The sequence below is a fragment of the Gavia stellata genome, chromosome 10 (assembly GCF_030936135.1).
Source record: "Gavia stellata isolate bGavSte3 chromosome 10, bGavSte3.hap2, whole genome shotgun sequence".
NCBI lineage: Eukaryota > Metazoa > Chordata > Aves > Gaviiformes > Gaviidae > Gavia > Gavia stellata.
In genome coordinates, this window is record NC_082603.1 from 9,436,341 (window position 1) to 9,724,698 (window position 288,358).

General features: G+C 38.2%; 7 protein-coding genes across 11 annotated transcripts; 4 read left to right on the forward strand and 3 right to left on the reverse strand.

Annotated features, from left to right (window-relative positions):
- The first annotated feature begins 5,610 nt into the window (after nucleotides 1-5,610).
- Nucleotides 5,611-8,815, forward strand: RGS2 (regulator of G protein signaling 2). The gene is made up of 5 exons (XM_059821643.1): nucleotides 5,611-5,723; nucleotides 6,098-6,199; nucleotides 6,295-6,356; nucleotides 7,214-7,380; nucleotides 7,825-8,815. The coding sequence occupies exons 1-5, from the start codon at nucleotides 5,611-5,613 to the stop codon at nucleotides 8,017-8,019; spliced, it is 639 nt and encodes a 212-aa protein (XP_059677626.1). The 3' UTR covers nucleotides 8,020-8,815.
- A 53,866-nt stretch (nucleotides 8,816-62,681) lies between these two features.
- UCHL5 (ubiquitin C-terminal hydrolase L5) lies at nucleotides 62,682-82,254 on the reverse strand. 3 transcript variants are annotated; one of them, XM_059821615.1, is made up of 11 exons: nucleotides 82,147-82,254; nucleotides 80,701-80,764; nucleotides 78,836-78,941; nucleotides 70,855-70,980; nucleotides 70,711-70,772; nucleotides 70,500-70,630; nucleotides 68,839-68,902; nucleotides 67,624-67,726; nucleotides 67,047-67,157; nucleotides 65,273-65,371; nucleotides 62,682-63,399 (listed from the first exon to the last, which is right to left on the reverse strand). In XM_059821615.1, exons 1-11 carry the CDS (start codon nucleotides 82,226-82,228, stop codon nucleotides 63,355-63,357), a joined length of 993 nt encoding a protein of 330 aa, XP_059677598.1. In that variant the 5' UTR covers nucleotides 82,229-82,254; the 3' UTR covers nucleotides 62,682-63,354. The 3 variants fall into 3 exon arrangements, with proteins under 3 accessions (XP_059677598.1, XP_059677597.1, XP_059677600.1); XM_059821614.1 differs by having other exon boundaries at nucleotides 67,047-67,160; XM_059821617.1 differs by lacking the exon at nucleotides 80,701-80,764 and having other exon boundaries at nucleotides 67,047-67,160; nucleotides 82,147-82,173.
- A 5,453-nt stretch (nucleotides 82,255-87,707) lies between these two features.
- RO60 (Ro60, Y RNA binding protein) lies at nucleotides 87,708-97,106 on the forward strand. Of its 3 annotated transcripts, none has more exons than XM_059821573.1 (9): nucleotides 87,708-88,307; nucleotides 88,821-89,041; nucleotides 89,278-89,424; nucleotides 90,870-91,007; nucleotides 91,319-91,435; nucleotides 92,384-92,497; nucleotides 92,958-93,104; nucleotides 94,398-94,478; nucleotides 96,277-97,106. In XM_059821573.1, the coding sequence occupies exons 1-9, from the start codon at nucleotides 87,728-87,730 to the stop codon at nucleotides 96,310-96,312; spliced, it is 1,581 nt and encodes a 526-aa protein (XP_059677556.1). In that variant the 5' UTR covers nucleotides 87,708-87,727; the 3' UTR covers nucleotides 96,313-97,106. The 3 variants fall into 3 exon arrangements, with proteins under 3 accessions (XP_059677556.1, XP_059677555.1, XP_009809093.1); XM_059821572.1 differs by having other exon boundaries at nucleotides 94,398-94,476; nucleotides 94,559-96,319; XM_009810791.2 differs by lacking the exon at nucleotides 96,277-97,106 and having other exon boundaries at nucleotides 94,398-94,593.
- Nucleotides 97,107-101,658: 4,552 nt separating this feature from the next.
- GLRX2 (glutaredoxin 2) lies at nucleotides 101,659-105,615 on the reverse strand. The gene is made up of 4 exons (XM_059821574.1): nucleotides 105,589-105,615; nucleotides 104,873-104,942; nucleotides 102,930-103,106; nucleotides 101,659-102,368 (listed from the first exon to the last, which is right to left on the reverse strand). Exons 2-4 carry the CDS (start codon nucleotides 104,933-104,935, stop codon nucleotides 102,249-102,251), a joined length of 360 nt encoding a protein of 119 aa, XP_059677557.1. The 5' UTR covers nucleotides 104,936-104,942; nucleotides 105,589-105,615; the 3' UTR covers nucleotides 101,659-102,248.
- A 3,895-nt stretch (nucleotides 105,616-109,510) lies between these two features.
- CDC73 (cell division cycle 73) lies at nucleotides 109,511-218,337 on the forward strand. The gene is made up of 17 exons (XM_059822044.1): nucleotides 109,511-109,655; nucleotides 115,422-115,527; nucleotides 116,535-116,604; nucleotides 117,616-117,678; nucleotides 117,767-117,819; nucleotides 119,622-119,710; nucleotides 121,945-122,161; nucleotides 134,712-134,810; nucleotides 136,074-136,152; nucleotides 146,787-146,851; nucleotides 199,422-199,479; nucleotides 202,494-202,529; nucleotides 202,917-203,004; nucleotides 210,493-210,654; nucleotides 212,221-212,321; nucleotides 215,594-215,735; nucleotides 216,923-218,337. Exons 1-17 carry the CDS (start codon nucleotides 109,525-109,527, stop codon nucleotides 216,957-216,959), a joined length of 1,596 nt encoding a protein of 531 aa, XP_059678027.1. The 5' UTR covers nucleotides 109,511-109,524; the 3' UTR covers nucleotides 216,960-218,337.
- On the forward strand, nucleotides 115,701-116,021 carry LOC104260980 (ubiquitin-conjugating enzyme E2 D2-like; the record flags this gene model as incomplete). Its single annotated transcript, XM_059821709.1, is given in 3 exon segments — nucleotides 115,701-115,774; nucleotides 115,776-115,969; nucleotides 115,972-116,021. Coding segments are annotated over 3 exon segments (318 nt in total), but the record flags the coding sequence as incomplete, so codon positions are not given.
- On the reverse strand, nucleotides 171,120-172,490 carry B3GALT2 (beta-1,3-galactosyltransferase 2). Its single transcript, XM_009816880.2, has one exon. It carries the CDS (start codon nucleotides 172,488-172,490, stop codon nucleotides 171,222-171,224), a length of 1,269 nt encoding a protein of 422 aa, XP_009815182.2. The 3' UTR covers nucleotides 171,120-171,221.
- Nucleotides 218,338-288,358: the final 70,021 nt, after the last annotated feature.

Below are 288,358 nucleotides of genomic sequence, written 5' to 3' on the forward strand. Positions count from 1 at the left end.
TCTAGATCAATATCTGACTAATACCATTTAGGCATTTACAGAGTTTCATTAACATGGATTAAATAGTCATCAAAAGGACTGTGTGTTGACTGTGTTCCATGCAGATAATATGATAAAGATGGTGTCCACATCCAGATTTAACAAACATATTTGATTGTTTAATGTCCTTTTGCACACCCGGTTTGACAAATATGGCCTTTGGCAGGGGGAAACAAAATAGACTGCAATTTGAACAGAACATGGAGCCAGTGTTCTGCATCACCTAGTTAACCTCAAACAAGATTAATCAGATCTCTTTACCCGAGATGGTGTAACCCAGCTCGTATCTGCTAAGAAAATTTCATTGTTAAAAATACACTGCTTCTTGCTAATCTGTTTGTTTTCTGTATTGACAAAAGACGTAAAGAATATGAGAATGTCCTGTCCTTTAAAATGCAGACTATATTAACGGGTCTCCTTTCAGCTCGTCTTTGCAGAAGGGATAAAGGAGATCTTACATGAGCAGGACAGCCATCCCAGGGTCCTCAGGGAACCCGCTGTTCTGACTCCGCCCGCTGTTATTGAGTATCTCCCCTTTAAAAACTAACATTTCCAAATGTCCACAGGTAGAGGTAGAATCACAATCAACTGCTCAACACCTAAATTCATATTCTTTTTACAGTGTCACTATAACAGGAACATATGCATTCACGTAACAGCAACACTGCAAGTAGACATATAGTCCCAGTTTATCCACTTTTTGATAAATTTCAGCTTTATTTTTATAACTTTTGTAAACTAATGTGGGTGTTTATGTAAAACAAGGTGGCTGAGGGCTGGGAATGATGAGTTCTCAGAGAGCTCCATCTAGTTTATACATTACTCAGACAGAGGATTTTGCTGTTAGGTGAAACGAGATCCATTTGTAATGAGATATATTTTATTTTCTATTTAGGAAAGACTGAACATTTAATTGGTCCAGTCGTAATATTAATCCACAGTAGTGCTAAATTTAGATCCAGAAATGGCTTCTTATGCTTTGCATGTTTCCAGCTTTATGACTGAAAAGTAGTACTGGGGGAAGCACAACAGCCAGTCAGGCAGAGCCTGCAGGGCCAAAGACAGCAAATGCAACAACTTGACCTCAGCAAGCTTCAAGCAATTAAAAAAAACCCCAACACAAAACCCCAAAAAACCAACACCCACACACACTATGTACCATTGAAATTGTAAAAGGGACTAGAAAGGCATAATGCAATGAACAGAATTAGAATCAGACTAAGGGTTTGAGTAAACATCTTCACTTATACAAAAAATATCAGAAAGAGTGGCAATTATAATACTCATCTAGAAAATAGTGCCCTACCATACATACCATGCATGACTGCTATTATTTAACAAGGCACAGTGCAGAAGCATATCGCTGCCACCCACAGCTGGGCACCTCTGTGCTCTTTTGTACAAATACATGTCAGTCCCCTGTGCCTCAGAGAAGACACAGCCTAAAAGAACAGCGGCTCAGTCGATGCTACGATAAGCAGCACGGTGGCGTTCTCCACTGATCTCCTGTTCTGATACTTACATGAACCGTCTCACAGACACAGCACCAGGACTGTACAGCTGTAAATTAGAAAAGAACACTCTAAAAATACAGTAAAGTGCACCTGTGTGATTTGCAATTTGTATTACAAAACAAAAAGACATAGCTCAACATCTTATTCCTTCTTTGGAATATGATTTTTCAGTTAGTCAGACCCACCAGGAGTTCAATAAGGCATCCCTCAAATAACTAATGCATGGTTTGACCTACCATGCAAAAGCATATTCTCCCCTCTTGGCTTTATGAAACTCAGCTATAAAGTCTCTGGACAATTTTTCATATGTTCTTTCCTATCATCCAAGTCTTCTCTATAAAAAGAAGAAACAAGGACTGGCATTTCAGAAAATGCAGAGACAGATTTAAGTATTATGCAGTGAGAACAACTACTCACTGGGGACTTGGAAAAGATCAGCATAGCTATTGCAGCATATAACGTAACAGAGAGGGGAAAAACCTCATCTTCCCTCCTGGATGTTTATTGCATATGTTACAGTCCTCTGTACATCCAGGCATCAGTGATGCTCACAGGAATCGTATAAGCAGAAAAAGAACAGAACGTTCTCAAGAAAGCCTCTGCAAAGAGAAGTGCAATCTCCAGGGTGAGAACTTGTGTCATTAAATGTCTGACATCAGATTTCATTGCAGGCAATAGCGAAACTCTCACCGACTTCAATAGCAAAGTTTGGGCTATAGGCTCCCCCCCTCCCCATCACTTTCCATTGGCCTTGCTCCTTGACAATGAGATTAGCGTTACAGAAATAGACTGAAGCTTTAAGAAGCACGTAAAGGAAACGATTTGGCACTATGTTTCTATTTATCCTCAGCTACCAAGAGCTTCACTGTTTTGAAAGAGCTGAGGTCAGCGTACACACAGACAAACCTCGAGTGCTGGTCTGGACACGGTTTGAGTCACACAGGCAGGGTTGCACACCCCACAGCCCCGTTCCCGAGGAGAGGCATCATGAGATGGAGGCGCTTATTTTTCAGCAGCTTTATGCACTGTGCCATGCAAACACACCTGAACCTGTGCTGCAACTGCAATCCAGTGCTTTTCCAGAAAGCAGTAATACCTAATTTTCCTGATGTTTTCAAAATACTGCTGCAAGAAACAGTGTAGGACAGGGTTGAGATGTGAAATCTCACTTTGCCAAGTCATTGTATGGCACCATTTGTGCAAAACCAGAGCCACCTTCAGAACAGCGGGCTAACGAACTGAGCCATTTTGCCATCCTCGCTTTGAAAAACTAGAAATAGGTAAAACAAAGTAATGCTTAGGTTTGGCATATCTAAAACTGCTCAGCGAGCCCAAACGCTCTTCAGGCAGTGCCCGGCGGTGCAGCCGGCCAGGGCTGCACTCATACAGCTCCTGGGGGAGGTGGCTCAGGGGGAGCCAGCAGCTCCCTCCCAGAAGCATCCCCCCCGTCATCCCAGGCCTGACTGGATCACCATACAGTACACTGATGACATTGTTTGAGGTCAGATGCTTTTTTTTTTGGTTTTTAAATGTAAATGGAAAATATCTTTTATCATGCAGACGTGTAATTGACCTCCTGGCAAAGGTTGGCATCCTAGCCAGAAAACACACTGCACAGCATGATGAAGCGAGAAAGTATTTTGTAAAGTTTCTCTTTTACTGAACAAACAGTGATATCCATGCTTTAAAAGTATAATAAAAATGTAAACTAAAAATATACCTTAATGCAGCTAATAAAACTCAATTTTAATCTAAATAGTTTTTAAACCAAATGTTACAGTAAGTATGCTCTATAAGGCCATCTAACCTCACAATTCCATATGCAGCTTATCTTTTTACCTGGAACACTATTTATTTTTTCCACTGTTTAAAGATATTACAAATGTTATAACTACCTTCCTTAACTGGCACTTCCATTTTTATGGGCATCTGAAAGAAGCAATTAAAAAGTTTAAAATAAAAAGTATCAGACAAATACATGATTCATGCTGCAATTTTCCGTACGCTGACTACTGCCAGCTTTACAGCTTGGCAGATGCTGGGAATATCCCAGCTCTCTCCTTGCAAGTCTCTTCCAGGAGCATCAAGAAAGCATTTTGTCAGGCTTTAATCATCAGCAGGATCTCTGCTGTGCTATGGGTAAGCCTCCAAAATATAAATGCTTAACCAAACCTTACTGTAGCTTACCAGACTGAAGTTTTCTGACTCCCACTACTCTCGGGCACATTTCCCCCCAGTCATCTTTGAGAATCAAGGTGAAAGAAACTTGAAACCAGCATTGAAAATGGGAAAATCTCCCGCAAGCCAGGTGGAAGGTGAGGATGTACTGTTCTCCTTGCTGCGCATTTGATCCTTTACAGAGGCTCTGCTTTGGGCAAGGCCCAGGGCTGAGTTTCGATCTGTTATCCTAAGGCAAGGCAGCCTGCCCCCCCCCCCAAGCAGGAGGCTGCGTGCTGCGAGTTTCGCACGTGCAGAGAGTGTTCCCGTCCTCGCGCGTGTTACGGGCTGTTCAGCAGCTCCTGGCAAGCTCCTGCCCGAATCATTTCCAGCTGCACAGCTCGGCTGACCCTGGCACTCAAAGCGAGTGACGATGGAAGCGCCTGGAGGGGAGTCAGCACAGCCCCATCCATCACACAGGCACTGCCTTCCCGGGTCTTTTCTTTGGCAAGTTCCCTGCTATAAATTTTCTGGAACTGATGCTTTTACAGCACTTATAGCCTTACCTCTGTTAGTGTTTCCACATTTCCTCCCTCCCATGGTAACACCCTGGCAATAATTTCCCATTCAAAAAATGTATGTACTGTATCCAAGACTAAGAGCTACCTGTTGCAAAAATCATTTAAAGTGATTTGGTGAAATTTAGAGGATGGAAGTTTATTTTCCTATCAGACCATCAATATATACTGCAAAGGACTTAAAACAGGCAGCACTGACAAGCATCCTTGTTTAAGTGCTTTCACAAATTAAATTGCATTCATTTTCTCCATACATCTCATTTAAAGCAAAATGCCTGTGCACAGCTTTGTGCGTATTTGGCAAGCAGAGAGATTGTAAGACCATGGTGATTACCTAAAAGGATCAGACATTTGATGCTACACGATTGCGTTGAAGGCAGCCAGTGTTTTGGGGATCAGTCTCTCTGAACACTGCTTCTTATGGCAGAAAAATACATGCTGCAGAGTACTGCGGAAAGGAAGACATGTGCACAGAAAAGAGCAGAAAAGCAGGGTAGGTTAAAGAGAAACTCACATGACTCCTAAATCCAAATTCTTTGGACACGATACCCTTCAGCTGGACACTGCTGAGAAGGACCACATGGCCTTTTCAACAAGCCAAAGGCTGGAGTAAGTCATCGCGACTTCAGCTTCCATGTACTGGGAGTAATTTACACAATTCACTGGTAGGTGGCAACACTATACAGAAATAAAACACATGTGCAGACAGCTTATTAAAGTGATAAATAGCCTGGGTTAGCAGAGAGGTGGACACCAAAAATACCATACACTCAGATTTATGGTTACTTCATTTTTGAAGAAACGTGGCTGAGTCCTTCCTTATCCTTTTTCATGTACTGGCCACACTCAACAGCCTGTACTTCCTTTAAAACCAAAAAAAATCTGCAGGAACGCCGGGTACGTTTCTGACTGACAGGAGAGAAAGGACAGCCACCCCTCTGCCAGCGCCGCGGGGACGGCCGCCCTTCCCCAGGGATGCCCGTGCGACCGGCTAAAAGCGTTCCGAGAAGGCGCTGGCAAGGGCAAGGTGAGAGGGGGGGGAAGGAAAAAATATATAAAGAAAAGAAAGAAAAGGACAAAAATAAAGGAAGGGGGGGGGGAGAAAAGAAAGGAAAAACAAAACAAAGGAAAAAAGAGGCCTAATCCTGGGGGAAGGCGAAACTTCCCCACAGCGGCTTACCGGGGAGCACAGAGCCGCCCCGCACGCGCGGCGCCGCCGTCCCGCCCGCCGGGGGGGCCGGGGGAGGCGGGGCGGCCCCGCCCGCCCGCCGGGCTATAAGGGCGGGCGGCGGCGGCGGGGGAGCGTGGCCGAGGCGAGCGCGATGCAGAGCGCGGTGTTCCTGGCGCTGCAGCACGAGGGCGGGCGGATGGAGCGGGGCGGCCGCCGGCGCAGCGAGGCGGAGGAGGCGGAGAAGGGCAGGATGAAGAGGACGATGTGAGTGTCGTCGTCCCCCCGCCCCCGGGTTCCTCCGGGGAGAGGCTCCCAGCCGCGGAGCCGGGAGCGAAGCGGGGGGGAAGCGGGCGGCAGGCCCGGGCGGCCAGCGGGAGCAGAGCAGCTTGCCCGCCTCTGCCACCTGCAGCTCTGCCCTGGCTAACGGTAGTCACGGGCTAGCGGGCCAATCTGTTGACTTAAGCGAGGGGAAAAACAGCTTTCTTGCCCTCAGACAGATGCTGTAGGGGAGTCTCTAGGCACGGAGCCGGCAAAGCAATGTCAGGAAAACTTCGGCAGCTTTTGCCACTAAAGGGGCTGGTGTCTAAAGCTTTTTGAGTTGTCATTTTTAACGTGCATCTTCCTCTTCATTCTTCCAGAATTAAAGATTGGAAAACGAGACTGAGCTACTTCCTGCAGAACTCTTCCAGTTCTACTAAAATGAAATCTAAGAAGGTGGGGAAACACCGCACCTACTTCAGGTAAGTTATGAGAAAGAGACTTCATTTAAACAACTCAAGTGTTCTACAAGAAAACGTGAGCAATGGAGTCTGATGTTTTCCATCTCTTTATGCAGACCTTCCCCTGAAGAAGCCCAGCTGTGGTCAGAAGCCTTTGATGAACTTCTTGCTAATAAATGTAAGTTTGTCTTCAAAAAGCAACATTCAAGAGCAAAGGGATGGTGAAGTTTATATGCCTGTAAGAGATTGCTTCCTTGCATGTCAGCATTGTACCTTTCTAATGTGAATAGCTTTGCTGGTTTTAAGTTAAAAGCTTTAAACTGTTTAAAGCCAAAATTCATAGGAGTATTCTTTAAAAAAAGTTGTAAACTAATATTAAAACTTCAAGAATACTTGATTGCAGTGGAATTTTTTTCTGCAACCCTTGTAGTTAGAAATCATACCTATCAGCTTGGCTTTGCCCAATGTGAAAAGAGCATTTGTTTACTGAGCTCACTGCTTAACCAAGACAAATGCATTCAAATAACTCGGGAAGGATTCTGCAACACAGAAGTTCATTGATGTCAGGGTTTTACTGTAGCTTTACAGGGAAAAGCACTCAACAGCAGAGCAAAAAGACTAAGAAATTATATTACCATTTGCTCTTTGAACTTGAGTCATCCTTTCCATTGCAAAAAATATTCCAGAGGTTTGTAGCATGGCCATAAATATTTACTGCAGTGTAAAGGTTAACACAGGAGAACCCGTCTAGAGAGAGGGTTTTTTTAATATATATGCAGGCATCACAAAAGGGAACATACCAAAATGGCTTTCAGTTTTTGTGTTTACCTAGAAAATGACTAACTCAAAGTGAAGCCTGCCAAGCTGTTAGAGTATTAATTTGTTTGCATACATAAATGTGGGGGGTTTTTTATTGCTATGATACCCTCGAAAGAACCAAACCTATAGCAAAGTGTTTTGGTAGAAACAGATGTGACCAGTTAGGTAAATCAAAGATCCCTGAAATAGTTAATTGATGCATTTTTCTTTCCTTAGATGGTCTTGCTGCTTTCCGAGCTTTTCTGAAGTCTGAGTTCTGTGAAGAGAACATCGAGTTCTGGTTGGCCTGTGAGGACTTCAAGAAAACGAAGTCACCCCAGAAGTTGACATCGAAAGCAAAAAAAATCTACAATGATTTCATTGAAAAGGAGGCTCCCAAAGAGGTAAAGTAAACCTAGTTAAACATAACTGCCCTGCTCTGTGAGTTCTTAAAGCCCTTTATTCCTCTGAACTCGCTTTAAGATAGGATGCGGTTTTGCCATCTATATACCTCACTGTTAATGTGTCTGAACATAACACTTTTCCCTAACTGCCTTTTCACCAACTTGGGAAATAGCACAAGCAGTATTTTGGAGTTTCCATCTTAACTGGGGAAAGTCAACAGCTGCATTTAATGTGTTATGTATTTGAGTTTAGTACTAAAAGATAGTATCAACTTTAATACAAAACCCAGAGTAATTCAGAACAACTTTCTTCAAGGAAATTTCATTAATTTGACCTTGTAGTAATAGGGTCTTGCCTCTTTTACCTCTTCAGAAATTTTATGGTGTATTATACTTATTTAAATTCAGCTCTCAGAAGTACATGTCCTTTTTCTTGTATTTCAGATAAACATAGACTTCCAAACCAAGAACATGATTGCGCAGAATATTCAAGAAGCCACGCATACCTGCTTCAGTGCAGCGCAGAAGAGAGTTTACAGCTTAATGGAGAATAATTCATACCCACGGTTTTTGGAATCTGAATTCTATCAGGAGCTATGCAAGAAGACACCCATCACCAGAGCAGCCCAGGGGACATGAGCAATGGAGAAGAGTGAGGGGAAGCCTCTTGGCTAGTGAGGAGCAAGCCACAGCTCACAGCAGCATCCTGACCTGAAAGACTGAGATACCGAGTGCTCAGGCTGTTTGCTACGGTGCAAGGACAAATACTGACTTTAGTGCAAAGCTGATGGCAAAGAGTGATGGTGTTGGAGGGCATTCAGAGGTGATGACAGAAGTGTGCCAGCCAGCTGCTGGCAATGCACTTCTCTGCGAGTGCTGCAGTGAAGGGTGACTCTGTGCATTAGACCAAACCGTATGGAGTAAGAGTCCTTCTGTCACACCTGAGGTGGTGGTGTGGCAGGTTAGAACAGAGCTTCCTTCTTGTAAACAGAAGCTGCTCTGTGCACTGGCGCAGTGCTGGGAACTTGAGTGGTTGGTTGCATATTTATTTTCCTAAACATCAACCAGTGTTGCTGTCATCAGTCAGTTGGTGTGTTCACACAGGTTCTGTAAACTGCCTCCAGCTGCAAGGAGAAGTGTTGAGTTTCTGTGAGACTTCCAGACAGTAACAGCACTGTTGCAGTGTGAAGCAAGGAAGAGATATAACTCAGTTCCCAGAGGAACAGGTTCTGCAACTGAAGTATGCAGGGCTGGGTTGTGTCAGCAGGGCTGCACAAGGCCAGACTGAGGGCAAAACTTGGCCAAGGCGAACAGGAGCTGTATAGTATTATATTTATATGCAGATTATGATTGTGTTGAATGCTGCAATAATGTTGAATGCTGTCTTGAGGACAGCAAGCTTCAGTGAAGTCTCTCCATGTTTTTAATAAACTATTTTGATACAAAGCTTCTTGTGTTGCTTAACTTGTTTTGCACACACAGATATATACTGTCTGCCCCTGAATTCCAGAGTATTGGGACTGTGTGTCCTCAGTTTGATCTTAGTAGGGCTAATTTTGAAGCACTTGGTTCTTAATCTACTAGGCAAGTGTTGTATTTTGTTTTTAAACAGAATAAAAATTCTCAGCGCTCAAAAGCTTAACAGGGGAGACATATTCCATCACATCCTCTGTCTTAACCATGTCCCCATGAAAACAATCTCTTGAGACAGTGCAAGGCACACACATGGCTACACGTGATGACAGATCAACTAGAAAGCAGCAGCATTGCTGCTGGAGGTCACAGGATGCTATTTGGAATACAGGCACCAGTAGTACAGCAGCTCCTGCTCAAGACCTCTGCTTCAAAAGGGTCTGAGGAGGGCTTTACTATCAGGCTGTAAAACCCATGCAGAGTCACTAGAGGTAGTATTACAATGAAAGCATCCAACTCCCTGCCAGGTGAGTGCTTCTGAGGGGGAAGTTACTGGTCATCATTATTCCATATCATTTTTCTAACTGACAATATCTAAAACAGTCCCTAATTTGTTAGTTTTGTGACTTGTCCGAACTCTAGGTCTGTTTAGGTCCTGGCTCCAGCTATTGTGATTCCACTCCTCAGGTCACAGCTTTATTTAGTTCGCAGTCACTTGTATAATGGTCCACTTCTCCAAGCATCAGGAAAACTCTAACTACAGGATTTTCCACTTCAATTACACAGCCAAAGATTGTTCAAAAGCAACTACTTCATCCAGGATATATAGTGGTGTGTAGATACACATACACACAGATATGTGTATCTGTTATACTGCCTCAATACATGGAAAGAAACAAATTTGGTGCAGCCCCCACTTTGATATGGTCCCATTTCTGGGGCTGTAAGAGCTAGCTCTCATACAGCTAAGTTTGCTGATCAGTTAAGTCTAAATAAAACAAGCACAAGAAAAACTCAGCCCAATAATTTACTGCAACAGAGTAAGTTTTTTTTTCCTAACTAGGTAAAACAGATTTGGGCTGATAATTGCTTTCATAGTCTTAACAAAATAATTTGAAGAGCATAAAAATAGCCAGAACTATACCTATTAATGACTCAGAGCCAGGGTAGGAATAATTCCGTGAAGCTTCATTGGCTTCAGTGAAGCTGCATTAATCTGTGCCAATTTGGGATGTGGTAATTAACCACTGCTGGTGTCTGGTTTCAGGGAAAGAAACATTTCTAGTTTCAGCAGGTGCCAGAACTACTTATAGCACCGTGTGTAGTTCAGAGGGGAAATTAGGTGGGGCCGTTAGGCAGAGCATCGCTGCCTGAGGGCTGTTCTTGTATATTTTTTAGATTTGAATCATGAACATTGGTCTTTAGGAAATTTGTGCAGGCAGCTCTGTAGCTTCCACAGAGCATGCCACCGGGGCAGCAAACCAACCGAACCATGGCATGGTCTGTCTGCAGTGTCTGAGAGCCCTGGTTTCAAGGCTAAACTTTGCAGCAAAACAGTTTGGTTTATCAACAGCAAAAAAAAAAAAATCATCTTATTTTTAGTAAAATGCAACACGTCTGTGCACATAACATTCCTTCCAATTATTGCTTTTCCAGTTTTTGATAAGAGCCCTGTTTTCCCAGCTGCCAGGGGTAAGCTTCACCAGAAAAAGGGCACTACAGGCATGTTCGGAGTGCTGCAACCCAAAAGATCGCTATGAACATTTCCTGGAGAAATACAAAACCACCAATTGCTTTAAGAGATGCTGGTTCCGTACTCTGGGAGGCCTTACAGCTGCAGTTACAACTGGTACTCTGGTATCAGTATCCAGTGCCAACAAATAATAAACTGCTCGTTCCTCCACAGCCCAGCTGAACAGTTCACCCTCCCGCCCCGGTCCCGCTGCGTTGCACACAGCCGAAATCGCTGCAGTGGTGGGGAAAAGACCAGTCTGGGAATAGCAAAGGGAGGGCGGCAGAGCTGGGGTTCCGCAGGCCAAGGTGAGGGTGCTGCTAAGCAGCTGGCCAGAGCATGGTCCTTGGTTTAGCTTCCATCAGGTTATAAAACTGCTCCAGCCCATATCCCTATTGACAGCCACCCAGGCAGGAAAATAAGTGATCCCAAGGGGTAACAATGTTCCGGGAACCATAGCTGCAAAGGAACACGGGTCCTGAACAGGTCTGTAAACAAGCTTAGCATTTATAGAGAAAGGACTTGCTGCAAAAAGCCGAGGACAGTGAGAAGCAGACCCCTCGAGAGGGGGGTGGGCAGGAGGGCAGCCCAGCTCTGCCTGTACAGCCTTCAGCTGCACAGCGAGTCCTGGCTGGTCCCGAGAAAGTCAACGCCAGTTCACGCACTGGTAACCTAACTGATAACGGCACGTAGAGTCTGGGGATCTAGGATTGCTGAGAAACACCAGTAGGTCTACAATAAAGGCAGCTTGTATCTGTCCATGTATCACTGGTCTTAAACCAATCTCACAATATTTGGTGCTTTTCTTACCTGCTAGAAGCACGCGATTCCCCTGCTTTCATATCACAAAAAAATACATTTCTCACCCTTACAATTATGAAGAAAAATTTGGAATTGCAAATGGACTAACCCTAGTAATTCCCCAAACCAGAACTTAATGCAAAAACCATGCAGTCATTTGAAAAAATATATCTAACTTTCTGAGCTGATCTCATGATTTTGGGAAACTAGGTCATGAGTTTCAACTGTCCAGATCCAGCAACAGCTTGGTTTTTTTAATGGCTTGCACTGACACTGCAGCATAAGGCAATCTGAAGGAGAGTCCTCCATGCTGTCAAGAAGGCAACATGTAAAGTAATCCCCCAAAATATAACACCAAAGCAGCTGACTCTCGGCAAGTGCCCTCCGTCCCACAGGCTGGAGAGGACCTCTGAGAACAGGGTGAGCTCAACACAACGCTGACTCACCAGCCCAGTCGAATGGGAAAGCAATGCCACTCGGTAAACAAACTGAAATGCAGCGCTCTTGCTCCGTGTATTTATGTATTGTGGCTGAAAAATGTACCAAGACTATAAATAAAATCTGCATTTCCACTTGAAATTCCGGATCTCTGTTTGGAGAAGGGGACACTAATGACGGTTTAAAAGGCTTTATAGGCACGCGTATATGTGCGTGGAAGGGTTTCTTGGATGAGACTTCATAACTTGGCAACCTGCATGGGGCAGAAAACTGACCCAAGTAGTTTTAGGATCTTCATGGATTTTTTTTTTTTTTTTTTTTTTTTTTTGCAAATTTGACTTACTGTGATTCAAGTGAGAAAAACTGCTCAGAACCAAGAACAGGATCCCAAATTCATCTTCCTTCAGGTGGCAAAACATTACCAATGGCTCCCGCGCATCCCACCAGCACAGCAAGACCTGCTGTCCCTACATGTGCCAGGAACAACCTGCCAGGGAGCAGCAGGAGACAGGGACAGGACTGGAGACAAGGCCACTATGTCAACCCAAGGTCCATCCCAGACAGGGGCCAGAAACAGAGCCAGTGACAGACCTACCTGCGATGTAGGTCCTTGATCCATCTGGGAGGGAGAGCTAGGCGGGAAGTTGCACCTACAGCACAGCTCAGGGGAAACACAAGACCCTCAAGGCTGAGCTTAAATGGAGCCCCGGCCGAGGGCAGCGGGTGTGGGTGGGGGCCCAGGTGGGGCTGCTCAGGGCAGTCAGGGCCGTTAGTGCCCTCAGGGCCCTGACACAAATACGATGGAGCCCTTTTCTGTGGGTTGCTGTGCTAGCCCTGTGGGCCTGGCAGCTCATCACCCCAAAGCAGCCTGAATTTCTGAGGAGGGTCTCCAGTTGGATTTGTGGTGAACACCCTCAAAAATTAGCCTTGGGTAGTTCTGTAGATGTGCTAATTGGCATTAGCCTGAGCGCTGTAACCGGGAAATGATGGCTGGCCAGCATCGAAACCCAGGGAAAATAGTCCCGCTGTTATCCTACGTAGAAGTTTAACATGTGAGTCCTTTGGCAATCTTTCATTAAAGTAATCATTTAGATCAGAGTTTCCGACAGCTACAAAGTACCCATGAGCAGCAACTAAATAATGTTCCATTAAAAATATTAAATATTCCATTCAAGATAATCTAATTGACAGATACTAGTTCTTATGTTTCCCTGCCAGTTTTCCCACTTGGGATCTCATGGAATAAGTCATGTTTCTGCGCTATGGATTTAGACCAGAGAGCAGCTCCGTGGCTTCTTGGCTGGGAGCCTGCCTTTGGGCCTTCGGGGGACGTGGTATAATCTAATATTTATAGGCCTTGGAAAGTCGGCTGTCTGACATGGAAAAGGCACTCGGGAGCAGAGCGGGCTGTTTGCTGAGCTGGTGTGTCCCTTCGCCTTCGTGGATGTCCAAGGGAGGTCAAAATAACAGGAGCATGGCAGGGCCCTTGTGCTGCAGAGGGGCAGTGAGGAGCTGTGCTAGCACCCTCCTCTTTCAACTATCGCTTTTAAAGGCTGGCAGCGTTAACCCTTTCGCTGGGACCAGCTGGAGCTGACGGGGCTGAGCTCGGGAGGCAGAGGAGAAGGGGGCAGCCATCCCTGCCAACTCGGGGCCATCGCAGCTGTGGCATGTGCAGAGGTCGGAGGCTTCCCCCGCTCTCAGCAGGCTTTGTACTGCGTCAGAGAGATTATCTGTCGTGTGTGGCTGCCCTCCCTGGCGTCCGCCCAGCCTGAATACGTCTGTTTGCAAAGTTGAGCTGTCTCCTGACTTGGCTGCGGTCGGTTCCTGCTGTTTACTTTCCCTGATACCCCACCGCGGGCTGGGACCAGGCGTCCAAGCAAGGGGAGGAACGACTGCCCGGCCAGACAGGAGCCTTCCAGCCGCGCTCAGTGCCACTGGCAGTCCGAAACCTCACTTTTGCTGCTTGTCCTCCCTGCAGGCTGCCGGGTTTTGGGGCAGGGTCCTTCCATTTTCAAAAGGAGAGGTCAGCTCACTCGGCAGCAGCAGCCTTTCGAGATGGAAGTTCCAGATAAGTATGCAGCGTAAATGGGTCACAGTTGAAAGCTGAGGAAAAGATCAGCCGTGACCTTCGGATCAGATCGTCACAGAGCTTTATGGAGGGCAGGAGGGAGTGACACAGTTACATGATCCAAGTGCAGCATTTTTATGACGCTATGGAGATCATACTTGTTTCAACAGGCTAATGCCCGTATGAACACATAGGTAGCTATTGAAAATATACAGAATTTTTCCAATAAAGTCTCTTGGCTTCATCTTTTCAGAGGAAAAAGCAAGGTGCTCTACAGAGCTGGCTGTGGGAAGAGGTTGGGTTATCCTAACACAAAGGGAGCAAATTCATCTTCAGCTGAAATTCTGACAACTAGGTTATATCTCTAGAGAGACACTTAGAAATCAGGACCAAGTCTGTCATTTTGAGGAACTCACTAAGCCAGGAGTCAGCTCAGCATCCATATGGCTCTTCCCATAAGTCAGCGAGGAAGGAACAGCGGATGCGTCTTTTGCTAGCACTAAAGCAACAATACACTACATTGCCCTCTCCATTCACCTACAACTAACATTTGCTGACTGTTCATTGGGCCGGGACTCCCAATCCTGACAGAAGCTTTCACACCTGTGGGGTGCTATAGAAATGCTTCAGTTATCCCCAAGACTCACCGCTGTACGCATGCTTTACTAACGCTGAGAAGCTCAAACCCTTGGCAGTTATGTGCCATAGTCTGGCAAGTGAAGTGTTCCCAACAGCTGGAAGAGTCCATGTGACAGAGCTTTTTCCAGAACAATTTCCCAGAGGTTCAGAGGGCCTCTGTGGGTCTCTCACTAGGTTAAGCGTGCTCTGTGCCTCAGAGCTGCCGGTGGGGTCTTTGGTGCTGTAAAACAACATCATGGATTGTGATAATTAAGCTCCGGAGCAGCACAGCCTGCCAGCAGGCAGATTTGGAAAGGGGTGGACACAAGTGTGAGAACAGTACTTGGCATCAGCCTTCATATCTCCTTTAAAATTGGATCCTAGGACAGTTCCCAGCTAAATTGAGCTTCACTCAGCCACAGAGACCCTCCTGATGCTGGCAATGGTCACCGAGCACAGGCCTTCACACTATGCCATAGAAAGTTCCTGCCCAGAATGGAGCAGTGGAATTTGGGCATTTAATACCTAGGAGACAAACAGGTCATCTTCCTGGAGATCAACATTTAAGCCAAGTGTTTAGATACAACATCGGAGACGACTTGAAGAGCACCAGCCCTCCTTTTCACTGCCCCCATCCAAGTATTTCTTCCCCACAACCTGAAACGTTACACTTGCATAATAATGTCTTGAAGCTGTTCGGCTCTGAGGAAATACAAGAGTATACAATTTTTATGAAATGTGGTGTTCTGAAACACATACACACTTGTAAACCATTTAGCCTTTTGTATGTTTCCTTACAAAAACACAAAATTACAATGGCATAAAAAATGCTGTGCTCTGGAATAAGCAGACTTTGCACACTGAAAGGTCACTTGTCTCTTGGCGTGCTCACGCACTACTTCTGGAGAAGGTACCTACGCCACGCACACAAGAACTTTAGCAAATCTCTTGTATATTTTTCTCAAGGCTGCTAATTGTGGATGAACCTCCTGAAAGTGGCTCCTAATGCCTTGCCTTTTCATGGCTGGACTCAGAAGAATTATATTTTTTTAATCAGCTCCACTGCCCACCATAAAGCAGTTAGTTACGCTCTTTCAGTAATTTCCCTCCTGTGAGAAAACCAAACATTTATCAGGGCAACAAACTAATGACAATGTCTAGTATCAAAAGGAGCACCAAGAAGCAACTATACAGGCTGTACCCCACATCCCAGCTAATGCACCTGCCCTGCAACGTTCCTGACGTATTTAACCCCGAGTAATTATTACGTAAAGCCTAGTTGAGCAAAGTCTGTTTTTTTATGGTGTCCATCAAGGGTTTGAACAAGGTGCCGGATCTGGTGTCAAATAATTCCAGTACACCTCTGCACTTGTGCCCTCTGTAGTGCTAAAAGTTTACAGAGCAATAACCAGCTCAGTGAAATGTCCGTATTGCACAGCTAACTACCAGCACTGCAGCCGGGGATACCTATAGCCCTTCTCGAGCGGCTTCCGAGCAAGGAGCTTTACATCACCAGCGTCTCACTCTGTGATAGGGATGGGGAAACCAAATCACTGATTCCTTAAGTGACATATATGAGAGGCAGAATGATTTATTAGGAAATATTAAATAGAGATCCTCAGCTTTGTGCAGAGCAATTATACCCATCTAGAGCATCCAGAAGATCTCAGCTAATGCAGTGTAACTGAAACAGCAAAGCAGGGAGTATGCCTATAATTGGGTTGTAATAGCCAGCTCCCAAAAGTAGCACCTAGAAACCTAGAAACCTCAGAGTAAGGTGAGTCTCTCTCAAACACCACTTCAGCAGTCACCGGTATGCTTTCAGAACAAAAATATGACTCCAGCCCAGCAGTCTAGCATAATTACAGGAGTACTGGGATTGAAGAGACAAAAGAGAAGCGCCCTTGGCAAGGGAAGTGGCTTCCCTAGAGAAGACGGAGCATTTCCGTCAGGGCAGACGCGTGGCAGGCAGCATGGTCAGAGCAGGACGTTGCAGAGGGACTGGCTCACCACTAGAACAAACCTGCCAAGCATTTGCTTCAGCCACACCAATCACCACCGAGCGAAGGTCTCAGCCGGGCGGGAGAGTCACCCCCTGTTTGCACATGAGTAGGTAGAATCAGCACGGACTTGGAGGGGAGTCCGTGTTGAACATACTTTCCACTAGGAACTAGTAAGTGACTAACGATGATGGCAGTCATTACCAAGGCGACAAGTTAGGAAACAACATCCAAGGAGAGTAGCAGCTCCTCTGAGTAAGCACAGGCTGGTGGAGCATTGGCCCCGCAGCTGCCCTGGGGGGGCGGCTGGGCTGGGGCAGGTGCTGCTGGTGACAATGGGAGGACCGGGAATCAATGCCACCAGAAACAAACAAATATGAGGGGAACAAAGTACTATTTACAGGCAAAGAACATGTCAGCTGCAGGGTTTGCATGAGGTTTTAGTGCCATGAACAATAGAGGAGCATGGATGAAATGTCACTAAGGAAGCGTGGGTGTAGTTGATAGCAGATTGCCAACAGATAGGAAATATTCCCCCCCCTCAGATCAAGAGGAGCTGGCAGAAGCATCACTGCTTGCACTCCCCAAGGACAGAAATAATGCAGCTGCTTTGCTGCTTTACTGACAATAGAGTGTAGCGTGTGCCTGTGGGAGTTAATACAGCCCAAATAACTTTTTCCTGGAACAAGCTACTTGTAGAACTGATATAACCACAAATGGATACACAGGGTTATTTTAATAGCAGTTTACCAAAACCAGCCACATTTGGGTAGCTTTTTTAAAATCTTAACATGCTGTTAACATGCATATTGAAGGACCTTGAGCACCACCGCCAGCTGGGTGACAGCTGTTTGGTCACATCCTTCCCATCCCTGCCACACTGAGTGACTGACAGGGCACAGGATACGCCTGTGCTGGGACAGCATCAGCATTGCTCAGTGAGCTTTCCGACAGGCCAAGTTGGGTGTTCTTAGCAGCACAGATTCAGGGAATTTTGCTCAGACAAACGAAGGATATGGTTTTTGTGTTACGCTTCGGTATGACGTACCAGTGGCAGCTGCTTTACCGGCAAGCGGGAGAGTCGCACTCCCCCACTCCCTCCCCTTCCCCAGTCCCTGCACGTCCCTCGCTGCCCTTGCATCTGATTTAGCAGCTGTGCAGCTGCTGCAGAGCTGGACAAGCAAGCTGGTTGGGCAGGAAATTTTTCTTTTTTTGGTAGGTTTGTTTTCCCTGGGATCAGAGCACTGCTCCAACCTACCCTGCAGCCACCCAGCAGCTAGACGAGGGTGATGGGAAAGCGAGGAACATGCCGGTAGGGCCCATGGCCTGACATGCAGGAAGGTGGTTCTGACCGACCTCGAGGTTCAGGTTCCTCATCACTGTTCTGTCATACTTTCCCCTTCACACTCCTCCTCCACCTTCCTCTGGTGCATCATCAACCTCTTTGCCAGGAATGCCATTCATCTGGAAACAGCACTGCTGATTTTCTGCCCCTCCTTCCTTGATAACCCAGCCAGACAGGTCACATAGCAGCACATCAAGAGACATTCAGAGACTGTGGGAGCAACCTTCAAATGGTAGATACCACCAGCAAAGTTGTGAAGGTGGTGATGCCCAAATAGGGAAGGGGCATCTTGGGTTGGTCATTAGGAATGAGAAGGGCTCGTTGGCTGGTTTAACATCCAATAAATGGTTTCACGTTACAGATCACCTGAATACCTTCTGACACTGATCAGCCTTGTTGGGAGGTCCAAGGTTCAATTATGGCCTGAAAATAATTTTAGCACATTGGCAACGTGTCCTGATCTGAGTCATTGGCATAATGCAAATGGGCAAAAGTGTAAATGGACAAAGCTGCTCAGCACCATCGTTTTCCAAACGCAGCTTAGCTGATTTCCAAATAGAGCTAGAAAGTACAGCAGTACATCCAGCAGTACATCTTCATGTATTTAGTGGCTTTCCAGCAACGAGTGCAGCTTCCAGAATACGTAAAACCCATGCTGTTATGGACTATGGAACGTTGCCTACAAGTAGCGTATGGATTGTTATAAGGCAAATATCAGATTGAATAACTCCTTGCTACAAATCTTTCACCAGGAGACAGTCTTACCAGTGATTAAGGTAGCCAACTGAATTTGCTGCTTTCTACAGTATTTCAATACAACCAAGCAGTGATATCTTCCCAAACTAGTTAGGAACAGACTAACTTAATCAAGAATTCAGTATATTTGAGATGAGGATTAGTTTTAACCTAGTTTGTTGACTCTTCTTTCTTACTATGTAGTTTATAAATATTCTCCCCCTCTCATGCACTACCCGTAACAGAGAAAATGATTTACTGTAAACAAGCACCACTCAGCAGCAGCAGCTGAAGCTATCGTTATTATTGAATGCGTGGTCTCTTCTGCTGTTACCAGACTTATGCTTTGACTAAGGCCAAACAAACTAATTCAAATTAAAGTAAGAACTTTAACGGTTCTTGCTTGAACAGCTTCAACTTTCACCTAAAACTTGCTAAAGCTTCATTGAAAATTTATTTAGAGTAGATATGTGTTTCTAAATAACCCATACCTCCCAATTTGATCTCTCCCAAAGAGGTAGGGGATACGCTACTCACTAACAGGGATCAAGGGAGGAAGTGCTGTGATTGACCCCTGCTGCAGTTTCAGAAATGCTGAAAGACTTGGGTAAGTTGACGTAACAGGTTATTTCCCTTTCCCAGACCCTGATGTCTAATGATAATTATTTCTATTCTTGCAGTCCTCTCTGATTCCACAACTACTGTTTCTATTTACTGCCATAGCTGCAGTATTGCAAAACACAGGGAATCCTTTTCACCCACATTTCCTCCTTGGCAGGAGTAAATGAAGTCAGCTATGTCAAATGTCTTTTTTTCTCCATTGTCTTTTTTACAAAAAAAAAAAAAAGCCCAGATCTGTCCTTGGTCACTGAAAGCTGGATCCAGGGGACAAAAAATGTGAGATGACCTTGGAGCCAGGTTTCTGGTTTGAAATGTCTTCGAAACATAGTTTTTCTATGTCACTGAACAATCGCCAGTTACTGACAGGCACGTCTTGAGCTGCACGCCGCCATCACAACTTTCCTTTCATTAACCTCCACCACAGCCATTCTCCTCCTGGGGGGGAGCATCTGGTGTGTGTTTTCCAAAAAAGATTCCTCATGCAGGAGGATTCCTCACCTTTCACAAGAAGCCGGGGTTGTCTGAAACCAAGCTGGTCTTGGAAGCTCAGCCAACAGCAAGTCAGTCAAGTCACACCTGCAGTAACACTGTCTCGCCTGCTTTCAGGGTGAGGATCAAGCCCTCCAAGACCTACAGCTCTGATTGAAGGTCTCGGCTTCAAAGGTTGCCCTCATTTCTGCTGACAGAAAAGGCTGACTGGCACAACTCCTGATTTAGACCCAAAATAAAGCACAGTGAGTTACATTACAAGATACCTGTGCACTCTGGAGGTGGTTAAAAGCATTTTTCTTTCTGACTGGTGTTATGTAATATATCCAAATTACTGACTAATAGCTAGATCCAGTGCAAAGGGAAATCATCCCATTTACTTCAAGGACTGATCATACATTTCGACCTATCAGTTAGTGCTTAGATAGGTAGACCTTTAAAGGTGTATTTAAAATACAAGTACTTGCTAATATTAAAATGAGAGACATATGAAACAGCTGTTTTGGATAAATGGATATTCCCCTCAAGTTCAGCCTTTCAGAAAAGCCTGAAATTGAAACCAGGTAATCGGCCACAGAAGCATTAACTTTGTCCTTTTGCATTGCTCCATCTGAGACCTCGTCTGTACGTGGATTTTGTAAGACTGCAGCAAAATACAGTGAGGAGGGTTTTCTTTCTTTATTTTTTAAACTAAAACTGTTAAGACATGAAAATTGAAGAAATACAATACCGGGTATTAGGAAAGCCACAACAATGGGCACAAGAAACAAAAGCAAAAGAAATCTATACATTAAACTTGCTTACAATTCTTTGCTCTTCGAGACTAACCAACCCTGTTTTAGGAAAAAAAAGCGTTATCCTGAACAGAAAAGGGAGGGGTTTTTCTGTATCATTGGGCGTAACTGTTGTACTAGGTTCTGGGCCATTAATTTTCAGTTAATTAGGCATATGTGCAAACTGCGGTCCAAGCTGTGATTTTAACTCTTGTAGAAGAGCCTGCCATGTTTTTGTAGCCGGTCTGGCGTGGCGATGGGTGACGGGGCAGCCCCAGCAGTGGAGGCAGCCTCCTGCTTCACACCTTTCGTCCTGCTTCTGGAGCAGCCCCAGGTTATTAAAAAGCTTTTCTCTCTGATCTACCCGCTATTAGCAGCCAACATCAGCTTTCCAGCTCCACAGTTTTCTGTCTTTGCTTCCTGAAAGATATTTGCTGAGAAGCACTACCTGAAGTGGTCACCGTGTTCAATAATAAGAGTCCTGGGAGTAGGTGAGGGACGAGAAGCTCTCCCAGCCTCCCTGATGCCCGTTCCCCTGCATGGGCATGCGGGGAACTGGAGATGACAAACCTCATTTTGTGAAATAGCCTAGAGTTTGGGGGCACATTTAAAGAAATGAGGAAACACAGCCTGGCTTAGACTTGGCTCCATCATACAGCAAGGCTGGCACACTTTTGTTACAAAAAGGGAGGTTATTGCTATATCTTTCTTGCTTCTCAAACTAAAACGAGGCCTGTCACTCCAAAGATGATTCTGATCTAAACAGAGCACAAGATTTTGCAAAAAAGAGATGGTTGGTATAAAGACTGGCATTTATAAATGTCAGCATAACAGAAATTTTGACTTTTCTGTCCAAAATATCCTTCTCGGTTCTTTAGTCTGGGAAAATATGAAGCAACTCAATGAGGTTACAGTGATGCTTCAGTTTACTGGAAAAAAAAAAAAAAAGTGTTTTAATTCTTTCCACAGTTCCATTAAACATTTTCTTCACAGGAGAATTTTCTGGAATAGTTAATGTGGAATAAAATATTCCACAGTACCCGGTCCAGGACAGAAATATTCAGATGCTGGTACCCAGTTGTCTTTTCCTTACTTAGTTTAGCCCATTCAGGGAATTACATTAAGCTAAAATGGACTTTTGTTTGGAGTAAGGTTCCAAGAACAGAGACGTTCAGGAATCGCTTTAAATTTCAAACAAACCTGAGCTAACTCCAGAGCGGTTTCCTAACACTAGGTCTTATTTTATTGCCATATGTTACTGGGAGGAGATGGAAAATAAAGAGATGTACAAAATCCCCAGGCAACATCAGAACAGCTTTCAAAAGCAATTTTGGCTTCCCTGGGCTCCTGCTGCCTTCAGTAGCGAGTGCTTAAGAGAAAACCCGTTACTGCATTGGACAACTTTCCCTCTCAGAGATTTGCTTCCCACAGAAAAGCTCATGGGAACAAGACGATAAGCAGAAAGACCCGGATTGTGAAATCAGATCCACACTTATCTCCCCGTTGGGCCGGGAGCTGGTGGAGGGTCCGTCCTCAGGAAGGATTTCACACCTTGTTCCCTGACAGCCAGATTTGAGTGGGTCTAATACTTGAAGCTGAGAAGAAAAGGTGGCAGAGGGGCCTCTTTATAATTTTGCAAATAGTGCAGAGAAGTTTAAAAAAAAAAAACCCCAAAACCAAAACAAACCCTCCTTGCTTCACGCAATACGGGAAGCGTCTGGCACCCAGCTGCATCTGCCAGGAGGCAGATCTAAAACAAACAAGCAGGAGCACGTCCTCGCACACTCTGTAATTACGCTCTGGATCATCCAGAGGCTGAAAGTATCAACAGCTTTAATATATGACTAGCTAGATTAAAAAAACCCCAAAATTGGGCTGAGTGATTATTAGAGCTGATGACCTGCTTGCAAGAAATCTCCAAGCGGTGGTTTGCAGCCAGCGCACGAAAGGAGAGGAATCGTCTTGTATTTGCCCCCTTCAATGTGCTGAGTAAGGCAACAAGCAGTGATTCGTGCTGTTGTGCAGAGCACCCTTAAAAGTTAGGGGGTTCAGGCAATGTGCAGATCTAGGAATGGGAATGGGTTAAAGCAAAGCTGAAAAGCTTCTCAAGGTTTTGCTGAGGTTGTAATTAGGACTTAGGAGCTGCATACTTTAACTGTCCCTCCTGTACACTCCTGTAAGCACACACTGCCAGTGCTGCCAGTTGCTGAATTGTGCAGCTAAGGAAGGGACAAAAATGCAGCCATTCACAAATGGTAAAAATCTGTGTGGTTAAAAGCTCTCCTTCTGCACGCCCGCTGCAAGAGCCCAGGACAAACTTATCTAACATCACAGAGAAGCATGTACACTCCAACATGAAAATACTTGCCCAGCTTTATGTCAGGGATGTGCTTCTATATTATGCCAAAGTTGCCAGCACACACAGAGCTTGAAGAGCATAGCGCAAGGCACTTGAGAAAGAGGTAAAACCAGCGTTATGCTGCAAAAATGCGGTCTGAAAATCATGTGCTATTGTCAGAGACTGGAATGTAGTCCCACAGCAGTGTAGCTGGGGACTTCCCATCTATATTTAGGGTGTTGCAATCCTACCCTCTCACCCACACATTCTCACCCCCAGTGGGATGCCAGCCCTGGCATTTCTGGAGCAGAAAGCGAGCCGGCCCCCTACATCCCCTCCCATGCCTGTGTCGCAAGTACCAGCTCTCGGGTTGGGGCGAGAGCGCGTGGCGAGGCAGGGTTTGGTGGCAAAACTGTTCATCACTTCCAACTGCTTAGGTGATTGAGAGAAAGGTTAAGAAGTGACTCAGAGCTCTCAGATACTTGAGAGCCCATGGCATTAAACCAACGTACATAGTTCTCATAGGAGCTGTTTGCACTGCACCCGGAGTCTGACCTGCAGAGTGGGCTTTGATAACCTCTCGTGCTGTGAACCACAGCAGGGTTATTAAGAACCCTGCAGCCGATTACGCCTTACGTGCACGTCCCAGCAAGCACGAAGGTGGTATTTACACTGCAGCGTCTGTGTGCGTTCCCGTGCTTCCAGCCAACAGGAGTGGGGACTCGCATCGATTCCCCATCATCCCACCTGTGCTATAGAAAGGTGCACCCTTTGCTGCTCGCACATCATTCTGCCAAAAGAAATGTTCAGTTTAAGAACAGAAACCCGATGCTCTCTGCTTGTTTGATTTGCTGTTCACATAAGCCAGCCCAGAAAGCTTAGGTGCAGTCCTTTTGTTCTCGCTCTGTAGATTTAAGACTTATTCAAACAATTGTCAGACGGCGTGAGGCTTTTTTTAGTGAAGCCCCACGTACACCCAGCACTCCCACATACACTACTCATTATGCTGCTTCTTAATATTTTCCATATCAGTCACTGCTGCACACCAGGATATACATATTGAAATTTGCCCTTCCCTTTTGATTCATTCAGAGATGTCATCATGCACAGCTACGGATGTCAGCGCGGTGGCACTTAATGCGTCCTGACACAGCTTCCTGAGCGGAGCAGTAAAAGTAGGGTGGTGAGGAAATAACCCCTCGCTGCTACCAGAGCAGCGGCAGAAAACAATCAGGGCATGTTAATTAAGTGGGTATTTAGTAATACGCCATAGTGACATTATTTGACAAGGTTTGGGCAAGGGAAAATGGAAAGTGAAAGTTTAAGACTTAGAACCAGATGTAGATTAAAAGCACGGTGTACTCCGGCAGCATTTCTAACTTCTGGGATCTCTTTTGCTTTTATGAGAGCCCTCCGTTCTTGGAGTTGTGGTTTAACATGACAAATTCAATTTTCTTTTTCAAACATATTTATAGTATCTGTGGTTGCAGAGCAAAGGCTGAAATACGACTTCCAAAAGCACAAAAGACTGTAAGGCTAATAACGCCCTCATCCTTCCCCAACCCAAATCCTTTTTTTCTTACTATTTAAAAGCTCTTTACTTTTTAATTCTTATTATTTTGAGTGTTCAGGACTAGCACAAAACGGTGCCGTGTCATTGCCTTTGCTTGGAGCCCCTGTTGCTGCAGCCTGGGGGTCTGCTGGAAGGTGACGGACTCTCACCACTGTGGAACGTTTAAAAATTATTATTTAGACCTAGTTGCGGAGGGTCAGAGCCAGACTTTCAGCAGCAGCTTCTTAAAATAGCAACTGTTTTACTCTGTTTATAAATCTAAATACCATTTATGGACACAACCCCACAGACAGGGGTGGGATCCCCTTTTGATGTATGAACCTCGTGTTTCAGACTGAGAGAATCAAACGAAAGCGCCAAAATAAAGGCACATCATGGAAAAACCTGCAGACAGACAGCAGAGGTGATATATGAGCATGGAGCTGCGTGCAAATGCAGAAACAGGCATTGCATCGTTGTTCGTTTAACATCTACCAGTGTGTGAGCACCAGGGGGTGGAACAGCCCCTGGTCTCTGTTACTCTCCCCTTGGGACAGCCGGTCCCAGCCCCTGCCATCTGCAGCAGGGAGGGCAGGTCCCACGGCAGCCCGCGGTCGCAGCGAGGCCACCCACAAAGTGCTAGAGGACTAGCACAGGCTACTGCAAGAGTAGGTAAGAATTGCCTCGATGAGGACAAAGAAGTGGTTTCACAATTAGTGCAGAAAGGAAACAGGCTGCAACGTTCGTCACAGCTCCAGGGAGTGTCGTAACGCCTGTGCGTCCCTCGCCGGGCACCAGCATCTCTCGCTTCCCGGTGCAACACCGTGTTCTTAATTCAGCACAGCGAGCGTGAGGTCTCACGCGTGCGGGCTTTTTTTGTGCAACGCTAAATGTAATTAGTGATGGTGTGAAAGGGCCTGAAGGTTTTCAGGGTTTTTTGGGTGTGGTTTGGATTTTTTTTTTGTTACTGCAAGCTGGATACAATAGCTTTAACCACATTTAGCAGCACAGTATTCTGGCTTCCAGGGACGACCTGTGGAGTCAGGCAGGGAGCTGTTACAGATGCTGGGTCAATCCCAGCATAAAGGCAGCTTTTTCAGACCTTGCACCTGCATCTACATGGATTTAGGATCTGAGCACATGGATGCAACTGGCCTAAATATGTTGGGTTTACATCACTTTTTAATCGCACAAAAGCTCTCCTCCATGTGGGTGACACTGAGAAGAAAAATTTAGAGAAAGAAAAGACAAAGTGCAAACAGAACCCAGAACTCCACCATTTTACGCAAGAGTCCCTGAAACTGCACATTTTTAAACGAGTGCTGTAGTTTAGTTCTAAACCTTGTTCATCTTTGTAAATGCAAGAGGCAAAAAATAAGTAAGCATAATAAGATATATTTGTATTTTCTATCTAAATGTTTCCAGAGCCAGAAAGAGGATGGGGTAGGACTGGGTACACAAGAAGTTAATGTAAGACAACATTATTTATAAATAAATTCTCTGGGGAATGATACAAACAACTTTTCTAAGACAAGACTTAAATTCTTGCTGTATTTTCCTTAAACACTTTGAGGACTTTTAATTATTCTTTCAGAGAAACTGCTGGTGTTACATACAAATCCCTGAGATAGTTTAGCAAAGCGCTATGAAGTGAAGGTCCCCAATGGCAGCTTGCTCTTTGCTGCTATCGGTGGGATCCGCAGAGGAACTGGCTCACGGATAAATTTCAAAGTGACAGAAGAGCTGGACGGCAGCTGAAAGAGCTCCTGCCTGTGAGCCATGCAGATAGAGAGCAGTGCTGCAAGCCACGGTGCGGGGAGGGTAGGAAGACATTTCCATCACCAGCCATCCCCTGCTGTAGGGAAACCCAGTTTTTGCTTCGGGTACTCTGGCTCTGACACCACTCTGAAGCCGCAGAACATTTCTGCATGTGTTAAGTCAATAACCGAGTCCCTTTGGTCTGTGCAAAGTTTTGCAATTCTGCCTTCAAATACAAGGCAGAGCCCAGCACCCCCTCCCACCAGCAAGCCCGCATCGTTGACAGGGGTTGTGACTCCTTTCCTACATCACTGGAGATAGATTGCTTGTACATCAGAGATTACTGCAAAGTCCAGACCAGACCATTCTCGTTTGGGGAGAAAATGAGAAAGTACAAAAGGTGACTGCGGGTTATGTTTATAGACGTACTGTGCGATGGCAAAGCAGTACAGAAACTAGAGAATGCAGAAGGGCACCAAAAAATACCAGTTCCCTGCGGATTTCGTATGTCACCTACCTGTGAATGATCTGCACAGAGATGGGAGTATGAGCTGGCCGCAGCCGTGTCCAAACTAGGACAATAGTACCCATTTAAGTGTCAGTACTTGAATTCTAGACTTAAAGACCCTGTCTTGATGCCTATACGCAGGGAAGACTAAGCAAAATTTTACAAGCAACCATAATTCAAGCATTTCCTTTGCATGCCCAGTTTTGCACCCATGATTATGTTCTTTTGACACAGATGTACATGTATAATTTATGCACTGATGCAGTATCTGTTTGTGTAACACACAATGCTCTGCGACACTCACCAGAAATTCTCGGGGAGGAAACCCTGACTGCTTGGTGCTGCCTTCACGCAACCTTCGCTTCCTTCTCCCTCTCTGTACAGCACAGAAAGTACAGGGAATGTCCTCTGCCATCAGCTGCACATCTAACAGCACAGATCCCTTCTTATTTACTTCCCCATGTGGTTCAGGTTCATTTACACTATTTGCAAATAGATACACTGTGTTGTCAGATGCAATGTCATGGAATAAAATAGAAGTTACCTTATCTCTCTTTCTCTCCTGTTGTGCTGTACACCCTTCTTTTTCTGCTTAGTACACAAACAGCAAATATGTGCATTTAATGTGGTATTTTGTCTCTGATTCTGAGATAGCCTGCTACTTCTACCTAAGTAGCTCTGAACGTTTGTGCCGGCTCTCTTGGAATAACGCATCTTGCAGTAGGGTCAGTAGATTCTCACTATTGACTTCAAAAGAGTTTAACCCTAGCCAATAATTTTGAACCAAATACTACTACTTTTTCTGATAGAAATAGTATATCTCGATAGTCTTGCTAATGCTTTATGTTGTGACTCTTGGTACAGCCTGTGACTGGGATTACAAAGGCTTGGAAAATGCAGGGGAGGGAATGGAAAAACCCTAGAGCTCCTGCTTTGGGATCTATCTGAAATGAACTGATAGATGCTTATAGCATGTAGGCACTCAGTTACAACAAAACATCCACTGCCACAGAGATGTCTATAAATAAAAGAATACTGAACTTTGCTCTTCCACATCCAGCTCATTTCAAAGAGGGCAAATTATAGTCTCATATATTATACTGGGGTTTCTACACTGAGTGTTATTCTCAAATAGTTTTGAAGATGAAAAGACAATTTTTTTGGTAGGTGGAAATGCCAGTAACTTTGAAAGCAGGTTTCATTACCTACCTATAATCAGTTTTTCAAGTATTACACGTTTGTATGGAGAGGTTTACCTTTGCCAATGTAAGCTAGCAGTGAGCCATTTGCAATCAATAACGTCCAGTTCTGAGCTGTAACGCATACACCACTGAGCATCTGCTGTCCACCCACTTCTGCTATGTTTTGTAAACACTTATAGCCTCTGCAGCTATTCTGGGTAGCTGGAAGATAACTTCATCGATACATATTCTGTAAAAATTTACACCTTCCCACGTCTCTATTAGTTTTTCCGACCCGTGCGGTACATCTCCCAAGTACTGGCTCAACTTTCTTCTTACCAAGTGCAAGCATCTCTGACAAAACACGAAGTCTCTTCCTGACTGGAGGTCACATTGCTGTACAGCGAGAGCCTTGCTAATGCCAGGAGTGATTTATTACTGGCTGGAGATTTTGATGTGATAACGTTATTTGTGTTGGTAGATTGCTCACGTGTCAGGATTAGTGCAAGACACCGAACAAGGAACACAGTGTTCTGCTCCTATTTATGTTTCTTGCTATAGTTCCCTCAAAGACTAACGTTATTAACTTTCCCTGTCAGACAAATGACACTCAGTTTCAGGTCATTTATACCTGCCTCTTACACTTCAAGAGTTCTTAGATGAGCTTAAAATCTGATGGAAGGCTGAAGTATAAATGTAGCGATGTGTAATACACGTATTTACATTAAAATAGACGTTTGTGGATGGCTCCTGTCACAATTTAGGACCTCAAGCCATCAGCAAAACACTAGGAGAAACTATATTGACTTTAGTGGCGTTACTCATGTGCTTTGCTAGACGGAAGGTCTCAGTGCTTCCTTTCTGGAAGTTTTGGAGTGACACTCACAAAAGACAGACGTGATCCTTGCCCATCAGACTCTCTGGCAAAGGGACACCTACACTTCACAGGGCAGGGTGGCCTCCAGCACGCTTGGAGCCCCAGCTTTCTGCAAATGCTCCCAACAGGGACGCCGCTGGGACCGGTGGCATTGCAAGCACCTGGGAGGATGAAGCAAGAAGAGATCTGCAGAGAAATATCTGCAAAGCAAGTGCTTCTCTGTGCCTAAATTTTTGGGTTGCATATGCACTATCTCCATCTAAGTTTCCTGCTTTGAATTAAGGAACTGCAGCCTTCCCCTCTTCGCAATTCCACTTACGGCCAGGGTTGGGATAGCATCTACTTCATTCGGTGTTGCCTGTGAAGCGCTAAGCCGCTAAAACACTAACGCCTGTCTATTGACTGCAGTGATCGTAACAACCTGCATGCAGGACATGAAACAGGGAGCAAGCCGAGGCTGGTTATACACACAGAAAACAGACCTATTTAGTCAGAGGCTGACGTTTTTACACAGCTGCTTTCCAGCGCCCAAGCGCGCTTCAAACACAGAATAGTTTCCACTGTTTCCCTTTTCACACGCGCTCAGTTTTCCAAACCATTCACCTTTGGCGAAAAGCTTCGTGCCTGGCCCCTGCTAGAAGGTCAGCTTGTTTTGAAACAGGAACAAAACTCTTTCAGTTGTTAAAGATGTGGGGCAGCAAATGAATTCGCTTTTATAGCTGAGGGTTTTTTACTTCTTTGTCACAGGATTTGCGCACCTACTTCCTTAAAATTTATAGGTCGTTCCTTGAATGAGACTTTTGCAGACCGGTAAACAGAAATATCACCTAATAATTTAAATATGTAACAGGGAAATTAGGTCTCCCATTGCTACATAGGTTTTGCTAAATAAAAAATAAAAAAAAAGTAATCCTATTTTAGTCATGTACTTTTTGTGCCACTGTCAGACCTTTTACGTGTGCATGCTGACATTTGCATAATTTCCATGAGGGAGACTGAAACATTTCAGGGAAACACAATGCAAAGTCCAGGAAGAGAAAACTTTTCATATGGGGAGAAAGGAAATGACAGTGCCAAGGTTAACCGGGGAAGTATTTTCCATTGTGCCACACGGGGCTTGCTCCCCAGTTCTGGCTGCATTCATTCTGACATGTACTCTCTAAACCATACTTTTTTCCCCAAACTGGTGTGTTTTGACCAAGTGTTTCTGTACAGACCTACAGTTCCTCCATAGTCTGTCAGCAGGACAAGGACAAACAGATATGATGCCAGCAAGACCTGACTCTCGTGACATTGCTAAAAAATCCCTCTGCACAGACCATGATTTTCCAGCCATTCCCCAGCGGAGAAAAAGGTGGGTCCTCCCCTCCTCCTGGGAGGAGATCAGGAGAAAGAAGAGAAAGACAGAGCATTCCCTCATGGGTTACAGTGCCCTTTCCAAACACTAAAAGCAGTATTTTTTCCCCCCACATTTACCTGAGTTCCTGATCCAGGCCCACGATCCCATCAGTCAGGACAACCCCATTGAGCTGGCCCATACAAAGTTGAGTGTGTAGGTTGATGAAGACGTAGAAAAGGCCATAAGATCATTTCTGTAATCTACAAATCTACAAATGATTCACAGAGAGCTGAAGTTAACCAGCTGTAAGAAACGAGATGTATGCTTCCAGTCTCCCATCCCACCTCTCCCCCTGCTCTCAGATAGCTTGTCAGGCCCTTCCATTTTATCTCACTGAAATGGCAGAAAGTGATCCAGAAAACAGTTAGATACATTTTACATTAGGTTATAAAGATAAATTAGCTCAGCTATCGTTCAGAACTGGTTCAAGCATGGGGCAGGACTGCACAGCCAAGAGCAAGGAGAGGAAGGGGCAGAGGAAGGAAGAGGTAGGGCAGGGAAGAGAAAGCAGCAAACACGCTGTAGCGTTGGCTAGACTGCCATGGTAAGCAACGCTGAATGCCTGAAATACTTCATCTTGGCCGTCAAGATATACCTTGGCTGGAATGTGATGAATAACAAGGCAATATAAGTAGTGAGCCTTGGTGGAATAACAACAGTCATTTTAAAAACCTGCAAATGTCTAATGGTATGCTACATGCCATAACTTAGCATATTAACAAAGGGAAAAATCTTCTGAGAGACAGAATCAGTTTTAAACCGCAATGGAGCTATCTCCTATTTCCAACTTCCTTCTATTTCTGTAATTATACTTCGTTAACTCTGATAATTTATTGCACGGCCTCTATAAAAGTTACGTATGTTAGATCGTCTTGTCATTCAGCTTCCATTTTCCACAGAGACCCCATTTGATATTTCTTACCAAATCTGCTTTTCTAGAAGACCACCATTGGAATAATGACTGCAATGGCAACGCCATTTAATTGAGAGGCACCACCACAGTTCACACCGTTATGGTATTTCCAGTTGTCCCAGTTACACACAAATTCAAAGACAAGAGAGATGAAAATAAGAAGGCTGGACATTTTAAATACAGTATCTTTACATATGCAACCTGCACCTCAGATAACCTCCACTTGTCTAAAGACAAACTTTACTCACGTTATCAAGTTACCCACCATACCCAATAGCTTAGAAATGTAGAGCCAGAGAAAGATCAGAAGCAGGGAGGCTGCCAGGAAAGATGTTTAGGACAATGCTTTCTCTTGTATTACCAGCACAGCTGATGAATTGTGATTTGTTTTACAGTTATCTTACAGTTAAAAGTCACATGGAAATGTAGGACACAACAGAAAATGTTAATCTTGGGACTGAAAAAAAAAATTGTGGAAATAAATAAAAAAATTCTGACAATATACATATGAGAAAGACTTCTATTCATTACACACTGGGGAAAAACAACTCAGAAAATACATGCTGATGACACAAGAAGACAACGTCAGAGTTTAGAGCTTAATCTTTAACCCCTAGTGCTTACCTGGTTCCTGCTTGCTGTCCTTCCTCCACACTTCCGGTAGAGAACGCCAGAATTATTCAATATTACTGTTTTTATTACTCCTTCCTTACAGCTATTCACCATGTCATAAGTGAGAAAGGTGACCAAGGACTCAAGAACTCCAATGCTGTTCCATAAGAAACCTTGGGATTTTGGACAACTCAGTGTTTCTATACATTTTTGTTTCCTCATCAGTGAATCATTCCTTTTTTCTACCTTTCTGGTTTGTTCTCTCGATTTCAGTTATAACCTCTGTACGGCAGGTGGGAGCCTAAATGAAACTCTGATGCAACAAAGCATTCAATCTCACTGCATTACAGTAGGAAAAAAGCCCTTATGACCTTCATAGGGACAGAGTAACTTCACATTTATTATACCACTGTACAGTATTCTATTATTTTTTATAGTTATTAGAGCTTTCTTGCACATCTTGTCGATGAAAACCGCATTTATTTTGTGCTTGAGAATGAATGATGCTTTTTTCACTATCGCATTTCAAATGAATTCCCCATATGCAACTCCATCCCTTCATCTTTCGGTACAGGCCAAAGACTATTTTAATCTTCATAGGAATCTGGATTTATTAAAAAGAAAAAGCAATAGTGAAAAAAGAGACAGAGAACAAAAAAAATATACAAAACCACAGCTGGTCGAAAACTTTGATACTCACAGGAGAATACTGACTGCACTCGCACCACCGACTAAAATTAATAGGTATTGCACATTTCAGCCACCCAGCTCAGACAGCTGGCAAGTCCTTAGAAGAACAGAGTTTTACTTCTCCACAAAATCTAACCCTAAGCAAAATGCCAAAATGTTTGTCTTCTTGCTTACAACAATGTTATTTCTTTTAAAAAAGAACATCCCTCACCCCATAAACAAGGAATTCAAGCATTTAGAATCATATAATTTAAATAGAACATGAATAGTTTAAAATTGGGTTAAAAAAGTCTGGCTTGTGGTGCTTAATGGAAGATGGAAAATAACACAGTCAACAGAGAAACATTATACTTCGCAAGGGAAATGTTCTAATCTATTCTTAACTCACTTTTATCAATAATCCCCATAGCTGGCTTCTGGCCATCCCAGATGAATAATTTAGAGCCAGGGAAAAAAAAGCAATTTGGACAGACATTATCCACATCTGTAATTCATCTGCCTTGCTATATTAAGTCTTCACCTGTTAAAAACTAATTTACTAGTATATAGACGAATATGCTTAAAGGTTACACAGCTAAAAATAACACTGCCTCCAGGACTTTCTATACTGTGAAATACATAAATTATCCTTGTCAGTACACTGCTATAAAAAGGCATTGGCTTGTATTTCTAGATGCAAATATTTCGAAGTTCAGTCAGGGGTTACATTTTGCAAATACAGCTTAAATAGCTTTGCAGTATATATCAAGGTGTGTGTTTTGTTTTTAACAATACTTATTATTGCCGTTATTCAGCAAAAAAGCTATCGTGCTCACCATATGTGAATAGTAGCACGTGCCTAAAAACTAACAAGATTATGTTGTTGGGGGTTTTTTATTATTTTTTTTTTCTAAATACACTATGAGTGATCTAAATTAAACCTGGAAGTTTTCTTTCTGCAAAGTCACTGCCCAAACATGCTCCTTTCTCCTCAAGAGCAGGTAGGTGAGTAGGCAGCTGCAGGTCCTTCTTCCCTCCCACCGCCGCTCTCCCCTCACCTGCCAGCAGCGCGGCTGATCCCCAGCCCGAGCCTGCACCCACACCCCCCATAACTCACCAGCCCCGGGGCTCCTGATCACCTGCAACACAAGGGAGCCGTTGTGATGGTCAACCGGTGCCCGGCCCCCATCCGTTTCCCATCCAAGCTCTCTTGGGCTAAAGAGGGAACGTGGCTTTATTCCATCTTGAGCATCATGAATAAAACCATTTGCGAAGCTGCACAGATGCATCACAGCCTCTGTGTTGCTGTTGCTACAGCCCTGGTAGGGCCTAATAGAATATTTATTGCTTGTCATTATATACAAGATGGAAAAAATGCTCTTTGACTCTTGGGAGCCTGAGATGACTTTTGCTGGCCTGAAAGAGACAAAAAAAAGGTTTCCATCTCTAATTTGGATCTGGAAATCACTGAGATGTAGAGTTAACTCTACAGTTTACATCTCCAGTGGCCAGGACATCACCCTTTGGTGGCACTCAGCAAGGCCTTACCAGAAATGAGTGAAGTCGTCTACACCCAGCCACTGTCTTGCAGTTTCCTTCTGCTAATGAAAATGCAGCAGAAAAGCCAACGTGGCAGAATGCCAGTTACATTAAATACAAAACGTGCAGCTAGTAAGCTTTTGTCCATAAAAGAAGTTATCTGAGGGTCAAAACAACAATGGAAAATTGTAGTTCTAGTGCAACACCATGCCAAGTATTGTCAGAAACAGAGAGGGTTTCTGCTCCAACCAAGCAGATGGAAATTATTCTATTGCATCGAGATAAAGCAGGGCTCCCATCCGGGAGCTGACTGCACAACGACATCCCCCTGCCTGAGCTGAGCCTTTCAACCACCCCCCATGCAAAGCAGCTTTCGTGAAGAAGGTTTGATACCGCAGCTTTTTTTACTGTTGCTCCCTATTTCTCTTGTCCAGAGATGCAAACACAAGGATGAATCGTTCCATGAAAAAACAAGAGTCTTCCTTTGATAAACAGGATGTTGGGTTTTCTTTGGAGTCACACTCGCACCTGTTCTCTTTATGGCTGCGTAAACATCCTCAACTCCCCGCAGATCCTTTTACATACTGTACAGATAACGCATCTTCCTCTTGCTATATTCATCGCTGGGCTTCAGCGGGAGCAGTTGGTGTGTCGCTCAGAGTGCTCATGTTGTTAGCGGGGTACATTAATCACTCATTATCTCGTTTACGGTGCTGCAGCAGAAAAGCGCAAAGACAAATACATGAATCCGTTCACAAACATTACAAAGAAATACACAATTTTTCCTTTTCGCAGCACAAATACTGAGAAGTGAGCTGTCAAATCACTAGATCAGCTGGCATCCTGGTCTATATTTACTTTCTCTTGTCTTATCTAACTTGATTAACTTGCATTCAGGATATAAGCATACATTCATGTTTATCTTTCCAAATATAGTACCATGACTGGAGTAAACCTCTGCTGGAGTGAAATTCCACTCAAGTCAATGGTGCCTAGCCATGTTCCAACACGTGGGCTGGGTTATCTTTTGTTTTGACGATTTAGATCACAACCTTAAGCGGTGCCATAGCTGCGCTGAAGTCGAGCACTGCCCACGCTGCCCTTCGGACACAGGGTCCAGGCGCTCCAGCCTCTGCCTCCAGCGGGATGCTTTGGGATATCATCCTCCTGATGTTTTTGAGCAAGCACGCAGGGACCAGTGTCCACCTCTCCATTTCCACTTTTCCCCACTCTTGTGGGTGCATGCCCTTCATCCAGGTTTCTTTTTCAAGCTCCTTTCCTCTCTGTCTCCCCAGATTCATCCAGGCTTTCCATTGCTCATGTGCCCCTTTTCCTTTCCTTTGCACCCAAGGACCATTCAGTTCTGCAGGATGAGCCTTGGCTGCCTTTCTCCAGAGAAATCTAACTGCAGCACGTCAGCAGAAGCAGACAGACATGAGATACTAAGTTCTGATTTAAAGACGAGGTTTCTACATAGCAGTGAGGGCACTGCACCTTGAGGCAGGAGGTTCCCCAGGCAGCAGAGCTATGCAAGTTTACACCAACTAAGACTTGGCTCTAAGTGAGCAAAAATACAAAACTAACAGAGAAAACAAGTAGGAAAACAAAACTTAGGTTTCATAGGCTTATAGCTTTTAAACCCAAAGCAGCAGCAGCTGATGAGCTGCAGTTGACTTTTGGCTTTGGATCATTTAACTCTGAAGCTTGAATGGTCAAGAAGTAGCATATTTATGGACCTGAAACTTTTAGGCTTTGCACGTATCTAATTTATGAGCTAAAGAAAATTAAAGAAGATTAATCATCTTTTTCTTTAGTTACAGCAGCTTCTTTTTAGAAGCAGTTTCACAGATGGACATTCAGTGGGAGTAAGTTTCGGAGATGTAAATGCAAACCATCATATCACTGTTCCTGGAAAACAAATAGTCCTTCATTACCAGCAACCTGGAAATGAAGTAATGAAATAAAGAACACAGAGGTGTTCGATGGCTCTTCTAGAGTTATTACACTTGTGATTCAGCTCTTAAACTTGGGGTAGCAATTTTCTTGTAAGATCAAAGAGAGATCCAATATATGTAATAAATGGCAGACTTTATCTTAAAATATTTGTCATCTTAATAAACAAAAGACAGGGTGAGAGAGACAGGAAAGCAATACATTCATTGTAGAAATAACATCAAGAACAATGATCTGAGGAAGAATAATAAGAGGAAACAGAAGATAAAGCACACTAAAGTAATTTTAGACAGAAGGACGACAATAGCATTCTTGTGAACTAGCAGGGGAGCTACAGTGAGGGTGACCTGGGTAGCTAGAAGTTATAAATAGTCTGGAACAATAGAGAACAAGAAATATCAGAACTTTTCAAGCCGAGGGAGAGGAAAGAAACGAAACTTCACGGTCCTATAAAGTTTTTCGTGCAGTAACTAATACTCATGTGAGTAGGACACTACTTTTTTTCCTCATCAGTGTTTATAAGTGTCCCTCTCACTGCATGTCAGAGTTAGAAAGAGCAGGGCTGAAAAAAAACTTTACCTAATATCAGGGTGGCACAAAGCCACAGTGTAAGATCAGAGAACTTGTAATTGAGCATTTCTAGTGAGATTGATGAGATAATGATGCTGAAGAACTAACTTAAGACAGTTTTCAAAACTATTGTACAATAGAGGGAGATCTCAAATACGACTATATTTGAAGAAAAAAAAAGGAAAAAAAAAAAGAGGAAGTTTAACTTCAATCCCAAGCAAAAGAAGAAGAAATATCTACAGACATTACTTTCCACAACTCTGGTTGCCTTGATATTGTTAGAAATAACTGATGAGCTCCATGACCAGCTCGTCCTTGAGAAGAGCCAGTCCAGAGTCTAATAAGCTGTTGACCATTTAGGAACAGAGTTCATTTCATAGGGATTACTTTTTCTCCTGCTGAGAATAATTTACCAGATTACAAAAGCATTCCTCTGACTGCACAGATTTCTCCTCCTCCATCCCACCCCATTCTCATTTACTTTAATCAAGCATCCAAGGTACAAGAGTTGCAGGCATTTACTATTACTCTGCAATGCACAAGGCAATGTGAGAAAGAGGAGAGATGCAGGAGGGGCAATGGTAACCAAAACAAGGACCACACTGTAACCACACTTGTGACTTAAGAATTCTGAATTATTCCACTAGATCAAACTCAGGCAACCCCATCTCCCAACACATTTAATGACTTGCCCAAACCAGCACCTGGATATTTCACTGAAATCCCCTATTTAGCTTATGGAAATCCATTTATAGTAGTCACTGTAATCATCCGGTTCTCAGACCTTTCATGGGTATTTCATTACATTCTCTGTTTTCCAAAACAAGTCATTCTTGCTTCAGAGCAATTTTTGAAGATGACAATACAATTGCAGAGATAATGCAATATTTTCCTCCTCCAGAATTTTTCTCAATAATTTTCTTATTCCATTTCAGAGGGCATTATAAACATGTATAATGGCATTTCTACTGTTCTTGGGTCATCAGCTGCTTTTAATCAGCATAGTTCCAGTTCAGTTACCAATTTTAATGAGTTCTTTCTCACTGGAATTAGTGGAGTGATACAGATATACATTCAATTAAGATTTGGCCCAATTACATACATAAGCTAATGCCTGTAGCAAGAAATTTTATTTTTAAATAGTTGGAGAAACAATGGTTCATTTAATTTAAAAAAAGAGTTTGAGGATAGTATAAATAGGAAGAGCACTGAAAAATAATCACATATGTGAATACAGTAATTTAAAGGGGTAGGCAGAATTCTTTTGGATCAACTAGCAACTCAAAAATGCTTGTGAATCACTAGGCAGTTTTCTCCCTAAAATCCCTCTTTTTGCACAATGCAGTGGAGGACAGGACATATACCTTTTAGACCAGCATGGTCTAAATCTGAGAGTTTGGTAAACAGCTGTTTGAAATATTTTAATAAAGCAAGGTGGATATATTGTGGTAATTCCCCTTATGTTAGGCATGAGGGGAGAGAGGAGGTAAAGGGAGTAGATGCCAGTTTGCACTCTAGCTGCCTGTCCCCATTTAGTGTGGGACCCCCAAGAAGCACTTGGGGTGGGAGAATTTGATTTACCTACCACTACAAGCAGCTCCTCCAGCAGGTCCCCAGAGGACATAAGGGCCTCTTTTGGATCTTGACTACGTGCTGCAAAATTAACAGCCCTACCTGGGCTCTGATGAATGGAATAAGCAGAAAGGAGGCTTTACCAACAGCCTCTTTTGAGTGGGAGGGGGTTTTGCCCAACTTCATACTCCTAAATAAAAAGATCTATGTTTGGACTCGCTGACTAGCTTTCTTTTAAGATTAGTGAAGAGAAATAGACATTTCAAAGTTGTTTACTCTGCCTTAAATGGAAAGATGTTTAAAATAGAGCAGGCAAGTGACAGTCCAGATGAACCTATTTCTCTGCGCTAAGCCAGTGCGGTGCTAGGCAAGCGGCTCAGTAACAGCACCTGTACATCTGAAAGTGGGCGACAGAAATGCCACCTCTTTGTTTTTCACCAGAGGCAGTTGTCCTAAGACAAAGGGCATGGCCCAACTTTAAGTTTAGTCACTACCACAACTGGCATTCATTTATACGCCAAAAAGAACGGCGACCTGCCAGCTGTCCAGGAGGCATTCAGGAAAACTCATAAATCTGTCCCCAGTGTGACCACCCGGACAGCACAGACCTGCAGGATGCTCAACACAGGTCACTGCCAGATCATTGTTTGCAAGTCTTGATTAAAGAGTGTTCGCAGCTATTTTTAAACCCTAGAAAACAGGCCTAACAAGGAAAGACAATTAAACTATTCTATATTTGGAAACATACTTGTTGACAATGGATTTGGCTTCCCTTGCCCTTGCTCTTTTCTCACTCCAGTGATTCAATATTTTATACTGATCTTCAAACTAAAAGACCAGGACCAGATGGCGTTTGATACACAAGTGATTTCTATAACTGATCTATTTAAATATACTGTCAAATCCTTGTCTTGGTTCTCCTTTGCTTCTCCTCCTCCCTCCTCCAGGCAAGAAATAAAAATACCTCAACCAACTGAAAGGACTATTCGATTTCATCATACAAAGCCCAGTCAGAAACAACGTTTTGTCCGAGTAAAGATTTCGTAATACGATCATTTCTGCTGTGCTACAGGATTAACTTTCACACTGATTTAATGTAAATAATATGAGATCTGAAAACTACAGAAGTTGGGGGTTTTTTTCCTAATTTCTTTACCATCAGCTGGCATGTTATATGACCAAGAGAAACGGGAAATTACATTTTGTACACACCCATGATGTTTATGTTCATTTCAAAACAGTCCCTGTTTTGTCCTCCAGAAATATATACGGGTTTTAGTTATTAATCTTTAAGAGAATGCAGAGCTCCCATTTCTAAAGTCATGACTTCAAAAGTGCTAGAGCTACTGTAGGTCAGCAGAGCTGATAGTCTCAGCAGTCCCATCCTAAGATAACCACTGACCAATAATCTCCAATAAACAAGTTAATAAATATCCTACAATGTAGAAGAGAACTTTAGTGAAAAGATCATCACTAATCCTTCAGACTTATTTAGAAGATAGTATTGAGAAACTGTCATTTAACATCTACTAGTTTTAAACTTGACAATTCAAGATTTCAGCATGTCCCACCACTGCATGTATTTTATATTTGAATAACATTCACATTAATTTAATAGGTAAATAAATAAAAAATCCTTATTTTCCCTTTACGGGTCACAGAAGATAGCTCTGCACAGATACTGCACAGGAAAAAAATGTTAACTTTTTCCAGGTTTTCTGCACAATTCTAAGGATTTGGTGTAAAGCATAGGAACACAAGTTACCAGTTGGACATGAATAAAGAGGCCAAAATCCACCCTTTGAGGGAAAGGCTTGCTTGTTTACTATAAAAAGCCAAACAGGAAACAAAAGTTAGGTACATTTAGATTAGAAATAACATGCATGTTTTCAATAATGAGTGCTAACACCCATTGGAAGAAATATTGAGAAGAAACAGTGAGCGCTTTCTGCACAGATTTCTTCAAGTTAAGACCAAAAGAACATCTGTGGCCTGGGAACAGGCTGTATTTGGAGTTAGGAGAAAAGTACCTGAGTGGTACAACAGTGAGATCCTGAAAGAATGTCTCAGAAGGAGAGGCTTAGGACAAAAAGAAACCCCTAAAAAATTCCAAGATGGAATTTGACTGGTTTAAGCTGGTTACCCAAAGAGCTGTAAGGTATGTCTGTCCAGTTGAGACTATTGGGAAGAATTTTGGTAGCGAGATTGAAAACGCAGAAGTTTTGCAAAGCTGTGGAGATCCACTCTCCTAAGAAGCCAAACAGAAGAGAGTCCTAGACTCATAGAGCAGTGGTATAGTCATGAGACCCAGCTTCCTCTACCTAATTATTCTTGTTGAAGCTAAATTTGCATTAGATACACTGGGACACTAGCTATGGAAAACACAGTGGGAACTGATCCACAGGGATCTGGTTGGTGTTACTCAAGGCATGCCAATATTTACATTCATGTCCTACTGAGGTTAATCCGAATTTTCACAGTGGTTCCCAAAGAGCTGAGTTGGTCTCTTAGGGAAGGACAGATATGGAAAACTGACTTACTCATTACTTCATCTTGTCCTTAAGTAGCATCTCTGTGTCTGCTTTCAGCTATTCCAACCTGTTTTTTCAAGCTCAACCTGAAATGGTTTGGTTTAGATGAATGCCTTTGAAAGATACACAAAGTCAACCTTTCTTTACTTGTTCTAGCATTGTTTTCAGTTGCTGCTAGTATCTTCTACCCCATAACAATAAAAAGCTTTTGATTTCTTGATGGTGGAAAATCATGATCCCTTGCATGGAAATGCTATTAGTACCCCATGACATACTGAAAACCACCTATGAATACTGACATTTGTGTGTTAGGTGAGGTACCAAGGAAGCAGTCACTTATTATTTGTAAACAAGCTGAACATTGGAGAGGCCCATGTTTGAGTATGTTGCTGTTTCATGGAATTGACAATACAGTTAAACAAAAAACCAGCAACCTTAAAAGCAAATTTACCCTGCAGTCAAGTATTTCCCTATAGTTTATTTGGCATTTATCAAGTACCTAGAGAAAAATCATACTCAGAGACAGTAAAAAGAACAGAACAGGAAGATACTTCAAGAAGTTCTAAAAAAAAAAAAAAAGTTGCAAATTCTGCAAACAGGTGAGCAGAGAGGGAGAGAGTGCAAGAGCTGATCCTTCAGCAGGCACTGAGCTCCCTCTGGGTGCAGCGGGTGACAGCAGAGTACTCAGGGCTGGCTGCTGCTTGCACACCACTGAACCCTGTGCCGACCCTAACATGCTAACCACACAGCCCAGTGCAATATGACAAGTCAATACGAAAATTCTACAATAATTGAGTCAATGCAAATGTTTCTTACTTCCAACCATGTGCAGAATTTATAAAAATCACATTTTTCTGTAAATCAAAGTGTCCTTAGAGTAATATATAGTTTGCAACCTGAAAAAACTGCAGTTAGTATTATTTGCAGCAATCTATTCTCACACACATTTACGATGTTTTGATAGTTACTAGAAGATTCGTAGCACGATCCCTCACCTCAGTGCTCTCATCTAGAAATCTTAAATCTTACATTTCCTTACTGAATGTATCATATAGGATCAATTACTACTTTTATAGTACTTTCACCCCATCCCATAAAAGTCTGACTAAAAACAAATTTAAAAAATACTCCACAGTAATATAGCATCATTCTCTCTAGTCTCCAAATTGAAAGGAATGAGAGATGATTACATGTTAGCAAAGCAGAAAATGGAAGCATAGTGGGGAGAAGAGACTTCTGTTCCAAAGCAGGGCACAAATCAACAAACGCAAACTTTTCAAGAGAACCTCAGTCTCGAAAGGGTGAAAACGGTTAAACTTTGAGTTTCATTTCAGCCTTCTGAGTTTGGGCAAAGCATTTGAGGCAATCTGAATGCAATCTCTGCAGATGCAAAGTTCATAGACGTGACTGTTTGCAGAAATGTATTACAAGTTACACAGTTGTATTTGCTTTTGCACACAAATGGAAATGATTCCCATATGTATTTACTGGGCTCTTTGACAATATTATGGAATAGATTTGGTCAGTCAGAAGATCATTCAGTGTGGTTCAGTGTATCATACGCTTTCCTCAGATCCATTGCAAAAATGGGTAGATGTTTCTGGATGAAATATCTGAAGACGCAGTGAATTTCTTCAAAGACTCTTACACAATCACTTCCAGCAGCCCTTGGCAATCCCATGCTCCCTGCAGTTCTGATCGCTTCTCTCTCCTGTCAGATAGGTATTGAAGATAAAAACTGTGCCAAATCATGGAGTGTGGTTTATTAGTTCAGCTGTTGTTCAGACAAAATGAACGATACTGCCATTAACCTTCAAGTTAAGCAAGACCTGGTTAAACATCTAGACTCAGCAACTGGACTTCACATCTTTTTATACTTATACAGGACAGCAAAATGCCTGCAGCACTGGAAAGATCAAGTGCTGTTTCAGGTTACTCAAAAAAGTACTTATTTGAAGAAGATATTTATGTAGGCAAGAAATTGCACACCTGGAAAAGCGGTGTCATTTCAGGTTTTGTCCTTGTCATTTTACAAAAGATACAGTCGAATTGGAATTTCCGCATTCAGTAATTCTCATACAAGAGAAATATTAAAATCTTTGACCAAAACAGTATAGAGACAGCTTATCTTGCAATTTGGATGAAAGTTTTAAATTATAATAATGAGGGTCAAATTCTCCACTTTGTTGCCATGGAATTCAACAGGATTAGAGAGGTGTAACAGAACAGGATTTGTGCCACTTGCAATAAATTATGGCCAAGTGTCTCTTCTTTTAAGCAAGCTTCATTTCAAGTAAATAATTAAAAACAAAAACAATCCTGGCAGTTATGCATTAAAGCATTCAGTAGACACATTACCTCTAACACACTGACTGATGACACCAAGCAAACCCAAGAAATTTCTGGACAAAGATTTTTCTTCATCTGACGTGTAACGAGGCTTTGTATATAGTTCCTTTCCTTTGCTTGGATCTGACTCAGTTACCAAGGTGTTTCTTGAAGTAGGTTCAGCTATTCATGTCGAAGTATTTTAAGAATCTGTCTTCAATTTATTGCTGGAAGAAGCAAGACTGTTGAACCTTAAGGCTTTTGCACATTGTGGGAACACATCAGGCCTTGAGAGCTTTGTCCACAGACCCCACAATAAGTATGACTCATGAAAGGCTATTCTTTTCAGTATGCAATAAAAAAAATTTATAGCATCATACAAACTATTAAGAAACTGTTTTTCTTTGAGGTTTAGGCATAGCAAGGGAATAATAATTTGGGTAAATTGTAGTATTTACAGTTTCTTTGAATTGGGGCCACACATCATATCTTGGCAAAATATGTGGTATGATGAAAGATCCCAATTCCCCAAAATAATTCTGACATTCACAAGGTTGCTGAGGTCTAGTATCTGATTGTTTTTGGCTCAGAAGTGACTTGAGCACCAAAGTAACTTTAAGAACATGAGTAGTGGAACAGTTTCCTTGCTTTAGGGCTCTCACTCCCGTGCCTCATGCTAGGTCTTTACATATCCTCAAAAAGGTCCTACAGTTCTCAAAAAATGCTCTGGGTAGGAGTCATCATAAGCTTTCAGCACAGACTCATCTGTTCCCATTAAAGTTGGTGGCAAGAGCTTGGTAAAACCCTCTACAGCAGAGAGTTAAAACAAGTTGTACGTTACATGACTGTTACTGCTGTTATCAGTTGTGCTCCGAGAACTTCAATCACACAAGAAATAGCTCATCAGTGTTCATTTTGGTCTAAAGAGATAAAAAGTCTTCCCAAAGACGACATTTGAGGCACAATCAGTTGTAACAAAATGTTCTAGAACGACACAATGTTTATGACAGATAGTTTTTCTCTGTACAAAATACCCTTTTCCTGAAGCTGATTACAAGGAAGACCAGGAAGCATCATCTTACTGAAAATGAGAGGGAATTGGTTGTTTCGCATGTAGCAATCAGAAGAGAAATGTATGTACAGTTCCAAATAATGTGGCACCTTGTAACTTGGGCTATAATGTGTAGCCAAAAATTTGTGTTTCAAGCCAGGCTCAAACCTTTTAGTTTCAAACTTACTATATTTAGGTTAAAGTCTGTTTCTCACGCCTGCAGCCCAGTCCCAATTTTCAAGTCTAGTAGTAGTTATGTAAGACTCAAATACGACAAAATCCTCAATATGTGCAAAAAACCACCACCCCATGTGAATTGGAACATGGTAAAGATATATTCAGGAGCAGACACCAGAAAGCGGATGAGACACGTGACTGAACACAAGGGAAGAAGCTTGCACACCCTCTTTAGCACTATCTTCATCTTCCAGGCTCTTGCAGTCAGCATAAGAAGAGAGGAGCCCTCAACAGTAGTCTTGCTATGGAAATAACACTAGTTCTACTCATGGTGCAAAGAATATTCTCCTGCAGCTGTTCATTCTGCAACACGCCTTAAAAAAAAGCAGTAAAAGAGTTTAGATGAAATATTTTTAAAAAAAAAGTAATTTCATTTTTGTTTTCCCTGCCTCCCTGGCACAGTGTGAATCCATACAACATTCATAGACCCTGACAACAGGTTACTTTTCCCCTTATAAATAGAATATTGCTATAAGATTTGTATTTCGTGTGTTTTCATTCAGAGCAACGATACAGGAATCAAATGCAATAAAAAGCTGTTGCTAAAACATATACTGAAACATGACCTGGGCTGAAGGAACAACTGTCGCACTTTGCACACAATTCAGAAGGGCATTTGGGTTCCTGCTGTCACCAGAAGTTGTATTTTAATGACTACAGAACATGATATGCCCGAGATAAGCATGCAAGAGCTGCCCAACAGCCAGTATTTTTCCTCAGGTCACGTCAGGCAAAAAGTACCATAGTTTCTTTTCTATCTGATTTTATGCCAACATGTACTCAGAAAGCTGTCATCTGGCCTTTCTGTCCCTGTGATGTATTGCATCAATATCCCAGTTCCCACAAGTTCATTTTTAAAGAGCTTCTGTTCATTTATGTCTGCCTCATAAGAGCTCTCTTGTGTTGTTTTTCTCCCCACCCCCTTCAAGATTAATAAACATTCTGCTAAGAAAAGCCTTTAGCATCAATCAGATTTCATAACTGATTAGACGGGAGATACTCTGGCTGCATTTGCCATGGGCCTCTTTCAACTGTTTTTGCTTCTAAAATTAGCTTAGCTATTTCCTGAGAGAAGTCTCAGGATAGAAGTAGAGACACCCACAAGGCAGCACATCGGAGCTGTGTCAGAAAGCACACTAAAAAACTGATCAGACTGTCCAAGAAAACTGAGAAACGGCTCACCTCCCCACTGTCAGCAGGGGCCAAGGAAGCCCCATGCCGCAAAACCCAACCTGGAGGTCTGTGTTTGAAAGACTGTACGTCTGATGCAACAAGGGAAAGCCAGAAACTGATGTCTAGGACAAAACACCACCATTAACTTCATCTCCTATATAATCAGAGCCACTATTATTATTTATGCCAGGACTTGCTCTCACTTGGTTTGCTGCTGAGCAACCAACACACCACCTCTGCCAACAGCAAGATCTGCATTTCCCAGAGATGCCCGAGGTGCAGTACTGCAGCCACCTGTAAGGCAAAGCTAGCAATTCATAGAAATGTTTCCTGCTCTCATACCTAAAAAGATGTTCTACCCAATTTTTCAGGAGTTGTTGAATTCAGCCAATTTACTCAGTTCTGTGAAATTCAATAGAGTAAATTTTGGAGCAAGAGACAAAAGTTCAGATACATTACTTACAACGTGGATATTAGCGTCAGAATCTGTGCAGGCCCTATTTATACAGGTTTACATCCTTCTGACAGCGGGAAAAAGATTGGACCCTAAGAAAAATAGGTTACAGTTACTTTTGCAAGACATATACATCTTCTCCCTTTGCTCGGGTTTGCTTTCTCCCACTTGCCAGCCCATATTATGAAATACGAGACAACCGTTTGCTTCAGGTCATGGAGTGGTGAGTCTTAGACAAGAGATTTAACATGAGACATTTCCTTTTAAAATGAGGAACTGGCAAAACCATGTCCTGTTACGGACAGCTCTGAAAGGGCAGGCTGAGGATGGGTATTTCTGTGTTAGATGCAGTTTCTAACGATGACTCCTTAGAAGAACAAGAATAAGACACTGACTGCTTTTGAAGTTCTGCTCTAGCAGTACTTAAAAAAAAAGTAATCAAGTAGTAACAGAATGGGAGGTATGCCTAATACAAGCATATAATTTCTTTATCTAACATGTACTGTATAAATAGAAAAGATACTCGGTAACTGAAGGCAGCATTAAAAAAAAAAAATCAGACACAGCCTAGGTTTCTAAGGAACTAATACTATAAATCCTGAGCACTCCTTTGAAGTAGGCAAAAATGTGAGTAGTACCTTCAGAGTTTTAGACGACGTTTAGGATGAAAGGAAGAGGCACAAGGAGATCTCTTGTTCTTTTGTTTGTTTCTTCTTTCTGACATCTTTATACCATAATTAAAAGATTGAGTTTTAACTTCCAGGATTTTATTTGAGTTCAAAACTAAGAATAGAAAAAGAGAAGGGAGCATGTCTTTGCAGTTCTGTCATTGTCTCTATGCACCTGAGGTTCAATTTATGCAAAATAACATTGACGTGCAAGCACACGTAACAGTCAGAACTGATAAAAAAAATTAAAAAAAAAACCACTCACACCTACATATACATGTAGTAATATGCAATACTCACATTCATGCTAGAACTGCTTCTGCTCTCCTTCTGTCTGAATTTATTAACCCAAAATGGCAGAGGAGGAAATAAAAACCACCAACAAAATGCTAAAACATTTTGCCTTCAAGAGATTCATTAGATTTTATTCCCGCAATTACATAAATATATGGGAACTAGTGCTGCTGCAAACTGATTTCACGTCACTGATTGCAGAAGTTATAAGCTAGCTAGTGCCATCTGAGATTCTTGCACCCTATTGTTAACTTTTTTTTGCTTTATACCATATCTTTTTCACCATATCTCTTATAGCATAACTGGAGACTTTCAGAGGCTGCACTGCACCATCAGCTAGAGTCTAAGGATTCCTATTGAAGGTACCTAATCAAATTAAACTTTAAATAGTAGGCTTTTCGAGAATATTCTTTTCGGAAAGGGACTAAGTGAAATGAAAACATTGTATATATTCATGACTCAGAACAAATTTTTCTGCTGAAATGAAATAAAAGAAAATCTGAACTTCTTATAGCAGCTTTCTGGCAGATGCACTAAGGATTAAGTGAGCCAGAAACTCCATTTCAGCAATGACATCCATACCTCAGGCTCTCGTGGCTAAAATTAGTTTCCTGTTAGCCAACAAGCTCTAGGGTACACGTTAGTGTGAAGTCCATGAATGGTGTTTGACACCTTTGTAGCTCTCCATCTCCACAGCCAAACTTTACAAAAGGAATGTTATTTTGCACAGGGAACTATAACAAAATACCCTGTGCGCTACGTGTACCAATACAAATAGGATATTGCACTTGAAATTCCACTAAAAGACATTATTCTCTTCAAAAGAGCTATGAAATAATGAAAGTTCTTCATGGTTCTTGGACATACAAGTGCCCAAAACCAGATGGATGTTGAGAAACTTAATGCAGCGACTGAAAAGTGAGAATGTTTTTCTGTGACAGTGGATATCTTACCTTGCTAGGAGACTACACACAATTCTTTTTTTTTTTTGGTGGGGAGAAGAACCTTTCGTAAGTTGATAATATATCAAAATCATAATTATTCATGTAGCATTTTGAACTCAAATAAAAGGTTGCTGAGGAAAAATAATTATTCCATCAAAATGCTCAGAGATCTTTGGAAAATAAAATATCCCAGCTGACTAGTCCCTCTCCCATCAGCGTCACAAGACTTTCTGGACATGTCAGACATCATTAAGCCTGTGATGTGGTCTAAAAGATAAAAAGAATCCGTCAGTAAAACTAGCTGGCATCTACCAACACTAATTGTAGCTCCCAAAGAAATGCATGTCCAACCTTGACTTGGTGTTACACATTGTATCCTTGAGATACAAGAAGAGTTGGACTATTTGGTAAATCCTGGGGTAGTTTTAATAGTAAAGCAAATATAAACCTAATTAATGTTTATGCTTTATTAACTCTGTAAGCACTAACCATGTATGTGGTACATCAAACACTTAAAAGTAAAAATATGCTTTAATGCTTCCAACGTTTCCAAAGTCCTTTGAGGAATCTGGACAAAGAGATCAAACTATCACTGAAAAGATTACCTTTGTCTCCCGCTTCTACATAGTAGTCAAAGAAATGAGGTTTTCAAGTTTAAAAATCCATTACTGTATGCTTTATCCTCAGAGATAAAACCACAAAAGCATACATTAGAACTGGATTTTTAATTAGTATTTCATGCATAGCAGACCAGTTTAGTATTTTGTAATTTTGAAGTAGCCTTTGCCTCTATAAATATTACTCAACTTTCTGTTTTTCTGCAACCTCCTTCTATCATGAACTCATGAAATTGATACATTTTGCATGAAGATGTTGCAAAAGAAAAAAGGTCAGGAAAGAAATTAAGAGTAACAAAGAATAAAGATAAGTTTAGGTAAAAATGTAGAACAGGAACAGTATGTAGAAGATTTTTTACTTTAATTGTTCAATACATAGTCTAGCAGAAAAAAATGGTGACCTCAAACACTAAGCGTTTACTAAGTTTGTAAATACACATGAGAACAGTAAAGCACAAAACCTCTTATAAATAATGGACTAAGAACAATATGGACTAAAGCCCTGTCTAAATTAAACAACTCCTTTTTAATTCATCACTCGCTCAAAGCTATTCTGAACTTTGCTTTACTTACAGAGTGAAGGAACACATTGGAGGTATTTCTTACCTGCTGCAGTTAGACACTAGGATCTCACATTTGAAAACTGTTCAGAAATACAGCAAGTAGTTACTTGAAGACAGTGAACTAATCAAGTACATGAATTATATATGCAGGCATGAACCTTCCTACATGTCTACATGATTTATTTAAGAAATCTGACTTTAGTAGGACTCTTCATACGTACATAAATATTTGCAGAACTGGGAATCAGTTAAATGTTGGGAAGAAAAATTCTTCTTACGCTAAAAAAAAAGTTTCAGTTAGGTTGTGACAAGATCTAAAAAAAGTCATGAAGCTCTTAAGCTCCACTGTTGATCATGACATCATCACAAGAAAGAGAAGAATTATTAAAAACTTCTTTCTGTGTGTATGAGACCTAAGTCCAAAACTGAAATATAAACCATAACCAATTAACAGGGCTCATCTTTAAAAACACATTAGTCCACATCAGTTTTTCTCACCAGTGGAATGGCTGATGCATCTGACATACTGTCTGATTTTTCTATTAAATCTTTTTATTTTTGGAGGGGAAGTATATGAATGTATGATTTCAAAATGAAGGATTTTATACGGACAAAGCAAGCCTTTATACCAGAACAAAGATCTGGACTTTGCCTTCATCACAGTGAAGATTACTATCTTTAGAGCTAGCCTTTTGTCATATAGGAAGGGATTGTGTTTACCAAGCTATGAGGACTATAAATTCAGGCTATCTAAAATAGAACCTGAAGCATACAATGTACCCACTGTGTCTGCTGTGAGCACAGTCATTAAGATTTTACAGCAGTTGAGAACTATAAACTTTATTTCCTGTACATTGTGTTTGTGCATGCAATAAACCATGCGGTAGATAGAAGTCACTGAATTTAGCTCTGCGGTGAAAAAGAAGCTACCATCAACAGAAAGGGTGCATGAATGGCTTTGCAGACCCATGTACATCTCCAGCTGCCACCTACAGTAATGTATGGATACAGACAGAAGAGAAAGTTTGATAACTCTGTAGTGCATAGCAGAAAAGAAGCCATCCAGATCTGCTCAATGAAAAACAGTAATTTCTGAGACATTAGTGTTAACAAAAATTGGTGTGAGAAGTTATAAGAATAATGAACAATTCTTATTTCCTTACAACACAAAGAAACAGGGTTCTTCACTTCCCTTGCTCTCCCATCACACAACCAAAGCATATTTTCAAGTGTTTCTTCCACCATCATTACAAACTTACCAATCCCTGCCCCAGATCTCTGAGAACAAAAGCCTCAGGGCATTTTCTTTGATGGTACTATCTAACTTGCTTATCTCTTGTGTATCTAGTTGTAGTCATTTGTTTTGGAAAGAGCTATGGCAGAATGTATGATGCAATTATCCTAATGCAAATACTGCATGAACATTACTACAATACATCTCCATCTAGCATGGAAAACAAGTAGCTCTAGCATTATATAAATTCTTGCCCTTCTCATTATTTCTTTACAAGTCCCTTCCGCTTCTGCACAAGTTGTCTGTGTGACGGAAAAGGCCACTTTTCTTGTTTTTCCAGTCTGAGTACTCTTTGTTGGTATTGAGCTCCATTTTTCAGCTCTTTGTTTTCAGTTTTGCATAAACTCTCCAAGTAGTTTCAATTCCATCATCATCTTGTATACAAGCATTGCTAACTTTTCCCCAAGACAGAGGAGGGTCCAATTTCTGCAGTGCACTAAGCCCTTTCAATTACACCTGGCTTCCTCTCGGGTGGTCACAACTTTTACCATTTTTGGTATCCTGAGTCTATGTCAAGCTCTAGGCATACTTAGTCAGACTTTAAGTAAGCCAGACAATGCTGTTAATGGGGTTTTGGTGGCTTCAAACCGTTAGCAGATGGCACAGCATGCAGCTTTGAGTGATTCACGAAATATAGAAAGGGTAACAGTCTACTGGAAGTGTCTCATCCCACTTCAAAGCACTGCACCAAAATTCCAGCTGCACAGAATTTGGATCTGCTGCATCATTTCCAGGAAAAACAACAAAAATTTTTTTTCCTCTCCTTTCCCTCACATAAACAATGGCAGGGGCCAGGCCTCCAAAGCCAACCATAGATGACAGTGTCCTATATTGAATAAATCAAAAAATACTTCTGAAACGGTCAGCCATTCTCTTTAGCTTTGACTTCTGTATTTCTATTTTACTGTAAAAGTACATGTTTATAAAATACTTCATAAACATAACACAAAACATCATCGGCAGTTCATATCCCATTTGGTAACTCACAAAGTCAGAAGGAAAAACATGGAATTAGAGTTTCCCACATATTGAAGGGGTTTGAGCATGTAAAGGAGATACACAAAGAAGGGACATCTATGTAGCATACTACTACCATGAAATTATTAGAAATTTGACTTGAATGTTTTGTCATTGGGACAGTTCTGTTATGGAAGTTACTGAGGATTGCTTTCACATTAAGGATATGTTACTACATCTTGGGATTGCTAGCTAGGAAGAAGGCAGAAGCTAGAGAAAGCAACATCTGCAGTACAGCGTGAGCCCTGAATGGTCTGTCTAGAGTCACGGAATCTGATTGAGTTGAAGCACAAGAAGTATGGCACCAAGGGAAGGAAGAAGAGAAAAACTGAAATCTAGATGCACATTAAGCTCCAGAAAGCCAGAATGACTTTGTGATTGCTATGAAAAACAGCTAACACAGAAGCAGGAATCAAAATGTTAAACTAAGAATCAGAGGACAGTGCTGTCAGAAAGCAATCCTAATATAATTATGCATATATACCCCATAAACACCTGAGGACTCTTTGAGACCTTATTTGATAAGCACAAGTTTGGGGGTTTTTTTAAATTTAATTTAAAAACCACCAAGTCCTGGACATAGCTGTGGTTTTGATAGTATTCAGTATGTTTTACTTTGATCCCGGTCAATGCAGTAGGCTGTTGTAGTCTGATCAATGCCTGGTACAGAGCAGTACACAGTCGGGGAGCAGTGAGGGCAGGCTGCTCCGCCTGGGAGGATGAGCTGGGCTAGCAGGGAGGCGAGGCAGGGCGGTGCCCTCATTGACAGCAGCGCAGTCCCACCATACCTGGCCAAGGTGAGCGGAGCAGGTCCAGTGATGTGGGCCCGGCTCAGGCACAGTCCAGGTCTTCAGACAGGATTTGAGGAAGGTCCAATGTCAAGCCGAGAAGCTGAACCAGCAAGTAAGGGTCAGGATCTGATCTGCAGACAGTAACCAGGGTCAGGCACAAGAAGTGATCACCAGGGAAGTCCACAGCATTGAGGTAGGTCTGAAGTCAAGCCAGAAAGTCAAGTGTGTGGGTCAGAGCCAGGGTATGGATTAACGGTGTACACCGCCAGGCATGGGCATGGCTGCAATGCAGGGACCTTCAATGTAGCCATAGAATGCACTCAAGGCTCTGGCAAGGTGTTTTTTCAAGCCAAAACAGCCAGAGGCTTTATTCTGGATCATGCATTAAGTGCAAGAGGTCCAGGAATCTTCAAAACTTCAAGCATCCATTCAAAGAGAAGTATGTGGGGCGTTGGGTGGGGTGGTGGAGGGGCAGGGGTGGAGGGAATGTTTTCTTTAGGCATGGAACATGGACAAAATATTTTCGCTCTTCATTTCTCATGTTACTTTCCATGTTTGTTGTGCAACAACTGCAAGTCAAATGCATTCATGTAAATGCAAGTAGTGAAGTGATCTCAAAAGTGAAAATATACATGTACCCTTCTTAAGTTGAAGCACAAAGCAAAGACTAAAATTCTACACTCTAACTTTGTTCCTTTGACTTGTTTTCTTCTCATTTGTAAGATTCAATTTTCAAATAACTTTGGTTATAAAGTTAGTGTGTACATAACATTTCTTATCCAGAGTGCTTCCTACAATCATAAAAATTTTAAGAGAGAAAAGGAAGAATTTGTCACACTACAAGTAAATTGAAATTCAGTTGCACTCACCCTATCTTTTCTTTTAAACTGCCCTCAATTATTTGCTTCAGTACTTTTCCTTGCTTTAATTGATCAAACTTGTGGATGACATTTCTGGTATCCTAAGTATTAAACATTCATTCTGACCAGGAATTTATAATTAAATTCTTACGGGAACTTCCATGAACAACTGGAATACCTTCAGTTAAGCAACTCCTGAACAGACTCCCCAGGCAGAACCAAACCTCCTGGTTATTTTAATTGGACATCTCTATGCTTTTTGCAATGGGAGCAAGATCATTTTATGTTTAATCAATGATTTATTATGAGTCACAAGAAATGAATCAGGTTTAGTAGAACATGAATCACATACCACAGCATTATCTATTGCTACTTCCTCAGGCTAAATTTCTTGCGACTTATGGAATTCACTGATGTTTTTGTCGTGTCTGACACTCACATGTTTCAAACATACTAAGAGGTTTAGATTCTTCATTACTTAACATCATGAACTTAACAGAAACAATTGCAGCAAATGCCAGCAGAATTAACTTCCTCAAACAAACTGCAAGTCATTCACGCAACAGCATAGTTCAGGTAGGAAACTGTTTTGACGTAAAACTAAAGAATGAATTTTTAAGAGTCAAAGCTAAAGGCCAGGTTCAATGTTCCCTAGACTTGAACCCATGTTATAATGCTCAACATTGTGGAAAAATGCCAAATAAAGTAGTAAGAAGAGGCTGTATATACTGAAAAGCTACTCAAAGAAACAGCATAGTGGAATGTAAATAGGTCTAACTACATCCAAAAGACACACTCAGGATTCCTGTACTCTATAAGAAAAATGACTGAGTATCACAGGGATTAGCATTTGTAAATATTATTATAAATCAGTCAAATTCATTGCATAGATCTTCTGTTTACTATGAACAAAAAACGTGGTGTAAGCCAAATGTTTGCCTCAAAAATATTTCAGGAAATTCAGACAGAAGATTTCATACGAATGTATACACACGTGTGAAAAGCCTACACAGTTATTTCAACACGCCATGCATTGAATTGAAGTGTTACCCCAGCAGCTCTAAAGAGCAGCAAACCTCCTTTGCCCCAAAACACCCTACATCCAAAGACTTCACTTGCAACTTTACACCATATTGTCACATAATTACTAATCATCTCCTAATCACTGAAGGAAGTACCTTTCATCCAACTTTTTCCCCTTCTTCTGGGAAAAGAAAAGAAAACAAAAACCAACTAATGATTTCTATATCTATTCTTTCTTAGGCTTTCCCATTATTATTCCCAATTTGGTTTACCACCTTATTCCAAATCTCCCTCACTCTCCTTTGCCAGAGCCAAGAAATGCTATACAACTTTTTGGTGTTTCTTCCTTTTTTTTCAAGGCAAATTCTGAGGCAGAGAGAGTGAGAGACATTTTTTAGATTCTTTGGCCAATATACCAAGTTATGAAGCTGGAGATTATGAGATCTAGCAAGACTAACTCCACAGCCTACGTATGTGCTGGAAGTCTGCCGTACCGGCATTTGGTGTACCAGCTGTTTCCACAAAAGGGAGATAGCTTCAGTAAGAATAATTCAACTTTCCAGAAACGGAATTTCTCTGTTTCATATGGGGGGCATATAAGTTCCTGTACTCATCACTGCATGCACATGTATTCTCATCTATTTTCTCTTAGAACTAATAAGCAACCTCATGCTTCAAGATAGGACTGTTGGAACTTCCAAAAGCCTTAATCACTGAACAGAATCCAAATTGTCTTGAAGGTGACCAAAGTCAGTCCTGTAGTTATTGTAAAATGAGTTCTTACAAAGTATGGATTGTAAGCGCACAGACAGTTTCAAGATCTTAACAATAAATACTTGACCCTTCAAGGTGTGCACGTAGCGGGAGAGATCTTTTCTTTAGAGTGTAATGAAAATTTTCAAGGATCTCGCAACATCCTTAGGCAACCACTACCTGTCATCTGAAAACTAGTACTACAGAGGACTAACCTCTGCTCAGTAAGGCTACATCGGCAAAACCCATCTTTCTTCTGACTTGTGAATACAGAGAAGAACCCAGGCAAGCAAAGTCAGTGCATTCAGTTGTTAGGTTTGTTTGCTTTTATAGGCTTACTAAACTCGATGACGTGTCAGAGAAGAAGCTGCACAGACCTCCTTTCCCCCAGTGTTTTTTCCATGGCAGATGTAATACTGTACAGACAAATACAGATGAGTTCTGGATAATGAGTCTCAGGTATCTGGGACAGCATAATCCTACTGTCCTTATCTCTCCATTTCTCAGCATAGTGTGAAAACTCCCCTAAGACAAGTTCTCTCTTTATCATCTGTCAGGCAGGCAAGAAGTTTTCTCGCTAGTATGTAGACAATGTTAAGTAATAGTCTCTACCAGTTCCTGTCGAGTGGGACAGTAATGTCTGTCTCACTTCCATGTATCAACATTTAATTCTAATGATTTTGTTTCCTTCATGTAATCAAGCAGGTAAGGCAGTGAGACAGATATAGAAAACTCAGCACATCCCTCACTCTTTTACTTTTTACCAGAGAGTTGGAAATGAACTTACATGGGGGGGGGTGTCAAAGGGAAAAATTGATACATCATCTTATGCTAGTAACTTTTGACAGTATAAATATTCTCTGAACTGAGAAAACAATGGTTCAGAGGAAGACAGGAGTCACTATAAAGATACCACTTCTTCCCACACCACAGCTTCAAGTTAAAAGATGAGATCTATGAACGTAAATGCTTTCATCAACCCCAGGGCTATCGTAACAACCTACATTCCTCTTTTCCCTCCATCACTACAGCATTTCTAGGACTAAAGTCACGGTCTGTTTGGCTAGTTATGCCTTTGATAAAATAAATATCAATCACAGACATATACAGTTCCTAAAAAACATACCTGATGATGCTTTGTCACTTTGGACAGCAAATCCCTGCTCTCGTATTATGCGAGTGGGGATACGGAGCTGGAGATCAGGGTGACATTTGAAAGATGGAACAGGGGAAAAATAAGTGAAAGCAGCTGAAGAAGCTTCACTTTTAAATCTCTTCTTTTTCCCCTTAAAAACAAACTGCATTTTCAACTGTAATCTAGGAATCTGTAGTCATGTTTAGATCACCTCTTAGTGCTACCACATTTAGACTTCAAAGTAAATATTGAGCACAAGACTTCCTGAAATGCTCTGTAGATTTCTAAGTGATTGAGAAATGACCAAAGCATTACTGGGGAAAAAAAAAAAAAGTGGAACGAGAAAGACGTGCTCCAAGAAAAAGCTCTAATATTCTCTTCTACTCTTGGAAAACAATTTTTCTCTTGAGACACAAAATTCATCAGCCATGATGCTGTTTTATTTTTTGAAGCACAACACATAGTAACCATTATGAGTCAAGTCAAATGTGTCCAGACTGTTCAGAAGGTTACTTTAAATACTCTCAGCAGAATTATGCACGCATTTTATTTCCTCAAGACTTACTCTTTCCTTTTCCATCAACTGTAAAAGCACAATAGTTTAATAATATCTTAACAGACTTGACAGGGAACATTGAACCACAAACCCTTTGGTCATACGTAGTACAATATTGTCCATTAAGGACAAGGAAATCTGGCTTGTTACTATAAAAAACATTCTTCAGCATTTGCTGTGAAGAAATGGTAATTCACATACACACTTGCGCGCACATTTGCAGAAAGTGTTTCAAATAAGAGGTGCTACTGGATGTTCAAGTCAAATAATTTTTATGAGAAATATCTTACAGTTATCTCATGTTTTCTTGTTTAAATTGGGATACAGCAATTATCTTGGTACCCGACTGCCATCAATAACATTAGCAGAAATTAATAAAAATATTTGTTTAAAAGCACACTTTATTTTTCATCCACTGAACTGTAAATACCAGATACTGGTAAAGTTGCAGATTATTGCTTAGTTATTGCCAGAGACGTAACCCAAGCAATTAGCAATGTGTATAGTTAAAAAAAGAAGTCAAATATTAACATAATCTCCAATTGATGTAACTAAAGTATAAACAAACGGTACAAAATATGGAAAACGCTTGCTTATCATGGCAAAACATTTAACTAGACTTGCAAAGTGCCTTCAATATAACAAACTCTATTAGATCTTACTAATAGAGGGAAGTGAGATTATCCAGATCAGACAAAAAGACTCTACGGCTAAACTGCTTTTTGCAACATTTGCAGCTATTACACATAACAGAGAAACCCACCTCAGGGTCACTTAACCTTGTAATGGTAACTCTGTGGGAACAGCTCTCCATTATCACCACTTTTGCTAAATAAAAGATTTCTTGAACACAAAAGATCGAGAACGCTATAACTTACTATAAGCTACGTTGCTATTTTTGATCTTAAGGGGTAAAAATACATTAAATGAAAAAACCCCACTGCATACAGATGACTGATGTAAATATCCCTATCAGGTGCCCACCAAAAAAAAAAAGAGAACTATAACAAATAAACATAATTATTTCCTCAACAGCTGTTTCCCTAAGGGTGCATTTCTATTTATTCTATTTATATTTTATTTCACAAGAATGCTCAGGGACCTCAGAGAAAAATCTGTATTTTATAATCCCACAGAGTTCTCATATCAGAAACGCATGAACTTTAAGAGAAAGAAGTTTCACTAGCAAGGCACAAAGTGATCAACCCCATACATCCTTAGCAATCTTATTTTGACTTTTTTTTTTTTTAACATAAAACTTTTTTGTTCCTCCTCAACAAAAACTAGTACCTGTAACATACTTGCACTATTAATAAAACTTTTGTTGCTATAATTATTCAAACTTTACTGAGGATTTACATTGAATACAGAGTCTTAGAGTAGCATATCATGTTAAAATGCTTTGGCGGGAACACCAGCGTTCTTTCACAAAGGTATTCAGTGAACATAGGCTACGAACTTGACACTTCTTCACTGAACTTTCCTATTATGCTTTTGATGTTGAAAACAAATAAAGAAGTTGATCAAGGTTCCAACAAGTATCCTTTGCTGGGCACATCTATTTTACTCTAGGAGTAACTGCATTGTCAGTATGATGCAGCTTAGCCATTCTACTTACACCCACTAATTTTGAAGGGACTTCTTCATACACCAGATTCAAAAACAGTCTGACAGTATATGCTTCAGCATCAACTCTAATTCTTCCAGAGATCTCCTTGCCTTCAAGCTACTCAGGCTGATTAAGCAAGCACTATTTTCATTCCACTGTTTTCATGGAATGAAGAGTTTCAGCTTTCTCAAGACAGAATTGAAGAAGTACTTCCAACTCTGAAGACAACTAAAATATTCTGTGTTTCATGCTCATCAGAAGCCAGAATGTGCCATACAGCTGCCTTACAAATCCAGTAAGGTTGGATGCTACCACTGCCGTACCAAAACATGCTTTGATTTATGAAAAGGTTGATCAGCCGCTTACCAATAGAAATATACAACATGACTGAGTTAAGGATGAAGTGTGAAAGGTTCAGTACCTACCTGGTTAGGTAGGTACCACACAAAGCTTTGGAAATGCCTAGAATGTAGAATTGTTTCCATTTAAACCAAGCAGTAAGCCAACTTTTAAGGAAGGTCCAGGATAATCAATTGAAAAGATTTCAGCCATCACAGGAGTAGTTTGAGGGATGTGTAAGAAATGTTTAATTTCTCTACATTCATCAGATCTAATCACAGAAACCACGTAAGAGTTAAGATGAAACTTTGATTTACTGATACAATGTTGGGATGAAGGTCATAAAGAGCTCAGCCCATGCTGTAAGATCACACCTGAAGTCTAACAAACATGACATGCACACTAACACATGCCCCGTCTTGGACAGGTAAATATTGTTATTCATCATACCAGTAAGTCCTGTATCACTGGCTAAAAATGCAGGATTTTTGTTTTCTGGCAAGTGCGTGTAACGTGAAAGCAACAGGTGATTCGGTATTTTGAAGTTTCTGTGCTAATTCTATTACTTGGTCACGGAACATGAAAGAGTATCTCAAAGTTCACAACCAGTACTGCTGAGAACTGCTTCTTCTCAGCCAGTCATCCAGAAATAAATAAGGTCTGCAGTTTCTCTGGATGCACTACACAAACCATGGTAAATGCTCTTAAAGCTCAGGTTTACAGTCTATTATGAATAATGTGAGCTAACAATTTTTCATGTATATTTTCCTTAGCCTGTAACAAATGAAAGTTAACACACTTTTACAACTTTCCTTAATAATGACAAATGCAATTACGCTTAAAGATTTCATTATTGGCTGCAGGTAAAACACTGACTTCAATTTATCATCACACTGTCAGTTGTACAAAACTTCTTACAAAATAAGAGCATTTCAAACAGCCCCCTCAGTTGCTGATAATCACCCATTTTCTGTACTGCTATGATAAGACTCCCATAGACAACAGAAGATATTAAGAGAAAAATACTTTCACAAATCTTAGGGATAAAAAAAATTACTTAGCTTAGTCCCATAGGATTGAAATAAATACACACTATCTAGTCACCCTTCCCTTAGTATTTTTCTACTTTTAGTCCCCATTTCTGTAGCTTTCATAACCTCACTACCGAAAGGTCAGATTTTTTGAATATATAACACTACTGCAACTAAAATAAATTTAAAACTTACTTTATCTCTTGCTCATTCACTCTTAAGAGTATACCAACACTGCAGATTTAATTAAGTCACTACGACCAAAAGTCTTGCAAAGATAAGGACTTCTAGCACTTTAATCCTAGAAACTCAAGGATAAATCCATTGCTAACTAATCAATGACCTTCAGTATTACCCTGCAAGGTAGTAAGATAACACACACGCAGTGCAAGTTGTGGGAGGAAAAGGATAGCTTCCTACAGGAACAGTTTTGAGCAACCATAGGGAGGATTGATGAGCATCACCTTAAAATGTAACTTAGAAATAAGAATTTGTCAGTGAAACCAACAAATTTCAAATACCATTAAGGATTTTCCAAGTAAAAGTCAATTTCAGAAAACACTCCAGAAAAGATATTCGAAAGGAGAATTTTGTACAAATCAGCAAATACAATATAACACATTTTTCCATCTCCAAGTGATTTTTTTTTTTTTTTTTTAAACAGTTCTTTGTATTTGTGTGTGTCTGTGGGGGGGGGGGGGGTCACTTTCTCTATCATAACAGTCAACTCAAGTCATATCTCCCTTTCATCTCTAAGAGATGAAAGTCATTATGCACTCACTTTCTGGAGTGACCCTGTTTTTATTGATTACGTTCAGATAAATTGTACAGAAGTACCCATAGACTTCATATCCTCCATTTTCTACCTCTACAGCATCATGAGATTAAATAAATCTGCTATTCAATCTGACATTTAAGAAGCTGATATGCATATGTACAGATAGCATGACCATTTTCCCTGCACTACCCATTTATTAAAAGCAATGTCATGAACTTCAAAGAAAACCCAGATAAGCTCATTTGCACTACTAAATGAAACGGCCAGTAAAGAATTATTTCTGTAGAAGTTTTAGATATTGCAATTCAATTGGAAGAACTGCCAGTAACAGGTCATTTTCATGAACAGATGTAAACAAGTATAAACACCTATTCTAGGAGATACAAAACCACTGGCCTTGTATATGCCTGCCGATTTTTTTTTTTTCAAAATCTCCCCATCTCCTTTCACAGAGCAGAAGACTCTGTCACCACAAACACCTAGATCCAGTCCTTCCTCTAACACTTTGCTCTGCTCAGGGGCAACAAACTCTTCTGGTCCACGTTCATGCTATCTCACTTTCTGTGACCAAAATAAATTTTATTTGTAGTAATACACTGTGGAAAAAAGCACTGAAGCAAACAATGAGTCTAGTGGTATGCCTTACTTCTTTCTTCTCACCTTCTTAGTCATAAACCGGACTACTGCATTTTCACATGTCTTTGGGCAGCTGTTCACTCATAAAATCAAAGCCCTGCTGAACATGCAAACTTGTATTTTGAATTTGTATCTGTATACCAAATTTGTATTTTAAAATAATTCATGTACAAAATATAAAATGTTATGCTGTGAAGGAAGAAATCGGGCTGCAGCAGGGTTCTTAAATTTTTATGTACTATGTTAAGACTGGCAGCCAGAGAACAACACCGTAGAGATCACACCGAAGTTTTACATTGGGATTTTACGTTAACAAACTTTTAGCAAACAGGAGACACACTGACCTCTTTTGCGCAACAGGGAACAGCAGCTGTATGGCAGAATTCTTCACAGAAACTGAACTTATTGTTCATTCTCATTATACCCAAATTTCAGTTCTGACAGCTACACCACACCACGTTTATACCAGCAGAAAACAGTAGCCTTTGAAATAAGTCAAAACACAAACCTTTCATCATTCTATATACAGCAAAATACAGTATCTTAAAACTGTAAGATGGATTAAGGCCCAAATCTCTATTTTGATTTTTCAGCACTTTTAATTTGGTAATTCATCAACTTCATATACAGCTTTACATCCACGTGACACTGTCCTAAATGTAGGCAACATACAAATAATTGCCTTTAAAACCAAGATACACATTATGAAAAATGGTTTTACAAACTTGGTGAAAATGGTCAAAAATTAGCATATGGGTTTTGATCAGGAAAAAAAGATTCTATAATATAGAAGTACACTAGTTTTGAGTTGCTCTACTTCTGCATTAAATACCCTTTTTTTTTTAAAAAAACACATTTTTCACTCACGCATTGAACTAAAATTTTAACAAAATTTGATCTTTACATCCATCCTTTTTTTCATTCCACAAATCCAGAAAGTTTGCTTGCAATATAAATTAATCTAATTTCTACAAAAAAAATAGTATTAGAATTTGTTGACAATTGCAAAAAGGATTTGCTGCTTCAGGAAAATTCCTTTTCCTTTTGTACATGCCGAAGCATGCCAATAAAAGGGGAATGGAACGACTTCAGTATAATTTAAGTTGACATCTATTAGGGAATAGCAAAATTTTATTGTAGAAAGTATCAATATTCTCCAAGAATGTCAGGGTGCGGCAGGAATCTTCAGGCAACCACTTAAAAAAGACAGACAAAATCTTTTCAACAGGTTGAAATGGAGTTTAATTTTAAGATCAGAAATGCCTCTTACAGAGGAAAAGTCATTCCCTTCCCCTAAACAATACTGCTGCAGTGAATTATTAAAGTAGGGAACTCGCACACAGTTTATGTTCTCATCAACCTGATCAGTTTTGTACAAAACACAGAGATGGATCTCATGTTCTTTTCTGAAACTGATCTTACCCTTCCAGCCACAGCAATGACTCAAGTAGATCCTTTCAGGCAGTAGGAGAGCACAGTTTGTTTTACTTCTTCAGCCAAAATTTTATCCTGTCAATATATATGAAACACCAAGAGATAACAGAATTTGTTTCCTATTGGGGTTGCAAAAAAATTCTAAAGATATAGCATGTTCTCGTCATACAAGCCTACAAGACCAAAGGACCTCACAGTTCAATGAAGTATGCCTATAGGCAGAGTAAGTGAAACAAACATCTACTAGTTTTTAAATGTCTTCCAAACAATCCAAGTTCTTTTGCTCATTTTTCTTTATATTTCTTGTCCGAGTCTTGTAGGAATAAACTAGAAACTTTCTAAACAAATTTATATGCACTAACAGTGTTTCAGTAATTCAAATATCATGTATTGTTACAATCGCCTGTTACCATCCTTACCAAAACAATTTGCCTATTCATAGTTCACATATGAGCAGCACTAAGAAGGTAGGACACCATGTGAGGTCCATTCCCCAGACATTCCCTTTGGTCCATGGAAGACAGTTCAAGCATCTTCCATTACAATCTTGTTATCAACAAGAATCTTCCATATATGTTTTTTCTTATATTAAATTACCTCCCAAGGTCAATTAAGAAGCATTGTTTTAAAGACTTATATTTAACATACTCTAGAACAGTACTCCTTTATATCCAAGAGTATTAACTCCCCAAAACAATAGTGTGCCTTCTTTCTAACCCAAATTTAAAATGCATATACTCAAAGTCACAAGGCTGATGACCTCCAATTCATATCCTAATCACCTTATCCAATAATAAATACCACAGAAGAAAGTTTGCCAAAATAAAAATGGGAATATTTATTATCTTTTCTACTAAAGCAATGCAGATCTTTTGAGATTATACATTGGTCTTTGCAAGTGTTTCTACAGCTAAAGTCATACTTTTCCATTTTGTAAAAAAATCAGACACATACTTCATAAAAACAAAGACACAGGGTATGTCACTGAACAACTGAATAGTATTATAATTGTTAGTAGGGATGAGCAAAGAAAGCTCATGCTTATACTTAAACTCTGGCATTTGTATCATTATCATATATTCAAGTGGGACAAAATGGGTACATTTTCCTTGCACATTTTTAGGTCCACTTCCCAAGCTTTCAGAAATCATATAGAATGTTAAATACTGAATTTGACCAAGAGAACCTAAACATTACTTAGCAGTACTACATGCACAAAATGCAGGGGAAGGAAGAAAATTAGACCCGTGCATACAGTACAAGACAAAGTGATACAATTGTCAAACGTGCGCTGGACAAAATTTAAAGTTTATGAAAAGTTTTATTTGTTGTCACGAAAATAGTTTCAGAAACACATAATTTTATGTATTTTGCAAAGTCATCTTCACTTGGCCTCCTGAACTTTCTTGGCATTCTGTTTTTCTTTAGCCTAGAAAACAAAGGGAAACGATATTAAGCTTTGATAAGACAAAGATCTTTTCAGAGCTTTGAATGACTACTCCATTATATTTTCGAACATTCAACAAAATATGCTGTAGAAAGAGGCATTTTAAATGTAGATGTAGACTCTTCAGAAGTATCCTACTACTATTTTAGTAGGTTCATATATAAAGCCTTTTAAGAACACATATAGGTATAAATGTATAATAAGAAAGAAACTATAAGATTAGGTAATTTCCATAGGGGAAAAGAAGACGTGAAAAAACAAGCACTATTTTTAAAACATAATTTAACCTTCATTTTTCATACCTCGGTATTCATTTCATTTAACACAGAAATAACTCTTCCTAATGAAAACATTTTATGTCACAGGAAAACACTGCATTCAGTGGTTATGACAAATTAAACTCTGAAGCAACCAAGATGTTAGTTTTTTAGATCTTTCAAAAGAGCAGAGTGGAAAAAACCTACAAGAGTTCCTGCCAAGATATTTGAGAACAGATTCTCATATAACTTATATCAATTGATAGATAGTTCAAATTGACAGGGTACTACCATTCTCTTCCTTATGAATTTAGTGAAACAAGATTAGGCAAGAAGAGGGGACAATTCAGATGCAATACTAGCCACCTTTCTGACAAACCATTTGTTCCTTTGAGTCAGACCGCTGCTTGTTACCACTTATTACTGAACAGAACTGGATCTAATTCAGTGATTTAGAATTAAGATCTGTTATCACCAGCCGCTCGGGTCCACTAGAAATTTACTTGTAAAAGAAGCTTGATGGTGTTATTTATAACTCCTATTAACATGAAACTCGATTAAAACTCCACAAGTTACCCAAAGATGGAAAAGATTATAAAATTGAATCCAAAAGTTACTGTCTTATAAACTACAGGCCTGCAAACATACTTTCCTAAGTAAATTCAGCTAAAGAACGTACTTGTTAATTAATATTTAGCTCTTTTTTCATTATAATAATATAGCGAACCTTTTTCAGTGCAAGTTCAAAATTAGGGATACTGTCTACGGCACATGAGTAGGTATGCAAGCCAGCACTGATCTTATTACAATTCAAGTACTTGACTAGTCGTACAGTTGAATAACCTTGCCAAAGTGACAGACACACTTTAATAAACAAGCCTTAATACAACCCTTAATAGTAAATCATTGTTAATAGCTAGACACCTTAAAGAGGTGAAAACAATGAGCCAGTGAACCAGTTTAAGAACAGAGAAAATGAAGAGAACAAATATCAAGCCATCTGAACTACCAGAACCTCTGTGCGAAGGTTGCCATCTAGTGTTGGCAGCTAGATAAAGCAACAAAACTGAGTATGAAGAGTCCAGGTTGGCAAAAGGGATCAATCTTGTACATAACACGTCTGTGTATGTATACATTTAAACAATCTTCAGTTCAAAAAGGGATATCAAGATAGTACGGGGAACTCTACCACATACTAACTGGAGCCACACATCACAGTTTTAATAGGACTTTTAATTTCCCATGTAGAAAAGCCCAAACCGTGTATCTCTTGTATTATAGCATCTTATGCCCTGTTAATGTGATCATTTAGCCAATATTGAATTGCCTCTTCCTATATCACCATTAGAAAAATTTGTTTAGGTTATCAAAGGGGAGATACAGTTTGCCTTTGCATAATAGTGCAAAGTTGGCACAATTCCAACGAGAACTGCAAGGGACTATCAGGTAAACTAGCAATATATCCAAATGTCATGGTTTAAATAAACCCATGCCATTTATGCGTCCAAGATATTTGACTGCATTTTTAATTTTAAGTAGAAGGTACGAAGAATTACAGTAATATCCTGTTTCTTAAAAGTCAGCTAGGAAATACTTACTTTTTCTACTAATGGTATTAACTGTTGGTGCTCTGCTAGAGTCTTTAATAATTCCATGATGAAAGGCAGGTAGTTATGTTTTCTTCTAATATTTTCGATCTAAAAATAAATCAGAAGCATTAACAGAATTATTATATGGCTAAATAGGGATTTTTCCCATCCTTGTGTCCCCCCTGCCCCCCCAACCCCAAGAGCTGGAGTTCTTTTTTTAAATTTTAGCCAGCAATAAAAGTCGAAGCAACAAAATTCTGAGCACATGGTGAGAAAGTATATGCCAGATGAATTTACTGCTTAAGGGACAAATTCTCCTTATGGTCTTTTGTCATACTAGCCAAAAAACCCTCAATGATTAAGTAGGTTATAAAGTTTAGCCAATGCTGTAACACTGACAGGTTATCAAAAATATTTGCTTTTTTCTCAAATTAAATTGCAGTTCAACCTATGTATTTTTACAGTCCCTTGTGTAGTTGTGGCCTCAGTCTAGGCTAAAGACTTAAACATTTCTGTAATGCAAAAGCATAACTATTTTTGTTATTCTAAACACTTTGCAGCTTCTACAATGGTTCAGTCCTTCAGAAAGGTAAGAGATTGTTCATTTTTCAGCTGAGAGGAATGACCTCCATAGACCCCCCAAGTAGATACCTAACAAAAAAAGGTGGACTTTTAAGCAATTTCCACAGTATTTACACATACAATTAGGAACTTTAAGGTTTTTTGCCCCCCAATTTCATTTGTTTGCTTACTCTCATGCTTGGTAAAGCACATGCTTTGGGGTTTTTTTTTTAATATTTTCTTGAATTGCATCCTGATGCTGTGGAACAGAATATAGTGACACTACTTTAGAGACAGATAACAGTAACGCTTTACAACTTAACACATGTACTGTAGAAACGTATTTGAAATTATCATTAAAATTATTGAACTCTTGGTCTGTACCTTCTAGAAACTACTGAAAACATTTCTTTCATTTCTTTATCCTTTTATATATACAACTTTTATTTTAAAACTTATTTTTAATCTAGCCACTTTCTATACCCCCAAAAAATAGGTTAAGGGATTAAAGAACATAATTTGGTTACCCAGCTTTTTTTCCCCTCAAAACAAAAGAACAATTCAAGTACCCCAGGAGAGCTTCTTCACTAAAAGCTATGCAAATACCTATACATCAGTTTAGGAGATGTATGTGCAAACACAGAATGAAACTATACACAAAGTTCACAGCATCTCCCGATTAGCCTTCATTATCAACTGATGCATCAACATTCTTCATTACTGACAATGAGAGCTGGAAGAGCTTAAATGAAAGCTTTGTAGGAAAAAAAAAAGAGTTACAACTAACACAAAGTCCTTCTAGTAAAAACAAACAAAAAATCCTACTTAGTAAGAGGCCATTGTTACATACAGAAGCGTAATTAGCAACTCCAGCAAGAAAAAGGCTGATCAGCTTTCTGGGGTATGTAGAACTCCTAGAAAGAAATTGCTCTACAACTCACTGTGCTTAAAAAATATTTTAAAGTGAGAAAGATACAAAGAAGTGGCAAAACAAAGGGAGTTACAAAGACCATTACAAACTGACTTGCAAGTCTTATGCTAAAAGGAAGCAAACTTAATTAACTTTTAAGTTCAGGAATACAACATTAATTTACATAACACTGTCTTTCTAGTACCCATCCAATTCCTTCACATTAATTGCAACGGCCTCCCACAGACATAAAAGCTGGCTTTTTCCTACAACTTTTCCATTAATTTCATCAGAAAAGCAAAGGCTACATACCTTATATCTTTTTAATTTTTGGTTCTCTTCTTCAATTAACATCTGGTATTTTGCAACTTCTGATTGTATAGAACTTAACATATTACTACTTTGATCTGTATCCATAGGCTCCTCCTTTCACAAAACAGAAAAAGTTAAATGGGTGACATGAAATTTTTTTTTTAAAATGCAGTAAATTAAAATAAGTCTTAAGAGTATTTCTATCCCAGAAATATTCCGTTTTGCTTACAGTTATAGGAACATTCAAGGAATTTCTGCAGTTAGTTATAAGCAGATTAGCTCAAGTACTAGGAAAAGAATAGTTCCACTACCACAGCAAATTAGTCAAGACAGTGAGCCACAATGACATGGTCAGACTGTACCGAGTACTCAAATTAGCTCACTCAGAACTAACCAGAGCTGCACCACTGCATCCACACAGCACTGCACTGTGCTGGATAGGTATGTAGTAATCCTTCCCTGTGTTTTTTTTAGCGATACTCCATTTGGAGCAAGGAAAGGAGGAGGTGAATAATAAAGTGAATACACAGAACTATTATCAGAGAACTACTCCAGTAGTTTAAATACCATGGCCTACCTCTGCAAGTTGCTGCTGTAATTCTGCAATCCTCTGCTCATATATCATCTTTCTGTCAGATACAATAGCCATCAAGTTAAACCTTATCTCACCTTCGCTGTATCTAAATGAGGAATAAAAAATAAAAACCCGAACAAAAAAACACCTTAAAAATTAAACATTAACATGACAACTCAAAAAAACTCCTCCATGATTTCATTATAAGGGAATGCATTTTGTGGAAAAAAAAATATCTAAATGTATATTAAATTAAGTTGTGCTACAAATCCAATCTTGCCATGAAATAAAATCAGACTGCAGATAAGCACTATCCAATATGCAACTCCTAATATCCTCCTCTCCCAAGATATTACTATTCCTGCCTGTGGTCAGACAAAATAAATATCGAAACCGTCCAAAAAAAGAAAACAAAACATGATATAATTGACAACAAAACTTGAACAGGACTGTTGCACACAATAGTTTTTACTTTCTCATTACTGTTACTTATTAGAAAACGTTGGAGACTTTTTTACACAATGTGAAAAGTACATTCAACAATTAGACTAGCAGGCCTTTCGGAGTTTAAATTCTCCAAATGCTATTTGGTAGTAACATTTTGCTTATCAAAGAAAGTCTTCAAGTAAAAGACTTTGAAAATAATTTTCTAAAATGGCTTAAAATCAACTTTATTTCTAACAGATTTGGGGCTGCAGTTTGGGGTCAGAGCTAAGAAGTAGGAGAACTTCCATAGTATGTTTTTCTAGCTTAAATTTCTAAAACAAGCCACATACCTAAGGAAAACATGCTCTCTGTAAATACCAGCTGTATGGATATAGTTATTATCTGGTATTTTTAATTATAAGCACACACCCAAACTTTATGCATGGTAATGGCATTTTTAGTTTTCACTCACAAAGACCCACAGCTGTTTAACAGAGTTAATAATCTTGCTTTTCCTTTTTCAGAGTAATAGTAGGATCTCTCTTCACTACACAGATACCTACTTTGATTAAACATACAGGAACACAGCATATTTGAGACTTATCTATCATCACATTTGGCTCATGTTGGGCAATAGGGTCTGAAGTCACACAATGATATGCACATAAAAATGATGCATAAGCGTCATTCCTTAGAAATTCAGTTGAAAGCCTTTAATTGAAGGAAATTAAGAATAAGGAATTTTTAAACATATATAAGGTGTTATATTTTAAAAGCATCATGACCATTTACTTTTGTATACGTTTCTCTATGACAGGCCGTACAGCACTGATCCAGTCATCTTGATTGCATGCACCTAGGGAAAAAAACACAAAGAAAAATAATTAATCTTCTTTGCAAAACTTATGGCAAATTCAAAACTTGTATAATTCAGGCTTATGCAGCAGTTACAGAGTATGTAACAAGTCCTCCCTTGGCAACTGCAGTCTCAAATTACTCAGGTGTTTTTTTTTTTTTTTTAGGAGGTGGAAGGCACATTTTTTAATAACAATATTTAGATAACGTACTGGCCAAAACAGAGCAAAACTAAATTTTAAGGGCATAAGCATCTAATGTTTATTTTGTTGATAACAAGAAACAATGGGGGGTGAAGTATGTTGTGTACAATTTTTATGACAAGAGAAATTAGTTGGTATGACAACACGCAAGCAGACAGCAAAAGAAAAAAGTATGGATAGTTACAGCCATTCCATTTCGACAAAATAAAGAGTTAATACTATGTAGATGCAATACAATACTAAAAAGTCAGACACAGAAAATATATAAAAGGATATATGATAGATAACATGATTTTAAGATAAAAGAGAGAATAAGTAAAGGTGATTTTGTAAGTTGATAATGCCTCTTTAACAATTTCAAGACCTTAAAGCAAATGAAGAGACTCATGATCTTGTGACTATAAAAGTTATGTTACTGGTAGGTCTGCAGACTGTATAGTCTCTCTAGCCAGACTAAAGATGAGATTTAGCAGCAAGCTATTCCTCAGCCTAAAAATACATACAACTGTCAAGAAAATGGGGAAAACACTCTGGAAATGTAGTGTGGAACATACTGAGATTATACCAGACTCAAAAGAAAATGCAGACACATGATAGGCACTGTAGAGCTTTTCAAGACACAAGATTGCACACATACTGTAAGTTAAGAAAGATTACAAGACACAAAACAGGAACAAGTCTTACAAAGAAGAAAACTATGCTAAAAGTAGCTATTCTTTTTTAAACCATTGGGAAAATATTTGCTATCTAAGAAGAGGTCAGTGTGTAAACACCAGCTACATAATGTATAAAAAGCATATGGAGTCAACTATATACATGCTCTCACAGAAAAAACAATAAAATAAATAGTTTATAATCAACCTGGAAAAAAAAATAGCTTTGAAAACATGACATGGGAATTGTCTTGGGTGGCAGTACCACAAAAAGGAAGACGTGGGGGAAAATATTAGCAAAAGGAATTGCACGCTATCGGTAAGGAAAGCCAAAAAGATTACATAGTTTTACCAGGTTGTTAGAGACAGCTCAGAACAACAACAAATTTCCTCAGGTAAGGAGAGCAAACATCCACAAGAAGTGGGTTATGTAAACTTCTCTCTTGCAACAAGACTATTAAGGTATTAGAAGCCCACTGGATTGCATGGCCTGTTCATTTGATTACTGAATGAAAGGAGAGAGAATTAGAAACGTGGAGGAAGCAGGAAGAAAATTGTATTTTCAGACCAACAAAGATAAATGACTGCAAAGAAGTACGAGCCTGAATAGCACGTTAAGAAAACTTTAAGGATATGCTTTATTATAATAAGTAACTTGGTTTGATCCTATAACATACAACCAATTTGTTGCAATAAGCTATTGTTAAAATGAAGGATGTTCAGACAAAATATAAAATATTACCTAAATCAATTGGTCCTTCTCTTAAGCCATCTAGTTCATATAGCCGTCCATTAACAGGAACATAGCTTACGAAGTGAAATGCATCTTCTTCTTTTGCTGTAGACTTTGCATCAAATTCAAACATCTGTTGTCTGCAAAGAAAATTTAAAAAAAAAATCTGAGATGAAAAAGAATTTGCTCAAATTTTGCCTAGATTTAAAACATGTGTTACCTGGCAAAACTGTTGTGAACTTGCCGAATCACTTCGGAGTTGCTTAGTGCCAAACCTTTCATCTGAAAGTAACAAAATTAAGTTGTAAGCCAACGTAGATATAACACTATAATACTTAAAATACAGAAAATAGTAGGCACTTACCGCAGCATCAAAACTTTGTGAAAATTCTTTAAATTCTGACAAAGTCTCTCCTAGATGGATATCTTGATGAGCACAATTTAATAGCACACTTACTATGGCTTGAGTAGCACAAGCATTATTAATTACCTAGAAAGAAAGCATTGAGAATTTGTTCAGTACTGGTGATAAAAATTTTATTTAGCTGGGCAACATTTCTCATTACAAACACACACTTTCTATGCTGATCCACATTAGAGCTTCACTCTGAAACAGGCAGCAAATCTAGTCTGAGTAGCCACAGAAAAGCCTTTGCTGTAGGAGTCTAATAAAAAGAATGCTGGATGGCTGTCATATACAATTCATTGATAAAACTGATATTTCACACCTCTAGTTAGAAACTGTCATTCTGCCTGTCAAACTGCCTCACCACCTCCCTTAAAGTGATTAATAAAAGACATAGAAGAAATACAAGAACCCTCTGATCTCAGTGGAAAAACAAATAAAGTACTATTCAAAGCAAGCTGCCCAAATTACATTATTACATCTATGGTCTTAAAAAAAAGTCAACTCTCCCAAAGACAACATCCTTCAAGTAATCAGGATTCCTACCAGCAGTAGGAGCTCAAAAAAAAAAAAAATTAATTTGAGGCAATAAAGCACATTATGGAACCTAGAGTTTTTATAAAAAGGTTGTGTTAGACAAAAAATTTCTAATATCCTAGGGATAAACTAATAAAATTTAGATATATTCCAAGATGTAAAGATTTTCTAAAAGATAGTTTGCTGAATAATAAACCATATGAAATTTTAGATTTTTCACTTGTTTCTTAATTTGGAATATACCTATCTTTTTCAACCTAACATTTAAGTTACTGGTTTGTGCGACACTGTTCCTTAGACTTAAGCATTAAACATTCAATTTTTAGAAAATATAAACAAACCCCTTCATATTACAGCCATGTCTTTAATGTTGCTTAGTAATATCCAAACTAAAATACAGTATTTAAAGAAAGAGACAGACTACAAGGATTATTAAATATTATGAGATCTAATTAAAAGCACAGTAATCAAATGGTATAAGGCCATAATACAAGAAAGACTTCACATTAGCAGTTTTTTTCCTCAGAGATATAGGCTAGGAAAAATCACGTACCTTCAGTCTATAAGACTATTTTGCAATTGAAAATGCTACTTAAACCTTAGGACCAGGAGAAAGAATGTTGATTTTATATTAAAAAAATGAAAATTAGTTCAGGGCTGTGAAGGCGAAACCACTTCCAACAAGAAAGAAGAAAGAAAAGAAAAAAAGGAAAAACAACCAACTGGTTTTACAATCAAAGCTAGTCCCTAACAAAGGAAGGCCTATGTTAATACTATAAGCCACATCGTACATTCAGTTTCTATACTTCAGGGTGTTCTCAGTTCAGATTATGTCTATATAGTGCAGATGATAAAGTAGTAAGAAAGCACTTCTTCATTTAAGAAAAATATAATCTATCTGACTTAAATGGTAATCAAGGTCATCAACTACACACGTAGAACAGATTACAGCAACTGGAACTCAAACAAGCTAAAGGCTAGAGTTCACATAATCACAAAGTAAAGGACATAGAAGGAAAATCCATCAAGGGCGGTGAAATAATGAACAGCAGAAGAAAAATTAAAAACCACAGACTACTAGAATGACATAATTTGAGAGAATTACTACTATAACATAGGAAAAGAAATCAAGAACTAAATATTCTCTGAGATATGACTAGGGAATTATATCAGAGACAGTTGTAAAAGTAGTACTAGGATGAAAGCAGGAAGATCCCAAGTGGATTAGAGTGAGCTAACCTGAAGCAGTGGTTACAAACATTGTAACTAAGCCGAAGGAGAAAGAAGGTAGAGAGACCTGTGGTGAAGAACTGTTAGAACAGTGCTATTACAATGAAGGGAGGGTCACTACTGCAAACTGCACTTGTTAAATGATAACTAATACAGGACATTATAGGGAGAGACAGCACTAAGTGGTAACTATTTTTAGTGAAACATTAAGATGGAACAATCCGCTGCTCTGGCAGACCGCTAACTCAATAATGGCTTCAAAAAAGGGAAGGGAAATTAAGAGAGATTTTGTGCCTAGAGGCAAGATCAACACAGAAACTATGTTGGACCAGCTGGATACAGAAGCTTTAACAACAGCAAAAATAGGAGGAAAAATTAAACTCAGCAGGGAATTTGTGGCCTTATCAAGTATTTGCCTTTCAGCATAAATATATTTTTTGTATTCCAACTACAATATGAGAGGAGTCTGTTTAAATATATAAGGACCAAGCTAAACAATCTTGTCTTACTGCTAGAAAACAATACACAACAGATGTAGATCTTAGACCGGTGCCCCCCCCAGCTGTTGAAATGGAAATACGTTATAGAACTACTAACACTCTTCAGAAAGCGAGAGGCAGGAGGTAAGGAAAAGGTAGCAAGAATAATCCTGTAGCAGAGGAATGGAAGCAAGTGATATGCATAAAAAGACAGTGTACTCCTGGAGCTAGATGACATGAGAGAACCACCAAGACGGAAGAAGGAAGTACCTAGCTAGTGGTAGATCATGGGTAGGGTAAAGAGCACAGAGTGAGGAGGAGGTGATTGCAGTACCAAATGTAGATGAGTGCAAGCTTTATTTGTCACATGGGCACAGTGTCCTATAAATGCATACAGCCAGTCCAGCACTGCTATACACACAAGCTAGTGAGTCCTTTGAGAGAGAAATTGGTCAGGATGCATTGGAAATTAGGGTAGATGGGTATCTCTTACTTAAGGTATCTCAGCATTGGCAGAAAACATTTTCTGCATTTACATAGCATCACAATATATGCAGGTTGTCCAGAAAGATTTTTATTTTGACTTGAGAAAGCTTAAGAGGATTTTCTGTATTTGTCCAGAAATCCCAATATTTGCCTGTGTAATTCTGTCCAGGAAGTCCTGGTGAGATATTTGATTGATCAATATTCAGGACTCCAACTTAAAGCAGACACCCATATTTGAAAGATTTTGCTAGCAAAGCTACCATGTGTATTTAATATTTGAAAAAAACAATAACATATGCAGATATACATGCACATTAGTGAGATGATCTCAGAAAAACTGAGAAGATTGTCATATCACCAAGTGAAGCTTACCTTCAAACAAACACAGGAACCACTTGAATAAGCTACTCTGGCACATTCTTCAATTATGATGTGTAGCTTCATAACCATACACCTATCCCTAAGGATCCAATGCCGGTTTGTGGATCAACTTAAGGCTGAAACACTAAGTTCTTGACTCACATCCTCTTTCTGATGGATTATGATTTTGTTTTTCAAAAAGCTGTGGACAACCCTGTGCTGCAATTGGTAGTATAATCAGCAAGTCTTCTGGGGTTCGCTTACGAAGCACCCCAATGTTACAGAACAGTTGGCTTTACAAAGCTCAACATGAAAAACTCAGCATTAGGACAGTTTCAAAACTTAATATTGTTTAAAAACCCTATCTAATTTTATTTATTTTTATTTATTTATTTTTATTCCTTTGGAATAAAGATATAATCTTCCTATAGTTATATTAAATTACTGAAAATCTGTTTCTGACTTTGACTAGATATGTTGCAAGTTCATTTTACTTCTTCTAACTTATCTGTTATCCCAAGTTTAGCTTTAACACGGATATCCGGTCTATCTTAATGTTACCAAACCTGAAAATGTCAAAAATTTTGAGTTTGAAATCAACTGAAGTATTGGCAATGTTAAAAAAATACATACAATATGCTTCCATCAGTGGCACAAAGATAATTAAAGACCAATGTTTTGTTATTAACAGTATCATTTAGAAGATCCTCCTTCTGAAGGTATATAGATTTTATTCCCAATTAATGAAGTTAGCGTTTTATTATTACAATTGTAATGTTCTATCATCACAATGCAGCATAAAATAAATATATGGCACAAAACAAAGGCATGATACCAATACTTCAGTAATAAAACCCAAAGAGGTTATTAAACTAAAAAATTTTAGTACATAAGTCTGCAACAATGGCATTCTTTTTTGTCACGAGACACTTCCACTTCTGCAGTGATCAGCACAGAATTTAGCTATTCAAAACAGTGCTGAAGATAGCTGAATACGTTGAGTGGTACAATCATGTAGCCACTGTATGTAGCACACACATGTAGCCATGTGTGTAAAAATAACAGCAAGGTCCTATTTAAGCAACACAGAAATCAGGAAATTCAGAGTTAAGGCTGAAATTGTATCCTTAACTCACCTCATTGTGCCTAGGTATCCTAGCTCAAAGGGTATGTAAGATCATCCAGAGTTCTGTGGCCTCAAATAGAGGACCAAATCATACCTAGGCATAACAGGGAGGCCAAATTTAACATGAGTGTACATAAAAGTGACCATTCAAAAAAAATCCTTTAATATGCATGCATATTAGACAGACTTTAAAATTCAACCCCCCCAACATGCTCGTAATTTAGCTTTGAACAAGATCTAGTTGTCATTTGGAATTCAACTACAACATTGCTATGAAAGTGGGTATGAGTAAAATGTGAACATGCACAAGCTTCTTATCTAAATTTCCTAATGCAATTTTAAAGACGTTTTGCTAGACACATTTTGAGAGCTGTAGCCTTTTACATCTAACTAAAGTTTCCCCCCCACAAAATGAAACAATTTTTAAGATGGAACATTTAATTAAAATTGAACAGAAACGGAGCCATGCTGTAATAGCACCATTTACTTCCCATACTAAATTGTTGTTACATATTATCAGTTACTTAGTCTTGCTCATACAGGATTCAGAATGACACTTTAAAACATCCCTGCAGTAAAATGAACTGGACCAGTTCTCTTTAGATGGTAGTATTTAAAAGGAGAAAATGTATGGGAAAGGAAAGAGAGCCAAAGACTTCTTGAGATTTTTAGGGCTCCAGTGTCATGTCATTTTTGAAGATACAGATCAACAGACCAATAATCTTAAATGTCATAAAAATTCTGCTAACCCAGAAAACAAATCTATTTGTTCTGGGGTTCCAGCCTACAAATGAACATACGGTTATTTTACTCATCACTTTTGTAACTAAGAAAAAAGAAGTCTTGACATCTGAAAAAGATTCTTGAAATATAACAAAACCCCATCCTCAAAGTCACCATAAAATCGGACTTAAAACATGCATAGAGAAAATAAAAAGGGCACACGAGTCCAGCTGCATGATAGCTGGGAGGAGTTGTTATTTTACAATAGAAATATTTAATATTAATGCTTGTCTTCCTTTGTGCTCCTGGGTGACTCAGAAGGATTCACAGACTGCGGTTTCAAAAAATACAATAACCTCAGCACAACTATAAGGAAACTCCTGTTCCCTCTCACTTACCTTTTACCAGCTTTGGCCTGTACAGACTCCCTGAACAAATACATCTCATAATGTGGCAGAAGACCAGCCCAGAAAATAATATACAGAGAATCAACAAAAACTGCTGGCTGATGAGCTGCACTGGCTCATGGGAGTTCAATGAGCAGCTGAGCCATTGTAAGAGAGGAAGAGAACCATGAAGTTGAAAGGAGACAGGTTGGGAGGACCAAGACATCCTGCCCTCATCATCAACAAATCATCAGATCAGCCATTTGCTTGAGAAAACACTCATCAGTCCTCAAAACATAGCTTGTCAAGTTGGATCTCCAACTAAGGCTAACTTCCTCCAATATGAAAGTCACCAGAGCTAAACTGGTATTACAAATCACCCCAAAATATCAAAATCAGTTTCTTCCATTGATCTGTTGACTTTTAATTTCATTTCTTTGTGACTATTTCACTAGTTGTGCAGTCACAATATCTCAGTCCAGGCAAAACTGAACTGACATGAAACACAAGCATATATATGTTTACAAAAAATGCTTTGTTTTTGCTAAGCCACTGCACTTGACTAACAGACAATACTAAACCATGAAGAAGATATAATTTTAAACTCTTTCCAAGTTACTTTTGAAACATATATCCCATGCCATCAAGTGGCATAACTAGGTACTACTATGTTACCATAGTGAACACTCCTAGAAATCGCTTTTCATGCTGAAATTAATGACTTCTTAGAGTCACTCCAGGATGCCCTCCTTAAAGGCAGCAGGTGAAGGAGGGGGAAGATTAGAAAGTTCCTACACTTCCACAAAGAGGTTTGAGGCTTAAGAAAACACTAAAATATGAATGCTTCAAAGAAAGCTACAAAATAAAGAAGACTTTTCACTGTTAGCCTTTAATTTTCTGCTTTTGTCAGCAAGGCTAACATTATCCAAATTTTCTGATGTACATTCTGCAATCCCAACTTAAAGCTCAACAAAGCTCCTCTTAGCTACTTCCTTTTAAACAGTGTCATGCTTCAAAAAGGAAAGTGGAGAAGGGGGAAAATAAAAAAAAAGCAAAAGAAGAGGAGCAAGCAGACAAATGCTTTGAAACTTTTCAGCACCCACAAGAACAACAATTCTGGGAGAACCTCATCTACTCACAGGAAACAAGAAAGATGAAATCCCTTGAATGAAGGTAAATCTGCTTTCATCTTAAAAAAAACCTCTCTAGATTCATATCAGAGTAATCTCCTCCTGCCATGTAACTACCCTTTGAGAGTTATAGTATCAAGGAGTTTCCCGGAGGTTCTTTGCATCAAGGCTATTCTGTAGCCACAACCTACTGATCACTAACAGTATGTTTGATTAGGTAGAAATCACAACCTAAACCAGTGTCTATCAGACCTATCAACCTATAAATACATTTGGCAAACTGCTGCTGATCACTGTATCATAAGAATGGTGGACACTGCTTGGCAGGAGTCAAGAGCTGCAGCAGGAGAAGAATGAAGAAAACAGTATTAAAAAAGACCAAGGAATAAAGTTATCCACAATAGCATGGTCACAGCAAGGTGATTACAAAAGAAACAAATCAAAGATGATTATCTGCGCAACAGAGATGCGTGTAGCCAGGAGAGCTATAGATACATCTGTTTCCATTGTTTTCCATATTTCTATACTTTTAGCTAGAAGTGTGTGGAGACTTCTTTATATCCTGAAAATGACATACAAAACACTTCTGTATTTGTGGAAAAAACCCAAAGAAACCAAAAACCATAAAACAAAAAAACCCCAAACAAAAACTAGACTATGTGTCAGTCTTCACAGAAAGCCTAATAATTTGCCCTTTGATATGAATGCTTTGTAATTAACACATGTAGCATTACACTTCTTGTTTGGACTGTTACGTTTATCAGTGTGAGAAGCAGGTCTTGAAAAAGATCTAAAAACATTTATTGCATAATCCTACTTTCATTCTGGTTACTTTCTCTTGCTTTTCTTACTTGCAAACAATATGCACAGCAGCCTGTCAAAGCTAACACAAAATTTCAGTACTACTCAGTATTTAATAAAACACAATGGATTACATTAGCAAAAACAATGTTTCCTGTAATTTCTAATTTAAACTCACCATTCTGATTTAAATACTTAAAACTTCCATGCCAAAATGGTATGCAAACTCTTAAAGGAAAGTATTATCCTAGAGTTATACTGCCCTGGCTGCAGAGCATTTGAGAAACATAAGAAATAAAAACTGGACCAAAATAAACATTTCTTCCTAGAATTTGTTGAAAGTGGTTTCAAAAAAATAATTTGCTCATTCCGCTGAGAGCATTTACCAAGTAATTCTTTACTGCACAGAAGAGTTAGTTACTCTTATAGGAGAGGGCTGACAAATAAATAAAAGCTTTACTTTTCCATACCTAATGATATTTTTGTCTGACTTGACAGAGCAATCTGATCTGCTTTGTTAATCATCTTTTAATACACTGTTCCTACTCTCAGAGAATTTGTTAAAGTTATTTCACCTTGTAAAATGTCAATTTTTGTGTACATATTAACAAAAAGTTTATTTTTTGGTACCAAAAGCTATGTTTCATGACACATCTAAGAAAAATACTCAACTTGCCATACCTGTTTAGCAAAAAATATTGTATCCAGTCTGGAATCCTGAACAACAGAACCTGCTGGTTCCTCTCCAGGCTGCCACTTGAAGAGGAAAATCAGCCCATGTACTGGCCTAAAAAATAAAATTGATAGGAAAAAAATAAATCACTTGTACTGATGAAAAATATCAAAGCCAGAAATCTCTATGATAATTTAACTGTATGCTGGTACAGTAATTCTGTTAATTATTTCTTTCTAAACATAGGGAACTTGCACTGAAGTTTTCAGATATGGTCTTTTAATTAGGAAGAACATACTTCAGGCTTCTTTCCATATATGCTAAACAATCCCAATCTGAATTAGCACTTAGTCAGTAATTTTCGTTAAGTCAGGACCAGTTTTCCTGTTTACTGTTAACTACCACAGTTTCACAACACTCATTTGAATTTGTTACTGATACACAGCTATCAAGACATTTGTCAATCATATACAAGAGCTGGAACTTAAGTTTTGGTAATCCTTTTAGGCATAAATGAAATATTCAAAGAGAAGCTCTTGTGAAACTTCATGCTTTGAGTTATCTCTCTGAGAAGCAAGAGAAATCCAGTTTCCTACTAAACTTGTGTCTTGCTTTTCAGACTGCATGTCTTGCACAGTAAACAGCTTTTACTGCATGTTGCACTGCATTTAGTATTCCCACAAAACAAAAATTTATTACTAAAGAATTCTTACAAAATCTACAGCCACATTAGAGCACAAACTTATTCATCATATCAACCTGAATTCAAAGTCATCGCCACAAAGACATCACAAAAGGTTTATCTACAAAAGGTAAACATACTACTGTACTGCCTAAGAAACTCTTCCTAAGCTCTGACCAGAAGTCTGAGATGTCTTTTTAAACAGTGGGTCCGCTGAGGGAATTTGAAAAATGCTATGTGTTATTATATTCTTTAACTCTTCGTGTTTATTTAAAATATTGTACGTGTGCGTTGGAAGGAAGCTGGCCATCACTCAAGACTAGAAAGATATACAGCTGACAGTACAAGCAAGCAAAGCTGTTACTTTATGAACAAAACAGGTTACGTTCTGATGAAGTATCATATGAAATACATAGTGCAGGCAGCAAATAAACCACTTCTCAAGTAACATTTCTGCCATTCAGGTGTCACTTGTCAAGTATCTTCAGTCAGATAAAAATTGTAAAACTACATCTTCTGTACTAATTGCTACACCTTCTGAAAGATTAACTATACAACTGTAGGATATCTGCACTGGAACAGAGTATGGTCTGGGTTAGATGACATTTTCCTCTTAAAATCTTTTATGTGAACATGGACAACACATAACGCATCACGGACAAAATGGTAAAAGAATTAATATTGCCTAATGAGGGCAGAATTGTTCTATATATCAGTCTTCCTCAGTTATAACAAAACTATTTGCCTTCACATACATATGGAAGTGGTTCTGCAGGAAAAACGAGTTACAAAAGTACGCAAGGACAGTAAATTAATTTATTCAAGGCAACAGATGCAATATCATGTTACATGAGGAAGAAGGGAGATGAAGCAAGGAACAGAAGTTTGTCAAAGAATTTGTCAAAGGATATAATGCAAGCCAATGCCAAAATCATTAGAAATCTATTTTCACATTCTAGCTCCTATTAGCATCTTTCCAAAACCAAAAAAGCTAGATTAAGTACCAAGGCATTAATAAAAAGCAATTAAACTGCTAGGTATTCAATTAAATCAAAATCCTAATGAATTTCTGTGAAAACTGAAGAAAAAAACCCCAACCATCACCAAAAAAACACCTGAGTTTCGTACACATTCTTTCAGCAACTTCAGACAAATGTGAATAAAAACATGCAGATTAGAAAAATGCTTTACTTCAATTTTTCAAAGTTCTCTGGTTCCAAACTCCATATTTCTTCAACTTGTGCTCCTCTACAACCTGAAACAAGGAAAGATACAGGTTTCTTCAACCACCCGATTTAAACAGGACGCAGCCAATAAAGACAGACACGTGAAAGAAGCAGAGGAGATCAACATATCTTGGGTCACGTCATGTCCTTTGCTCAACTGAAAATAATACTGTTTTTAAACATCATTGTCAGCTAGTCCAAAGCAGAACTTAAAATATCTCTCTCCAGAGAAAGACCCATGGTAGTAGACTGAAAATACTGTAAACAATACACTCAAGCAAGACGCTTGCATAAGACAGAGCCGAAAAGTTCAAATACTTAGTATGTGGAAAATTAGTCTATTAGTTAAATAGAAACACAAAAGGAGAAGCATGCCTGGACCTCACCTGTGAGAAAAAGATGTGACAGAAATTATAAGTCAACGTAACCTAGCACAAAATCATTTTGCTTCTTCAGCCAAAACCCTGTGTAGACTTATCTGTTGTTATAACCCTACAATCACAGTAGTGCCAAAGAAATGAAATGCAATTCAACATAAAAGTCAATATTCTAAAAGCCAAAGCAGCCCCTCGCAGGCTACCCAGCCTACTGCCAAGCACCACAGCTCAGCTTGGTCACAGCCCTTTCCCGTAACGTCCTCCCTCCTGGAGGCTCTGCAGCCAGGTCGGCTGGCACGCCACCCGAACACCCCTCTGGCCCTTTGCAAACGCCGGTATTCTCCCCTACGCGGCATGCGCTTACCGAGCTCTCCGGCAGAAGCGTTCATGTGCCCCGGGCGATAGCAGGGGCTCCGCTGCACAGCCCGCCCTGCGACTGGGCACCCGCCGCCCTGAAACCGGGAACACCTGGGCCGCGGCGGGGCAGCCCGGCGCGGCGGCCGGGGCTCGGGGCCCTCACAGCCCCCCTCAGCCGAGGGGCCGGCCGCTGCCTGCGGTGAATACGTGCGCAGGCTGCCGGGGAAGCACGGCGCTGCAGAGCGGGAAGCGCTCGGCGCTGCGAGCACGGCCCCGGGCCGGGAGAGCCGCGCAGAGGTCACAAGAGACACGTTCATTCCCGCTCGCCACCGTTTACCGCCACGCTGCCGGCCTCCACGGCAGCACGTTTCGCGGCACTCCCGCACCCCTGCGGCAGCGCTCACTCCGCCGGCGCGGGCAGGCGGGGCGCGCCGGACCTCGGTCCGGGCCTCCCGCGTCCCACCTCCCCTTCCCCACCCGGCCGGGCCGCAGCCACGCCACGGCCAGGCTCAGCCCGCCGGCGCCCCGCGCCCTTCGCCAGGAAGCCGGGCAGCGCCCCGCTAGACGCGGCGGGCGGGCCGGTCTTGCACCCCCCCGGGAACTGCCGCAGCCACCAGTGGGGCCGCGGTCTGAGCCCCACCACCTGCCCAGCAGCGCGGCCCCCGCTTCTCCCTCACCGAAGCCCTTGATGAGCTCTGTGAAGACGCCCGGGTCGCTCTCCATGAGGCACCACTCGCCAGCGCTGCTCCCTCCCGACATGGCGGCGGCCCGCGCGCTCCCGCAGGCTCGGTGCCGCCGCCGGCCGGTTAAGCTGCGAGGCCGAGGCACGCCGCTCCCTTCCCGGCAGGCCCCGCGGCCCACGCCGCGCCTGTCATCTCTATGGTGAGGCGGGGCGGGAGCAGGAAGCCACGGCTGGGACTGGATCCGGGGCAGCCGGCTACTGCCGGCGGTGGCGCGGCCTCTCCGCGGCCGGGGCCGCGCCTCCGCCCTGCGGCTCCTCTCCTGCGGCGGCGGAGGGTCGGCGGCGGAGAAAACCCCCTGCGCTGCGGCGGGGAGCGGTGCCGGCTCTGCGGCGCGGATCCATCCGGGCACTGGGGTGCGGCCGCGGGGGGCGGTGGGCGCGGCCCCATCCGGGTCCCGGGGATGCTGTCAGGGCGCCGGCGGGGCGGGGCGGGGCTGGGCTGGGCTGCGCTGCGGGAGACGCGAAGCCTTCGGCGGCCGGAGCGGGACCTGCCCTGCCTGCCCCCCGCGCCCGGAGTCGGTTCCGTCGCCGTCCCCGGTGCCCTCCCCTCCCCATCGCCCGGCGGCCTGGCAGCCGCCGCAGGCTCCCTGGGGGTGCACCGCTGCTCGGCATCGGAGGCCGCGGTGGCCCGGGCAGGCCCTGCCCCGCGGCCCCTGCCAGGCCGCGGCCTCGTAGGCAAGTCGCGCCTCCTGGGGTAGTGGTGAGGGTGGGGGGAGCGGGCTGGCCCCGCCGGGTAGCCCGCGGCGCGACCGGGATGTGGGCTCCCGCCCTGTGTCAGCCCCGGCGGGGAGCGGGCGGCCTCGCCGGCGGGGTTGGCACGGATGTTGAAGGGATCCGGAGAGGCCATCTCTGTAAATGGCCACCTCCTGCTTGGCACCTGGGCGTTGGAAACCCCGTGAGGGGATTAAGGGGCGCGTCGTTTGGGGTTACTCGTCTGCTTCGCCATCACTTGTGTTTATCATCTTTATAGAAACTGACAACGAAACTCACAGGTTTTTGGGTATCAACTTTAGAGGCTTTTTCCTCAAAATTTTGTTGTACATCAGCTGAGCTACCTTTTCCCTCCAGTCAATAAATTTTTTAAGCAAAGAGACTTCTAAGCAAATTCTGTAGTGGAATTTTTTGAGCAAGTATGTGGTTCACATAGTCTGGTTTCTCCTGTACTGTCATCATACTTGTGATCATGCTATGTGTGATTTGGGAAATGTTTACCTAGCATTCCTGTTTAGATAGAGATGATTCCTCATGCTTCAGAAAATACTTATGTTGCCAGAGCTCTGCTGTAGTGCAGGTGTATTTTCTTACAGCCATAGCTCACTGTGATGGTTATAGTCTGTCCAATAAACTAGAAGACATTCTTTATAATCTTCAGTTTATTGCTTGTACAAACTTTTGAGAGCAGAGTGGGAGAATGCAGTTTCTTATAGAACAAAGCGTGTACAGTTTTGAAGTATTTGAAGACAATTTGAAGTGTTGTCTTTAAAATGTCAATGCATTTTTTTCATAAAAGGTCTGACTTGGTCAAAGTTTAATTCCATATGTTTTCACTACAGTGTTTGATTCGTCATTGTTAACATAGCAGTTAAATTTAAGAACTTAAGTTAGAACCTGTAGTTCTATTAAAATTTGTGGGGTTTGTATTTTTTTCATATGTACCTGAAACTGTACTGTAAGACATTTTATTTCTTAGGAAAACTAGGGGTGAATTGTAAAAGTCATAGGAAATGTAACAGGTTAACTTGTAAAACTCAATCATCTTATGGTACAGCAACACAAAGATGTTGATTTACCAGTCAAGGTGTAAGTGGCTGTTTCAGGCTAGCCGAAGCCATATTTTACTTGTAGATTGATTTATAAGATGTTTGGAATATATAAAAATTTCCCTTAGTGTTTTTTTTCTTTCGTTAATAATGGTGGGTATCCATGAATTGTAGTTGAGCAATTTTAATTATAAATTATCTAGTCTGTGATTTTCAAGGCTTTTCACATTGCTGTTAGCATTCAGGTAGCGCAGAAATTGGAAACGCTCGTGGAGCCAGAATATCATTGATAAATCCTCTGTGAGTGTTTGAAATTCAAGTTCACTGCTGCAGCTCAGTAGATGAAGAGTAGGGTAATGTTAGAGCATACATTAAGTGCGTATTTGCATTTACCTATCTGCGAGCGTAAAAGTTGTCTGTGTTGTACAAGTGTTAAAGGAGAAAATAAGCTTGAGGTCTGGGTTGAAATATAAAACAGGAGTTAGAAATGGCCAACATGATTTAAATAGTTCAACACTGAGTAAGTGCTTTTCCAGTAGATCCTGGCAAAGTTTAGATTTCATACTTCTAGTGTGGCTGTTTAGTAGTGAAATTACTGATTTGCATCAGCTATTGCAGATTTCAAGGGTAATTTTAAAGGTAGAAATTTATTTTAAAGAATTTACAATTCATATTAGGATCCAAAAGATTATGTTGGTTTGAAGCTCTTTTTTAATCCCTGAGGCAGCAATAAGCTATTTGAAATAAGTCTGGTTTGTATCCTAGGTTGCTTATCAGAAGGCATTAATAACTTTATTAAAGGTTTCAGAAGACTTGTTGTAGGAATTTTTAATGGGATAAGTACTGCAGGTAATTAATTCCGTTGTGGAATACTATGTTCCATTTGAGAAGACGACTTTGAGGGCTGAGTGAAAATGAAGCTTTACAAAAGGTGGAAATCATAACAGCATCTGTTTTTGTAGCTCATAGTATATTCCTAAGAAGGCAAATTGAAGAGCTAAGCCTCAGAAAAACTAGAAGTAGCTTCAGAAAAACTAGAAGTGTATGTTTGCAACTATCTTTTAAAATAAGGGTTTGTGTCAGAAGCACATACTTCTTTTCAGTGCTATGAGTCCATGCAAAAGTAAACATAAAAATTATCCATTATTAACGTGCATAAGTTAGGTTTGTTATTTGGAGCAATAGAGAAGTGCAGCATGAGAATTTTTTTCTCTGATGGTTAGCTCTAAACTTCTTTAATACAGTATAGTTAACATCACACTGTATATTCACACCTAACAATGAAGTAGTGAACTGCTTGCCTTTCAGGATGATACCTTTGATGGAAATACTGATCTTGTGTTACAGTATTTTATAAATAAATCTAGATTTCAAACCAGATAAATAGTATTTGTAATTTTAGAAATGTTAGAATTATTTTGTTTAGGTTTTGTTCCCATTCTCAGGGTGGTGATGACAATGGAAGCTAATTTGTATTAGTGACTATAAAACTAAGCGTGTGAGGACAAGTGAGACTCTCCAAGCGAGAAGTAAAATAAAATGGACATATCAGATGGAACCAGTGCAAATGGAAAAATGTAGGAGAAAACCTCTAAAACACTCAAAGTAGTGCTGGTATTTCTTAATCTAATCAGCAAAGTGAGATCATAAATGTTTTGTTTAACCAAAGGCATGGTCCTTCCAGTTCATTTTAAGTCTTGGTAATCCATGGGTGACTGAAATTCCCATTAGTCTCATTTTAATGTAGTATTATTTATTATAGCAGGGGTATGAAAGATGCAACAAGAAATTATTCTCAAGTTTTCATATATATGGAGATCTCTTTACTCATGCATGATCCTTTATGCTTCTCATTCTTATTTCTGCTTCAAGATAATGGTGTTTTTCAGTATCTTTCCACATACCTTTTTTTTCTGATAAATAAACTAATGGATGCTGAATGTAATTTCAGGATTTTTTTGTTCGGGTTTTGTGTGTTTATTATGAAACATTACCTACTGTTTAATAAAACCAGGTATTGAAATAAAATGTACTTAGACATTAAAACGTACTGATATGGTATTCATGCACTGCAAATACCACCCTTGTTATTTTCAGTGTATTTGCATGCTTCAGATGTCAGGGAAAAAGTCGGCTCAACCATGATGTGTATTTAAATTGGTTTGGCAGGAAACATCGTTAGAATATTTAAGCACTAAGAAAAATAGCTGAGCACTGGTGCTCTGAATGATACAATGAAAGATATTTCTTAGTTAATTTTAACTGAAACCTGCATTTTTAAACCAGGTGTCAGCATATGGCTTCTATTTTTATGGTTTTAGCAGAATATAGAATATAATGGGAGCACTGATTATTATTTAATTGTGGATGTAGGCAGCACATCACTGCAGATAGGCAAGAATGGAGGAAGGGTACATTTCTAGTTGCTTGCAGAGAAGGAGGAAGGAATTTCCTAAAGGAAAATTCCATGTCAAAGAGCAGGTAGGGAAGTTGTTTGTAAATCACTGTGTTACTTACCTAAACTGGGGGAAAAAAATCTCTGTCTCCATTAGAGAAATTTATTTGTGCTAGCTTATCCTAGTAAATGAAGCAAAATGGCTTTTATCTTCAGTATCCAAACAAGCATATCAAAAGTAGGTATCTGCAATACTTAAAAATTATTAAGTGGATTTCTTTGAAATGTCATTTGTGTGTGCTCAGACTTTAGTGTGTTTGTGTGCTTTAAGATCTGTATGCAGTCTGATAGAGTGGATTTTTTTTTTTTTTTAGATAGGACCTCTTGGTGCTATTCAGTGTCTTTTTATTGTTTGGTGAGAACTGAGAAAATTGAATTTATTGTTGTCATATTAATGTTTTGGAGATAGTGATGATGATGAATTTTCTTCCTCTTACCCTGGTGATTTCATTTCACCGGCATTTATTTCAGTTTAAATGTTACGGCTTGAATTTTACCATGCTAGATGTTCTCCAACTAAGAGCAGTCTTATGGCCTACAAATATTACTGCTGAACTCTCTTGCAACTCAAGAGTGTATAAATCTGAAGACCAGAAAGGTTGTGAATTTTTGTGCTGTTTTTTGCTTCTTAACCTCAAATGTAAAGCAGTACAGAATTTATTGTTATGTCTGTGTGTTTTCTTGGATCTCACTTGAAAGAGCAGACTGTTTGAACCTGTAATAAAGATAATTTTTTCTTGAGCTACTGTTAAAAAGCTGTTCTCTAAGCCTCACTGAAAGCCACCATATTTAAACTCTCACAAAGTCTTCCGACTAAACAGTTTTTCAGTATTTTAGTTCTTTATTTTAGCATCATGTTTCTTCAGTTGGTCAGTATTACCAATTCTTCAGCAAAATAGAGTAGGGCAAGACAGAAGATCTGAGTTTTGAGCGCTTTAGTATGCAATCCAAAAATTTACCTAAGTGGTGCAATATATTAGTTGCAAAAGGGCATATCGCCAGCCATGTTTTCTGCATGCCACTTATTGGGGTTGAGTAGTTTCTAACTTGATTTTAAGGAAATAAATTTGTCAACATTGTAACTCAGAGATTTTTTTGTTTCTTTTCCCCTAACCCTAACTGATAGGTATTATTGCACACTTAGAGTGCGCTCTTACTAAATTTTTGAAGGAAAAAATACAAGTGTATAGGTAGATACATGTAGTTTGCTAAGAAGTCATAAGAGTAGAGTCATCAGGTTTTCACAATAGTTCTTAATAAACTTTATTATTCTTTCAACAGACCTCTTGGAAGTGTAAACAATGGAGGATGAGGAAAACCAAGTACAACTCCTGAATGAAAAGCAGGTGCCAAACTCTGAGAGTGGTTATGTGTGGCATGTCACCGATATGAATCGACTGCAGCGTTTCTTGTGTTTTGGTTCAGAAGGTGGTACTTATTACATCAAGGAGCAAAAGCTGGGCTTTGAAAATGCAGAAGCTTTAATAAGACTGATTGAAGAGGGTAGAGGTTGTGAAGTTGTTCAAGAAATAAAGACATTTAGTCAAGAAGGCAGAACAGCAAAACGGGAGCCCCTGCTTTTTGCTCTTGCAGTTTGCTCACAGTGTTCTGATGGAAAAACGAAACAAGCGGCATTTAAAGCTGTTCCTGAGGTGTGTTGCATACCAACCCATCTCTTTACTTTCATCCAATTTAAAAAAGATCTGAAGGAGGGCATGAAATGTGGCATGTGGGGCCGTGCACTGAGGAAAGCTGTTGCAGATTGGTACAATGGAAAGAATGGCATGGCTGTTGCTTTAGCAGTTACAAAATATAAACAGAGAAGTGGTTGGTCTCATAAAGATCTTCTGAGGTTGTCCCACCTAAAACCTGCTAGTGAAGGTAATAAATTTTTATTTATCTGAAAATACTGTGTTTTAAACCTTTTATATTTACTGTGGAACTATTTTGGAAACCCAAGTACAATTGTAGACTGATGATTTCTTAGTGATGGTATCCTGTAAATTGCACCTTGAAAATGTGAGTGGTCATATCAGAAATTGACCTGTTTATCTTCAAGGTAAACAGAGTTTGTTCCTTCTTGTTCTTCCTTATGTCAAGAGAATATAAAATAATACAGTTCCCTCAATTTGTTCCTATTTGCTTACAAATGATGGAATAACACTTTTTCTTTATTTGGGAAGATCTGTTGGTTTCAAATACTTTAGGCTCCTTACTTCTAAGGAGAATAATACAGTAATTAAAACTACTGCTCTAAGTTTTGTGTGGCTGACCTTTTTTATAGCTGGTTGGCAGGTCTGAGAATGAAACCTGCTAACTCATTTGCTTGCTAGAATGATAAATGCCAGTATAAAGATGGTAATCCTGCTTGGAAAATATTTTTCTTTTCAACAGGAATTGCTATAGTCACTAAATACATTACCAAAGGGTGGAAAGATGTCCAAGAGGCTTATAAAGACAAAGCAGTTTCTGCTGAGACTGAAAAACTCTTAAAGTATCTAGAGGCTGTGGAGAAAGTAAAACGCACAAAAGATGAATTGGAAGTTACTCATTTAATAGAGGAATATGGTCTAGTTAGGGAGCATCTCCTGACAAATCATCTGAAATCAAAAGAGGTAAGTAAACTTCATTAGCTTTGTATTCTCTTTAGAGTAACACTTTTCAGAGGCTTAAGTCTAGATTTCCATGAAAAATAGCCCTTATGCTGTTTTTGAGGTTATTTACCGAAGTAGCTAATTTAAAATAATTAAGAACTTCGTATAACTTGTACGTTTATTTTAAAATACATTTATTTAATGTACAGGTGTTAGTTCTTGTAGTTTTTTTTTCCCTGCTTTTTCTTTGATCGTAGGTTTGGAAAGCATTGCTGAAGGAGATGTCCATTTCGGTATTGTTGAGAATTTTAGGAAAGCTGACAGCAAATTCAGTGCTTGAACCACGAGGTTCAGAAGTGGCAATAGTATGTGAAAGACTGAGAAATGAGAAACTGCTAAAAAAGGTAAGAATGTTTTCAGAATCAGTGCCAGCCTTTGTGGTTTTTAATCTCTTCCTAAACTGTATTTCTTCAGGCAACCTCTTTACAAAATAAAAGGGATGTTCTTTGGACAAAATGTATAGTTTATTCTTTTAAAAAAACTGCAGTGGAATACCTGCAGCTTTATTTTAAAACTTCTATTTATCTTTTTTAATTTGATCCCCCGCCCCCCCCCCCCCCCCTATTTCTACAAATAAAGTATATTGACAGCTAGGATCTTTTCTTAAATTAGAGCTGTGGCAAGCTTTGCCTGTTGGGTTCATCCATTGCTTCTGAGTCTTGTAATTTAGAATCAGCAATACAAGCTTAAGAAGTGAGTGGAAGTCACTTGTGTAGGATTCTAGGAAGTGAATGAAGAAACTAGCATAGCAGCTGAGAGGAAAAAGAAGACAGAACAAGGAGACTTTCTCCTTTCAGATTGCTTTACTATCCATCAAAGAGGTAAGAAAATAAGAGGGAAAAGAGGGTTCCCCAAAGGGAGAACAAAATCTTCAGGAATTTAATGGAAGATAGAAAAGACTAGTGGCTTTTTTGTGAGTTGGGGAGATTAAAATCAGGATACAACTTTTTCAAGACCATAGTTGAATTGAGAACAACAACAGTAGGTCCTTTTTTTCCCATCCCACCGCTCTTCCCTTTCTCTGCTTTCTTCTTTAATCATACATAGTTACTGAGGCACTGGAGAAGGGAGAGGAAAGATGGTGGCACAATACCTTGATGGAAGAAAAGCAAGGGACGGGCATTCAGATTTGCTAATGTTTGCTGCTGATAGTGATTAATGACTGAAACTCCCCTTGAGGAAAAAGATAACAAAATGTTGATAAATCAGTAAAGCAAAGATGTGGTTTAGAATACTTAGTGTGTGACAGCCACTGATTTGGTTTATGTAGGGAAAGCAAAAAAAGAAAGAAGACAGTCCAAACATTTTCTTCTCATAGTAAGAGGAAAATGAATGCTGTATTCCGAAAATAGTTTCTTTGTCCGGTTTTACTGCATCTGATACAAAACTAGTTTTAAGTTTGTTCTTTTCCTAGCTCAACTCCTTTCCCCTCAGCAGGACAGGGACTTTCTCTTACTGTAAGCCTGTGATAGAAAATAGCACTGGACAATCATAGATGGAGCTGTGAAATTTCACCAAGATTCTGGTGATGGCATAAGATAATGTTTGGAATTCATTGGAGGATTCTGGAAAGGGAATGAGGTCCATTACCGGTAGCTGACAAGTACCAGTTCATACAAAGCTGTGCAAAGACTGCATGAACTCTTCAGATTTAACAAATTTAAAGTAACAATATAGTAAAACAGATTTTTGTAGTAGTATCTATTTTTAGTTTTATTTTGTTACCTTTTTTTTTTTGTTAAGAAGTTCCGATTTTCAAAAACTTACTGTTGATTTCTTTTGCCTGTAGGGTAGAATACATCCATTCCATATTTTGGTTGCTTTAGAAACCTATAAAGCTGGACATGGAAGCAGAGGGAAGCTTTGGTGGCGTCCTGATGAAGACATTTTAGAAGCTTTAGATGCCTCGTTTTATAAAACTTTTGAGGTAATATAGTTCTTCAATTTATTAATCTTTTTAAGAATTCTCTGGTTTCTGAAAGCTTATAAAATGATCAAGAAAACTTTGTTGGGTGGGTAACAGTTTTGAAACTTTATAACAAAAATCTTAGGAATTGGGGTTTTAGTAAACACAGAATCAAAGCTTCATGATATATTCAGCTTTTGGCAACATTATTGTCCTAATGTTACCCGGAAAGAATTAAAAAAAGCCCCACTTCTAGGGTTGAAAGCAGAATAAGGAAGAAGAAATTAATATATTAATTATGTGTACCTATTTTCTTTTTTTTTTCCTTTTAGACAGTTGAACCAACAGGAAAACGCTTCCTACTTGCAGTTGATGTCAGTGCATCAATGACACAAAAAGTTTTGGGCAGTGTGCTCAATGCTAGCACAGTTGCAGCAGCAATGTGTATGGTGAGGCATTAAACTTCTTTTATTTATAACTGTTTGCAGCTTGAACTGCTCCTTTGATACAAAGGTGCTCTAAAGATGGTTAGAAATCAGAAGGAAACTTACATGTAATATTTTTTGGGTACCAAAGATGTGACCTTGTTCCTCCCTGGTAGAACAGATGGTTAAAGCTACTGGCAACCAAATTCAGAAAGATCAGTTTGAAGAAGTTGGTTTCCAGTATAAGATATAAAGTGGTCAAGGCTGCTTTTTCACAGAATCACTAAGGTTGGAAAAGACCTGTAAGATCATCAAGTCCAACCATCAACCAACACCACCATGCCCATTAAACCATGTCCCACAATGCCACGTCCACATGTTCCTTGAACACCTTCATTGAGGGTGACTCCACCACTTCCCTGGGCAGCTTATTCCAGTGTTTCACCACTCTCTCAGTAAAGAAATTTTTCCTAATATGCAGCCTTTTCACTTAGCTGAAAATACTTTGTTTTTTTAGAAGCATTCAAAGAATAATACAGATTGGATTAAGAAATTTTTGAGATAATTCTTGTGTGCACTTGAGTTATCAATATGGCCTTTGTATCACAATCACTTTCCCCTCAATTTGATATTCTAGAGCTTCTTGTGTATTTATATTACAGAGGAGTCAAACTTTTGTTGGTGTTTAAAAATGTTTAGTGTTTTATGTCAGAGGGGAGAGAAGAAATATGGATGTACCTTTAGTTATAGTAATTAGAGCAGTTCTTTAGCTCTGATTTTTGCAATGCAAATTTGCAGTAATATTACAGAATATTTAAAGTGTAGGGTGAAGTGTTAGTGCATGTGAGGAGCCATGGTGACTTAAATACAGAAGGCTATGTCATGTTGTGTGTTTGCTAGGGAATGCCTTGATTCAGACATTAAAAATTCTTAGTAATATAACTGAATTATTTTTGTCTTCTTCTTTCTCAGGTTGTAGCACGTACTGAGAAGGATTCCCATGTTGTTGCCTTTTCACATGAAATGGTCCCTTGCCCAGTGACGGCTGATATGACATTACCTCAAGTATTAGTGAAAATGTATGAAGTATGTAAAACAAACAAACAAACAAAAATTTTAAAAAATTTAGGAAATAGCTGTTGCTAACATCGGAGTGTAGAAGTCTCAGCAGTTCCATTGTATTTTCTTTGTAATCAATTCTGGTACTGTGTTTAGTCTATATCTCTATAGTAAAACACTGGATTTTTTTTTTTCTCCCTTTTATTTAGAGAAAGTCCAGTAAATGTCATTACTTCAACTGCCAGATATTAAACATTGCAATTTAGAATGGCATTGTTAGGTCACAATGAGTTAGTTTGAAAAGAATATTAAAAAAATCAAACAAAAAAACCCAAACCCTGGACAAAACTGAAATAAGTGAACTGTTATTTAACAAAGAAGTCTCTGTGTGTGATTAAAACATGAAGCTTACATAAAAAGTAATTTTTCCATGATTTTCTGATTTCTGTATTAATGTATTCCATGTATATATTTTTTTTCTTTTAAGATTCCAATGGGTACTACTGATTGTTCCCTTCCAATGATATGGGCTCAAAAAACTCAGACAGCTGCTGATGTCTTCATTGTATTTACCGATAATGAGACCTTTGCTGGAAATACTCATCCTGCAACAGCTCTTAGAGAGTACAGAGAGGTGAATATGCTTCTGACTGTTTATAATTGATTAATAGAGTACAAAATAAATACTAGTTCTAAACTGGTTCTAAAACTGTGGGGGTTTTTTTCAGTAAATAATTATAAAGGATATATTCTGCAGTTAGGCAGAATTAGTGCACATATTGCACTAATTGCATGTATTTAAAACCACTGAATTGCTAAAAGCATTTGTAATTATCCTCCCCTGCTTGGTGTACTGCAGTATCAATGAAAATTTGTTTGGTATTCAGGGAATGTATGAATTTCTGCATTCTATATGTAATTGACTGAATAAGTTTTTTATAGGTCTTAAAGAATGAAATTTGGCTCACAGAATTAAATTTAACTTTGATGTCTGCAGCAGATATCACAAAGTTTAGATGAAGTGATGAAAATAAGCCTGTACGGAAGGTGTCAATAGGATGAGGTGATAGTATCTTGTGAAGAAAGCTCATTATGTTTTAAAGGGGCTACTCTAAGCTGTGCAGCTTCATAATTTTAAAATAGAACTAAGAAAAATACCTTCTCCAAGCACATTACTATTCGAAACTCTTACTTAATCGTCAAACAAGCTTATTGTTCCTTTCAAGGAACTATTTTTTAAACTACAAAAAATACTTTTTGGCAAGCATGTATGTATGGACAGTAATCTTCATATCATGTCCACCGAGTTAAAATTAATACCAAAAATCTTTAACTTGCCCACTGTGTTTTAGTTTTCTTAGTTGAGATTGGCTCCCATTCCTAAAGTTGTTCTTTAAGCAAAGAGTTCCTGTAATCTGGCCTTCATGCCATTTGCTTTGCTTTAGCTTACAGGTTACTAACCTACAAATTCAGCTCATTTAGCTGAATTGTCCAGGCCACAGTTGTTGTATTTGTTCAACCAACATTTGGAAATGCTTGCTGTAGATAAAAACACACTCTTTGACTCCAATTAGATGATTTGATAATTATTATTGAAGTTTTTCTCTCAGAATGAACTGCAGAGTAGCAAATGCAATATTTGCATTTGAAATGATCTATGGATCTTAGTATTGCAGGAAAGTTGTGCTAATATACCTCATTGTAATTATTTCCATATATTTAAATATATCTACTGCAGGTTAAGTACAATGTTAACAGGCAGTCTGCAATTCTGGTTATGGCATATCTAGTTTCTATCAGTGTGCCTATTCAGACAGTGATATATGCAAGCAAGATAGCAAGATTTGGCCCTCTGGCATGTTTAAGTTACTGTATATGTGTGTCCTGATTTTTTTGTTTGTTTGTTTTGTTTTTGTCCTTCCTCTAGAAAATGGGTATTCCTGCTAAATTGATTGTTTGTGGAATGACCTCAAATGGTTTTACGATCGCAGATCCAGATGACAGAGGCATGTTGGATATATGTGGCTTTGATACAGGAGCTTTGGATGTTATTCGAAACTTCACTTTGGATTTGATTTAATTTTCCAGGCATCTGCTCTTCCCAGTTGGGTCCATTGCTGCCAGCAGACTTCACCCTGGGAACTCCCAGCCAAATATACTTTATTAGAATATGGCACATTATATACATATCAGAACGTTACCTTTTTGTGAAGGGAAAGCAAGAAAAGCAGATGAGAAATCTCTTTTCTCTTTTTTCCTGTTGCACACAATTTAAAATAACAGTGGGAAGTTTTTTCAAAGTAGCTACAGGGTTACACAATACATAATTTAATCGCATTCATAATAGATTATAAATACTGAGATATTTTTAATTCCCGCCCCCTGTTGCTGTGGAGTGCTTGTTTGCAAGAATAAATTGATGAATTACTCTTAGGATGGGGCAGGAAAAAAAAGTGGGTTTAGTATTTTTAATAATGTCAGTTTAACAGCAACTTGGTTGAGAGGGATTTTTCTTTGGGCTTTTTTTAATCTTTGTATTTTAAACAAATTACTAAGGTTCAGTAGTTTCCATTGTTACACTTCAAATCTAGAAAAGTAGTACTTTCTGGCGTGTATGAGACCATGTGACTGTGATGCAGTATGAAAGTTACCCAGTGAACTTTTATACTGATAAAACTGAAAGTGGAAGATCTCATGCTAATCTTTTTCTATCTAGATTATCATCTGGGTTTTCAGGAGTAAAGTGTAATTCTCTTTAGACAAATTGAGGGGCAGTTTCTGTACAATGCAGTTTCAGAAGCACTATTTCAGAATTAATACACTTACAGGAAGTTCCAAAACCTGTTTTTAGTAGAAAAAGACCTTAGAAATGGCTGGGAAGCCACATTCAGTCCATATTGTAACTTCAGGAAGCATCAGCACGCTTTCAGTGAGGAAGATCAGCAAGTGCATGTGTCTTGGCCCGCTCTTGAAAGCTGAGTGGTAACAACCAGAAACAAAAAGCTACATTTTCTTCAAAAGAATGTATTCAATGCTACAGAAACAATCTTCCTAACAGGAGACTGTTTCATTTTTTAAAATCTTTTTGTAGGTTAATGTTACTTCTGATTTCATAGATTAATTCAAGCTAACATTTTTCAAAACTACCTCCAGTTTATAGTGACCAATTCTTAAAAAATGTTATGAAATGTACAGTTGCCTCCTTCATGTTCTCAAAATCTTGTTTAGGAAGTGATTGAAACTGGATTTTTTTTTTTTTTTTTTTTGTCTGATACTAAGAGTGTGAGTAAATAAGGAGAAAGTTAGTGAATAACTTACCACTTTGGAACAGGAATTGATAGCAATTCATGTGTATATGTATTTAATTCTGTGTGTGTGTTTTTATATATGTGTGTATATGGGGAAGTTAAAAGAACTCTTTAGTAGATCACAATCTTAGAATATGAAAGAGGTTTTTTTTTTTAGTGATGCTTTTACAACTTCCCCTAAGGCATATATATGTCAGCCTCTTTTATGCTAATTCTGGCTGTTTTAAACAGTGAATTTGATGTTAATTTGAAAATAATTACGATTTATAAAAATAACCCAGTTGTGGTAAATGACATGTAGGACCATATTTTTCTGCCTAAAACCCAAGCTTTTAACTGTAAAATTCAAATTCATATTGTACTTTTGATACTTGTAATACTTTTCATTATGCCTCGTACATATTTATTATAAATTCAAAGCTCACATTCTGTAGGATGGCTATATCTTTTGGTGCTAAATGTGAGGTTACATGTTACTGAAGGTATTCTGCTACATACTTACACTCTACCTTAATGAATAAATCAAAACGGTGAGGCAAGCCTTTTCTGACACTAAAACCATGGCTTAAAGAACTGACGGTAGGAATGTTACCTTTCAGTGGACATGAATGTAGTTACTTCTGAATTATCACTGCTTTTACAATACAGCTCTGATAGAATGCTTGAAGAATACAGGACTGCCACCAGCTTGTCAGGTGACATCTAGAAAAAACAAGCGTTCCTGCAAAAGCTGAGACATAGCACTTTGAGTTTGAAAAATCAGCCATTTCTTACAGAAAACTTCTTACCACTTTTAGTCCCCTTTCTAAATAAACACCATGAATATGGGGAGTAAACTCATTTGCTTAATACACATTAATAATTATTTCACGTAAATGCACTGATATTTTGGGGTTGGTTTTGGTAGTAATGTGTTTTAAATTACACAATAGTCAAATATCTGATTAGGTGTTTCCTTCTAAACTAGAGATGTTGAAAATAACTGATAGATAAGTATCTTTTTGCAAGTACTTTTTCTTACTTGGAGTAGTATTTGTGAAGCAATAGGAAATATTTTGGACTAAATATAAAATGAAAATTTAAACAGGTATTTCAAGTAACTTTGTGCAGTTAATTGCATAAATTTACTGCAAGTGAAAGATTAGAGTAGTTACTAACAGGTTGAATGAATGGTTATAGTAGTGTTGCATTGTTGAAAGCAGTCCAGTTTAAAATACAATTCCTTGAACTAGAGTGTAAGTGAAGATGAACTTTTCAGTAGAACTTATAGAAAATGTAGCTCTCTGTATCTATTGACACTGAATAGCTATGCACCGTGTTAAAGAAAGTCATCCATGCTGGAGTACATAATATGCTCCTAAATATTTACTGTATCTCTGTACTAAAAAATCTTGTTAGAAATAGAGTATTCAAAGTGGTTTGGCTATCCGATGTAAAACTAGCACCAATGAGATCATGTTGTCATCTGCCCTCCTTGAAGATTTTCACAGAGAGGGGTAACTGAAGTCAATGCTGACAGCTAAAACTTTATAATGTGTTGACCTTTCTTTCTACTGTTTTCTGTCTGGCTTTGTTATTATCTTAGAGTAAGGGGCATAGAAGAATGATGCTGCATATTCCTTTTCCATAGACTGGATCTTTTTATCTGCTCACGTACTGAATTTTAGGGGACAGCATGACTCGTTTGCCATAACATAAATTTGCCCTGATTTTAGTCTTCAGTTACTAAACTGATAATTTCCAAAATGATGTCTGGACATGTAAAGAGGCAATAATTACTTATTTATGTTTTAAAAAAACATAAATAAGTGAGCTAAGACAAAGTTGCTAAGCTTAAGCATTAGTTCAATATACAATAAATAACCTACCCTTTCACCAAAGAGGAGAAACTGACTCTTTCAAGTTAATAGTGTTGTTTGCATTGGAAGAACATTTTGACTAACAAAACAAAAATGGGGCTATAATTGTGCACTGCAGTTTACCAGTAAAAATTGGACAGGAACAAGTTTAAAGATAGTTACTTGTATTCAAAAAATTAATTTAAAAAAACCAGTCTAAATGCGTAGTGCAACTGTAGGCTGGGTGAACGCAGGTTTTCTGATATCTAACAGAATTAATAGGCTTTCAGTTTGACTGCCATTTCACTGTGACCCCCTTAACAATTCTTAAGTATTAGACTATTGTGTCTAAAACTATAATGTTCAGGCACTTTAGCTTTAAGAAAGAAGAAGAGGATGTAATGGTTGGAAGCACAGCAGAGGTAAAACATTCTTCTGTAATGAAGGACTGTAACAAATGGAACATCAAAGGTCAGGTTTCTTCATGGAAGGGATACAATCAAGAATGTGGAGAGGGCAGAAGGCACTCAAGATTTCTTAAAAATCATGCAATGCATACATCAGCATTGTGTAATAAATTGAATAAAGACAGTAATAATTTTGCCAAGAAATAGGATTTTGTGTCAGGAATTTTAGACCTGTAGCAAGGGGGAGGAGAGTTTGGGATGCTTGTAGGATTAGATTGCAGGCAAAATATGGGGTCTTTACCTACAACCCTATGTGTTTAAAAAAGAGAAGTCTAAAAGTAGGTGGAGATCTGAAATCAGCACGGCCAAACTAAGTGCCCACTATGTGAGGGCCACTAATAACTGGTCCTAAAATATCTTGCTGCTTAAAACCACTGTTAAACCTGTTTATTAAACTAAATCATTAGGGGGGTTATGTGGTTCTTTTTCATTGTTGTGGTTTAATTGGGGCCTATAAATGGGTATGGCTTTAAAAGGCTATTCAATGAAGTATGTATTCTTGGCTTACACCAGCAGTTTTGGAAATGTAGTTTAATAATGGCTCTGTCTGTAAAAACACTAGGAAAATGTTTTTCTCCATTGCAAAATGCTGTGCTGCTTAATCACGTACCTAACTCGTAGCCACCATACCAGAAGCATTAGCATTGGTTCCATTTATTTTGTTTCTTGTATTATCTTTTTGCTTTGCCGTTCCTTTTCTCTATGTTGGCTTTTTTCTCCTTTCCCATCTCGTTGTCACCTCAGGCCTATACTTGAATCTCTTTTCACATACAAGCTCCTGTCCATTCCTTTTTTGCCTCTGTTCTTCTGCCTTCTTGCTGTCATTGAGTATGCTAGCTTAGCTAAATAACTTACACCAGAACTGATGTCATAGTATTTACCTTAATTTTAAAAAGCTGGATAAATTTTTTCTTTCCTTCGATTATATAAATCTCTTATAAAGCATTTAATTTGCTGTATCTATCAGATTTTTGGTAAAACTTTGTGTAAAGATCAGTGACAAACGTATACTTTGCTTATTTACAAAAATCCAACATCTGCCTGTGAATGGCTTTGTTTTTATAAAGTAACCACTTAAAACTGGCCTTTCAAATTTAAAGCTTTTTTCTAGAATTAGTTCAGTGGGTTGGAGCTTTCCATTCTGTTAAATATTATCAAGCTGCTGTTATATGCAGAATTAGGGAAACATTTAAATTAATATTCTGGGTAAATGGGCAGCTTCTTTGCAGTATTGATTAGAGAAAATCTTCAAAGAATAGGATGTAGAAGTAAACCTAAGCAAAGAACTATTTGTCTTGTTTGCGCTTTTAATTTTTTTTTTTACGTATTTCATCAGTTTATAGCTTTATTTTGTTATTTGCAGTGGTTCACAGTGGACAAATATGCTGTAAGCAAGCTGTTTTAATGACTTTATTGCTGGAATGGTAGAGATTTCATCTTACCATGATACAGTATAGCGTACAACATTTCTGATTAAGAGTTACGGGGGGAAAGGTAGAACACTAGGATAGTGTATTATGTATGTGCTGCTCTGAGAGCTAAGACTTAAGATCAGCTAATTTCAGCAGAAGGTATGGTGTCTTTAAATATGTGTGCTTACATTTGGTTTTATAATTTTGATTCTGTAAAGCGTGGTTTCTTTAGGTTTTTCTGCATTCTAAATTTAAGTTTAAATATATATATATTTGCATATATATGTGTTATGTCGACAACTTTTACAAATGCTTCATTGACAAATAATGAATATAAATAGCTGTTTTTCTAATGTTACCAGCTTCTTGGAGTTAAGCACAACTAGTTACAAATAAAATGTCTTTTCTATTACATTCTCCTAGAAAAGTGCAGTTCTACTCTTCAAAAATAATTCTGTATAAAGAAGCAACAGATGGGTGCATTCACAGCTCTATCTGCTTAGGTAGATAACTTGATGTTTGTTCCCAGCTTCTCACGCTGCTTAGGAGCATGGTATTTTAAGCTGGATGAGCAGGTATGTCTTAAGTGTAAGTACAGAGGCTTTTAGTGGATAATTTTTAACATTCAGATCCCAGGGCAAGCATTATTTTAAGATAAACAGCTTTGTCCTGGAGACAATGCTAAGCAAAAAATACGGAAATTTTTAATGGCTATTTTTGAGTCCCTCCCCTTTTTTTTTTTTCTCGAGTAGAACCACACTTTTAACTGCCGTATCATGTTTAAATAACTTAAACATAACGTGGCTTTGTGCCATCCAGTAATGAAGGCACTGTCTTGCTGCTACTTTCTATGAAATTATACAAAATTAATGAGAAACTATTTGGATGGGGAGCCTTAATACGGTTAAAAAGAAACATAATTAACCCTTTGAGTGCCTTAAGATGTATCTTCTTTAATAAATGGGCACTCACTTGGATCTGCAGGCATACAGCATGTTTTCTCAAGAGTTGGAATAGAACATTGCCTTAAGTGACAATGCCCTGGGATTTCTGAAACTTTGAACTCAAAGGGTTATTTTAGACTACTGTTTTGGGACTTTTTTTTTTTTTAAAAAACAGGGATCAAAATGAAAAGGTCTTTGAAAAATTCCTTTGCATACTATTATTTTTACATGATGGATTTACCAGCTTTCAGGTGCAAAATTATTGTTAATCTTCTGAGAAAACATTACTGGCCTAAGAATGCTACACAGAGAAAAAGAATGCTTGTTTACCAATGTATGTGCAAAATAAATGGCTTTATTAAGTATAAATTTAGGGAGAGATGCACATATGTGTGTGTTTACCTTGATGAGCGTGTCCTTCTAAACAAAATTTTAATAAGGCAGTGACGAAACTGGCAAAATACAGTAAACCACAATAATAAAAATATGAGGTCAGTGTGTTTAATTAGCTCATTACACATTAAAAATGCACAGTGCAGGCAACTGTATACTAAAGACTTTCTACAAATGATGCAGTTTAAACTTATTTCAAACCCGCATCACAAAAATGAAGCTGTCAAATGATACTCTTAGAGCCCTAGTTATCTGGAGTTGAAGATAAATGTGATGCTTTTTTCCCTCGAGGGGGGAAAAAAGTAGTTTAGGCGCATGCAGTGCTGAAAGCACTAGGAATAACAGGAGTCTTACTCACAAGAAGTGAGTAAAAAAACATTGACTAATGTTTTTATTCTAAACTGTGCACCTTTAGTAGTGTAATGGTCCCTTTTACTGAAGAATGGGATGTAATTTTCTACTTGCATCTGAACTTTCTTGAAATAACCAAGAGTCTTGGCATTGCCTGGTCTGGTTTTGGATGTACATTGTACTGGAACTATTGAATTTTAGACATTTCTTTTAGACATTTAACCGCAAGTTAAAATTGCTAGTAAACTGCATTCTGACTGTAGAATTTAAATATTAAATAAATTCTATGCATATTAGACCCATTTTACTTGGTGTTAAGTTTCATAAGTGTTGGATTGATCATAACATAGTCTGTAGCTGCACAGCTTAGTGACAACGAGCTGTCTGGCTGCCCTAGAAGGATATTCCTGAATGATGCTATATAGATTGTTGCTTCATGGTGCAGAGTGAAGATGAAAGTAGTTCCCTAGCCCTCTAAAGCTGCAAGAATCTTTATTCCCTTCGCTGTAGCAACTGGACATACAGTTTGGTAGCCAGGTGATCAGACACTGAAATGTAAGAGAGGCAGATGTACATACAGCAATATCACTACAAACTTGTTTTGCTTCGTCCTTTCTTCACAATCACAATTTGACATTCAGAGAAGAATTAAATTTAAAGGAACCATTAAGTAAACTGACCATTTATTGTAACTGTTGGAACAAAGCTAGAAAGCAAACTAATTTTCAGGGGAAAAAAAAAAAAAAGGATTATTCTTGTACAGTCTATACTTCTCTGAAGCATCATACCAGGATGTAATAGTAATAAAATGACATCACTATCTCACACTTAGAGCCCTAAGAGTTACATTGTGTTTTTATCACCATTTTGGTTGTAGTAAAGCTGAGGCGAGGACACCAAGTAATGTGCCAAGTCCGTAAAGTCTGTGTCAGAGAATGATCTATGATTCAGAAATCCATGGCTTGCAGCTGTTGAGTCCAGCTGATGCAGTGTATCTTTGTGACCTTCTAACTTGTCTGAAATCCTCTTCATACAAAGGAAGACTAAGCTAAGCCAGATGGCTGTTCAGGATTTTCTTTTCACTTGACATTGATGAACTAGTGGAAGCAGTTTGCCTTCGTCACGAAGCCTTTGAGTATCTGTAGCACCTCCAATAAAAGTCCCATTGACAAACACTCTCGGGACCTATCACGAAAATGAAAATTGCATTAGTTACTTCTTGGAAAAAAAGAGAAAAATCTAGGCAAGCCCAGATGGACTCTAGTATACACACAATAGTTATGTTCTTACATACGTATGTTTAGTATTACTGTACAACTCATATGTTTCCCACCTCTGGAAATACGGAAACTTTGTTCACGTGCACCTCAAAAGTGGTATAAAGTCACTGTATGGGAGATTGTAAAAAATTAAAGTAATTGCGTCAAGTGAGACTATATAAAATTAAGAATCTACAAGTTAAGTCTTAACACAATGGATTAAATATACAAATGAAAACTGACTTTGATACTTCAATTATCTTAGTAGCAGTATGGAAAAGATCACCTCAGAGGGATAGCCAGAGGGTCTCAAGAGGAAGAGACAGTACAGAACCCTTCTGCAGCACCTTGTCTTTAATTTAGAAGCTTGTATCCCAAGTTTACTTGTCTCAAAAAAAATGAAGAACTTGATATGGTCATAACCCATGAGGAACGTGTGTAGTGAAAGTTCTTACTTTGCTTGTTACATGTAAGAAAATACACTTACTGTTCTGCCACCAGTCATCTGTTCAAGAACATCTTGGAACTGACTTCCATTTTTATTCATGTCCAGTTCTACAGCTGTATAACTTATATTCATACCCTCAAAAAGTTTTTTTGCCATTTTGCAGTAGGAGCATGTTGTTTTAGAGAAAATCACCACACAGTTGTCTGAAATAATCTCCTGTATGTTCAAAAGAATGGTCAAGTCAGTGTGCTTTGTTTTTAAGTCAGTGTATTTTAACAGTATCGAACAGTCACGAAAACAAATACAGAAGTTAAAAATCTGCTATTATGATAACAAACACAGAAAAATTACTCTCTGTAAAAGGCTTTCTGGGATATTTTTAACAGGGACACTGGAGGAGTTCCCAGCCATGCTACAGCAATGGCTGGCTACTTCTGAAGAATCTTCCAAACCACTGTATTTTATTCTCAGTTTTTTAAGGTCAAATGAAAAGCTAGTTTAGCTTCTAAGTTTTCCCTATGCCAGGGGAGATACAGACTGGATATTAGGAAAAATGTCTTTACTGAGAGAGTGGTAACACAATGGAATAGACTGCCCAGGGAGGTAGTGGAGTCACCCTCCCTGGAGGTATTCAAGGAGTGTGTGGACGTGGCATTGAGGGACGTGGCTTGATGGGCATGGTGCTGTGTGGTGTGGGTGGTTTTGTTGGTTTTTTGGGGTTTTTTTTTGTTTTTTGTAATGGTTGGACTTGATGATCTTACAGGTCTTTTCCAACCTTAGTGATTCTGTGATTCTGTAACTTAGAGCCACAAGAATCTTGAGGCGAGGAATGAACTACTTGTCTTTAAAAACAAGGAACAGAACAGTGACTTCTATCAAGGCATCTGTCAAGAAGATATCATCACCTGTATGGTGGGTGCAAAACATACCTACCCCACACTTGTTCCGAAGACCTCTATGGTGGCCTAGCACCTCCTTTAGGGATGCATCCCATACTTCCACATCAGAATAAAAATTACTTCCTACCTAACTACCAAGAAAGTCAGACTCTTGACCTCAAAATATGCAGTTGGACTTGGCCAAATCCCAACGAGCATTTGCGCACAAGTGCAGTAGGCAGTGAGGCGCAAGTTCAGTAGTTGGCAGAACCACATGGAAGATAAAGTGACGACTTCTGCTCCACTTAAGCTTTTCAGTAAAAGCTATGCTCTATTCTTTGAGTAGAATACCTGGAATCAGTTAAAACTTAGCAGTATCTAATTTTCAGTAATGCTATGATTATCTTCTTGTGGGAGCAAAGAAACAGAGGAGAGCTGGCATTAACGATGTCTACCAGAAGCCCTGCCGGCACCTATGAAGCTGTGTATGACCTGCACTCCAAAACTGAGCAGAATGATTATGGAGCATGCGCTATGGCTGCCACGCAGTGGTGCCAACCCTGAACCCTCTTTGGCTCTGCAGTCACAGACCTCCTACAGTCTGCCAAACAAGCTGCATCTCCTTGAACTATTTAGTACAACCTTCCCTGTCCGTAAGGCAAACAGGATATGCCGCTGGCAAGCAGAGTGACAAAAAGGGTTCTGAGTGGGAGAGAGAAATACCCCTATTACTTTACTGTAAATTCAAGGTGATTTCAGGCTATCATTTAGTATCAGTGAATTTACTTTAAAAAAACAACTTACTTTTTAAATATTTACTTTACTTGATACCAATCAATTTACAAGGTTTAATCCCCAACATTGATAGCAGTACTGAATTTGAGTAGAGGTCTGAAAGAAACCATAAAACAGATGCAGCCTAGGAAGATCAGGTTCCAGGGCTGTGGATAAACAATGCTGCCAGTATTACTTAATAAACATAAAAATCAGGTTCAACATGCAAAACTATTTACAGAATTTCTTTGCATAAATCAGAAGAGCTTTTAAGTAAATATGGCTTTTAGCAATGTTGAAAGTAAGTTGGAATTGCATAAATAACGTTACCTGTATTTGATTCACAGCAGCATCATTAGACAATCCTGCAGAAGTAGGCAGACTATTCCCCATTCTAGAGCTAAAAAGAAATTGAAGTCAGGTACTTCAGCTTTCAAACAAACGACACATTTTATAGTTCACAAATTAAAGGTTGGCTTTGTACTGTTTTGTTTAAATATTTAATTACATATTAAATAAACATTAATAAATAATAATAATAAATAATTATTAACAAATAATAAATAATAAACATATTAGATAAATATTTAATTCCATATTACATATACGTTTACTTCAGCAGCAATCCCTAGTCATACTAGTTCTTACATGCCTGCAGAAAGATGAAAATAAAGAGATGGGTGTTGCAGACTACAAGAATAACCCAAACGGCTGCCTTTACAAGAGAAATACTGGTTTTCCCCCAGTGATAATACAGATACAAGTGTCAAATCCGAGACGCGGCCGCGGCACCTGCCGCTCTGCTCCCCGGAGGGCCACTCCTCCGAGGACCTGCGTTCAAAGGGCACGAATACGGAAAGCAGGCCCCGTCCCCTCGGGCTCGACCCGGGCCCCAGGTCCCGGCAGCCGACGGAGAACTCCCGCCCCCGCCCCGAGGGGCGCCGCCGTGGCCTCGCACCCACCCACCCACCCACCGACCGACCGACCGACCGACCGACCCACCGACCGACCCACCGACCGACCGACCGACCGACCGACCGACCGACCCGCGCCGCAGCTCTGCCGCCACCCGACGCAGCGCCCTCTGCAGGGCCATGGCTGCCAAGAGGAAGGGGCGGGGCTCCTCCGCAGTCCTCACAGCGGTCCGACCGCGCTCTCAGGCCCCCGCACCGCCTCCCAGCGGAGCGTGGGGCTGACCGTCGCGCCGCCGGTGTCCTGAGGCGGCTTGTGTCAGGCAGCACCGCCCCGCCCCGCCAGGGGGCGGTGGGTCCCTCAGGTGAGGGCGCTGCTGACGGCGGGGTCGGCGGCGAAGGCGGCACGGAGCGGGCTGCCGGGGGGAACGGAGCGCCCCCGGAGCGGGGGAGAGAGCGGTGCGGCGGCGGGGGCAGCTCCCAGAGGCGGTGTTAGGGGGCGAGCGGCACCCGCCCTGCGGCGGCGGGCCCGGGGAGCGGGGGAGCCTGGCGGCCGCGGCGGGGCGGCGTTACCTGTTGGGATACAGGTGGTGACAGACTTTTTCTGAGGAAAAACCGTTCCGGAATTGCGGCGGAGGGGTAGCAAAGACGCTCCGAAGCGCTCCTGGCAGCGGGATGGCGGTTAGGAGAGGGCGTAGAGATGGGGCAGTTTCCCTGGAGGCCCCGGAGTGACTTGTGGTGCGAGGGGGTGGGGGGGTGGTGGTCTCCTGCCTCTTGTGGCTGACTCCCAGGTGCTAACTAAGGTGTCGGCGGTGCCTTTGTCAAATGTAAAACTGATTTTAAATCTTCTCTGTCAGCATTTCTGTCGCCTGCTTTTCTTCACGCTTCTTTCTTGCATTGCAGTCATTCAAAGAGTCAGAAACTCACCCGTGAAACAGGAGCGTTCCCAGACCACAAATAATGTGTGGAAGGATAACGAACTCGTCCTGGGTTCTGGGAAGTTACGCTTGCGGTGTGTTTGACTCATCCTGTAATATCTGGAATGTTTTTAGTGACTCCTGGAAAATTCATTTTCTCTGCCTAAAGAATTAACACATTTGGAGGGTTTACTTTATGTGGGGTGTTGTTTTTTTCTTTCCTCAGGCTGCCTCGTAAGAGCTGTTCGGCAATGTTCTCTTGCTTCACCCCCACATAACTTGCTATGGAGCCTGGACCATGGGTCAAATACGCATGTCCTTGGCAGAGCATACCTATGGAATAGCCTCTGCGTTTTCCCACTGGGATCTGGGCAGGAATTTCTGTATGGCAGAAACCTCTGCCCCTCTCTGTTGAGAGGATAAGTTTTGCAGAGCTGTGTTCTGGATCACTGTTCAGTACTCAGTCCTATGTTTTAAAAAATAGTGCAAGGAAATCAACTAATATGTACTGCTTTGGTTTTGCTCACTTATATATGAAAATGAATGCTGTGTGTTCAGACGTGGTATAGCTTGCTCCTATATTATAAGACTTGAACAATTTTTCTTAGTGTTATTAATTTTAATGAGCTTACCTATGATGTAAAATTGTCAAACTTTTTTGGCAACTTAATTTTTATTTCACGTAAGACATCGGCACAACCTGCTGGACTACAGCTGTGTTAAGCTAGTCATGAAACATTGTATGTGATATACTTTCAGTTTGCTAAATGGTAACACGCTTTCCCATTTCAGGTAATAATGTTCTAGCCTAATCTCCTGCGATAAAGCTGATAAACTCAGATATCTAATGCAGGTGAAAATAGTTTCTCTGACATTTCTTATCAAAACCTGATTTAGTGATAGAAATAATGGTTAATCATCTCACTATGATCCCCAAAGCAAACTGTGGGAACTATTTTGTAAATTCCCATTTAAAACTTCTAGTGAAGACATCCTTGCCTGAAAAAGCAAACCAGAACTATGACGTTTTCTTGAAACATGAAAATAAATTTCTTTGCAGCCATGTGTTGCAGCTGACTATGTACTGCATCATTCATGGCTTACTGAGCGACAGACCACAGCATAACTAAAACGGATGGTCTTTTGTGTTGTTGTAACATAATGACTGTGTATCTTGCTGAAGAAAGCTTTACTTTTAGTCTAGCAGAGGCATGGGATGTGTTTCTTCAGAGGTAGCGCTGGTTTAGGTGATGCAGTGGGGTTTTTGGATGAGATGTAGAAATGGGACTTGGCCCACTGGAAGCATTTCAAGCTCCCTTCCAATTTTTCATGAGCCATAGCTCCAGTAATCATTCCAAATCCAGTCTGAGAAATTATATTCTGTTTATTCATTATGGTTTTGTCTCCTAAATAAACGTTACTCTATACCAGGTTGAAAAATAAATATTGGGAGTAATTGGTATAACTCAACATGTTACTAGGTGTTGCAGTATCTTTGTGCATTAGACTATTTCGATACCATATGTGAAATGTTATCAATAGACTTGTGATATTCAGCACGCGGTGTAGTTCTGTCACACATGGTGATATCGCTAACATCTCGGAACAGGAAATTATATACACTGTTGACTTTCAGTCTGTTCTGTCAGTCTCAGTACGTGCTACTTACAGGAAGAAAAATGGTGCCTTTTGCAGATTTAAAATGGGATGATGTTTTCTGCTGATGTTGTAAAGTGTGAAGAAAATTCTGAGCATCAACGATTAGAATAAGCCACCATGAGAGCTTTCTTCCAGGCCTGGTATTCCCCAGGGGATGCCATTCCCCAGGGGATGCCAGTCTGTCGGGTTCTGCTGTGAGGTACTGCACTCCCAGTTTTGGCACGCCTGAGCGGCGGAGGTGAACCTGGAACGCTGAGGCAGCAGGCCCACGCCTGGCAGAGCCGAGGGGACCTCCGCCCGCCGCAGCTCTGCCGTCGCTCCGCTGGGCAACGGGTGCCAGAGGGGCTCTGCGAAATCCTCAGCTCTGCAGGGTAAAGTAGCATTTGCTCCCCCTTGTTACTGTTTTTTCCTCTTCAGATGCAGAGGCAATAAATATTTTCCTGATCACTTTTTTGCTATGGTCTTTTGATGGTTTATTCCTGTCAGAATTAAATCGCGTTGTTGCGATCGAGAAAGCAGAGATTTTTCTCTTTTATCGTTTTTCCCCCGCCTTTATATGCAGGTTCCAGAAGATTTTCTTTCGAACCCGCAGTGTGGGGTGAGCGCACAGCTTGTGAGAGCCTGTAGCCTGTTCTCTGGAGGCGCGTCTGTCCCTGGGCTGTCCCGGGCGACACCCACCCTGGGCCGCGGTGAAGAGCCGGGCGGGGCGGGGCGGGGCGGCGCGGTGCCCTCCGCCTTGCCGGTGGCAGCTGGCTGCCCGAGCTCCGGCTGTTTCCATGTCAGGAAGGCGCGCTGCTTTCTGTGCCGGGCGCGCGTCAGCCTGACGCCACGGATCGCTCCCTGTTGCGCGCTGATGACACCGACGGGAGCGGGGCCGCAGAAGGCCGGCGGCCACGCTACCGGCCCCGAAAGGCCCCTCACCGGGATGCGGCCCCCTCCTGCAGACGCTCCGGCGGTGACGGTGCTGCCGCGCGCGGACGCGCAGCGCGGTGGAGCCGGGCCGGGCCGGGGGCGGCGCCGAGGACGTTACGCTCCCGCCGCCCGGCGGAGGTGGCTGCGCCCGGCGGAGGCCCCGCGCCGGCGCGCGGAATGGCCGGTTGGTAGCGGCTCTGGGAGCGCGTCTGCCGGCGGCCTCCGTGCCCCCCTCCCCGCCGCCGGCGCTGACGCCCCGGCCTCGCCGCCTGCAGCCACGGCCGAGCCGCCGTGAGGGCGGCGGCGCTTCCCTCGGCTTCCCCGACCGGCCGGGGGAGGTGCCTCCGCAGCGGCGGGGCGGAGCCCCACCCCGCCCAGGCGGGCGCCGCCCTGAGGGCGGGGCCGCGTCGCTCCATGGCAGCGGGCTCGGCGTCGCCCCCTGGAGGCGGCGGCAGCGGCGCCGCTGCTCAGGCGTTCGCGGCGGGCAGCCTGGGGCCTGGCAACTGGCGGCGGGGTCCTCGCGCGGCTGGCGGAGGGGCCGGGCCGGAGCGGAGCGGCGGCGGCCGGCGGCTCCGGAGCGAAGATGGCGGACGTGCTGAGCGTGCTGCGGCAATACAACACGCAGAAGAAGGAGATCGTGGTGAAGGGCGACGAGGTGATCTTCGGCGAGTTCTCCTGGCCCAAGAACGTCAAGACCAACTATGTCATCTGGGGGTGAGCGGCGGGGCCGGGGCGGGCGGCGGGCGGCCGCTCGCCCGGGGAAGGGACGGGCGGGGGGCGGAGGGAGAAGTTGCCCCGAAGTTGCAGGGGAGGGCCCGGGGAGCGGGGAGGGGGGTCCCGTCGCCCTTCGCCCCCCGCTGCGCTGTAGGGAGCGAGGCGGGCGGGGGCGGGCGGCCTGGCTGCCGCCTCCCGGCAGGGCCCCTCGGGAGCGCACCGGGGCCGCGCGCCTCCTCTCCGCCTGGGCGCGGCGAGTTGCCGCCTGCCCGCCGGGCGCCGTGTCCCTCTGGAGGGAGCGTCCGAGCGGCCCGCTCGGCGGCGTGCGGCCGGCACCCTTCGCGGCGGGGTGGGCGATGCCTCCCTCCCCTGCGCTGCCGGCAGCCCGGCCGGGCAGGGAGGTCTCGCCGGTCCCTTCGGGAAGGTTCCCGGGACCCCGCCCGGCGAGCGGCCGTCGGGGGCCCCGGCCCTGGGCCAGAAGAGCAGCGGGGCCGGGGCGAGGCCTTTCCTCGACTCTCGGCGTGTCCGTGCGAGCCGGGGGGGGCCCGGAGGGTCGCAGCGGGGCCGGGTCTTGCAGGCTCATGCGATGAGATGGCAGGAGGCTGCTTCTCGAAGTTTTTCTGGGTTTTGTGTGAAAAACGGGCGTTACGTTTTTACGGTGTTAGTTTATCCGGGCTACTTCTCTTTCCCTGGAGCTTTGTCCTGGTGCAGGAAAGGCAGTGAGGTCCAAACCGACGCTCCCTCTGTAGTTACCTGCGAGCCCTGTTGAACTAAGCAGGCGCTTTGCTCCTCCTCAGCCTGCTTCTAGCTGAGGCCTCTTCCTGGGCTGGACCTAACGCAGGCTGTTTCCTAGTTGTTCTTATCGTAATAAACAAGTAGAGAGTGTGCGTCTGTTGCTTAGATGATTATATTAGGGAAAATGCTTATTTTTAGAAAACGTCTATAAAATGAGGTTTTGTACTTGTTGAATTTTCTAGTACGGTATGTATTGCTTACAATGCAAGGGAGTTCTTCATTCTCCTTTCCTCTGAATTTAGTAGCTGCTTGTTTTTAATGTCCTAACTAGAAGGACTTCAATGAATCTCTTTTAAACCCAAGAGAAAATAATGCTTATTGTTAAATATCAGATAGCGAACGTTTCAGGTACTGATCAAAGAGAGTACAGTATCCTGTGAAGCTTGATGGAAAAACAGGGGAACCTGCAGGTTTCTCAAAAAAGCCCTTGTAGTTCAGCCTATGACCAGGAATATTATTTATTATTTCTTTCTAGTTTTCATAATTATGATATGAATATTAGTATTGATCCAATATCCTGACTTTCAGTTTGAGAGAGGAAGGAAAGAAACCTATTTGTTTATGTTAACTTGTAGATGGATTTTTTTTTTAACTGGTTTTACTTTGCACTCTATTTAAAACTAGAAATGTGCTATTTCATTACCTACTTCAAGCTTTCAGAAACTTGTTTGGGATTTATTTGCACTTCCTGGCTGAATGGGGGATACTGGTAGCTAGACTGAAGAGGAAGGAAAATATTTGCATAAGCAGTTAAGTTTTAAAATTCTTGAAAAGTCTTGGTTCTATTTTTGCTGAGCAACTGCGTAGACAATTGTGGTGGTTTCTCTGCTACAGGTTGCTTTTCCCAAGCAGTAACAAGACAGACAAGTTTCATTGCTGTTCTGTAGGGAACGGAGAAACTGATACGTCAGCCTAAGTCTGCTACTGCTTAGGAGAGCTTGAATTAGGCCCAGAAATTGTTTACAAAAGACAAAAAGACAGCAGCTGGAGAGAAAAACTTTATCATGTACATTAAGGTAGCTTTATCTTCATGGTCAAGAAGGAACTGTGCGTGAACAGAGGATACTCCGAGTGGAACGTCAGCAGTAACCTTGTAATAGCTGTTTGTGTCCTCGCCTCTTGTGATACGTGTGTTGTAGAATTTGGAGTTTTTTTGCGGGTTTGTTTGCTTGAAGTAAATTACTAAATCTTGGTTTAGACCAGTGGCTTCTGAACTTTTGGTAGGATACGTTGGTAGGACTGCTCTCAATTTGCAACATTTCTTGTGAACCACTGCGGAACTATATATGTCTAATCTTTAAATTGAAGACACTGTAAAATTGAGACCAGTTCTGCAAGTCATGCTCAATAGCTTTGGCACCACAGTTTAGGAGCTGTTAATTTATGTAATGGCCAGACGTATGCAGGGACTTAGGAGGAACATTTTGAAAAACTTTTAAGATTCAAAACCTTTTCTATTCGGGTCACTCGATGGGATCCAAACTATGCTTGCAGTGAGCAGTTGTTACTGGCTTAGTCTTTCATGAAGCAAATCTTGATTTCTGTTTTAGGTGTCCACAGGCGCAGTTGCTGTAATTGCATCTCAACTGCCAGTCTGGAGTGAGTAATGCAAGTCTGAACAGCGGTGGTGGCATTCTGTCCCTGCTAGAATTAGAAGTAGTCCCACTAGACATTTAACACTGTGGGTCCTTGAGCAGCTAAGTTAGCAGAAGTCAGCCGTGCTGCCCTGCACTGCCTTCTCTCTGTGCAAGCACAAGTGTCAGGCAGACAGCAAGTTAGTCTGAGGATCTGAGCCAGGTTAAGAGTAACCTGAAAGGAAAAAAAAAGAGGAAATTAATTTTAGTCCAGGTCAGTTTCCAGATAATCATTATATGAATACCTCTGCTGGCACACGAAGAAGCCTAGATGGTCTAAGATTAGGGGTTTCATGTGTTTTGATCTGATGGCTGATCTGTGGCCCCTGAAGGGTGATTACAGAATGTGTTTCAAAACCAAAGGAAGGAATCAATCTAACAGAGAAACTTACTTGCTTTGTTTACCCAGCAGAGGGGCTTGTATGCACAGCTGAGAAGTTTTTAAACAGTGAGCAGCTGGTCATGGGTATTGTAATTTGTGTGATACTCTGCATGCCTAGTCTTGTATTTTTAAAGATCGCTGCTTTCTTTTGTGGATGAGACACAGGCCTCTAGTACCTCTATAAAATTCATGCTTTGAAACATGAAAGAGGAAATAAAGCAGTTAAAAATGAATAAACTCCTGGCGCCCACAGGTTGAGGGTGAATGGGTGAGCTGGAAATAAATTTCTGGTGTTAAAAACAAGCAGGTAATACTTTCTCTCTTGTATTATGTAAACATTTTCTCCAGTTTTTAAGCTTGAGTTCTATTAAGAGATAAAAGTCTTAATAACTATTAAAGCAACGATATAAGTACTGGGCTTTTTGAGGTCTGAATGTTAAGAATTTAATTTTTGTCTTAAGTAATTGATGCCATTACTAAATATGGGAAATAAGAGAATTAATTTCTTTTGCTGCTTTGGATGTTTGTAAATTGAGCAAAGTAAGCTACCTTCAGATCAGCTTGCTTTTAGTTCTCTGTTTATTGAGCAGGTTCTTTCTGTCTGGAAAGTCTGAAAGGAACATAAACCGGTGCTGAAATGTTGGCTTAGACTTAGATTTTTTCATTGTATACAACTGCTTGTCCATCTGACGCTTTCCCTTTAATGTGCAATATCTTGTCCTCTTCATAAAATGTCCTCTTACAACCATAATGAGCATGGGGATTTCTTGTGTGTGTGGTTTAAGTGATGAAGTACCAGCTGTGCCCTGCTGAGCTTTGGCAATGCCTGTGGCTTTGTAATACTGTATTTTCAAATTAATAGATAACCATTCAGTAGTTGTTTTCTAAATTATGCCATTTAGTGCTAAATAGTGTAAATAAAAACTTGAATAGATGACCAGCTGGACTTCTTATATAATGTTCAGTGGATAAGACACACTTCAAAGAAATAATGAGTTATTGTGAAGTGAGATCTAAAATGTTCGTTTTAAAATGAAGTGACAACCGTATCATGTGACATAGAGTTCACTTCAGAGCCAAGTCTGTGTAGAGGAAGCTTTTGTTTCTACCAGTGCTCTGAATATGTTTAGATACCACCTCACCAAAGATAGCAGTGAAACAGTAAAATACTCAAACAATTCCTTGCTGAGGAATCCAGTTCTGTTGGCTGTACTTGTGAAGCCAACTTTTGGCTTCTTAGCAGTTGAAAGATACTATGTCTCTTCCCTTTCCACTCCAGCAACAAAATGTACATGCACACCCCCACCCCATGCAGACTAAATTTTTGGAAGGAAGAAACAGTGGTAGAAAGATCCTTTATTCTACCATTCTCCCAGTATTTCCAATCACTTCTCTCTGCATGAATAAAGGTATATTGGTTTTCTCAGGCATCATTATGCAGTAAGGTTGAAAACATTACTTTCTAGTAATGAGTTCTGAACAGGTTATTGGACGCTTGCGATCTAGATAATTTCAGAAAAATAATTGCAAGAAGAGCAGTAGTGGCATTATATCCACAGTATGGAGAAAACAGACTTACGCTTCTGTTGCATTTAGTAGATGATTATGTAGTTCTTTCAGGTTAAAGTTATGGTTGAGTATTTTCTATTTCCTCTCCTCTCAGTGAGATTGGCACTTCAGCAGTGAGTCTTTCGATGCTGATGGTGAGCCGTGAATAAAGCCACTGTACTTGGAGGGAAAACTCCTTCTTATGGTTTTAATGCAAGTGTTTCTTCCTGAAGTCTCTGGTTTGATCAAAAGTCTGTGCCAGTCTTAAATTTTACAGTATTGGCCTTGTTTTCTGGTGGGTCATCTTCCTCAGGCTTTGGGATGAGCCGGCTGGCTGGGGACAGGGACTGGGCGGTGGGGGGAGCCCTGTCCTGCCTGGAGCTGGGGTCTGGCAGGTCCCAGCTCTGGGTGGTGGAATGGCTGGTCTCCTTGGTTTCCTGGTCCTGCTGCGGGCTGTGAAACTGATGGGAAGGTCCGTTTCTCAGAGCAGTTGAAGTATTTAGGGAGTAGGTTTTGTTTTGAAACTGGGACAGGCATTGCTTCCCCTACAAAATCTTCTAGTAATATCATAAAGGGGTGAATGTGTGCGTGAGGAGGGAATTATGTTCGATGCTCACGGGGCCGAGCTGAAACTATGTTTTTTATTTGGCCTTGTTTTGGGGGATTATTTTTTCAAATTGTTACACAGAACAGATTCCTTTTTAGACTTAAAAGGCACCTCTTTCAAAGAAGCTGTTTTGAAGATGAGATTAAGCTTGATGCTGTCATGTTGCTCTGAAGCGGTCTGACTTCAGCATGGGAGTTAATTGTGATTTTATAGTCTGATTTGGTTTTGGTAGTTTTGTGTGCAGTTAGTTTCTGGTCACCCCCTGTTTTGATCTTTCGGCACCATTTTGAACCTTTTGCTCTCTAGAGTTCACAGAATTTGTTCCGAGTTCTTCGCTGTGCTTTCTCTAGTGGTGAAAATTCTGTCCCGTTATAACTGAAGAGCACGTAATACTATTTTTTTTCATTGCAGTTCAGTTACGTTTCTCTAGCTGTTCCAAATAAGGTATATGGTTCCTTTGATAATCAGAATAAATATATTTGCGATGTGGGAGAATGTGTTCGTACGGTTTGCCAAGTCTTGCTTCTTGTATGTTCTTGCAGTCTCTTTACTGAACAAATCATAAAAACAGTCCAAAATAATCCAAAGTAAGAGCTGGATGGGTTGTAAAATATACAACCCTCTCTCGTATTTGTTAACACAATTGATAGTTCACTAGTTTGGCAATTGCCTGATGATAATACTACCTCTTGCTTTTTGAACTGTCATCTGGAAAGAAAAGAGAATTTTGCTAAAAAGTGTGTGCATGAGACAGAGATGGAGAGGTTAAATGTTAAAATCTTTGTTTCATGATTTTACAGGACAGGGAAAGAGGGCCAGCCCAGGGAATACTACACTTTGGATTCTATCTTGTTCCTGCTCAATAATGTGCACCTTTCACATCCTGTTTATGTCCGCCGTGCTGCAGTAAGTAGACCATATAAAATTTTATTTTGTCTTGTTTGTGATAAGTAATCTGTGCATAGTTATTTTCGGGGAACGATAGTAGCGTTTAAGTGTATGAATTTGGCTGGGGAAAGGGAAAAAGATAGGCAGTAAAGTGTGTGTGTTTAAAAAAGAACACCTCTACGTAAGCATCAAATGACACTCCCTGTGAAGGTGGAGTATTTTTCTTGACCATTCACTTCCCAACAGATTATTCCTTCAAACCACCAGGTTGCGTTTACAACAAGAGTCTGTCACCCAAATATTAACAGTAATGGCAGCAGCATTTCGCTTGATATTCTGCAGTCACAGCTGTCTCCAGCACTGACTATTTCAAAAGTACTTTTGTCCATCTGTTCTCTGTTGTGCTATCCCAATCTGGGTGATCCTTTAGTGCCTGAGATTGCAAGGATCTACAAAACAGAGGAAAGTACAGCAGAATAGCTTTGGAGTGGACTCAGAAGTATGCCATCTAGTTAATGAAATTATTGGATGAGCACTAAAAATAAATATAGGGGAACTCTGAAAGAGAAAGTACTTTTGATTTGCATTTGCCTGCTTTCTGTCAGCCCATGCTTCATCTCTCCCTGTGCCACATGGTTACCTGATACAGCAGTGCTGGTGTGTAGTACATGCTTGGAACAACAAAATTTAAATACTCTATTTCTGCCTACCAACATTAACTCCTGGCAGAGAAATGTGTGTGTTTAAAAGCTAGGTCTTAATCTTATTTGCAAGTTTGAAGTGCAGGAGGAAAAAGGCTGTCCTCTCGTTCAGTTTTATAGCAGACAGCGTGTTTCGTTTTGTGTAGTTGAACATCCTCTAGGAAGTAATTGCATTTTTAAGCTTGATAGTTATGCTTTCTTGGGAGGCAGGACATGTGTGCCTGTCTTTGTGTGAATGAGTAGTTTTCAAGAAAAGTGAAAAATCTTCGGCAAGAGACTTTCTGGGGGAATAACAGTTTAATGTCAAGTCTGCTGTCTTTTCAGACTGAAAACATTCCTGTGGTAAGAAGACCTGATAGGAAAGATTTGCTTGCATACCTAAATGGGGAAACATGTGAGTGATGCTTTCTTTTAACTCGGACACATAGTGCACTTTACTGCTTCATATTTATGGGACAAGTGAGGGGTAGGAGGGGGAAGATGGTTAACTATGGTCAGTTTGCAGCTTAGCTGAATATGTTCAAACTTCTCAAAGTTAGGATTTCTTTCATTTTGTTCTAAACTTAGCTATTTTTATGGTGCTTAGATAGGAGCTGCATTCCTACATGCCTGTTTAGAAGTGAGCTACTTTTTTGTTATTATTAACATGCTTTGGTGAATAGTTATGTGTTAGAATGCTTAGCGTTTATATTTTTTTCCTTCTCTAGACTGTGGGAAACTTTGAGTAGTGCATTGATCTTGATGGAGTAAGTGTGTGGGATAAAATCTTCAGTATAATAAAATATATCAAATCACTGCTTTGTCAGTCTGGCAGATTTACCTGGTATTCCATCATCTTAATTTTTTTTTTAACAGTAGTCAGAGAGAAGAGGTTTCTCTGAGAGAAAGATAAATATGGCTTACTTTTGTAAGTTGCTCTATTTTGTAGGTGGTCTTAGAATTTTAAGTATACTGGAATATGAGATTATTTCTGTAATATGAGCAGTAAACCATTTTTAATATATATTTTAAAGGGGCCAGCAGGTTGTCTTTATTCCAAAAACTAGACAAACTAGTAGATCTTGATTCCAGGTTATAAAGTAATTATCTTTGTGACTCTGTTTTCTTTTATGTGGTATACACAGATCATAGAATCAATGACTAATTTATATTGGAAAGGACCACAGGAGGTCATCTGGTTCAATCCCCTTTTCAAAGAAGGGCCAAATGACCCTGAGCAACCTGATCTAACTTCATATTCAGTCAGGTTCTGAATATCACCAGTTCCAGTGTTTGATCACCTTTGCTACCTAATATCTAGTTAGAATTTCCATTGTTGCAATTTATCTGTTGTCCTTCTTCCTTTTATACTTAAATACTTTTGCAAATCTTTTGTACTTAAATGAAATGTTGTGTTTGATTACAGCAACCTCCTCAAGTATAGACAGAAGTGCTCCACTTGAAATTGGCCTTCAACGGTCCACTCAAGGTACAGTTTAACTAAAAAATAACTTTAAGGTTTTTTTTATGAAAGTCTACTACAATCTTGCGTTTTTAATGTCCTCTTTTTCTTGTAGTTAAAAGAGCAGCAGATGAAATATTAGCAGAAGCAAAGAAACCAAGAATAGAGGTAATGACAGTAACTGTCATCAATACAAATTGGGGGTGGTGGTAAATTACAGTATTTATCTGTTTTTGTAGCAATTCAGTTGGGCTACCTATCCTCTGGGTACACACAGTACTTCTGTTAGTGTGAATGTGAACTGGAAGGAGTTAGAATCTAAGCCTCTGATTTAAACTTGGAATTTCATTTGCTAGATGTACATTGCAGTATGAAAGGGGAAATCTTGACCACATGTCTCTAAGTACCTGTTGCATTATAACCTGTCTGCTAAGAGCTATGGGATTGGAATAAAAGTGCTGTTTAATGACTGATTACGGTTATTTGCCATCCATGAGTTGGCATTATAACTTAAATGCCAGTCTTATCTCTATCAATGGATAATTATTTGTTTTACCTGCTAGTTTAGTCTCTTTATAGTAGTGTATGAAACTGTCTCTGATTACTATTTTCTGAAGCTGTGTCTTAGGTAATTAATTTAACAGTGTATTTTCACAAGTACCTCTTGAATAGAAGCAACGTGACTAGTTATTACACACACTGTATTGCTTAACTCTGACTGACTTAATGACTTACTGTTTTTCTTGATTTTTTATTATTGTTTTCTTAAAAAACTATGTTCAACCAGTCGTCTCCTCTATGAGTTACAATAAATCTGGCTGTATATATTTTCAGAGTACTGAGGCTTTAGATTTCTTCTTAGAAGAAGAGTTATCAAAATAGATAAATTCCCTTATTCCAGAGTTAGATTTGAACATTGTTTGTGGTTAGCTATAACTTCATAAGAATCGTAAAAACTTCATGCATTCTTAATGACACATGAGCCTATGGTTGCTGTGAGATGACCTATTGGTGATCTGTAGATTTTTATTCTACATTACCGTATGTGTTTGCAATGCCAGTATGTTTTGAAACTGTAGATCTTCACCTTCATGATATGGAGAATCAAGAATTCTGCATATGAGCCTAATGAGCTTATGGCCATCTTCTGTTTGTTTTGTTGTTGGTCTGGCAGCTCAGAGTCTATAAAGTCTGTTTTAAGTTATTCAGAGATGGTCTTGGTGTGGAGATTCCATGTCTGTCCTGATACATGGACATGACTGCTTTTGCTGTGCTTCAGCCTTTCCAAACAGCCTTTTAGCAATAGGACAGGCTTGATGCTGATGTAAGTTTCGTGGGGATATCAGACAGATTGAACACAAGTGGTACCAGCATGAAGAAACTGAAAAGATGGCATAAAATTACATCTCTCTACTGTTCTCTCAAATTACATGTCTGTCTCAAATCTGGCTTGAGTAACTAGAGGCTTCCTTAATCTTAACTTGTTTTTTATATTTACTAGGAATGCAGTTGATAAAAGTTCTGCATCAAGATATAACAGTTCTGAGCAGTTCTTTTCTTTAACAACGTGACTGATAAAATATCTGGGCAAATTTGGGTGTCTGATGAATTTACCTTAAATATGTATTTGTGTATATGTATTTTTCTACCTGAATGTGTGCATTGTTTGCCAGCTTGAAGTTCTCTGACTGATTTTTCTATTGCTCTGAATTGTTGTCTGAGCAAGGCTCTTTATGAGGGAATGGTAGTTTCCTTTTCATTATTTTAATTATACACTGTGGTTCTTGAGAGGAAATTTCCAATAGCTGTACAGTGAACACTAATACACAGTTCAAAAATACTTGGAAATAAAGATTGTCCTTGCAAATGTAAAAAAAAAAAATTCTGAATAGCTTTAGTTCTAGTTGTATTTATTAAAGAAAACGCACAAAAAGTTAAACATTACAATTAAACATTACTGTTACTGCTAGGATGAAGAGTGTGTGCGCCTTGACAAAGAGCGGTTGGCAGCTCGGTTGGAAGGACATAAGGAAGGTATCGTGCAAACGGAGCAGATCAGGTATGAATACTTCTTTTTCTTATGGATAATGCTTAATTAAAGGACTGATAACAATTCTCGTGCTGGTCAAGACACCCAGTTTTACTTCTTTCCAACAGCTCTCAGTGGAAGTCTCCCCTCCTTAGGTACTGTTATCAGTAATGTTTGGCAGAACTTCATGCCTGGTCAGACTCCTGTTCTTGAGTGGAATTTCAGTTGTCATGGCATGAGATTTGGTTTGTCTTGAGAAGTGAGCAGACAGTTGTCTCTTCCTCTTGCCAAGTCTGCCATTTTTGCTTTCTTCTGCCATGGTGTTTATCTAAGCACGAGCAGAACTACAAGGGGAAGCTGATTATATATCTGGATTTCAAAGAAGAATACCCCGTATTGAGGAATGTCTTACATGCAAAAGGAGGAAAACATTGTGAGAACAGATCAAAGGGTAACACAACCTTTATTTTGATTCCTTACAGAGGTGAGCTTCTTGCCTCTGAAGAGGCAGTAGACTGCCAGAGGATAATGCACTGTCATTGCCATGAGTAGTAATCAGTGTTCAAGTGCTTAAAAACTTGCCTATCACCTTTCTTTTTCTGTTGTATCCATCCAGAATTTTACTGAGAATGACAGCTGGTTTTGAGTCTTACACCATATCTTCCCAAAGCCAGGCAGAAATGAAATTATTGTGAGACCTTGTTGATGATAGGATCTTGGGCTTAGTGGGATACCAGACTCTAGTAGTTCGTTTTCAAATACCTGAGTTCAGAAGTCTTAAAATAAAGTTAGCTGCTTAATTTCTTTAGTTTTTCGGGTCTCATAATGCAAAGTGGGAGTTATGCTTCCAACACTTAAGGTGTATGAGTATGAATTAACATACTGCTTTGTCTGCATTGGATTTTGTAAATAAGTAGTTTCACTTGATAGACCAACTGCGTTCTTGAGAAATTTATTTCTTGAGCATAAACAATACTCTGAATGCTTGTCTGCCCTTTAGTGGGATTAAATTTATCGGTTAGCCTTGCAACAAATTAATATAGCCAAGTGAGGCATTTATAGAATCCATAATTCACCTAACCACGTGAAAAATACATCTTTTGGATATCTTCTTCCTCTCTCTCTCATATAGGTGTACTTAGAAAGAAAGTATAGGCAAAAAAGGAAATCTGATTGTCATACCTGACTTAAAATCAGAAACTCCTAAGGATCAAAAAATCAAAAAGTACACACATTGTTTCTTTTGTATAAACTAATAATTTGGATACTAGCTTGAGTGTATCACAAGTTTTGTTTTGGAGTTGTGAGACAATGCTGCAGTGAGGATTACTGAATATTTATTCATAATTACTTCGCATTCTGTACTTACAGATTTTTATTACTGAATGTTAAAGACCGCCCTTTTAAAAGTACAGGCAGTGAGTTTGAACTCTGTGCTTTTCACTGCTGTTACTTTGTTTAACAGCAACACAAAAAAGTTCCCTTACCAATAGCTTAGTTGTAAAAGGAGAGTACTTCACAATCAGGAATTGTATTAATTTTTCAATGTAATCTCAAAAAAAATAATGTAAAATTGAATTGGGTATGTGCAGTTAGGATTGTGCACTTCAGTCCTTTTTTTTTTCTTCAGCTCACCCGCAAAACAATAGGGCTCACTGTTTGGCAATCAAATTCTGTGTTTACAATTAAAAGCAAACAGATAAAGATGTTGCACTCTTGGACTGAACTGAACTACCTCAAACACAGATTAATGTGGACAAAGTTACTACCATCTGTTGTTTGCTTGGCCTACGTGCTCTGAAAAGGTAACTCATCTTCCAGGTGGCCAAGTCCACGAAACAGCACCTCAGCCGAAATTTAGATTAATGCTTTGAAAGCCTCAAAGCAGCCAGGGATTGATTGGCTGGACACAAAATTGTAATCCACTAAAAATAACGGGGAGCTGAAATTCAGATGATGTTGTAAATGAAGTGTTAGTCCTGATGCTTTACGTTTGCAGTCTTCACTTCTGCTTGTTGTAGTTGGGATTTTTTGATGGTTTTTGTGCTAATACTGAGATGGAGTCTTTTGTCAGAAGCTTGATTCTCATGCCCGAAACAGCAATGCCAAGCTCATGTAATTTTCAAGTATGTGTAAGGTGGCTATTTTATAATTCACAGCATAGCCATAAACTTCAGGCAGGATAAAGTTAGTCATTCACAAACTCTTTCAGAAGAATTGTTTGTGCAACTATTCAGTCTCTTCTCTTATTTTTGCTCATTTAGGTCTTTGTCTGAAGCCATGTCAGTGGAAAAAATTGCTGCTATCAAAGCAAAAATCATGGCAAAGAAAAGATCCACTATCAAAACTGATCTGGATGATGACATAACTGCTCTTAAACAGAGGAGTTTTGTTGATGCTGAAGTGGATGTAACCAGAGATATTGTCAGCAGGGAGAGAGTATGGAGGACAAGAACTACAATCCTACAAAGCACTGGCAAGGTAATGTTCTAGATACCAAGCTATTTTTATGATCCAAATGACAAACTGCTTTTTCTCTTTTCTGCATCTCTAGCTTGTTAACTATAGATGACTGGGGGGATTATGCTTAGTGGTCTAGGTAAAGGTAGGCTTTGAAGGGCTGTTGGCATAGTGGCAGAAGAGTTCATTCTTATCTTATTACAGTAAGCCTAAAATGTATCTCAAAATACTTGCTTTGGCCATTTAAAAGATACCAAGTAATCGCTTAATTCGTCTTAAACAAAGCTGGCTTGAGCCCTACAATTGGGAGGATTGTATGAAAGTACGTGTGGGTTGGAAACAGACAAAAGTGAAGAGTAACTGATAGCAGTAGCAACATGTGTACATTGGAAGTCCAAAGGCTGCTAATCTGTGGAAAACATCAAAGTAAGGAGAGAAAATGCTAACGTGAACAAAACCAGGAAGTGTTACCATGAGGAGGCTTTTCTGTATATTTTTGTCCCTTCATACTCCTTTTAATCCTTGTCTTTAGCTGTGCTTGGTTATGTGCCACCCAGAATATGGTTGCAAGCACAGTTGACAGCTTGCTCTCTTTGGACCGTTAGACGTTCTTTATTGCAGTGATACTTAGCACTAAATTTCTGAAGGAAACAGTGGGTCAATTTCTAAAAGACTGCAAAAGTCTGTTTTCCTGAGGTTATTGTCAAATTGCATCCTTTGCCTTTGCTACTTCGTTCAGTACTGTCACAGAAAAATGAAGTTTAGAAGTAAATGTGGTCCCAGTTTTCATTTGTCTTAACAGTATTTTACATAGTGCTCGTTTTCACAACCTGGCCTCATGGCATTAGTGGTAGAATAATTTCATTCCTGAATTATGGGGTAATTATTAGGTATGTGGCATGTACCTGCATGCTACATGCAGAGTGAGTGTTACTTCTTTAAGTCTATGAGATTTGTAGCAATCTCACTGCTGAACAGTTGATAAATTAGTAAAAGCCTTTAACGTTTTAGTCATTGGAAATGTTTATACGGAAGGAATCTGGGTAGCTTTTCCACCTTTAGCGAGTCATTCATGGTGTTCATACCTTTACATGTCTTCTAAGGGAAACTTGCAAAGAGTTGAATGTTATATTGCAGTATCCTTGTAATAGTGAGATGAGGTAGTCATTTTAAGCCAAACATAACACAGGGAGAAAGACAAGAAATAAGAGATCAAGTTTGTTCTTGGACTCCAGCATGCAGTTGCTTTGACTAGCCTGGCAAATATAACAGGCATAATAGCAAGTCTTTGTTTCGGTTCGTGCAGGATTGCAGGAGCATTCTTGATAGCATGGACAGAAACCATCGAATGTTAATGTTTATATTTTTGTACAAGTAACAGTGAAAGTAAGTAGATGGGGAAACATCACTTGTTACAGAGGGCTGTGATTTATCCCAGAACAACTCAAGGTTCTTTGTTTGTAGGTTGGTTGGGAGGCGGTTTTGGTGTGGGTTTTTTTATTTTTCTTTTTTTTTCTTCTTTTAAGAACCTTTGTGAAGACTTTCTCAAAAGTTGTTAGGAAACTCAGATATGTTCTCTCGGGCAGATCATGCCTTACCTACTTGCCTGTTCATTTAAAGAATTTTGATCAGGGAAGCATGATAGCCCTCTGCAAATGCTGTTTTGACGTCTCAGTATGATACTTGAATTGCTAATGTGCCTGACAAATCTATACCAAGTATACAGTGAAAATTTACAATAAAAAGAATTATCTGCAGTCTCTTGAATCCTTCTAGAATGTTTAAATATAAAATTGACTTCAACAGTAGTTTACGTACCATATAGTGTCTGACTTTTTAATATCTGAGCTCCTTTAGAATTCCCAAGGGAACGGTGACAAAAGTGTGAGCACCCCAAAATGTCAATTTTATTGTTTCTTTCCAAAAGTTGTTTCAGTCTATGAGGCAGCTCCTGAAACTCTCTTCTCCCCAGAGAAAAACTCCAGCGAGTGAACTTTCCCAGTGTTCTCTGTAGTAAACAAAGATGCAGAGATAGCTTAAGATGCGAAAGGAAAACACTAGGAAGATCAGGCCACAGCAAAAAGAATCTGTTATCCTTAGCTTTCTGGCAGGTTTCCTCTGATTTTGATGTGTTTGAAAAAAGTACTGATTCCTTCAGCAAGATGCTTCTCAAAACTCTATGTAGATGGCAATAATCTTAACTATATTTATGGAGTATTTACTGTTTCTTCTTTTGGACACATTTTCTGGTTCTGAAGTTTGCTTTTAACTTCAAATAGCCTTTTTTTGCTTTATGGAATGGTTCCAGGATTTTTTTAAAGCCTCCAGTGATGTAGTGTTCTTTTTTAACATCTTTAAGTTTTCATGATACTTGCATTCTGCACTTTTAGATGCTGCTTTTCCTCATCTTTTGATAGCATCTTCATTGTTACGTAGCTCCCCTTGCTGAAATAAAATAGTGATGGATTTTTTTCCTGGCTGTAGGGTGTTTGTGGTTTTTTTTTTTTTGTTTCATTTACAAGAATGTTTGAATGTTTGCTTGTTTTGTTTGAATTTGAGTGCATTGATACTCCTGTTGTAGAATATTCTTCAGCAGCTGCCTCTCTAAAGTAGGTACTATGGACTAAATCAAGAGACGCTTTTCCGTTTATGACTACTTAGGCCAGTTGCTCCAAGAAGCAATTGCTTATGATAGCTAAAGAATCAATCATGGCATCACTTCTCTTCTTGACACTTACCCAACCTACAAAGTAACTGTCATCTCTCATAATTACCGTTCTCTTCTTTGGAAGTCTCTGTACTGTCCCATTCCTATTGGCAATATAGCCCTAATGCTCTAATGATTTGGGACATGTTATCATTCATTTACTATCATTCGTTGGTTGTCATTCATACTTTATTTGACTCTAAGCTTTCTATAATGCATCACACACGTCCTTTATCTGTACGACCCCCTCTGTTACCCTCTTTTACTCAGATGTTGCCTTGATCCGTGGCTCTTTTTACTGATTTTTGTGAGCCTGCTATTGTTTGTAAAATCAGACGTTTCAGTTCACCCGTCTTCTTTTGTTTTTAAGATTTCTAGAATTCGCATTTGTCTGCTTGCTTATTTTTATGGTTTGCATAGAACTTTTTGTTGAGGTATTTTGCCATAGTTTTCTGACCGATTATTATGGAGTTCTACCTTCTTTTGGAAATACCGTGTTTGATTTAATTGCCAGTGGATGAGTCATCCTGCACTATCTGTTTTCAACATCTGTTGGCCTTCCTCAAGTCTGTAGTGTAGTCTTCTAGATTTTATGAAAAATGTGACATTTTTGTGTAATCACTTTTCAGAGCCAAATTGCATCTGTTTAGACTAAGGTTTTTTTCTTCTCATAGTAGCTTAATTTTACAACTGTTTGGGAGGATATATTGTTAAAAGCCATTTAGTTTCAGGTTGACTAAAGAAAGGCATGCAACATAACATTGCTGTTTTGGTGAGTCTAACCAACTGAAAATTTAGTCAGATTTCAAAAGCGATAAAAGTACTTGATGCTAGAGCTGCTTCTGAATTCCTTTACCATTCTTTTAACAGTCACAGTTGTTGGGGGCGTTAAGAAATAAATCTCTTCTGTTTGTTCTCACTCTTCATGCAGTCCAGTTCTCATTCTTAGTCTTCACAAATACATACAAAAATCAGGGTAAGGGAATTGCCATCTTCAGACCCAGTACCGCTGGATATGCTGGGGGGAGACAAGCAGTACAGGTGTAGGGAGAAAAGTTTAAAGAAGAAAAAGTGGAAATTATTTAATCTGTAGATTGATATTTGGACAAGGTGTCTTGCCGCTGTAAGTGTCTCACTGCTTTTTTTTTTTGGTGGCCTTTTTTGTGTAAAGCAGACATAATAACTTCATATGCTTACTTACATCATTTTAGGATGGGATGAATGAGTTCTTGATGACGTGGTCATGCTGTTGACTATGAAACCCGTTTCTGGAGAGCAGCTTAAGTTTGTCAGATTTTTATATATGTTAAATCAGTTTGAACTGAAATACTGTCTGGTAAAGATATGTCAGAATTAATATTGACACTTTCAAAACTGCGAATCTTCGGGGAAAATACTAGTAAAGTATTAGTTTTGTCACTTCTTTTATTGAGAGAACCTTTATATATAGAACTGGATATCTTCTTTGGTAGCTGAAGTTTTGAACCCATCCATAGAATATTTACCATCATAAATGTTTGGAGTGTTAAGTTTTGAATTACTGCTTTGCAGAGGTTTCAGTTCTGTTGTGTACTTGTTTTTAGAGAAATGTCTGGCTGTTTTGTAAAACAAACCATTGAACACCTACAAAAAACTGTGTTTAAACTGAAATTGATTCCTTCCTTTCATGTCCTTCCTCTGTCTTTCCTTCCTGAATAATCCTTTGTTTTTTTTTTTTATAATTTCCTGTAGTAGGCTTCAGCAATCTTTTCTGAAGGAGAAACTTCCTCATTCTATCTCTACTGTAAATGTGTTCGTGGCTCTTGAATTCTTCGTGTAGGAGCAAATTAAAGTAACCTAAGCAGGAGTTTCAGCTTTCACAGGTGTATTTGGAGGGCATATTTTTGTCAGTGATTTCTGGTGTATTTGGGTTTTTTCAATCTCCCAGATTGCTCAGAAGTATTTCTTAGATAAGCAGCGTGGTAACTGGGTGAGCTGGGTTGAATATGCTCTATTTATGTGTAGAGCAATCTTAAAACTGGCATCTTGGAAATGCACTAGTGAATGTCTTGTGAATTTATAACTTTTTAAAATGAACCAGTGTTCTTATAGGAATAGTGAGCTCTGAGCATTTCTGACGTTTTTTAGAAAAAATCTTTCATCCTTTTTTTCGTAGGGATATGCTAGAGTTTATTGCTAAAACTTTAAATTTTGGGTAGTATTCTTCAGTCATATTTTCTTACAGTTGCGAGTATATTAGAATTACCTTTTCTTGAGTGAACTCTAACCCTCCATAGAGGAGGAATAACGTAATGCTTCCTATCGAATACATGGGAGGGCTTAAAGGTTATACTACATAACCTTTCTAAATAGCTTTGACTAAGAAACTGGAACAATTGCTATATGTTCTTCACACATGTGAGTCCGTATACAGACACACATCTATATATCTGTGTGCAGCAACTGCATGGGACTTGTCCAGCTGCTGGTTTTGTGGATTTCTTGGCCTCTCTTGACAGATCTGTAAATCCCTTCTTTACTGTCTTCTCAAGGAAGTGTGTAAGTCTTTTGAAGACATTGCAAGGCACTAGGAGACTAGTGACCTGTATGGCATCTTGGCGTTACTGTGCGCCTGGATACATTCCAGGGAAAAGCACTGAAGTAGAACCATGTAAGTTGGACATGAGAAATCTGAATTTGAGGTAAACATTTTTCTAAATGAATTAACTGTGTAGAAAATCAAAGAATTATGAGATGCGGGCTCCTTATGCAGGTATCTGATAATAACAGAAAAACTTTTTAGAGCATTAAAACTTGGTGTGGGATCAGAGTTATGTGAAAAATTCAGTCCCTCTAGTTTCATAACCTTTGAATCGTGAAATTGTGTCTTTTTGTCAGTAGAAGATTGTTTCTTTATGTCCATATTACTTGCTAGGTCTAGGTTGAAATGTTGAAGCGAAGTTCTCATTTATTACTTGCTGTTGCTTCACTTCTGCAGACCGGCCAATTTGATTCTCTCACAATCTGGGTAGTTAATCTTTTCCCTGCTTAATATTTACCAAGAAGATAAGAGAATATTCTGAATAGCAGGTTTTTATACCTAAAAAATGTCCTTTTTCCTTTCTAATAAAGTAGGAATAAAAGGCCTGAATGAAATAAAATGTTTTTTCTGCCTTAATCCTGATATTTTTGTATTCTCTGTTCTTATGTGAAAGACTTAGACTAGGCTATCCAGCACATATTTTTCTTAAGCTTTGTTTTGAAAGCACAGGAATCTTTATTTTGTATGACAAGCAATTTGTATAACTAAGCAACACTTTTTTTTTTTTTTTTAAACCTTGACCATTTTTCAGCTTTGATATCTTCAGTTATTACAGTCCTGTTGTAATGTACTAGTTATCTATACTTTTCTTTGGAAAAAAGGTTGATGATGCCCAGTGTATTGTGTATCCATGAAAAAGGACATTAATACAGAAGGGAATGGACTCAGCCTTAACTTCATTTTGTAGAGCATGACTGTGAGTTGTATGTATTAAATTCCATAATCTTTATTTTATTTGCCCACCACCCCACTCCCAGCTTCTGGGTATGTTTGTGTGCATGGTGATGAGAAGTCCAGAACTGAGGAAGATGATTGGAGTTTATAGCTGACCTAGCTAGAGGAATTAGTGCTTTCCTGGTATGTGGCATTTACCTTGGATGTAACCCACAATTGCAAATTTGTCTAATGCAGTGTCTTGCTCTGAACTATTCCAGAACGTTATTCCTTTGTGGTTTTCTGTATTCCTGTACATAAGTATTAAATAGCAGAACTTTTCATTTTCCCCAAATGAATCTCATCTTTATGGTGGACAGTATTTTTAGTTTTATCACCTGGAAAATATTACAACTGCAGTTAGTATTTGCATACTTAATTTTTTAAATTAATGTCTCTTATTCGTAGGGTTGATCCTTTCAACAGTAACTAATATATTTGAAGTAAATGCTGTGAGAAATCGCTTTTGCAGTTACTTTCATTTCTCATATTTTTGTTCTGATACCTTTTGAGTGTTCTTGCTAGTGAAGTCACCTGTGAGGGGATTAATACTACAGTTACAAGCACAATTTCAGTAAATTCTTCTATATGATCTTGCAACTGGAAAATACTTAAAATAATTTTATAGCAAGACTAGTATATTATTTTAATCACTTTTGACAGCTAGAAGGTCTGAGAGTGAAATTTTGGGTATTTTAAAAGAAACTGACTGTAAAAGCAACTTTGTGTATGGGCTCTAGGTGGCAGAATTGTTCTATGTTCCTGAAATTCATAATAGTGGTGAATTTAATAGCAAAATTGAAAAAGCAAAGGTGTGCCACGTTAACAGCAACTAGTGTCCTCATTAGTGCTTTCAAATGGAACAAGCATATGGTTTTAGAATGACTGTGCACAAGTGTAATGGCATGGTATAGCTTAAGTTTCTAAACTCCATTTTATCCTATATTAGCTTACTTAGTAAAACTGGGAAGACTGTTATATTGCTGCTAGGCACTAGTGCAGACGTTTTGAATACAGCACTTAAAGGAAAGATGGGCCAGATTATAAAAATTGTATTTATATTGAGCAATAATGAATCTTATTTTGTAAATAGGAACCTCGAATTTGTCAGAAAAATCTGTAGAATAAAGCATTATATTTCCCGAAAGAAAATTTAGGTCAGCTCTATTGTAACTTCACCATTCTTAAGGACTAATTCCATAACAACTAACAAAAATTTATTTCTATATGCTGCATTCATAGGAGAAATAAACTCGGATTATGTATGAGGTGGATTTTTAAGCAGATTTTATGCTGTGCTATATCTTCAGGATATTACAGTGTTGCTACACTTTCATACTTCTGGATTAGCCTTTGTGCTATTTCAAATTAAATGTTTCAGTTGCCTTTCATATAATACTCTTGCTATAAAAATTTAGTGAAGATAATATGGAACAAGTGAGGAGTGGCACTTTTACTGAAAACATAGTCCGCAAATCTACAGGGCTAATAGCTATGTTTTCAAATCACTGCAGTAGACTATAGAAATACTTGAAGGAGCTTTTTGACTGGAACATAAAGAAATGTGATTTGATTTCGAGAGGAACTTTGTGAAAAGGAGTGTCTGATTTTTATTTTTCTCCCTAGCAGTTAGTAAGAAGTTCAGTTTTATTATTTTTATAGGTTCCCTAATCTGACAGCTTAAAAAAATTGTCAAGTACTCTTCTTCAGTGTGTTAGCTATTTAAATTCTCGTACTTTATTGCGAATTTCTTAAACTACTGTTGTCCTGAAAGCACAACTAAGATGACCTGTTTGTTTAGGTGATTCTTCTTAGAATTGTCTATGTGGTAGTATGCTTTTTGTATCACTCAACTGTTGTATGACTTACAATAGAACGGTATGTACAGGTCGAAAGTGTATGGAGAATAGTTTGAGAGGTGCCGTGAGCTCTCTGCAAATATGCCTGTCTGTGCGGTTGAGCATCTTGAGCATGTTACGTGTTATTCAAGTGAAAGCGAATAAGGAAAATGGGAGAGGTGCATGTGTATGTAGTTCAAAAGGGAGGATTTACTTCATCTCAACTGTGTAATTAAAGATCACGTTTCTAGCTGTGGCCTTGATCTGAGAGGTTTGTGTGTAAGGAGAGGAAAGGTGCTGGGTCAGAAATGATGGAAACTTTTATAGTCTTTTATAAGCACAGTGCAGAAAATAGTGATAGTTCACACAGCTGTTCGACCAATGTATTTGCATGCTTGCAGTTGCTTGCAACTGTCCCTGAATATCAGTCTTGCATGTGTCGAACCTTTGATTCTGAGGGCTATCTAGCACACGATATGAAATGCAGTGCTTTAGGACTATCTTTAAATTAGAAGAGCTAGGAGGAGAGAAGATCAGCTCCAATGTTGGTCAGCAGTTTATGAGTTGAAGATACAGGTTCTTAGGCGTAGGAGAGTGATGCCTTAAATGAAGGACTCGAGAATTAAATATGTGCTTTGAATTTAAAAGTGCAAAATATTTTCTTTTAACTATACAATTCATCAGTTCATGTTCCATATGAACCACCTGAATACTGTTTACGTATTTCATGTCTTGTGGTACATAGGAATTGCTGAAACTGTGTGATGGGACTATTGCATTTCTGGTACTGCATCATGCCTTTCAGTCTGTCAGTGGCCGCAAAGGACTTAGCAGTATGTCTGAGCATATCAAGCAAAGGTGTAAAGAAGTGTGGTAGGGCCTAGATTTTTCCTTCTCCAGCCCTACTGTAAGTTTGGACAATGTTTATAGCATTCTGCAGCTCTTGATCATCCTGGGATGCAGGTCCAATGACAATCCTTATTGTCAGCTCAAATAAGAGTTTATTTGAGTTTAGAGGGTTGTTCCGAGGCTCTTCTTTCTCTGCAGTGAAATACCACAATATAAAATCTGATTAAAATTTGGTTACAACTCAGCTATAGGAAAGCTTTGAAGCCCTATAAGCCATCCATGCTGTGTAACAGTGTATATGCTTCTAGTTTTATATGTTAGATTTAATATTTTGGTTTTATTCAGGTGATTGAGATGAAGTATATTGTCTTTCTTTTTTTGCCTCAAGAGTTGTTTTCTATGCAGTTGAAATTCGTACTTCTCCTTGATCATTATTAGAAAAAAGATTAATTTTTTTGCTAGCCTGATAAAGCTGCTATTGTGACCAGAAGTTGTTAATGAGCGTTAGGGTTATGGCTAGTTACAGAAATTAAATATAGGTTGCAGAAATGAAGATTTCTTTCAGAATTTTTCAGAATAAATTGTGATATATTTAAATGGAAGTATTTTTATTACAAAAGGATTTTTGTTAGTGATGTAACTTCATTAAGTCTTCTCCAGCAGAGCAGGCTGATCTTACTTGCCCTGGTATTTCTCCTGAAACAGCCTGGTGTTAACACCAGTGACAGCAACTTGACTTGGTGTATGTTAGTCACTATGCTGGCAAGGGATAGAGCATCTGTTGGCTGCCATTGTTTTCCCTTCTGATTTACATCTAGTACATGAGTCGTCTTTTTAGAGGCATGAGTGAGGATGGGTGGAAAAATCTATTACGATAGGGCTGTTTTTAAGACGGTATCAAAAGCCTGATTTAGTAGTTGCTGAAGCATTTTGCCTCTTTATTTCCTCCCCCTGCCAATGTGATGAATTTATTATAAGGTGTAGACATCATTGAAATCAACAGAGAGAGTTTTCATGGGAATAGCAGTGCTCAAGGCAGCTAACAACAAGAATCGATAGAATTGTCCTTTTAAATACTAATGATTTTCTTAAGCATTGTTTTTAAAGCACGTTAGATTTTTTTAAGAAAGTGTAGAAAAACATGTATTTTCTTTTTTTTCCTCTTTTTTTTTTGGCTCTGTCCCCCAGATCAGAAGTTTTCGGTAATAAAAATGTTGCATTTAGTATTAAGTTTAACTAAATCTAGGGCAGAAGCTAGGGGATATTCATATTCTGATCTCTGAAAGGATGAACAATGAAAACAGCAGTCTTGCAACTCTGCAGGGCTTTGCAAATCAGTTGGTACCTGCAGTGGACTTCCTGCTCTGTCATTTTTCTGTCACAGTAATGTAATCCCACATCCCTCACCAAGCCAATGAACAGCAAGATGATGATAGTAGTTCGAGTACTTGTTAAAACACTGCTGGTTTTTTCCCTTTCCAAACAGATACTAGTTGTGGCCTTGGGGGACCCGCATTTTCATGCTGTGGAAAAAAAGACATCAGCAAGAACACTTTGTAATTCCATGCTTATTAGCAACGTCTTTTCAGCAGATGGGAGAAAATCCTGTGGGTTTTTTTACCTGAAAAAAATTGAAATTTGGTCCAGGACATGCACATTCAGGATATTAAAACCTGAGATGCTAAAATGCCTTCAAAAAATTCATAATTTGAAATTTAAGCTCAGTTTAAGAGTATGTTAAGTGTCGGTTTTATGAATGAAATATGGATGTGAAAGCTGTTCATAGCTTCCTTGCGACTGAAAGAAGACTTGGCTTCTGCATGGACAGTCACTCTTATAAAATTCCTTCTCTTTTTATTTAATTAGTTCCTCTTCCTGAATTTCAGAAGACTGAGTAGTTTGTTGTTTCCAAGAGACAGTATGTGATAAAGCACAGCAATGACAAGAATTGTGATTGATATGCTACCCAGTCCACAGTTTGGGAGAAATCTCTGAATTTCCAGTAAAAGCGTGTAGTTTAAACTTACTTTCTGAAGAACAGAGACGATTTTGAGTATCCTTGTGTAATTAGTATGTACATGGCTCACAGCTCTTTAAAGTTTTGGGGTGTTTTCCTTGATTTTTCTGACTGAAAAGAACTTCAAATACAGCTTTGTGTGAGTTCTTTCAGTCTTTGTGAAAAGAACTGGGTTTGCTCAAGGAATGGCTTTGCCTTTATAAGTGGTTTCTGGTGGTCTTCCAGTTCCTGCCCCTCTGGCCTGGAGCAGATTGACAACATGCTGACTGAGGTCAAGTGAACAAGCTTAGAGAAGCTTTGCATTACAGCTTTCTCTAAATGATTTCTACAAAATTCACTCCAGAAGTCTTTCTTTTGTAATTCATGCATTTGTTTTGTAATGCCAGTGGTGTTAATTAACACGACTTCAGTGTTAGTGTACAATACTCTGGCAGAATCTAAGCTTTTTGTGAATACTTTATACTATTCTGAACCAGTAAAAAAGCCATTTTCCTTAATTGATAAAAGATTTTTTTTTTTTACTTATGAACCATTGCTGAAAATTGTCAGTAATGACAGACACTGCGTACACATATCCCTATAGCTTAAAATGCCTATTGAGTGGTAATGTAATAAGCATTGCCTTTCAGAAGTTTAATTAGCGTTTACATTTTTGTTGAGAATAAAGCAGTCCTATTAATGTTACCAGGAGGAATGTGTTTTAAAAACCTTGATCGATATCATTTGTTCAGTTGTGCCTCAATGACTTGGTTATCTGACAAAACACTGCATGAAGTTACTAGAATTATCCTGGATCGCTCCTGAATTGAGGATTTGTGAGTGTGATTTCTGTACTTGCTTCCTCCAATTGAAAATTAAAGGCTCTGCTGCTTAAATTAGCTGGTGCCAAATGGAGTGAAGTTGTAATTCAAGATAAATATTAAAAGAATTGCACCCCAATGTGCCAGGGTTGTGCCTGTGAACCGTTAACAACCAGTTGAAGCACGTTCTGCTCTGCTCAGAAGCTTTGCTGGAAAGCGCGGGATGTGGCTGCCTGTCTGCCTTGCCTCAGCTGTTCCATGCAGGATCAGGGAAAGCCTCCTGAGGGTTTGTAAGGACTCTTCCCGAAGAGTAGCTGAGCATGCTTGGGTGGAGGAAAGCTTCTTGTAGTGCAGGGTTAGGCAGAGGGACTGTGCCTGAGACATACCGTCAGGAGGCCAAAAGTGAGCAGACAGGCTCTCATTAGCAGATACATACCTGGGCCTCAGAGATGAGACTTGTCCTGGAAATATTGAGTAAAGTTTTTCCTTCTTGCTACAGCATAAAGAGTTCCAAAAGGACTGTAGGGGCATGGTAGGCAAGAGGGGATAAGGAGATTACAAGCGCTTTGTGAAGAGTCTGGTTTACCTTGAGGTGTAATGAAGCCAGTTGAATTTAGCAAGTTTGGGCCTTAAAGAATAGGGAGTGGCAGTGATGCCTTAGAACTCTGTTAATGTTCAGGTCCTGTCACAGAAAAATAATCAGAAAACATCTATTTAAAAAATTGGTACACTGGTTTTGTTTTTCTGTGAAGCACAAGTTAACCAAATGGTGTCTTCTACCTGTGCTGTTATTACGTGAAATGCAGATAGTCAGCAGGGTTCACAGGTATCTTATATGTTTTTCAGAACTTTGCCAAGAATATTTTTGCAATTCTTCAATCAGTAAAAGCCAGAGAAGAAGGCCGAGCACCTGAGCAAAGACCTGCACCAAATACAGCACCAACGGTAAGAGCAGCACTTGGATGAATATGAAAGCTGTGACACCAAAAGTGGGAGTAGAGCATCTTGTCATTATTAAATACAAAATTTGTTTTGGTTTAGTTCCAATGAATGCACAACTTTCAAGCATAACTTAACAGATATTCTTTGACTTAAATTACATTTATTGGTATTTAAAGAGTTGAATATATTAGTTTAATTTGTTCAATATGCTCTTGTACTTAGAGATTAAACTGCTAGTGCCAGCTTCTGCATCTATCAAACACTAGTGACATCCTGCATGTATTCACAAAAAATCTATTAGATGAGAGTACTGCCATTTCAAACAAAACGTTTTGCTGTTTTTCTGACAGATAGGGTAGCAAATATTCAAGAATTTGGAACATGACTCATGAGTGGGAACAGCATGAACCAGCTTTCTTTTGCCTATAATAAACCAGGAGCACAGACTTAGGGCTTTATTGTTTAAGTCTGTCTAGGTATTAGACAGGATTTGTTTTGTATTGTGGTCTTTACTATTGAGTTCTATTAAACCTAATATATTCTTGAACTCAGTGGCAGTCTGCTATAAAAGCTATTTAATCATACTTGGATTTGTTTTTGCTGCTACTGCATTTAACAAAGAACTAAATGTAAATAGCAAGATGAATTCCAAGATTTAAATATTTGCTTTGTGTTGAATTTCATAAGTTGTGCATGGGACTGTTCTAATGTCCCATTCAGAATAGTTGTGAATACATAAATAAGCCATCCACAGAAAAGATTGAATTGGTATTTAGTGTGCCTCTAGATTGGTGCTTTTCTAAAACTTTTTTTCCCCAGAATGCCTTTTTTCCTCCAAATTGGTTTTTATTTTGCAGGTTCTGTAGGTTAATCAGGCTGGCAAGGAACATTTTGTGTGTGTGGCTGAAGGCTTAATCATGAGTTGTCAGTTGACAGGTTTTTTCCCCTGCTAATTCTTGAGATATTACAAAAACTCAGTTATTTCATAAAACTTACAAATTTTTAGCTAATGTAGTTTGTTACTGCTGCTTTAGTTTTGCCTCAGGTTGTTGTCATTGCTTTCAGTATGTACTTCTAAACTCTGTTTCTGTAAGAACGTAAGTGAATGTTGAAGGGAAACATACCAGAAGTTTTCAAATGCATTGAAACTTTACAAAAGTGAACTAATTTTATACTCTTGGGCAGTTCCATGTAATACTTCATGAAGTTCAAAAACCATCAAATATTTTTTAGTATGTTTTACAAATCTTATTTAATCTGTTTTAGGATCCCACTTTACGAAACAAGCAACCTATTCCAGCTGCCTACAACAGATATGATCAGGAAAGATTCAAAGGCAAAGAGGGTAAGTTGGATTGTAATGCTGCTTAGAAAAAAAAAATTGGGAAATGAAACTGACAGGTTATGAAGTTGGGCTTTTCTGTGCCATTACTTTTCAAACGTAAGCAAAGACCAAAAAAAACCTGACTGTTGCGAACAGAGAGCTTTTCCAAGTAATTAAGTATAAAAATATGATTTATTAGAAATTATTTCTACCTCTTAGGAAGCAAACGGAAAGCTTAAAACCAGAACTTCGTGGGGGGGTAAAAATAATTAATTATTTGTCTGGGGAAGGTCATATGCAATTAATAAAAAAGCAGAACTACAAATATGACTGTCAGGTGCATAAAATGAAACAGATTGCTTGTCCTCAAACAATCACAGTTACTTTACAACTTGCTTCCAGTAATTTCAAGTAAATATTATTAGCTTGTTTGTCTCTTTTAAATTACAAAACAGACTGGTAACAGTGGTGCAAAATGTTAGCTCCCTTCTGGAGAGAAGATGGAAATAATCTACAATATTTAAGAATTCTTACTTATTTTAAAACAGGGTGGAAGGTTGAACTTGAGTGATGATTTGTCTCTCTAACTCAAAATTTTTCTTCTGTCCCCCTTGCTTTTTTATCTTCTGTTTTACTACCAGTTCTAGTTATTTTATGTTTGTGTCTTGCTGTGTTTTTGTTTTACAAATCTTGTGTTTGTTGTGGTTGGATGTTTTTGTGTTTCTTATAGAGGGCAAGTCAAATTTTGTTACACTGAGTTGCCTCTTCCTTCTAGTTCTCAAACAAAATCATTTATCTTCTTTTTAATGAAACTTCCAATGCATGCTTCTAAGGGCTTTCTTGTCTGGCTACAAGAACTTACATGCTGCTAAATGCCATTTTAAACTGTAGATGAGCAATTCAGCTTGCATCTTTTAGAGTATTTGGCTTTGTCCAAGTTAGTACCATTTTTTTGTTCAGGGAAGCTGAATAACATTCACATGCTGTGTCTGTGAATTCTCAGATTTTGTGGAAGTGCTGTACTGTATCTGATTGTGTTCAATTTTATCTTGAAATGACATGATCATTTTTCTTATATAAATAAAAAAAAAGCATTACTGTACTACTTGAATATTCAGTTTTGATTGTAACTGGAGAAAGAAAAGCATAAAATATAACACCAAGGAGAATTCAATGCCGTAAGAAATTTGTGAAAGTTATGTTTTCCGGGCACCTCATACTGGATAACGTACAAGTATTTCAGAATACAAAGTTATCTTAAAAAAAAAAAAAAAAAAAAGTTTTGTAAATATGCACTTACATGTGAATACATCCTTTAGGTTTATGGGGTTTTTGTGTGTGTGAAACTTACTATAGGAAATCTGGTCAGATATTCTATTATATCCTCTTAAAGTCTATTCCCTGTTGGCCTCAATATACTTTTATTTCAGTGCAGTGGTTTTTATTTACTACTACTCATTGACAATTGCATGGGGCGATAGGAGAAAAAAGCTGAAGCAGGATATTTGCTAGCTTTTTCAGCGTTGAAAAATAATCTACAAATAGCATCCATGAAGAATTATTTGTTATAATAAGAGCCAAGGGAATTTGGGAAAGAAAGGAAGAAAAAAACCAAACCACCACTTCCATGAGTATTTTTATTAGTACTTCTTTGGTTTGCTTCTGATAATATTTTAAATCTTAAGACTCACATATTTGCCAAGTAGTTTTCCTTTTACTACCATTTCCTAATAAGAGTTACAAATAGTAAATATCTATACTGAACAGTATGAAATAAAAGGTGGAGAAAGAAATGAATGGAGAAGTGTAACAGTTCAAATATACCAATGCATATAATTTATTGTGGACTCTTTTACAACGAGAAACTTGGGTAAAGGAATGGTCTGTGTCCTTCTAGTTGACAAATTACACAGTTCTAGTAAGCAACCCATGTAGACAACATCTGTACTAAACAGGTGAATGTATTTTATGCTTTTACCGTGTGTGTGGTTCAAGAGGGAACAGAAAATAACAGATTTTGCATGGCAGGAAAAAGAACCCAGAAGAGTTTGTCAAACAGCTCACCAGTGCAGGTTTAGTGTTGAAATTTCTAAGCAGAAATCGAAGAAGAGATTAAATGATTGCCTGTAATTAATAATGGTGGGAAATCCATTTGTATGTTACGTGATTCTGAGAATGTGGTCTTGGGGTTTCTGTCAGTGCTAAAATGGACTGGACTGCAGCTCTTGTTCCAATTGAAATGTTCTTTTGTGATGTGGTGGTTATGAAATGCCTAACATGGTTGTATTCTACCTGGGTAGTTGTTATTATCACTCAGCTTCTTTCTGGGACATGTTTATGTGCCTTAACTTTCCAGTTTCTTATATTTGGTTTAGTCACACACGGAATTAATTTTGTATTTCAGTTTCCTATGTGTATTTAAAGAAATACTTAGTTTAAGAATAGCACTGGTGTAATAGCAAGACAGATAAGTGTAGGCTAGCATTAAAAATACAAATTAGGTGTTCAAAAGAATGTATTTCAAATACAAGATTGACTTATGAACGGTACTGATACAGCATTTATGGAAGTTACGTAGAATTAGCAATTAACATCTGGATTTCTTAGGAGAGGACCTAGAGATACTTGAGATACCTTCCTCAGCTCCAAATTAACTTCAGAAAATAGCAGATGATCTTATTTACTTCTGGAGTATTCTATTATAAAACTGTATCTTTAAAATTATAGTCTAACTGAAACTCACAGTGCAGGTAGTTTTCAAAAGCCATAATGAGGCATTAATGTTTTTGTATGCCGTTCTGGTAATGGGATTTGCTTATAACTGAACTATACGCTTCCCTTGCAACTGTATCACAAGTGAACTCATTCTTAAAGGATTTTTAATTGCCCTCAAAATTAAGTTGTGGCCCCCAAATATTCAGTGCAGAAGTGAGATTGCAAGCGGAAATAGTCATCAATAAAAGTAAAACAAAGCATTTTTTGTCCCTTAAAGACTATTTTTTTTTTTACAGTTAATCTAGTAAGACCTTGGAATTACATGTGCTTATGGAAAGCTTGCAGTATTGAGGATTTTGGCAAAGAAGTCTGAAGGAAAAGAAGGATGATTATTTAAGTTCTAGGTATAATAACTTGCAGTCTTTATACCATTGTATCCATGTTTATTAGTAATAATGGAGAACACCTGAGAGAAAGTTGAACCCTGTAGATTTGTGTCATTCTGAAGGGATTCCACATCTTACCTGATATGAGTCCGTGTGTGTGGTTGGCTAGAGATTGTGGAAGGGAGGATTGCATGATGCGTGTAACTATGTGCCTAGTAGTGATGTTAGCTAAAGATTGAAACAAAGCCAAGAGAGGCAATGTCTCTAAGGTTTTGTCTTTGTGTCTCACCTGTTTGCTCTTTCCTCAGAGGTATTGAAACAATAGGAAGGATTCACAGTAGTCCTTTCCTAGTTGCATCCTGTTCACAGCTTATTGTCTATCTGCAGTTTCATATAATACTACAGTATTCATGAAGACTTAAAGTTTAGGCAGCAAAGAGGTGAACTGTTTTTCCTTTAAATGTTTGTGTGGTTTAATACAGAGTTTTTCCATTAAGAGTCCTGTTCTTACCATAAACAATTCAAAGCTCGTAGAGCTGAAGTAGTAAATTTAGGAATTTTAACACAAGATGCATTAAGTAAACTGCTGAGTTGCAGCCAAATTTCTCTGTTTCTTGTGATGGATCATTATTTCTGATGCGGTATATCAGGATGCCTCTCTGTTTGGCTTGCTTAAAATCTCCATGCCAGATGGGACAGGCTTTGCTGCTAGAATGGTTTAGATTGCTTTAATAGTAAATGTAAAGGGAGGTGGTAATTGTAAAATAGTGTTCTTGGAGAGCAAATAATCAGTTACACCTGCAGTCAGAGGAACTGCTTATGCAGCCCTGAGTTAGTAGTTGGTAGCTTTCTCTCAAATGGGTGTCTTGTTGCTGCTGCTTTGGTTAGGCAGGAGAGACAAATCTTTCCTTTGACATTCTTAAAGTTCTGTGATATATGCCATAGGAAATGTATTAGAATGCGTCTTGTGGTAGGATTCGTGCGTCCTAGATATTTCCACAGTGGAAGAACATGTTACTTGGCAGTGCAGCCATCATGCTGAACTGGTCAAATGGTTTTGAGGTGAGGAGGCGAACACCCTGCAATTACTTTCCTTGATTGCTGTTTCCTTCCTGGTGGTTTTGTTTCTTTCATGCTGGCACTTAGTGATCGTATCCTCTCTTCAAGAACATAGAGCTCCATTCTGTGCTAAACTTTCTTTACTTTTCCCTTTGTAGCTGTATTCCTTCATAGTACTCTCTTTAGCTAATTTTAACACTTTATTTATGTGCATCTTTACTAGTGGTATTTTATTCATACCACAGACCATGTTGTTCAAACTACAGTCTGTTATATCTTCTTGAGCAACATGATTTTTAAATCCTTTTCAGGATTTTAAAAATCCTGTGCCTAAATGTCATTTGACACTTAGGAAGATAGCTTGTGTCCTCTTCGGTGTGCCTCAGTGTTTGATATTTAAATACATATTTATTGATGTATATGGTTTGCAGCTCTGCCAGTGGTATACTGAAACTTTGAACTGATTGATTGTTCTATAGGACAGCCTAGGTACTGAACTGTTTTCGATGCTATACCTTGTTTTTTCCCCAGTTTCTTGAGTGGCTTTACTTGAGATCCTCCTTTTCACATGCTTGTTTCTTTGGTAATGATAATCTTGAAGATTTAACATTTTCTTGACCCACTGAGTGCATGTCTCAGCGTATATGGCAAAGTAAAGTTTCTCTGTGCTGGTCCAAGTGTTAGGTCTTAAGGCATGTTCCAGGAACATTGTTCTTGTTTGCCTGCTATTATTGTTGTCAGGGTTTCAACACAGCAGAAGCCGATTGTTATTTAAAAAAAAAAAATACTTTTAGTCCTACTTAGTGTAAATTGGAAAGGGTCTTGCTGTACAGCCATGTGATTTCAGTCCATGATGGTGAAAAGCATATTGTTTACCACATCCAAGTGTTTCTTTCAGGAAAGCTTGCTGTTGACTTCCTGCTATTGTCATTTAATGCTTGAATTATTCTTGTAATTATGTTGGATTTTCAAACATAGCGGCAGTTTTTCAGAAGTATGCCTAACTTTCAATCAGTTGTAAGTGTTAAGCCTAGGCAACAGAGAACTATGAAGTTTTTAAACATGAGGTGACTCTGGACCATAAAAACTTTTTTTTCTTTCTACTACAGACTGTTAAAGTTTATTTATAAAGTATTTCTCATTATAAGCATTTTCTTTTAAATTGTGCGGTTTCTGTTTACGCAAGCAGAATAGGAGAACTGGTAACAGGAGATCCAAAGTTCTAGAACTTGACTGCCTTGTTAGGCTTTTATTTATTGCATTCATTTTTAAGGTTATAGGATTCTGCTTCTTTTTGTAGCAGAGAATATGTGCAAGAGATTCACATTTGGAAGAAGATTGCAGTCTATCTCTATTTTCTGTCTTGGTGTGACCAAGTAGTTTGGTAACTTTGAGCACTGTGCATGCACTTCAGTGCTGGAAAACACACAAATTCATACTGGAATTCTTTTTGCTTAGTACTGTGAGAAACTTTTAAGAACTTGATGTTAATTACTTGTAAGATGATTACTGAACTGTTTATATATGAACTGTGCAGAGAATTTTGTAAACTAATTAGTGTAGCTTGGAAAATTTAGGTGTGAAACTTTTAACTTTTACTTGTTAGGGTATAGTACTGAAAAGGAGTGTTCAGTAAACTCTTATGTAGAATGAAATTTCGTGTCAGTGATTTCATTACCATGGGTGTGAAGTGGGGTAGTGAATCATTTCCAGGCAGTCTGCAGAGCGGTTGTTGTCTGAGGTTTGAAGAGTATACAGCTGAAAAAAGAAGTGGTTATTCAATCTTATTCATCCACAATTCAAACTAAGTCTTTAACTTGAGCTCTTCAGTGTTTCAGAGACATGCTCCTTTGTTCTGTTTCTGTTTGCCTAGACTTCCTTCCAGAAATTCAGGTTGAGTCTTTTTAAAGCTATTATTCTTTTGGTAATGTATCAGTGCTCAAGTTTGCACCCAGATTGGATGGCTAGAGCTGCAGCAGGTGCAGAATCAAAATGCAGAGTGACCTAGATGGACACAGAGCAGTGGGCTTTAAGCAAATGGAAGGCACTTTGAACATTAATGCTCGTATGCAGGGAAGTGGAACATATGCCCAAATAGCGATGGAGAATATAATCAGTCCAATAAGCTGGTGCATTAGGGTGCATATTTTCATTTCCAGGTCTAATTTTTTTAAATGAGAGAAGGCATTCAGATTGATGCATGGTGATGCTAGAAAGGTAGCTAGTGATGAACCACCCTGGAAAACTGTATGGTTCTTTTGACAGTCTTTGGGTCATTGAACTGTGAAATTGTGATCATAATATATGCAGTGACTGGAGAAGAAAATATAGTCTTAATGTCAACTGATGATAGTTGATGTTTTTGAAGCATTAGAATTGATTATTCAGTACTAGTTATTGTGTTTAGTCTCTCAAGATGTAGCTTTTAAGGCATTTGTTCATGTCCGTGTTTTTAACAACGCTTGTATGTTTATAGAACTGATGATATTTGGCAAACAAAAAGTTGCAATATGGTTTGTCACAATACATTAATGTTGGGCTTTGCTTGCATTCTTTACTCCTTAGTGTTAGACCTGTGTTTAAAGTATTTAATATGGACTGCTTTTTCCCTAAAGGAAATGGGTACCATTACTTTGTTGTAATTTTATTGAAAAATCCCAATGTATTGAAGACTCTCAAGTTTTTTTTAACAGTTGTTCTGCATCTAATTCCAAGTTTAAAAATAAGGGTCCAAAGTCTTGCCATCATGATACTTTTATTTAAAGGGCTCTTTTCTTCTTAATACCCTTTTCGTAGTAGATGGCTTATAATTTTAACTGCTTCCTCTATTACCATCAGTGAGGCTGTGATTTCGAAACTGGAGTTGCAAACTAATTCTTGGCCAGGCATTAATATTTCATCTCTGTGCTGGTGCATGACTCAGCAGCACAGGTTGGAGCTGGTTTGGGAGGGAGCGGAGGAACATGCTGCTTTTGTGCTCTCAGCCAGAGGGTATGGTACAGCATTTATGCTGGTGTATGCTGGGGGCATGTCCCCTGGTGCTCCAGGTTGCTCTGTGTTCTGCTCCTCTTTACTGTGGCCTGTGGTTCCTCTTGTATCCCAGATCTGCTTTTGAGCAGCTGCATCAGGGTCAGCCGCTGCCCTCAGAGAATGCTCTGGAAGAAGTGCCTCTCTGCCTTCTAGGCTGGTCCTTGAATGTCTTTTACAACCAGCTGCATTAACCTGGCTAACACCCTCAGCAATTTTTGAAGTGGGAATGCAGCTGTAACTGTCTCTGACTTGGAAGCATTTGTTTTCTGCTTTGCACAGGCTGTACACAGTGAGTGGAGCTGAAGGTACTACTGTGTGTGGCCAAGGGTACGAACTGTTGAGACCTTATAAAAAGGCACAGCAGTGCAAGTGGCAGGGCTCTCGCCTGTAGCGGTGTTTATTTCTGTAAGAAAAGTGAGCGGCTGACTGATAGAGTATTGCACGGTGAATGTGAGAGGATTAGGTCAAAAAAGCTATATTCTGGGAAAAGAGTGTCTGTGCTCTTACTAGTTAAAGGAGGGTTGCTGTGGTTGTCTGGAAGCTGGCAATGCTTAACTCTCATTCACCAGTTGGTTGAGAATTTGAGGCAGGAAATTTGAGATCTGGTGGGCAGTTTGGGAGGTGGTTTCTTCTACTCATCCCACCCTCCCTGCAGGCAGCAGACCCTGGGGTCCGCAGTAGACCTCGTCGTGGCTGCAGTAACTGTTTGCAGGAATGTAAGTGGATAGCTACGGTCTACTTTGACCATTTAGCATCTCTCAGATTTACTTTAATAAGGAAAAGTACTATGCCATTATCTGCAGGTTATCAGAACTGTTTTATTTACCACCTGAGTAGCTGTTAAACAGCACTGGAAGGCCTGTGTAGCTGCTGGAAAGGTTCCGTAGGCAGGAGTGCCCACTCTAATGCTTGAGGCACCAGGTGCCTCTCCAGGATCCTCCCTGTTTGCTTCTCCTGCTGGGAGGAAGGGTCAGCACGAGGCTGAGAGCAGGAAGCTGGTAAGAGCCAGAGCTCTGGCTAGTGGCTCTTGTGGCTCATTAAATGATCGAGGACAGATTTTGTGAGAGACTTGGGGAGATTTTTGCAAAAGATGAAACCACTGGCAGTTGGCAGAGTCTTGTTCCCTGCCAGGTGCCTCTCTCCTCTTTGATTTACTTACTAACTGTGCTGCTGGCTCTGTGGGCCTTTATTCCCTTTGCAATGCTGGTGGAGACTTGGGTTAGGGTGTTAAAGTTAATTGAGAAGGAATGCAAAGTTTTATTAGGGAAAAAGCAGAAAAAGAGTCCAGTGGAAAGAAATAACTGAAACAGGGAACAAACATGTAGAACTAATTATAGAACCAGGATTTGTGCTGCGAGGAAAGAAACCGTGGCAAGCCAGGCACAACGGGGATGCTGCTTTTCTGGTCTTGTTAAGGGGTGTCTGTGTTCTTTGGAGTTTAGGAAGAACATCTGGTTGAAATAGCTGGAAATTGTCCATGTCGCAGGCAAGAGGAACACATAATAGGTCTGTCTGGAAAGGGGAAAGGTTCCTCCTTGGGTTACTCTGCCTAAGTATTCTGCAAGGCTCCAGGCACCACCTGAAATATTAATATGTTCCTTGCCCAGAAACAGTGACCTACGTAGTCACAGAGACAATTGTTATCTATGGAAGTGTTATCGGATACAACTTCACTATCTTCAGCTGAAGTTCAGCTGTAGGAGCCCTGAGCTAAGACTCAGTGCATAATTACATCTTGGGGTTGCAGGGAAAGGTGTAAGCCAATATCAATTGATAAAAGGAAGCTAGGCTTCTTTTTCTTGTTTTAGTAGAAAAGACTGCATTCCTGTCTGTCTGTACTTGCATTTTGCTTTCTCAAATCAACTCTGTGTAGTTCAGAAACGTTAAATCTGGCAGAAGGGGAGGAGTGGCCTTGAGAAGCTGTGATGAAGAAGGGCTGGACCTGAGGTGACTTTGTGTAAAACAAAACATGGTTGGTAACACCAGGCCTCTCCACTTGGTAGTTAGTCGTAGGTCTGGTAGCATAATGAAGGGGGGGAGGCAGGAAAGGTAAAACCAAAAACAGTGTTCAGAAAGTAATGCCTGTCTCTCTGGTGAGACAAGTATGATAATTTTTCAACTTTTGGGTATCTTTTTCTAGACACTGGAGAGTTATTAAATTTGGGAAACTTTTCTGCCTCGTTTCCTGCAAGTGTCTGATAATCTTCCTCATCTAAGGAAGAAAGGATGAGCAACCATAGATGCTTCCCAGAGCATCTGCATTGTTTTCAAGGTTGTCTGGGTTTCAACTTCAGTTGATTTACTCATGATAAGAGCAAGAGGCTCTAACAGTCTTGAAAACCTAATCTTTTTCTTGGACTTTTTGTAGGCTCAGGTATGAGCATTACTTTGATTCTGCATTATTTTTGGTCTATTATGTTTTTCTGCTGATGCATTGTACAAAGGTGGTGTAGTAAATGGCAAAAATCTTCCAATTCCAAATAGCTGTTTCTGCACAGTATCAGTTACCTTTACCCAAGTCTAGTTGAAATAGCCCAAAAGTTGCTTATGTGTAGACAAATGCTTGCTTATCATGATTCGGTGATTATCATGCCATTTTATGTGAGTTAATTGGGTGGTTGGTTGGTGGGGTCAGTTGACAGTAGATGCGTGAGGCTAGGGAATTTACAAAAGGTAAAAGGTTTTCGTGCAAGTCCTGGTGGCAGTATTCAGGAGCTGACTGATCTTAGAGTGCTGAGAATAGGAGGACAGAGAAGGAGTATTCAAAAGCAAAAGGCTAGTGGCAGCAGGTTTAGTCACTGAGCACTTGCAGGCTTCTGGCACTTACTCAGCATAAATTCAGTCTGATTAAAACTAGTGAAAAAAACCAACGCACAACCCAAAACAACGCTTTTTATCTCCTTTAGTGGGGTAGTGTGAATTTATGCAGATTCTATCCTCTGGATAATACGACAATGACGTTGCTGTTCTGCACTCCAGAAGTGAATTTATCGTGTTAAGTGGCCACAATTTTATAGTCAGCATGTAAACCATTTTCTTATTAAGTATATTTTTCCATTAATACGACTACAAGTTGAATATGTTGCATTATAATGCATGCTGGGAATTAGAGGTACTTCTCCATTTTGTAGAGAAGAAAATTTCTGAGACTGCATGCATGTTGTAACAGTCTCACAAAGATTTAAATTTATATCCTTTCTCTGGTGTGGTTTGAATGATTCTGTGGAGCAGGAAAAGCTTACTCTGGTTACAGAAAGCAGAAATACCAAATGGACCTCTGTCTAAAGAAAACACAGATTTCCTGGTTACTAACCAGGTTTCGTATTGTGAACAGAACCTAAACCACTATCAATAGTAAGATGCGTTCTTTGCAAAAATAATTTCAAAGATATTTCCAGTGTTGTCCATTTAGACATGACGTCCCTATGTTCATAATGATTTACCAGAGACTTTTTTCCTTTGCAGAAACGGAAGGCTTTAAAATTGATACCATGGGCACCTATCATGGAATGACTCTGAAATCTGTAACGGTAAGCTAGAAGTCTTTTCTTAAATATGTTTTATAGAAATGGTAGTGTACCTATATATCTCTCTCTTGTCAGCCTGGCCTAGGCTCTGGAAGGTCACTTTGGTTAACTAACAGAATTGATGAAAGTTCTTCTCTGTGAAAAGATAAAACATGTTTTGATTTGTTCTGCACATTTTAAAGATCTTTGCTCAAGAGATATGTCTGCAGTAAAAAGGTGTGCTGGGAAGGCTTTGCTGGCAGGTTCTTCTTGTGGAGGTGCAGCCTTTTTGTGCTTGACTATACTAAGAACGCAGATTTTTGCTAGCCTTATGTATGTCTATGGAGGACATCTTTCATAATCATAATTGATAAAACTATACTCACAAAACTGAAGTAATAAAACTAGGTTTCGGAGTATCGCTTTATTTCCTACTCTGCATTTAACAACAATAAATTTGTATAGTGGTGGAAGAATTTGACCCTCTGCATTACTGTTGAAGCTTTCTAGCCTAGTGAGATGGACTTCTTTTGTATGATTTTACAATGCTGTCAGTGGGAATTGCTACATAGACAGATGAGAAAGAGAGACCCTCAAACAGATTTTTTTTTTTTTTTTTTGGCCAATATTTGTCTGCTTTTATGGAAGTGGGTTGAATGCTCTCAAACAAATGCTGTTTTGATCTGCTGGTAAGTAGGACAGATGCTACAAAACTAATGTAGAGCCCTCATTAAGGATTTTGCCATCTGCATACCTATATAAATCTGATGAATAGACAGCACTAAACACTCTCCTAAATCCATGTGCTACTTCTAGTTTGCACTACTAATTTGAATGTAAAATAGTATCTTGAATGTAACTCTCTTAAAAACATTTAAAGCTTTTTCTTGTTTGATAAAAGTTCTTGCCAAAGTCTTTCATTCCCAACCTCCTCTGGACTTAAAATACTTTAAAAACAACAAAAAGAAGGAAAGGAATATTCTGAGGAAGGAATCTACTAAGTTCTAAGTAGTGTTGTTTCTAGATTAATTCAGAAATTGATTGGGTGAAAGAGGAAAATAACCCATTATGCCCGAAGATTTGTTCTTGAACCTTGCATGAATTTAGGGCTGCTTTATGAGGGAATGAGCAGTGTTGTTATACCAAACCCAGGTTTCTATGGTACAATGTATCTGTTTCAAGTGGTAGTGACTTGGAATGACTTAGTGAATAGGTTCTGTTTAAATGGCTCTGTGGGGAGGAAAAAGAAAGGAAGGAAAAAAAAACCCGCCCAACAAGATTGTAGTAAAGTAGAAATGTTGAAGAAATGTTTTAAGCTTGTCAGTATAAAAACTGTAGCAGTGAAGGGATGCACAATAACTCTAAAAATTAATTTTTTTAAAGTTTGTTAAAAGATAATTAAGGTTTTTTATTCTAGGAATTGTAGCTCACATATTCAGCATACTACCTTCAGTTTTGAGATAGAGTTATTAAACTATCCTTGCTGGTTTCTTCCATTAAGAAAGAAGATATAACTGATATTAAATTACTGGTAAACCTTTTTGCAACATAAACTAGAATTTTTTGAAATAACGATATAAGAGATATTGCATGACTGCCCATAAAGCATCATCTGGTGTCATGAGAAATATTAGAACTCCATCTGTCATCTAGCGTTTTTCTAAGAAAGAATTTGTAAGGGATTTTTGGAGCCTTATTATATAGCTGTAATAGCCAAGCTATTAAAAAGGTGCCCTAAATGTTTAGCTCATTCATAAATTGTGGTGACATACTGACTTTGTGTTTCAGATGGGGGAGAAATAAATCTGTTAATTATGTGGCCCAGAAATGTTCATCTGTTTTTGTCTAAACTTTGTCACAGTGATGGACCACATAGTTCTAACCCATAATCTTCAGATCATTGTTTTGTATAGAATACTTAATGTCCTACCAGTTAGCAAATTTCATGTTATGCTTTTACTCAGGTTTTTTGGTGTTTTTTTCCTAATTTTTATGCTAGACAAAACTAGGGAGGAAATGGGAAAGTAATTTCTTCCCCTAGAGGTTTCATGGAAAAGTACATTATACTTACTGGCTAAATCATAGGAATATGGAGGATAGCATTGAAATTGCATTCGAGCTGCATGATGTCATCTGCTGTCCTCATAGTATTGGTATAATCCCTTTTGTGAACTCATCAAACATTTCAAAGGTATTGAAGTGTTAGGTAGCTCTTTGTTAGAGGCCATCTTCAAACTTCAGACCTCTGATTTCCAGACGAATGGTGAAATTTGAAAGGTTCACTGTTATGCCATTGCTCTCCTTGACTTAGGTAGCTCCTCTGTTTCTTCTGTGGTGTTAATTTCCATTAATGTATTTATAGAAAGCAGTCATATTCTCTTAAAACTTCTAGTTTTGCTTGGCTAAACAAGTCTTATTGTGAAATAAGCTTTCAATTCCCATGTGAGTTTCCTTTCTCTAGCTATTCCAGTTAGAATTAATCTTTTTTTTGAGCAGGGAGAAGTAAAATTTCATGGAGTCTTCTAAGTGAGATCTCACCAATGGTTTGTAGAAAGGCATTAAGAATTTCTTACTGCTTCTGAAATTATAAATATTGCCTTGAGATGGATGAATTATGTATTTTACTTTATCTTTGTTCATTATCACTTTTTCGTATCTTCTTATTTTTGGTCTAGTTTCCACTTTGGTTATGAATTGGATGTTGGAAGAGATTGTTTACCCTAGTGTGGTGGTTCATTGGAGTGTATAACGTTATTTGTAATACCATCTACCCCGACCTTTGTTCTCTCTGTGTTACACTGATTCCTTTGGCTTCCTTGTCACACATTGTCCTTTATTTTCTTTCCCTGAACGAAACAGTATTTGATGGTTAGTCTTCCCTTTAAAGGGTTGATGGAGCCATTAGCTTCCAAAAGTTTTGATTTTGTCAGGAAAAAACTTAGACATATGCTTATTACCTGGAGTGTAAACCGTGACCCACTGTCTGGAGATGCCCACCTGCTTTTCATGTAAAATTTGCAAGTAGCTTTTATTTGTTTTGTGTTATATTCCCTACATGTCTTCCACTTGCGCTCTGCCTTATTGTAATTCTCTGTAATGATTTTTATGAAATGTGCAAAACTTCTGGTTTGTGTGTGTTCTTGCTGAAATGTGAGTTGTCCTAGATGCTTGTTCTTTTCAACAACAAAACAAAAACTTCTGCATCTTGACTACATTCTTTTCATCAGTGATGTTGGAAACTTTCTTAGCATTCAAAATTTGTGCCAGAACAGATGGTGAATGGTGGGCTTTTTCTGAAGTAATGTCAGCTAAAATAACTTGTGCTGCTGGCAGTTCTTCCCTGTAACAGGGTTTTTGCTTAATTGGCACACTTACTTTCTCTTGGGAAGAACTGACTTATTTAATTAATTTTTATTGTGAAGGCATGATTTCATTATTCTGGACGTGGAATTGTTTATAACAGGACATCTTCCTCAGAAAGCCTTTTTTAATACCTTCTATTTGCCTGGATTGATGATGTTTTGGAAACAAGTAAGCTAATGGTGGTAGCTCTTGCTATCTAGTTAGTTACCCAGCAGTTCATGTTGCAAATTGTGCAGCATGACTTTTAGAAACCTACAGGTCTTCCCGCAGGCTTCGCTTCTAAGTGTAACCCCCTGTATAGCAGGGCAACTTCAGTTTTTTAAGTAGTAAAGTTTACTCTTTGAGATGGATCAAATAAGAGCTATGGAAGATAAGTATGTTAGTATTTTTGTACCATGCAGGGTGTGAGGGAATGCTGGGAGAGAATCTTAAGCCGATAATCTCAACATGTTATTTCTTACTTGTGTAAGTTTGACATGTTCAGGGCATTAGCCTTCTGCTTCTCTAAAGAGAAATGTTAACTTGGAGTCTAAGCCAGTGTCATCTAATGGAAGCCTAGAAAGGGGGTCTGACCTTTTATATAAAATAAAATTGAATTTTGGACTACGGTTTCATAACTAGAATTATGTGAAGTATTTAACTATTACTATGGCTTGATGTCAAGATGGGAAGAAACTAGCTATCTGCACCTATGTCAGGAGGTGGGAGAAGTTGCTTGTTCTGTGAGTGTCTGATAAAACTGGCTTTTATAGATCGGTGCTAAAATGCACCCTCTTCCAACCTGAGGGCATGCTTTGTATCGACTCTGTGCACATGCAAATAATACTTGTTTCTCCATAACAATAATAGTCACAGTGATGCTGGTTTTACTCATCTTTGTGTTTTTTCTTAAGTTTTCATGACTTTAATATTAAAGAAAGGAATAGAGTGATAGCCTGAGGAGTTCTGTAGAATGATTTCCTCTGAGTTCTGAGAGTCCTGGCTGGCCATGAGCTGTGATTCAGTGTGGTTATAAACATAGGTGCAAGCAAGTAAGATCTGCATAGCACTGCATTAGGCCCTTGTAGAAATTACTTTGTTGCTTTTTCTAACTGCTAGAAAGCTCATGTTTTTAACTTCTGGTTTCTTTTAGCATTCACAGCTGCTGAAGCTCGGAAGCTTCCTTTGTCTTTTGTTTTTGCTGCTAGTAATGGAATCTGTCATTGATCATCAGCACTCATAAGCAGCCAGAACTACTGCTGGCATTTCTTTCTCTTACTGTTCAGTAAACAGGTGGATACAACACCTCCTTTAGGTATTGAGATGACATCCTTACCAGATAGTTTGGGGCTATGCCTGAAGAATCAGTATAGTTGGTGAGAGTTTCAGTTGAGGCACTTCGCTTGTAGCAAACTCATGCAAATTTCTGCAGTGTATTCAAACATGTAAGTTTTATCTCTAGTAAGAAATTCTCCAGTAAGAAATTCTGTATAAGTTTTCAGTGCTTCTGAGTTCAGTGATAATGTTTTTCCTACGCCTCAATAAAAGTAACATCCGTCTTTCCAGTGTAAACAGCCAGGCATTACAACAATGTCTCAGCTGTACAATTACCCGAGTAAACATATGAGACTATTGGTAATTAAAGAAAATACATTACATTTCAGTTGAAACAAATACATTTAATAATCCCGACTGAAAGCAACTAATGAAAAAAGGGGGTCCCTATGTAAGCCACACTACAAGCAGGCTTCATTTCAGAAGAATTGGAAGACTGGCTCAACACCTCTGAGATCAGCAGTGGTGTTTTTCATCAGGTTGTGGTCAGTATAAGATTTTGAGCGTTAACTAATCAAAGGATGTTGCTGTTATTGCTCCCAAAGTCTTTTGAGTATGGTATAGTCTCAGTGATTTTACTATTTTAACTGAGAGGTTGTTTAACCTCTGGTGTATTTTCAAAGGATTAGTGTGTAGTAGAATGAAGGGAAATGCTAAGTTTCTGGCACCTTAAAGACTGGGCCATTGGAGAGGAAGCATGTTGGGGCAGAAGCAATGAACATGGTATATGCACATATTTTATATAAAAGACTTCAGATAATTGATATGCCTCTGTGTAAGTAGGTAAATCCACAAGATCTTTTTTTAATTTATCGTAAGGAATTAAGATTGTGATTCAGTACCAAAATTCAAAATGACTTTTCAGAAGCATATGGTAGAATCGGACGTTGTCGCTCAATATACAGGTAAAGAACACTTACCTTTAAAAATGAATAAAAGTTTAATATATCTTAAATAGGAGAAATAATAAATAGGAAATAATATATCTTAGATAGGAGAGATATAACTACTTATCCACATGTCACCAATTTTCTGTGTCATGTCCTTATCACATTAAAATATTTGAGAGCAGTGGTATTGAGGGAGGAGTCAATAAAACAACAGACTCTTTGAAAGTGTTTGAAATGAGGTCTGAAGCGGAGCCTAGTTTTCATGCAGTCTGTGCACAAGCTGGGCATTATTCTTGATGTGAGTGTAACACCAGCCTGTGTCATACCAGCCTGTATTCTTGATGTGAGTGTAACACCGCTCCCCTCCACAGGCCGAGCAGCATTCTGTGAACTCTCTGTGTGCATGCTGTTCAGTTTTTTTCCTCGCCTCCATCAAGAGAAGGTGAGGAAAACTGTAATAATGGTCTATTAGAAGAGTGTTCCACAGATGATGCTGGAGGTAGAGACTTGTTTTCATTGGATTTGTAACGTTTTTTCATCTTAAGTAATTTATCTGTAACTGTAATTCAGACATAACCATGAGGTTCTTGGTCCATGAGGGTTAAGGGCTAGGACATGACCACTAACTCAAAAAATCCTTGAGCTGGAGAAATGGATGTTTCCCCAGAATAGTCTAGCAGCAACCTTACACTGCTCTGGGGTAACAGACTAGAAGGCCTTGTGTGTCTATATTACTGTAATGAGAGTGGATGAAATGCAACCAAGTTTCCTAAGAACTATTACTGTATTTTATATTTAAGGTCCACACTACAATTTCAGTGGTTGGCATTTCATTGCCTCAGTCGTGTTTCAAACATGAAATAAATTACTCTCCCTTAAAGAGTTTTAGTGTAAATAGCCAGGCTGATAGAGACTAAGGAAAATCACATACAAATGCTGCTTTCAAGAGAATGTGTTAGGTTGAACAATGCTGCACTCGTTTTCCCAGCGATTGTAAATCATGTACGTTGGTGCCAAGATATCTTGCCGTTGTACTGCATTATACAATAGAACTGCCTGTTTTGTTCCTCATAATAGGTTTTATTTTATTCTGAGACTAAGAACTGCAAATTCAAGAGAAGTGGATGTTGTATAATCAGTCACACATCTAGAAGTTAGGTGTTGCTGTGTTGCCCAGTATGCTACTGAACAAAAAAGGGAGCAAGACCTGGAGCCACCTAGCTTTGTTACAGTCTGAATGTGTCTGAAGTCACTGTTCTGTGTAAAACTCGATTGTGTCAGCGTGCTAAGTGTGCTTGTGGCATGCCTGTCGGGTCCTTGGGTGGTTTAAATGGAGGAGTGCTAAGTATGAGAATCCCAAGTATTTCTGAGTATACATTGAAGTGGAGTTTTAGACATCCAGGGAGCTTTACTTACAAAAGCTTGAGAGCCTTAAAAATTCTTGATATGAATTTTAAGATGACTTGCTAGACCTGTCTTGACTTAAAGCTGAATGACACGAATTTATTTGCTAGCCCTGTGGGTGTCCCTCGAGAAACTCATCTGCCATGTACACTGTGCGCTAGGACTCAGATCCTTTAGGAAAGGTTCAGGAGTCTCTCTCATTTGGAAACATGACCCCAAATAAAAAAGTCTAGGAAACTTCATTTGTGTTCTTTGAATTGGATGTCCACTTTCTGCTTGAATCCTGTATAGGTGTTCAGATTCATTTGTGTTTCTCAGGTCTTACGATTTATGTCTGATATCTGTTGACGAAAGTTTTATAGGGCATTGCTCAATGATACCAGCTGAACTTGAGCCACAGATTTTTATACTTTGTCCTAATTGTTCTGAACAGTCAAACATCATGTGTTTCACACAGCTTATGTTAAACAATGTTGTCAACATACTTCCTTCTACAAACTATCTCCAAACATCTACTGAATATGTAATAGTTGCATCTTCAACTGACAGTTCGTTGTCAAATTTCTTCTAATGGGGAAAGAACAACGTAGCCATTATGTTGTGTTGTCATTTATTCACAACTTTTGAAGGCAGTATAAAGGTCTTAAGGACCCAGTAGAAATGAGCATGTGACAGATGGGGGACCAGAAGGTAGCTCACTTTAACATCCCTTCTTCTCCCTGCAAGTTTATCCACATTTACCAAAATAATCACATGGGAAGCCATCCCATTGTCTTTGAATAAGAATTTTAACAAAGTTTTGAAGGTTTCTAATACACTTTGCAATGCATGATACAGTAAATAAACCAGAGTTACAATTCAAGTATTTAATGGTCAGCTGAGTCATTTATGTAACTAATCTGAGATGACTGAGTCAAGATTTCCTTCTCTGTTCAGTTGTTGAGATTATACCATTGTCATTAGGCCATGTGATACTTCACTATTTCGTTACTTGCTCATAATGGAGTAAGATAAAATTCATTATTTGTGGGAAGAAGTTTTCTGCTTGGAGTACTTGCTTATATGTAACTTAGCATCATAGTCATACCTTTTTTCTGAGCTTGGAAAGTAGGATAGCTTGATTGTTACCCTAGCAACATCCACAGCAACATGCCTCAAAGCCCAGTCTCACGTATATCTCACTCATGTTACTTAGTTAAGCCAGAGCAAATTCTCCTTTAAGAGTTTTTTTTATTTTTGTAAGTTCTGTCCTTATTGTCAAGGCCCTCTTTGAACATTCTTAAGGACTGTTGTTTCAATCTGTGGACTTGGTTCCTGAGTCGCTATTCTAAAGGTCCACCTCCTTTCCTTCTTCTTGCAGTTGTGGGTTTGTTTTGGTTTTTTTTCCTTAAATTGAACTCTCACTCAGTATGTGGCTGTTAGTGTTTGAATCTAACCGGAGGGTATCTCAGTGTGGCAGACTTTCTGCACAGGTGTACAGTTATTACAAGAGTGTATTATAGGCAGGTGTTCTTTAGTTCTTGCATCAGAATATGTAAGGCAAAGACAGTGTTTCCTAAGCACATCAAACTTGCAGAGCTCAGAATTGAGACAGATCTTTGGAGGCAAATGTTAAAGAAATACTAAGGTAAGAACCCTGGTTCTCAGTCTTTTGGGGAACGGATTACAAGTGATGTCATTCAGCACTATTTCAACGTAGTGCAACATAACTAACAAGAAGGTCCGGTTAGAATAGCAAAATAGGTGATGTTTTTAAGCTTTTAAGGCTTAAATTCCTTCCTGCACCGTTTAAGAAGGTAATTGATGAAGGCTGACTATATTTTGGTCTCTAACTTTATGTGATGTTTATTGTTCCATCTAAATCCAGCTGTTAATCTGCCTGTGTCTTTTATGCAGCCACACGCTGTTGCTGTTGAATCTGTATCTTCACTTTCAGGATGTTTAAATGTGTTTTATTTATCTGTGCTAGGCCAGTCTATAGGCAAAGTCCTGGTTTACTCAGGTTGGCTACTGGTGGTCCTGGATACGGTCTGTTTCAGCGTAGGCTTTCTTGTTAGGTAAATGCCTGTAAAGACTGTATAATGAACTCTGCATTGGTTATGGCTCACTCAACTAGCATTTAGGCAATACTGATCATACCTTCCGGAACATACCTATGATTGCGATCTACTGAGCTGCCATCTGGAGCTATATTTATGTTTTCGCTGAGCAATATGCTATTGCAGAAACTACTTGCATCACTGCTGCTGGAAGGGCGGTTCTTTGGTCTTTATTCATCTTAAACTCTCTTAAAGACACTGCTCAGCTAAGCTAAGTGAGTTAAGGGGGGACCTGCGTATGTATGAAAGTGTGTGTAGGTAAGCATTGAAAGATGTATGGTCAGTTCTAATTTTGATTCGCTACTTTCTATTTTTCCCCTCTTTATTCCCAGAAGGATTGTGGGTTTTTTCAAGAGGTTTTTGGTTTGGGGCTTTTCTAAGTCACAGGAACCTCATATATATAGGGCTTGAAACTTAACACTGAGGATACTGTTTGGGTTAAAAAACCCATCTGACTTTTCATCTTTGTGAGTTGATAAATGCGTAGTGTGAATGTGAATTTCTTTGAGATAGAACATTCTGACTGTCTCGTAAAGTGTAAAAGCAATTCTTAGATTTTTGTTTGCTACTATATGAACATACTAGTATTCAATACTTATTATTTCAAATAATGAAGGTTAGTCCAATGTACTTAAAACGTCAAATTCATCTAAAGCAGTTGGTAAATTGAAAGAAATTTATAAGTAACTTGGAGAACAATTGTTTTTTACAAATACATGTTTTGATTAGCTAGGGTATAAAACTTTTGGTTAGACTTCATACAACGTGAATATTAACGAGGCATGTTTTTATTTCACCGTACATTACCATTGCATTTGGCAGACTAAGTTTTAGGAAGTTGAACTATTCAGTTGGTTTGCTGCTTTAGGAGACCTAGGATGTATTATTGGAATTAAAGTATATTGCTTTTTTGGCTCTTTGAGGTTAAAAGCAGGTGACACATTTCCTCCATAAAGGTGTATGAGTGGGTTTTGTGCGTAAGCAACAGATATGCTTTTAAAATTCAGTTAAAGTGTGAAGCAAAACTTTGTGTGACTAAGCGAAGTGATGTGGTGATTTGATAAGATTGTTTGTAGTTAACTGCCAGTCTAGTTGCTGTAAATTCGTAGTACTTTTCATTTAGAATATTTTTTTTTTAAATTCTAGGTTTTTTCATAGAGAATAAAAGTATATGTATTTTTCTCTATAAGCACCTAAGTCTCTCTTCCACGTAAGTAAAGTGGATATCTCCTCATACCCTCCCTTGGCCTGGAAGGAAGCGCAGTTGATGAGTTAGAGATCGTTAGCTTTCGGGCAGCTTGGCGCTGCCATTTTGAGGAGATGGAGGAAAAGCCCTGCCTGTCTTTCCCTCCTTGGGAGCAGTAATTTGAGGGTTTCATTTCCCTGGTCAGCAATTCTCAAAAGAATTGACAAAGGCAATAACTTTTCTACAGGTTTTATTGAAATTGCAAAGTAGGTTCAAAACATACTGTGGAAGAAGGGAGGGAATGTTACTAAAGTAGGCTGCTAACAAATCTGTCTCCTGGGGGGGGCGGGGGGTGGAAAACCTTCTCCTTTTACTTGGGAATAAGGAGACTGGAGGGTGCGTCATGCAGCAGTATTCATCAGTCCTACTTACTAGTTATCTTTGGAGCAGTTGATGTAAATCGGGCAGACAGGCTACAATATTACTGAAATTAAAATGGAATCCATTGTAATTAAAGAAGATAACCTGCCTGATTAATTAGGTTTTATTGTGGTTTCTAAATAAAACAAAAGACTTCTGGATGGAGAGGGCTTTATAAGGCCTTAAGCCAAATATTTTGTAGGTAATATTGTATACAATATATTATAATATACACAATATATTCTGCTACCTCATATTGGTCTGTAAAATCAGTTTTGTTTTAGGATGACATCATATGCTGTAACAAATCACCGATTTTATAGGAAGTTTCACATATATAATTAGGTCTGGAAAATAATGTCGTGAAAAAGCTTCCAAAAATACCTGGACATGAACAGCAGATGAAATGAAGATTAAAGTAGTAAAATACGTATTAGAATACTAAATGGATCATAATGCTATCTTAGAAATTAAAATCTAAAGGGACTCTGGACTGCCTGGTGTAATGTTAGATCTGGTTTTAAAGGGTAGTTTTATAGTTGGCTCAAATTTCATATGTGAAATTTGAACATGTAAATCAACTTCCTTCTTCATACCTGAAATCTTTTGAAAATTGTATTTACCTTGTTTGTTACAGCTGCCGTTCAGACTAATGAAAGAATAGACTAATCAGGCGGTTTGCTCACCTTTATTTGGGTGTACTAAATATTTAATAAGGGTAACTTTCATATGCATGTTATTGTACTGTACAACAAAACCACATATTCAATACGTTTCTTATATTCTTTCCCTTGGGAGTTCTCGGCAAGACTCTTAATGTCCTTTTATTTTCATTTCTGGAAAGCTGCCTGTAGTTGGCTTGTATTATCAAACAGTGTGAATTCTAATTCTTTCAAATACGAACATAGGTATTGGATCCTTTTAAACAATGAGTACTGTAACAATAATCCATATGCAGGGAACATTTTGTCGATAGAAATTTACAATACACAGAAAATACTTGAAAATATGATCACTCCTTTATGTGGAGCTGAGAGGAAAAGAATATAAAGGGTAGTAAGTACTCAACATCCTCCAGGTTAAGATCAAGAATGTTTTAAATTTAAACAGTAGTTACTAGTATACTAATATTTGTGAAAATTCTCAGTTATGAATAAGAATCATAACTTTAAGGAAATAATGTAACTTCTTCTGATGCCTCTCATAAGTGGAATGAAAATGATTGATAAACCTGACATTTAATATTTGGCAAACTTCAAGGAGTTTCTGCCTTATGTTCAGTAAAGTGATGTGTCTTTAGTGAAGCCATATTTAAACTATATTAAAATGCATAAAGATATATTGATACTTCACAAATGTGGCATAACTAAAGAATGTTCACAGCTTTGAGAAATAGAATTTTTTTGCCCCCCCTTTTTTAAAAAAAAACAAAAGACTCAACGTTGGCTCAAGGAGGCTTGACCAGTTTTCTCTCCTACCACATTCCCCAGAAGGAAGCTAAATTAATTCTGTCTGTAAGAAGATTAAAAGCTGATGGGGTGGGCAGATGTTTTCTTTTCTCAAGGGTGAAGGAAGTAGAGTAAGGTTCTCTGGCAAGTCTGAAGATGATGGGGGAAAAATGTTTTGCTTCTAATAAAATTGCAGAAAGGCATTTATGCCTTTCTGTAATAAGTTTTGGGTTTGGTTTTTTTTTGGTGGGGAGGGCTCTCAGTCATTTTTAAAATTCTTGTGCTTTGTGATATTATCTTGGTGGAGGAAAAAGATGTATTCTGGTTTTATTTATTAATAGTTCATTCACTCTTAACACTGATCTGTAGTGAATTTGTTATACTTCAATGTAAATTCAGGTATTACGGTGAATTGTATTTTGCTTTTTAATTCTTTGTTTTTCACTGTAAAATATTTAAAACTTAGTATTTTTCTATATAGAAAGGTATACGCTTATCCAAATCTGGGTTCAATTAGTTTTCAGTTCTTTTGATTAATATTTTAATATTTTTCTTTTCTGTTGATAAAGCCCTGCCTGATGTCTTGCTTAGTCCTTACTACCAAGTTGCTGTAGCAGAGACTGAGGGTGGACCCTGTGTGCTTTCTAGCAGTATTCACAGGTGTTCTCTCTTTGATATAAACTGATTTCTTAACAGCTGTAGCCTGTCATCCAGCTGTTGTAGCCTCCAGCCTGCTGCTGACCTGGGAGCTCTTTAATTTAACAAGTTATCTGCCTTTTTCAGCATCAGATCTTCCTGGATTCCCATCTTGTTTAGGGATTTTGTGACAAAGAAATAGACTGCTTTTGCACTCACACAAATGTTAATCACAGAACAATAGCTGTGTGCAGCTTTGGGGGAAAAAAACCCTTGCCTGTGTCTGAAACACAACCTTTTTTCTTCCTGGTAGCCTTTGAGTCTCAGTCAGTGCCCTTCAGGGACTCGAGGGTCTTCTGGAACTTCTTCCAGCCTTCTCTTGTAGCTGCTGAGCTCCCCAATACAGGATTTGTTGTAAAGGGTTAAAATCTTAAGTTATTTTTCATTTGTAATTAAACACCTCAGGCCTTTCCAGGGTGAAGCTGTTGCCACCTGAGCGTGGCTAGGAGTCATGAGGGAGCTGAGTCCTTGCCAATTGTCTCCATTTTCCTATTAAAGCAAGTGCTTCATAGTTCTGCCATTCAGAAATAACCTTTTCTCCTTAATGCAAAGGATGATGCAATCTAATACGGCAATATACAAGTATTCCTTAAGGCTATATCTGGATCAAGGCACTCAAGCAAATTAAAGCAAATTACCAAAGTGTACGACATCAACATTCATAAGTTATAATGCATTAAATTGCCATTGGCTGGTGATGTCTTTGGGAATAAAATTACTTTAGTCAGCTGTAGTTTAATTTCCTTGGTTTACAGTGAGTGAAGGCCAATTGACTCCTGCATGAGAAAATTCTTGTGGGAATTTAATGCATTGAAGTTAATATGCTTTGACTTCTCACCTTTACTTGAATCTTTATAAACCTTTAGATCATTGGTTAGCCCATTACGTTTGTGAGCAGCTTCCCCCGACTGTCATATGCATTTCCTGCTTCTCTTGTTGCTGAGGTCCCGTTTCTTAGTGCTGTGTTGATGTTCACTGCTAGCTCACATAGGACTACAGATTTGATTGGAATCAGAGCCACAAATAAAATTAAACTATTGCTCTTCAGTCCAGGTAGTAATGGCTAAATTATATAGAACTACAATAGTATTTATTAACTAGCCTAGAAAGACTGCGTGTTTTCCAGCATGCACAGTTCAAGATCTTCTGGATTTCATGTAAATTAGTAGTAAAGTCAGCACCTTTTTAAAATTTTCATAATGCCGTTGTTCTGTGCGTATTAAAAAAAGGAAAAGATGCAGAGGTCTTTTTAACTTCCGGTTTTATTTTGGTCGGCAAACACAAGGGTAGTTGGTTTTGCTTTCAGTTTTACGTAGCATGTTTGGGTTCTTCAAGGTGAGAAGGGAATAGGAAATTAAATTGCTGTGGATGTTTAATAGAGCGACTGTTTATTTTAGGGCATAGTCACTCCTTTCACACTTTACTTCACTTGTCATTACACAAGGAAGAACACTCATCTCCAGTACTTAAACTGATCAATGGAAGCCTACCGCTTAAAATTCATCCCCTCATTTACTTATATAAGCTGCTTAGGGCAGAATATTTTCTCTTACAGTTTCTTCGGTGCTTGTCCTGCCCACGTATTTCCCCAGAAGCGTGGCTTTCCTTGGTTTTGCGTCTTTTACCTCTCTCTTTAATAGAAAGAGATGTACTATGTAACACTTACGGAAGTGTCTCAATTTTAAAAGTTTAGAATAGTGGACGGTAATTACAAAGTATTTCTACTGTTTTTTTTATATTTTTCATTTAATGTAGTTAGCAGCAGCACAGTAAATTTATTGATAATTTCTACTCCTGTACTGCATATATGGAGCATGGTATTAGTCTCAGATTAAAACATCCCTATAGCTAAATCTGTGTGGGTGAATTTCTGTGTTCTATCCTTACATGCTTCAGTAAATGGAGAAATTCAGGTAACGTTGCTGTGAACTGTTGGGTAAATTTTATCAACTGTTTAGGGAGGGAGCACTGGTAAATAAAGGGTCCTAACCAACATTTATTTATACTTATTGGATTTTTTAAAATCTGTATTGATACATTGGCAAAACATCGAAACAAGTCAATTCGGTTTGGTCTAATAATTGCCTGATGCCACTGTTAAGCAAAGAGTTGGTCTGCAGTATATGACCAGTTCTCTGATGACATCTGAAGGACTCAAGTTTATTAGTTAGCTTTGAAAAGGTTATATAGAAAATTCAGAAACTGTAGTTTGGTATTTATCAGAACCAGATAGGTTTGTGTCATCGCTTCTGAATGGGTTCTTAAAAAAGCAATGTTTAGGGAGTTAATGTTCACTTGTTTAAAACAAGACCAGCTAGAAATTTCTCGGAAAGAGAATGTTTCATCCTTAGCATGTTCTTGAGGTGTTTGGGTGGGGAGGGAGACTGTTATGGGGTTTGTTTAGAAAAATGCTTAGTTTTCATATTGCATCTTGCAGAGAGATTCACTTCTAGTGGGTTACCACATATCTTTTTGATAACTTGAGAAAAAGTTTAACTGTGAAGAGGTAGTTGTCAAAGGGAAATAGGACAGGAAAAAAACAAAGCTTTATTGACCATTATAAAACGAATTGCATTTTTGTTGACTTCCCAAAAGCCAGGGACAAACTATTAACATGGATTCTTGTGTCTGTATTGGCCACTGAAACCAATGAAATGCCAAATTTTTTAGTTGGCTGTGGTGGGATGCAGTCTTTTTTTCTATGGCAACGCATATCATTGTGATCGCTTCTCACTTACAGTAACCGACAAAGCCAGTGTAAAATATGTTCAGCAAATATGTAAATCTATTTTTGCCCAGGAGTCTTTAAGTGTCATAGAAAAAAATGGAAATTATCCAGCACCTTGCATTATACATCTGGATACGATAAACAGTGTGAAGGCCAGCTATTCCACCTTCTGGCATGGTTGAATCAGGCCATCCTTTCAGAGCATAAGCACCATCCAACTCTGCAATTTATCTTAACTTTAAACTGGATCACAGTTGTATATGCTGAAATGACTGTACCAGTGAATATTTTTTTTTCAGCACTTTAAACCAATGAAGAGCACTTTGCTATATCCTAGCTAGAATATGATAGCATGTACTGCTTTCTGCAATTCAATTGTACACGGTTGGTGAGAAAAAAGAAGCTGCATTTAATACTCATGATGATCAGTTTTGTCATGAACATTCTAGGATTCATCTGTTCTATGAGTAAATCAAGGTATTATGAATCCAGGTATTATATTAGTACTTCAGGTGCTAATACTCACAAGTGCAAAAGAATATTGTGATAAGAAATGGGGGGGGGGAACCCCCTTTATTCCACATAAAATCTTTTACAATGAAAAATTCTTAGTACAAGAGTCATAGATGTCTTTTTCTTACTGAACTGGAAGAGGTAAAATATTAATATTTGACTGGTTGTCATAAGGAGTCTTACATGCAACAACAGTAGTGTTGCTCAAAATTGCTCAATTTATGCAATGTGTGCAGAGATGTTAGAGAAAGTGTGTCTTCACGTGTGTAAAGTTTTTTGATGAATAGGAGGAGGGGTAGGGAAGAAATGTAATTGTATACTTTATTCTGGTTTTTCTATTGTGCTTTGCTAGTATGAAATTTGGTCAATAAATCTTTCGAACTTTTTAACTTCTACTAGTAGAAAATGAGGAAATGGTGGAAGGGGGGAAAAAAAAATTAAAAATTGTTGAGGGACCCAAACAGTGCATTTTTTAATGAATATGGCAGCATTATATTTTACTTGAGCTTAAAGCTCCCAAATTATTGGCAGAAGGCTGTCATTCCTTCATTAACTTTCATTAAAGTTGGATATCTTAAATTGTTTGCAGCATCCATTTCTCAACAGAACTTTGATTAGAAAGAAAATCGCACCTTTGAGGGATGTAGCAAGCAAACTTGCCTACTTTTCAAAAGGGGATAATTCACAGCTGGACGCTATGAAGTAGTAGGTATGGCTTTTAAATCTGAATAAATTATAATTTTTGTAAAGTAAAAGAATTGTGATTATCTATCATTCTTCTCTAATTATTATTTTTTTTGTCATTTTGACAATTCAGGAAAAAATCAGCTTTTTTTAGGTGATCTGGTTAACTTCCAAAATAGATAAACCATCTCAAATTTGGTGAAATGATAGAAATAATCTGCTGCATCAACTTTTCAAAATAATTTCAGATTTGAAAGACAGAATTTTCTCATTATATTAATAGAGGCATTATTGAAAGCACTTTTCTGTTGAAGATACATTTATATAGGAGCAATGTCGTTTCTGCAGGTTTGTTGGGTTTTGGTGTTTTTTTTTTTTTTCCCCTTTGGTATGCCCCAGTGTGTTTACAGCATAAGCTTTGTAATTTGCTTTTTGAGGAACAGATGTGTTAGTTGTCCCCTCAGGTATGTATATGATATTTGCTTTTATTTTAGAGTCTTAAGTAATGTTAAGAGTACCTCTGAATTGTAATCTTGTTTCTTGAAATTACTGGGACATAAAAGTGCTACCCTTTTCTACAGTAAAAAAAAAAAAAAAATCAATAAAATATGATACTTTAAATTATTCAAAGATGATACAATGGGAAATTGGTTATTCTCTTGATTCAGAAGGCTGGATAATTGAGTTGAATTTTTATGTCTACAAAAATCAATGCCTAGGTGGACTTTGGAGGAATGCCTATAAAAAGACTGGCATTTGCATTAAGTGGCAGTACTAAATTTTTGACTGAGTCACAGATGGTGTTTTCTAGTGTTTCCTTTTTGGCTTATCTTGCATCAACCTATATGTTACAGCGCAACAGGCTTAAATTATGACGTAGGGTTTTTTGGTATACTAAATTCACGCTTCTTTTGGAAGTGATGACAGCAACAGAAATCCTGAATGAAACCTAGAATATCTCTCTTAGTCTCAAAATATTTTGTAGACCTCAGCTTGTTTAAATTCAAGATATGTTAAATATTTAGTAAAGGCAGTGAGCAAGGTTTGAGTTTTCCTTGGTGACTTGTTTGGTATTTTATTAACAAAGGATTTCTTGTGGCAGTTGGTTTTGTGGTGGTTTTTTTTGTTTTAAACTTTGAGCTTACTGAGACGTGGGAACACTTGGCCTTTCCACAAGAAAAGATGTGGTGGGGTTGTGGTTTTGCAAGCGTTGGAGGGATTTGGTGGTTTTATGATGGCATGGATGTTTTTAATTTTTAATTTCATACAAAACTTGAAAAAGTGTTAACAGGGCAAGAACTGGGAATATTTAACTTTTTGAGGACTTCTTATGTTGAAAAGATTAATCTCTTACATCCTTGCAAGCATGGCTGTTTCCTCTAGTCTGATTTTTGTCATCTTGGGAAATTTTAAACCTTCAAGGATTTCACACTGTTCTCAGTTTCTTCATCTTTTTCAGTTGAATTAATTGCAAGGCAATATCAAAGCTGGTATCCTTAAAATGTTAGGATGAGAAACGTGTTTCACACACTTCGCTTTCTAATGAGGTAGAGAAAAAGAGGGTTCTCCATTATGCCCACACTGAGCATCTGGGAGATCAGAGTGAGTGGTTCACCGAATACTCATATTCAACAGTTGAAGTGTCAATTAATATTAGATAAAGCTAAATGGGCTAAAAGGAGATGGATGCACTTGTTCTGATGCACTTGTCCTCAGAGGCATACTTGTATATTCTCCAGTACACTTTGACCTCCAGTGAGGTAAAGCAGCTTGCAGTGTTTTCTTATTTTAAAAAGTGTGTGTTGGTCACAAACTGATAAAGACTGTAGGAAAATACCAGTTTCCTCCTCCTCTGTTGGGCAAATGACGCCTGGAAGATAGCAGCAGCAATTCAATTCGCTCTTTAGAAAGTATATTCTTCTCTCAGGCGTTCCCAGGCGAATGAAAGCCCTTTGAGAAAATTCCCGTCAAAGATTTTAGCAGTCTTGAGTTCTCCACCCCGTACACCAACTGTGCACAACTTAAGCATTCAAATGGAAACCTTTTGAGAGTACATAAAGCTTTAAGCCATGAGTATTCCCTGGGCTGGAGAGACTTTTTTTTGAGAGTAGTAATTCCAGGTTACTGTCTCGGTCAGAACGTTTTGACCAAAAGTATAGTCTTGAGAAAAGCGGAGGGAATGGTTCGTACCCTGTGGTTTGAGTTATACAGCAGTTAGCTCATGAACCAAAACGCATCATTACTATCATCCAGTTAGCGTTATCATGAAAACTGTCAGATTTAAATGCTGAAGAGAGCTCTTGCAACTGTTGCCATGGTAATATCAGAATGGCAATGTGGTAGTTTTCATCCATATCCCATGTTCAGCTAAATTCCTTTGCAGTCATTTAACCGTGAAAGGAAGGTACCATATTGTACCAGGCTAGATTTCTTTTGAGCTAACCAGGGACAAATGAAGACTGGAATTAACTCTTTCTTTGAAAAGGAAATGTAAATCCTAGATACAATAGATCTAGTTTTCTTTGCTTTTGGTTTGACTGTGTGCTGACAGTCCTATATGTAAAATACTCTCTGTGGAGGTACTGACCTGCTATTCATGCCATCGTGTCATGTCTTGTAAGCACTTTGGTTCAGGCTGTAATAAAAAGCATGCACTGCAATCACAAACTAAAAATTTTCTTAGAAGAATGGATATACCTAACAGATTTTTATTTTCTCTGGAAGGGGAGAAGTGCAAACACTTACTACTAGAAATTCAGATCCTGCTTTTTAATTTGGCCTCACTTTTAGTGCTTTCCCTTATCACAGAGCCTGCCCTATATTTTATTTTTTAACCTGTGTGGTGTTGAACAGCTGCAGCGTCTTTAGTTTCACTCTTCTGTTTTCTGACATTCAAGAGCTTTTTTTAACTGACCTGCTGTAAGAAGTTGTTCTCCACAGCCCTCCCCCAGCCTCCCACCCCGGAAAGCCTTTGACTTCACTTTTGCCGTGGGTTCGAAGCAAAGACAATGTTCTCTCCTTGCTGACCTACATTTTCACAGTGCAGCATTGCATAGCTGGCGGTGCAGCTTCCCTGCCTCCCTCCCGCGTGCCCCCGCCCCGCTGCGCTCCCCTCGCAGAGCGGCTGGGTCTTGCGAAGCAGAGCTGGAGAAGGGACGTGTGGGGCTGGATGGGCTAGAGATGTAATCTGTAGTAATACAGCAAATGCCATGTCTGTTAGGTATGATCTGCAATCTGAAATTATTGTGGTCAGCAAGGGTGAGACTGTGTGCCACCCGAATCGCATGCTGTTTTAGAAGACCAATCTGAAATGAAAAGGACTATAATGCTCTTAAAATTTGATAGGTGCAGATATCGTAGTGTAATTAAGTAATTGTCCAATATTTATTTATTTTTGTTATTTGACAGCAGAAAATAGGGATTGAGAAATGGGTCTTAAATTGGAAAAATATGTAAGCAACTGCTGATGCTTTTGCAAATCGGTTACAAGCCTGTTCTTGCTAATAGCACAAATGTAAGAAGTAGTAGCTTCTATATTAGCATCTTCCCTCTCCCTTTCATCTCCTCCTAGGAAGTTTTCACACATTGCAATGAGTATTCATTCAAGAGAAGATTTTCTTGCACTGTGGGATTTTGTAGGTATTTTAGATTGAAGTGTGATTGTGGGTTGTGTTAATGTATCAGGAAAATTAGTAGGGATAGGGGGGCAGTCTAAAGTAATGCCTTCTAGGTGCTTCCCTCCCCTCCAGTGCTTGATTTAGCATGGATTTTGAGACAGCTAATGCAAATCTTAACATGTTAATATATTCTGAAAATATTTTGTAAATATGAACTGACACATTTTCTATTACTGCATTGCAAAGAAAAGCAGATTTTAAATTACTATTCTAGTAAGGTTAACCTGAAAGCCAGTCCGTCTCATCTCTTCTAGACCATTGCCATCATGTAATTCTAAATTTATAGGACATAAAAGTAACTTATAACACTTAAGTGAAGATCTTAATGGATGCTTCATTTTCCCTCAGACCAACCCCTGAGGCTTGGAAGTACCTTTCCCTGTAATTTTTTTCAGGCTAGAACAAATTGTGAACTTTATCCATGAAAAATCATGTCAATGGCTGGGGATAGGATCAGTTGTATTAGACCAAATCCTGCAGTTGTGCATTTTCCATGCTCAAATCTATTGATGTATGATCTGCAAATAACCCGCATCACTGATTTAATTGGAGATGTGAAAGCAACAGTTCTGTTGTTGGTGAATAACAGTTTTTTGTGGGACTTCATTTTGGTCATCTAGTATCAATGTGTAACTCTTTTAGTTGAAAGTTAAATAAATAGGGAAAAAATATGGAATTCCAATTTCTGATTTTTGTTACCATGCTTCACTTGTCTAAGATTTTTCTTTGCCATACTAATGGTACTGATGACGTTGCGTATAATTTTTGAGTCATTATGACTTTTTGTATTTGTTTTCAATCTGAAGCAAACACACAGAGAAGTAAAAACATTTTAAGTAAATATTACACAAACTTCTATACTTCAATGAGTAAACTAGTTATATTTTTTTCCCACTGCATTGCAGACACGTTAGACTTCTAGATACAAGCTTGTATCCTATTACTAATGAAAATGTATTTTTTGTGTTGCTTTATGGGGAAAGGAAGTGAGAGAACTTGTCAAAGATTTTAATGATACAAATAATTATTGCACTATTTTTAACATGAACTGGTTTTATATTCTAGTAAAGTGAGCAAATAGCTTAAACACAAGCTAGAAAACGGTAAAAACATTCAGAGAATGGAATGTAGGTCTTTGATTCTGTAATTGCATATTCAGTCATACAAACTGTCCCTCCTGCTTCTGAAAGCTTTGTAATGAACTGTGCAAGAAAACAGTACTTGGATACAAACGATTTAAGTAGCCTTTGGCTGTCTTGATAATGTTTCAAATATATTTATAGAGTAGTTTCATCTTACACCCAAACATTAATACAAATTTTTAAAAATTATGTTGGACCCCTAAAAGGGCATTAAAAAAAAAGCTTTTTATGTAACATCTTACACTCCTCACTAGTATTTTAACTGGCAAGAAGTTCGATATACTGAAGTTGTAGGCGTTGTACCGTGATTCTGCCAAGCTCGGGCAGATCGGCATCATGCATGAGCTCCAAAGTGGAGTACCCAAGAGATTGTTTGGCTGCCAAACTTTATGATTCGAGTGCCAAACTCTTTATGGTTTACTTATTAACCTCTTGGACTATACCCAGAAGCCAGTAACAGCGTTTTGAACTAGCCAGAGTTGGTAAAATCTAAGTAGAGTACATTACAGTCTAGTTTGAAAGTGCTAAAGGCAGGGAACAGTGTTGAAGCCCTCTCCAAGAGGATGGACTGTGTTCTTGGCCAGCATTACTCTGGGAGAGGCCACTTCTAGGATTGTACATCTTCCAGAACCAAATACCCTTCAGTAGTAGCTGACTTTCAACAGTCACTCTGGTTGTCTAAAATTTGCACTATTGTGTAAAGCTTGCATATAGTTAACTTAAGCCAGGTGGCTTTCAGCTGGGATATTAACTGTGGCCTGCGTTAGCTGGAAGGAAGCAAGCAGATTGGGCGTGAAGAAAACTACAAACGGGTGTTGAAAGAACACTCCCAAAGACTTTTTCTAATGCAGCTTGCATCTCTGTGTCACATGAATGCCAATAGTCCTGACATAACCTAAGTGGATGCACTTTCAATCTAGTTGGTGAAATCTCTTCTGCACAGAGTTACTATTTTTACACACATTTGCTTTCCCCAGAAATGGACCTTTCTACAATTTGAGGTATCTTGGAAATGCACAAATGTATAATTATCATACCTCAAATACAGCAGATGACAAAAGTTAGTGGAGGATCACCAAAAGAAATGGTGACGAGCAAATTCCCCTACCCATTTTCAATAGGAGCTCCTAGAATTTCTTCAGAGTGCTAGTCCAGTGCAATACAGTCTGTTCATGTTTTTAAGTTCCTGCATACAGACAGCCTTAGGGCTGCTGAGAGTGCTCAGTAATACCTGCTGTGATCTCTGTATTGTGCACGTTATGAAAACTAGGCTTCAAGAACTAGGGAACACTAGAAAAGTCAAGTAATGCTAGAGCTAGAAATTTATTTTTTCCTGAGCAGCTTTCCCATAAAAAGTGAAGTCTGAAGACCATAAATATAATCAATTTTATTAAATAATAAAAGTACATCAAATATTTGCATTTTATCCAATTAAAAAGTCCCAGTCAAACAGAAAACTAATCACAGTTCCATCATTTGCTGCTAAATCAGAGGTGGGTATTGCTTACCCTAGCACTGTGACAAACAGTCATAACCTGAATCTGATACAACTCTGCTGTAACTCTGTTGGAAAATAAGCTTTAAAAGTTCTGTTTGTTAGAAAACTGGAAACCTGTAAATAGATTTAACCTACTTCTCACCATTTATTTTCAGTGGTACGTGTTGTGGCTTTAATTTTTAAAATTGCTTAGATTTTGTTCTCACCCATATTGCTATCTAGAACTCTCAATCTTACTATGACCTAGTCTTCCCCACCTATAAAGTAAGGTGTGTGGCTTAATTTTCTCTAGCAGAGCTATCTTTCACTAGACTGATCCTTTGTTTTTAGTAGGCAGGAAAGAGCAAAATCAACAGAGACTTGGTTGGTTTTCTCCCTCTTTCCACCAAATGAGACATTTTTGAAACTACTGTGAAAGACTTGAAGTTCCATTTTGCATTTCTGATCAGCCTTTGAGCTGCCTTGAAGTTATGTAAGGAAATTAATAGCAGATTAAATGAATTTGCGTGAAGATGCCAAGATGAGTGTTACTTGGCACCAGATTTTAGGAGCTCGCCCTATGACTTCTAGAGAATTAAGTAACTTTTAGTCACCTCTTAGAGGAGAATCTAGTTGACTCGAGAACACCGCTTGCATTTCCGAAGGTGATGTACAAAGCAGCAGTTTTCTGAACTTTGATTTTATTTATCCCTCTTTCCTAACCAAAATAAGCAACCTTCCCAAAACTGGACCTACTTAAGGGAGTGCTTTCTTAGTGTTTTAGAGTTCATTGATAGTGTCTTACTGAATTGTAAATGTGACGTTGCTAAATGTATTTTACATCAAAGAAGCATATAATAATTTTAAAGTGGTATTTGAAGGTAAAACTGATCTGCCCTTTGTGCATTTCCTTAGTTTCTCATTTTTCGTTTTATAGCAATTCTATATAACAAGAAATCATTACATTGAAGAGAACTAGAGCTATGAATGCACTTTTTAAAATAAAATTTTAGTGTGGAAAATATGGTCAATTATATTTTATTGGCACATAAATCAGCAATTGTACCACCAAAGTGTGCATGCTTATTATTGCACATTAACACAAAAATCCTTATATACCATCTTCTTTTTTCCTCAAATTTGCTGGGCAAACCTTTTGGATATAGTTTCATATTAGTAGTGTTATCAAGACCTATACTTTTTTAACTTAAAAAAATAATTTTGAGACTCCACTATGTGATGGGGATCAACTAAAGGCTGTCCCATTAAGCTCATCCATTTTCACTGTACATGCGTTCAGCGGTATTTACAAATTGCACATGGAGTACATGAGACAGAGGGAGCGTTGTCCTTCTAGTGCAGTTTACGATGGCGATACCTGCCTGCTTTTTCTTTCGCTGCATTGGCACAGGCATTGTGCTTATTTTGTTGTAAGTGGTTCCAGTATTTGATCAGTTCACTAGGTTGGAACTGATGGGAGGTAATTAGGTGGCTATATTTACAGCTGGAGTAAGAAACTCGCCAGTGATTGAAGACAAACTCATTGGGTGGAGGCATAGGGTCAATTCGCAGCTTGGCAAGACAGATCCCCACATATACATCCTCTAAATGTAAACGTCTGATGCTTAAGGAGACTTTAAAGATTTTTTCTGCTAAATCTCCAGAAAAAACATAACCAGTTCCAGAGCAGAATACAGGATAACGTTCACTTGGATACAAATCAGGTGGCATATACCACTTACTATCCTTGTTCCTATTAGGTGCATAACCTCTCATTAAATAACCTGTGAAATACTTGTGCCTCGGAGGAAGTTCTGGTTTCAGAAGCTTGTGTATTAAATATTCAGTGTTGATAAACATATCACTGTCAGTTTTCATAACATATGGAACATGTGGACAATAAGATGCAACCCAGTTCATTCCCATCAGAGTTTTGATGGTTAAATTATAGTAGGTGTCTAAGTATTCCTGTTGAATGATGTCGTGGTACTGTCTGCTTTCCTCTAGTATGGTACGCTGGAGGTATCCATTTATCTTGATGCTTAACCCCAGCAAAAAAATACGAACAATTTGGATGCTAGGTGTCAGGCTTTCGTTACCCCAAGTTTGTCGAATAGCTTGTCTAGCTTCCACCTGGCCTGGCTCTGCAGCTATGAGCAATATTAGAAAAGGGGTCTTCTCTTGGCATTTCTCAGGCTCGTTGATGATGTATTTGAAATGATACGAAGTTGGATGCCCGGTACCTTTTTCATTGTAAATACTTCCATTGGCACTAAGTGTATTTTCCAAACCAGTTACTCCTTGCAGTGACAGATCCGTGTTGTTGGAGTTGGTGACTGTTTGAGGCCTGAGTGTCTGAGGTACGGCATCTTTCCACATGTTCCTTAGAGAGCTGTGGTTTGTCTCGCTTTTTGTAGATCGAAATCCTCGTATAGTGTAAGCCATGGGATTTTCTTTGAATCCAGCCCTGCCTGGCAGCCAGTCGTGATGATTAAAGAACAGGAACACAGCAAAAAGAAATACGAGAGAGATCAGGCCAATAAGATGGGTGCGAAACAGAGACCTTTTGGTATTCCAGGTCATCTTTGCAAAGCAGCAGTGTCGTCTTCTCCACTGAAGCATGTTGTAAGAATCCAATGATGGGATAGGAGACAATGGCCAAGCAAAATGCTTTTCTGGTCGTTTTTGAATCCACTGCTATTCTTTGGTATTCATTTTCTTTTGTTCATGTCGAGTAATTGTCTGCAAATGGCTCACTCTACAAAGATTTAAAAAAAGAAAATCAGAAATCTTTACTTTTACATGCTCGAAATATAAGAGGTTACAATAAGAAAGTAGATATAAACATAAAATTGACTTGTTTTTTAAAATAAGGCCCATATTAATATAAACAAGGCTTGATTTTTAGGCTAAAAGCCAACCGTGTTTCAGGGTTAAAGTTGACTTGTTAGCTTTTAAAAATACTTTTTTCATGGTAAAAGTTTTGACAAACATCCTGGGCACCAAAGGAAAAAAAGATAAATTGATTGTGTTAGCAGAAAAAGTGTGAAGTAGATGTAAATAGCTTCATGTATACTGACTGTGAAATCCTTCTGCAGTGCTTGAGGAGGACTGAATGAAAAGGCCTTGATACCAGATGGAAGGTTTATTGGCATTAATTAAAATTGATTTGACATGCAGAGGCTAGTATGGCTCACAGTTTAAAAACCTTTTTTGTAAAATGGTCATGTATTGGTGGTGGGACAGACGGCACAAGGTTGATTATGGCAGAGTTGTGTTAGTCACAGTACACCGCTTGGCCTGTTTCCACCGGCCCCGACTGTGTTCAGAAAGTCAATGAGAAGATGCACCTGTCAAAATTAATTTTCAGGGTCCAGTAACCTCACCGCACAGCCCTCAGATGGTAATGCAGGATAACATTTTTGGTCACCTTTCAGGCACCTTTAACCTTCTACTCCACAGTGAAGGAAAATACTGAATGGAACACTTGGCTGTTGTGCCGGGCTCCTATGCAGTTGATGTAAAATTAAGCTGTTGATTTTTGGTAGGCAGAGATCTTAGGTAAATATTCATATTAACTGGAAGTAAAATTGCACACCACTAAGTTCCTGGCAAACTATCTGAGGAACATGATTTTTGCTTTTTTTTCTTCTATAAACTTCTATACTCCTGGTAACATACAGAAATTTCAAGTATTGTTACCAGCAGCTCTAGCTGTAGGAAAAAGTGCCAAAGTAGTCCGTGCTTCATTTTCTCTTAAATTTTTTTCATATTCAAGAGCAGAGTCAATATGGCAGCTTCATGATGCTGCATATTAAAAGCTGATCACATCATCTCGTAAATGAACCTTTCACTGCACAGTAGCAATTCGTCTGTGATTTTCAATTTGCTCTAATTTATTTCTGGGCCCTAGGGTTTTGTATAGGAAAAAGGATGGCAGTTGAACAAGAGTCCATAGAAAATGCTATTTCTAATATAAATGTGTAATTTATTAATTGCTTTGCTATCTTCTAAAACCAATATTTGGATTAATTTCTGCATTTAAAAACTAAGTGACATGTTATATAGGAAATTACATGATTTTACATTGTAAGGAAGTAATTTAAGATGAGATGGCAGTTGAATAATATATCATTAAATTGTATGTGTGTGACAACATTCAGCCTGCCCGGTTCACGTAAGGGAAGATTTGTATTTCAGAAGGGTAGGGAGAGACGTATAACTGAGCTTTATTTTTGATGACTGACTGTCAGTTTGTGTAGGAAGAAAACAAGGTGTGTGCAGGAGAGGCCCCGCTCCCAGGACTGGGGAGCGGGGGGGTATTGCGGAGTCGGCGTGGTCCCTCTGGCTCACCTCCGCGAGGAGGAGCAAGTGAGCGGGATTGTAACTCCCGTTTGCCGTCAGGTACACGTATCTAAAAAGGCGACGCTGCTTCTTAAGTCTTTTTCTGAAATAGCAAAATATTTGCCGAGTGATCTATTAAGCTCTTCCCTGTCGTTGTGCTGTTAGACAGCGTTCATGAATTTTGTTCTCAAGCTCACTGAAAGTATTTCTGATTTATTGGGTTTTTAACTGCTTTGGACTGATGCCACTTAGCAGAGACCGAGTTGTCTTTCTAAAAATTATTCTCCAGTCTACAGCTGTTAAACATGTGTGTCTATGCAGCTTGAGAATTAACCTGAGATTCCACACTTCCACACTACTCTTTTTATGCTGCTTTAACTCGGACGTTATCGTTATGTAAAAGAAAACAAGCCCCAAATGTAGAAGACTTATGCTTATCTGACCGCTTGCACCCGCTTTTGCATGCTTAGAAAATAAAAGCCTGCCCTCAAAACTAATAACTTCTAGTTTCTCTGCAGTGTGCAGTGAGTTTTGAATGAACACTCAGCTATTTGGGAAGAATATTTCTGCGTAAGTGAAGATAAATGTCACTTGAAAGGGTACCCTAGATCTTGGGGAAGTTAATTGTTTGATACCAGTTTAGAGGGCAACAGTGGGAATATTTGATTAATTATCGTTCTGTTGCATGTGTATGCAGTTTAGGAAGAAAATCAAAACCAGAATTTCACAAATGTGGAATAGAAGCTACAATTCAGATTAATTTTGTCACACTGAATTGTTCCACTTCTAAAACGGCAGTCGTTAGATGCAAATACTCCAGCAAATCTGCACTGCACTACTAATCTGTGTTAAATTTTTAATTGAGGTAGTGTTTTGTTGTGCACCTACTTTCATATGGCAATAGGCGAAAGTGAGAACTTTAAGTTATGTAAATATTTGTGTAAACTGAAAACTGTTTTCATGTGCTGTTTTTCCATGATGCACTGAGAAAGTGTCCCAGAAAAGGCAGTTGTAATGGCTGAAAGCTTTTTTTTTTGAGGCTGCGTGCTCACATTGTGCACATGAAAATAAGTTTTACAGTGAGGGATGGAACTAGAATCATAAGAAATATGAAGAGAGTAATTTCTCACTGAAATATTTCCTTGATTTTTCAAGGTGGGAGTTTCCTAGATCTTCAATCTGTGTTTGCCCTTTAAAAAGGCATTGTATGGGTAGGGGAAGGACCCACATCTATATTTTGGCTTCATAAAACTATTGACTGAAAAAACCAAATAACTTTGTGTCTCATTTTCTTTGTAATTCAAGTGTAAACCACTTCAAAATATACAGTAGGTATTAAGCATTTGAAATACAGCAATAGCAATTGCTCCTTTAAAAAAATACTACATGCTAGGATGTATTGTTTAAAAAACAATGTAAGCAGCTATAAATATATGTAAAAACCACCATCAAATAGTATCATAAAAATATTATTTTTCTGTCACTTTTTAATTGGGGTTAGAGCATTCCTGCTTTTGCCCAAATATTTAAAATTTCATTTCACAGAAGATTTACGAACCGGCACCAACCATTGGCAGTAAGTAAAAAAGCCTAAGTATAGTGAAAGGTCTCTATACAATCACCTTGTCCTCTGAAAGTGTGTTGTTGCATGTAGCTCTGCATTTTGAAGATACAATTTATAATAGTTCTGCTTCATTTTTGGCACTTGACTGTGCAGTCACTGATGCATTATCAAATGCCAAATATATAAACTGTGAATGCCTCTTGAGTTTTTATCTGTGATCTGTGCTCTGCTGGTGTTTCGATTCCTTCTACTTTCAGTTCTGCTCTGTAATTATAGCTTTGCAGATTGAAGCATTCGACTTCCTAGTCACACGTCCTGGATTTTCATATTTTGATTAGCTGTGTGGGCAAACTGTTTAATTAGAGGGAAGAGTTCAAAAGGCAGCCTGAGTCGGTATTCTGATAAACAGCAGCAGCGGTTGCATATTAGGCCTCACATAATGTGCCCGAGTTCACTTACAAACGGCATTAATCTTTTGCACAAAACAGTGCTCGGGATGAGGTTTGATGTGCAGGTTTTTAAATGTCAGATATGAAAGTTGCAGCACTAACTAGGCATGCTTCTCCAGGAGCATTGCCGGGGGGTAGAATTTTTTGTTTTAAAAGTTCTGGAAAGTGAATTTACCTTCTAAATGTCCTAAAAGTGATCTGAAACCAATGAATGTTGTATGCTGCATCCTTAGGTATGTGAACTCTTTCCAGTTGCAGTTGTTTTATTGCATGTTAGCGTTGCCTTGGGCAAAGAAAGCACATTTATACTGACATCTAATGATTTGTTATAGCTTATTGGTAGATTCTGCAGATAAGCACTTTCTTTCTGTGGTGTATTAAATTGCTATAGATTTAGGTCTTAAATTTATATTGCAAATATTCATCTTGTTTGCTTGCCACTAGTGATGAAGTATTTAAATTTCAACAATAAATAGAAATGAATGGCAATTAGATGGAACATCATTTTACATTCCAAGTTAAACAGTCAGTGCTTTCATATTAAACAGAAATTGTACTGATGGCATGAGAAGTTACGTGCTCACCATTTTGCGTGCATAGTGTTTGAAGGTTTCCTTTTGGGATGTCAGGGGAGCCTGATGTTACTTGTAAAATGTGGTGCCCGATTGCGTTGCTGATGGTTTAAATCACGTCCAATCTTTTGCACACTCCCAGTTTATGCTCGGCTGATATTAGCCTGATGACATCTTGCTTGTGGTTGGGGGGTGGGAGGGGGGGAAGCAAGTGTAAAAAGGTCTGAAGGTACTTTTAAGAAAATGTGATTTGACTGTGTGGTCTGTTTTGATGGTTCAGTGTTCTCGGTGTTACACATCATGGCCATTTTGCCAGTACTTTAAGATTACTTCAGATAAGGATTAATTCTGACCTAGTTTGAGAGGATTTCTGTTTTTTCTATATTGGAGGGGCGTTTGAGTTTTTAATTTCTCAGTTAAAAGCAATCATTACAGTAGCAACATTATCCCTTTAATCCCTCCTCTATAGCCACACCAACCTTGTGCAGACTGAAAGCAATGCATTTAGTAAGTGTAAGGTAGTGACATTGTGCTGTGGGAGAGGAAAACCTGCTAGAATTCTTCCTCCCTGGTCAGAGACATGTTATCTCAGGGCTCTGCAAATTAGGAATGATCATTATCTGTAACGGCTGAAAAGGTAACAGACAATCGAACGAAAATCACACACAAGGATTTGACATACCTTCCTTGGTCAGGCCATTTATGGTGCGAGGATTATACCCACAGAAAATAGTTTTGGCACGCCATCACTTCAGCAAAAAAGATGCTATCGAACATGCGCACATCCCCCAACAGTCTGCTTCCTGCGATTGCTTTTCACAGTATCCAATCTGTCCATCTGTCTGCTCGTTGCTGTGTTACCTTCCTTGTTCATAAGTGTTGTCCTTGTCTTGGGGCTTTTTGTTCATCCTTCAAACAAAAGGACAGTAGTTCTCGTTTCTGTTCTGATTGGGGCTGTCTGGCGTTCACGGCTGATGTATTGGAGCTTTTACATCTGGTGTTTCCCTTGTCGGACAATGCAGTGCTGTGTTCTCTTCTCCTCAGTATCCATATTTCTAATGGTAATGTTAGCAGGGAGTGCTAGCGCGTAGTGGTTCCGTTGCCTTCAGTAATAGGATTTCCCTCTATTCCTTCCTTCATTGTTGCTAGGCAGTAATAGAAATGGGTTTGAGCTGTTTTAACCGAGGATTCTGGTCTATAAAATCCATTCTGTAGTTCTTCAGCTGCTGCACAGGCAGGCAGCAGTTTAAATGTGGGCTTTGACAGATGCTGTCTTCTGACAGAGCAGAATTTAACGTCATTGCTTGGCTGAATCCCACGTGATTGTTTGCATTCATTTTGACTAAATCCAAAGGCAGCCAGAAAGCTTTACAGGCTCTTGCTCCTGTTTGATAAATGATACATACTCAGTTCAAGCACAATGATAGGTGAATAGTATAAAAATTGTATGATTATTAAATGAATGATTAAGGGTTTTTTCCAAATTGTTTTCACTTTTCCTTGACACTGTAACTTATGATTCTCTAGGGGATTTTTAATGCTAGACATTCTATTCCTGTATTCCAAAAGCTGTTCTGCAGTGCAAAGGAATTATAAGTATTTAAATACTGAAGCTTGATTTAACCCATTTGGCTCTCTTCAAGTATAAATCTTTTGTGCCTTCATGTGAAAGAGAAAATGTATTTCTTTGCTCATACTTCCTTTACACATGCCTACTCTGTAAAAGCTGCTTTTTGTAATCTTGCGCTAGTCAATTAAGCTGTGTGACACTAATGTATAAGCATATGATGTTAAGATGCCGTTCTGCTGTTAATGGCTTTCTTCCTTGGTAAAGGTCGAAGTCTGGTATTGCGGAAACAGTGGCACTTGATTTCAGTTATTGATGGATCTAAAATATCTTTTGTCTGTTACAGACATACCTATATTATAGAATTTGTCTTTCTGGTCCTAATGAAACTTGTGTTCCTTTCATTTCTGTCCTTTCAATGACTGACCCTTCTATGCTGAAGCATCTCATTACGTTTACTGTATGTTATAAATAAAATATCACAATAGATAGCTCAGAAAATAAAAGCTGCCAGCATACTTACCCAAGTATTTATTAGTAATGTGTTTGTCCACTCTATTTTGAAAAGTTAATGACTAGCTCTTTAGAATGTTTTTGTTTGTTTGCTTTGTGGTTTGGTTTTTTGGGGTTGTTTTTAAGACAAAGGATAAAGAAAATATAATTGCTATATCATATGGTATCTCTGAGTAGTAGGGTTGGGGACAGGTACATCCTGTACTGGCAAATAAAGCTTCTGCAGGCAGTCAGTGTGTTTTACTTTCTAGATGCATATTCTGATAATTTACTACAAACATAATCATATTTATAGTCTCCTAACTAAATCACCTATGTACACTAACTTTCTCTCTTAATTTAGTCTTGTCTTTAATGTATGCATTTCCTATCCTAATGACAATTTCCACAAATCCTATGATCCTATTTATGGATATTGTAGGAGCATAAGCATATTCCCTAAATATTAATTACAAATATAACGTGCGTAGCAGTAAAGATTTGTACCTCCTCCACTCTAAAAATTTTGTGTTTAAGAAATGGAGGGGGGTCAGCGGGATGGTGGAGCGAGAGAGGAGAGACCTGTGTCCAGCACCACTTACTGTTCTGGGTTGTTTATGAGTAATTGAGAATCAGTGCGTTGAAAGGTTGCGTGTGGGCTCAGTCGACTGAATTTTCCACTTAAACACACAAAGCTTTCTTATCCTTACCCTGTATAATATACAGAACTTTATATAATATGTTGCTGTATGTATAGAAATATGTGACAGAGTTTGGCTAGGAGTATTGTCAATTTGCTGCCTTCTGAGCTACGAGTAAGAAATCAAGTGAGATATTCTTGTAGTTAATTTACCCGTGTTGATTTACATAGAAGCAAGTAATGTTTTTTTGAATACCAGCATGTAAATCTGCCTCTGATTTTTGAATTTTCAGATAAGACACATAACACTGTGTTCAGGAAGCAAGTCTAAATCTCAGCAGAATGGTTATTAAAATCTATAGTGTTTCCACATAATTTATTTGCTACTGCTTTGCTGTACCTGAAGTGTATCTCCAAAGGTTTGTGAGTTATATGTAGTATGTTTACATATTGGGGTGGGCAGAGCTGGTTTTATTTTTCTGTGAATGCTCATTAGTAAATACTAAAGGTACAAAAATCCCAAGGGACATTTTTTCTAAACAGAATCTGTTTTAAAGTAAATTTAGAAGGGAACAGGTATCAGCTTTGGCTTTTAATTATATGACCTATCACTTGTGCATAGCTTGTAAAGTTCAGGCAGAGCTGTTGCTTGTTGATATGCCATCTTGCCGTGTGAACAAACTGAATACTGAATTCTTAAATCTTAATGAATGATATCTTTTGTTTGCTCATTCTTTGCTTTTAAAGGATGGGCAGGACTTCACTCATCTTACAGAAAAGTAAGGAAAAGCTTTGATTTTTCTACTACCTTCTATCTGGGTGTGACTAATGTAGCTTTAAGAGAGTCAAAGTTTCAGGATGAAATTCCTTCTATAGCACTTTCTTCTTTACTACTTCTATATGATACTGTATGTTTCTGGGTGTTTCAGGAGGGCAGAGCTTGCTTTGTACTGGAAATACGACCTGAAGGTTTGGGTAATCTTGCTGGGCTGGAGGTTGGAATGAGCTTTATTTTGGCTAAATCTCGCCGTGAAGGGTCAGCGGACTGCTTGTTCTTGATCCAAGGAGTAGTATGTTCTGTAATGTTACTATGGTTACATCTTAAATTAGAAGCTGCAATGTTAGTGTTTGAAATGCTGCCATCTATTAAGACTAAGGAGGAGTTGCTCTGATGTGAAGATGTGCAGCATGTGTGTAAGGAACACCACAGAGTTACCGTGGCCAGTGAAAGCTTGACTGTTCAGTGAGTTCTGCAAAGCTAAAAGCAGATGCAAGGAGTCAGAAAAGATACCTGCTTAGTGGAACCTGTGCATGTGAACTATGCAAAATGTACTTAGGCAAAACAAAGGCGTGCATGTCTGGAATATTTTCTTCACAATACTTAAACTTCCTCCATGACATTTTCAGAGGGTATCAGCAAATCTTGTCTAACTGGTTTTAAAATAAATCAGACCCTAAGGTTGAGCTGTTAAATAAAGTTCAGTCTTGACAACATTAATAGAAGTTTCTCAAATCAATTTAGAGTGGTTGTGATAGTCAGGTGGGTACTGCTTGGTAATTTTCTGCCTGGTGGCCACGAGTCCCATGAAAGTTAAACTAAGTATGTACATCATAGCTGATATGTCAACTGAATGTTCCCGTATGGACCGTGCTTTCTGGATACTCCCTGAATACTTTGCAAAGTTTATTCCATTTTATTGTAGTAAAGTGTAGTATTATTTCAGCTGTAATGTGTTGAAAACCTTTCAAGTGACAGTTCAAAATGTTTAATGGCAACATTTTCAAGGTTGGTTATTTTTGCTTTTAAACTTCGTTTTTTTTCCTTATGGAAATGTGTTAATACAGAATGTCATAAATGCTTAGTTTTAATTTTCTGTGTTACGAGTTATTATGTATATGGCCGGTGACCGTTCTTCTCTTTGCTTCAAAAAGAATACTTCTCCAATAAGTCATTTAGAATGGAGAGGACGGGGTTGTAGAATATTTGTAATTGGCTTGGCTACTTTGTGATCCCAACATGTTTCTTAACTATCACAAACATGTTTGTAACTGAATGAAAAATAGCAATCTAGAAATGACCACAAGTGTCAGTATTGCCTGCCTTATTTTCCTTAGCAGATTTTCACCATTGCTTAGTTAATTGTGAAACCCAGCTTATGCTTGCTGCGTTTTTTTATAAACAGTCAAGATTTTGCACTCTATTCTAAACACACCCAAGCCATAAACTTAATGATTTTGTTAATCTTTGAATGTCTTAAAGCAGAAATGCAGCTATATAGATCAATCTGAAATGGTGATAGAACTAGAAGAGGTTTCCAGTTATTCTGAAATGTGCATATTTTTGTTTGCTAATGAGTAGCTGATAATTGTTATATCATTCAATAAGCAATATAAGCACATCCCCTAACTTTGTAAAGTTGTGAGAGAGAGAAAAGACCAAGTGATCTTTTCAAGTCAGGAGGGTGCTTCTTATTCCATCTGCCTTAGGAAACATTTCAAGGGAATGTTTCATAATTCTAAAGCTTGTATTTTTTTAAGTAAACTGACATTCTAGGTATCCAACTGGAATTGAATTCATTCTCCTATCACAGCTTCCTGTGAGGAACACAGGTTTGGAGTGCTTTAAAATTCACTTGAAAAAACAAAATACAAAATGGTTTCAGTCTACTTCATTTCTGTTCTGGTTTTGTGTGTGATGCAAATTTTGCATATCGGACTACTGTCCAGACACGTTTCTTCGCTCAATAATGTGTTGTTTGCTTTATCACATCTTTCTTTTCTGTATTGTGATTTTTCATGTCTTCCCCCAGGCTTTGCATCCAATTATTGCTGATCTCAAGTGCTAAATGCAGGGGTTTTTTTCTAGGGGGTGGACAACATAATTTCATTTGTATTGTGCAGTATTTTTGGTTGCACGGTTCTCCCCTGATGAACTGACAATCCAGTGCCAGCAGTAATATTTGCTGCCTGTCACAAGTGTTCCTTTTGCATTCTGAGAAGAGCAGGGACTTGGTGAAGCTTTGATTCAGCACAGCAGGGGAGAGAAGGCCAACCAGCAGAAGTACCAAACGTTCACAGGCAGTTTAAAGAACCACTGTGGAAAATAGACTTCTGGTTTTCCCCTTACCTTATGACTTCCCCTAACACCCACCCTCACACCCCCAGCATGAGAATTTGAAATGAAACGTCAAGTCTTACAGAAAGTGAGACTTTGGGGAAGAACTGGTACTACATATCAAACCTCTTAAAGCAGGAAGATGGCATCCTATGGGAGTTAATAGGCCACCAGCTCTTCTGCCTAAGGAGAAAAAAGCGTTGTTCCAGCTGTTACCACCTGTCCAGCCCCTTCTCTCTGCCCAATTCCTGCCTGCAACAGGCACAGAAAGACCCTTTGCCCTTAGGCTGTCTTCGGGCTCGTGAGGCATCCAGCAGTTCTCTCCCAATGAAGAGTCTTGGCCCATCAGGTTCATCACCAGGATGCAGCCAGCCTGTCCAGCACTTTTCCTTGGACTGCTGGATGAGCTCCGTAGATGTTTTTTTTTATTTTGAGACTGATTAAGAGATTAGCAGCTCCAACTGTTCATCTGCTCGCTAATTTTTTTCCTTTGTATATAGTTTGTACATGAATATGGAGGTGTTTTGTCAGCCTCAAAAATTCCTGGTTTTGAAGTTGAAATTGGTGACACAGATGTTCAGTTCATGTTAAATAACGTGAAATTGAAGAGCTGGACTTTCATAGCTGTCAGAATTTCATGTGTCTTGGTTGAGACCTGTATTGACTCTTTCCATTGTCACATTTCCTCGGTAGCTTTAGTACATTAATTCCTACAGCTCCTTCCTGTAGGTATCCTCATTTACAGCTAATTCTGTGGGACATGCAGGATTTAAAGCAGAAATAAGCAAGCTTTAGCAAGTGTCTTAAATGCCTGAAGCCTTTTCTTCAAGCACAGATGCTTAAACTAGGAAAAACAACAAAATCTGTGGAAAATTCCTTTCTCCAGTGATCCAAGAGGTTCTATCTCTGTAATAAATTTAAGCATCCAGCTTAAATTCATTCATATCCAGCAAAAAACCTGGACCATAAAATGGATAATAAGTCCTCTTTTAAGAGCAGTTCCCTGCTGCCCTTTCTTTGATACATTGGGGGAACTAAAATTACTCCAAACACCTTCCACACCACCTGGTTTGATAGAACTACTTCAGCTTGGCCAGCTGGTTTCATGTTTGGTTTTTTCCTAATGTTGTTCCATGTTAATGGTTTCCTCAGTCTGAAGTACTTTCCAGTCAGTGTATATTAATAAAAAGCGGATTTGAATATGTGTTGAGTTTTATCATGTAGTGTGCTCAATATCACTGAACTGATTTCCGATTATTTCAAAGTTAATTCTGTTTTGTGGCAAAAATCCGTTGGAAGTAACTGTTCGTTTGTCTATGCTTCTGATGAACAAAGAAATCAAGTTACCATACAAAATGACTTTGCGTACCCCTAGCTGCCAGTCTGTCCTGCAGACTTTCCACTTTTGAAATTCTCATGAAACTTAAATGATAGCATCCCTTTAGTGACTTCCAAGGAAAAGGAAATCATGCTTTTTGTCTGAATAACTGTGTTCATAATTCCTTCTGTAATCAGTGTAAGATTCTAGATTAATTTTGTGAGCCTGAGGATTTCTTTTCACATAAATGACTGATGTAGAGTGAGAGTCCCCAGGACTCCTAGTTCTCAAATACATGATTTAGAGGAAATCCGTAGAGCTTGGTTTGTAATGTTAATTGACAGAGATATTGGTTCAGAACTAGAGACATTTTTGTTCTTTTCTGCTATTCTAAACTATATTTCAAACTTAAACTCCAGGTTTTTTATTTTTTTTGTAATTTAGTGGCTTCTAACAGAAGAATAAATCAGACACAGCTCTCTTGCATCTTGCCCATCTCAAGACATAATCATTAATACATAGAATCATTAATACATGCTGTAGGGAGGTGTGTATTTAACAGAAAACAGTACTGGATTTGTTTAATGTAATAATGCTGAATTAATAAAATCTGGCCTAAAATTAAAGATTATATTTTTCTGTAATATAGAGAAATATGGTCTTGTAACTTTTAATCAGCATCTACAAAGCTTTCTATCACAGTTTTACTAAAGTAGAGTAAATTTATAGGGAGCATCTGTCACCTAAAAAAAAGAAAGAACCCAACCTCTTAAAAACACAGAAAAACCTCTCATCCTCTTAAAAACCCCCACAAATATCACGGTGATGATATTGGATAATGGCTTACACACTGCAGATTCTTTTAAGTCATCTTCTCTCAAGGATTTGTGTAACTAAGTATTTGGAATTCTACAAATGCTTTTTCTATAATTTTTAGTTGACACATGTTTGTGCTTTACTCTTGTGCAAGTATTATGATTTACATTGGAGAAGAAAAGAAATAAGTTTTCGGAGACCAAACCTGACTTGTCTTTCCTTTTATTTTTTTTTTTTTTTTCCCCTCGCATGTTTGGATCTCCATCTGACTGTTTTCCTTGGAGTTACTTATTTTGCCAAATATAAAAAGCCCTGTAATTCTATTAATATCAGTAAGTAGCATAATAGTGCAAAAAAGACAACAGTCGTTTTCTGCTTCTATTGCATTTCTAGGTGAGCAAGCAAAGCAATGAAATAGAATAAAAATTCCTTCTTAATTTAAGGAGGCCTGGATACAACACAAAAGGGGAATCCCTTTTTTTGAGAAACTAGGTCACCTCATACGGAGATGTCTTTGCTGTGAAAAAAATCTTTTATTTTTTGCCATTTTCTTTTTTCCACCTTTTTTTTTTTTTTACAGCTGACTCTACACAGCGGTGTTTGGAACTATGCACCAGTATCTGTACTTTTATGCTGGGTTTGCCTAATGACAAGAGGAGAGTTTTTTGTTATGTGTAATTAACTTCCAGTTATCTGAGGTGCGCTGGGGGAAGGGAATGGGCAAGGAGATATGTCAGTAACGTGGGAAACGCTGGATGCAGCGGAGGAGGTTAGAGCAGGTCTCTTGAATCTCTGTACTTCTCTCACTAGCAGGTTGGTTGGGACCAATGCCAGATTAAAATTGGATCTGTGTATTGACATGATAATGCACACAATCTAATAAGCCTTGTGGAATGTCGACCATTAGGGAATAGATGCATCAGCCTACTCTGAATGGTCTGGTGGAGTCGGTTCAGGTCCCGTGTGGCTGGAGCTAATAAGCTCTGATGACTCTGTGTAGAATTGCTAGCTTGTTCTTGAAACAATGCTGCGGCATACATGAGATGCTTGCAAGATTTATAAATAGTAGCTCCATGCTGTGTGGCGGTGCTGTTTCTGAAGCCCTGCTGGCCTGGGAAGCAAACTAGCTGTGTTTTCTACGAAGCTCCCTGAGCTAATGAAATGGCTAAATATAAGGCACCTCTGGCATCTCGAATGGAAAATGTGCTACCTAGAATATCTGATCCCAGTTGATTGAGATCTGATGCCAGTAAGAAGTTGGTGGTTTTTTAGAACAACCTTTGTACTTTAAGTGCCTTGTCATTATTTTTGTGATTTTCAAATGTTTTTCTTCAAACTAGACACCAGTCAGTGACAAAAATGTCTGTTGGAGATGATAAGGGTTTTTGCTCTTCCTTCAAAATAGGCATATATTCATTTACCCAAGAATGTGACAATGTAGAAGCTGAGAAATAAAAAAGAAATATGTAGTCTAGCATAAGCTCTTGAATAGTTGGGGTTTCGTACATTTTCAGAATGTCTTTTTAGAAGAACAGGAATAAATAGAAATGTGTGAGGTTTTGTACTTATTGCCAGCCTTTTGAGCTACATGTAAAAATACTATGCTGCCCTTTCTCAAAAGGTGACGCTGCTATTTTGTTTTGGTATTTTTCTTGTAAAAGCAGAGCACCACCAGATTAAGACAAGGAAATTATTGGCTGAGTCTCTATGAAATTTAATCTGTTTGTGACTGGTGAAGCACTCCTAAGCACGTACAGAAAGTTCCAGGGTGTCATAACAGAGGAATCTTGTTACACTTAAGGTTTTTTGGTTTTTTTCTCATTGAGATCTTGGCATTGAAAGCCTAACTCTCTTCCAAAACATTGTCTGCTCTTAGTGGCTTACTCATTTTTATTTCCTGCCACCTAAGTGCTCAGTTTTCCAGTGAGGGGATCTTGCTTTGCCACAGTTTGCTGTAGCAAAAAAAATTTGTTTACTTTTTATGACTGACAGTAGACTTTTCAAAGGCAAAACAACTATTTGAAGTAACAGGACAGATGTGAGGGCTGAAGGAGAGCTGAAGAGGTCTTGCTACCTAAGGCAGATTTCCTTCAGATAAACTGTGAAATCCACAGGATTATTATGGATGACTGATACTTGTTAACATGTGAGTAGCAGAAATAATAGTTTCAGTGAACCTCACCTGTGTCGGTGCTGACTGGCGTAGTCTGTCATCTTAGACGTTTATTCACAGTGGGAAGTTCTTAAAGATGAATTTGTGTGTATGTATGTGTGTATACATACACATGGAGGGGGGTGTGTATAGAGAGGGAGTGAGAGAGGCAGCCATTTGAAAACTTTTAAAACCTGTTTTAAAATATGCTTTTGAGTCTGCTCGTTTAGTCAGGGGTTATTTTTTCTGCAGTGATGGATGAAGACTGTGTGAAAGTCATAGTGTAATAGGAAGAACCTAAAATTTGTAGAGTTTTTGTGTGGCCCTTATCCTGTCTTCATCTTTGACTAGAATGGCCCCAGACTGTATGAACGAGACCTTGTCAGCTGACCTTCTTTTAAGAGGACTGCATTTCTGCACTACCAAAACTACAGCTGTGCCCTAACCATTTCAAAGAACAGTCATATTATAAACCAGATCTCATAATGCATAGATAGAAGCTTGGAGATAGTATATCTAGTGTATGGGTTGTGTATTAAATGGAAAAAAAAAAATTGAATGCTGTCTTCTTAGTGCTTTGAGAAGGGCTTAATTTAATCTTCTCTACTAAATGGAGAGAAGAATAAAGGGGAATTCAGATAAAATGCCAAAGGAAGCTGAAAGTAGAGGCAGAAGTCCAAATGGAAAAATTCTTCTTGTGAGATACAGCCAGAATCCTTCCTGTATTTTCACTTAATGCATGATGTATTGCCATTACAGTCAGTGTTTGATACAGGCATATAACATCATCAGCTTTTATATTCTACAATTGGGTGGTATGAATGATATGTTAATTCAGGATGCAAATACCAATAGCAGTTTGCATAATCTATTTGGTATATGATATTGTGGCAATAATACAGAAATTCTGTTGCATGCATGCTAGTGCAAAAAATTTTGAAGGCAATTCTTTCAACCTAAATGTTTGTCAAGAAGCACATGAGTAAAAAGCATTGTTGCTGTGATGAAAATATGGTATCTATTCTTCTATTGTTTGTCTTCAACATATGAATCTATGATGGGTGACTAAAATACTTTTGTGTCCCAGGTGACTTTGTTATATGATGATTAATATTGTGATTCTGTTGCTTGATTCACATGCGTGATTTCTTTTTGAAATATACTGCTTTTTGATAGGGCTGTTTTAACTTTTGTCAAAGAGCCAGGCTTTCAGAACACACTTAAATGAAGACAACTGAAAGTTGAACAGTACATTGTCTATTTGCTTTTCGAGTACAAAACAGAAGGCTTTAATTTGTTGTAGTGTTTGGGGGATTATTAGTTTTTTTTAATCTTGGCATCTGTTGGGTAATTATAAAGGCTTAATCTAGGAAATACAGAACTTTGGGTTCAGGTGGCTTCCTGGCTGTTTCTGCTGATGTGTACAGTAGTGTGATTCAGTGCTGCGTAGTTGTGATCCCTGCAAAATATTTTAACTTTTTAATCTGTTTACATCTGTACCTAGGGAGGGAAGCTTCAGGCCTTTCAGAGTTACCCAGTTGCACTGGGTGGAAAATTTCTTGGAGAAAGGAGGGGGGAAGTAAATGTTTTGGTGTAATTTGAGTGCTCCTTCATAATTGTAAATAAAAATGTATTTTAATTAAAACAGAATTCTGCAATGAGAATTCTACAATGAAAAGTATGTAGTGCAATGGATCTCACTGGGAGAGCTGGAGGGAGAGAGAATTGAAGAACAGGGCCATAAATAACATAACAACAGTACCAAAACCACTGCATTTTTATTGTAGGAGTTCAGTTATGATGGTGTATGTGAAACTTTTACATAATGCAGTCCAAGGAAAAGATCTAGGTAGTCTAGAAGACAGTTTGTCAGAGCTGCTGTGACTGGTGTAAGTGGGATGCTATTATTGTAAATTTTGGAAATGCTCAGACTTCAGAATACTGTACTGAGAAAGAGATGTTAATGATTTTTACTAGTGGTGGGAACAGCTGAAGATACTGAAGAGCACAGGGTTTTTTTTCCATGATGTTTTGCTGTGTTAAATATATAAAGCCTGGGAAGCTAGAAGCTATATAACTCCTTAAGTTGAATGTTAAGTTTGAGGTACATACACTGCTTATGAACTTCATAGCTTTGGTTCTTGAAGTTTGTATGTATGTTCTTTTGAATGCCAAATTGCCTCTATGCCCTGAGTTAAAATGTGGGAAAATGTTTCCAAGTATCTGTTTATTTTGTTGAAATCTGAATGTAAACATTTTGATCCAGTAATAGATGTGTTTTCTTTGAAGTTAAACCTACAGAAATCTTTTGTTTTACTTGATACAAGTGTATGAAATCACCCGGCAGAAAGAAACATTGCAATCAAATGTCAGCTCCAGTCATAATAGTTTCAAAAATAGTGCTTTTTCATATGGCACCATATAGCAAGCCTGTACATTGAAAATGTAGGGTATTTTCTGTCTGTTCAAAATAGTTGGTTTCTCTCAGATTTAGTATTTGTAGTGAAAGAAAAGTTTATTCACAAGTTGACCAATAACTTTGTCTTTGGAGGCAGATTGTTGTGTGTCAGATTTCCCAGCTTCTTGTGATTAAAAACTGAGTGTAGATCAGTTCCTCTGAACACCTTATCGACCTGTTGACAAAGATCGTTATGTTGTCACATATGAGGAAGGGAGATGGGGAGCAGAATCTGGGCTAGCAGTAGCATCCGTCCCATCCCCCCAGCTAGAGATGCTTTAATTGCAAAAAGCTTTGTCTGAAGTTTTCGTTGCTGTTCCCATGTGTTTTAACCTTGAATAATGCTGTGTTTATGTATAGTGCTTGGCAAACGTTTCACAGGGGCTTTTCTGATTGTACAAATTGTAAATGTAAGGCTTAAATTAGGCATTTGAGAAATGGGGAGGTGACTGGATTTGTGTTCTTGCCATGGAGAAGTGATACGTTTTGCTGCTGTTATGATCAAGGGTGTTTAGCCACAGTGTTAAAAAGCAAACAAAAAAGTCTGTTCATCCATTGGCCTCCCAGCACCATCCACCAAAAAACTCTGCTTGCATCCTGATTTTATGCACTTCCCATCTTCATGGTACACAACATATTTTCTTCCCTTCAGTCTGTTTTTTAAATGAGTTAAAGCAATAAGATCTATAGAGTAAGAGCAGGACAAAACTAGGGGGGGATTGTGAATATGGTGTTTCTTTTGGTTAATTTTCATTCTTCAATATAACTTTTTTTTTAAAATATGACAATTGAAAACAAACCTGTGAACTTATGCAGCTGGGGCAGGACAAATGTTTAGAGATAGTATTCTAGTCAACTTGTAAGCAGATTAAAATGTCTAGTCTTCCTAGTTTTGGGGAATTACAGTGTGTGGATAACTGCAGCATATACAAGTCCATCATTCATGCTGGACTAAACTCAAATTTTTGCAGTAAGCTGCTGTTCTAACTTGCTTGTCTGCTGTTGTACAGATATCTCTTCTGTCTCAATATTTTCCTCAGTATTTTTATCACCAGCACCCAAGATAGTGAATCTGCTCTGTCTCAATGGACAGTTGGTTGATATGAGGGCTTTAATAGATGTTATGCTGGAGGCTTACTACTCTGTTTGCAAATGGCACAGATAACTCATATAAATACAGGTTTTTTTCCTTTTTATAGTACTTTCCTATATGTACAATTGGTATCACTTAACTTTGTAGCCAGTGCAGCAAGCGGGTGTCCAGCAAGACTCTCTTGTGATGTCTTAGTGTACAACTCACAAAGTAAAGAAATATTAAAAAGAGTTACGAAAATCTGAGTGTAAATTTTATTACCATTATTACCTGACTGACTGCAGGGATCTGTACTTTAGTATTACTAGCAGCCTGTTCCAGTTACAACACGCCTCAGGATCATCACCTTTTGTGGTTTAAAAAAAGAAAAACCTACTCTTTTGCAGCTGCACTTGCATAGTAGATTAGCTGTTACTCATAAAGGAAGAAGCCTTGAGTCTCATGACAATCTGCAATTAGAACATTTTTCTAGACTTTTCCCTGGCCTGTGACAGTTCAAAATAGCCCTTTCCATGTCAAAGTGGTTATAGTCTGTTGTATTCTTATAATCATCACTGTCATCACTCAAGCCCTCTTATCTCTTGGCTTGTTTATTACAGTTTATTATAGCTGCAGCTAAAGCTTTTGATCCTGAAAAAGCTCATGCTGGTTTTGAACTCAGCAGTTACTTTTCTAGGCAACACAAACAACTTAAGAGTTCATCACTCCGCTGTTCAGCTTCGTGCATTGGCTCCTCAAGGAATATAGTTTCAGGATTTTCTCCTGATATTTTAAGTCTTCCAAGGTGATTACTTGGAAAATTGCTTTCATCCCACTGGCCATGACCACCCACGATAATTATGTTTTCTTGTAATGTAATGTGATACATAACCATGGTGCTGGGATTGCTAAAGCTGATAAGGTACGGAAGAACAATATTAAAATTTTTTTTCAGTGAATAGAAAGGAGCAGATCACATCAGGATGAAGTACAACTGGGAAAAAGTGGTGCTGGATGATTTGTTGAACAAGCAATCATGAACAAACCGAACGTCTTTTAATAGGTTCCTATGTATTAGAGTTCTAATATTACAGCATCCCCTATTGTAGCAGCAGGATTCAGTATCACCAAGGGGAGTCAGGAAAAAGCCTTATCAGTTTCTGTTGCATTGAGACAGTGAACACCATTGCATAATCCATTGCTTGGGTCTTGGTTCAGTTTGGGTGTTTTGGAAAAATTTTCACACAGAAGTTAAGGATCCATCTGTATTCATTTAGGCACCTGCAGAGCTTTTGGAAGTATTCTTCTCACAGAGGGCATTTCATGAGTCTTGCCAGAAGTTGCAAACGGAACCTTTTTGAGGTCTTTTAAGCCTTTTCCTCTGCAAATTCATTGCTCACTGAATGCAGGTGTAAGTGGGATCTTCCTGTTGCTCTGTACTGAGCAACGTTTTCTTTAATGTACATATGACTGTTCTCTTGAATACCGTTTCCAAAGCAGGATCTGAACAGAAAAATAACAGTGCTTTTCTACGTATGTTTAGAGTTTGCATGTCAGCAGTGCTTTTATGCAGATGAATTGTTTGAGCCCCATATTCTGTGATGTTTCTGGTGAAAACCCCCTTCATATGAGTCACTAATACTTGCGGTTACAGGTAGAATAAGGAACTAGAGATTCATGAATGCGTGAAGTTGAAAGTTGGAGACTAAAACATTAGCAAATTGTAGTAAATTCACAACTATGCAAATTCCAGTTCTATTGAATTGAGGTGGCATGTTCTGATTTTACTATACAGAAAAACAGTAGTGTATAAACCTTTGCATCTGACTTTTGAGAAAGATGAAACAATCCTTTTGTTCTCTAACTGTGTTTGTCAAATATCTTGCTGATTACCAAGTAATGTGTGAGGTCGCCTCAGATAATTAACCCAAAGAGAAAGAAATCTAAGCAAAAATAACATTTTAGTGATACCTACTTTTGTCTTTTTGCACATTTCAAGGGAATGAATCCTTTAAATAAACATAGGTAGGTGTATTATAGGCAGGCCTTTATTTTTTTAAAAAACAAACAAACAAAACCTCTGGAATTCTCTTCTCAGGATTAAGAGGTGGTTTTTTTTGATGAAAACAGCTTATCCCCAGGAAAATGGAAGTGCTTACATGTTTAATCTGGCTTTATCACCAACATTGCTTTTCAGCTCAGAATTGCTATTTCAATAGCAACAGTTTGAAATTACATGACTGATGTAAATTCAAGATGAAGATCTTTATCCTTGCACAAAGTATCAGTAAAATTAAGATGGGAGGAGCTCTAGCACACTCCATTGAGACTGTTCAGGAATGTTTTGAAAGCTTAGCTTTGGGCGTAATGCTTAAGTTTTAAGGCATCTCAGTAATTGTTGCTTTTGTTAACTCTTTCCAAAAGCATCTTCAATAATTTTTATTATTGTTATTTTAGCATATTTGTATGGTTTTGTCCCTAGTTGATCACTAGTCTGTACAGGATTAATTTAGATTCAGTTGTGATTTGTGTTGCTTAGAACCATTTTCTTTGCAGAACCAGAATAGTGCCTAAGCTATCTATAAGCAGTCCAATTAATTCAGTAATTTTTTCCCATGTTTAAACCGAACTTCTTTTAACCTGTTTGTAATAAACAAGGAATTGTAATGAGTGTTTTTCATGTCTTTCAAATACACTGATCTGCAGGCTTAACCTGCTACTGGAAAAAAACATCAGTCCTGTTCTTATTAAGTTTTACAGTGTCAATGTTTCAGAATTTGAGAATATTGTTAGTTTTAATTCTATAATGGATTACTAAAGACCAGATTTGTAAACAAAAGTTTAATTTGAATGCTGTGGAACAACAAGTATTAGTATTTCTAAATTTCAGTTAGTCCCTTGATGACATCAGCTTAGTTTTATTTCTGCCACCCTCCCTCGCTTTTCCTTTCTCCCTCTCCTCCATCACTGTAATGCTGTACTCATTCAGAAGAGAGTGTCTGTGTCTGATTTCCTTACACTTGCAAAATTTGTTGTATGTACTAACTTTAACAGTATTTCAAAAACTATATTGAAATTTGCCCTATCTTTGTAAGAAGTTTTCTTTCTTGTGACTGAATTTGAGGATTGGCAATCTTGCATTGGTATTTTTCTTCAAACTATGCTTGATAAGACAAAATCTTCAGTATAAGCAGTTTTGTATTTTGAAATAAATATGATTTCATTCTATAAAAATACCTTTAATTCTGCTTAAACTCCCACTCCCTTTTCTAGACTATAAGGAACTTGAAACAATGTGAACAGTAGAAATGACCATTTTATTAATATTACAAGCAATGGAAGTTAAAACGACTGTGATATTAGCAGCATTTGCGCAATAGCTAAGATCCTGTTATCAAATTCTATTTTTTTACAGCATAGTTTAAATTAGGAAGGCAGTTAAAAGCTTGCAATTTATTATTTAAGTATCTGTCTTGGGGGACTGCATATGCAGATTTGTGTGCATAGAAATATGCAAATAAGCTATACCAGTTTCATGTGTAAATAAAATGATGATGTGAAACACTAGATAAACTTAAAATGTTATTAACATTTTCTTGATGTGAACAGAGGTCAGAGAATTATTAGGAAGACTGCAGAGGCAGAGCAACTCAGTTGGATTGTTTTGCTTGGTTCTTTGGAAGATTTTGTTTTCCCCCAAGGCTTTTAAGGGCCTTAAATTTTTAGAACAAAGCCCTATGTTTTCAGAATCCAAGCTATTTATATGAAATGGATAAATGTTTGTATCTAGCTTAAAGCAGGGCATTTGAACCAGATGTTAGATACCTGTTGTTGAAGTCATCCCATTGTTTTGGCTGTTTGTCATACATACATTGATGTATACAATATTTAATTTCTAGAAAAATAATATTCTTTTTAACTATGCAGTTGTGTTAGATTTTGCCGTAGTTCTTTAGGCTGGCTTTACTAGAATTTTCAAAGGTTCGATAACTTTAAATCACTCTGGCAATGATAGTATAGTTGCTGGTAATTAAAACAAGTTCTTACAGTCTCTTCTGCCCTAAATTGAATAGATATATTGAAGTCTGTTCTTAAAGATAATTTTACAAGCTTACCATCCACATCTATTTATTTACTTTCTCATTTGAGATCAGAGTGTTGCGGTTTTACTATGTTCCTCTTTATGAATAGAACAATCTTTGGTTGAATTGTCTTCCGTCATGGATGGTGAAGATGAAAGCTGCTTTATGTTTTATATGCAAGCAGTTGCTAATACTTCTTGCAGAATCAAATGTTACTTTTTATTTGTACTACTTCTGTGCAGAAGCGTGCAAGTTACATAATAATTTTTAGGTTTTGGGGTAAAGATCTTGTACTAATTTAAATGTTATAAAGGAACAAGATAGATTTTAATTTTGCTAAATTAAAAAAGCCACAAGATGGCATCAAATTGTCAATTCTGTCCATTGCTCCTAACATTTTTTAAAGGTCAAAATATTGCAGCCTGTATGGATCTCTGAACAGAAACCAGCTGGGACAATGAATGTGCAATGTTAAGTAGTTTGAGGTTTTTCCTTCCATTATTTGTACCTTGTGAAGCCACAGTAAGAAACTTTTAATAGCTTTTTTGTGCTTCAACTTTTACATTAAAAGGGATTGAGGTCGCAATATATTGGAGGACAGACAAGTGTGGTAAGAATCTGTCCAAAACAACTTGCATTTTCATAGTATATTGCAACTTGCCTGTATAATGTAGAAGCATAGAAGGGAAAATGAATGCACCTGTGAAAGGAAAGGTGTGAAGTAAGCTGTACACAAAATGTACAAATTGAAGGAACTTTAAGCAATAGACCTAAAGCTTCTTGTTATTGTAAGCATAGTTTACTCTCACAAAACTTACCAGAGAACATAGCAGTGTCTGAATTTTTAAGACAAACATAGAAATTATGTGACAGAACGAGGGAAGAAAAGAACATGCTAAAAGCTTAATTACCAAGGCATACAATAATAGAAGTCAGTCATCCTTCAGGATTTGGGTTTTTTTATCTTGTTTGACTGTAAGCGGGAATCTGGATTTTTTCACATGTACTAACCTGTTTTCTATTCATGTATTGGTTTGCGAACCCAATATTTTTAGGTGTTTAGGTGGGACAATGCTAAATAGCAGGAGGCATACACTAAAATAAAAACAGTTACTGAGCAGATGTTTTGTAAATGTCTAATATGGTAGGAAATAATACTACTGAAATGTAATGAATTCCACTGAAAAGTATATACGGTTGTGTATCTGTAAATGATGCAGTGAAATCCAGGAAAGTATGAAGCTTTCGGTATCTCTTTTCCTGATTTCATTCTGTGTCAGGGTGTTGCTTCTGAATGGTTAAATACTCATATTTAATGTAAATCATAAACTATATATAACCTTCTATGGTAAACTAGCATAACTAAACCAAGTAATATGTTTTTGATTAAAATACGATGTTAAGTGGTCATCTTAAAGAAGAATTGTATTTTTCAAATTATATGGTTTTGTTACTAAATTAGTTTCAACTTATGAATATTCATAATATACTCCTTAACAGTCTCAAGTGGCTTATGCATAAGAATTAGGTATGTCAGTCATCTCCAAGCAAAACTGTTAAGTGTTCAGAAACTTTGAGGAAATGAATGTTCTTTAAATAGCTAAACAGTGATTTCTGATGCGTAGGGTACAGCTGCACAAACAAAAGCTCCCCTAACTGGAGTTTGAATTTGCAGTGTGCTAGTTACTTAAGAGTAACTTTTACATTAAAAACTTCCCATTAGAAGACTTCGAAATATCTTACCGTGCCCTCACTGAGAAATAAGCTACTGTCTTTACAAGGAGTTAGAGCATGGAAACGAGAAGTTGCCTCCGAGTGGCTAACAGCCCATAAATTACCAGCAGCACTTACCTTGTGTGGTTGAATGAACCAACAATGACGTTTACTCCATCAACTTAATTTTCTTTTCCTCTGGGAGAAATCCTAGCATGTAGTTCTCTGTGGTTATACCTGCCTCGTAAACAGAGCTTGTGTCATAAATTAGTGCATTGTCATAGGAAAAACTTACATTTCTATCTGAATACTTCTGAAAAGCATTAATTTTGTGTCTGAACTCAGCATCTTTTGTTTTCAGAACAGTCTGAAATGTTAGCAAAATTAATCCTGCTAATGACTTCTTATTGAAAGCGGGTTTTCTTCTCCACTTAGTGTATCTTGTCAACTATTGCTGCTCTGTACTTTTGTTTCTTCCTCATTTTTATAGTCTACTTCTCTCCTTCCAAACCATTTAAGAAATGTGGGGTTGAAATGCTCATCAGAGCTGCTTTTGCTACATTGTCTGGAGTTTTTACATAATAGGAGGTGGTGATTAGGTCACTGATGATTCATAAAGAGAGGAGAGATGTAAATCAGTTACAAAGGATGGATGCTGTGACTTGAGTAGGTGACAGTTGAGCTTCTGAGCTAAGATGCCAGAGTATCAGGAGTTGTGAGCTGTGGTTCATCCATGAAATTATTACAGTCTAAGGCAGTGATTTAGCTGTGACCTCCATCATTTTATCGATTTGCAGAAATTGTTCTTGCAAATAGAAAGGTCATAGACATGGAAGCAGTAGCCGTCTTTCGTATCTACTCATTTAAATGAATTTATTTCCTACTATTAATCAGATATTTTCATGTGGGTTTTTTTAATGTGCTTTTTTATTGTAGTTGTTTTGGGGTTGGTTTTGTTTGTTTGTTTCAGTTGCAATGTTCTCAAAGCCCTGCCTTTTTGTTTTAGGCTTCTGCACTAAGTTTCCCACTAATCACTTTAGAGGAGACAATTCAGAGGAAAGTATGAAAAACTCCCAAATAGATAATTTGCCAATTATTTTGTTAGGCTTGATTGTCTGTATATTTTGGTGCTTTATTGACATTGTGGTGAAGACAGAAATCACAAGCACAAGTCATCTGGAAACCAAAGCAAGGCTTTGATTATAATTTGGTTATAATTCTTTCCAAGGCTGCAGAAAAACTCCAGAATCTCTGAAGCAGCGCCTGGTTCCCTGCCTTCGCTGCAGCTGCCGGAGGTCCCGCAGGGTCTGTTTAAGATATGGGAGGCACTGAGTAAGTGGAAGAGGAGGCTGAATCAGTTGGATTACTGATTCTGTAGGGGAGGAAAGAGGAATGGATGTGTGGCACTGCAGACAGTAATAGTTAAGCATCCAAGCAAATGGAATTGGATTTAGAAACTTGAAACTTAGCGTTGCAGGAAGTGATGTTTCTTTAGCTTGATGGTTTTTTCCCTTTCATTAAGTGCTTTGAATTTAAGGAAATGTTATGGGAGAATTCTTGGTATTTTTTCAATGCATGTAATTCGTGTACCACAGGAACAGTCTTTTCACACAGAAAATGACATTTTTTCTGTGGAAACAGATGCAAAATGTTTTATTTCCACTTTCTTGGCGAAGAAGGTGGTGATGTTTCAAGTAACTGCTGTTTCTCAGTCACAAGGCTTCTCTCAAAGGTAGTCAGCCTTTCCTGCTGCTCTTCCTTTAGAGTGTGGTATTTTGAGTTTTATCATTTGCTGAGTAATTATTGTGAAGGGACATTGGCAGAAATACCTTTTCTCAGATACTAAAAAAGTAAGTCTTAAAATAAGTTACTGACTCAAGTGCCCTACATAAATGTTGGTGTATTAATAATCAGAAAAGAGAACCGCAAAATTTTGAGTTTAACCTGTTCCTTGTAATGGGGGGTTAAATCCTTATACTGAAGATGAGTGGGAGGTTGCTGACTGTAAAAGTTACAGTACCAAATGTCAGCTCCAGCCTATTGTAACTAATCATGGGTGGCTTTGACTAAAGCTCAGGGAAGAGGTATTTGGGTAAACTTGTGTTTTCTAAGGGCTTGTCAAGTGATCTTCTCTTCTATTTGTACCTCACAGTTCTTGAGATAAAAACAGTTTTAACTTTCATGGTGGAAACTTAAAAGCAATTTAAGTGTTATTTAAATCATGGAACTTGAGGCTGCTTGTGTGTAGCCCCCTGCTCATTAGCTTTTTGTATTTTGAATTACAGAACATACTGTTTATTTATGCATGGACATACAAATGTGATAATGCCATATTGGAGTCCTTTGCAACAGCTTTTCCCAGCGTGGGATCTCTGACCTTTCTGAGTGTCTCACAGTTGAAGGATACACTTCACATAGCGTTTAAGTAATTTTCAGATAGAATTCATGGTTTCATGTTAAAAGGTTTTCTGTCAGCCTTGCAAATTGAAGGGGCTGGAATAGATAGCATTTTTTTTACAGTGTTAGTAATACATGTTTTGTTCAGTGAGGTTTCACAGAAGTAACTGAGAACAGAATTTGTTCTTGCAGGAATGTAATGTTGCTTTGGAACCAGATGTGTGACCTCACTGTTCTCTTACGTGGTGTGTTGACTCTGCAGAGTTAACAAGAATAAACAGTAGTGCAGGTCTTTTGATTGTTACACTAAGGTAATTGGATAAGGCATGAGCAGAACTAATTATCATGAGTGTGCTATTTCTGGGCACTAAAACTCTTCAAGGCAGGAATGCATTGCAACTTCTCGGTCCTAGTTTTCCATCCAGACCATAAGCAGATCTTGTTTTGAAATTTCTATAGCAAATTGCTTACATTTACGTTATTAACCCTTGGTGAAAATGATCATAGGTAAAATGAAACAATACTATAAATAGAAAACGTTTCTTCTGAATATAGAAAAAAAAGTTTGATTGGCATTTGATGGTTAAAATGTAAACCTGTAAAAGCTTATGAGGCTGTCTGCCCTCCCCAAGTCTAAAACAGAATCTGTAAAGAGTTTTGAATAGTTTCACTATTTTATTTCCTCTTTTTAATGTATTGCCCTCATTTTCACGATACCCTCTGGAGCTCTGTATTCACTTAAAAACCCATGTACCTGACAAGAAAGCCAGCTGTTAATGTTACCTCTTCTGTCTTTTAAAAGGAAGGTGCTTCTGCTCGAAAAACACAAACTCCAGCAGCACAGCCTGTACCACGACCAGGTAAGGTAGCCTACTATCGTTTGTGCTTTTGTTCCAAATAAGTATGAGTTTCAAAAAAGTACTATTTAAAACTTCAGTTAGCTGAAGAATGAAGTGGGTATCGTTTATTTGTGGCCTTTAACTGCATATGTATTGGAAATAACACATAACTTTTTGGTTGATGTTATACCATGGAGCTTGGGTTCATTCTCCACAGTGTGTGCCCAGTTAGCCCATTGAAAGGATGGCGCTAGTGAAATTAAACTGATGAACTTCTTGGTTGTCAGCTTCGTAGTTCACAAATGCCAGCTCAAATATGTAATAAGAGCTGGTTAATAGTCCAAGAAGAAACAACCTAAATAGAAAATCTCAAAAAGAGATATATATTATTGCTTCTATTATCAATATATCAGAAATAAGTCTTTCTCTGAATGTGGTAGCACTTGTTCACACTCCTTAGCACAAGTTATTGTAATGGGGCCAGAATCCTCAACTGGCTTTTTAATTCCCAGTTAGTAGACTTTAGCTACCCAAGTCCATTTTGTATGTCAGATTGAATCTCAAATTGAGATTCAAAGAAAGAATAAGTACTTAGTTTTGTTTTAATGAGAAACCTTTAGAAAGAGGTTTTAAAAGAGTGTAAGTGTACAGACAATATATGAGAGGATCAGTGTTTACAAACAGCTATGTTCATATCGGCACCTAGTTTACATACTAAGAGATTTTTGGTTTGGTGGAAGAAAGTCTCTAGTGAAAGGTGTTCTTAAATAACAAGATGATGGTTATTGTTGTTACGAAGGTATTAAAAAGAGAACGCTTTGGGTTTTTTGGAAACAAAGCTACCTTTTAAAATGAATATACTTTTTCCAGAAGTACTGGGGTACTGTATATTCTTGTTGAGACTTTCAGTGCATGCTTTCAGTGCGTGCCTTGCTAATTCCTTAAGATTTATTAGTGGGATTTAATGCAAAGACTTAATATTGTAAAAATTATTCTTGCCCCAAAATCTATTCTAATATTGAATATTCTCAGCATACCTAAATGCTATTGTGCACAGATTCTTCTGTTTGGTTATTTAGAAAGGTCATGCTGCCTGTCATACTTATCTCACTATGCAAATGGAGTTGACAGACAGTAGTATGAAAAGGGTAGAAATGGCAAGAGCAGAAATCTGACTGAGTTGTCACAAGTCCCTACCACTAGCTGTGACTTATGGGCATTAACTGGCAGAAATGTATTTTTTGTACATTATACAGGTTATATACTGATACTGCTCTTCTCTAAGGCCAATCTAATCCATTATCTTGCCTCTATACTGTAATTTGAAGAGAGAATAAAGAAGAGAGATATAGTCTGAAGAAAGTACGTACTGCTTCATTAAAAAAAAATTATCTTCCTGTTCTAGGATAGTTTGGGGTTTGGAACTTTTAAAAATATCAGTTGTTCTGTTCTTAGCAGTCAAAGTACTTAAAATTGCAATTTCCGGGAGGATGCTGCTTTGCACATGGGAAGTGTTAGTTGAATTGGACAAAACAGTTGTACAATACTGATTTGAAGACATATCTGAGATGTGCTTTTAATTTAAGATTAATTTATTCTGCACCTTTCTGCAGTACCTACTCTTCTACTAAGCTGTCTCGGTACAGCTATCAAATTTCTTACAGATGCTTTATTTTTTCCCCTCTTTTTTTTTTTTTTTAGGGCAGCTGACACTGCCTATATATTTCAGGAACTTTTTTACATTAAGAAGATATACCTAGATTTAAAAAAAAAAAAAAAAAAAAATCATGGGTAGGTAAAGTTCATGTAGTTCAATATAATGTCGCCAATTATATCTGTGCATTTGACAGTGTCAGGAAAAGATAATTAAGGATATGGTCTCAATATTTCAACAATGGCAACTATGTGAATATTTATACTGTTCTAGGCAGTTTCTGAAACAGTTGGTTGTAAATAAACATGAGCAAGTTGGTGCTATGAAACTGGAAGTCAATTAATGAAATTTGTCATGCATAGTAGCAGCTGAGACTTGAGTTAGTCTGCATCAATGTTTCTACTACTCGCCATTATCTTATTTTCTGAATTAGGATAAACATGTATGATGATAATTATCAAGCACAACAGTTCTTTCCTTAAGTTAGGTGTTGTGAAAACTGAACTATAAAATGTTTGTTTGGAGGACGCCGGGTTATTCAGTAATAGCACCAAAGTGAAGAAACACATATGCTTTTCCAACTTTGGACTGAAGTATCTCCCATATTGAGAAGGTCACAACTTGGAAGACTGAAGTGGAAACATTTTATTGGGGTTGGGGAGGGTGGAATTCTTTGGTTTCTATCTGGCCAGTTTTGTTTGTTTGGGATTTTTTTGTTGGCTTTTTGTTTTGTTGTGGGGTTTTTTTGTTTTTGTTTTGTTTTTTTTTTGCTTGAGTGCTACCATATCTGTCAGGGTTCATCGTTTCTGGCACCCAGTGAGCTCATGTAACTCAAACTGCAATCCAGAATTAACTTGAGTAAGCCTGAAATTCAGATTTTGATTGTTGAAAGCTCTATATGTGTTAAGCATAGCTAAATCCTACAGATAATCATGTACAATAGTAACTGCTAATGAAAAGGTGAGGATCTGTAAAGATTAGTTTGTTGTGGAAGTCCTCCTGTTGGTTCAGCACTATTGAACTTAAGATCTACAAGCAGCTTTTTTCAAGATTGCTGGCCATTTTTCTCAATGCTATAGTGCCCCAACCTTTTGAGGAGGATGGAGAGGGGTGACTAGTTTCAGTAAAATTAGGAGAGATGGACTCAACTGCCCTAACATCCATTTCAGATGGTCAAAAGCTGTTTGTCTTCTGAATACTGAGACCCGAATGATAAATCCCTTCTTCAATTTCATGTATTGCATCTGTGAAAATGATCTAATGACTATAGTGTGACTCTTCTCTGTTCACTACTGCAACTAAAAAATTGAGATGTTGCCTTCCAATGACATTTGTATTTATGTATTAGTCATTCTGCATATTTTCTGGGTTTTTTTCTCAGTTTCTCAAGCAAGACCACCTCCAAACCAGAAAAAAGGTGAGTCAATTTTAGTTACATGATCCTTTTCATTGTGTGAATTGTGCCCACTCTATCTTTTGCTGGAACCGCAAGCAACAATATAAGTAAGCAGTGGAATGCAGACAGCGTTCTGTTTTGCTAAATATGGATCCTACCCATATTTAGAGACTCCTGATACAGGGGTACATTTTTTTGTGAATGAAAAACTTCAATTTAGGAATATAATATTTTTCATTATTATTAATATGATTAATATGTTTCCATTATTTTGATCTGTTAAGCAAGAGTTTTCTTTTATGTACAGTTCCTTTAATGAAAAAAGGGGGGGGGGGAACCCAAAACACCCAACCAAAACCACAACAAAAAAAAAAAACCCAGGCAAATGTAACTTTATTATCTCTACAGGATCTCGAACTCCCATAATCATTATTCCAGCAGCCACGACCTCTTTAATAACGATGCTTAATGCGAAGGACCTTCTTCAAGATCTCAAGTAAGTAGCTGGTTAGAACATACTCTATAAAAAACTGTTTTCCGATAGAAAGGTATACTAGTATCAAATTAGTAATAAAGTGAGAGGGAGCATCTACTGTCTTGTGACAAGCTAGTTTTACAGACCAGAGTATAAAAGAAATTAATGTCTATGGAATAGTAGGAAAAAAGCAAAAACTTATTTTTCAGAGTTTTTGCACAGCTGTGACCTGTGGGCCAAATGGGCAGATTGAGAAGAAAGTCTTACAGTACCATTTCTAATGTCTGTAGTGATTTTCTTCTATGTAACATATATGCACACATGTGCAGCCCATCAACAAACCCTTACAATGGAAGAAGGCTTAGAGAAGATGAGCAAGGGCAGTGTGCTCACGGAGCTCAGAAAAGATTTCGGGAAATGACTACAGTTATTGTAAAGGAGAAGGGGACTGGAGGGTGCCCTCTGTTTTAGATAAACGACTGTATCAGCTGAGCAGGTCAGCTAGTTGTGTAAATAAAGAATTTTTTTAAAGTTCACATACAGCAAAAATAGGAATAAAGCTTTGTCATTAAGAATTGATGCAAATTCATTCAGGGAAATATTAATGAGTGGCTAAAATTTGTTTATTGCATCACACATCTGATTCTAAGATTTAATTTATTATGGCTGAATGCAATCGACACTGCAAATTACTTTCTTCATGGTTAAGGTAAAATCCACTATTACGGTTAAAAAACCCCAAAACAAACAACAAAAAAAACCCCCAAAAAAAAAAAAAAAAAACCCACCAAAACCCCAAAACATCTTTCTGCTTGTCCAACAGATCATGGTATTTAGAGTTGTCTATCTGTTAATACCAGTTAATTTTTCGGAAACAGGTAGTCATTTTCACAGAGAAATACACTGTTATAGATTGTCCGCAATGGTATGCTCAAAAAATGGAGAGCTCTTTTTTCTTCCACCTTCAGCACTTTGCCTGTTCTTTATGAGACTATATACTGCTTTTCTTCAAAAATAGGCTGTCCTTGTTGTGGTGCTACAGCGTTCACTGGAGTTGCCCTAGAATTTTTTAGAACTGTACTGTGAGATAGCAGGTGCCTGCTCATCTCCAGCTATTTCTAGTTCCTAGATTACTGCCACATATCATCAAAGATCCAGCAAGTGTGCTGGACTTTTGTTGCCTCTTCTGAAATATTTAATTGGAGAGAAGGCTGGCTTTTAACATTATAGTTTAATGTGCAAGCAGTTACTGGACTGATATAATTGTGTTGACAGAGGATGTTGCTTACTTATGTGGATTTTTATGTTTAAGAACGAATTTCAAAAGTACAAGCCCTGGATTTTACATCTATATAATTTGTGACTTTCTGATACGAAAATAGCTATAATGAAATAAAGCACCTATATGTCGTGTTTAAGTATATCTGTGCTAGGAGGCTTGCACTGTTTTCAGCTCCATTGGGGTAGAGCTACAGCTAACTTCTCAAGACCTGCCCCAAGAGGAGGCTGATTGTTAGACTGCGAAGAACGTGATCCAGAAAAAAATTAAATTAAGTTTAAGGGATCAAAGGAGGACACTGATGTAGTTAACGAGTATGAAAGACAAAGTGAAGAAGCAAGGTATGTTAGTGAATCAGAAGTGCAATAGCAGAATTCAGAAGAGCAAACTAATAATTTAGCCATGACAGTTCCAGCACTCTTTAGAAAATATGCCACCTGGCCTGTATTTTTTTGCATTCAAATTTATTGAAGTAGTTTGTTTAGGAATGGCTGCAGGGTTTGTTTTTACTGTTCAGGTATGCGGAGTGTAGAACTAGCCTTGATGTAGAGTGTGATTGATAGATATGTGATGGTTTTCCAAGGAAAGAAGACTTACCTAATTTCTGCTTCTAAGTCACTGCTGCCTTTAACTCATTCCCTACTTGCAGCTAAATTTGACAAAAGAGCAGAGATTAGGAAGACAGATGCCATTGCCACAAGTTCTGGCATAAAGAAACATTGTCCAGATAGAAAAGACACACCCAAATTTATACCCCTTACCCCTGCTGAGGAAGATACAGGTGTATTTGAATTTCTTGTATTTCTAGAGGTAATCAGCCTGCTTGTATGAGCCATCAGAGTAGATCAGTGCTATAGCACAAGGAGAAGTGATTTTTTTGGAGCTGGGAGAGTAAGACCCATTGCAAGGGAGACTGCTAAGAAATGTAGAAGAAGCCTGGGAGAATGAGGCCCCCGGGATTGTTAGGGTACGGAAGTTGTGATACACGTGTGACACGGGTTGTTTACAGGGCAACTTGTTATTCCATGCCTGATAGCTGAGGCAGCACAGTTCCGTGAAGTGTGTGATAATAAAGAATGAGTATGTGGGTTTCATAAATAAAACCAGCTTTTGGGATTCCCTTCATTTAAATGTTTCTTAAAACAAAATAAGGAACAAAGTTAGCTGGAATTATAATTAGAGATCAAACCTCTTAAAATCAAAACGTAGTCATAGCTGGGAATCCCTGTCTTTTAGGATAGTTTTTCTCCAGGATGCTGGATTTTTCTAGAAGTAACCGCCTGCAACACATTGTCACTTTGGATATGAGAAAAAGTAATTGTGGTATCATTGGCGGATATTTTAGATTGATTGTTGTAAAATAAACAGGATACTCTTCATCCAGTACTATGGTAGGTATTAAATTCAGTTGTCAAGGACTGAAAGAAACTTACTAATTACACCAACATTTTTAGTAACCCTTTTCATAGCTCTGTAGTATATTGGGTTCTTTCCTTGCCAAATTTGGTTGACATTTGTATGATGCTTAGCACGCTCGATTCATCGCTACTGTTATGTTCTCTTTTGAGGTAGAGAACATGGAAAGCAGGAAAGTTATCATGAGTAGAATGAAATATGTGTAATGATAAACCAGAAGCATGTTACTGGTTTAAGAGGTTTTTTTAAGGTATCTGATTTGTCTGTTGGATATATTTGTTGCAACTTCAATTTTGCAGGGGGACATTTCTATATATAATTATAATATATATGATTCACATGCTGTATAATATGCAAATATTCTCCATAACCTTTTTTGAAAGGTGGTTATTCTAAGGAGCCAAGTACAAGATAAAAATGAAGAGTTTCTGAAATATTAAAAAGATATAATTTCATTTAAAATCAGAACTGCAATACTTTATATTGTGAGGCTTCTTAAAAATATTTCATATAATACACTTTATTCTTATTCACTATCTGAATGCAACACTGGATATTGTAATTACTGTGTAAAATCTGGCTTTCCAGACTAAGTATTTGAGAATATCTGAAGTTAGGCTCTTCAGAGGCAATGCTTCTGCTTTATATGGAACAAAAGCGTGGCAGGAATTTTATCAGGCAGATGTAAATGATTAGATGATGATTATGTATTTTTATGATGATGATGCTCTACTTACTATATGTTTCCCCATATGTGGCCAGGCAACTCACTGAGATTTCTCCAGCATTGACATTGAGCAAATTATCTGAAAGATTCAGGGATGACGAATTACAAGAAAAGCTTCGTTCTTTTGCAAAAATAGGTGTGAAGCTTTTGATACTGTAATGTAACAAAAATATTGAGGGGGTTGTAAAAATAAGTCTCCAGTTGTAAACACAATCAAAAGTATATTATGATGATCTTGGTTACTGAGCATTGGAGTTGCCTTATTCTCTGTTCATGCATTTTTCAGTATGCTTGGGTTGGGGGCCAGAAAGTGTTGACCTGACCTCAGTGAAAGTGTTTTAAAGTTAATGGTAGCAATTGATGTGAGTTTAGAGCCTAGGCAAGAGCAGCTCTGGCAGTTCAGTGGATAGTATCTTGCCAATTACCTCCCATAATTTGATCTTGTTCCATCGCTTGCCTGTTACCTTAGGAGAGTGACTTGCTGTCTTTGTAAAGTGAGAGAGTGCACCAGTTTTTATGTGAATAACGAGTTTGGCGATTAACAGCAAGAGAATTGAGTGCTATTAATTTCCTAGTAGGGGTATAAAAATGGTTTCTAAGTAGATACAGGATTTTTTTTTTCTTTTGCTACTAGGGAATAGTAATCTGGAGAAGCAACAGAAAAAGTAAGCTCCTGCACAATCAGCTTTCAGAACACATTTCTAGTGTGTTGGATGATTAAAAAGGTGTCAAGTACAAATGTGTAGTTAAGCCACCAGCTATATTGTGGCAAATAATTCCCAAGAGAAGATGGTTTTTTGCTCTTTTCTTTAATACTCAGATTTCTTAAGCTTGTCTTTTGTGTCCAGGTAGTGATGGAGTAAGCCATGATTATATTTATAATCATACAGTAATTTCTATTGATTCTCAATTCTTGAGCATATGGCTTTTATTATACTTACTGAATCGATGGTTCCCAGACATGCAAGCATATATTTCATAAACTTTCTGTAAGCTGTCATTTATTCCTGTACTCTGAGTATGTACATATATGTAAGCATTTCCTTCAATGCTTTCTTTACGGCAGTCATCTCCTCTACTGTTCCTTGTGAATCTGCTCACTGGTATTTTTTCTTCAGAAAATTCAGATAAGATATTTTATGTTCTGTCTTGGAGAACTGCGTTCAAAAACATTCAGATTTTTACAGTAAATAAAACTGAAGCCATTGTCTAGAAGATACATAACTGAGGCACAACTGAATGGTGCCCTAATGGCTGTAACACAGTTTCTAGCTGACTGTGAAATGGAGAGAAACTGTCAATAAACTAATATTGAAATGAATTCTTAAACACAGAGGCATTTAAAGCTAGAAATAGAATTGAGAATGCCTGTTTCAGCCAAATTTGAGGGGTCTCAGATAAAGTAGTGAAGTTGTTAGACTCTTAGTAGAGTAGCAATATTGCTTCTTAGCGTCCACGTTTGTCTAATTTGGCAGGGGTGGCTAGGTTTCCTGTTTCCAGTTAAAAGGTGTTTGCTTCCTCACATTTACAAATCAAATTAAAAATGTGACCTTTTAGATTGCTGTTCATATGAATATTTGATTATCACTGTAATGTGCGTATGGCTGTTTGTTTTTTATTTACATATTCTGTACGAGTTTGTTCTCATTCAGTGCATGGGACGTGGAATAAAGAAGAAAATTCTTCTCAAGCTTTCCACCATTTTAGGTGATCCTGGCTTTTCATATAGACCTTGCCACTTGGGTAAAAGGTGTTTGGGGGGGGTGTTAATTTTTAAAACTATTAAAAAAAAAAAAGTTTTATTTCCATCTTTCCAACCCAGATTCCTTAGTTCTGGTAAGTGAGGAGAGACTCATGAATGGTTTTCTTAAAAGCTCAAGACCACCAAGCAAATCCTCATTTTAAGTTATAAAATAGTTTCCTATCAGTTAGTATTGGCAAAGCAAAGCCCGCAACATGTTGGCAGGACAGGCCATTAGGTATGCTCATGATTAAAGTTGCACCTTACTTTTGAGTTTTTAAATTAGCAGCTTGACTAGAAACACTCAATTCTGATGTCACGTTTGGTAGCTTTTTCCAAAGTAGAACTGTGATGAACACTTCTGTGTGTAGCATGCAATTCTATGTGTCAGTTGGTTGTGGTAGATAAAATATATGTAAATATTAACTGTTTACTAATTTCTTCAATTATTGGTGAAATGACTGTCTTACCTTTTTTTATAATATTCTAGGTGGCCTAAGTGTACTTTTTTCCTCAGTGTATCCTGCATAGCTTTTGTGTCTGTATTTTCTTTAGAATGGTGTTGGTTTGCATGTACTAGACAGATAAGCATAATTTAATTTATAGCTTATCATTTAACATCTGTAGTGCTTTTTCTGTATTTGCAGTACTAGTCAACTTTAATGCATGAATCATAGTCATTTGCAGGGGTTTTTTTCATTTTCCAGTGCAGTTACATGCATTTGGAGGCACGCTTCAGAAATTGGTTGTGACTTTCTGGTTTTGAAACACTGTTAAATCTTAAAGAGTATAAGGGGGCTTCATCTGTTTATTTACATTAGGAAAGTAAAGTAGTTTTGCTTGAAGGTTTATTGACAATTTCCATGTGCTGCCTTAAATCATGTCTGTTCGGGTTTTTTCACCAAAATGCTGTTTTCTCATTGTATATAATATGTCAGCAAAACCTAGTATTTTTGTGTTGACTGAACTTCTTGTATTTCATTTTTCATTCCTTTTTTGTATTTTTCCAGCAATAGGAATTGCAGTCTGCCTGTTTAAGCACATTCAAATTGGATTTTAGAATTCAAATAGAAATAGGTTGAAGAGAACAAATAAAAATGGTGCAAAAAACTTACCCAAAGAATGCAGTGAACTATTAAAAAGCACCATCTGTACTATAATGAAGAGAAGTCTTGCCAATTATGTAGAGTACTGTGTTTTTACAATGTAGCACCAGTACTCCTGATAACTTTTGCAGTTAAGTGAAACATAACGTTTCTTTATATCAGAACTTTTGGAAATGAAATGTTAGCGGCAAACAGTGTTGATAGTGCAGCTGGGTGGTTCTGAATAGAATATTTGGAGAACATTGGTCGGAGCTCTGCTCTTTTGCTGGCCTGGTTAGGTGATACTGGTCACATAAGCTTACTTTTCTGTGACATGGTTTTAGTTCTATAAAATGCATGATTTTGTTATCTTCCTTTTTGACAAGATCCACTGAGATTCATCAGTAAAAAGGCTTGCACTACTTCACATTTATGATGCCAATTTTGAAAATTGTTCTGTGTATTTTATTATCGCCATAAAGAAGAGACTTTTGAAATGGAATTGCTTTTTCTTTTTTAAGGTGCGGGGCTGAAAAATCAAAGATCTGTAATTCATTTGGGGGGAGGGGGTCACATCTTAAGTGTTTATTTTTGTCATACAGAGATTACATAAGACATGAGGATCACATTATCCTTATTTTCTGACCACTTAATCTATAGGAGAAGCTACTTAGGAAAAAAAAAAAAATTCCAGAATTCTAATATCATACATCATAGTAACTAGATGAATCATTGATAATGTAAAAACACCATCATCCAAAAAAATAAAACCTTACTCAAAAACCTTTTTGACCAAAAATCCCAGCTTTCTTGTGAAAACATAATTCTGAAGGCTGAAAGAGCAAGAGCTCTAAAATTTCCTCCAGGAGGCAATTGTTTTTTAGTGTTCAAGCTTCCCCAGGTAACCGTTGATCACTAAGGAGTGAGTTATAGCCATTCAGGAGGTTGTGATCTGCCTTCTCATCTGCAAATGTATTAGGTAAGGTCAGCAAGGAATGCCACGAATGTGTAAGAACAGGTCTGGCTGTAGTTTTGAGGGGCAGAGGACCTTTTAGTATTTTGTCATAAGGGCTTATGAAATACTTTTCTTATGTTTTTTGCTTTTCTGAATGAGTAGTGATAGAGGTTTGGCACAGTGAAAATGAGATGGCTTCAGTGACTGTTGCCAATAATGCAAAGTTCTGATAAAGTTGTTACTTTTCCTGCTGATTACAGCAAATAAATTGCTTTTGTCTACTGAATGTTTCTTTAATTCCTCAAGGTTTGTACCATCAGATGAAAAGAAGAAACAAGGCTGTCAACGAGAAAATGAAACTCTAATACAGAGAAGAAAAGACCAGATGCAGCCTGGGGGAACTACAGTCAGCGTTACTGTACCTTATCGAGTAGTAGACCAACCTCTGAAACTTATGCCACAAGACTGGTAAAATAGATTTCCCCTGTACAAAATCTCTTAATCAGGAGAATGCAGAATTTGGAGGGGGCCAATAAAATTCTATTAAATTGAATGAAAAGTTAAGATATGGATAAAAGAATGGATTTGATTGTTAACTGTATAGGAGTTTTTTCTTCAGGTGAAAATAATATGACACTAAACTTCTTAAAAGAAGTTTCTTAAGAAATCCAACATGCTACATTTTAACAGTATGAGCAGCAGAACTATTTTAATTAGGTTTGCCTTAAATATTCCAGAAATTCCAATAGGAATATTCATATGAGTTTTCCAGTTCGTGATACTGTAGCGTGCAGGTCACAGAAACATGATCTGAGAGAAAAACCTCCTTTCTCGTCTGCTTTCTAAATGAGATCTATTAGAAAGATATGTTTGCAGGCCTTCAGCATCTGACATGCTAACGTTTTTTAATAGTTTGAGAAAGAAAGAAAACACATCAGCCAATAAAGACTGAACCATGGTTTCAGTAGTGAATCAGATTCATTGAATTGGGTTCAATGATGGAAGCTTACTTCTGAAGGGAGAGCCCCAGCTGGGGAAAGGGAATCATAGATCGCTTTTAAGAAAAAAGCTGTGGATTATTTTGTCTGTAGCCCATTCTTCAGTGCTCTTTGATGTAATGTATTAGGCAACATTTTTACTTTTTCCTCACAATGGAAGTAGTGTGGGTTTTTTAACTTGTTTTTATCTATGGGAGAATCAGATATGAGTATCTAGAAATTAACGTGTTGCCGCTGGGGTTTTTTCTGTTAGCCGTTACAAAACCTGCAACATCATTTTAAATGGCAAAGCTTTTGTCTGGCTTTTAAAAAACAAAAAAAACCCAAAACTCCACCTAGATTATTCTTTTCTATTTGGGATTTGGCAGACTTTATGATTAATTAAATTTGGGGATTAGATTAGGGAGGTAATTATTTGTTGTAGTAGGTAGGAACCAGGGTTGGATGATGTAAATATTCAAGAAAAAGATAGACCATATGTGGGAGGACATTTATTCTCAAATGTTTTTTAAAATTTTATTAATGTAAAAGCTTCATCTTAATAAATTTATTTTCTTAGACCACAGGTGATGGTCATTACAATAAATGATGCACTTTGCAACTGGAGGCAGAAATTTAGCAGCTGTCTCCTAATAAATTTTTAGAATAGAAGTTAACAGTATTCAGAATAAAGATTTTTATATTGATACATCTCAGTTTACAGTGTTATTCATAGAAGATTCTCTCCAAAATGTTGGAGCACTTCTTAAAAGCAAAGTAATAATGACCAGAAATAAACACTGTTTGACTTATAAATGTAACATGAGAAACTGTGCTGCGTTCTGCAAAGGGATGGAGCTAAAAGTGCAGAAAAACCACATGAAAGTTTTTTCGCTTAACAGAGAAAAAGCAGTTGTGCTAGAAGTGTGGTTGTTAAATGTGCTATACTGCTGTTACTGAAATAAGAAACTGTGCTAAGGTATATTGCCTGTTTAAGAAAACATGTGATTTAAATGCTTGAGGCCATCAACATGTCCATCTCTCTCTATGTTCGTAGGGATCGTGTGGTGGCAGTGTTTGTACAGGGCCCTGCTTGGCAGTTCAAAGGCTGGCCTTGGCTCTTGCCTGACGGATCACCTGTTGATATCTTTGCAAAAAGTAAGGGGGGGGTGTTTCTTTTCAAGTGTGTGGGGGTTTATCATTCAGTTTGTTTTGTGGGGTTTTTATGCTTATGGCCAAGTGCTGCCAAAGTGCTGTTGGACTAGAATGGTTGAGCAGACAGGTGCATAGGTCTCTGCACAGATGGCAAGTATTAATGCACCCTCTGCAGTTCTTCTGTTCTGACCTGTGGAAGCTCACGGAAATCTTCTCAGAGCTGTTGTCTTTACAAGATGTTCAGAAATAGCTAGTGCATAAATTTACTTTCCAAGCTTCTAAAAAAAAAAAGTGAAAAGACAATGTATATTATAACACTTTATAGATAACAGGTTTACAGGCTGTCTTCGGATTTCATTACTGCTTTGAACAGAGGATTAATCACCTAGTATTTCACTATGAAAGCTTTACAAATATCATCTGGTGTTTGACAAAAACTTGAAAGTTTAGCAAGATACAAATACTTTTAAGTTGTGAGCTAGACGTTACCACTGTATAGATCTGAGCGGGTTTTTTTGAGTTACCACAATTATGCCCAGTATGCTTTGAGACACACTGCACTCTTCTTGCACAGTTCACTCTTCTGACTGTAAGGTGTGTGATAATATCTAAAGAAACTGTCAGACTGTTCTCTGTCGCTTCATTGTGAAGCTGCCTTAGAAAATAGACCTTTTTATAGTGTCCAGTGGTTTCTGAGCTACGGATTTAAAAAAACCCAAACCAATGCATACACACAAGAGAAAGAAAAAAAAAAAAAAAAAAAAAAAAAAAAAAAAAACAACCAACAAACACCTTAGTTCAGTCTGTCATCTTCCAGTCAGTGTGACGAGGAAACAAGTTTGATCAGGTTTTATGTGTGCACGTCTGGTATGTGAAGTAGAAGCCAGAAAGAGAATGCTAGTTTGGTAAGGAGCAAAAAAAAAAAAGCAAATAGTCGGATAGAAGGCTGAGGATGTATCTGTGAACAAGAAAATAGCATGTGTTGCTTAAGGCGGGGTTGAGAATGAACAGGGAAAGAGTGAGAGAGCCTGAAAGTCAACATAAAAGAAAAAACACACCCCAGGAGAGAGTTTAACAACAGACTAATGAAAGAAGAAAATAACACTTCAAAATGAAGATATAGAGAGAATAGATATAGTGAAAAGCAAAACCAAGAAAAATGCTCTTAACTATTTAAGGTCTAGCTAGTAGTTGCATGCTAGTTCCTATTAATTTTAACACTGTGTATATATAAATGTAGAGAGGGCCATAGGAATTGTTATGACATGCTTTGACATTTTTGAAGTCTTCGCTGTGCCAAAAGATCAAAATCATAGCCTGCGTAGTTCCATCTGAAGGTATACAAATTCTTACATTTTTCAAGTGAAAGAAGGATATCTGTTCTTACTTGACTCATAAAGATACATTGAAATTGACTTTTTTAAATTTTATAAATGCATTCCATTGTTTCAAAGTGAGGTATTTTAAAAATATTTTCCTGATAAGAGTATTTTTAGGGCTTTTACTAATGACTTTACTCGCTCCTCAAAATAAAAGCAGTGTAAATGGAGAAAAGCACAGGCAATGTCAGTCTGGTTATATGTATTTACCTTTTCCTGAAGCTTTTGCTTTACCCATGTTTATAGTTTTCAGTAGTCTTCATAAATATGGTTTCTGGGATCTGCAACAGTTCATTGTTTCATCTGCAGTTTGTGTTTCTTCATCTAAGTCACTGGGTCCATAGTGATTAACAAATATTCAAAGCTTATCACTGTCATCCTGGAAAACAAGCAGGTAGTGTACCATAAAGAATTCCTCAGTAAAATTTGTATTGGACTGGAGCCTGTCAAACTGGTTTTATTTGTTCAATTGCGATGTCACATACCATTTTGTTAATTGAGTCTCTAAAATTGTTCTGCTTAGTTTTCTTTACATGTCATCTGAGTGTTTAATGTTCACATAGCAAACAAGCTTATTTTTGCATCTGTGAGTGAATGTTTCAGGTGAAATTTTGCATGATGCCACTTTAATGAACAAATATTTAATTTTGAATACCATTTTAAAGGTCTTGTTGCTAGAGCACATTAGTGTGCTTTAATACTGATTTGTTTCAGATCTAGAAGTGGATTGTCTTTGCTCAATATTGTTTAACCTTAATGCAGAGGTTCTGTCAGGTGTCGATTAAGTTTTCTGTAAGTGCATAGCCCCAGTATATCTTCATTTGGAGTTACTTTAAAACATGCAACATTGTATGGCAAAGATCATGTATATGTATTCTTAGTTTTCATTTACAAAGCTTGGAAATTTTTATGGCAATGGTACAAGCCAGGTGATCACTTTAGTTTGTTAATTGTTATTTTAGCCATTTGGCTAAAATTGTAGGTGGATTTTGTGGAAGAAAAAATGAAGAGTGTGGTACTAGAAAAGATAAGACCATGGCATTAAAAATAACTAGTTTCCACAGGCCTGGTCAAATGCTTCTGCTTTACTTCTCCAATAATATCCAAAATAGAAAATGCATCAAATTGGTTACTAGACAGGAATTGTACAAGACTTAAATACTTTGCACTGGATTATGTCAAAACTATGATTTGGCTAAGGAAATCAAGAATCACAGGAAGGTTTTAATACTTGCTGTGTTAATGCTTGGGCTTTACATAATTCACACAGAATCACAGAATCATTAAGGTTGGAAAAGACCTGTAAGATCATCAAGTCCAACCACGTGACAGTCCTTCCCAAGAGCAAAATAACTGTTAATATTTTACCATTTTTAACTAAGTACTAGATCAGGAGACACTGGCTGTTACTAAAATTCTCAGAACGCTTCATGTAGCGTTTGGGGGTTACACTGACATTCTGCTATGAGTCTTTTACACAGACTTCCAGGAAATAGCCAGGCTTCCTTCTCAGTGGTCTCAGATCAGAAATGCTTTTTTTTAATTCTTGGACAGTTCAAAGATTTTCAGAAAGAACATCTTTGTTTCCCAGAGAAAATGTACTTGAATTGGCAGTGAGTTTCTGCTATTCTTCAGGAATCTATGCTTCTAAAAATAGGGGCTGCCCTTTCACTTAAACCTGTAATAGCATGAGAGCATGATAGTGGCCACCAACCACTATATTTAGCTCAGTGCTCTTCAATAACTAGTTTATTTTCTTCAGAGATGGGCTCATCAATTTTGTTCTCAGGCTCTATTCTGAAAAAAGAGGGATGGGGTGGAAATTCTGTTAGACTAATAATTAAACACTGTAAAGTCGTCATGTTTGTACACTAAATGTTTTCCTGTTTCCTGTAGTTAAAGCTTTTCATCTCAAATATGATGAAGTACGTCTGGATCCAAATGTACAGAAATGGGATGTAACAGTGTTAGAACTAAGCTACCACAAAAGGCACTTGGACAGGCCAGTATTTCTACGCTTCTGGGAGACTTTGGACAGGTATATTTCCTGTGGAAAATCCTTTATGGTCATGCTTTTATGATGTTTGGTGAGAATGAAAATTTATGGCAACAAAGGAATTGTATACAACTTAGACATCTGAACAATGTGCTGGAAAATACTGCTTGTTTAGATTTTCCCTGATGATACAGTTAAATATATACCACTTTCTTTTATTATAGACTATAAATAATAATCACCGAAGTGTAATATGCATAGATTTAAAGGAAGGATAGTTACCAATAATCATTGGTACCATGATTCCCCACCTCCCTTTAGGCAAAAGAAAAGGAATGGAGAACAAGCTGGGTGGTACAGAGTTTTCCTTTGTTTCCCCAGCCCTCCCCTTGGACTGCAGTTCTGAGCTTACAAGCTCTCCTCCTTTCTCTCTCCACCTCATTAGATGCCCTTGAGTCCCCAGCACTGGGTAGAAGAGGAAGTCAGTCAAAAAAGATATGGCACATGATGAGTTTTGGACTAGTGATTTTTCTGTATCTTAGGGGCCTTCCAAGTACTTAGCCCTGCCTTCCATGAGAAGTGAGGGATGGAGGAGCACCATCAGATCTGTGAAGAGCAGGATTGCTTCTGACTGTGCTCCTTTGTGGTTCAGAACCCCCTCTGAATAGGAGGTTCATTGCAGTACCTTTTTCATGTAGAGAAGAAACTTGCTTATCATGAAGCAGTTGAAGAAATATTGAGGGAAGGAGAAGCCCATGCATTTCATGAATGTTTAATCTTTTCATGTTGATTGCACAGCAAACTGCTTGAATGATTGAGTGAACTTCAAAAAAAAAAAAAAAAATCCTATGGGAATTGTCAAAATAATTCTGTGCGTCAAACTTTCTATGGCTTCTTACTTAAGTCTCAGCTAAACTATATACCTGAATTCCCAGAATGAACTAGAGTTATCTTTAACAGCAGTCTTCCAATGTTAGAAGTCATGCGATGCCTTGGAAAACATGAATTTTTTTTCAAAGCGAAGGTTTTAGCTGGCTGTCTTCTAGTGGGACAAATATTGTGCATAATACAGAGCTATATGACATATAAGACATTGCATCTCTTTGGCAACTTGCTAATTCTCTAAGAATTTTGTTTTAACAAAGTCTGTGCATATTATTATTCCTGAAAGTGAAATTTCTATAAATACCAAAAGAATAGTTATGTTGTCTTCTGTTCATTTTTTTCAGGTATATGGTAAAGCACAAATCTCACTTGAGATTCTGAATCTTTCAGCTGCCACTTACTTCCTGAAGTATGGATTGAGAAAAATGAAAGGGGCTCCAGTTTGGAGACCAGAGCTCGCACTATATGATATGTCAAGAACTTTACAAATGAAGAAGGGTCACAGTTTAAACTTTTTATAAAATCTTGTTTGAAAGCTTCATGCTATGGCAGGTTGATACCTGTTGTTATTCAGAAGCAAAGGGGTTTTGCTTAAAACTATTTTTTTAATGTTGTTAGCCTTCTAGTCTGCAATCCAAATTGTATATTTTGATAGCAGCAGTTTCTTCTCTGTTTTGTTAAATTAGCCACATTTTTAAATAATGTGTTTTGTTCCTTATTAGAAAATAGATTGATCTTCACTGCAGGTTACTAATGTGTGTGTGTGTGCGTGCGCATGTGCGCACGTGTGTGTATATATATGTGTGTGTGTGTCTATATATATAATGTATAAAAAAAAATTATAGACACACTTACGCACACATAGATGTTACCAGGCTTTCTAAACCACTTAGCTTCTGAGCTTAGTTTTGGTTTTCTTTGCTTATTGTTTCACTTACTGAAAATATTTTGTTGTGAATGATACTACATTTTAGTCAATAGGACTTGCAAACTGAGCAAAGTGAAAATTGTTTTGGATAAATCAAAATGTCAACCTGTATATGTATATTCTGTCAGTCTTTGTTGAAAAAGGGAAGATGAAAAATCTAGAAACACTTTTTTGGATTTGTAACGTCCTGCTTTACTAAATCTTTATTATAGGAATACCTTCAAGTCATGTTAACTTTAAATTGCCATTCTCCACACAGGTCTCTTTTTATTTAAACTGAAAGTGTGCATGTGTACATTCCCATCTATCAAAATACCTTTACATATGAGTCTAAATGTTACCTAGATTAAACAATGAATAGAGAAGGAGAGAGTTTGGATTTTTTTCTGAAACAGCTACCACAAGGAATGAATAATTTTAACTTCTTTGCATTTATACCTCTAGTAATATTCTCTTGTGACAAAAGTAGCCCAGACTGTGTCTACAGGAGTTATAATTTTCTGAGATGAGTGGCTAATACGGCCTCCTAACATTCCTGCACTGGAATGGAAAATGAGCCTACTCCAATTACCAAAGAACAGATTTGCTTGATCTACAGTATAACTGAGGCCAGAAGACCCTGGTACTTGTATGAATTTATGGTATCTCTGTATCTATTTAATAATGTTAAGTTGATGTTGCATACCAGTGGATGTAGAGAATGATCAAATACTGTAACGCCCGCATGAATTTTTTTCTGGGATAGAAAATACATGTTTATATTCCTGTTCTTGAAATTCCTAACCTCGTTTTTTTAATATACTTTACATTTGAGGTTTGATGAAAGTAAAATGTTCTACCTGTTCTTCTTTAGTTTTGCTTTTTATTTGATGTTACCTTCATTTTTAATAAAACCAGAAGGCACACCTCCTTAAGAGGTTTTTAAAATTATGTCTTAAATTTATGAGGACTGTGAGGTCTGACTTTTAATTAAATGTTTCCATCCCTGCCATATCGAGACTATTATTTTTAAATGGTCTTAATGGAAACATGAAAAAAACCCAAACCACCAAACAAAAAACCCCAGTGACTCGAAGATTCGAAGAAGTTGACACTGGATTCTGTGAAGTGACTGAGAAGAGCAATACAGAACTACTAGAAGGTCTCCTATTTGTATGGGCAGCTGGCCCGTACCAAATGACTGGTTTTTTCCCAATACTTGAGCTTATTATAAATGTATCCATGTCATACGTGAGTGAGCTAAAACATTCAATACTTTGTTTTAACTTGTACTATAATTAGAAAAGCTGTAATGACTATCAACACAGCAATCGCTACCATGAGGAAGTGATTCAATTTAGGGTTCATTACTGCTTTATATAGTGGAATATCATGTATGGTTTTTTTAACTCTCAAACATTTCCAATTAGAAATGTAATTTCTTCCAGACTTAATCAGTACTTCATCGCCCATGCAGTTTTAAAGAGACTTCTGCAATGGGCAGCAAACTTAAAAAGCAAATTCTGAAGAAATGTGTGCTTCATGTGCACTGTGATATACAGACTATATAGTGGTCTTAAAATAGGCAAGGTCCAACTATCTTTTCTCTGTCCTGTATTTCACTTGTGGTTTAAATGCATGTGTAATCCCAGGTCCAATATTGTATACAGGAGATGGCTTGATTTAGATCTAAATTTATGTATATATTGGGAGTAACTCCTCTGAAACTAGTGAAGTTACATGGATGTGAAACTGGCAGAAGAGCAAAATCCATGAAATCTTTGTATGAACTGTGCCATTTTTTTATGGATTGAGCACAGACCTTTAACATCTTAGAATTTTGTACTTGCAAGCAATTTACGACACGAGTTGTAAAATACGTATTTGTGAAGGAATTGGCACCTGATCGTGCATATTTTTGTCAGTCATAAAAGTAGTGATGTTTATAAAATGAGCCATTTTGCAATCAGATTCCTGCTGACATTATTGGAAGTTTAATTAGGTTGTCAGAATAGCATTCCTGCTGCCTTCATAAATAACTGCATATAGATGATGAAACTACTTGGACTTAAAAATTTAGCCTTACAGCAGCATTTTGCAACACAGCTGGAATTTTAGACACTTACGTTATGCTTAATTTATCTACAAGTTAATGTAGAGTAATAAAGAAAACCGATACTAAGAACTGGGGAAGCTGGAGAATCAGACATCTGTTTTAGTGAGTTGCATTCTTATTGTTGTGCAGATTTGACACACTGCTTAGAGGTGTATAAAGTGTGTAAATTGTACTCAATTAAAATGTATAACTAAAACTGAGCTACTTCACTGACTAGTTTACTGAACAGTAGAATGATACTAGCATGGGAAATGAATATCAAATTGGCTGTTTCTGTTGAAGATCTTAAGTGTCATAACTCTACACTGTTTCATAAGTACAAGATGAACGAGATGAAACAAGATAAAACAAGATGAAAACTAGCTTGAAGTCTGCTATTGGGCTCCCATACTGTCAGCAGGTGATTCTTTCTTTTAGTAGCAAGGCTATAGGGGCCAGTAGATATATCTGAATGATTTTATATTAAAAACTAAAATACCTGTGATTTATACTATTTGAGCTTTCTGAATGCTACCCTGAACAAAGCAGACAAAGGGGGAATTTTTTGTAAGGTAAAGTAGGGCAACTGCAGGGACTTGCATACCTGAAGAAATTGCAGATCAGCATCCTCAATTGAGTAGGCTCAGCTATTTAGTTATTACCTGGAGATTTTTGTAGCAAGATAATTTCACAAATAGGTACTAAAGTCAGTGCTTGAGCTAGACAATCTATAGAACTGTTCTGCAATGCTGTAAACATTTTTATTTCTGAATACAGAAAAAATGTAGATAGCAGATGGTGTGTTAAGTTGCCCTTGATCGTAAGTTGAACTATTATGTGATATTTGACAGATAAGCCTTTATCAGAACACCAAATTCATGTTTGGCTTTCATTTGATATGCAGTCAGTGTATAAAATATTACCATTCTCTGCAGGCACCTGCAAAAGTAAGTTTTATTAGTACAGCCTTCATTCTTTTGCTGGTGAAATATGCACTTAGTTGCTAATTCTTGTGAACACTATACAGGAGAAAAAAAAAGCTGGTCAAAATTAATGGCTCAGTGATTTTAAAATTTAATGTCATTAATGCATTTTAATTCAAAAGCCATAAGTAATGCCAAGTACTTTATTAGAGCAATGTGTTCATGAAAAATTAAAATCCCTGGTTGAAGAAACTGTTGGCCAAGTAGGTTACAGTTCAACTAGTCTGTGGAAAAATGTGCCACCAACTGGAATCTCTGAATGTCATATTCTGTGTTGCTCATTTGTTACTTAATTGATTTTTTTGAAGAGAGATGGCGGTTCTGCTTTCATTTTCTGAACAGTTACATGCTTCAATAGTAATTGTGTGGTTTACCTGCTTTGGTTTCGTTTTACCCTAAGACTGTTAACACAATGCAACAATTCTGAGGCAGTGATTGAAAACAGATCATTTTAAGTATGGAGTTGTTTTAAGTGGAGTTCATGCACTTGACAAAGATAAAGATAAAGATGGTTTCTTAATGGAACTATGATCCATTGGGAACATCAAGTCCATTGTTTAGCTGTCATTGACTTGTCTGTAGAACATTCTTCTCAGTGGTGATGCTATCATAGAGGGCAAGTTTGAGAATAAGGAGATTTAATCAAGCAAAATTCATTGCTAGGTCGTACACTGCAACAGGCCGTGCATCCAGACTGATTGACTGTGTTCATTTTTCTTTAAACAAAAATTTTATAATTTTTTAATAAGAATGCAAATGCAAGGAACAATCTCAAATGTTTGAAACTTTATTGCAGAGACTAGTTCACATGTAAAACTGAAAGATATGAGGTGGTACATAAAATCTCTAAGAAAAATATCTTGGTATATGGTTTTTATTTGCTTTTGTAAATTCTTTTGCTCCAGTTTGTTTTATTTCAAATTCAGAAAAACTGGCTACTTGCTTCACAAGGCTTCTGCATGTATCACTGAAAACTGTCAGAGGTAAATCTTTAGCTGCAGTTGCTTGAAGGTTTGGTTAAATGAGTTTGTAGATTATAAATTCTGTCCTGTGTCAGTGGGCCCAAATTTTAGCAGTGGCTGTTTTGAAGGTTCAAGTTAAAATGAAATCTTACAGGAATCTGATGGGAACAGCCACTGTTGAATGAAAGGAAAAGACAAACTTGTCATGAGGTTAAACCTTTTAACTATCATGTAACTGTCATAAACTTGGTTTTAATGACTGTTTTGATAAATATTAGTTTTTTGGGTATGTCTTGCCACTTGACCTATTATTAAGATCTGGACTATATTATTGATGTTTTTACCAAGTTAATAGTTTAGTATCAGCTCAAGTCCAAGTTTTGAAAATTCTTAGCAAAAATATCTTGAGGACTTTCAAAGGTGGGATGTCTTTCTAAATGCAGTAGTCAGCTTAGCTGTGAAAGAAGAAACAAAAAAAGCATGTTTCTCTTGTTCCTATCAATCAAGACCAACCCTGTAGTTCTGTAATATTGAACAGATTTTTATTGGTGAAGTAGGATGTAAAAAATACCTTAAAGAAACCGCTTCTAATTTTTCACTTGTTCCTGCCCTCTTGAAGTCCTATCCAGGAGATCCATCCAGACCCTCATCATCTTCCCTGACTCGTTCTTTCTGCTTATGTCTCCCAAACTGTGACTGTTCCCAAACCTGCAGGCTTTCTGAGGACCTCAGCTCAGCACACATCCATGAATTATTCCTCTGCTCCATCTTTTTCAGTGCACAAACAGGGCAGTGGAAGCACAAGAAGCACAAACTCCTCCCTATTAAGTATTGGAGAGTTGGTTACAAACTTTAAAAAAAAAAAAAAGGAAAAAAAAAAAGCAAGTATGACCTACTGAATACTTCATCATTCTTCCTTCTAGTTTAGTTTTGACGTGTAGTAATGAAGCTTTGAGGTTTTGAACATAACTAGTATGCTTTCAGTATTTTTATTTCCTTAATTATGTCTCTAGTTATTCTCCAAGGATCTTGTAACTGTAGATTTCTCCCTGTTACTGCAGATAAGTGTTAGGAGCAGAATGGTGAATGATTATCCTGAGCTCCACTGAGTTGAGTCAATCTTAACCTGAGACTGAATGAAATCTAACCACTTAATTACCTGACAACCTTTGTTCAGCAGCTGGCAAATTATTTTAGGAGCACCACACTAGTTTTCTTTGTTACTGATTTTTGTGAGAGACAGATCTAATGTACCAAAGTTATAAGCAGTGATGAAACTAAAACATTGATGTTTGTTTTGCAGATGCTATTCAACACTTGTAATAGTCAGAGCTATTTACAATTCCGTAACGATTGTGAGGTGACCACAGCAACTAATACTAATCCCAAGAGCAGAAAGCATGGATTTGATTGTTTTCTAGGGCTATGAGTTATTGATAAATTTTACAGCATGCCCTTAAAAAGTTCAGATGGTCACGGAAAAAGATAGTATAACTGAATGGTACCTCACCAGCTGCCCCTTTGTATATAGTGGGACATCTTGGCTGACCCCTTCCTCAATTCAAGCGTTCCTACTGACCATCACTGCAGTGAGGAAGGAGGTGATCTTTTACATATTCATATCCCCTATTGTGGAGCTTGTTTTGGTTGTCTACCAGCTGTTCTTCATTCTGGTATTCTTGAGAACAGCTGTCACGGTTTTCTTGATGCTAACATGCCTGTGGGTTTTAAAAAGATACAACCCAAATGAAGGGAATTAAATTATTTAGCAGTGCTCCAGTTGTTCTTATGACAAATATCACTGCTGAAGAACCTGCAAATAACATGGGTGTTGAGAGTGGAAGATTAAATTAATTACTTCAGAATGTCATGTATAACCACTTTGTATGGTAGGTATTTTCAGTCATTTATTGACCCAAGTTTGTTTAAATTCACTTGTTGTGTCTTGTGTGAAACTTAAGTTGCAGGTTCCACTGGAGAGAGGAGATCTTTTTACTTGGTAATAAAACTTGTGTAAAAGAGCCTCTGTTTTATGCATGATAGAAGTAATTAGTCTGGTTGCTGGAAAGTTGCTAGAAAGGGAATAATGGGATTAAAGAAAAAAAAAAGGACCAAAAACAAAAAACCAAACCCAAAAAAACCCAAAAAGAGAAAAGCTTCCTAAAGTAAGATTACTAAACTGAAATATGTTTACAACAATTAATTGTGAAGTCTGTGTAGAACAAATTTATTTCTGTGTTCAGTGGATTAATGCCCTAAATTACCTTCCCAGTAGTCTTGGTTTAGCTCTAACAAATTGAATGATCCACAAATTCACTCAAATGATATAAAATCTCTCTGAAATTTGATTAATTTTCACTTCTAGTCTTCCTGATTTTTCTGGCTTTGGTCAGTACCTGTTGGTCTGTTCATCTAGCCTTTTCTTTCCCCAAAATATCAAGGCAGCTGGATGAACTTGTAAGTACAAAATTAAGTAAGTACAAAATTACGGTTAATTTTGTGTTTATATGCATGCACATTCATGTTATTATTCCACTGAGAAGAAATGTGCATTCCTCATGATGCATGTTGTAATTTTTTTACATCATTACTTTTATAATGTATCAAAATTAAAGTGCAGTGGTCTCCATATGTTGAAATTTTTTTCAGAACAAATTTGACATTTGGCCATACTACATGAGACAATCAGTATGGTAACTAAGATACGTAAGAAATCATGGGTAAGGAGAACTCTGCATTTAATAATTTGCCTCTCAGGAGGCTTATTTTTACACTGATGCAGACTGAAGAAGGCTGTGTTCTCTAGCCATTCCTAAAAGCAAGAAATAGCCTTTGAGAACTTCAGCAGAACAAAATCTGCCAAAAATCTGCTGAATGCATTGAATATGTCAGGGACTTAACCATTTAATATGAGATGGTCTTGAAATGTCATGCAGGTATCTTCAAAACATTCTCATCTTTCACACAGTATGCAATTCAAAATAGTAATAAATTTGCCATCACTAGCCCATCAATTCTTTGTCCATCATATTGTGCAACATATTTTTTAATGTGTTTCTCTTCTTATGTTCTGGAATTATTTGTACTGTTATTTCTGGGAATAATGCCTTCAGCTGTGTTACCAGTCACAACAGGGGAGGGTGCGGGTGTAAATATTTTCTAACTTTTAGCTCCTTAAGTATACAGTGTCTCTTGGAACAGGAAATAATGTCCGTTGCAGGTGGGTAGTGTATCTGAGAAGAGATACATAATAGAAAAATAGTGGATTGTGGCTGTTGCTTAATAATGGGATTTTGGGGGCACTACAATACAAATGCATAATAAGTCATCGTTCCCACACTATCTCATCCTGTAGCAAAATTTTCTTACATCCTGTCCATTGGTCCCTTCACAGCATTTACTACTTCTTAGTCTCCTGTCTTTCTACCATATTGGAATACCTGCCCACTTCTTATTTCTGTAAAAATAATACAGCTGACCGGTACTATATGGCTAGCCTTGTAAACAGTCACTGAACATATCATATTCACATTAAACATATTTTTTTATAGTAGTAAAACATGAGATAAAGTTTATACCTGAAGTACACAGATAAATGCCTGGTTTTCTTTAATGCAGCTCTTGATGTTCCATACCACACTTTGCAATGCAGTGTATGGCATTGTCTGCAGACTAAAAGACTCCTTAAAAAACAGGAATAACCTTGAAGATTTTAGCAGCAAGACAGAGAAACAGGGGTTCCGCTGTGTCATAAAATGATGATAAGGTGAGGAGGTTCAGGACCATCAAAGGAGTCATATTTCTACAGCGGCTACAGGCAATCATGATTTATCTTAGCTTAACGTTTTGTTTATTTTGCTGTGGTTTTAGGTCTGGAGGTTAGAGGAAGTGTATGTAGTTTCTCTATTTGAAATGGCAGAAAAGGTCTATATGGGAACTTCCAGGTGGAGATTGACATGCTAAAAAATGATACAACTTTTTAATCATGTCATTTCCTTTATTAGAATGTGCAACTGAAACGATCTTAATGAAGTAGTCATCTGACTCGGCTAACTATTGCATCTTTCTCCCTGGGTAAGCTAGCTGACCCTGCAAAACCCTAATTTAGGTCATGAGGTAAATTGACATAGCTTTTACGTTAGCTGAGTATGTAGCTAATAACTGCTAAAGACAGCAGGTTTTCTACTATTGGAAATTGATTACAATGTAAAAAAACTTATTAAGTGTTTTAAAGTTAGGAAAAAGCTGTAAGTCCACACCTGTGTCTGAGAAAACAGCTGCTTTTGCATAGGGCCAGATTCATTTTGCATCAGCAATGCCATAACATGTTATATAAATGATAAAGTATTGATTTTGGGATAGATTACTTGGAATCTAAACTTTCTAGAAATTCATTGTTTTTACCCAATGACATCAGTGACTTCTTTGCCTTCCTGTGAAGGTAGCAAGTCCAAACACTATATCATATATGCCTGGAAGGCAAAAATTCTGCCTGCTGTCTGCTGGAGAGTATGAATGATTGCTGTTGACTTACGCTTCTAAATGGCATGCCTTGTGCACTTTATGAAGAAATTCTGTGCTATTAACTTCTACCTTCCTGTTACACCCCTTTTAACTCCAATTATTTGAAGTAATACATGCATCTTTTAACAGAATGATAAATCTGATTTACTAAAGTTACAGGATAAAGTGCAAACCCTAATATCGTTACTTGTATCATGCAGAGCTAATATGATTTTCCTATAATTTTCCACAGATGTCTTAACTATTATGGTTGAAAAAGAGCATGAAGAAATAAAATTAATGATTCTAGAGCAAGTATTTCCAGTATTAAAGTAAATTTATCTAACTAAATCAGATGTGGAAAGTCTAGATAGCATGCAACAACAGAGAGTGCAAGCAAACTAAGTGGGGAACATTTATTTGGGTTTTCTGTGGGAACATGTTCCTCGTCCAAACATGCAGCACCAATGTAGGTGGACCCTTTGAAGGTCACTCTAGATTCTGCATAAAATGGTCAAGAATGACCAACATAAATTTCATGAAAAAAATCCATGAAACTTAGGCTCTTGCTACTGTTAATTCAGTTGCTGTGGAATGATCTTCCAGGCCTTCACGGTGAGTAAAAGGCTTGTAATCTTAGCCTAAAACTTGTATTCTTCTAGCAGCCTTCATCTTGGGTTTGATCCTGCAGTGGTAGGGGTCACTTTGTGGCTAATGTAAGCCCTACTAACTAGTCCTTTTGGGGACTTCTTTGTTATATAAAGTAGTATTTTTAAAATGGAGGTTGTATTTAGATGGTTCAATGTAAACAGATTCTTTGTTTTCACTTTTCAGGAGTACAGATCTATTTTGCCAGTGTTAGTTTTTTTCTAAGAATAATGCAATTTGTTTGGGGTTTGTTTTGTTTATGTTGTATGTTTCTCCTGTGTTGACTGACTCTCCCTTCTGACTTCAGTGTTGTTTATTTCATCATTGGAAAAGAAATTAACATGGTTTGTTTGAAGGTTCAGGGAAGACCTACTGTGTTTTCCAGTACCTGAAAGGTATCTGTAGAGAAGACAGTGGTTCTTTCTTCACAAGGATGCACGGTGACAGGACAAGAGGCAACAGGGACAAGCTGCTTCAGTGGAAACTGTCTGGACAAAAGAAAAAAAAAAGTCTTTATTAGAGCAATTCAGCATAGGAGTCTGTTGCCCACCAAGTGGTGGAAATTTTTCCTCACTGGAAGTACTCAAGACTTGGCTTAGTTGGGCTCTGGATAACTTAGTCTATGGCCCTGCTTTTAAGAGGAGGTTGGACCTGGGGACCTCCAAAGACCCAGACTTTTCCATGAGCCCACAAATCCCCTGAGTTGTGTCCCAACTACCTCATGGTATTTCAAGGCCGCTGATCATTCCTGTGTCTGGTAGCGATGTGCAATGCGTCGTTCCATGTTAGCACCCGGTTAATCGTGTACCTGTCTTTAAATAGAAGCTCCTAAAGTTAGTCGCATGCAGATGTTCCTTCCTGAGTCAAGGACTTCCATGATAATAGATAGACTTAGTGGTGGTTTCCAGGGAAAATGAACGATAACCACTGCTGCAGAGCGAGGCTGACCCCCCCGCACGCTGACAGCGGCAGCAGGCTGACTGCCTCCACTCAGGGCCGGGGGGGCGCCCCTGCCGGCGCGGGGCCTGCTGGGCGGCAGTGCCCCCCGCCTCAGGCGCCCCCGCCTCAGGCCCTGCCCAGGCCCTGCAGCCCGGCTCTGGCTCGTCCCCCCTCACAGGCCACCGACCCCGCTGCCCCCGGCAGTTTTAACAAAAGCAAAGTTATTTTCCCCTCTCTCTCCTATCGCCATACCGCTGAGGTACCTGGCCAGGGGAGCAGGAGGCGCTGGGATGCAGAGGAAAGCAGTAAGTTTCGGCCCTCACACCTGTTACCGTGTTTCAGTTGTCTCCTCAGTTGAATCAGTCAGTTTATAATGAGCAGAAGATGGTGTGATTTAAATGTTGTTCTGAGTAATCTTCTAATAATGGCCAGGATGATTTTCCTATGTAAATATTAACAATCAAGTTTATTTGCGGATTGTTTCCCCTGCCAATTACTAGCGTTGCTTAATTCACGCTTATCTTGGCTTAAGCAGAAAAGCTCTTACAAGAGTTGCTTTGTATTTTTTTCAGATCCAGGTTGAGAAAATTACTTTTTGTACTTTAAATACAAACCTGTACCCATAATAGTAATTTTTTTTGTGGAAAAATGTATCACTGCCTTTTTTTGTGTTAGCTATGATTTTTTTTTTTCTCCTCCATTATCGAGACAACAACAGGGTTTTTTAAATTGATATCCAAACATTCTAAGAATAATCACTGGTTTTAGTCTTGTCTAAATTAATGTTTCGGTAAACCTTCCCTCAAACCAGTGTGGTAAGTTTTAATATGTGGAAATCAAAACCACACCATGAAACCCCATTTTTTTAACAAGCTTTTTATAGAAATCTCACGTATTTTCAGAGTTGCCAAGATGATTTAAATAGGTGACTTACAATATAATTACCCTCATTTATTTTCATAACTCTTAAATCTGAAACAATTCATAAGCAACTTGCTAATAGACTAAAATGATAATTTCTTACAGAAACGGTAGAACTGAACCAGGTATTACTGCAAATTGGTGTGCTACTGGCAGTAGTTGTGTCCTTCACAAACCTTAATGTATTTATATTCATGGGGAAAATAACTCTTTCTGCATGACCAATAGACTGTTTGGGCACAGGAGTGAACTAAATGCAACTTTTTAACTTGAAGTCCAGGTTAACACTGAATGCTTTTTAATGAATAATATACTCAGGGAAAAAAATGGCACATGGTGGGAGAATGAAGCTAGCTGTGAATCAGGGTTGAATCTAGAGAACTGAGGTGATAAGAAAGATTGGAGGGGTGAATAGTCAGATGAAACGAAGAGGTAAAAAATTTTGTTTTCCGATCCGCCCCCCCCCCCCAATCCATGTATATCAACTCAATATGAAATAACTTTTTTTGCTTAGAAATAGACCTACAAACTGCAGAGACCTGTTGAAGTGGAAACCTTCATACGTATACATGTATTGTGCACCTGTGTGCTCAGTAGAGTATTGAACATGCTGATGATGAGAGGGCCGGGAGGCCACACCGGCAGAGTCTTAAGGCTCTTCACCAAGCTTCTGCCTGTTCTAGCAGTTCACTGCAGTGGGAATGGAGTAACCCTGTTTCTGTAACTGCCTGGCCAGTTTGACTGAAAAAGGATAGCAAAGAAGGAGCAGGCCCTTTGAAATCCTTGGCTTCAAATACTCCCCAGTACCCTTTCATCCCCATTCAGTCTCTCAGATTTTTTTTTTTCTTTTGTGTCACACTGCTCCCCATGTTTGCAAAGTCCTCCTTACCTCCCAACCCATTGTAAGCCTTGACATGTTATTGTACAATTCTGATATTCATTGAAATAGTGATCTGTCTGTAGTGCCTTGTTCCTTACTAGCTACTGTTCACAGTGTTAGATGCTTCTTGTCACAGTGGTGGGGCACATCCAGAGCTGGCATCTTTTCACCGCCATTCCTTATCCAAATCTGTTTCCATGGCTGCATCTGTCCTGGGATGTGAATTGTATTCAGAGAAACCTCACTGCAGCGATCAATAGCGTGTAGGGCATTTTAGAGCTTGAGGATTTTCAGGTGAAATTCAAACAAATTGGCCTGAAATTTTTCCTTCTGTCAGAAAGTAGCTGAGCTTTGAGACTCATGCACAAAGAAGTAGACCCATCTGCTTATCAGTTTAGCTCATTGATCCTCTAACCACTGATTAATGAGTTGAGTCAGTTTACACTTCAAAAGTGGAAGATTCTGCTGTCCTGAGGACTTTTTTTTTTTCCAGGTTTCTTGTTATTCTGAGAGACTTCTGTTTGTTTCTGGTAGGGTAACAGGGTAATCAGTTTTTTTAAAATCTGAAGCCTGGTAGTCCGTAGACTCTGCCTGTTACCTTCCTGGTTAATTTAGGGTATGTGCCTTCTTCCCCTCCAGCCAAAGACATTGACTGATGCAAGACAGAAGGTGTCTTTGGTGGTTGGGGTGAGACACAAGGCAAAAATCTGTTATCCAGATAGTTTTATGCATCTTATGAACATTCTGAGATGTTATTTTCTGCTCCCAAATCTCACAGAGGTCTTGAAGTTTCACTGATCTGGTCTTGTTACCATACGTTGGCAAAACCAAGAACTTTCTAAGACTTAATTTGCAGTGCTGGATGCACAGGGGATCGCTCCACCTAGTGTGCGTCCTTAGTTACTCCGCTACAAAAGTTATATACAGTCAGAGTATACATATTCATCATATTTCCAAGAAACAATTAACATACCTGTACGATTTCCAAGAACTCATTAATATATGTAAATGTTCATAACGCATGCACCTTCAGGTACACTGGTGGTCGTCCATAGTCTTCCTCATTGTGTCCACTAGTTGAACCCAATCTTTGCGCATGGTCAGCTTAGCTTAGTTGCAAAATTCCATTCCCCTTTAATCTTGGAACCTCTAGAAGATTTGCTCAGTTTACTAACCAGGCCTACAACTTATCGTTCTCTTTACAGGTATATCCTCCTTATCTACAAAGCTACATTGTTTAACAATTAGTTCATAATAAAATCATAGATAAATCATACCTAGTTACCATTACACAAATTATTTATCAAAAAATATATCATGGTTTTTGATTTTCATTGATCAGTCTCTTGATTATACAATTCTATCAATATCCATACCCAAAATAATGGTTATTTCTATTAATATCTATTGATTAGCATTCTTGATATTCAAATCAAGATGGGGAGGGTAAGGAGATTTCCAAGCAGCATCACTGATGCATATCAGGTCCCCATAGTTACGGGACTCAAACGAAACTTCTCTGTTTGATTCTTCATTGTTCCATCTCGTTGCGATTAGTTTCTTGACACAAAACAGTGACTACCTGGTGAGGTTCCTATGGGTACCAGTCTCAAAACACACCAATATTCTAACATTTTATTTCTACTTATAACTGAATTCAGTGATTTTACAACAGTCTCACTGTGGTTTGTCTCACAGAATCAATCTTTTTATCAGTGTTATTGCTTCTCATCAAGAAAGGTGCTTTTTACCAACAGTAAAAAGATCCGAGATGCATGTACCTCACAAAGTGAACCAGGCTGTCTGCATTTCTCATTACGGGACCAGAGTACTGAATGTTTTGGATTAATTAAGTTTAGAGATCTCAAATTTCTACCTTGTATGCGAAGTAAAATTTAATAGAGCTTTTTTTACCTATCAGCCTACCAGTTTCAAGAAGCATCTGGTTTTTCACCCTGTTGTTTTACAGTTCCTGAGAAAGTTAGCAGTAAAGATACCTCTACCAAGGCTGTCTTGTGAGGGAACTCAATGTGATTATACTTGTTGGGCCTTCATTTTAACTACTGGTAACTTGCTTGCCTTGCTATTGCACTTTTCTATAATGATATCTTTCCCCATAGCTATCACCTCAAACAAGGTATTGGAGGTGATTTTAATCCCTTCTGATGATACCTTCATACAAAACATGGGGGGAAGGGGAGAGTGGTTGTGCTTTGGTATCCCTCTACTTTTCCTGATTCCTCAAGAAATTGATTTGCCTTCTTTTCCACAGAGTAAGTCTTTGTTACTCAGTTCTTCATACAGGTGAGGTCAGGAAGGCTTTCTCTTATAGAAATAGGTCTTTCAGACAATTGTCTATGTTGCTAGCTGATAAATCCAAAACTATGGCCATGTCACAAGCCTTTTTCAAGTGCACAGCAGATTTTGCCAGCCTGCAACAAGGTTGCCAAATGGAACCTCCTCTTGTCTTAGTGGCACCTTCCATCTGAACTCAGGCAAGGTCATGATCTTCCTGAGAAGCATCCCCATTTCTAACATAAAAGGAACTTTTCAGGATAAACTCAAGGCTTTCATGAGACTTTCTGCTATTGTTGAGGCACCAAGGACTGATTCAATGCTTGGTAGAGCAGTCCTTCAGCTCTCATTTGTATGAAGTACACCAATATGCCCTGTCCGATAAATATGAGGGTGTAGGACTCTTGCTTGCAGTGATCTGTACTATAAATGGATGTGTAAACTATTACTCAAAGTCAAAAGAAAAACTCTTGATGGTTGCTTATTAGAGACTGAGGTTCTTCAAGATGCACATGGAATAATGAATTTTAGAGATAAGTTAGATGTAGGAATTACAGGATTAAATTCTCTGATTTGTTCTGTGGGAAGCTGGGTGATCATCATAGTTTCTTCTAACCTTAAAATGAAGTGATTTTTAGAGTGTACAGCTTTACTGTACAAAAAAAAAATGGAGAGATTTTCTTTACTGTACCAGAAAATACAATCTGCTGTAACTGTCACAAGAATGTCATTTGCTAGCAAAGTAGCTCAGAAAAAGAAAAAGCAGAACATATGAAACATTTGCATAATCAGACAGGTTTATTTGGACAATGCTGGAAAGGAATTCAGTAGAACAGGTTATACATGTTAAAAATAACAATTGCTGAAAATGTCTTGCCCCTGAAAGATGTTGAACTGGTTCCAGAGTTCGCTCATTTGATTAAGACAATCTGTTCTCTTTATAGGGAAATGCAATGGATCAAAATGAAGTGAATTCCCATGTGGGAAGGTGGCGTAAGGTATATACCCATTGCAAATGAAGGGACTATTACCTGACTTTCCAGAGCACATTATCAACTAAAGAGCAGTTTATCTTGGGACACTGTTGCTGATTCTGGGCATTAGCTTTTTTGTTAAAGCTGGTACCATAATATGATTTGCTTGGTTCTTAAAGTAGGCATGTTAGAGGTGAAAAGCAGGTGTGCTATCTTTCCAAAGAGTGTTTACAGATGTCATCAATATATTTGCATTAATTAACAGTCTGATGTCTTTGTATACAATATTTAAAAATTTCCTTCCTGAGCTTTGCAGAAGTATTTTGTTACATATTTCTAATGGTCCAAAAGCAGCAGTCAAGAAAGTTTCAGTGCTCTGGAATTCTGTAGTTATCATAATGCAGCTCAACAACCAAGCTGTAATAATCACATTTTAGCACAGATTAGAGGACATAATCATACTTAGAAAACTGCCAATTATCTCTGACCAGAGTGAAGACTTTGTAAAGTGATATGGTCCTGATGTGTGCTGTACTTCAGAGGCAACCAGAAATTATGAATAACATCTAACCTCTTAATGATGTTGAATATTATTAGCCATTAATTTTGAGCATCAGGGTTCTTTACAGGTGTATATGTTACCTTGTAATTGCTCCATTATTTTTACCTCCAAATTATTAAAGGACACTCCCACACAATCTGCTGTATTTTATTGATGCAGTAGCATCATGTGTGAAAGAATATTTCTATGAATAAGAATAAAGCAGAAGAGTGCAGTGTTTTTTTCTCTGTAAAAATGTCTTCCTTTCCCAAATATTCTGTTAGAATAGAGAACTTAGAAGAGGAGTGCAAGTCAAATCCTTCAAAACATGTGATAAATGCAGCTGCTAAAAGCTTTCAGCTCCAATAGTTGTTCTTTTCTAAGACCCTGAAGCCTACTTCTGGTTATTCTGTGCATCTCTGTGTTGCACATGATCACTGAGCAAGTCAAAGGAGGCAGGACAGACATAGAAATATGTGACGGAGATACATGACATCTGGAAGGGCCATTTCAAAGCTAAAGAATGACACAGGAGTTCTTTAATAATATGTAATCGCAAGAATAAAATACTTCTCGACTGACATTTCTGGGGGAGATGTTTTTGTTGTTGTTTTGTAACCAGGAAGATGTTTTCTAGCTGGGTCTCCCCCCCCTCCCCAGGGTGGTTTCTATCTTATTACTCAGATCAGGGGAGGTTTGCATCTCAATAGAGATGAAAGAGCTTCACTGGCAGCTAAGGCCAAAGATGGGTTGCAGCTGATTCATGAGGCAAATGAGCTTTTGTGCTGGGAAGTAGTTCATGCTTTTATAGTAATAGGATCTAGCAGTCACCGGTTGAGATAGCAGTGGTTGGTGCTGTTGTACTTTATTTAGGAGATCGAAAGCAGTTTTCCTTTCAGAAGTAAAAGGCAGCTTTCAGAACCAAATCTTTAGCATATGCATATGGCAATATTGGTAGTTCTTTGTGCAATGCGGACTGCTTCAGATTCATCTCGTTCTAAAATAAAACCAGCTCTTTACGGTAGCAACATATGGTTTAAATTAATTTCTGCCAGAGACTAGTGATTCGATGTGACTCAGTTTTCTCAAGAAGTGTCAGACTCTGTATGGTATCCTAACATGAGCACCCAAAATCAACTTTATAAATATTTTGCTATCCTGATAGCTGGAAACAGCTCAACTGAAATCTCAGGCTGGTCTCAAACTGAAGAAGGGGAGTGGAGAGGGGGATTTGCCTTGCTGCATCTGCACAGGTTTTTCCCTGTTTGGGATAACTTCAGTCTTCCTGTCCCTAGGGCTGTCAGTCCAGGACCGTAGTGCTTTGCCTCTGCCACTGCATTCTCAGGGGAAGGCTAAAGAAAGGGCATACAGACAGCAGAAAACACTTTTTAAAATGACAGCTGTTTATCTCATGTACATTCCTCTGTGGAATTAAAGGCTGACAAAGCTTTGGTGTCCCTGCAGTCTGAGTACATTTAAAAAAAAAAAAAAAAAAAAAAATCCCAAACACAACCAAACACAAAAAACCAACCAAACCCACAACTTTGAGGTTCAGTCTGTGTCCCAGTTACACCTCAGCTTCAGAAGCCTTTGCAGAACTTGCAAATACTGAGAAGTTCTTCTGTCTTTACTTGTGAGCTATTTCTGTACTGTAAGGATAGTTTCCCTGATTTCTAGCTTCAGCAGCCTTTAAATAGCTAGTTTTCACCTTCATCTGACCACTGTCTTTCCTCAGTGTAGACATTGTGTACTTTGCATTAACACATAGTCTTTCACATAAAAGAATTCATGTTGAGATATTGGTTGGCTTCTGAAAGATTCAGCTCACAGGCAGGTTCATAAAAAAAAGTTCTGTTTAGAAGAAAGAAGAATGAATAGTTTTATAGGGCATTTTTACTTTGGTTATTTCTCTTTGCACCCCAAAAAAATTACAACAAATTGTTTTCAAACTCATTAGCCTTCTACTTTCCACAGGTATGAATCATAAAAATCCCTCTTTGAACAGTTCTTGTATCTATGTTTTTCAATGTCTGAAAAAATATGTAGGAGTATTCCTAACAGGTGACTTGTAAGGGCATTAATTGTGGGCATAAAATGATAGAGCACAAGCAAAACATCAGGAATCAGGGAAAGGGGACAGAGAAAAAAAAAATCTAGGGAGGAAAAAGGGAGAAGCAGGGGAAAACACAGAAATAATTGCACAAGAGGCTTGGAACTTGGTCATTATCAATAATTTAATATAAGCAATGCTACTTTTCATGTTTGTTTGACCCATCTAATTTGAGATATTTCTTAAGACTTTAAGATGTGTAGTAAGACAAACTGATTAACTTCTTGTAATGTACTGATTAGGATCATAACTTGGTTTTTCCAAAAAAGTACAGGAGACATTATATGTATGCTAGTTTGCAGATGTGGGCGGGGCTTCTGCAAATAGGATCATGAGTTTGAAAAAGCAATACAAATTTGCAGACTAGGTTGCCAGTTTCATAGTGATTGTCATAACCAAACAAGATATGGTTGTGTACTGCCTCCCAAAAGGGCTGCTCTCATGCAACGCAGTGATGGGATGGAGTCAGCTCAACGTACTCTACTGATCCTCATATAAGCTGAAATTAAGATCTAAAAAATCCAATCCATCCTATGTTTAGAGAATATGCTTTTAAGCTGTGACAGGCAGAGCTGTAGCTGGCAAAAGTCAGGACAGAGAGCGTAGGGTGCAGCACTGTCTAAATTTCTCTCTCTCCTCAGCCTTGCTTAGCAGACTCTGCAATGGGGCGAGTTCAGCTAGCACCAGTAAGGACTGCAGGGGTAAGAACAGCTCTGTCAGGCAAAGGTGGTTTTTGTTGCTTTATCTTTGTAAACTGAGGTCACTTTATATTCAGCACAGGTCACTTCATATTCAGCAAATTATGGTGTTCTTCGTTACACCTTTATTGGATACACCTGTATATAATGCCACTAATTTCTGTGGAAGTTAACCAATTCTTTCTTGCTTATCAAAGAAGCATGACTGTTTCAGAACAGTGGAAAATAGTTTATTTGCTCAGTTTATTTCCATAAGCTGAAGTTCTCAGGTGGTCTCTGGAGAGAAAAAAAAAGAGGCTATTTTCTCATCCAGTTTCTATTCAGCAATCATAAAACAAAATTTTGCCTTCCCTTCACTTGCCTCTTGCCAAGTACATTAGAGCTGTGGCTTTTTCCATACCCTTTTCATATGGAGTGAAAACAGCATACCACTTTTCAGTCACATATAAATATGTTTTGTCTTGTGTTTATGAACTTGAAGCACTAGAATGTGTCAAACTTTTGATCTGCATAGAAATTAGCATACACAAACAATAGGAGAAATGAAGGACATACCTAGTTTGAAAATAAATTTCACCTTGAGATTTAGGAAGAGAAAAATGCATGTTTTTTTAATAGCTTTATTTATACTCCTTTAAGGCATAATAAACCTCCCAGTATTCAGACAAGAGTGAACAGACAAATGTTCTCTAAAACCTAAGGAAACCTAAAGAAAGAAGCAGTACACAAACAAACAAAAAACCAAAAACAACCTGAGAGGAAAAAAGGCTAAACTATCACCATAATAAAATCAGACATAGGCGCTATGCCTACTGGAGTTGGAGAGATTTTTCTATGTATTTGAAGGAGTTGTGTATAAAACCTTTACTGTTACAGTGTGTATGCCAGGTCCTTCTCTGCTGGACCTTCTAATGAGTTGCCATTTCCATTTTCCAGCACTAAGGAATAAAAACCCGACAACCCACAAGATTTTAAATGTACAATAAGTTTAGCAGGGAAGTTTCTTTATTTGCCTTCTCCTTTGAGGTTTTTAAATGGAATTCTGAAACACTTTTCAATATAAGCAGAAATTCATTTTTAAGTTCAAATCCTTGAAGCTATGGGAATAGCAATAAAATGAATTAATATAACAAAATGCAGAAGTGTTGACTGAAATGTTAATCTAAAATGGTTGAGCTAACACTGTTATTGATATTTAAAGTGTTCACAGTTTTTGGGAAGAATGCCTTTCTCTTGGAAAACACTGCATCCTTGAAACTGTAAAGTTCCCTAGGAAAGCTTTGGTTTTGTCTGAGCTTCCAACAGAACTCAGGCAGGGAATTTGGGTAACTTTGAGAAACCAGCTTTTTGGAGGCTTAGATAGAAGGCCTTTGATTTGAAAGAAAAGTGGTGTAGGGGAAAGAAAAACATGTTGGTTTGGGTTTTTTCCTGAGTTCTTCTCACCCATTCTTCCCATGCTCAACTTTGACCTCTTGTTTAAGACTGGTTTTCCTGCACCCACTCCAACAAAACTGGAAAATTCTTGTGATGAAACCTTATGATTTCTGTCTCTAGCTTCATCTCTTAAAACGAAATTGCACTTTATCAATTTCCAAAGTACAAAATCGTATAAACTTCAGCTGAGCTTCCTAGTTATGTTAATGGAAACCATGGTGTTTCTTCCAAACTTCTCTTACTTGCAATAAAGACTCTTCACTCCAAGATCTAGAAAGTCACTATAGAAACTTTGCCATAAGTATTTTTTAAAAGGAAAACACTATATTTCCTATAAGACTTTTTTTAGGCAAAAAACTGCTCTACTAAAGAATTGCAGAGAAATCTCTGAGTTAAAACGTTAAACAAGGAAATGACAAAACAGCTTTGAGGGCACTGGAAGGAGCATGAGAAACTTAAAATCTTCAAAGGGATTTCAGTAGGAAATGCGGTGGTATGACATATGCTACTCAATGGTCAAGGTTACAGCTTGAGTCCTAGAGAAAAACAAATTAATGAGATCCCTGCCTACTTTTTTCCCATGTCTGTTTATTGTGCTATGGACTTGTGGTTCCTAGAAAGTTAATTCTAATGATTTTGATGTGGCCCTCTTTGTATTTTAATAACTCTTAAATTCCCAGAGCACATTCATGAGTATTTTTAACCATTATAACTGTGAGGATAGTCTTGCAGATAATGACCCAAGCATAATTTATAGGATTGCAAACTACTCAGGCAGAAACATCAAAACAAGCTTACTCAGTTCCAGTTTTCAGATAATCTTATTCTTTGTTAGTCTCACTCCTATTTGATCTATTTGGAAGTGACAAGCACTTTGATTGCTTAAAGTTAAAGAGCATATGCATGAATATTTACACATTTACTCAGGATTTCTGTATCAAATGTAGATTTGGAGTTTAATCTTCCATTTGTGAAAGTATGAAACATTTTTGTCATTGAATGATGAGAGACTGCTTCAGATATTATTTAGCTGGGTTTCTGGAAATGCAATTTGTATCCTAATGGATTTGTAAGAAGAAAGGAAAGTGGATATTAACGGAAAAAAGATGCAACCAAACCAGATATACAGATGCTCTTTAGAGTAAGCCTGGTACATGGAGCAGAAATAACAGCTGAAATCTTACCTAAACTCCTAGTATTAAACTGTAAAGCACTAGGAAATTGAAGGTGGCGAATTTACTGAATAAAGCAAAGTTCTGTTATCATTGAATTGAAACCATATCAGGTAACAATGTCTTGTTATGGATCTGCACAGTTACCCAGGAAAACAGAGCAATGTAACTCTTTTTACTACAGTGGATGTGTTTGTATGATCTATGGCATAGTCTTGTCGCCCAGTAAATGTGGAGCTGCCATTGTTTATAACTGTTCACAGTGTTGTGTTAAACTAACAGTGGGGACTTCAACATCTGTCAGGCTTTTTCTGGGCTTGTCTTTGCCAACCTAGAGATTATTTTTTTTAGCTTGTTTAGCTGTAACAGCAGCTATCTAATTGCTGCTAGATTATTATGTAGGGAGCGGAGGACTATAACCTATCTCGTTTTAGCTTTTGCTTAAATTTGTACAGTTCTGTGACATAATGCTTAACACTATGAATATTTTTTTTAAACTAATGCAAAGTAATTGCAACTAATTATTCTGTGGAGAGTGAGCTGTCTATGACCCTAGACCAGAGCAGAGGAGCACAGGCATGGGCAGAAGCCTTGAAAGTGCAGGTACATGAGGATACCAGAGGCCTCATGGTTGAAAACCAACTAGTCCATGGTCAGATACTGGTCAGCAAAGGAATGCAGCCTTGGAGCTGCATAAAACCAGTTTTGGGGGTAATAAAGAGAGCAGAAATTATTGAACATATGTAAAACACATCATATATAGTAAATTCAGTTGTAATGCGGACGTGCAGACCAATGAAAATACAATATTACTAAATTAATAATTACAGGAACCTGCTAGCCTTTAAGATATTGAAAGTAATATTAAAGTTGGACACCCCTATAAAACTAAGGCTTGAACTGAGCACTATGGAGGAGTTGGGCTGAGATAAATTTAGTGTTGGAGTGTTCGGTGTTAAATACTGACTTGAAAAATCAGATACGTCTGGGCTCAGGTAAAGGTGATCCCTGTGAGGTTAGATAATTGCTCACTTACGTATATTCTTGCATCAAGTGAGTGGACTGTATTATATGGAAGCAGGCAAAGCAGGAGCCTTTGGACTTTCAGTATCTTTCCTGAGTTCTGTCTAGATGTCTTCTGTTCTGTGACAATTGATCATGTCATCCGGTCCTTTCTTTCTCTCCCACTTTCCCAATATATTATTACTTTTCATATCTGTTTTGCTTCACATTTGCCCTTCTTGTTTTCTCTCTCATTGCCTTTAGTATCAGTCTTCTTTTTCTTCACTTCTCTTTGTTTAGCTTAGTCCTAGCTTACTAACCTGGATAAATCCTGGATCACTCTGATTTGTGTTTATGTTCTTTTTGCCACATTTTATCTGTTTTGTCTGCTCAGGCTCTTTGCTGTAATGTACTAAACTTTTACCGCATTTACAATAGCGAGTCCTCACTCTTGACTGGCCCTTAAGCATTAGTTTTATGGTTACACTTAAAATAATGAGAGAGGAATTGCTTAAGGGTATACGTAAATGCTAAGTGCTTAAGTGTCAGTTTTGATTTTGAAGAAATCATTTGAATAAATGAATATTCTTTGGAATTTGAATTGACATAGTGAATTGATCACTAATATTCTGTACCTTAATAATGAATGCTGTGATTTTGAAAAAGTGATTTTACATGCCTAACTGGGAAGTAGGAGCCCTGATTATCAGAAGTCAGATGTTCTTTATCCTCTGGAAAGCAGCTTTTGGGGGTCTTAATGTGTGCTTAATGATTCGATCGTAATGATCGAATGCTTTCAAAATTACATTTCTCTTCAAAGTATTGGGTTACAAAATTGAATCCCCTTCAACTCCTATTAACTTAAATATAACAATGACAACAAGGTATGATTTATTTGCTCATTTTCCTCATTTCCTTCTTTAGGAATTTAAACTTGCTTCCTTGCTCCACAGATTTAATCTCTACCTTTTCTGTTGGTGTTGAGTTATTGTTTCTCTAGTTGCAGAGCTATATGTATTGCAAAGAAGTTGAAGGAATTTGCTATGTGGGCCTTGTTTATCTAGATACTTACTGCATGGATGCCAGGAATTATTGGTGACCAGGGTGGTCCCTTCTTAATTCTAGGCTGTATTGGACCATTTCAAAGAGAGGAGACAGCGACGCTTCCTGCTCAGAACAAGGTCAAGCACAGCAGCATAGTGCTGAAGGACTCTTATAAAAATGCTCATTTTTTGGCAAAACTCCGGTGCTCCTGCTAGAGCTCTATTGTATATCTCTGCTTACTGTAAAAGCAATTGCAAATGAATCTTTTCTCTGGCAGGTGCTTCTGCAGTGTAAATGGATCACAATTGTGTTTTGGTGTTGCAGGAAATTGGAAAGCTGAGAAACAGGACTGACTGAACTAGTGTGTGATCTGAGTTGATTAGAGCAATAGGTGATATAGGCAACAGGGTTTTAATTTGACAACTACTTCTGGAATTGGCTCAGCCCTATATAACTGCATTAGCCACAGGCAAATATCCCAAAACATCAAAGCATAGTTATTCATATCGATATTAAGGAGTCTTTGACAATTTCGATAAAAAAATATGCTTTATTCACTCTTTTCTATGTAATTTATTCCATCGGGGGAAACTTGTCATGATCCCAAAAAGCAGAATCCTGCGTGCCTTTCTGCTTTCTCAGTGAGAGATAAAGTGATTAATGGTAGCAAAGAAATGAATCCCGAGTGCATGAGATAAACTGATGGGAGCTCAGCTGTTACACCACTAGTAAATGGGAGGGGAAGCATTTCATCTTCCTGATGCTGAAGAGCACTGCTTCGTCATTCCCTTTTCTCTGCTTGTTTTCATTGCGAAATTCTCATTACAAGAAGTAGGAGCTGACGTGCTGGAGAGAGTTCTTATGGATGACTGTTTTCCTGTTAACAGAGGCAAAAACCTGATGGAGGAAAAGGGAGGGAGACTATATTAAGATGCTGTTTTTCTTGGACTTGAAGGGGGGAAAAAGCAACAATACAAATGAAAATACTTCTTTATCCTTTGGTGGAGGATAAATATATGTAAAAATTCTGATAGCTCCATCCCTATCCAAGGGAAAGTCAAATCTGCTTAGATTTCATGAATCATCTAGTTTTTCTCTTGAGTATCCATCTTCAGGGTTGAAGACAGATCAGAAGGATAACTGGGACAAGCAATTAGAAGGATAGGCAGGTTTAGAGACAGGGAAAACTGTAAAGGCATGGAGAGGTGTGAGAAGGGGTGACAACAGAAATGAGTACAGGAAAGGTGTGTCCTAGATTGGGGAATGATCAGATTTCACAGGTGACTAAGGGGGAATTACCTGAGAAATGTCCTGACATCATGGATAATTGCAAGGGGAACTTCTGGGAAAGGGAATCTTGCAAAGCCAACAGTACCTGGGTAGCCATATCAGTAATACCATATAAGATTGAGATGACCTCGATAATGGGATCAGAAATACCAACTTTGGGTAGACAGTGCTGTGAGCTTAGCTGGATTTCACAGGTGATTAATGGGGAGTTAGGTGAGAGTGAGTGAACTTCACAGATAATTAGAGGGGGCAGTATTGGGAACCTTTTGTGGGAGTGAAATCTTCCAATACCAGCAGAATTTAGGTAACCCCCTCAGTATACAGTAGAAAGCTTACATGACCTAGATAATGGGATTGGAAACACCAAACGTGGGCATGGGCGTAGCAAAACCGGGACCAATGGTAAAAAGTATGTAGGATTGGGTTGTTCATCCACGAGGAAATAAGGGCAGATCAGAATGGATGGGGAAAGAATGAGCATGGAAAAATAGAGGGCGGGGGGGGGGGGGGGAATGGGGAAGGACTGGTTAAGTGCAAGCAGGCTGTTGGTCAGTACCCTGACTGAGCACTGCATGTTGTCACCACAGCTTACCCTCTCTTCTTACTAGGCTCTACTCCTGACTATTTTCTGTATGAGTGTATTCTCTTCTGTGTGTGTATGTGGGCACACTACTGAACTTGTGTGTGTGTATCTGTGCCTGTGGTATATTTTCTCAGCCCTTCCACTGGGCAGACCCACAAATGAGAACTGCATCAGCCACCTGTGTCTGACTGGGATGGGAGGAGTCAGAGCCCACCAAGTCAGGGAGGGGAACTCCCCTGAATTTCCAAGACCTCCAGATTCACCTTCACTTCGCAGCAGGGAAAATGTAACACGTTGCGTAGAGCGGGTAGGATTAAATGTGAGTAACCATCCCCTAGTAAATTTTCTGTCTCCTTGGACAGTGTGCTGCATGCATCAGTAGTGATTGCCATGGCATGTTACAGAAATAGCTCCCCTCCCTCCCCTCCAGGAATGTAAATTCTTGCAGCTGGGTGCACAGGTGTGACAAACTAGCCTCAGCACAGCTCCTCAGGGCAGCCAGCCACAGGCAGACTCATTTCTAGCTATTGCTGTCTGTACCACTAGTCAGAAGGGGCTTGAAAGAGCTCCTGTTAGAGCCAGATTGCCTCAGGACCTCTTCTTTTGACAGTGTGGAACAGGCATGAGTCTGTGCTATCCCTAGATATGCTCTGACAGAAACATCTTGGTGTGCTGGAGGTGATAGGAGCACATGAAAGAACTAGCAGTTGCCAGAAGTGAGTTGGGGAGGCAGGTAAGTGTTTATGGTGAGTACTGCGTAGGCAGAGAGAGGAGGTCTTCTCAATAGGGGAGAGAAACTAGGGTTGGAAAAATGCAGAAGTTTGGGAAAAGACATCATGCAAGAACAGCAGAAACAAGGATATGGAGATTTGGAAGGCAGGTGAATTACAGCAGTGAGAGCTTGGCAATGCCAAGTATTTTATTTCATAATTCTATGTGCCATAAATGTCAAAAATCTCCATTCATCCTCTGCATGGTTAGAATCTTCTTCCAGCCTTTTTTCTTTATAAAGGTCTGAAGCTTGTTCACAATGCACACGCAAAACACACTAAACCTCAGATCCAAGACTACTGCAATAATTGCATTTTCTTCTCTTATTTCCTTTGTTTAACTCACTTGAAGTTGTTACATGATGTGTTTGTTACCCAAATACCATGAGGAACTGGGGACTTGTTAAAAGTGCCCCAGTATCATAGTTAGAGGAATGAAATAATATCTTAGGCTTCTTTTTCAGTGAGGGGATTCAATAGATAGAAAATCTATTCTTGACTTTGTCAAAGACTTATTTTGAGAATTAAAGCAAAACATTTAGATATGTTACTGGCTAAAGCCTTTTGTCTATGAACTACAAGGTGATGGGAAAAAAGGCTAATGCTTGCTAAGTCTGTTTGGAGTATTGGGTGAATATGAACCATAAAGGCATTATTACCTTATATCTAATGAGATGTGCATTTATTTTTTTCTAGTAGTTCACTGCTAAAGTAATATGTTTCTGTAAGTCGTTAGCAGCAATACTTGATGGTGTTATAATCTCTTCATATTAATTTCTGTTACTAGTGTCTCTCTTGGAGGAATGGCTTGTTATCTGTGTTAAGATTACTCCATCCATCCTAAAACGTATGGAACAATAGTTTTAGCTCATTCAGTGATACGATGCAACTTGTTAAATGCACAGAAGATGTGGTGATATGCAGGCTCCCTAATCATGATGTCAGTAACATGATGTCAGTAACATAAGAGGAGGTCCTTTTTGACACTATAAATAAAAATGACAGTCCCACTTAGATTCTTTGCACGGTTTGTCAGTTCCAATTCTCATCCATGTTTCTAAGTATTCTCAAACATGTCAGGATCACAACATACTTTGAATAATTCACAAAGTATGATTTAAAAGCTAACAAAATCTAATAGAGATTTGCAGTCCAGTCTTATTGCATCTTGTGCTTTAAGTATCAGCTATGAAGGAAAAACTCCTGACTATCCATAGACCTGTATTTTTTCTCATTGATTTGTACACATACAATGTTGATATAAAACTATTTCAAAACCTATCAGCAGAGTGGTTCTACCTACGTTGTATTAACTTCATAAATATCAGTCTAGCTGCAACATAGTTGATCAGTAGGACATTTCCCTCCGTGTCCTTGAATTTTGACTGCATTATTACCGTTAGTAATAATAAGATGTTTTGTTTCTGGTGTTTAAAGGCATATAAAGACTGTCATTGTTATCTAAGCTAATCTGTGACGAAACATAAGCCATAGACTTTCCCTTCAACTGGTCTGGGGAATAAACTTGGAACATATTTTTCAGAAAGAAACCCAGACTTGTTTTATAAAGTCTGAATAATGGAGATGCCAGTGCACGCCTTGGTAAGGTGTTTCAGCAGCTGTTTTATTCTCAGGGGTAAAGAAAGTGTGACTTTCTTGTCATTAATTGTGCTGATGCTAGATATTGTGGTATCTGAACGTGCTGATTGTTGCAGTGATGCTTAGTAGAATATTATCTACTAGATTAAATAAGCCTTTTCAATAGAAAACCTCAGTGTTTTGCTTCTTTAAATCTGTAAAAGCTTTACTAGCTTTTGCAAAGCTTTCCTATTCTTTTTTATTCACTCTTAGTAAGTTAAGAAATGAGAGTAAATTTGGTATATTTCAGCTGAATCAGTGTTTTCATTTGACTTTGCAAAACCATCCAAAAGTTGTCTTTGACTGTCAGATACTTATGCTTTGAGTAAAGAAGGTCCTTATACTGATCTGAACATGTGCTGTGCATGCTTATTCTTTATTTCTTTTATTGCTGCAAAATCTTATTTTGAGGAGAAAAAAATAAAGAAAGAACAGAATTTTTAAAATGTCTGTAATTAATAATGTCCTTTCTACTTAAGGGTAGTATTAGCTATGTTGTAATACAGTTTGTTTCATAAGAGTAAAGTTTAGAATAACATATACCAGAAGTCCATAAGTATCTTGCAACTGTCCACAAAATCACTAAGTTTAGAAATTCTAAAGGTAAGTATACCTTTAAAATAAACATGAACTTACTAAAGTAGGCAATCTTATTTTTCCCCTTACTAATCATTTAATAACCAGAGGGTTCATTTTCTTAATGTTTCTAAGCTGGCTTGTATGACATTAATTTCAGTTAAATATTGGGTTTCCCTTCCCTACCACTCATAGGAGTGAAGTCAGGCTGTCTTTGGGGAAGGCGAAGGTTGGGTTACAAAGAGGAGAGGCAGACAGAAAGAGGTAAAAAGGGATGAAAGCAGTAAGTCTTCAGGTTCCTTTTAGTAGAAAACAGTAGAAGTTCGTAGCCATTTCTAAACAAGTTTTCTTCAATTTTGCTGCTGCTGCTAATTCTGTTATAGCAAATGGTCATGAAAAAATATCAGTTAAATCAAACACACCATATGCAGGAGAGTTAGTGAGTTCTAATTTATATACAGGCTTTCCTGAAAATGCATTATTCTAATACTAAGATTTGAAAAAGGTAGTGAGTTTGAGTAGCTTGCTTCTGTATTTGAAAAATAAATGCGTTAATTATTTTACAAGTTATTTTTTGATTTCTCCTTAAGAATGGGAAACCACTGAATTTTTTGTGCTAAAAACAAAGACTGAAGCAATGCCCTTAGTGCAAAACTCAACTCAGTCTCAGTTGTAAACTTCCAGATGACAGCTTGCCTGTTCCAGAAAGGAAAATGGGAAATGAGAGATTTGGAGATAATCTGCATCTTAATTGAATGGGATTTAGTGCTATCTGTATTGGCTGATGGTGTTCCAGTTCTGCTTACCCACCTGAAAAGGTTACCAGATGACACCCATCTCCAGGATAGCTTACTTTTAAACATTAATCTTTCCTCAGTTGTAGATTGTCTTTTGAAAACTTGAAGCCATGCAACAGAACTCAACAGGAACAAACCAGTGTCAAGGCATAGGAGGACTCTCCCAGCACTGGACAGCAGATAGGGTTGGAGAAGCAAGGCAGCTGAGTTAATGAGGCCAGCATGCCAAACTGGCATCTCTGCGCATATGAGTGTCTTACAAATTAACTGCCTAGATAGAATGAAATGATGGTATCCAAGCAATAACAATGTACCAGCTAGCTATTTTGGCAAATGGTTAATTAGATAAACTATTAATTTATTAGTGTGTCAATGAATGGACTAGTTCTGATGGTGTTTGGTCATTTTTGTGTGTCAAAAGTTCTTCAGATGAGTGAATAAAAAAGAAAAAAGTATTAGGAGACTCACAGTCAGATGAGGGGTTAGAATCTCCTTGGTAATGGGTGGGTTTATTTTTAGTCAGTGAGATTTTTTTAATTAATGAACTTTTGTATAGCTCTTTCTGCTTTTGAATAAGTACTGTACTTTAACTTCTAAAGACAGAGCATACTAAGGTTTACTGTAGTTCTAATACTGAAATGTAAAGTTACAAAGTTAATTCAACTAAAATTAGCTTTATGACGTAAATGAAACGTTCATAATGGCAAAAAAGGTCTCTACAATGTGTGCTGGTAGGTTGCCTGATGACTTCAGGGGGAAACTGACAACTGTGTGTTCTAAAATATAATTATATTATTATATTTAGAAAAAATATATATTTTTTTATATATTTAGAAAGATTTGCTTTCAATCCTAAATGTAAAAAAAAATATTTAAAGTATGTAACAATCACATTTTTCTTTATTTAGACACAATTTTGAACAGACCTCTGTAATCCTCTCACTCTGTAACCCCAGCTGTAAGCTTGCCCTCAACCTCCTTGGGGATTTGCTGCCTTTGTACCTAGGCATAGACACTAACATTTATCGCTATATATTTTTATTTCAAAAGTAGTGTAGCTGTAGAGAAGCAAGCAATACAACAATAATATTTTGCAAAGGAAATTGATCTTTCATAATATTCTGTCTCAATTTGAGTCAAAGAAATCGATGATCAGGTCTTTTAAATGTACCAGAGCAGCACTGGGCAACTGAGAAGTATCCTCCAGCTAAAAAGAAAATCATTACAATGTGAATAATAATTCCAGTGAAATATGATTTTTAAAAACTCAACATCACACAGTTGATTGTAGTTTTAAATGCGCCTGTGTTCTTGTGATTTACAAATAAGTTCTTTTACATGTCTTAAATTAAATTTTAAAACGGATGCTGTAGTTGGTATTGGAAATTACAGTTCAAAACTGCAGCATGGTGAGCATAAGTTGCTTTTCTTGTTCAAGAATATTCTGTGGCACCACTATGCTCAAACATTGTATAGTTAAATATTTCAAATTTAATTTAGGTTCTAAACATACTCATTTTAGACTAGTTCTCTCTTCACGTCTGCATGTGATTGATTTGTGTGTGGCACAGAAGTCTTGCACCATATTTAGTAAGTTCTTGAAAAAGGAGGACTGCTCCAAGGGCTACTGTAATAATCTTTTTTCAGAATTCATTTAAGCGTGAAAATGCAATATTACTTGCATGTGGATATACTCTCTTTTGTTTTCAGTGTTCTGTCCTATATGGGCTATAAATCTGCTGTCACTTAGCAGAAGTTTAATGCTGGTGTTAGAGGCAAAGTATAATACCAAGTGCATGAGAGTCACTTCATCGCTCTACCTTTCATCTGGGCAACATGGTTCTGTGTTAATGGAAGAAGACAATAATATTCCAAGATGTCTATACAACTTGTTTAATTATCTCAATTTAATAATTTTTACAAGTAAATTGTGTGTTTTCTTGTCATCTCAGAGAAAAAGCTCTGGATGGAATGGCTGATAGGTAGCTAACTTTCAAAAAGTAGATCATTCTGAGCAACCAATATTTTTAATAGATACTTTTTTGATCATAGAAAAGAAGATATATTTTATATGTCCATATTATTTTAACTTTTTATTCTCATTTTCTTCTAAAAACTGGGTTAATTTATCTCTTTGACTAAACTGAAGAACAAAAAAAGTACCAGAAAAGAAATTATGTATATGTCGCATGTATAGTCACATACGGACATTCAAGTACTGCAGAAGTTTCTATCAAATATTCATCACCATCCATGTTCACAAGTTTCACAGAGGTATTTTCCAGTAATCAAGTCTCTAGTAGTAAAATCTGGACTGCTGAGTTGTATGCTAACACTGTTATCTTCCTTTTCTATAAAGGGAGTTCTTTAGTGGATAGTCTTGACTGGGTTTCCCACTGGTTGTAGTCCCTTCTGATTGTAGCCAGTATGATCTTAATATATTCAAGCTTCTCCCCCACTTTTGTGAGCTTTTGTTTTAGTTCAGACAGGCATTACTATGTGGAGACTACCATTGCATTTTTCAAGCTGCTTTTCAAACAGCTAATACTAAGATAAATAAAGGAATTCTTAAAGAAAAATGTGGAAATACTTTTCATTCTATAGGTTTTCACAAAAATGGTTTTCACTATTCGATTTTTTTTTTCCTCACAAGCTTATATGATAGAGCATCATACCTCCACAAAAAGTATCTACTCTGCATGTGTTCATTTGTAACTTCTGCCATTTTTTCCTCCTCCATTTTTCCACAAGAAATGAAGAGGTAGAAGATCATTTGGGGGAGCTTCTAGAAAAAAACTTTTCTGTTTTCAAGGAAAGATCTCCTTCTAACAGACTCTACTTGTCAGTGATGTGAATTAGGTATGGTTTTTTTTAAAAGTAAATGGAAGGTTTTGATCCATTTTGATGAAAACAGGAGCTTTTTTGTCTCTGTTAGGAGCCAAGTTTCTTCAGTTTAGGTAGTGTGTAGGGCTGATGCTACTAAACCGTTTCTATGACTTAAGCTTGGCATCAATTTGGAACATTATTCATGGCATGTTGCCATGCAGACTTTAGACTAATTGCTTTTGATTTCTACCTGCTTCCAGAAGTGCTTTGTAGCCATAACCAGTACAAACTGGAGTTACTAGCACTTATAGAGAAATTGGCAACTATTGCTGTACTGGTCATGCTTGGATATCTGATCCTAAATGCCAGCTGATACCTTGTCAGAGATCTTATTGCTGCAGTTTTTCAAGTGGAGTCATTGGAAAGAAGGGTAGGGTATTGCAGGAAAAATAATCCTGCAGATGAAGCCCAAGCGAAGAGCTATGTATGAACTAAGGTGTTGATTGACACCTGGCTGAATATGAGCCAGCAGTGTGCCCAGGTAGCCAAGAAGGCCAATGGCATCCTGGCTTGTATCAGAAATAGTGTGGCCAGCAGGAGTAGGGAGGTGATCGTGCCCCTGTACTCGGTGCTGGTGGGGCTGCACCTCGAATACTGTGTTCAGTTTTGGGCCCCTAACTACAAGAAGGACATTGAGGTGCTGGAGCGTGTCCAGAGAAGGGCGACGAAGCTGGTGAGGGGTCTGGAGCACAAGTCTTAGGAGGAGCGGCTGAGGGAACTGGGGTTGTTCAGTCTGGAGAAGAGGAGGCTGAGGGGAGACCTTATCTCACTCTGTACAACTACCTGAAAGGAGGTTGCAGAGAGGTGGGTGTTGGTCTCTTCTCCAAAGTGACTAGTGATAGAATGAGAGGAAATGGCCTCAAGTTGCGCCAGGGGAGGTTCAGGCTGGATATTATGAAAAATTTCTTTTCTGAGAGAGTGGTGAAGCATTGGAATAGGCTGCCCAGGGAGGTGGTGGAGTCACCCTCACTGGAGGTGTTCAAGGAACGTGTGGATGTGGCATTGTGGGACATGGTTTAATGGGCATGGTGGTGTTGGTTGATGGTTGGACTCAATGATCGTACAGGTCTTCTCCAACCGTAGTGATTCTGCAAGCAGCATCTACATCTTCTCCTGCATGTTTTCTTGCTTTCCTTGTACTGTCTGAACAGCTTAACAGCTGCCATTTGACTCTTCATCTAAGGACGTCTTTGTTGTAATGATCAGTAGTTTTCTGACTTAAAAAATAACCTGATTATTGTTTTCTTACAGGAAAATTAACAGTTTATCAGTGAATTAATTTAGCATCTTCTTCCAGCCTTTTAAGAGAACAATAATCCTATATCCCTCTACAGAAGAGAAATTTTTATGCAACATAAGACATTAAAAATTTTTTTTCCCCTAAACTGAAAAGTAATGCTGTACGTAGGCATCTGTACTAGCCATTAATTTTCATTCTTGGGTAATCCCCAGGGAAAGCCTTGCAAGTAAAAATAGAAATGTGAGGGTTTCATTTGCTCTCTGACAGGTTCCACGAGGTGCTACAGGCAAGTGTCTCTAGCAGGATGTCAGCTGCTCATGGCTTAGACCTCCCCCTTTGTCTCCTCCAGAGTTGATTGCTGCTTATGTTGTCAGTGGGCTACACGAGATAGCCATTTAGAAATTGCAGTGACTGCAGATTGAAGCAGCTGTCTGCTTAGTGTGTTCTCTCCAGAAATACCATTTAGTTCTGCATTTCCAGGAATTGTGCCAGTTTCTTGTTGATTTGTAGGTGAAGTTCATGGCATTAGCTGGTTCTCATTCCTCATGACAGTTGTGAGCACATGGTGCTGGAAGGGTGAGTGAGTCAGAGCATGGTTCTTTACTCTGGAATATGCTGTCTACACAGCCCACTATCTCTGTCTTCTGGGCAATGCTTTCTGAATGAGTAAAGAAGTGGTTGTACACTCTTTTGTTTCCAACTTGGGATACACTGAAGAGTAAAAATTCTTGAGTGTTTGTCCCAAATTGTATGTATTTTAATGAATACTTTCCGAAATATCGATGCATTCAGCAGCACGTGTGGAATAACTAGTTACACACAATGAACATCTGTGATCTAGAACTATGCAAAGCTTTGGTGATAATGCCAGTTTCTTACCTTAGGTTGTGACATCTTCAGATCTCAGAAATGTCAGGAGTATCAGACATGAAAAGTATATAAACAGGGAAGTCCAGGGTGTGATAAAATGCTATCAACAATGTTTTTCTTTTTGAGGCCATTAAAACAAAATAGGTATCATAACACCTCTCTGATGTCAGAAGTGCCTGTGCTGCCGAAGATACCATTTTCGTATATCTTGTCAAATTATGAGGCTTTGACTAGATGAAATCAGTCAATATCTGACTGCACCTTCAAAGAGTCAGTTATGAGCCCACTTTATTTATCCATGCCACTTTCTCTGTTTCAGCTGACCATAGTGTTTTTAATTTCCTGACCTGAACTGGCATTTGGCATTGCTGAGTGCTGCTAACTCTCAAACCAGTCCTTCACTTTTCTAATTTAATTTCTGACTTTTAATACCATAATTATTCTGAGGATATCTGAGTGACTAATTTACAGAGACAGATAGGTTTCTTTTTTGAATGAAATCATTCAGGTCTTTCAGCGTATTGGGATCAACACAAGGATAATAATGCATTCTGCCAGCAGTGGCATTTGGCAGAAAATTGGAAGATGTATTTAATAAAAATCAGTTTTTCTGACGTGACTTGAGTATTTTGCTAATACAGTCAACAAGACCAATACAATGTTAGAAATTATTTGGAAGTAATGGAGAAGAAAACGGAAAATAGTTGTCATGTTATTCTATAAATCTGTGAATGTCTGCTTAATCCACCAGCTCAAAATGTTAACAATATTGACAATATGTAGTAGAAGGACAATAAAGCAGTGGAATGTGTGGAATAGCTTCTCTGCTAGAAGAGATCAAACATTTGCAGAATTTCCAGCTTGTGGGAAAAAAAAATTACCAGAGGGCAAATAATGCAATGTTATGAGTTGCCTGGAGAGAGTGAATAGAGAACAATTATTTACTGTTTCTCACCATACAAGATCTAAGGAAGATGAAATAAATTGATAGAGCAGACTGATGAAAACTGGCAAAATACAGCTGTGAAAGATGTTCCTTAAGCATCTGCTTCTGCTATGGTCACAGTCAAGATTCAGGGCTTTGGTATGGCTCTTCCAATATTATGCTCCCACTATGAGGCAGAGAAGTGATACAATACTCAATTTATACAAGCCCTTAGGAACTGAATGCCCAAGATCATGATGGGAATTTGAGGCAGTGCAGTACTTTTAATCTAGGTCTTTCTAAATCCTATGTTAGAGCCTTAGTTGCTGTATTATTTTTTCTTTGTTTTTTGAAGAAACAAAAAGCCCCAAAAATCCTTTGTTTGAAAAAAAAGGTCTTTGTTTTAAGGGGGGAAAAAAAAAAAAAAAGATTGGGTATATCTGACCACATAGCTGAGCCTTTCAGCCATGTAGTTTTAAGTCATCAGTTCAAGGGTGTTCAAACACTGTGCTTTTTGCAGGAGGCAGAAACTAACCCCTACTCATACCGTTCATGGCTTGGCACAAATGTCTATGAACATGCTTCTTGTATTATTTTGGTCTCATCTCTGCTAGCAACTTGTTTGCCTAGGTTGTTGGGCTGCTCTGGCTATTATTGTCTGAGTATCATGAAAACTAGGATCTTAATAATTAATCTGCCTTTAATTACAGAAGTACATGAATGGTATAGAATCTACTGCTGAAATCTGTAATAATTCATGTTCCAGGTGATATCATGAGATGCATGACTGAATGCCTGGAATCAGGCTAGAGCTCTAAAAATGGATTTTAAATATATGATGGGAAAGATAGGTCAGTGAAATTTTAGAATAGATGAAAACTGTGTAACTTGACAGTTATTTAAACCAGGGAATGTATTTATACTTGTATTTGTATGTTCTATTTGTGACCTACAGGGAATGAATTCAGTTTGCAGTCTCGTTTTTTTGTCTCGAGGTTACCAGTCACCTTTGCTAGGAGTACTTTTTTGTAGGTATACCTGCTCAGAGTATTGCAAACTTGCCTGGTACATATTGGAGCAGCTTTGTATTTGTTTTATTTTCACATGACAGTGTCTATTATCTTAAAGAAGGTATGAGAAAAACTACAGATTGTTGTTTACTGGTATAAACTCAGTCTCACCTGAATTCATCTTGAGGGACCTTTGTGTTTATACAGAATCTCTGCCCAGGCATTCTAGCGTAAGAATCTCTATGGGTAAAGAAGAGTCTGGCTTCCCCTAGTGAAAACGTGTGTAAACGCTTGTAGCTTCAAAAGCCAGGAAATCACTGAGAGAGGCTAATTTTGCTGATAGAGCCAAAGTCAAGTAATAATTTAAGCATGACCAACGTAACGCGTTACCATTTGATGTTTGATTGTCCACAGGTTTCTCACTTCTTTGTACAAGAATGTGAGAGAGAATGGTTATACAATGATGCTAACAGTATTGAGAAAGCCTGAAAGATCTTTTTTCCAAGCTTTTTTTTTTTAAGTAGAAATGTGGAGGAGAGTAATTTTCCCGATGTTTAAGAAGAAACCAGTTCTTATCTTAATGTAAACATTCAGTGCCAAGTATAAATAAAAAATCTGAATTATGAAATGGAGCTATTACTGCATGAATATAGCAGGAAAAGTATGTAAAAGAGCATGGAAAAGAGAGAATAATATATGTTTACTATAATACTCTATATTAATAATACAGATAATTGACTAACATATACAGATGTATGAACTGATAATTATTGGTATACTGTTTCTTATATATATACACACGCTGATATTTATTGATATATACTGATAATTACTATCAAAGTAGTAGTTAAATGCATTTAAACTTTGGGCCTGACTGAATCATTGACAGCAAAGACTGAATTACCTGAAAGTATAAGCCTTTGTGTTTTGAGCTAAGAAATGTAATTCTTTTAAATAAGAAAAAATATGTGAAATAGGCAATTTTTTAATTATAAAGGGAGAAGATATGACTTGAAGTGGATATGGATCTGTTATATTTTATTGATGGTGCTTCTCAACCTGTGAGCAACATTTTGCTTATAAGATTATATGACATTATTTGCATCCACACAAACCACAAATTAAAACTGAGCATCCTATTGCTTGTGGAGAAAAATCCAATCATGTTGCTATTCACACACATTTTTCTCAGCCTGTGGACCAAGAAAAGTTACAAACTATTGTAGTAGATCTTGTTACAGACAAGGTCTCATTTACGAAGAAATTCCCTGACCCAGCAAAGGACTGAAGTATATGCTTTAAGCATATGAATAGTTTCATCCTGAAATTCAAATTTAGCAAAGGCATTAGACACATTATTTAGAGTTATGACCATAGTAATTTTGTCCCTTGCTCTATTTCTTATGTTTGTATTGTTGCTTCATTTGCACTGTAGAGATAGTCTCTCGATCAAAAGTTGATGTTAAATCCTCCTCCCTCCCCTTTTCTAGTTTTTCTGCCTCAAATTACTGTGTTGAGTAAAAGACAAGTAAGGAAGATGAAAACAAATTAGTACCAAATATTTCAAGGTTACTTGGACATCCTAAAAACTTCCAAGGTGTTTGGTATGTTGAAATTTGCACTAGAATTTCATTTGAACAACTAAGGCAATTTTATTCAAGGGATTATTGATATAAGAAGAAAGGAAAGAGAAGGAAGGAGGGAAGGGGAAAGAAAAGAAAATCTCTGGGCTATAACAACACTAGCTACTTAATCCTGTATTTCACTTGCTATCTCTGACCCTTGTGGAGAAATCTTCTGCTGAAGTTTCTAGTCATGCTGCCTTCATTTTCACATTAAAGCAATCCTATAACAGTCACCATAACAATAACAGCATCCATGAAGAACGTAATGATACTGAGAAAGAATTAATTACTGCATCCTTTGAGATAGGCAATAAAAACATTGGTGCATTTTATTTTTTCTCAAGGAATTCAGACCTTGAACACCATGGAGCTGAAAAGGTTGTCTCTGGTAATCATAGATTTTTTTTTTTTTTTTTTTGGCTGAAGAGGGTGGCCTGAAGTCCATGTGGTGTATGGACCTTGCCTTGTGTTTTAATAAGTGTAGCCTCATTTGAGCAAAAGTTTATAAAGCAGATTGCTGGATAGTTAGAGAGGAAAGTAAGAAAGGGCAATATAATACTTGAAAACAGTAAACTGTTCTTATACAGCCCACATAAATGGCTTGTGTCAAGCTTTTGTAATCTTATGCTTTAAGTGGAATTTGCTAGGATAACCTTTTTATAAACATAATTGTACATGGATGGAAGATTAATTCTCAGTTGCGTAACAGGAACAAATGGCAGAAGGAATTTGTACTTTCTTCTGAAAATTTGAAATTTCTGATATGGCATGACAAAAGTAAATGTGTTGATGAGGAGGGAAAATTGCTATTTTTCACAATTAATTTTAGTTGCTGGAAATAACTGACCTTTGAAGCATAAAAACTGGTTTATTAAAAAACAGCAAAAAGATATACCAATTTCCCTTCATCCTATTGTGGAAATTAACACAGGATCCATTGCAGTATCGGTAAACTCAATGGTATTTGTAGCATATAGACTCTTTTATTCAAGACAATTTTTCATGTAATTTATATGTCCATCACTTCAGTGAAAAGAATGGATAGATACCGAAAAACAACATGCAGTGATGTGTACGTTTCAAATTTGTTTTTTAAAAAAAAAAAGTGATCTACTTCTTTACACTGAATAGGTAATTTTACCCACATCTTTACCACCGTGTCACTGTTTGACCCTGTGCTTCCGAATAATGTTATTAATCATATAATAATAAAACCTTCATTCAGGCAAGTCCATCCCAAGTTTGGGGAAAGTTATCTTGGCAGATTAATTTTTGCCCATCTGTGTTTCTGTGTGTGGGCTGTAAATATTGTCATTGTCGTAAGGCTTTGCAAAAAAAAAAGTTAAACTGCTCTTTCATTTTCTTTCATTTAAGACTGCTTTATGGTCCATTAAAACAGATTGCTACTTGCTACTGAAGACTGCTACTGCAGTCTTCGTTTACTCAGCTGAACGGTAGCTTGTTTATAGATGCTATATTTTGTGAGACTGTCTTGTTACATATATTAATCCAGGCTAGGATTTTTAAAGGACGCGGAGGTGGCTAATTCCTATTAGTGTTATCTTTATAATTGATTATCTAAGGGTTTCAGTCTTTACAGAGCTACACAGTGAGATTTCAAATTTCAGGACTGCTCTACAAGAACTACTTCTGGTTTTGTTTGTGTGGGTTGTTTTTTGTTTTGTTGGGGTTTTTTTCCCCCCTATTTTCAAGCTAGATGAGTTGAAGCTTTCCTGCATGAGTGACAAACTAAAGGAAAAAAATGAGCATATGAACCTGGCTCATGGTCAATACTTCTTTGGTAGAAGCATTTTAGTTAGTCTGCACTCCATACCGTGCCATTTTTCTTTGGGGAATTCCATTATAGATCATATTAGTTCACCTAAGAGTGGCCTGTACAGACATTGCAATCAGGTCTTGAAAAACACCTCTGATAATGACGCAATCTTTTGCACAGGTGACTCAAATTTAAACTTCCCAACAGTATGTTTATAGTAATGTCCTGTAGTGTAAATCAGCCTGATATCGGCAAAGGCAAGTAAGTGTTAGTGAAAAATTGTTGCATGTCGGAGTTCTTTGTAAAAAAGACATGCAGATGGTCCTTTTAAAGTGGAGGTATGCTTAATGCTAAAGTTGAACATGACTGAATTTATTTTTACTGTGCCTTAGAGATAGGAATATTACTGATTTTAAGAGTTAGAAAATATTGTATAGGTTTAAAGTCATCAGAAGTTACTAGGTGTTGGAGTAAAATGATTTTCATTATGAAATGATTGGTGAAACTTGTCACAAAGGAAATTATGAAGGTGGTACTTTGTTGAAATGCTTTGTATCATCTCGCTGCTGGCTGCAACATTGCAAGTACCATAACATATTACGTTTTTATATGTTTATTATCCATGACAGTAACTCTTGCATGGCTTTATAACTGGTATGTTTTGTGATGATTCATGCTGGGTTACATCAGTTTTACTGTGTTACCTCATTCAATGAGATATGAACTGACACAACCCATTGTAAGAGAAGATAGAAATTTTAGGATAAACCAATTTTCTATATAAGCCTAGTGATTTGAAGAAAAGGTTTTCTTTTTCCTCCAGGAACTTCTGAGCTTTCTGTGTCTGAAAGATAAGTTTGGAGATTGCTTTATTATTCAAGTATGTCTTGAAACAAGCAAAAACCAGACTTGATATCTGTTTATGTAATTAAATATATTTTCAATTGACAGCATGTCTGAACATAAATGAGACAAAGATGTATCAGGATGTAGAGAGAGGTGTAACAAGTTCTGTGTAGAAATGTTAGAAAAAGAGGTGAAACGGAACTTTCTCTTCACTTGTAGCTTGCCTTCCTGCTAATTTTTGCTCTTTGTGCCTAAGTTTGATTGCAAATTGCATGTGAGCAGTTGCTTTATAAAGCAATCATTGCAAGTTTAGCTTGATTTACAATTGCAGTGGTCATAAGTGGTTGGGAAGGTTTTGTATCCGTAAGGTGGAAAGGAACATGAAAGAAGTCCTATTTAGTGACTAGAGTAATTAGTTTTGTCTTTCTGTCAGGTGTTAATTCTGCTGTTAAATGATAATGCTTCTGGACTTACTGTTTCTGTTTCTTGGAGGTAGGCTATTCTGTACCCAAAAGTGAGTGCATAAAAATCTGTCTCTCACTAGTAGTGATGACAACATAGCACAATCTTCCCTGGCCACTCCCCTGGCTATTGCTCTTTGCAGCTTTTGTTACACAGAAAAAGCCACGGGTCAATGACAATTAATCTTAGGTTGTAGTGACAGGATAAAGAAGGCAATTGTTACTAAACATATTCTAAACTCCGTGTCCTGTTCCGCTAGGAAATTTCAGACTATCCTCTGTGAGAAAATGTGAGCTGTGAAAGAAATTTAGATTGGATGCCCATATTGGATTTTCTTTCAGAAACTGGATGTATTTAAACTTTGAAAATATTGGCGTACAAGTGAATCCAAAAATTCTGTTGAGTTTATAACACTCTCTGAGACTATGTAATTCTACACCTTTATTTTAGTCCTTCTAGGGATACATAATATGAATAAAAATATCCCTTGATCCTTGTTAAAAACATTTTTTGATAGAGAAGGAAGAACCTACTCTTTTATTATTGACAGCCAAGCAGAAAGTGAGTTACTGCTGCTTTAGAAACACCAAGAGGTATGAAAGGCTCTTATGAATAATCACTTGTCTTGGACAGATAGTAAACCTCTATCCATATTTCTTCCCCTCCCTTCTCATATTCAGGATGACAGCCTCATCATAATGTGGATGGGAAATTTGTCATAATCAGAGAAACTCATCTCATGGATCAAACCCTTTCATGAATATTTATTTACTTTCCAGTGGAAACTTCTGTTTCTCATCAAAAAGAGAGTTAACAATCTTAAATATCCTTTTCTGACATCTTGATATCTTTGTTCCCTCCTTACTGTAAACTATATTTTGCTAGCATACTAATGTTATCCCTAGCTGACCTCTTAAGACTGGTATCTTGGAATTTTATTATGCTACCGGGGGTTTAATTTGTCAGTCTGAGACTGACCTTCATGCAAAGCTGAGAAAAAAATTAGCCTCTAGCCAATGCTAGCTTATTGTAGTAAAATTAGTTTTTAAGGTCAATCTTTTTCCAGAGCTGTCTTTGTTCCTATGAAAGATTCCATTAGGAACAGATTTCTGCATTGGTCATGTTGATTTAGTGCTTCACTTCAGTTTTACATTTTTTAAAAAAATATTTTCTTTCACTTACATCTTAATTTCTATTTTGAACTAGTAAAATTCAGGTTTTCATCTTGTCACCATTCCCTTTTTTCTGTGACAATCAAACTTCAGCATAATTTGTCAGAAGTCTGAAATCATGGGAAATGTATGTTGGTAACCAAGAAGGATGAGCAGGCTGACATCATTGGCTATCATTTAATCGTCGCTCAGCAGAAACTATAGCAAGAGGATGACTTGCCTTGCTTCTATTGCCAGTCCCGCTGTTTGGATACTTGTGGCTTTGAACCATGTCTAGCTAAATTACTTTACAAGGTACCGAACAGCACAAGGATTTTTCAATGTAATTTATTAATTATTTATCCATTTTTTCATTATACAATCAGTAGATTCTTCCAATTCATCTTCCTCCATTTTTTTTTTAAACTTCATTCTTTTCAGTAGAAATTAGAAGACCTTATGTCATTCTGAAACAGGTTGCTCAACATTTCTGCTGCAGGAGTGTTCACTGGATTGCAGTTCCTTTGAGATCCTGATATATGGAGCTCAGTGACAAAATTCAGTACAGTCCAAGATTTTATCTGTTTCTAGAAATAGTTTCCAAAAAAATGTAATATACATTTAATGGGACATTGTGACATTCTAAAAATATTTTTCTAATTCAGAACAAAACCTGAAAATTCTGTAATTTGTTTGGGAACACAAATACCAAAAGGAAGAAACCAAAAGAGTAAAAATGTTGCATTTTTGATAGCATCAAATGCTATGATAAAACCTGACTCTAAATAAAGCTTTTTTTTTTTTCAAGTGAATGACGTTTATGGGGAAAAAAATAAAAAAATGTTTCCTTTAACATGGTCATATTTAAAAACTGTTAGCAGATTTTGAATATTTCCATAAGGTTACATTTTTATAACTTGAGATACTCCTTTTCAACATCCTGTCTGGTTATTGCATAGGAACAATAATATTGAAAGGAGTGTGTATAGATTCATTGATTTATTTTGGAAATCACTAGATACAGCGAAGTTATAACTTTGTTTTCCTAATATTTTCTTTGTATTTTTTGCACCCTGTCAGACATTCTATCAATATTCAATCTTTCACAGATAACTTTTTGTCCATCCTGTTTGATTCTTGCTGTTCATACAGTGCCTACATGTCTATTATGTGATGAATAAGTTTCAGCCTATTAGTTTTCAGAGAAAAATAGTCATTTAAAATAGGAACAATTCTCATTATCATGTTTTGCTCACACTAAGTTTTAATAACAACATATATTTAAGTTGTATTGAAATAATTTCATTATCACCAATTGAATTTACAGTTGTTGTTTTAAAACTGTATTACTAAGCCCTACTTTTATCTTTTATGTTTTCTTTCCTTACCAAGTTAATTAATATAAAAATTATACATAGCTATCATAAAGGTGGTTCACATGCTAAATGTAACCTTATTCAACATAAAAGTGTTATGGACTGCCCATGAAAGAACATCATGAAAAGCAAATTTTATCATGATCATTAGAGGTCAATGGAGCTTTGTGAAGTGAGCCTACTAACATTTTATTTAGAACTTGCCAGAGATGGAATAGAACTCAAGAAATACTTGTAAATTAATATTTATTAATGTCAAACTTTCATATTTTATTCATGTTTTATCCTGCAAATGTGGGAATACGATTGGTATTCTGCAAGGAAATTTGAATCAGCCAACAACATAGCAAAAGCTGTTGTAAAGTTCATCAAATGTGACTTTTGATGTTAGTACAATTTCCATATAACCTTTTCAAAATTATCAGGACTGTTATGTTAGTAATTTATATAAAATCTATTTCTGTGACAACTGAAAGGAAAAGAAGAAAAAAACAAGCAAGCTTGGAAATTAGCTTTTTTTATAAGGTATTTTATTTCCTCAAAATACCAGGAAAGAAGTAGAGCTGACATTCTTCCTTGTGTAGTCAGTTCTGTTCCCTCCCAGGTTTTTGCTGATCACTTGGAAAAGGATCCAAATGAGCTGACTTTGGGGAGAAAAATTCTTTCTAGTGTAAATTACTGTTTAGAAATACCTTCTTTTTCAGAAAGAACATACATCAAATGTTATTCACAAAGAAAAGTAAATTTACCTAATGGCAAGTTAAAAAACCAAAACCCAAACATGATCTTTTCATAAGGTTTACGTATTCCAATATGCATTTATAATGTGCCATTACACATTATATAGAATTTTATTAATATAAATCCATAATTCTAGGTGAATTGCTATTACAGGGCTTTCAGCTGAAAGAAACATAAGATAAAAATAAGATGAAAAATAAAAATTGTAATGATGCTAAGTTAAAAAAAATCTATTCTGCTTTAAGATCCTAATTTGCACTTTACAAATGAACTGCAGATTACCTATCTGCTCATACACATGCGCACATCTTTTGTAATAGGTAACATGGATCCTGGTCACTCTAAGGTTTGTATAGTACTTCAAATAAGACGTCTCAAAGTCCCAAGAGGTCCTAATTTTCATGATCTATAAAAATAATTGTAGTTTAAAATGCTACAATGATGTGAGGCAGGTGATGAAATTAGTAAACAGTGAGGAGCTACTGTCTTTTATGTAAGGAAGCTCAAATTTTGGCAACTGAGTGAACACTGGAGTTATATGCAAACTGTTGATGTCCAACCTGAAATGCAAGACTGTGCTCAGAAGAAAATGAAAATGCAACGAGTTTGTACTAGCAATTCAGAAGGCAAGAATCCCTTTAATCCTTGAAGCATTTCACTTAAACTGGGGACTTGTGCTTCTCAGCAATTAGTACGTATGGTATTTGTAATGTCTACTAATTTATATCAGTATGTGTGATGGTAAGTACCTCTCTGGTGGTGCGAGTTCTAAATAACAAGCATTCTTAAGGAAAAAGGGCTGCTGCCTTCTCTGAATCTTTTAAAAATCAGTTTTCCTAAGAATTTTGGTAGAACTAAATTTATTTGAAGAATGAAAATTCATTGGTTTCTGAAATAAGGAGGAGATATTAACTTAATTTAGTGCTTTAGGAGATCCAATGGATCTGTAGGGAAGCCTTTCAAAATTCAGACATAGGGCTGCCTGTCGGAATAGGGCAAATATCATTACTTTTCCACTGTATACTTTCATGGTTTCTTAACAAGTTACTTACCTGGAAAGATCAGCTGTCATAATTTGTGTTACTTTCTTTTAAAGTCTTTCAGAAATCCATGCTGACGCTATCATCTTGATCTGCCTTTTATACCTACAGAATCATTCAAGTAACTTCAATGTATTTGTGAGACAAGATTTTGCCAATAACTTATTCCTTTCAGTGCATTATCTTTGTCCATATATCCATGGGCAAAATATCATGTATTTTATTTCCTCCCCCTTTTCCCAGTAAGGCCGCCAGTCTTTCTGCCTGATCCCTTCTCTGTAACCATCTGAAACCCTTCCCAAAATTTGGCATTACATTTACTGTGACTCAGAGGCAGTTTTAATTAAAAGCTTATTGTCAATTGTTCAAACATTTAATCTTTGAGTTCCTTTAGATGTCTTGAATGAATACCATATGGTTCAGAAAACTTACTAAACCTGTCTTCTGTGGGAAAGCTTGTCATAGAAGAAAAGAAATATTGGATTAAAATGTGGTTTTTATTGTCATGGGTCCAGATACTGCATTACTGAAGAGAATGGGAATTTTGCCAGTAAATCTGGAAGGACAATCTGGGAGTGTTTAAAGAGAAAAATCTTACTGAATAAATTTATAGTAAAGAAATCTGAACTAAAATACCAATGTCCAGGTCGGTGGCAAGAATTAGACTCAAATTGCATAAAGGGAAATGTAGTACAATAGGAAACATTTAGGATTTCTAAGGGATAGATGGTTCTGTCCTTGAACATTTTTAAGAACAGAGCAGGTATATGTCTGCTGGGGATATCACAGGTAAAACTGATATTTCTTGAAGAGGGGGGAGCAGAGATCCACTGGTGGAAGCAGACTCTGTTGTTGTTACTGAAAGTGCTGTGAATGGATAAAACCTCAAGAGGTCATCTGCAGAATTGCAAAAAGTTGTGAAATATACATGCAAAGAAGTGCAGTGGATAGATGGCTAATGGCACCGAATACTGGGGGTCAAGCTCTTTACTGTTGTCAATGCCCAATTTGTGTGTCATGACAATAATAACAAAATATATGATATTATAAAAGCAATAAAAGTGCATGGAGTTATGTGCAAAGTACCAATTTGTTTTCACCTCACTTTCTCAGCCTCCAGAAAACATGAGATATATAGTACGGCTGTACATCTTCCCCCCGCCCCCCCCAAGTCATGTGATCCATCAAACCAGTTGAAAAACTGATGTAGATTATTTTTTGAGGTGATCACTATATTCTATAATCTGTCACATAGAGCATAGAACTAGGCACTAGAGCTGATCACTTGTTTTTTAGTTTTAAATTTTCATGTATTTCTGATAACAGAATACAAAATTTCCCCAAGGATTATTTTCTGCTGTGAGGAAGCTGATTGTTTCAACACTTTTTTTTTTTTCATGTTTCTACTTTTTCTTCTTATTAACAGTTTTTAGATTTGAACTTGAACTGCACTCATGTTTATATTTAAGGTCTGATTTTAAGGTAGGCAGAATTATCTGGGAGAGAATCAGTCTGTCTCTGTACTATCATTGATGGATGGATGCTTGGGTCACCCCCACAAACTAGTGAATCTAAATGCATAGTGTCCCCTTTGTTGTGCTTAAGGTCTGCGTCTAACGGTTCAAAACTGGTAATTGTCAGATTCTAGCAGCAGTATCTTGAGCACATTACTGGCTAACTGATACTTTTTATGTATTTATGAAGTAAAGCATACATTGTATGTTAGGGTTGATAATTGTCTCAAGGCTGGAATGGGGTAGTTTCTTGTGGAAACTTTCTTAGAGGAAGCTTATAAAGCAAATCTTTTTAAACAGTAAGAAAGAAATGTTCATTTTTTTTCTTTTTAAACCCAGAAAAAAAACAACTCAGCCTGCTTAAACCCTAATTCCCTTTTTAGCATGTTGAACGTTGTCACAACACTTAAAAGGAGATGTATTTTTAATGTTTAGATGAGATGGTCAGTCACTCTCTAGGAACCTTCAACAAAACACTGGCTGGTTTTCTGGCTTCATTAAATCCTCATGTTCCCCTTTTGCAAGCAGGTCAGTCCAGACAATTACACAGTTGTGAATTTAGGCTGCCTCCCAACTTATGAGGGCATCTTCCCATGGTTGTTATAATAGGGATAATTGGAGCCTCTTTGCTTATCTATCATTACAAGACAGAGTTTGCTTGGAGGAGTGCAGAATTAGAGGAGTGTATGGTAGAGTTATTGCTATTAGAGGCAGCTTAGTAAGAAGCAGTGACGAACAGGAAAAAGATTATGTACTAAACCAACATTCTTAGGTGCCATAATTATTTCAAAGTGAGCAAAGGAGCATAATGATGATGGGACATTTATGTCTAGAAGATAGTGAAATTCCATCCTGTGTAATCAGCCATTCACCCTGCCTGTAAGAGCAATTGCTGGGTACTAGTAGGACCAGAGTTTAACAGTAATGTCAAATTTACTGTCTTTCTATAGAAATACTATTTCAGTTGTACTGTATGACATATTCTCCAGCTAATTGCTGTCATGTGTCCCCCATAAATTACTCCACAGTATGAAACAAAAATCCCATAGACAACTCACCATGACTTTTTGAATATATATTATGTTTGAGAGGTGAAACTTGCTGATATAGTAAGATCAAATCTTTTTTCAGAAATGCACTGTTTCGGTAAAGGTTTTACTGGAGACATTTCTTAAATTCAGGAAGGAAGGAGTGATAATGCAAAGGCAGGCTAATTCACTGAGTAGGAAGTTCACCTTCCTGGGGTATAGATCCTGGTTCTGTCTAATTTAGAAGAGAGACTTCAGTCTGAATCTCTGCACACTGCGTTTTCCTCAGGGCAGTATAGTTAAGGTGACGTTTCAAGAAATGGCTGATAGTCCATGACTGAGGATAGGGCTGGACTTCTTTTCTCTCCTACTTCTGTGAACCTAATCTGCTATGTGAGCTCTGGTGCTCATCTGACTCCTTGGAGAGCCTGGTAGTCTTCATAAGCTAGAAGAAAAACACATTAAAAAATAATAATAATTATTTCGCTGAATGGGCTCACTGAGAAGCCAGGCAAGTACCAGAAATGTTGGAAAGGAAAAGAAGGCGGTTCAGACCTGGGAGGATTGGGAAGGTGGATTTCCCCTTTGGCAGCAGCAAATCACTGGATTTAATGAGATATCATAAGAAAATCTGCTGATCTACTCTTCTGTGCAGTATCTCCTATTAGCATGGCTCTATTTTATATAAATAAACAATTATTTGGCTAGAGAGCTTGTCTAACTCTAAAAAAGGTTTGGTTATGACATTAACCAGACATGTAGGAGAACTTGACTGATAGACTTTGTTTTTATGACATTTTTTAATGATCTCAAGTCTGTTCCAATAAAAGAAACACTTGTGTGTATTTCAGATGTATTCTTCCTTAATCCTTCCAGTGATGGGGTCAGCCTAGTGCAGGAAAATACCATTTTCTGAGCTAGTTGAATGATTTTGGCCTATAAATAAGTTCTGAATTTCTGTGAAATACCATAAGACTGGTACATAAAATGGCATCAATTTCTCTCTTTCCTTCTCTCAAAATTCACAACTCTGTACCTATCTGAGGTTTCATGTTTTTGTGTCTTATTGCAAAACTATGGTTTTTTTTCTGTCGCCTTTCTGCTTTTCAATATATGCTTTCTGGATATGTTTTTGCATCTGCACTTTTCCCTTGTTTGTTCTAAAATAATTTGAGATTCATTTATGGTAACATCTAGAATGGCACTTGTTTACGTGAGACTGCTGACTGACATTGCTTTTTCTGATTCTTCTTATATGTAGCAAATTGAATGGGGTTTTTCCTTTCATTTATGTCATCCTTTTCAATGCTGTCACAGGGAAATTTTGGTGGGGTGGCCACACAAGCAGAACTACATCACTGAAGGACTAGAACAACAGAGGGTTTTAAACTAAGTTGTTTGAGGAGGAATAAGCTGTTGAAACAAAATTACTCTCATGAGTCTAACTGCATCTGCTGGAGACTTTTGTCAGTCTACCTATTTAGGTGGTGATAGTGTGAATGGATCATACCCCCTGCCCAATACTATAGATGATAGTCTATCAAGACATTTAAGCCTAGATGAGATGCTGAGGCCAGCTGACAGCAATGGATGCTGAGTGAGATCAAGTCTAAGTCTTTGTGGAGAATTGTGGAGAATGGGCTTTTTTTACTTGTTGCCCCCCCATAGGGATTTGTACTTATCCCTGCTCTGCTGTCTGAGGTGAATTAGATACTGCAAAGATTGTATTTTACTAATTTGTTTTTGTTTTAATATTTATGAGTCACGTTCTGCTCTGAAATGCATGACCACTTCTTTCACTTAAACAAATACAGATATAGAAAATGTTTTGGGACAAGAGTGATATAAAGTGTTTCATCTCAGAACTTGCAGCCTCAGAAAAGATTCTTCTACTTTGCACTGTCTGTTTCATTTTCTGATTTGGTGATGTGTTTATGTGCATGTTACAGTGGTATCAGTGACCTGAGAAACATAAGGCTGTTGGAGGATTTGACTCTGGGATATTTGTTGGAACAAGGAATGAATGATTTGGGCTACTTCCTTTTAGATAGCAATCAATGACATTTGGAAAAAAAAAAACCACAACAAAAAATATTATGCCATTTTTGCATACTGTATGTGTGAGGTTATCTTAAAACATAATGGAAAACATGTAAGAGAAATGGTGAAACAGTATAGTGTTTGGATTGATAGGAAATCGATAGTCATCTGATGAAGAGAGACCAATTTCTCAGCAGCCACAGAACCAACATGCTTAAAAGCACATTATGGCTGTTGTAAACTAGTTAACACAGGTTATAAAAGAGCTAATCCCCTTGAAACCTGCTGTTAATATATATAATGATTTTTTTTAATGTGGGCTGCCTTCTGGTCAGGTAATTAAAATAAATAATAAACCTGTAGTTAATTGTCCATAGTGGCCACTAATGCAGGGATTTCCACTTTAATTATTAATAACATGCTCTTTCCCCGTCATCCTGAATATTTTTTCCTTCCTGCTTGTCCTTCATCCCACTTGCTGCCTTCATTTTTCTGCATTTTTGATAGAGAGCACAAGTTTTCACCAGTTTCTTAACTTCATCTGACATTATTTCCATACTATAGTGCTATTACTTGTCCACCTCTTCCAGTGGAACAATTGTTATTGCTGCCTTTTCTTTGTATTCACTGATAGTTGTCACAACTTTTTCAGACAGGTAATTACCACAGATATGTCACTGGCTATCTCTCCTCCTTTTCTAGCGTTGTGTTTTTTAAAGAGTTCTGTATTATAAAATCTTTATTTGTAGACTTCACTGGGTCCTATAATAGACATCCAGGAATGTGATTCGCAGCCTGTGTGCTGGAAATTTTCACTGGGCTGTCCTTAGCCTTCTCTACAAGGCCAGAGGGTTGAGACAAAGGAATAAAAATTATAACATAACAAAATGAAAAGGTCCTTTTTACTAATTTAATCCAGAAGTGTTAAGTGCTGTGTTTACAAGTGCAGAGCACTGTGCATTACAGTGGAAGTGATTGCACTTGACAGGGTGGAGGAAGACAAAATACTTTCCCCCTTTTTATATTTTCATAAATAACAAAACCGATCATTGATTCTGTATTTTCTGTTTCTGACTTTCCCCTAGCTTTTTATGTCTAGGTAGTAAGCCATGTGTATGCTGAATGTGGAAGACAAAAACTTGTATAACCTTTGTGGTGGCACCAAGTGGGTCTTAGAGGGTATTCTGTTTGTTTTGGTTTGTTTCTTGAGGTTTTCTTTGTTGTAGGTTGCTGGTGGGTCACATCCTTGGAAACTATTAGAGATTAGAGGAGTAAGGTAAACACTTCTTATGCTTTCTTGATGCCCTGGTGTGAAGAAAGTGAAGAGGCTCAAAGCCTCTCTGACACAGGTTACCCAATGACCTTTCTAGTGCCCTGGAATATCAAGACTATAAAGGGGTCTTTAATGTGAACCATTTCTCATGGCTGTGTCATTTAATGAGTGTATCTTTCTATAGGAGTGTCAGCTTAAGCAGAATTTGTATCTGCATGCATGTTTTGACCTTCTGCGCTGTGCTAGTACAATTGTTTGTGCAGCTGTATTTGAAAACAGATATGGGAAAGATTTGGGGTTAATAGAAAACAAGCCAGAGGAAAAGGTTATCCCAGATCTATTACATATCTATTTTCATTGCACAACCACAGAAACTGCTGTTCAAGTAAGAAGAAAGAATACACTTTGTGGGACGGGGACTGAAGTAATTTTCACAGGTGCTGCAGCTAAAACAAAAGCTGTTAAAACTGCAATTTTCAGGCATTAAGAAAGGGTGATGCAGTATGTGCTTTGATGATTGTACATGCCCTTCGGATTACCTTTGGAGTGGTGTGCCACTGTCCACAATCTGTATGCATGAGTAGCTTTGAATAGTCATTGTGAAAAAGTCACAGATAAAAGTTTGCTATTTCTTACTTATATATATTCAATAATTTCTGCCTGTGTTCTTGGTGCTACAGATCATTCATACTTTTGTGCCAGCACCCTTTGTTTACACTGAGTAAAAGAACCCAAACATTTACCAGTTACTTGTGTTACTGGTTAAACTACAAAAAAGAAGGCAGAGAGAAAAAGAAAGCTTTTACCTACAAGATTTTTGACTATTAAACACAAGGGCTTGTGTCATCCTTTTATTTAATAAACCCCTCAATTTTTCACAAATTACTATTGTAATTAGACTTTTCTTCTCTGATCTGAAACCTGATCTTCTGAAAGGAGAGGTAGCTGTGTTATCAATTGACAGGTTCAAACATGAAAAATAAGATAATGAACATTGCAAAAAGTAAATGAAGCATACATAATACACCCAAGATTATATATAAATTTTGTTAAATTAATACACCATGTCTTTAAAGGTAGCAGAAATACTGTGAAATGTCTTGATGAAATGGAAGAAGAAAATGTTTCATATTAATGCCATTCTAATGGAAAACCACTTAGAGCAAATAACTGTAATTTGCATTCTGATCCCTGTTCTGTGAAGTGGCTTATCAAAAAGAAATACGCCATTACTTCTCTATAAAAGTTCTAATTTTGAATTAAAAAATACTTTCCAGGTGAATCATTAGAACAAATTCCGTCCTTTAAAAGCCTGTCTCCCTTATCAGAGTGCAACTTGCAAAAATGCATTTTAAACAATTTCATTCTCTACATGACAGGCTAATTTTTGTGTTCAGGGGTAATTATTTAAACTTGTAAGATTCCTGTCCATTTTTTCCCTTTTTGCACACACAGACACTAAATTACTTTAGGAACAACCTTGTTCTGTTCAGAGAAGATATGTGTAAGAGAGATTTTTTTTTTTAAAAATCTGGCCACAAAAATATGTTCTTAAAAAAAAGTGCAGAAACATATTAGTGGAGACAATACTACAGCTGATAAGGATGTAATAATTACCTATTCTTCATTTATGAGCACATTAGAAATTTATGCAGTTCAGTTCTTATGTAGACTTTAAGTCACTGAGTTGCCACTCATTTTGATCCTGTGAAATAACTCCCTGCTGATTGTCTCTCCTTCCCCCCCATTTTTTTTTTAAATGACTCGTGATTTTGGACAAGAGACTCTATTTCTGAATGATAAGAAGGTAACAGTTTAGGTGGGTCTGATTTGGAGAAGGGAGATAATCAGCAAATGATGTTGGCCTTAGGAAAACTGCAGATGAACACCCAAAAATGATCAGAGTGACTGTGCATCTGAAACTTAATGAAGCAGGTATAATTCATTACAGATTAGCTATGACATGGAACATTTTAAGATTTATGTACCATACTGCACGAACAACCACAAGTTGACTTTATTCCAGCTGCCTTTATTTTTGAGGAGCAGAAAACCTGCTGCCCTCATCTACAGGCAAGGGCTTGTTGTTACCATCTCTTGTTTTGACAGACATCATGTCTTAAACAAGTTTTTACATTTGGAACTAATGAAATGGTGGATAATCACTAAAAATGAAAATAGGAAAATCAACCTATTTAATTTCATTAATTATTGGTAGAAGCAGTGGAATGTAGCAATCGATATTTGCTTTGATGTTACAGCATAATGTTGATGATTTGTTTACTTTAATGCCTATTTGTGATGAAACAAATCTTACCTGCTCTTTCTAAACTAAAATATGGTTCAGCCAATGCATAAAACATTTTAAATGCTTGGCTTCTGTTGATGGCACTGTAATGAGGTTGGAAATGTACTTATCTATAGGCATTGTATAATGCCTAAGTATAGCTGTCAGGGTACCAGCAATTGCTTTGGAAAACAGATTTCTGAAACATTTAAGGCTCTGCTGAATGTTGAATCGTTTCTACTTTCTCTGTCAATGACTGCTAGAGACTTCACTAGAGCAGCCAGCTGGCCTGTTTTATAATAGGAGGGACCTGTGGCTCAGCATAGTATGAACTTTTCTGTACCAAATTAATGACTTGTGTACAGCGTGCTCATTTGGGAGAAGCTGTATAATATGGACTAAGCAAAATCAGGGAACCAAAACATGTTCTAAATTAATAACCATGTCCTAAATTAATAACTGTGCATCAGTTTCAGACTTAGAAGAAGAGAGGGAGGAGAAGAAGCAGCAGTAGCAGTGGATAGATGATTTAGAAACTCTTCAATACAACAGTTTGAAATAGTTTCTTAGAGAAGCTGAATTTATATGCATCTCATGTAGTGTTCTCAGTTGAGGGTCACAAAATTTACCAGAGCCTTTGTCAGCAGCCAGGAAGAAAACAGTCATATGGTTTGAAAGACAATTCACACTGCAATGACAGCTTCTTGCAGAAATGACTGACGTTATTTAAAATACACAGTCAGGAATGGGTGTCACCAGGGCTAAAATGTGCATGCCTCTTTGAACCAACTTGTTATCTTTAAATATGTGAGTATTTGTGTGGAAGGATAATTTGGAATGTTTGTGAGGGATTTAATAAGTGCATGAGTTTTGGTAAATACTTTTACTTTTCCTATAATTCATTAAGGAGACTGCAGTTACCTGTATGGATTTTGTTATAATAGCCACCACCAGTTTTTAATTTCCATCTTCAGCTGTGAAGATGCAATTAATCAAAGGCTTGACCTTGCATAGCATTGACTATCACAATAAATAAAGTACCAATTAAGTCAAATGTTACTTAGAAGATTTGAAATAAATTAATGGAATATTAATTGATAATTGTGACATCATGTTGTTTGAGGGACTGATCTTTTCTCCTGACAATGGCTATACTGAAGTTAGTAAATAAATCCAGGGACTCGAGTAAGTACGGTAAAGCATTTATTAAAAGAAGTAGCTGAATTGCCTCTTTACAAATAAAATCAGCTTTTTCTTGTGATGCTTATTACTCACCTATTGGAGACTTTTGGAGGGGTGATTTATTCCTGAGTTCTTCTGAGAATAAGTATTAAAATTCTATTTTTCATATTTACTTTTACACTTGGTGTAGCTGAATGTCTAGGGTTTGAGAAAATTGGATTGGGCTGAGCCCTATTCGCATTTAAGTACCAGCCCACTAGCGACATTTCAGTAATGCAGGATGTTTCTCTTAGCTGTTGCATACAATCCAGGCTGTGAATAGCATCCTTCTTTTCCCTTGGCCCAGGAAGCATCTCACAATTGCAGCCTCTGCTTTCAGATGACTTAGATCATTCTTCCCACTCAGATTCCAGGCCTTCATAAACAGCTGAATTCATTAGTATATCACATCAGGCATGCTGGTCAAATATAACAATAACATTTTCAACAGTGTAGTGCTGGACTGAATGATCCATTTAAAAGAGAAGAATTGTTTTTTATTTCCCCTTTCTGCCTAGTTTTGGAAGTGATTCTGTAATATTTTTTTCTGTCAGAACCAGCATTTCAAATGCCTTTTTAGTTTGGCCTAAAACTCACTTGACAGAAAGGACCAAGGTGACTGGATCCTGAGCAGTGTGCTTTGAATTGCACTTGACTGGAGATGCCACATTTTAGTAAAACTCTACCATACGACATATGTCAATACTGTTGCTTTCAAGACAGACTCTTACTAAAAGTTATGCTGTGAAGCAGTATGAATTATTGACAGACTAAACCCTTGTCTGTCACATGCTACCTGCTCCAGGTGCCTATATCTGCCGATGTAGTAGACTGGATCGATTCCTCTTTTTGCTCCCTCTGTCTTTCTTCATCTCCAAATACAATTGATCACTGCCCAGCTGCTGTCTTCACAGTATGTCCCTCCAGTAGCCACCTTGTGCTCTGTTTGTCACCTTTAGCTGACACTATTGATTGCTATCTTTCTCAGTCTCTCTTTTAAAATGTTGAACAGTATACAAACCCACAGAGAGCTTAAATAAGTCAAAAGGAAAGAACCCCTTTCTTTCATTCTCCACCCTCAAAAAACACTTAAATGTGTGTGTGTTCTTGCTTCAGACAGATGTTATTTCTCCTTGACTTACCTCATTTCCTGGGAAAAAAACAACAGAATCTCAAATATTCACACTGGCAGCTTGCAGTCTTGTGTTTCTTCTCTGAGCCTACGGGGCATACCTTAGGGAGTTGTGTTCCCTTCCAAGCGAGGCTTAGTGTGGTGCTTATTCCCTAGAGCCTGAATCGCTGTTTAGTGAACAACCTTACTGCAGCTGTAAAGAGGAAAAAGAAGTCTTGTACTGAGGGAGGCTGGGGATTTTTTGAGCTTGTAACTTTCTTGAATCTTACCCACTGTTCTGAAAGTAACAAAGATGATTAGGAAATGTGGAAGGAAAGGTGAAGTCTTGGATTTTGTCATAGCCACCCATCAATGCTCTAGTCTCTTTCATGCTATCTAGAAGCTGACATCAAAATGGCAACTAATTAAAAGTAAAAATGTTAGCATCTTTTGAACTTGAGTGATTCTTCAGAGATGAGAGAGGTAGCTGTCCTCAGTATTTTTGTAGCTGCTTAGTTTTAACTCTTAAGCCTGCTTGAAGTATGTTTTTGTTGTAAGTTAATATTGTTGGCAGATTTATTCTGAAATAAAGTACATCCACTAATTAGCTCACTTAGTGTTAGCTAAGGTGCTTTTTTTTCCCTTTCCAGAATCTATAATTTTTCCTTCTTCCCTAGAAGTTATGGCAAAATTCACCTCACAGTAACAGTAAGGAAAAAGTAAAAAATCACCACCCCACCCCCCCCACCCCCCCAAAAAAAAACCAACCCCAAAACACAAAACAACAACAAAAAAAACCCAGAACAAACCAACCTGGATTCTGATTCTCAGTTGGTGTGGATTCTGGTGGCTTCGTGGAGATTACGGAGGTTTGGTTTGGTTTTTTTTCTTTATAAGTTCATCATCATTAATATCACTGTAGTATTTTGATATAAGACACCTAATTGCTGTTATTCTTGCTCAAAAGAGGAAAAATGTGTCCAATCTGAAATTAAGAGAGAAAGTCCCCTTCAGTATAAGTTGACACAGAAGTTGGGATACCACTCTTTGCTTCTTTAGGACTATTTTTTATTTAGTGGAAATGATTTGTATGAACATAGTGGAATTTGCTTGGAATAGATCATCTGTTTCCCATAATTTACATTCCTGTCATATGAAGGGTATTTCATTTTTCTTTTTTTTTTTTTTCAGTGTATATATGGCTCTCTTGCTACTGGCCTAATCATACACATAGATTTTTTTTTTTTTCAGTACTTTTCAGGTGACTTCTACCCAATAAGAGCTCCAGTCCTTATAGGAGCTGAAGCAGTCCCATATAGTCACTCTTGCTAGCACAGGTTGTTTACCAGTATACATTTTTGTAGTATTTATCCAGGGTATTTTTGATTAAAAGGTATCAATTAAGTCTATTGCAGAACTTTTCAAAAGCTGGAGAGGTATTCAAATGTTTTCATGATACCCATCACATCTGTATTCTCCTTTATTCCTTATAGCTCCCAATTACTCTTCTTTCCTGGTGCTTTAAAATATTTGTAAACAATCGTCTTCCTCTCACATGTCCCTGGTCTCCTTATAAGTATGTTACCATGCTCTGTGTGTGTGTGTATATTGCTTCTTTTAATTATCCTTTATAATTAAGTCTAAGTTGCATATCTATAAATTTTGCTGTTCTTTTCTGATTTACCGATTTCTTTGCACTAATGAGATACATACAATATAATAAAGTTCAGAATGCATTCATTCACACTAGAGAAATGTAGAGAAAAACAGTACTTTTATGTTTCTTATTCTGTGCTCTATCTTTACAGTCTAAAATTGCCTCTCATGTTTTTTGAGCTTTAATTTTTTCTGTCTGTTTTGCTCTTTCACACATGTGTCTTTACGAATGAATCTCATCTTGTTGATCCAGACATATTTAGAATCTAGCTTCTGTTATTTCAGCATTGGTCTTTCATCATTCTTGAACCTTAAACCTCCTGGGTGCATCGTGGCCAATCCAAGCACACAAGCATCATGAAATAAAAGAAACCCAAACTCTTATCCTTTAATCTGCTGTTATATTGGGTTGTCATCTGAGCTACAGATTCAGATTTTCCTCCCACAGCCATAACAATAAGAAACTTTGCATTAGTTTTAGATAAAATCCAGCTTGGCCTAGAATCAAGTTCCACAGCTAGTGGCTAAGTTATTGGACAACTGTGATGGGCGCACCCATGGATTTAACGTAGCAGCAATACATTTCTAGGCTAGTCAAAAGTCTTTAGAGTATATTCTTCTTGTAGTGGTTAACTGGAAGTGGATTGAAATCCTAGCATTGGGAAGTGCAGTGCTATTTATGCTGCTTACAGTTGCAATAAAGAAAAGAATGCCTTGTGTAAACTCTAGTAATTATCCTGTATATTTTATTTAAAAAAATAATCCTATTTAGTGTACGTTGACTCTGAGCAACAAGTAGTCAAGCCTGGATAGTTAAAATTATAGAGTGAAATGTGTAAATCCCAATCCAGTTGCTATGGCTTAGAAGCAGCTTATCTGTACTGAAAAGAAAGAAGAGCAAATGAAAATGCTTTTATGAGAAAACAATGTTTAAGAAATATATTGATCCTAGTACTCTTCTAGACATCCTTTGTTTTAAGGCTTCTGGTAAACATAACTGCTTTTTAATGAAAAGGAAAACAAAAAAGCTTTTTAGTTGTCCAATTAAGAAGCAGTTTACCATTCTAAGGAAAAAAAAAAGTCTATCTTCTACATAGTGGTTGGCTTTTAAATACAGACCTGGAATTACTGTGATTTAGAAATAGGAACATGGGAGAGAAATCCTTTGTAAAGGAGAGGGCAAATTGTTTTATTCCTTTGCACATTTTGGAATTATTCTGGCTCAGATACCTTGGTATTGAGGGGTTGGTTTTTGTTTTTTCATTTATTGCTATTTCCTCCTTAGCTCCTTAATACCTCCTCCTCAGACATGCTTTGCTCATTTTCTTCCAAGCTGTGTCTCTGTAGTCATGGTGGGGGCACTCCACATCAGTGCTGAGGGACAGTAGAGGGCTGGAATAGAATTTAGACCTTTTCTCTGAAGGAGGGATTACAGTATAATATCTAAAGTAAAATTGTTGTGCTCTAGATGGAGATACTGTCTCTGGCAAATTTTCTTCAGTGCAAGGTCCAGGGAAAGTATATGGCTCCTGTGTTCACATGAGAGATGTGTACCAAGTGCAGATATCCCACTGGATGATCTCAAGGTCCTTTGCAAATCTGTATTTCTGTCATAAATGAGCTTTGGGTTTTTACCTGAGTTTTCTCAGGAAGGAAAGGCAGAAGCAAGAGCTCAAGCATATGGTTAGATAGTAGAGAATCTGCAAAGAGGAAAACTATGGGAAATCAGGATTCAGAAATTCTGCTGCTGAAGAAACTTTGATTCTTTCTGTTGTGTTTGATCCTTAATTTTAGTCAGTCGGCTGGAACATAGTGAACTGACAGTTCAATTTTCAGCACCCACCTGGACATGTTGAACACCTGATAACAAATTAATGGATATGAGAATATGAGGATGTAGTGATGTCTCTACATGCAAAGAGCAGAATGGCAAGACCAGAGGGACAGATTTTCCAGCAACAGAAGAGAAAGTAGCTGGTGAACATCTGGGTTTGTGCAGAAGTGCAAATCACTTTAATCTGCACTCAAATATACTTTAACTGATGAAGAAGGAAGAGTGTGTATTTTAGGACTTGCCTCTAATCTCAGTTCTTCAGTCACCAGCAAATCTCATTTTAAAAGGAGGGTGAGTTTTATGAATTAGTAGTTCTTGTCCTTTCATGATTTTAGCTCTTGTAAGGATGCACAGGCCAAAAGGCTCAATAGCATTTTGTTTTTCACTATAAGGTGAAATGTTGAATGAAAGACAATTTTATCTTCAATAGAGAATGAATCATTTCAAACTTCTTTATTCTTTATGTTGAATTGTGCAATAAGTCGGCACATGTGGATTTGAGTAAAAGTATATGGTTTTATGAGCAGGTACATATAAATATTTAAAGATGTTGTATCCGCCTGTTATTTCTTCTCAGTTGTCTGGAATGAAACTGAAGTTTGCTCTTCATGCTAGCTGGCATTGTGGCTTCTCCCATTTGTCCTTTATTAGGATATTTTCCCGTTTGTGTTTGATATATTGAGGGTCAGATAAAGTAAGCAAACACAGTATTCAAAGTGATGTCTATTATAGTGCTGCTACAATACTTGTGTTTTCTATTTGGCACTGCTACATGATGAATATATGGATATTTTCAAAGGGGTGTCTTGGGTGATTTTTAGATACGCCAATCTAAGAGTGAACAAGACATTTACCCAATGTGTATTATATTATGCTTTTTTCTTCAGTCGAGTTTAACTTCATGTTTTCTTAGAATATTTTACAATTTATTTAGGCTAGTTTTGATCAATCAAAGTTTTTTTTATCAGAATATTTGGTTGACCATTAATCAGTATTCCAGATTATAATTTAAAATATTTTCATCCAATACAAAAAGAACTGTAACTCAGACTATAGGCCCCAGCTACAGTTTTTACCTATATTAAAACTGGAATTTATCTTTGCATTTGCTTTATATAAGCATTTGTGATAAAATAAAAAATGTTTCTTACTAAGGATAGAGCTGAATGATTTTCCTGTTCTGTGAACATTTCTGAGATTTAAAAATTTTCCTGATCTGTATGGGGATGAACCTGACTCCGTTACAAATTTTCCATATACCCCCCACCCGCCTGAGACGGGAATGCTTGGGACCAGGAGGTTACTCATTCTGTGAGGTAGGTAGTATTGATCCTGCCAGAGCCATTTCATAGCTGGCTGAACATTGTGCCACAGAGGATTTCTCTCTCTAGTCGGCTCCACTCATCTGCTATAAGAAGCTTGGAGTTCAAGTCCTGAGGTTAAAGAGGACTGAATATGGTCCTGACGCTAGGCCTTCTCCGTCTGTTAAGATTCCCTTTAAAACCAGTCTCCTTCCAGTGTTGCGTTTAGTATTTCTCCTTGTTTAACCAGACAATCCATTCTGGATCCAAGGAACAGTTTTCAATAAAAATGTCATCAAAACTTCTTCTATTAAATTAATTCTTCTATTAAAACTCATTTTATTGGAAAATAGCTGACCATCACTGTTGTCCTCGGAGATTAATTTTGGCATTTAGTGTTAAGCATAGAGTGTAATCTCCCTCCTGCCTAATAATCTCAAAAACTGGATTTTTTTCTTTTGTTTTTCTTTGCTTTTCAAAATTCTGATTTGGTGGTGGTTCTTCCACACCGCTGGCCATATGGAATATTCAGGTAGTACAGTTAGTCTGTATCCACGGAAGTGAGGATCATGTCACCCTGGGGGTTAATCTGCAGTCTTGCAATCTGCCTGATGGGGTGGTGTGACAGCAAATATTACAGTTACTCAGGTGCAAACCACAGAACAAGTTATGACTCAGTCATGACTATTGTCTTGGTCCTTTTCATGGTGGAAGCAGAAAAAAGGAAGCAAGCTAATTCACATCAATTGGCTTGTCTCCTATCCTCTCCTGGCTGTCAACACCAGAGCTTCTCCTTCTTTTTCCCTCAGTCCAGACTTCTACCTCATGCGTGTTAATTCTAGTGATGAATACTCTCTTTCCTCCCTCCAAAGTAAAAAAACCAAGTGTAGAGCTCAGCTATTCCTGTTCCCTGATACTGCTACCTAAGACCCGTGACATTCCAACTCTGAGTTCACTTACTGTTAAGAAATGCTTAGAAAAAAAGAAAAAAACAAACAAACCACCCCAAACTTTCTCTGTTAACAAGAATAATCAGTAGGGTGAAGTATTATATGGACAAGATTACTGAAGACACTGTAGGTGTGTGACAATGAAAAATGGAGCTAAATTGCAGACTATAGAAGTTTAGACTGAACTTGGTGTAATGCAAAAGGTACAGAAGGATAGTGAATATGCACAGAGTGTAGGTATTTAAACTCAGCTGCTTCTAACTTTTTTAAACTAAGAGTAGCAGCATTAAAATAATCATCTTGACTGACAGCTGGAGTATGTTTCTATTTTTATATTTTCCCTAGAAACGGCACAAACCTGCAGTTTAATAAGCATTCTTTGATTAAACACTCACTGAATGCCTGTCTGCTGTAACGTGGGGCTAGACTGAGCAGAAAGCAGACATACTCCTCATAATGGCTTCTTATGTTTGAAATTATTTAATTTGGTTCAAGCATAGGATTCAGTGAGGCTGAACCTGCCAGTGTAAATGTATTTGTAAGGACGTGTTTTGGAATAGTAAGCGGGCTTGGTTGACCTCCTTGTCAGAGTCTCCAAGAAGCAATCTGCTCAGGAATATGCTCTTACAATGCAAGGACGAAGTCACAAGGATGTCCTGCAGTATGCTGGTATGTTATGCCACACTTGCACTTATTACAACTCTGTACATACTCATTTAATTCATTGGTGCCAACCCCTCTCTCTATAAGTGGAGTAGTTAAAAGATTCTGAACGAAAATCTCTTTTGTGTAGTGTTATTTAAGCAGTTCCTCCTGCAATAGAGACTTAACCATTGCCAGTGATGTTAAAATAAATGTAATGCTTGGTGCCAGGGATGTGCAAAAGGGAGCTGTGCTGCTGTTTTAGAATTGTACAAGAACTTAATGGATTCTCACTTAGCTGTTCTATACCCCTAGCAAATTCATGCCTGGCCCTAGAGAGGTAAAGGAAGATATGAAATTCTTGTATTGTTGCAAAAGCACTCACAGAAGCACATACTTAAAAAAATATTTAAGCAAAGGCAAACATAAACATCACAATGGTGTAAATTTTGAAGGTAACCTTTTTTTAAGTGAGTCTGTTATAAAATTTAGTCCAAATTCTGGATACCTTATTCAGATTGCTGAGTATTTATTCATTTCAGTAATCCTGTATCTTAAATGTGTACTCCATCATGAAATGAGGTTGTGGAGGTTATCTAAATTGTAGCTGATAGGAAGTATTCACCTTCCCAGATGCTTGAAAGTCCGGTCACTTGAGTAACTAGGGGCTGAGGTAAGGAACTCTACACTGTTTGTCTGTGGAATAAAATGTTCTGCTGGGTCTGAGCTGTGGGGGAAAAAGATGGTAACCTAAATTAATTGGAGCAAGGTAAAATCCTGATAGGTTGTACTTCTCACATAAGTTAGCCATCTGAGCTGCCAAGGACGTTTGACTGCAGCTGAATCTGTGCTGGAAAAGACATTTGTCTGCCTGCCTTTGTATTTTACCACTGGCAAACTAACTTCAGTTAAATGTGTGCAGCTTTTTTCCTTGTTTAGACAATTTTAGTATTACAATACTGCATGTGTGACCAAAAATTAGGCTGAATACATTACAGAATTGCTTGAGTAACTGGAGAATTACAAAGGGAGGCAAAATCCTTGCTAATGATGCTGACTTTTCACAAGGTATTTGTGTATTATATCTAACTGGATAAATTCTTGCTGGAAATTTTGTCGCTATTTAATTTTGAGTAGTCTTGCAACCGAGATGAAACTACTGGGTGAAATACCTGTGTGAAGACATGCATGGGAACACTATCCTTTCTCAACCATCTTTGGGACCACCCAGAGTAATGCTGACTTTTTTTCTATTCTGACAAGCTGGGTGAGGTTCTGCCGCTGCCAAGCAGAAAGAGAACATTTCCTCCGCTAGTGTCAACTCTGAAAGTATTGGGTCCAAATGAGGCCATGGCAAAGCAGCTGGCGACTGGTGGTAAAATGGAGTTATATTAATTTTCAACATTTTCCTTTTTTCTGTGGTAGCATCTTCAAAATAATCTTTCCCTCAAGATGTACTGTATATGCTCCTGATTTTACTTTACCTTACCTACAAGCTGCCTATGAGAAAAAGACATCCTCTTTCTCTATCTTATTGCATATAAATATTTTTGTTCCCAGATGTATCAGATTACTTAATTCTATACTTCCAAGTCCAGTTTGTTGACAAACATACGCCCATAATCCTGTAGCTCTAAGAATTCTCTTGGGCTTCTTTGAATTGCACAGTTAATTATACCATTGGCCTATATTAGTTTTAAAAAAAAGCAGTGGCCCAGGAGCAATTACAACATTAACTTTTAACAGGATAATAAACTTGCAATGGCACAGTCAATAACTGCGCTTTCATATAGTATGTAATATACTATGTGAATTAAAAGTGCTTTTCAGTTAATAAAAGTTGCGTAAAGCAAGCTCTTATCCATTTATCTTAAATGACTGGCTAAATCTCGGAGTAAAACCTACTAGATGCTACAAAAGAAGTATTAAATAAAAAGGTTGTTTTCAAATTCAGTTTGGTTAAATCTTGACTTAAAGGAATACTTAATTGCTCTTGGAATAATACTTTTCTAAAAGGATAACAAACTCCTTTCATCCTGCCACAATTGAAATATTTGACCCACTTTTTATTTATGTCTAGATAAAGCAAATTCACTAAAATATGAAGTTTAAATATTTCATCTGATGATATGAAAATACAAATGGTATTGTAATAAAACCACCTTGACAAAGAACAAAAGAACGATTTTATGAGACTAAAAAAAAAAAATCCATCTTTTTTGGAATCCTATATTTAAAAGGGTTAAAGCCAGATGTCTTAAAGGAAGTTGAAGCCTCCTGTTTCTAATTCCCAGGTGCTAAACTGGACATTTCTGTAATATTTTCCAGAGCATTGTCCTGCAGTTAGAAAGCTGGAGAACTACTTTTTTTAATTTTAACCAAGTTAACCCAGGTTCTGGTCTTCCTTATTCATTACCTACAATATATATGCACATTACTATGTAGCTATATTTTCCCCTGCAATGTATCTGTGGGCCTTTCACCACAGAACTGGACCAGAAAGGGCAGTGGCAAAGCTGCTGGTAATTCTCTTTTGTCTATGAAACCAGATACTGTAGTCCACTGTATAGATCCTGCAGTTACTGCGAACCTAAGAGCGTTCTGCATCTGTTAGAATATTCTTTACATGTGACAAATGGAATTTGCAAACTTTGTGGGTTTTTTACCCCCCTCCGCCCCCCTGCCCGAGGCCAAGGAAAAGAGAAGCGATTATTTCATAATCCCTCATAGAGCATAGAATGATCAAATTTATGTGCAATTAAACATGAAAGTTCTATTTAATTCTGTAATAGCAAGCTAGCTTTAGAGATTGGATGTTTTAGACTACATTTAGTCCAGAAGACTGTCAGATGGGAAGGTAGCATGACAATGGAGGCAATTACCATAAGTGTGCTGACTGATCAGGTATAAGTCAAATTGAATTCCATAAAGCCTCATTTTGTAAAATGTTTTGAGGTTTCATGAAATTACATTTTAAAAATTCAGGCTTACAAGCAGGATAACGGGTATTTAATTCCTCTCTGGCTGTAGTATTTTTCCAATAACAATTTATTTGACAGAAGTATTTATAGTACACTTGACTTTGCAACTATAGTAAAATACCAACATTCTCAATCCCTCTTTTAAAAGAATTTTATGCTGGGTGCACACTGCATGATTGTTTCTTAATCGTTAATGGACCTGAGGGCCTGACTGGTTTCAGGTGCATTAAAATAAATCCATACTCACCTTACTGAAGGCAAAAGGGCAGTCTGGGTTGTTGCTGGACAGCACTTCCCTGTGTCTCAGGACAAAAGTGTGACTAGTTACCTCTGAAGCACTTCTACTTTTAATCCCCAGAAAAAGTAATTACTGGATAACCCTGGGTGTGGAGATGGTGGAAACATAATTTTCCCTAATATGCTACTGAATTGCTTCAATTTACAGGCAAGTTCTAAGGATAAACACATAAAGGATCCTGCACGTAATTACCTGGGGAAAAATGGGAACAAAAGTTGACTGTTGTGAGGAAAGCAGTTGAAAGGCAGTGTTAGAGCTGGCCTTGTCCTTACACCATGTGTGCTGCATTATCGCGTTTCCCATCAACTGTGTATGTGAAAAGAGGTTGGAACTGGAATCAGTCACTGACTCAAAAACCTAGTAAGGTTTGATGAATCATTGTCAGTACTTTGTATGATCTGTTAATTTGTTTCTGTAAGTTGAATAATGTTAGCTTTTGTTATACAAGCATTCTGAACAACTTTACACATTTTGTTATTACTGATTTTGCCCTTCTTTGCACATGGTAGAAGTAACGATATTAAGCTAAGAGTGCCTTAGTTATCTCTGCAGTGCACATTAATATGCACATATTTTGTTTGGTGTGGAGACACACAGAAGATAGTGGCAAATCCCAGGGCTCATACGGTTCTGGTGTATTTAAATACTGTCCCAAATTATACTGGTGGTAAATGTACTCCATAAAACCTTTTAATGCAGATTCCTTGTGACTGAACCTCTAGTAGATTATTTTCTACAGAAGGGGTTAGTTTGTACCAGGTTAGTTGCACCATTTAAGAACAGTGATATATTGTATATTGTCAAACAATGGAAGGAAGATGAAACAAAATTTAAGTTGTGTTGTGGGGTTTTTTTTTTAAACTAGGGTAACCATACTTTCCATTTATTTGGTAGGTACAGAGAGAAATTCTCTACTGCAGAACAGCAAAATTTACCTGTATTGTATCACAGTTATTTTTATTTAATTTCTAAGACTGGACATATTCTTTTGATTTCATCCTGCCTCAGATAGGTCAGGTACGGTATTTTTCTTTCAAAAACAGGTTATTGTTTACTTTACTTGGTAATTATAGTTTTCAACAGCAAAAATACTTGCTAATATAGCTAACACCAATCTGTTACAGCATTAAATTCATTGGCCTTTTCCTCTTGATATTTAACCATCACACAAGTCATTAACTATTATTGATTATTTAATAATGGCTTAGAAATTGTGACCCAATTTACAATGTGTCAACAGCTTCCCATGTGATTTTTCCCTAAGTAAAAAATAAAACAAATAAATAACCAGTTTTAAAAATTTAACTATAAAATTTGTATATACAACACTTTCACTGAAGCTGGTGTGTCAGGGAATCTAGTGAGAGAAATCAAGGCTACTGGAGGGTCAATAGAAGATGTAATTCAGCCACTCCAGGCAGCCAAGTCTGGTTTGTTTTTTTACCGAACAGGACAGCACTACAAGAGTTAATTTAGAGGATGATGCATATTAGCTTTCAGTTGTGTCTGAAATGGCTTGTAATTACAGCTCAGTTACACTCCCTTTTAAGCAAGGATTCCCAGAAACTTCTTGTTTGATTATACATGAATCAACTAATCTCTTTTCTACTTCTGTGTTCAGATGTAAAAATGAAGGCAATAATATGATGTGTCTCCGGTTACTGTGCTGCTTTGTCACGTTGTACATCTATAGTTGGTTTTCAGTGCATGTTTACATGTGCATTTAGCACAACATGGTTCTGTTTCATGCGGGCAGAGTTTTGAAGCAAAAAAGAATTACCCTTAAATCTAATTATCTTTTAGCTATTGTCAGGGTGTCTGATGAAAAATAATCAATAATGGTTGTATAGATTTTAACTTTACCCAGCTAATATCAGGTAAGCATTCTCCAGTGGTCTTTCTGCTATTGATAATCAACTTCCTGATTATAATCACATGAAGGATGAATGCATTTATCAGTCATGCTAAAATGTGCTTTGATTGTCATGAACCCTCTACAGCAGGGTGATTGTATTTGTGTAGCAGGGGATGTGACCTGCTGGCTCCTTCTAGCGTGGTGAAAAGATAGGCAGAAAATATCAGCTCCAAGGGGACTGATGAAAATTCTGAAGAATTTGCAAAACCCTTTTATCAGACATTTTGCTGAATTGTGTTGGTATTTTATGACACAAATATACATTATAAAAAAGTATTTAATATTACACCAGATATCTGGTCTGGCTACAAAACTGGAATATCTGCAAATATAGGAAATATTATTGAGAACACAGTTATTCTGCCTTGCATATTCTGTTCATGTTCTTACTATGGGTGAAGCAAGCCTGTTCCACAGGATAATAAAAATAAACAAGAAGAAAATCTACATACTTAAACAAAGAGCTTAGAAAGTAAAACCTTTGGGTACCTCTTTTAGTGAATGACATTTCATGTGTTGCTACAGTAGTTTCCAGTGTGAAAACCAACAACGAATGAATGGAAGAATGAATGTAGCCATAGTCTCTTTTTGTACAATTGAAAAGAAACTGTCACTGGAAAAAACAGCACCTTTATTTCTTCAATATGTTAAGCAGACTTCAAAAGCAAATATGATTCTTTTTTTTCCTAAACCAAAAGCTTCTAACTCTGTTGGAAGAATATCTCTTCCATTTTGGAACTTTTTCTCAGTTACAGGGCCATTAATATATTATCTAAACCTTGTACTGCACATGAAGATAAAGACTGTACCAAATCAGGTCCAGGTGATAAGCCAGCTACTGTCTTTGATACCAGTGAACTCCTAAATCATCCTGTATAAAAGGCATATAATGTTTTCTGGACTTAGTATCCTGTTTACTTGGGAAATTTGTGTAGGACAGCTGCTTTGTCTGTTTTTCAAGAGGTGATCAGTGTCCTGGTGCCTAGATATAAACCAGGAATGTCAGCAGATTTGCAGAAGGAATCATTAGCTGAAAGTAAGAAGAAAGAGAAGAGGGAGCTGCTTGGGGGAGCAGAATGAGAAATCAGTGGAACACGAATGGGTGTCAGGTATTAGATGGAGCTTTTTGTCAGGGATGATTTGATAGGTAGAAAAACATCAGGAAGGGAGGTGAATGAGTGTAAAGGATGGCAGCATCATTCACAACTTGAGGGCTGAAACAAATGATTAAGTCACATTTCTTGTTTTACCTAAGCAATCTATTCATCACTGCCTTGTTTGTGTGAGCTTAAGAAAATACTAGTATATCATCAGCCAAAATAAATGAGGTACCATAAGTATACCTTTGAAAATCCTAAATATAAAAGTTATTGAACCAAACTCTGGGACTTAAAACAATCTTTGGAACACGTTTAAATCAGGTGAAGCTGCCAAAACCCACCCCCAAAATAAAATAAAATTAAAAAAACCTCCAAAACTAAAAGTGCAGGTTGTTGTGAAGTATATTGCTCCGAGGCTATATCAAGTGTTTTGATATTTATTCAGTAGCATTTTGCTGTATGATTTCTGACTTTTCTGTGAGTCTTATCTTCAAAATTCCATTTATTCAAGGGTTCTGTTTGTTGTTATCAGGCTGTTCTGTGAGAGTTTATCCTATTGCTCCCTAAAGATCAAATTTAAGCATGAAAAGAATTGCTTGCTGTTGGAGCGTTAAGGTTTTATACAAAATTCTTGTAATTTGTTTGCTTTCCTATGCTTAAGAACACCACAGTCTGTCTGACAGATGTGCTGAGAATAAAGTTGATATAAAAGTAGGAAAATATTTGCTAGGACCATGCCAGTTTGATAAAGTGAAACTTATTTTCCACTTTTTCTCACCACCACCAGTTTTTACTGATCACCCATAAGCCACCAGGCTCAGTGGTCTGAAATTGCCTTTCCCTCACTTTAATAAAGCAGGGTCTTCCAGTTCAGTATGCGTCTCTCACATAACAAAATAGGTACAATTTACCTTAGTCTCTCACAAGGCATTAATTTCATTAGTAAAATATACAAAGTGTGTATTTGCCAAAGCAAACATAATTTTGGAGTTCGTTTCAGCCATCAGCCAGTAACAATGTAATGTACAGGAACTGCACTGTATGCTTTCATAGCATCATAGGATTGTTTCAGTTGGAAAAGACCTTTAAGATCATCGAGTCCAGCCGCTAATCTAGCACTGGCAAGTCCACCACTAAACCATGTCCCTAAGCATTGCATCCATGTCTTTTAAATACCTCCAGGGATGGTGACCCAATGACCTCTGTGGGCAGTCTTTTCCAATGCTTGATAATCCTTTCAGTGAAGAAATTTTCCGTAATATACAATCTAAACCTCCCCTGGAGCAACTTGAGGTCACTTCCTCTTGTCCTATTGCTTGCACTTGGTAGGAGAGACCAACACCCACCGCGCTACAACCCCCTTGCAGGTAGTTGTAGAGAGCAATAAGGTCTCCCCTCAGCCTCCTCTTCTCCAGACTGAACAACCCCAGTTCCCTCAGCTGCACCTCATAACACTTGTTCTCTAGACCCCTCACCAGCTTCGTTGCCTTTCTTTGGACGTGCTCCAGCACCTCAATGTCTTTCTTGTAGTGAGGGGCCCAAAACTGAACACAGGATTCAAGGCGTGGCCTCACCAGCGCCGAGCACAGGGGCACGATCACCTCCCTACTCCTGCTGGCCACTCTATTTCTGATACAAGCCAGGATGCTGTTGGCCTTCTTGGCTACCTGGGCACACTGCTGGCTCATATTCAGCCAGCTGTCAACCAGCACCCCCAGGTCCTTTTCTGCAGTGGAACTTTCCAGCCACTTGTCCCCAAGCCTGTAGCATTGCAGAGAGGTGGGTGTTGGTCTCTTCTCCCAAGTGACTAGCGACAGGACAAGAGGAAATGGCCTCAAGTTGTGCCAGGGGAGGTTTAGGCTGGATATTAGGAAAAATTTCTTTCCTGAGAGAGCGGTGAAGCACTGGAACAGGCTGCCCAGGGAGGTGGTGGAGTCACCCTCACTGGAGGTGTTCAAGGAACGTGTGGATGTGGCATTGTGGGACATGGCTTAGTGGGCATGGTGGTGTTAGCTGATGGTTGGACTTGATCTTACAGGTCTTTTCCAACCTTAGTGATTCTGTGATTTCACTGTCATCTATAGTTGCCTCCTAAGGAATGGGCATCTGGGCCTCTGGAAGAACAGGCTGCTCTCTGCATATGTGTTTCCATCATATTATATATGTATGCAAAGAGGAAAAGTTCAAATATTTCTATATACCTTCTAATTTTTTTTATCACTGCCTTATTTGATCCCTTTTAGATGTAATGACAAGGTACAATGCAGCGTCATGTGTACCTTCAGCATAGCTATAGACCAGTTTGTATTTCTACACAATATAGCAGTGCCATTTAGTTACAAGCTCAGATTTTGCAAACAGAGCCACATTAGTATTGCTAATTAGTGTATTGCATCTCTTGATAAGGCTTAGTAGCAAGGCCATGTTGATGTGTCTCTACTTCTCTAGCGTCTATCTCATTTGGCTCTGGCTTAGGGCTGTCTGCACCATGCAGTGTTGCACAGTGTTTTTATATCAGTACTGCACAGTAATTGTATTACTAGCTGAGGAAGCCATCCATCAGTAAAAATGCAAGCTTTCTTATTTCTATTTAGGGAACAAACTTCAGTTCACAAAACCTTATACAGCTTCGGTTTATACAGTTTTCAATACACTGTTGTATGAGATGTGTAGTGTAAGAACTTCTACTCCCACAGCCAGATAATCTTCTGCACAATTTCTAAAATGTATTCCAAAATGACCAGTAATTTTGCGGACCTTCATGAAAAAAAAATTAACATTAACACTGAATGGTAGGTCAATATCCATCTCATCAGCATATTTTCTGAATTGACTTCAGCATGCTTTAGAGAGCAATTTGTTAGTAATTTCAAGTAAATTTTAGCTAGAAAGTCATTTGCCCCTATTTATGTTATAAA

Coding starts and splice junctions, on each gene's coding strand:
- UCHL5 (XM_059821614.1), bottom strand. CDS start 82,228: ATGTCGGGAGGGAGCAGCGCTGGCGAGTGGTGCCTCATGGAGAGCGAC. Junction 78,942..80,700: donor GAGAACTTTGAAAAATTGAA/GTAAAGCATTTT, acceptor TTTATTTTTTAG/GCCAGTACATGGGCTGATTT. Junction 70,773..70,854: donor CACAAAGTTTTGATGCTGCG/GTAAGTGCCTAC, acceptor TGTTACTTTCAG/ATGAAAGGTTTGGCACTAAG.
- B3GALT2 (XM_009816880.2), bottom strand. CDS start 172,490: ATGCTTCAGTGGAGAAGACGACACTGCTGCTTTGCAAAGATGACCTGG.
- RO60 (XM_059821572.1), top strand. CDS start 87,728: ATGGAGGATGAGGAAAACCAAGTACAACTCCTGAATGAAAAGCAGGTG. Junction 89,425..90,869: donor ATGAGAAACTGCTAAAAAAG/GTAAGAATGTTT, acceptor TTTTGCCTGTAG/GGTAGAATACATCCATTCCA. Junction 93,105..94,397: donor CTCTTAGAGAGTACAGAGAG/GTGAATATGCTT, acceptor TCCTTCCTCTAG/AAAATGGGTATTCCTGCTAA.
- GLRX2 (XM_059821574.1), bottom strand. CDS start 104,935: ATGGGGAATAGTCTGCCTACTTCTGCAGGATTGTCTAATGATGCTGCT. Junction 103,107..104,872: donor CTGCTGTGAATCAAATACAG/GTAACGTTATTT, acceptor TTGAACATACAG/GAGATTATTTCAGACAACTG. Junction 102,369..102,929: donor AGATGACTGGTGGCAGAACA/GTAAGTGTATTT, acceptor TTTTCGTGATAG/GTCCCGAGAGTGTTTGTCAA.
- CDC73 (XM_059822044.1), top strand. CDS start 109,525: ATGGCGGACGTGCTGAGCGTGCTGCGGCAATACAACACGCAGAAGAAG. Junction 146,852..199,421: donor TGACTCTGAAATCTGTAACG/GTAAGCTAGAAG, acceptor GTCTTTTAAAAG/GAAGGTGCTTCTGCTCGAAA. Junction 202,530..202,916: donor ACCTCCAAACCAGAAAAAAG/GTGAGTCAATTT, acceptor TTATCTCTACAG/GATCTCGAACTCCCATAATC.
- RGS2 (XM_059821643.1), top strand. CDS start 5,611: ATGCAGAGCGCGGTGTTCCTGGCGCTGCAGCACGAGGGCGGGCGGATG. Junction 6,200..6,294: donor AAACACCGCACCTACTTCAG/GTAAGTTATGAG, acceptor CTCTTTATGCAG/ACCTTCCCCTGAAGAAGCCC. Junction 7,381..7,824: donor AAAAGGAGGCTCCCAAAGAG/GTAAAGTAAACC, acceptor CTTGTATTTCAG/ATAAACATAGACTTCCAAAC.